Source organism: Heterodontus francisci, chromosome 4, assembly GCF_036365525.1.
Source record: "Heterodontus francisci isolate sHetFra1 chromosome 4, sHetFra1.hap1, whole genome shotgun sequence".
NCBI lineage: Eukaryota > Metazoa > Chordata > Chondrichthyes > Heterodontiformes > Heterodontidae > Heterodontus > Heterodontus francisci.
In genome coordinates, this window is record NC_090374.1 from 170,603,071 (window position 1) to 170,891,428 (window position 288,358).

General features: G+C 43.5%; 4 protein-coding genes and 2 long non-coding RNA genes across 10 annotated transcripts in view; 4 read left to right on the forward strand and 2 right to left on the reverse strand.

Annotated features, from left to right (window-relative positions):
* LOC137368846 (RNA exonuclease 1 homolog) overlaps positions 1–5,570 on the forward strand; it is a 60,650-nt gene extending 55,080 nt beyond the window's left edge. The window contains 2 exon segments of the mRNA XM_068029052.1: positions 1,767–1,887; positions 5,417–5,570. Of these exon segments, the coding sequence (XP_067885153.1) occupies positions 1,767–1,887; positions 5,417–5,508 (213 nt within the window). The 3' untranslated portion in view covers positions 5,509–5,570.
* Positions 5,571–34,390: 28,820 nt separating this feature from the next.
* tek (TEK tyrosine kinase, endothelial) lies at positions 34,391–128,373 on the reverse strand. 2 transcript variants are annotated; one of them, XM_068030522.1, is made up of 23 exons: positions 127,641–128,373; positions 100,926–101,231; positions 98,213–98,323; positions 91,662–91,814; positions 89,241–89,372; positions 87,255–87,392; positions 86,271–86,399; positions 82,068–82,222; positions 78,197–78,350; positions 76,570–76,731; positions 71,287–71,427; positions 60,184–60,471; positions 56,180–56,482; positions 54,017–54,180; positions 52,683–52,896; positions 49,016–49,126; positions 45,570–45,760; positions 44,515–44,628; positions 41,721–41,791; positions 40,184–40,224; positions 39,571–39,667; positions 37,440–37,539; positions 34,391–36,794 (listed from the first exon to the last, which is right to left on the reverse strand). In XM_068030522.1, exons 1-23 carry the CDS (start codon positions 127,690–127,692, stop codon positions 36,720–36,722), a joined length of 3,402 nt encoding a protein of 1,133 aa, XP_067886623.1. In that variant the 5' UTR covers positions 127,693–128,373; the 3' UTR covers positions 34,391–36,719. The 2 variants fall into 2 exon arrangements, with proteins under 2 accessions (XP_067886623.1, XP_067886624.1); XM_068030523.1 differs by lacking the exon at positions 100,926–101,231.
* On the forward strand, positions 103,578–104,407 carry LOC137369383 (uncharacterized). The gene is made up of 3 exons (XR_010974940.1): positions 103,578–103,703; positions 103,849–103,954; positions 104,125–104,407. It is a non-coding gene; the product is annotated as an uncharacterized lncRNA (long non-coding RNA).
* Positions 128,374–129,937: 1,564 nt separating the features above from the next.
* ift74 (intraflagellar transport 74) lies at positions 129,938–221,851 on the reverse strand. 3 transcript variants are annotated; one of them, XM_068030524.1, is made up of 20 exons: positions 221,647–221,850; positions 219,996–220,131; positions 219,180–219,228; positions 216,265–216,363; positions 216,094–216,154; positions 215,429–215,488; positions 214,518–214,579; positions 190,336–190,474; positions 186,537–186,599; positions 181,157–181,300; positions 177,984–178,024; positions 177,547–177,626; positions 167,831–167,914; positions 167,504–167,557; positions 152,245–152,342; positions 150,803–150,929; positions 147,155–147,318; positions 140,889–141,014; positions 134,761–134,821; positions 129,938–131,056 (listed from the first exon to the last, which is right to left on the reverse strand). In XM_068030524.1, exons 1-20 carry the CDS (start codon positions 221,761–221,763, stop codon positions 130,941–130,943), a joined length of 1,881 nt encoding a protein of 626 aa, XP_067886625.1. In that variant the 5' UTR covers positions 221,764–221,850; the 3' UTR covers positions 129,938–130,940. The 3 variants fall into 3 exon arrangements, 2 of the variants coding, with proteins under 2 accessions (XP_067886625.1, XP_067886626.1); XR_010974939.1 differs by lacking the exon at positions 129,938–131,056 and adding an exon at positions 135,202–140,706 and having other exon boundaries at positions 221,647–221,851; XM_068030525.1 differs by lacking the exon at positions 167,831–167,914 and having other exon boundaries at positions 221,647–221,849.
* On the forward strand, positions 147,991–177,615 carry LOC137369384 (uncharacterized). Its single transcript, XR_010974941.1, has 3 exons — positions 147,991–148,189; positions 174,652–174,862; positions 177,464–177,615. It is a non-coding gene; the product is annotated as an uncharacterized lncRNA (long non-coding RNA).
* LOC137369382 (leucine-rich repeat-containing protein 19-like) lies at positions 191,942–213,478 on the forward strand. Of its 2 annotated transcripts, XM_068030527.1 has the most exons (6): positions 191,942–192,035; positions 192,366–192,494; positions 197,214–197,319; positions 202,435–202,801; positions 203,077–203,304; positions 212,644–213,478. In XM_068030527.1, exons 2-6 carry the CDS (start codon positions 192,463–192,465, stop codon positions 212,982–212,984), a joined length of 1,074 nt encoding a protein of 357 aa, XP_067886628.1. In that variant the 5' UTR covers positions 191,942–192,035; positions 192,366–192,462; the 3' UTR covers positions 212,985–213,478. The 2 variants fall into 2 exon arrangements, with proteins under 2 accessions (XP_067886628.1, XP_067886629.1); XM_068030528.1 differs by lacking the exon at positions 191,942–192,035 and having other exon boundaries at positions 192,129–192,494.
* Positions 221,852–288,358: the final 66,507 nt, after the last annotated feature.

The following is a 288,358-nucleotide window of genomic DNA, read 5'->3' on the forward strand; positions in this document are numbered from 1 at the left end:
AGGTTGCAAGTGATCTGGTTCAGCTTCATACAGTGAGAATATTGGTGGCAAGGGAATAGAGTTTGTGGTGTGGATGAAGACAATGGGTTCGCTCCTCATTTAATTGGAGGAAATTTCTGCTGATTTCAGTACTGGATCTTGAATGAGCCTTGTGACAACTTAGACAGACGATGAAGGAGGAAAGTGGTGGTAAGGTAGAGCTGGGTGTTATCAGCATACATATAGAAACTGGTTCATAGAACAAAGCTTCCACAATGTACCTTGGGCAAAGAACACTTGCTGTATTGGTGTGACATTATCCAGCTCTTGCAGCAGCCTCTGAGTGAGGTTGACAGTTGGTGCTGAATTAGGGGTAAGCTGATGCAATGCTTGCTAGAACCAGATTGAAACTGTTCAAACAAAGCCACTGGTCGCAGTCTTGAATGAAGAGAAAATACTGAAGACTGAAAAAATGGGAAAGCCTTTTGATGAAAAGGGAAATGGAGGAGGAACTCTCAGCACAGCTGTAGTTAATGGGTTTAATATTTGTGTTTAAGACAAAAATGGGAGGTTCCTATATAAAAGATCATCAGTCAAGCAAAACAAAGAAGCATTGAAGACATTAAAGAAACACAGGAATGAGCAAAATAGTAAGATGAATAGAAGTGACCAAACAGGTTGCAGAGGAGCAATGATTCTGGAAAGTGGATATGCTTTTTGATGAAATAATGTAGGTCATGAAAGATGAATCCATATTGCCAACATTGACCTGTTGGGCCGAATAACTGACTTTTTTTAATGTTTTAAATCCTTTGTAATATTGCACAAATTGGTTGAGTGGTAGGTGAGGGAGGAGTCTCTGCATTGATGGGGGGGAAGGAGTGAAAGGAGATGTTTGGCAGGGAAAAGAATTGGGATTGCCCTATTGAAAGTGTGGAAAAGATATTTCTGAAGATCTGGTCGGGGAGGTAGAATTGTCAGAGCTTGTGTTGGTGATGGAGAACAGTTTGGAATATGAGTGGCGCAGTGGTTAGCACCGCAGCCTCACAGCTCCAGTGACCCGGGTTCAATTCTGGGTACTGCCTGTGTGGTGTTTGCAAGTTCTCCATGTCTGCGTGGGTTTCCTCTGGGTGCTCCGGTTTCCTCCCACATGCCAAAGACTTGCAGGTTGATAGGTAAATTGGCCATTAGCAATTGCCCCTAGTGTAGGTAGGTGGTAGGGAAATATAGGGACAGCTGGGGATGTGGTAGGACTATGGGATTAGTGTAGCATTAGTATAAATGGGTGGTTGATGATCGGCACAGACTCGGGCCGAAGGGCCTGTTTCAGTGCTGTATCTCTAAAACTAAAAAAACTAAAATTTACAGAATGTGAGGTGGAAAAAACCGCTCCGGTCACTTCACATTTGGTGCCTAGCATAATTGGAGACCATTTATCTTGATATATATTGGAATCCAGTTCTTTAGATTTGAAAGTCTAAATTACTGCATGCACCAGTGTCTCAGCTCATTGTATTCTCACCATTTAATATAGAGATTCATTGATTGCAATAGTAAACACTGGTCATTGGTTCCTCCAGTTTGATGGTGATTGGTGCAGATTTTCTTGCCCTGTAATGCAAGACAATGTATTATAGATGTGATATGTGCCCCCACATGATGCCCATTTTATATAGCTAAATTATGTGGTTTAATGTTGCTAATTTAAATGAAAAGCTTGCATTGAAGATTTTCTTCAACCAGAGAGAAGCTTTATCCTTTTCTCATGAAATTCTTTTTCTTCACAGCTTATACACAGCATGGTCATTGACACATCAGTCGTGTTCCCACATTGCTTAGGGTTACCCCACAAGCGAGCACTCAGGAATTTAATGGCGGATTACCTTGACCATTGCATCCCCGACAATGGTAAGTAATTTAAGAACATTCGGCCCTTCGACCCTGCTGCACCATTCTACAAGATAATGGCTGATCATCTACCTCACCTCAACTCCACCTTCCCACACTATCCCCACATCCCTTAATTCCCTTAGTACCCAAAAATCTATCGACTTGAGTCTTGAATATACCCAACGACTGAGCATCCACAGCTGTCTGAAGTAGAGAATTCCAAAGATTCACAACCCTTTGAGTGAAGACATTTCTCCTCATCGCTATCATAAATGGCCAACTTCTTTTATTCTAAAACTCTGACTCCCCAATTAAGGAAGAATGTCTCCCAGCATCTATGCTGTCAAGCCCTTAAGAATTTTATGTTTCAATGAAATTACCTCTTATCTAAATTCCAGGGAATATAGGCCTAGTCTACTCACTCTCTCCTCATAGGTCAAAACCCTCATCCCAAGAATCTGTTTCACACTAAGGCAATATGTCCTTCCTTTGGTGTGCATGCTTAATTGTTTGCTGTAACTGCATATTTTGAATCTCAATGTTTCCCAGTCTCTTTCCATTTAAAAAAAATAATAAAAATTCTATTTTTCTTACCAACATGGATAATTTCACACTTCTCCACATATTTGCCACATTCTTGCCCACTGATTTAACCTGTCTATCTCTCTGCAGCCTCTTTTCATCCTCCTCATAGCTTACTTTCCCTTTTAACTTTGTATCGTCAGCAAACTTGGATACATTACTCTCGGTCTGTTCATCTAAGTCATTGCTATTGATTGTAAATAGCTGAGGCTCGAGCACTGATCCTTGTGGCACCCCACTAGTTACAGCTGGCCATTCTGAAAATGCCTGTTTGTTCCTACACTTTTCTGTCCATTAACCAATCCTCAATCCATGCTAATGTATTACCCCCAATCCCACTAGCCCTAATTTGTGCAATAACCTCATGTGTGGCAGCTGATCGACTGCTTTTTGAAAATCCAAGAATATTACATCCACTTGTTCCTACTTATTTAGCCTGCTAGTTACAGCCTCAAAAAAAACTAAGATTTGTCGAACACTACTTCCCTTCTTTCCTTTCATAAATCTGTGACTCTGCCCAATTATGATTTTCTAAGTGCTCGGTTTAATGTCTCTGCGATTTCCTTATTTTCTATTATAATTTCACATATCTCTGACTGTAATGGACTCTCATTTACTTTTGCTAATCTTTTTCTACCTCCACACCTATAGAAGCTTTTAAAATCTTTTTATGTCTCTTGTTTTACTGTCATTCATTTAAAAAAAAAAAATCAATCAATTTCTTTGTCATCCTCTGCTGAATTCTAAAGTCCAACCAATTCTTGGGCTTACTATTCTTTTTTTGGCAACATTTATAAACTTCCTTTAATACTATAAGTTCTCTGCCACAGTTGGACCACTTTCCCATGGGATTTTTATTCCTTAAATGAATGTATATTTGCTCTGAATTAATGAATTAAAAATATTCCACAGAAATGGAGGATGAACTGTAATTAATAAAACAGGATCATAAAACTGAAACTAAACAGTAAATACCTAATTAAACATTTTATTTAAAATCTTTTGGTCAGCATTGGAAAACATCCATTGTGAAAACATCAAACTTAATTGTACTGTGTACCAATGAACATTGTACTAAACGAGTAAGAAACACTTGAAGTGCAACATCACTGCGATGCATGCATTAATAAACAATGAACAAACTCCAGTTGGTTACAAATGAGGTTCCTACACTTGAGAATTAACATCCAATTTTAAAGCTGCATTCTTTTCACCTCAGCTTATTTTTGCATTTGCAGAATAGAAACATGGCGTGCCTTAATCTTGTCTACAGTCAGTGGATCTTTCATGAGAAAGTTGAGTTTTCTGCACTGTTTGCATTATATATTTTTTATTTTATTGAGTTTTACTGAGAGTTCTATATATATTTGCAACTTCATGCCATCTCGTTGGATTCAGGTTCGCTGGCATTACTGTATCACCTGAAATCAGGACCATTCACACAGCTGCCTCTCTCATAACTCCCAACTGTTTCCCTGTATTTTGGTCCAACTTGGTGCCTATGACCACCCCCCCCCCATTCCCTAGTTTCTCCTCCCAAACCTCAAACTAAGATTGAACCCAACCCCCATGGCCACTTCTAGGCCATTCTTCTCTGGTTCCCTCCTCTGCTCTAGTCACTGACATTACCAACCTGTGTCAGTCCTCCAGTACTGTTTCCAACCTCCTTTTTGAAACCTCTATCATCACCACATGGCCTTGCTTAACAAAAAGCCCTCAAACACATCCATTCTTCCCAAGCGACTAGAACATAGTCTCACTTGGGCAGCAGAGTTTTGGATGACAAAAGTTTTAGAGAGGAGAATGTGGGAGGCTGGCCAGTAATGTGTTCAAATAGTCAAGTAACAAAGGCATGGATAAGGGATTTGGCAAGAGGTGAGCTGAGTTGGGTGTACTCTTTTTTTTTTTTTTTTTGTTCTCAGATGGTTCCACATAAATCTAGTCACTGTACCTTCACCAGGTCCTCCTCCACCCTTGGGGATGGTAGGTTCTCTTGTAGTTTGGCCAGGTAGGCTTTCAGGAATGTGAAATGAGACAAGTAAATCAATTGCATAGTCGAGTTTATAATTGAGGTGTTATTTATTGCAGGTATTAATGGTTGGCTTTCGCTGATTTAAAAAAAAATTGTGTTCAGTATTTCCCCCGAGATGCAGTTTCTATCTCTGATCCATGCAGATAAAGGCAATTCCAGATTTAATCACTTTCATGCAGGGCAGCAGTAGAGGAACAATTGGCTGCTGTGTCCTGAGTTAGACAAAGAAAAAACTGACAAGATTCTATTCCCTGATCTCTTGGCTGGGCTCAGCTCTGTCTGCCCAGTCAGTCTGCTTACACTCTCAATCAAAACTCACATGAGCAATGAGCCTTTGGGTGAAGTATGAGGGACCTCCATGTACATGGGGAGAATAAAGAAGCTGGTGCAGGAATCAGCCATTTGGCCCTTCAGGCCCACTGCACCATTGAACAAGATCATGGCTGATCATCTACCTCAACTCCACCTTTCTGCATTATTCCTATATCCCTCCATTCCCTTGGTACCCCAAAATCTTATGACCTCTCTTGAAAATACTCTGAGCATCCACAGCTCATCAGCGTAGAGAATTCCAAAAATTCACAGCCCTTTTATAAGAGCCTGTAGGAGAAATTGTTTTTACATATCAAGTTCTGATGTGGAGTAGACTGAGGCCAGTGGCAGCATCAATAGTAGCTTTCCAAAGGGGCATTGGATAAATACTTGAAAAAAACATTTGCAGGGGCATGGGACTATTTGGATAGCTCTTTCAAAGAGCCAGCGCAAGCATAGTGGGCTGAATGGCCTCCTTCTATGCTGTATCATTCGAAGTAACAGAAAATGGTTACTGCTGGTATTGCTGTAAGGAAATGAAATCCTTTCAGGAGGGGATTGGGGTGATGGTGGTGGGGATAACCGCAAATTTGATTTTGCTTTCCTCGTTCCTTGTACCAGTTGAAAGCTCTGAATCTGTTGAGAAGGGGTGTGCGTGTATGGAGCTCATGAAGTGGAAAGTGAAGGAGGACGCAAAAGGCAGGAAATGGTGAGACTTCTTGGAAAGGCCATCAGAAGGATACTTCAGAGGCTTCCAACATGCGATGTCCAAGTGAATGATGTACTGAACAGCTCATCCCTCTGTCATCGATTTGAAGAAAATATTTCAATTCTGTATGCAATGTCATGTTTGTTTGCAGTGAGATGGTTCTGATAAGGCAGTAACCTGATCAATGAGTCCAGATTACAACATAAACTGGGCAAATGAAGCTCCAGTGACTTGAAACCTTTTGAACTAAAATACTGCTAACAAGTAATGCTAGTTACATTTAGGATGCACACTGCTTTAAATTCTCAGTGAAGGGGGCCTGGTTTTTGATCTTCCTGCGTGCTGATCAGCAGTTGGTATGATATGAAGCATGCTAACTTTCATATAGCAATGAGGCTATAACTGCTGATTTATTTAAGTCTGAGTATTTAGAAATACATCATTATGTTTAAATGTATTTTCTTGAAAAAAAAAGTGGTTTTCTTGATGCGGCTGCTTTGTGATTTCCATTTCTTCATATAGGTACAGTGAGGGGCTGTGCTGGTGTATTTTGAATAACCCCTAATCCAGTCAATGAACTTCCATTGGTAGAGATCATAATAGCTATTCCAAAAAAAAAAACAGCCAACCACTGTGAACCTTCAATTACATCATACTGCCTCTGGAAAATAAATCTGCTCTGGGTGCATTCATTGTATAAAGTACAGTGAAACTGAGGAATAATTTATAAAAAATTATTTTTTTGTAGTTATGATCTTACTGAAAGGAATCCCTAGTGGATGGTCCAGACCATGCACAAATTTACCAGTCTTTATCTATCCTTCCTACTCCTAGTCTTGCACACTTTTCTTAAATAGAAACTGAGGAGTATGGCCATTAGTTATTCTACCAGATTCATCTCAAAATGTTGATTTATTTTGATTCCAAATTACTGATGTACTATTAGATATTTAGGTAGGAGCAAGAAGCCATAGCCTGGAAAGGATAGATTCTACTTGTAAAGTGAACAGTGTATCTACTATGGAATAGTTCTGTTAACAAAGATTTTGTTTTTTAAAAAAAAAATACAGATTTTTTTGTTAATTTTGAATTTGCTGTCTCGATTGCCAAAAGCTTCAGAAGTTCTACTTGGTCTTGGTGCATCCATATCTTTGTTAGCTAGGAAATGGATATTAAAATTTATTAAAGCAATTTGGGATTTGTGTTTTGTAAAATATTTGCCAGAAACATTTTACTTGGCTTTTGTGTTGCATAGCTGCTCTGTATTTTACCAAAGCTTTTCTTCCTGTCTCAGCATATAGCACAGTTTTATTAGAAGGAAATATATAGACATCTATTTCAGTGACATAACACACCTCCCATCTGTTGAAGTGCAGTAATTGCTCAAAATTATTTTAGAGGCATAGAGAGATACAGCACTGAAACAGGCCCTTCAGCCCACTGAGTCTGTGCCGACCATCAACTACCCATTTGTATTAATCCTACATTAATCCCATATTCCCTACCACATCCCCTCCTGCATTAATCCCACATTCCCTACCACCTATCTACACGAGGGACAATTTACAATGGCCAATTTACCTATCAACCTGCAAGTCTTTGGCAGTGGGAGGAAACCGGAGCACCCGGCAGAAACCCACGCGGTCACAGGGAGAACTTGCAAACTCCGCACAGGCAGTAACCCAGAACTGAACCTGGGTCGCTGGAGCTGTGATGCTGCGCTACTGTGCTGCCCCTTTTATTAGATAATATTTCTACTGTGGTTCTAATAAAATTCTCAGTTCCAAGGGGGTGAATTTTGCAGTGAGGATATCAGTGCTCATCACTATTAAGGAGCAAATGGAAAGGCCACTTCTAGTGTCAGTAGGTGTCTTATTAAATGTGGAAATTAGGAAGATTCTGTCTGAGTTACCCTGCTTTTTGTAAGCTTCACTATATCCATGCATCAGGAAGAGACTTAGAAATTAAACACATGAAGAGTGTGAAGTTGTGCTACGTATCCTTTAGTTTTCCAATAAGTGTGCCAGAAAATATTAGGACTGGTCCATTCATGTTTGTGAATTTTTTAGTAGCAGGAGAAATCTGAATTACTACCAATCTCTCTGGCCCTGAAAATTTACTATTAGGAACTTAAGAGCAGGAGTAGGCCATTCAGCCTGTTGCGTCTGCTTTGCCATTCAATTAGATCATGGCTGATTATCTACCTCAATGCCACTTTCCTGCATTATCCCCATATCCCTTGAACTCATTAGTATCTAGATATCTATCAATTTCAGTCTTGAACATGGTCCATGACTCAGCTTCCACAGCCCTCTGGGGTACAGAATTCCAAAGATTCACCACCATCGGGGAAAAACCTCTGTCTTAAATGGCCTGCCCATTATTCTAAGACTATGTCCCTTGGTTCTAGACTCACCAGTCAGGGGTAACATCCTATCCAATTCCACCCTTTTATAAATGTTGAGTCTCATTTCGTCATTTTAATTATTGTTGGAGAATAAACAAAGTTAAAAGGGACATAAAGTAAAAGTTTCTCTATATCTCAATCCCATCTTTCTTTGCCTCTCTCTATATCATTTTCTGTACATGATTTTACATTGAATTAAATATTCTACCTTGCACTTCCTGGTTTAGACACTGGTTGCCTCAGTGAGGATTCATCAATCTGATTGGTGGAAGAGCCTTGCTGTTGTTTGCCCTGTTCATACAGATCCCCAATCCTCTGTAAAGGACACAGTGCTCTTTCAGACGCCCAATGACTGTAAGTTGCCACTCAAAAGCCCATGCAAAGACTGTAGACAGCTGTAGGTTTAACAAAGGGCAACTGCCCTTCACTGCTGACTGAAAAACCTGGGTGAATATATTAATCTCCGCTGCCACAGAAGATGAGTTTTGAAACAGGATGCTATAATATGCTATAAAGGTGATTACATTGATACATTACCAGTATTATATGTAGGGTAGATGGACAAAAAATGCTGCAGTGATTCCCACACCACATGAATCAATTTTTTTTTTAAAAAAGGGGTGAAAACTCTGGCCTTGTATATTTTCGCAAAAGTTATTAGTACAATGCCCTGGACCGCCATGCCTCGTACTTGCCATCTTAGGAAGTTACACTGCACTAAAACCATGGCTCAGTGGGTAGTGCACTCACCTCTGAGTCAGAAGATTGCGGGTTCAAGTGCTTATCCAGCGACTTGAGCACAAAATCTAGGCTGACCCTCTAGTTCCGAGGGTGTGCTGCACTGTTAGAGGCATGATGTTTTGGGTAAGATGTTAAATCGAGGGCTCCATCTGCCTTCTCGGATGTGCAGCAAAGATCCCAGGGCACTATTCAAAGAAGAACTGAGGAGTTCTGCTCAGAACTGAAGTCCCTAATCCCTTTTAATACAGTGAAGGAGAATTATGATTAGCTTTGTTATTTTGTCTATTTAATCCCTTATTTTAGTTTCTTTAAAGATTTTTGTTTTGCCAGTGAGCACTGATGATGGCTTTCAGGCAGTCAATCCTACACAGATACTAAGTGGTATAGTGTGAAGGTGTTGAATTAACTAATGTGGTTTAAACTAAAGTGCTACCAGCTCAATGGTTTAATCTTCTGCATGGTAACATCTCCCTCACACCAATGTGTGCAAGAGTTCTCCAGTGCTTTGGCATTTCTTTTAATTGTTGTGAGGTGGGTATCTCTGGCAAGAACCACCTCCAGTTGCCTTGGGTAGGTAATTGTAATGTCCTCGGGACTTGAGTGAGGTTTAGCCGAGTTTAGTGTAGGATATGAGACAAAGACTGCAGCAGCTGAACATAAAGGCTTCTCCTTTATTCTTCTTAGTTTCACTTTCTCTTTGCTAGCATGTGTGTTCTACAGCAGCCTGTAGAGTCCACAATGCAATTGCAATTTCAAAACACTAACACAACAGTAAACATAGGTTTTAAAAAAAGAAAGATTTGCATTTGTTAACACTTTTCATGACCACCAGTCATCTCAAAGTGCTTTACAGCCGATGAAGTACTTTTGAAGTGTTGTCACTCTTGTAATGTAGGAAATGTGACAGTCAATTTGCACAGAGCAAGCTCTCTCAAATTGCATTATAATAATAACCAGATAATCTGTTTTTGTGATGTCGATTGAGGGATAAATATTGGCTACGCTCCAAGGGAGAACTCCTCTGCTCTTCGAAATAGTGCTGTGGGATCTTTTCTGTCGACCTGAGAGGGCACTTAGGGCCTCGGTTTAACATCTCATCCAGATGCTCGGTACTGGCCCTCCGACAGTGCAACACTCTTTCACTACTGCCCTGGAGTGTCAGCCTAGATTGTCATGCTCAAGTCTCTGGAGTGTGATTTGAACCCACAACCTTCTGACTCAGAGGTAAGAGTGCTACCAAGGCTGACGCAGCTTTTTTGAACTGAGAATTCCTTGTGTTGATGATGGTGTTAGGACAAGTCTTTGTCTTGCTCTTGTAGCCAAGATGCGGATATGGTCAGTGATAACCCCAACGATGTTGACAGGAGAAGCCTTGTTGATGGTAGTGCCATTGAAGGTAAGAGAGAGTTTTCTTGAATCTTCTTATTTGAGATGGCTCATTGTCCAGAATTTATATGGCAGAAATGTTTAAGCCCAAACCTAATTGTGTCCAGGCTCTGCTGTAGGTTATTATGGGCTGGAGGATTTATTAGAGCTAAACACCGTGGAAACATTAGTGCTTAGCTCCACTGCTGAAATTAATGAAGATGCTGAAGATAGTTGGGCCAATGTTACTGCCCTGAAACATTCCTGCAGCAATATCCAGAGGCTATGTCATTTGATCTCCAACAACCACAACTATTTTATTTTTATCAGGTACGCGTTCAGCCATTGGAAGGTTTCCTCTTGACCCTTATTGACCTTTTTACAGGGGCTTCTTGGTGCTATGTTCAACTGAATAGTGCCTTAATGTTCTTTTATTCATTTGCAGGATGCAGGTGTCGCTGGCTAGGCCAGTATTTATTGCCCATCCCTAATTGCCCTTGAGAAGGTGCTGGTGAGCTGCTGCCTTGAACCACTGCAGTCCTTGGGGTGTAGGTACACCAACAGTGCTGTTCGGAAGGGAGTTCCAGGATTTTGACCCAGTGACAGTGAAGAAATGGCGATATAGTTCCAAGTCAGGATGGTGTGTGGCTTGGAGGAGAACTTGCAAGTGGTGGTGTTCCCGTGCACCTTCTGCCCTTGCCCTTGTCCTTCTAGGTGGTAGAGGTTGTGGATTTGAGTGGTACTGTCAAAGGAGCCTTGGTGCATTGCTGCAGTGCATCTTGTATATGGTGCACACTGCTGCCATGGTGCATTGCTAGTGGAGGGAGTGAATGTTGACAGTGGTGGATGGGGTGCCAATCAAGCGGGCTGCTTTGTCCTGGATGGTGTTGAGCTCCTTGAGTGTTGTTGCAGCAGCACCTATCTTGGCAAGTGGAGAATATTCCATCACACTCCTGACTTGTGCCTTGTAGATGGTGGATGGGCATCAGGGAGACAGGAGGAGAGTTACTCACTACAGAATTTCTAGCCTCTGATCTGCTGTTGTAGCCAAAGCATTTATGTGATTGCTCCAGTTCAGTTTCTGGTCAATGGTAACCCCCAGGATGTTGATAGTGGGGGATTCAACAATCAGAAGGCCATTAAACATCAAGGGGAGATGGTTAGATTCTCTCTTGTTGGAGATGGTCATTGCCTGACACTTGTGTGGCACGAATGTTACTTGCCACTTATCAGCCCAGGCCTGGATATTGTCCAGGTTTTGTTACATTTCTACATGGACTGCTTCAGTATCTGAGGAGTCATGAATGTTGCTGAACATTGTGCAATCATTAGCAAATATCCCCACTTCTGACCTTACCATTGAAGGAAGGTCATTGATGAAGCAGCTGAAGATGGTTGGGCCTAGGACACTGCCCGAACGAACTCCTGCAGTGATGTCCTGGAGCTGAGATGATTGACCTCCAAACAACCACAACAATCTTCCTTTGTGCTAGGTATGACTCCATTCAGCGGAGAGTTTTCCCCTTGATTCCCATTGACTGCAGTTTTGCTAGGGCTCCTTGATGCCATACTCGGTCAAATGCTGCCTTGATGTCAAGGGCAGTCACTCTCACCTCACCTCTTGAGTTCAGCTCTTTTGGTCATGTTTATACCAAGACTGTGATGAGGTCAGGAGCTGAGTGACCCTGGCAGAACCCAAACTGAGCATCAGTGAGCAGGTTATTGCTAAGCATGTACCATTTGATAGCACTGTCAACGATCCCTTCCATCACTTTGCTGATGATTGAGACTGATAGGGCAGCAATTGGCTAGGTTGAATTTGTCCTTTTTGTGTACAGGACATACCTGGGCAATTTTCCACATTGCCGGGTAGATGTCAGTCTTGTAGCTGTACTGGAACAGCTTGGCTAGGGACGCAGCTAGTTCTGGAGCACATGTCTTCAGTACTATTGCCAGAATGTTGTCAGGGCCCAGAGCCTTTGCAGTATCCAGTGCCTTCAGTTGATTCTTGATATCACATGGAGTGAATCGAATTGGCAGAAGACTGGCATCTGTGATGCTGGGGACCTCAGGAGGAGGCTGAGATGGATCATCCACTCAGCACTTCTGGCTGAAGATTGTCGTTTAAAAAAAAATTTTGTTTAGAGATACAGCACTGAAACGGGCCCTTCGGCCCACCGAGTCTGTGCCAACCATCAACCACCTATTTATACTAATCCTACACTAATTCCATAGTCCTACCACATCCCCACCTGTCCCTATATTTCCCTACCACCTACCTATACTAAGGGCAATTTATAATGGCCAATTTACCTATCAACCTGCAAGTCTTTGGCATGTGGGAGGAAACCGGAGCATCTGGAGGAAACCCACGCAGACACAGGGAGAACTTACAAACTCCACACAGGCAGTACCCAGAATTGAACCCGGGTCACTGGAGCTGGAGCTGTGAGGCTGCAGTGCTAACCACTGCGCCACTGTGCCGCCCTGCAAATACTTCAGCCTTATCTTTCGCACTGATGTGCTGGGCTTCCCTATCATTGAGGATGGGGATATTTGTGGAGCCACCTCTTCCTTCCAGTTGTTTAATTGTCCACCACCATTCACAACTGGATGTGGCAGGACTGCAGGGCTTAGATCTGATCTGTTGGTTGTGGGATCGCTTAGCTCTGTCTATCACATGTTGCTTCTGCTGTTTGGCACGCAAGTAGTCATTTTGAGATGTGCCTGGTGCTGCTTCTGGCATGCCCTCCTGCACTGTTCATTCAACCTTCCTATTGTTCCTTATTACAGTTGGAGTTGGATTATGAAGAATTTTTCCCTGTAGTGAAGAGACAGTAAAGCAGAGACTTCCTGACTGAATTGATTTGACAAGTGAGTCTCTTTGTATCTGAGTCGCTCAAATTAACACATTGTGTTCAGAATATCTGAATAGTCCTTCATGGTCCATAGCTGGTCATTTTCTGCACAGTTCAGTTCCTGTACAGTGCTGACACTTTATCTGAATGGTTTGTGAGTTATTGTAAAGATTAGTGCTGACTTGTTTGGTCAGTTACTGCACAGATTGGTGTGTGCTTTTCTGACCCATCAGTCTCTCTGCTGATCAGTGTGTGTTGGTCTGGAGAGGCACTTTAGGCTCATTGTGCATTTATTCTGTCACACTGTAAGATCAGTACACCTTTATTTGACTGGTCAGTTACTGTGTGGGTTTATATGATTGATTAGTTGCAGTATAGAGTTATTGTGCAGATAAATTTGATTGGTCAGCTACTGTATTGAGTTATTGTACAAGTTTATTTGGTCAGTTACGGTATAGGGTGACGAAAGTGCTTCCATTTTTAAAAATATTTTTTTTGAGGACTTGTGTTAAAACTGAATATATTCTATGGATTTTTTTTTTACCAGGTTAATTGAAAGGACACTTGAGATGTTGTTTCAAAGCCACTTGTGCTAGAAGTCATGTACTTTGGGCTCTGTAAACAACAGAAACCTTGGTGACCTGGGGAAAAATGGTTAGAGAGAAGTCACATGTCAAGGTTTATGGAGGTCAGGAGGTCGACTCTCTGTGTGGGGTTTGGATATTGTTTTCAGTGGAGTTGGATGTGAACTGCTTGAAGACAGTTGGTGTTTTCCTGCCATGGGGTGAAAAAGAAAACACCCAGCTCACCTCTTTCTCTACCTCTTTGAAGAAATCCTGCAAAGATCCAGCGTGGGAGAACTAAAATCCCTGTTGCTGCATAGCTCCTGAGAAGTCTTAAAATATCCTGTGATTCAAGTGTGTGTTGGTGGAAAACCCTGATGCCATGGCTAGATTTTAAATGCTCACCACCGATGTCGGCGACGAGCTTCAAAGATGGCGGTCCACCCGCACAGTATTCAGCACAGCTGTTCATTTGAATGGCTGGGGCAGACCACCCCACGATGATGTGGAGGGAGCGGGTGGTCCATCCCTGGCAACAGTGTCTGGCACCCCCGCACAGGCGCCGCGCCATTTGTAAAGAGCTTCCGGCCCTTATATTTCATTTAAATATTTAAAGGAATAAGTATTTTAGATTTAATTTAAAAACCTAAAAGAAATGTTTCTATCCTCTTGTTTTCCCCCTCATCCCCCAAAATACTGACCTTGTGTAATCTCCCCCCACCCCCCCCACTCAAAGTTCATTAACTTTTAATTTCAACCCCTTCCTACCATCCCCCCCACCAATCAGAATAGTTTGACCCTGCTGCCCCCACTCCTGCACTGAAATACGTACCTGCTCCCCCCTCCCCACCAGTGTCCCGCATCAGATCACCGAACAGTGATTGGAAGGTGTGGCAGTGCCAGCCACCGCCACCAATATGGCACCAGAATGGACGGTTGGAGCGGGTAAGTATTTAATTCATTCATTTGCCTTTTTCTGACTATGTAAATGCTGCTCCTGCCGCCAAGCAGTGGGGGGGGCACCACAAGGCCTTGCCACCGCCAGCAATATTGGACCGGGCCTTCCCAGTGTCGAGGCCTGTGGCAGGCCTCTCCGGGAGACATTTTCCACCCTCCCCAACCTGATGTCAAGGGGCTGTAAAAACCAGCCCCACATTTCTCCTGGAAAGCCTTATGAATAATTCTTGCCATCTCCAGAAATGATCCCAGTGACCTGTCTCCATATACCCGGATGCCAGACCAAAATAGGGACAACTGACTTCCTTCCATGTATATCTTCTCTTTTTTATCGTCAAGAATTAGCAAGTATTTGGCCAAAGTAGGTTTTTTGTCTTTTTTTGTAACAGACCTCTGCAGAGAGAATTTCTGTATTTGTTTTCGAGTGTGTGTGAATGTTATTGGGGAATTTTAAAACAGGACGTTTCATATTTCAATCTGTGTGTTAATGGTTTGCTTCATTACTGGCTAAGTCTAGTTTTTATAATAAACTGATGATTTTGTTGCTTATTACAGAAACCTGGTTGGTTTATTTTATTCTAGGATAAAAAATAGAGTATATGATTGGCTGTATCAGTAACTGGGTAAACATTTAAATATATGTTATGACATAGAAACATAGAAAATAGGATCAAGAGTAGGCCATTCGGTCCTTCGAGCCTGCTCCACCACTCATTATGGTCATGGCTGATCATCCAACTCAGTAACCTGTTCCCGCTTTCGCCCCATACCCTTTGATCCCTTTAAACCCTTTAAACCCAAAAGCTATATCTAACTCCTTCTTGAAAACGTACAATGTTTTGGCCTCAACTGCTTTCCACAGGTTCGCCACTCTGGGTGAAGAAATGTGAAGACCTGTGGAGAAGTGTAACTAGAAAAGACAGTGCAGTCCTACTACCTTGGTCATAACATATAATTTGGGGCTCATCGTCTGGGATACCCAAAGCCGATGACATGCAATTGGAAAAGGGGTCATACTAATTGGAAAAAAAGAAAAGGTTAAAAAAAATGTTTCCTGTGCATTAGAGTAAAATACACTACCAGAATGTCTGTCAGTTGCTATGACATTTCTGGGGAAGGAGGATGTATCACTGAGTGATTTGAGAAACTTAACCAAGGTTAGACTAAAGGAATTGGCAGAAAAGTTGGTGTTAGAGTTAAAGCCAGGAGCTAAGAAAGCAGATATAATTGAGGTAATAGTACACCGTTTGAAACTGGAAGAAAAAGGCAAGCCAGATAGTAGTGCAGTTGAATTTAGCTAGTGTTACGACTAGGTGGGAAAGGTATCTAGGGGTCCCTTTTAGCCTTCACATGGCCTTACTGTAACAGGATTTAATTTTAAACACACCATGTTTTGAGCTCTCCCTCAGTGAATCCTTGTTCACCGCTTTCCAATTATAAGGCAAAGAAATGAGCACAAACAGGCTTTCTTAGGTTTAAAGAAGAAAAGTGAAATTTATTAGAACTTAAACTTAAACTCTAATTCGGTTAACTTTTATGGATACACGCTGTGCCCCACGCTAGCATGCGCACGCGATACGCACATGTAAATAGGGACAGGAAAGAGCATAAGAAAAATAATGAAAAAGTTTGAGGCAATCTCTGAAGGGGGTTTGTTACAGTGCTTCGAGCTCGCTGTAGAGTCCCTGATTGTAGGTAGTCTGGCTTTTCGTTGGGGCCCAGTATTCATCTTAAACCTTGTTCACTGTAGGAGACTTTTTGCTCTTGGGATTCATGTGTCTTCAATGGGTCTTCAGTTCCATGAGAAAGAGATGAGAGCAGGCAGGATAGCGATCTTCTCAGTCCAGGAGAAAAGAGCTTTCTGTCTTCCAAAACTCTGTGGCCAGTTCAAATTCAAAAAGCTCAGGTTGTCCAGCAGGTTAGTCATGTGACTATGGGGTGTGACCACGTCCATTCGTGCATTCGGCCATCTTAGCAGTCAACCTGGAATGTAAGCCCCTCCACCTGCAACAGCTGGTAATCAAAAGTCCATTGTGGATTGAATGTGTCAAGAAATGGTCTTTTGTCCCTTTTAAACACTATCTGTAAATATGCAAATGTCTTTCCAGTTAAGGTTCTGGTGTTGCTTTCTTTTAAAAAAGCAAGCTCTTTCTTTACCCCAGTAACAATTTTAAAATTTAATGTCCATGTGGCAAAATAAATGTGCCTCATTCTTGACACATGGGGGCCTGCATGACACTAGGATTCAGTTGCAATTGAAAAAACTTAAGCTTAAACAGGAAAGAGAATAGACAATGAAAAAACTTGAACGAGAATTTCAAAAAGAAAGTGAAAGATAAGGAAGGGAATTTGAATTAAGAAAAATGGAACGAAAACAAAGGGGTGGTCTTGACTCCAGGGAAAATATCAGTGAGGAAAGATCTGACTCCAGCCCAAGACCCAGTGGAAAGCTCTTTAACATTGTGCAAGCCTTCCCGAGGTTTGAGGAAAGGGACATAGAAATATTTTTCATTTCTTTTGAAAAGATAGCCGGACAAATGTATTGGCTGAAGGAAAGCTGGACACTGCTTATGCAAAGCAGTTTGATGGGCAGAGTTCATGAGGTTTATGCCATGCTTTCTGAGGAGGCTTCTGCACATTATGAGATGGCAAAAATGTTATTCTTGCTGTTTATGAGTTAGTTCCTGAAGTGTATAGGCAGAAAGTTCGGAACCTCTGGAAACAGCCTGGGCAGACCTATATAGAATTTGAGAGGGTAAAGCAAATTCATTTTGATCGTTGGATGTGGGCACTAAAGGTAGAGGCTACATATGAGAACCTTGGGGAAATAATTCTCGTGGAAGAATGTAAAAATTCACTGCCTCCATTAATAAGAACCCACGTAGCGAACCAGAAGGTTTTAACAGCCAGACAGGCAGCTGAGATCGCTGGCGATTATGAGCTTGTTTTGAAGCCCAGTTCCTTTGTCCGTCACCCCCCCCACAAACTCAAGAAGGATAGAAGGTGGGAGGGTGAAAGGAAGGCAGGTAGCCCGGGACAAAAAGGGACATCTGGGAACACCTCAGGATCTCCTCCAGCCTGAAAGGAAGGTGCTGAGGGTGGAAGTGAGGTCCAAAAGCTTAAGTTTTTCCATTGCCATAAGGTGGGACACCTTCGTGCAGAATGTTGGAAGTTGTGGGGTAAACCCATGGGACTTATTTGGGTGTACAAGGCCAATGCAGAGAAAGGGGATCTGACTGGAAGTATGACAGATCTGACTGTAGCTCTGACTGCAGCTGTAAGGCCAAGTACATAAACAGATGTGAGTGCGGGGGACATGAACAAGATAATTGAGAGCTACAGGGAATTCTTGTCAAAAGGAAAAGTAACTCCTTATCCCTCAACTGAGGCAGGTAAACCTATTATAGTTAGGGATACAGGAGCCACCCAAATTCTTGTGATTCAGGTGTGTGCTGGTGGAAAACCCTAAAAGCCTACTTTAATAATTCTTGACATCTCCAGAATGGACTGTTTCTGAAATGATCCCAGTGACCCGTCTCCATATACCCGGATGCCAGACCAAAAAAAAGGGACAACTGACTTCCTTCCATATATATCTTCTCTTTTTTTCATCAAGAATTAGCAAGTATTTGGCCAAAGCAGTATTTTTATTTTGTAACAGACCTCTGCAGAGAGGACTTCTGTATTTTATTTTCCAATGTGTGTGTGAGTGTAATTGGGGAATTTTAAAAAGGAACTTTCATATTTCAATCTGTGTGTTAATGCTTTGCTTCATTACTGGTTAAGTCTTGTTTTATAATCTGATAATTTTATTGCTGATTCAAGAAACATGGTTGCTGTATTTTATTCTGGGTTCAAACAAAACAGAGTATATGATTGGCTGTATTGGTAACCGGGTAAACGTTTAAATATATGTTGTGACTTGTGGAGAAGTGGAACTAGAAAAGACAATGCATTCCCCTGCCTCAGTCGTAACAACAGGTCATTGTGTAGGTTATTTTTATTGGTCAGTTGCTGTATAGGATTATAGTGATCGGCTTGTTACTGAACCAGTTGAGGTGTGCATACTGATTATTTACTGTACATAGAACCATAGAAACGATAGAACCATAGAAAAATTATAGTACAGAGGGAGGCCTTTCAGCCCATCATATCTGCGCTGGCTGAAAAAACTAGCCATTCAATCTAATCCCACCTTCCAGCACCTGGTTCATAGCCTTGAAGGTTACAGCACTTCAGGTGCATGTCCAGATACCTTTTAAATGAGTTGAGGGTTTCTGCCTCCGGGCAGTGAATTCGAAACACTATGGGTGAACAAGTTTTTCTTCATGTCTCCTCTACAAAAAAAAACCATGTAAAAGAAATGTTCTTTAAGGAAAATAAATGCCACACTTTATCCTCTAAAGATCTGGAAATAACTGAATATTAATTGAGTCATATGGGTGGCATTAAAAAGGCCTAAATATCAACAGCTATTTCTTAAATGTAATAAGGTTGGATCAATGTCCTGCACACAAGGTCCTAGCTACACAAAGCAGCTCAACTAGAATAACCATGGATAGATCAAGTCAGCTGCAATTTTTCATTTGATATGGGAAATGATAAACAGACTGTGACAGGAAGGGACTGAGCATACAAATCTAAGAGTGAATCAACAGATAAGGCTAGAGGTTACAAAAATAATAAAAGGTCACAACTAAAGGCACTGTATCTGAATGCACGTAGCATTCAAAACAAAACAGATGAATTGAGAACGCAAATAGAAATAAATAAGTACAATCTGATAGCCATTACAAAGACATGGCTGCAGGATGACATAAATTGGGACCTGAATATTGAAGGATACATGGCACTTAGGAAGGACAGGAAGCTAGGAAAAGGTGGAGGGGTAGCTCTGTTAATTAATTATGGTATTAGTGCAATAGAGATGGATGACCTAAGTTCAGGAGACCAGGATGTAGCAGCAGTTTGGGTAGAGATGAGAAATCATAAAGGCAAGAAGTCACTTGTGGGAGTGGTGTACAGGCCACCTAACATTAACCACACTGTGGGACGGGGTATAAAGGAAGAAATAATGGCAGCTTGTCAGAAAGGTACAGTGATAATTATGGGTGATTTTAACCTACATATAGACTGGAAAAATTAGATGGGCAGAGGTAGCCTAGATGAGGAGTACATAAAACATTTTCGGGATAATTTCTTGGAAGAATACATCCTGGAGCCAACCAGAGAGCAGGCTATACCAGACCTGGTAATGTGCAACGAGATAGGATTAATTAATGACCTCATAGTTAAGGTACCCCTAGGTAGCAGCGATCATGATATGATTTAATTTTACATTCAGTTTCAGGGAGAGAAGATTGAGTCCAAGGCTAATATTTTAAACGTAAGTAAGGACAATTATGAGGGCGTGAAAGCAGAGCTAGCTAAAGTGAACTGGCAAATCAGGTTAAGGGATAGGTCAATAGAGATGCAGTGGGAGACATTTAAGGGGATATTTCAGAATACACAGAATTGATACATTTCAACGAGAAAGAAAAATTCCAAGGGTGGGACCTGCCATCTGTGGTTAACTAAAACAGTTAAAGATAGTATCAAACTTAAAGAAAAAACAGCAAAGAAGGACTAAAAGATTGATAAGGAAGGTAAAATTAGAGAATGAGAGAAAGCTAGCTAGAAATATAAAGACAGATAGTAAGAGTTTCTATAGATATTTAAAAGAGAAAAGAGTTAACAAAGTGAGCATTGGTCCCATAAAAAGTGAGTCGGGGAATTAATAATGGACAATAAGGAGATGGCAGATGAATTGAACAGATATTTTGCATTGGTCTTCAATATTGAGGATACAAGTAACATCCCAGTATTAGCTGTAAGTCAGGAAATAGAAGGGAGGGAGGAACTCAAGAAAATCACAATCACCAGGGAAGTGGTACTGAACAAATTGCTGGAGCTGCGGGCTGACAGGTCCCCAGGTCCTGATGGACTTCATCCTAAGGTGTTAAAAGAAGTGGCTAGTGAGATAGTTGATGCGTTAGTTTTAATTTTCCAAAATTCCCTACATTTGGGGAAGGTTCCTTTCGATTGGAAAATAGCAAATGTAACTCCTTTATTCAAAAAGGGAGGGAGACAGAAAGCAGGAAACTACAGGCCAGTTAGCTTAGGGAAAATGTTAGAAGCTATTATTAAAGATGTTATAGCAAGGCATTTAGAAAAATTCAAGATAATCACGCAGAGTCAACATAATTTTGTGTAAGGGAAATCACGTTTAACCAATTTATTGGAGTTCTTTAAGGGAGTTACGTGTGCTGTGGATAAAGGGGAACCAGTGGATGTATTCTACTTAGATTTCCAGAAGGCATTTGATAAGGTGCCACATCAAAGGTTATTGCAGAAAATAAAAGCTCATGGTGTAGGGGGTAACATATTGGCATAGATAGAAGATTGGCTAGCTAACAGGAAACAGAGAGTAGGCATAAATGGGTCATTTTATGGTTGGCAAGATGTAATGAGTGGTGTGCCACAGGGATCAGTGCTGGGGCCTCAACTTTTTATAATTTATATAAATGACTTGCATGAAGGGACTAAAGGTAAGGTTGCTAAATTTATTGATGTGACAAAGATAGGTAGGAAAGGAGGTTGTGAAGAGGACATAAGGAATATAGATAGGTTAAGTGAGTTGGCAAAGACCTGGCAAATGGAGTATAATGTGGGAAAGTGTGAAATTGTCCACTTTGGCAGGAAGAATAAAAAAGAAGCACATTATCTAAATGGTGAGAGATTGCAGAGCTCTGAGATGCAGAGGGATCTGGATGTCCTAGTGCATGAATCGCAAAAGATTAGTATGCAGGTACAGCACATAATTAGGAAAGCTAACAGAATGTTATCGTTAATCACGAGGGGAATTGAATACAAAAGTAGGGAAGTTATGCTTCAACTATACAGGGCATTAGTGAGACCACACCTGGAGTACTGTGTACAGTACTGGTCTCCTTATTTAAGGAAGGATGTAAATGCGTTGGAGGCAGTACAGAGAAGGTTTACTAGACAAATACCTGGAATAGGTGGGCTGTCTTACGATGAAAGATTGGACAGGCTAGGCTTGTATCTTTTGGAATTTAGAAGAGTAAGAGGCGACTTGATTGAAACATATAAGATCCTGAGGGGTCTTGACAGGGTGGGTGTGGAAAGGATGTTTCCCCTTGTGGGAGAATCTTGAACTAAGAGTCACTGTTTAAAAATAAGGGGTCACCCATTTAAGACAGAAATGAGGAGAAATTTTTTCTCTCTCAGGGTCGTGAGTCTTTGAAATTCTCTTCCTCAAAAGGCAGTGGAAGCAGAGTCTTTGAATATTTTTAAGGCAGAGGTAGCTAGATTCTTGATGAGCAAGGGGGTGGAAGGTTATCGGGGGTAGGTGGAAATGTGGAGTTATCAGTTCAGCCATGAAATTATTAAGTGGCAGAGCAGGGTCGAGTGGCCTACTCCTGCTCCTAATTCGTATGTGCGTATTCGATGAGCATTTTGTTGACACTGCGGCTTTAAGACAAGACAAAGTCAACAAATACATCAATCCACTCAAAAAGAGAGAGGACTTTATACATGTACTAAAAGCAGACTGCTGCATGTCAATATCACAGCTTCATATATTCCCATTAATCTTAAAGGAATACCAAGGGTAGAGCTTGGATAGCACTAATTCAACCCTATGCTGTAAGATGCAGCAAACCTCAAAACTGCCATCACCTTGCAAATAACCTCAGTGCACCTTTAAGAAATAAACCTGGAAGCAGAATAGTCCATATCGGCTTTTATCTCTCTATTCGTAAAAATAAAAGCAACAGCATAAATTAGTGACAATGCTGACATGATTAATACCATCCACAAATATCAAGCATCAGTCTTCAGTAGTGGCAAATGCATGTGAAATGGTGAATTCACTACCATGTTAAATCTGCAGAGGTCACACTACCTATAATAAATATCTACAAGTGTTTTTTGTTTTTCATCATGGTGACACGTAACCTTTTACATGTATAGCTATGAATAAAATAAAATTTGTTATACATTCTAAAATCCAAGTAAACACTGCCCCAATAGCAGTTTTAGCCTAGAGCCTTTTTAAAAAAGAAAATCAAGTAATGCCCAATGTAAGTTTATGGTACAGTATCCAGATGGATTCACAAAAATGATTGGGGCTATTCATCAATGGTTCTACCCAAAGACAAATTAAAAACATTCATACTTTTGTCAAATTTAAACAGTTGTAATATAAATATCACCACCAAAAATTAAACATAGGTATTTAGCTGCTGTAAATAAAATGCTTTAAAATCTGTTTTTTCTTTAAAGTCTACTGAAAAGAAAAACTAACCAGACAACATTCTGAAGATTGTATTTCCTGTTCTTTTTATCTACATTAATCGTTCATAATTTTCCAAAGCATCTTTTCAAAAAAACAATCTAAAAGGCATTACGTATATCAATGTCTATGTTTACTCTTTTATCCACCAAGCCAAACAGAAGTACTTTAAATTCATGCATCTACTTTTGAAAGCAGAGTGGTTTCTACCTCATCTGAAAGAGAAACAAAAAAAAAAGTGAAACAGAAAGGGAAAAGAGACTTGAAATTTGAAGATGTTTGATGCAGACAGAAGATGTAACTTGATGCAAGATGTGACCTGTGATGTGTATTATATATCAGTATTTGACTGATCACTTACTGTACAGGTCAGTGTATGTTTGGCAGTTCTGTCACTATATGGGTTGCCATGGAATCACTAATTATTTCAATGTAGAGAATGTGAGAGCACTAACAGAATGACTGCTGAAGTATATGGAGTTAGCCATGATCTCAATGAATGGCGGAACAGGTTCGAAGGGCTGAATGGCCTCCTCATGTTCCTATAATCCTAAGTGATCATAAAATGCTGATGTCCTCTTGGTTATTTATTGATTTAAATTTGAAATTCATCCAGCTCACTAGCCCCAGATCACAAAGCATTTTTAAATTTTTCACCAATAGGCAATAATCTGTTTAATTTAAAGCCAGTTTTGGTGTGTGCTATTATCATCTTTTTCCGATGTTCTCTGATGAGACTAGTCTCACTTGGTAGGTTTGATAAATGGATTCACAGCCAAGTTACTTGTAAGTAAAAATCAAAAATAAATTTGTTTAATCAGAAAGTAGTGATTAATATATGACTGCGAATATTGTAATATTACTTGTCCCTTTGGTATGTGAACAATTGTAAGATTCACAGGACTACAAATACTATCCAAAGAAAACATGGGTTTTATTGTAACTTAACTAGAACATATATATATATATATATATTACTGCATGAGCACACCAACACACGTCTAACTGGTCATGTGTGTCATGACATCACTTTCTCTGGTGATCTTCTCTTACAGCTTCTTAAGTTGGTCTGCTCTTAAGGTCCTCCCATAACAAATATTAGAACCTCCTTCTGTACGTAAAGTCTCCTGATCCCTTTTAATTTGAAGATTATCAGCAAAACATGATATTGAATTTAGGGTATAAATGTGATTCTGAGCCTGACCATACTGGGAGCAGCAAAAAAGGCTGAGGACCTACCAGCATAAGTCACCAAGCTGTGAGATTCCCCCAGAGCTGCGAGACTGCTACTGAGCAGAGAGCACACTGAGAAAATATGGTTTACTACATAGAATTATATAGAATTTTACAGCATTGAAACAGGCCACTGGGCACAACTTGTCCTTGCTGAAGTTTATGCCCCACAGAAGCCTCCTCCCACTCTACTTCATCTCACTCTATCAGCATATCCTTTTATTCCTTTCTCCCTCATGAACTTACCTTGTTTCTCCCTAAATGGATCTATGCTATTCACCTCAACCACTCCCTATGGTGGTGAGTTCCACATTCTCACTGGTCTCTGGGTAAATATGTTTCTCCTGAGCTCCTTATTGAATTTATTGGTGACTATCTAACATTTATATATATCTTCAATTATTGCAACATTTGATCTGTAAGCATTAAGTGATTTACAAATTAATTTCCATGTAACCTCTTAATCTCTTCCATGGGCTAATTAGTGATTTAAGACACATATGCTGTAGCAACAGCTTAATATAATAGTAAGTCCTAATATGAGAAAATGAATCTCATTCTCTTCCTAAAAATGGCTTTGATGGGATTCAGAAATTCTGTTGAGATTAATTGGCAAATATATAAATTAAGATACATTTGCAATAGTGATGATATTGTAAAGAACACTATTTAAGAAAAGCCACTCCTTCAATAACTGCCTGTTCAGATTTGAAACAAAATTGTTCTCGGAATGTGGCAAACCTGTAGTTATTGCCCTGACAGCATTAAGAATCAATTACACAGTGTGGGATTGGAGTCACAGGAAGGCCCAGACCAGGCATTATAGCCAGACCTCCTCTCTAAAGAGTGTTAGTGAATTCTGGGTTCTCTGACAATCCATTATTGTCTTTTATGGTGCTTATCTGGTGTCGGTGTGACCATGTTTAATACATTTCACAACTTACCATGATGGGATTGGAGTGCACAACCTGAGTTTCTAGCCCAGCACTATAACCACAAGACAGTTGTTCTCTTTAATTATAGGTTGATAGAGACACCATTGTTACATACATATCCCTCTGACACCCTTTGCCATGTGGATTCCAGCTTTGCACTGAAAGGAAAAGGAACACTATTTGCAACAATGCTGCACCTACCTGAGACATTGGACAAATAAGCCTTGGCTTCTCGATAACTAATGTGATGCACAATAGCAATGCTGCAGTATGAGACATAATTGACTCCATTTACAGCATAGGAGTTGACAATGCGATGTACAGAGTTCTTGCATAACATGAATAGCAGATGTGAGTGAGTTTCTAAAGGAACAACTGCATTTATATATTGTCTTTCAGAACCTCAGGATGTCCCAAAGTGCTTTACGGTCAATGAAGCACTTTTGCAGTGTAGTCACTGTTGTAATGTAGGAAATGTGGCAGCAAATTTGCTCCCACCAAGCTCCCACACAGTGCAATGTGATAATGACCAGATAATCTGTTCAGTAAAATAAAAATAGAAAATGCTGGAAATATTCAGCAAGTCAGGCAGCATCAGTTTAAGTGACGTTGGTTAAGAAACAGCTATTGGTTAGGACATAGGGGAGAAATCCCCTTCTGTTACTTGTATAATACCATGGGATATTTTATGTTCATTTGAGAGGGCAGTGTATTGTTGCACCTGAAAGATGGCTTCTCCAACACTGCAGCACTCCCTCAGTGCTCTGCCCCTCCCACAGTGCGGCACTCCCTCAGTGCTCTGCCCCTCCCACAGCATGGTGCTCCCTCTGTACTGCCCCTCCAACAGCGCGCCACTCCCTCAGTCCTGACCCTCCGACAGTGCAGCGCTCCCTCAATCCTGACCCTCCGACAGTGCAGCGCTCCCTCAGTCCTGACCCTCCAACAGTGCAGCGCTTCCTAAGTCCTGACCCTCCAACAGTGCAGCGTCCTCTGTTACTGCATTCTGATACACATTATACCTGATGTTGCTTCCTAACTGATATTTTATTGATACCATTTCTACCTAGATTTCCCGGAAGAGTCCCTGAGATTGGATTGATGCTGGAAATAAACGCAATGAATAATTACGTTGTTGATACCTCTTCTCTGCATGTTGACCTCAATGTATGGCCTTCACCAGTGGGATGTGCACAGACCTATTGCACACACACTCACACTCGGAACATCTTGCAGGTATACCTGAGTCCTAAAAGCTCGAGGCAACCTCTGTTTAACAAGCAATGATGAATAAATCCATTAGCATCTGCAACTTCTTCCAGCTTCAAATCTTGTTCTGATATCGTTCCTCTTTCACTAAATAGATAGTTCTGGAAAATTTTCCTGTCTATCCACATCAAACCATTTCAGGAAGAAACTTCCTAACCATTGTGTGTAAAGTATAGACTGTGGCTCCTAATGTACTGAATGCACTTACAACTGTAAGTACTGTAGTACATGGAATCAAAGAACCTTACAGCACAGAAGGAAGCCATTCAGCCCATCGTGCCTCTTTGAAAAAGCTATCCAATTGAATCCCATGCCCCCTGCTCTTTCCCCCACAGCCCTGTATATTTTTTTCCTTCACGTATTTATCCAAAACCCTTTTGAAAACTATTATTGAATCTGCTTCTACCACCCCTTCAGGTAGCACATTCCAGATCATTATCAACTCACTGTGTAAAAATATTTCTGCTTATCTCCCATCTGTTTTTTTGCCAATCATCTTAAATCTGTGCTCTCTGGTTACCAACCCTCCTGCCAGTGGAAACTGTTTCCACATATCAAAACCCCTCATCATTTTGAACGCCTTTATTAAATCTCCCCTTAGTCCTCTCCTCTCTAAGGAGAACATTCCCAGCTTCTTCAGTATCTCCACATAATGGAACCCTCCCCCCCCCCCCCCCCATCCTTGGAACCATTCTAGTGAATCCCCTCTGCACCCTCTCCAAGGCCTTTTCATCAAGTGTGGTGCCTAGAATTGAGGCTCCAGCTGAGGCTTAACCAGCAATTTATAAAGATTTAGCTTACCTTCCTTACCTTTGTACTCTATGCCTTTACTAATAATGCCAAGGATCTTATATGATTCAGCTTTTTCTGCACATAACACATTTATGACCTTTCCAGTTGATTCTAGCTGGAAGATGACCCCAAGAGTCTGCTGCTAATGGTTCAGTAAACTAAGCCAATAAGCAGCTGATCCACACAAAGTGGAAGGATCTGAAATGACGATGACTCATAGAATGAAAGTGCAGCCTGCAAAGAGAGTTTTAATAATGCTTTTAATAAAACAGATGTTTACTTACTGATATTTACGTATGGCTGTAGCGATCTTCGTGCTGTTCTCAGCAACATTCCTTCCTACGGGCTCCCCTGCTTGGTGAGACAGCCACCTCAGTCTGTGCTGCACTCTGGCCACCCACAAGGCTGATCCTGCTCGGTTAACGCTTTCACATTATTTTGCAGACCACTTGGAAAGTCTCTACGGACCTCCCATGGGCCCATGGACCCCAGTTCGAGAACCACTGATTGAGCAAACCCTGCAGGAAGTGCGTTTCAGTGGCGATTAAAGAGTAAACTCGCAGCATCTTTGATCATAGCGAGGTAACTTGCTCAGTGTGGGGATATCCTGTAAAATTTGCAGGTCGTGTTTTGTTGTGAATTTCAGATACCTGTCCATTCAGGCTGAGATGCCTCACTACAGGTAAGGACATGGAAAATCTATCCTTGGCTGAGGACAGGATCAGGTTCTCTGTGAAACTCCTGTGGTCAAATAGCTTGCTGACAGTCACTATCAAAGGCACATGGTTCCTGGACTACAACTGTCGATCTGTACCCCAACAAGGAGTCAGTGCCTGCAGGAGAGCCGGGAAGAGAGAATATTGGCAAGGAGTCTGAGGTTCAACATAGCTTTCTGTAACACACACCTGGCACACACATGTAGTTTAATCTGCCAATGAGACTTTTTGTTAACCCTGTTACAATGTAATATACATGATTACATCTTGTGTTTGAAAATTAACAGAAAAAATTCCAAATAATTTTTTATGACCATGTGCGATCAAGGTCAGTACAAAGAAGCTTCTGGCTTGAAGATAAAACTCCTTCTGCCCCAATAATAAATCTCTTTCTTCCAAAAATACCTTTTACATGAAGATAGTACCATCGAAGAAGTAGATGTAAAATAGTTATTTCCACCTGAAGCAGAATGACAGTCGTTCCTTTTAAAGAGAATTTATATTCACAAAAATGATGCCATCTCCCTTGTTAAGTAGCATTAATATAAAGCTGTAAGGTTTATACGAGCCAGTTCCTCATCCTGTTGTTGCTGTGCAGGTAATATCCTGGAGCTGAGGGACAGGAATCATCACTGTGTGAGGCAGAGTAGGACAGTGTTCACAGTTCAGCAATTGGAAATCCTGGAAAAGGTATTCCAGAAAAAACTCTATCCCAAAGTAGTAATGAGACAGAGACTTGCGACGGTCAAAATTCAGGTATTTTATTTGCCATCCCCAATCTCTGCAAAATGTAAAAGCTTTTTTATTTCAGTAGAGAGGCAGTTATGATCAGGTAGTCTGGGAAAATGAGCAAACATTATCCTTTCAAGCTTCTCTCGAATGTTGTTCACTTTGCATTGCTCAAACAAAGAGCATCATTCGAGCATTCCTCCATTTCTGCCCATCCTTGATTTTAGTCATCCCACCGTTGGCACCCATGCCTTCAGCTGCCTGAGCCCTAAGCTCTGGAATTCCCTCCCTAAATCTCTCTGACTCTCTAACTCGCTATCCTCTTTTAACATACTCCTTAAAACCTATCTCTTTGACCAAGCATCTGTCCTGATATATCCTTGTGTGCCTCGATGTAAAATTTTGATCACTACTACTCTTGTTAAGCACTTTGGGGCATTTTGCTATGCTAAAGGTGCTATATAAATGCAAGTTGTTGTCATCATCATGATAAGTGATATTTTAACTTAGTCCTTGAGAAGCAAACATTCCCTTCGACTTCCCAAGTGTGGTTCAAGAACAGGGGAACAGGGTTTCACAAACAGCAGAGCTCCGCACAAGGAACAGGCTGTCAGGAAGAGAACGGATGGCGGGTTACAGATTCAGAACACAAACAGGAAAGAGGCTTGAAGCTGACTAACAATAGGAGGAAGAACTCAGACTGCACGGGAACCAGCAATGAGCTCACCTTATTGCAGAGGAACCAATACTTTTCTGATGACTCAGCCCCTCTCAGTTCATTGCTCATCACACCAAATCCTACTTCTACAGTAAAGAGCACGGGATATGGTGTTTCAATTCTGTGATGTGGAGATAACTATGCTTGAGATTTATAACATTAGGGGAGTTATTGTAAAGCAATTTAATACAATGAAGAGGGTGGAGGGTGGGTGGAGGAATCACATTTGTGATTTACAGCAGCCACATTAATCTAGTTTCTTGAACAGTGTAAAACTTGGGACCTTTTTCCTGTCAGGTTAAGATTTCTTTTGATTATTTTCCTCCCCAATCTTCTGATTATCTCTTAGTCATGCCCTTTGATTTGGGATTTCAGCCCTCTGAGGAAGAGAATTCAAAGATTCACAACCCTTTGTGTGAAGAAATTTCTCCTCATCGCAGTCCTAAATGATCAACCCCTTATCCTGAGACTGTGTCCCCGTGTTCTAGATTCCCCAGCCAGGGCAAACAACCTCTCAGTGTCTACCCTGTCAAGCCCCTTCAGAATTTTATATGTTTCAATGAGATCACCTCTCACTCTTCTAAACTTCAGAGAGTATAGCTCCAATTTACTCAGCCTCTGATCATAAGACAACCCTCTCAACCTAGGAACCAATCTAGTGAACCTTCACTGTACTGCCTCCAATGCAAGCATATCTTTCCTTAAATATGGAGACCAAAACTGCGCACAGTTGTGGTCTGACCAAAGCCCTGTACAGTTGTAGCAAGACTTCCTCATTCTTGTACTACATACCCCTTGCAATAAAAACCAACATGCCACTTGCATGCGAATGTTTTGCGTTCCTTGTACAAGTACATCCAAGTTTCTTTGAACATCAGGTTTCATGCCTTTTAAAAAAAAAAATCTGTTTTTCTATTACAACTACCAATGTGAATGAGCTCACGCTTCCCCATATTATACTCCATCTGTCACATTGTTGCCCACTCACTTAACCTGTCTATATCTCTTTGCAGCCTCTTTGTGTTCTCCGCACAGCTTACCTTCCCACCTAGCTCTTTGTTTCATCAGCAAACTTGGATACGTTACTCTCGGGCTCTTCATTTAAGTCATTAATATAGATTGCAAATAGCTGAGGCCCTTGCACTGATCCTTGTGGCACTCCACTAGTCACAGCCTACCAACTTGAAAATGCCCCATTTATCCCTACTCTTTGCTTCCTGTCCATTAATCAATCCTTCATCCATGCTAATATATTATACCCCACTCCATGACCCCTTATCTTGTGTATTAACATTTTGTGTGGCACTTTATCGAATGCCTTTTGGAAATTCAAGTATACTACATCTGCCAGATCCCCTTTATCTACCCTACTGGTTAAATGCTCAAAAAACTCTGATAAATTTGTCAAACGTGATTTTCCTTTTGTAAAACCATGTTGACTCTGTCTGATCATACTATGGTTTTCGAATGCATTATTAAGACTTCTTTAATGATTGTTGTCAGACTAACTGGCCTGTAGTTCCTTCCTTTCTTGAATAGCGGTTACATTTGCTAATTTCCGATCCACTGGGACTATTCTAGAATCTAGGGAATTTTGGAAAATCGTGATCAGTACATCCACTATCTCTGCCACTACCTCATTTAGAACACTAGGATGTAGGCCATCAGGTCCTGGGGATTTGTCGGCTTTTAGTCCCATAAGTTTCTCCAATACTTTTTCTCTGCTTATATTAATTACTTTAAGTTCCTCACTCTTATCAGTCTCTTTGTTACCCTTTATTTATGGTATGTAATTTGTGTCTTTTACTGTGAAGACAGACACAAAATATTTGTTCAACATCTCTGCCATTTCCTCATTCCCCATGATAATTTCTCTTGTCTTTGCCTCTTAGGTACCAATGTTTACTTTAGTCACTCTCCTTTTTTCCCTGTAAAATTCTTAAATCTATTTTTAGATTCCTGACTAGTTTGCTCTCATTCGTTCTATTTTATCCCTTTTTATCAACTTTTTGGTTGCCCTTTGCTGGTTTCTAAAACTTTCCCAATCCTTAGGCTTACTATTATTTTCTGCAACAATCTAAGCCTCTTTTAATATACTACCACCCTTAACTTTCCTAGGAAGCCATGGATGGTTCTTTCTTGCTGAGTTTTTGTTTTTTAATGAAATGTATTTTTGTTGAACATTTTGTATTGTTTCTTTAAATGTTACCCACTGTTTATTTACCACCATACCATTTAGTCTATTTATCCAATCAACCTTAGCCAACTCTCCCCTTAAACCTATGAAATTGGTTGTGTTTATGATTCTTGTTTGAGACTAGAGTATGCCACTCTCAAATGTAATTTAATTGTATTATGATCACTTTTCACCAGAGAATCTTTTCTTTAAGCTTCTGAAATGAATTATTCATTTGCCTTCCTGCAATACTGCACTTGGCTTGCAAATGTGATATTTCCTTCTCCTGCCTTAACTAACCGGTTGCCTTTGTTCTGTAACTGTTAATCAATCTGGTTTCTCTAACTTACAGCTAACTTAAGAATATGCCTTAGTCAACCAACTCCTAATATAACTAAATCCTGATCATTTTCTTAGTGAGGCAAACAATTGTTGGGGTATAAAAAGCTTGTATTCTCTGCGCTGTAACATTTTATGAGTCTATTATTTTGTAGGTGCTCCAAATCAAGGCTCATTAGAAGCCATAAGTCCAGTGATCTTGAGAGGGAAAAAGAAATAGTCCAACTCTGAACCTTTCAATTTAAAGGGAGACCCAATGGAGATACCTATGCAAATGTAAGATTCCCAATATTGTTAGATTCCAGAGATTTCCAACAATACGTTAGGAGAGTTGTCATGGATGCTGTGCTCTTGCTGACATTCCTTCTATGTAAGATTCCTTCAACCAAACAGGTTTTCACAGGTTTGATCCCTAGCCTGTGCTGAGTGTTGTGATCTTGCCCACAGCAGAGATGGACAAATGACAGTGTACCACTTAAGCAGGAAGAGGCAAATGCCATCTGAGATTCCTATTCCCGGTCTCGCTTTCATGAATCCTGCTGGAATGGTGCTCTTGTATGGATGAGGACACAGTTAGTTGCTCTGCTGACCATCACATTAACACTGGGCACTTTGCTGCTGTTGGTAACCATGGAATCATAATCCGAGTGAGGGGGTGAGGAAAGACGTTTAGGGAAAAGGAATTGCTAGAGAAAAGAAAACTGCATTGGGAGGGAAAATAGGAAGAGAACTTCAATCTAGAATGGCAAAACCTGAAGCTGGTCAGAGAGTTGTTAAGATAGGTGCCATTGTCAGGCTAATTGTGAGGAATGCTCAGGGTTTTTACAAATGATTAGAAATAATTTCATTCCAACAGAAACCTCATTTCATATGGTTCCATGGTAAATAAATAAGAATTATTTCCCATGGTATTTAAGTTCGCTGTGAGGGTCACAATATCCTTTGATCTTTAAAACATTATAATTGACAGTGAAGTGAAAACTATCACACAGAAAGAGTTTCTAAGCTGCTGGGTATGTTTTCCTTTCAGGTGCCACTCCTGATATTGGAGGTTTACATTATCTGGGCTCTCTGATCGCTGTGACCCACTCTTCAAACCTCTGATTTTCCAGGACAGCTTTTGCAGGAACTGTGCCAAGTATGTCTCCTGAGACCTTCCATTGGGATCTAGCTCTGTGGCATACATGGGCACAAATGCAGCTATCTTTGTGCTTAATATACATCATCAGCAAAGCCCACAGCAATTCTGGCCTTGTAATGTCGAAGGAAAAGAAACACAGTTAAAATCAATAACTTCAAGTGTAGAAAGTCTTTGTCTCCTTGCAAAGTAGCCTGTGACTATATTTAGTTTGTATACTTGAAGTTTTTGAGTACACCTCCTTGTTTTTGTAGTATGAGAATGCCAATGTGTAGCAAATAACACACCGAGTAAGAACCTTGGTTTGCATGAGAAAAGCTATGATTTGCCTCCCTTAAAAGGCAAGTCCTAAGTTTTCCTGGTGAGGCACATGTAAGCATATTATGTCACGGTGTCACTGGAAGGATGCAAAACCTACCGTTGCTATCTCCAACATGCGGAATTGCTGGTCTTTGGATTTCCTCAGAGGATGAGAGGAAGACAAGTCAAGTAGAACTTCTTTCATGCACCTCTTAGTGCTTATTTTAATAGTGGGATTGGTAACATGATACCTATCCACTGGGAATCTTGCATGGAGTGAAGGGAATTTTTTTGTTACTGATACCCCATTCCCAAATTTTCATCTTATTCTTCCTTTCCTAAAGACGCTGATTTATGTTGGGATTTGGCTTGATAATGTCAGAAGCCATTCTGTACCTTTTGCAAATAACCATTTTCCATGCTGGAACTTACACAGTGAATATTGGCAAAGCAATTTGAGTGTGAGGTAGGGAGTCTGAAACTGTTTTCAGTGAAACAATTGCACAGTTTTGAGTGGGAGTCACGGCATTTGATCAAAAGCATCAAGCCTGACCATTTATTTTTGCTCCTCTCCATAATCAGGATCAGAGAGGCCACTTAACAGAATTGCCATCACACCCAGCCTGAGAGCATGCAAATGTAATGGCTGTCTTGTCATAGATTTGTGGATAATTCTTGTTGAGTGTACTATACAAAGTATCACCATGCCTTGTTAATTTGTCTAGATGATTTTTTTTTGTAGTATGTTGTTAATAGTCTCCAACAGAAAGGTTTTAGGGAAAATGTTTATAGGGACTGTTTAGGGAAATGGGATTTACAGTGATTATTTTCAGCTCAAGAGCCAGCACTAGCTCAGGTACAATGCTCCAAATGGTCTCCTCCTGTGCTGTAATTTCTATCATTCAATGTAATAATAAATTTCAAGTTCGTCTATTTCACCTGTCAGTAACTGGAGAAAACTTTCATTTCAACATCTCGTAGAAAACAGATCCCGTTTTAAATTTTTTCATTGTAAATATTACTTCTAAAAAAAATCCTGTACACACTAAATTGAAACAATTCAGCCTGGATCTACGGCAGAATCTCTGCCATTGTGAGATAGACATGGGGGCATATAAAGCAATCAATAATCTCAGCAGCACTGACTCAAAACACTGAAGACTTTACTCTGCCCCTATTGCAGTGTCCAAGCTGTTTTATTATTGCCTCTGTTTAACTCAGTAAACTTGCACAATAAATCAGCTTTTTGTTCAAAAGGGATTAAATGGATGTGGAGAGATGAAATACAGCAACTTGGTAAAAACAAGCAAACATTTATTATCTTTTTATAAAGAGTTTTAAGAAATGTAACTGTTCTCACAGGGGATTGAGCAATTCTAGCATAGCTGTAAGAACTGGAGTCATGATTAAGAAGTGACACACAGGAATATATCTCACTGCCATCCTTTCAAAATTAGCGTTCAGTTAAAATATGCATGCAGCTTGTAACTTGAAGAAAATGCTTACAAATGGGTGTAATATTATGCATGCATGCAGGTAACCTGACTCAAATATTGATATAATAATCAAGAAAGCAGAATAAAAATAATACCTTTTGACTACATGTGCCTCTGCTACAATTCATAAATTGCTGTAACTGGAATCAAATAGGCCTGCTTCACTGAAAGTCAAACATTTAATACAATTTTTTCTTGCACATCGTTTGAAATTCCAAAAATATAAAAGCAGAAGGAAGTCGTTTTTCGTTTGATTTTTAAAAATGGGTTGAAATTCACTGATTCCAGAAATAGTGAAAAGCATTTAATAAACTTTAGAAACTGATAACCTCTGCTAATCATTTCTGTCACATGACAGATCCTCACTTTTAGAGTAAATGTCAACTCTGGCCCTCACAAACAAGCACTGCAGAAATGATCTTTAAGCAAAGAGAGGTTGTTACAAACTCAAAAAGAAAAGTTGTCATTGGATTGGCTACCAACAGAAATCTCAACCCATATAATTAAAACTGCTTAACAAGAGTCCATCTACCAACTACACTGTTTCTTATTCATGGTTAACATTAAGGTTCCAAGAACTATATACAAAGTGATAACTGGCAAACATGGAGACAGCTCTCTAATGACACAACATTTAAATACTATACAGTTCCTTCTTCCAGGTTTGAATCAAACCCAACAGTCTCACTAAAAAACCTACCTTACTCCATCTTAGCCACAAAAACAGAAGTTCGGTTTAATGAGTGAACAACTCCAATTAGACTCCTTTTCTAAACGGAACATGATAGAGCATCATCTTTCAGATGGGATGTTAATCTCCCCATCTTCCTGCTCAGGTGGATATAAAAGATCCCGTGACACTATTTGAAAAGGAGGGAAGATCTCCCCCGGTGACCCAATATTTATTTTTTTCTATTCTTTTATGGGATGTGGGAATCACTGGCCATCCCTAATTGCCCTTGACAACTGAGTGGTTTGCGAGGCCATTTCAGACAGCAGTTAAGAGTCAACTACATTGCTGTGGGTCTGGAATCACATGTAGGCCAGACCAGGTAAGGACAGCAGATTTCCTTCCCTAAAGGACATTAATGAACCAGATGGATTTTTATGACAATTGATGATAGTTTCATGGCACCATTACTGAGACTAGCTTGAATTTAAATTCCACCAGCTGCCTAGGGATTTGAAACCACTTTTTCCAGGGCTTTAGTTCAGTGACACTACGCCACTGCCTCCCCTTCAACCAACAACCCAAACAGAATATCTGGTCATTATTACATTGTTGTTTGTGATAACTTGCTGTGTGCAAATTGGGTGCTGCATTTCCTACATTACAACAATGACTATACTTCATAAGTACTTCCTTGGCTGTTAGGCACTTTGGGATCTCCTGAGCTCATGAAAGACACTAAATAAGTGCAAGTCTGTTTTTTCTTACAATTAATTTTAACCTTCATTTGTTTACTTCTGCCGCCTTGCTGATTCTTTCTCTCCCCGTCGCCTTGGGATTATAATGTTAGATAATAAAGTACAAACATTTAACATGTTCACTTAAATTTCCTCTCACTGCTAGCTTAAAACAAAATAAACAGGTTAACATCTTCACTAAAGTAACGGAAGGAAGAATTTCAGATGCAAATGTAGGTGTTAGTACCCATCATTCTACAACATAATTTCCAGCCAGTTTATGGATTTATCAGTAGAACAACCTTGTTTCAACAATATTCCTTCTGACTTCACACACGAGTTAAAGCTGAAACACTTTTAGATTAATGACTGCATCTCTAATAATGTGACTATTCAAAATGTCCACCTCAGCAACTCCTTCCCAAACTGTTCCCTGGTCAGCTCACTCACTTTGTACAATCCCAAAAATTCCAAAAGTACAAATACAAAATATAGAAGCAAGGATTATGATTTGTAACCGATTTTGAAAACTAGTCCTGATGGTGACACTTGCTCTTTGTTTGGTTAAGGATTACCAATAAATGCAAGTTAATAATCACTTCCATTATTTCCACATCAAAAATATACTATAGTGCATTGTATGTTTTGGCAATTCTGTATTTTTCAAAAATTTACAAAACTCAATTTAGCTCATTTTTCATGTGTTGCTGCCCCATGGAGTGTTCATCCGGCCTCTTCAGCAGAGCAGTCGATGCCTGCGTAGGTGAATTTCTCGAATAGTGTTGTGTTCACATAGGTCTAAATGAATGCACAAAAACAACAAGTGTCATGGATCCTATCTGACTAATTGCAAATCAGAAGAACACATGACATTAAAAGAGCGAATCAGTGAGCCTGGACTGTCATTGCAAAACCTGGACTCGAAGTGAAGGCAAGTCGGGATTGTTCTCCTTGGAGCAGAGAAGGTTAAGGGAAGATTAATAGAGATGTTTAAAATGATGAATAGTTTTGATATAAACAAAGAGAAACTGCTTCCATTTGCAGGAGGGTTGCTAACCAGAGGACACAAATTTAAGATAATTAGCAAAAAATCCAAAGGAGAGAGGAGGGTAATTCCTTTAACGCATCAAGTTATGATGATCTGGAATGTGCTACCTGAAAGGGTGGTGGAAGCTGATTCAATAATAACTTTTAAAAGGGAATTGGATAAATACTTGCAAAGGTCAATTTTGCAGGGCTATGCAGTGGATCTATTTTGTTAGTTCTTTCAAAGAGACAGCACAGACACAATGGACCGATTGGCCTCCTTCTGTGCTGTAAGATTCCATGATTCTATGAAGTTGGAGATAAGGGTAGAACATTGTGATCACAGTTGCCCAGCCCACACTTCTATTGAGTGCAATTCCTCTCAGGGAGTATCTCAGTCAGTCTGTTCAGACTTACCTTCCTTTCCTCGAGCATCCTATTGAGGGACACGAGTATTTGAGCGAATGTCGGTCTCTCATAAGGCTTCTCACGCCAGCACTGCTGCATTAATTCATATCTGAAAGAATTGAATGGCACTGTTTATTACAAACACATTTAGTACATTTGCTGTTTTGGTTCAATGTAAAGTTAAAGCAGCCTTAAAGCTGCATCACTTCTGTACTAACCATCAATCAACATAAGATAGTCACTAATAAATCCAATAGGGAATTCAGGAGAAAGTTCTTTACCTAGAGAGTGGTGAGAATGTGGAACTCGTTACCACAGGACGTGGTTGAGGGGAATCGCTGAGATGCATTTAAGGGGAAGCTGGATAAACACATGAGGGAGGAAGGAATAGAAGGATATGTTGAGAGGGTGGGATGAAGTGAGGTGGGAGGAGGCTCCTATGGATGAGAAACACCGACATAGCCCGTCTCTGTGCTGTACATTCTGTGTAATTCTATGTAATCAGGCCAACTCCTGATTATAGCACACATGAGACAAGACAGAAATAGGAGACTAGTAGGCAGATCAATCCAAGAGAAAAGCATATTTTTACAAAGCTCTTAAAAAGAAAAACCATGAGAGGTAACTTTGTTTTGATATTCTACATGTACAAGAAAGTTTTTAAAGAAAAGTGAAGAAATTCACACTGACCGCTTCCTACAGTTCAAAAAATATCACTGTTCATCTGCTCACTCTCACAGCCAGGATACAGGATGGTTTGAAAGAGTTTTTCTTGATTTATCTTTGGGGTTGGGGGAGCAGGGACTTGGTTGGAAAGGAGAAAAAAAAAGATTTTCCAGAATAGGGAAATCGGGAATCAGCCTTAGCATTACAGCAAGTGGTGGGGTCGTGACGTGGTTGGGGAGTGGGGTGGGGGGTGGGGGGGGGTTGGTTGGTGGTGGTGGTAGGAGGTGGGTAACACAAGAATGGCCATGTCATCTGAGTTCCGTGATAATACAGAACAATGATCACCTGGAGTCCTCTTCTGTGGAAGCTCAGTGCATTTCCCAGATAAACGGCTGCTTCTGCTGCTTCACAAGGATAACCACTGATTTTCCAGTGAAGTTGCAGCATGAGATTGGAAGGTAATCTGTCCCTTGATGCAGAGCTCGATATACACACAGGGAAAGCAGCTACCACCTTTGGACAACTTGCAAAAGGTGCATGAGACAACACCACGCTGACCCTTAGGACCAAGCTGATGGTTTATAAGGCCTGTGTTCTCAGCACCTTGCTGTATGGCTGTGAAACATGGGCGATTTACAGCTACCAGGAAAAACAGCTCAATAATTTTCATCTTTGCTGTCTGCGGCACATTATGGGTGTATCCTGGCAAGATAAAATCACAAATGTGGCAGAGCTCCCAAGTGTGTTGGCACTAATCAAACAGAGGCAACTTCGGTGGATCGGACATGTCCATAAGATGGAAGATGGTTGCATACCCAAGGACCTTCTGTATGGTGAGGTAGCCAGGGCCAGACAACCAATGGACACCCAAAGCTCCAATTCAAGGATGCTTGCAAACGTGACATGAAGGCTCTAAATGTCGACTATTACACTTGAGAGTCACTTGCTGGTGAAAGAGGGAAATGGAGACACATCCCGTGGACTGGTGTGCACAACCACAACGAACAGTGGCTATAGCAGCTTGACAACAGGCGCCAATGCTGAGAACAACAATTCACAGCATTACTTGGCAGCTTCATGAGTGGCACTTGTGGCAGAACCTGCCTGTCAAGGATTGGCCTTCACAGCCATCAGCAAAGGTGCACCAAGAGAAGACACCCCACCTAAATGGATTGTTTGTTGCGTGTCCATCATCTTTCGTAGATGGAAGGATGCCAACAGCAACAGAAATTATCCTCTCAATGGAAAACTATACAGTGCTCAAACCTAAAAAATAAGCTAAACACTAATTTACTAACAAAGAACATTATTAACTAGTCCACAGTCTGGTAGTGTTTCTGTTTCCTGTAAATATTTCCAAGTGAAGTATGGAGCTGAACAAGCTGCCTTCTATTTAAACACGGAAGATTTCACCAATAACCGAGCGCAGAGGTAGCTCGAGGTGACCCTGTCAAAAAGGATTTGAGAAACTTACACTTCATCAACACAGTTGAGTGGTTTCTCCATCCGGTATCCAAGGGGCAATTTCTCGTAGAGTTCAGCACAAGTCATTCCACAATAGGGGGTACCACCTAGTCACAGATTTAGGGCAAGAAATGGTTATCTTATCTCAACAATGCAAACTTTCCCCATGTAATGTAAAACATTATTAAATAACTTCCTTTCAGTTACTTACTGTAACATGGGCAATATTAAATTAGTCGCCTGTTATACATCAGCCCCTCACATTCTTGCCCATCACACTCTTGCCTGACACGCTCCTGCTCGACACATCCACCACCTATTAAATGCTCTGCAGAGCTTGCTAGCCAGAAAAACTGGCACTGGGGACCCAATGTTCACTTATTATTCATTTCATATGTAGTGTATTGCTTGGTTTAGCATGCAATGTGCCATTAGAGGGAGTTGATTATAAGGTTTTGGTTTACAGCAGCAGTCCAGAGGGCAAGTGCCATGTGTTTCTTCTAGAGAATTACAATAGCATATCTACAGTGTGAGATCTTACACAATGTGTCTCACGAATATTACACATTAGACGTCCTGACGATTACAGAGCTAAATGAATAGTTTTTAATGGTGTTACTTACCTAGACTAACAATCTCCCACAAGAGAACTCCATATGACCATCTACAGAAAACATTGTGAGCGAGAAATGTTTTTGTAACAGGTTCATAAAATATCTTGCAAACACATTCATAAATAAGTCATTCTTTTCTGAATTTACGTAATTACATAAACCGACGCAGCCTAATTAAGCAGTAACTTCAATTAGTTATGAACGCATAGAGCAATAACCAGCTCCTGTGGTGATTAAATGCTGTAATCCTCTTTCAAATTCAGAGAAATAAATTTAATTTTTCAACACATTGAGGTGGATTTTATGTCTTCACTTTCTGGGCAGTAATCTAGTGGAACAGATTTCCTGTCTTTTATAGATCTGATTGAATGAAAATCAGGCCCATCCTATACAGGGTGATCTGCTAGATTATTGCCCAGGCAGTGATGGAGAACATCGACTCCATTATCTGCACGATTCATATAATGAGGCAAAAAGTACCATGTTCCTTTAAAAACCAACACTAGCACTTAGCAAATGCCTTCCTGTCCACTTTGCTTATCTCGAGTCACATTTCATTCCAGCAACCAATAGGCTATTCCCAGGCCTCTATCAATGCCAGTTTTGAATTAGTTGCAAGAAGGTGAGGTCAATCATTCTTTGCAGTTAAAAGTCTGGATAATGTTCAGTTCATCCTTTCAAGCACTCCTTTTTTGTGCTAATCAGGATGAGGGACACAATGGTGGGAAATTCTTTCTTTTATCCATTTCTGTCACCCAGTATCAGCGTTAAGCACACTCCCACAGTAAGTAAACTGCAGCCAGCTGCAGAACAAAATTCCTTACAAACTCTGCCTCAACAATCTAATGAAACCCCAACCTCAGGAGAGCCCTCCTTCACTGCAATGTAGCATTTTTTTCAATTACCTCTGTATTTGTCCTTCTCAGTGCAATCACTAATTTAGTGCCATATTAGGGATCATGCTGTAAATGAAGCACATAAGAAATAGGAGCAGGATTCGGCTACACAGCCCCTTGCATTTGCTCCACCATTCAATATGATCATGGCTGATCTTTGACTATAAATTCACCCTCCCACCCTCGTCATACATCCCTTAATTCCCTTAGAGTCCAAAAGTCTATTAATTTCAGTCTTGAATATACTCATCGACTGAACATCCACAGCTCTCTGGGGTAGAGACTTCCAAAAATTCACATCTCTTTGAGTGAAGAAATTTCTCCTCATCTCAGTCCTAAATGGTCGATCCTTTATTCTGAGTCTGTGACCCTGTGTTCCAGATTCCCCAGCCAGGGGAAACATTTTCCCAGCACCTACCATGTCAAGCCCCTGAAGAATTTTATATGTTTCAATGACATCGCCTCTCATTCTTTTAAACTCCAGAGAATATAGGCCCACTCTACTCAATTGATCCTCATAGGACAATCCTCTCATTCCAGGAATCAATGTAGTCAACCTTTGTTGCATCCCCTTTGAAAAGGATGCCATAAATGAGCGCATTAATTCTTAACTGGTTCCCTGACACGTTCATCATACAAAAGGAACTTACACGTCACTGTTTGTTGTATAAACACTGTAATTTAAGGATTCAATGGCCATCCATCGGACTGGTAGCCTTCCCTAATAGGATGGAAAAACAGAAGTGGATAAAAATAAGTGGCTGCAATCTAATAGGCATTAATGTTCTCTTGTAAATAAATGAAAAGTAAAAACCATAATATTTCCCAAGATCTTGCAATCTCCCTTTATTGGAATATCACACATGTCTAGCACATGATTTTCTGTCCAACTGATTTTTAATGGTAATGCACTTGTAGTTTTCTAATAAACCTGCTACTGGCAAGACATCCTCGGTGCTCTAGGTTCCTCAGAAAATTCCGTGCATGGGTGATCTACAGGATAAGGTGTCAATTATTGAAGACTCCTCTCCTGCTGCAAGATCCTTCCCGCTGGAAGTTGCTGAATGGAGAGTCAGGCACAGTAGGCAGTGTGTGCAATTCATGGTGCTTTCGATATTCCAAAGATCAGGATCAGCTTGAAATAGCCTCAGAGCCTGATATTTTGGATTGAGCCAGAGGGAGCAGAGTTTCCAAAGGTTGGCCTCCACATGCCGATTGTCGCTGAATATGCTCGCCAAAGCTTCTTTGACAGTATCTCCCAAACCCATGACTTCTACCACCTAGAAGGACAAATGCAGCAGGTTCATGGGAACACCACCACCTGCCAGTTTCCCTCCAAGCCACACGCCATCCTGATTTGGAAATATATCGCCGTTCCTTCACTGTCGCTGGTTCAAAATCCTGGAACTCCCTCCCTAACAGCACTGTGGGTGTACCTACACCACATGGACTTTTTTTTATGCTTTCATCAAATGTGGGTGTCACTGGCAATTCCAGCATTTGTTGCCCAACCCTAATTGCCCTTGAACTGAATCGCTTACCAGGCAATTTAAGACAGTAGTTAAGATTCAACCACATTGCTGTGGTGTGGAGTAACATGTAGGCCAGACCAGGTTAAGGACAGCAGATTTCCTTCCCTAGAGGGTGTTAGTAAACCAGATGGGTTTTTTTTAAACGACAGTCGATATTTTCATGGCACCATTACTGAGACTAGCTTTCAATTCCAGACTTTTGTTAATTAATTGAATTTAAATTCCACCAGCTGCCATGGTGGGATTTGAACCCATGTTCCCAAGGAATTAGCCTGGGCCCCTGGATTACTAGCCCAGTGACATTACCACTATGCTACCCTCTCCCCAGCAATTTAAAAAAGCGGATCATCACCACCACTGACAATTGGAGATGGGCAACAAACGCTGGCCTTGCCACAGCAACACCCACATCCCGAGAGTGAATTTGTAAAAATGTTTGTCATCTTTAATTTTTCAGAGTAATCTTGAAAGTGACATTAATGATGGTTGTTAATTGGGAATGCGGCATTGGAATCTTTACCGTGCTTTTGTGACATTGAGTGCGTAACCCACTAGGAATGCTGATGTATATTTGCAATTCCCACTAGTGGGAAACAATGGATGATGAATGCCTGTAGGTCCATTATCAAAGTTATCCAAATAACCAACTAGGTGCATTCTCGGAGAAAGCTGGCTGCTCATCGTCCCATTGGAGAATGGTTCTCGGCCCAAGAAAAACTTAGATATAGTGAAAAATGAAATATAAAAATTCTAAGGTGAAGAATCCTGCAACAAATACAACAATAACTTGCACTTATATACTGCTTTTAATGCAGTAAAACATCCCAAACCATTTTAGAGGAGTGATCATCAGACAAAATTTGACACTGAGCCACATAAGGAGATATTAGGACATATACTAAATTATGAGGGGCATTGATAGGTTAGATAGGAAGAAACCTTTTCCTTTAGTGAAGGGGTCAATAACCAGCGGGCACAGATTTAAGGTAAGGGGCAGGAGGTTTATAGGGAACTTGAGGAAAAATCTTTTCACCCAGAGGGTTGTTGGAATCTGGAACACACTGCCTGAAGGGATGGTAGAGGCAGGAACCCTCACAACATTTAAGAAGTATTTAGATGAGCACTTGAAATGACATAGCATACAAGGCTATGGACCAAGTGCTGGAAAATGGGATTAGAACAGTTAGGTGCTTGATGGCCGGCACGGACACAATGGGCCGAAGGGCCTGTTTCTGTGCTGTATAACACTATGATTCTATGAAATGATCAAAAGCTTGGTCAAAGAGTACGGTACTGTAGTGGTTATCTTACTGTACTAGTAATCCAGAGACCTAGACTGATAATCTGTGAGACATGCATTCAAATCCCACTATAGCAATTTGTGAATTCTGTTAATTAAATAAATCTGGAATAAAAGCTAGTCTCAATAATGGTGACCATGAAACTACTGGGTTGTTGTGAAAACCCATCTGGTTCACTAATGTTCTTTAGGGAGGAAATCTGCTGTCCTTACTCAGTTTGGCTTACATGTGACTCCAGACCCAAAGCAATGTGGTTGACAATTAACTGCCCTCTGAAATGGCCTATCAAGCCATTCAGTTGTATCAAAACCACTAGAATGTAGTGATGTAGAGGCACTGCAACAGTTCAAGAAGGCAGCTCCTACCCAAGGGCAACTAGAGATGTGCAATAAATGTCAGCCTTGCCAGTGACGCTCGCATCCTGTGAATGAATAAATTTGAAAAAAAAAATGGTTTTGAGGAACGCCTTACAGGAGGGGAGAGAGGTGGAAAGATTTAGGAAGAGAATTCCAGAGCTCAGGGCTGAGACCACTGCAGGCATGGTGAACCTTACTGTCTTTAGAGTTCAGCAGATGTAATTTTATAGCACCCAAGTAAATGTTTACGCTCACCATTGTCTTTTTTACATAAACTTCCTTTCCCCTGGACAATCCAAAATCTGCAATCTTTGCAATGTAGTTGTCTCCGACAAGAACATTTCTAGCCGCCAAATCTCTGTGAATAAACTAACAAAAAAGGGAAAGCTCTGTCAGTAAATGGATATTATATGGGTGTATTGAACAAGCCAGCCTTGATTTTGTTACTGTTTCCTCTCCTCCATCACTCCCTCCCCCACCTTCCCCACTGTTCCTCCATGACTATCATCAATCGGAATGATTTGCTGGAGATGGATTTGTAGATCACAGTGGGATCCTCTACTGAGCTTGAATGCTCCAGTAACACAAAACTGTCCAGATGGAGACTGACTGGGAACCGTAGAAACCATCGATGGCTGAGTTTGAATAACTTTTGGAGAGAATTTAAATTTGGACCCCTAAAGTTACGAGGTTACTGCTACAATGACCTGACCCTCAGGGAGGTCGGTTTTGACTGGTATGTGTTTTCTTTTTAATTTCCTAATGGTGCAACTGTGTAACAATGTGAGCAGAGAAATTAATATTTCAAAGAATTGAATCAATCAATCAATGTGGTAATTTGGAATCGACCCTGAACCAACAGTAAGATCCAAATTTAATCCCTGGTCTATTATGTGTTAGCCAATCATGGTAGCAGAGCATTGCAATTGGCTAGAGAGAGATGTCAGATGGGCCCCAAGTAATCATCTCGTTCCCATACCAGTTGGCCTAGGAAAATGGAAATTTTGTACCTTGGACGCACAGGTAATAAGAACTGATGTACAGATTCATTTCTTGATAGGATTCTTAATCTAACGGGAAGGTGTGCTAATTCAATCAGTCTGGACTGGATTCCTTCCCGAGTCTGAAAGGGGAAGGTTGAGTGTGTTAACCCATTGCATTATCGCAGCTCCCCTTACCCTTACCCATACTGAACCACAACTGAAAATAAAATGAGCAAAATAGTGAGACAGAGCAACTCAAAAAAAACTCAAGACAGAAATCAGATAGATGATTGATGACAGGGATGAGATTGCAAAAATAAAGCAAACCTGTTTCTGGCTGAGATAATCCATGCCCTTTGTCACATCAGCTGCAAACTGCAGCAACTGCTGTGAGGAGAGGGTAGAGGCAGTGCCATGCGCAATGGCATAAGCTGGGTCAGTGTCAAGCACTCTGCTGTTGCGCAGAAAATCCAACAAATTTCCATGTGGTGCAAATTCAATTGCTACGTACAAATATCCTGCAAAAGTATAAAGATCACACTGAAGACTCAGAGCAGAGATTGTTTGCAGGGGCATGATGGGACCACTGTCTAGCACAGGGGTAAGTACACTTACAACAACAACTTACATTTATATAACATAGTGAAATGTCCCAAGGTGCTTTACACGGACATTATCAAGCAAAATTTGACCCCCAGACACAAAGGTGATATGAGGATAGGTGACCAAAAGCTTGGTCAAAGAAGAAGGTTGAAAGAAGTGTCTTAAAGGAGGAGAGAGAGTCAGAGAGATTTTCAGAAATTCCAGGGATTAAGGCTCAGGCAGCTAAAGGCATGGCTGTCAATGATGGAGCAATTAAAATCAGGGGTGTGCAAGCGGCCAGAATTGGTGGTGCAGAGATCGTGGAGGGTTGTGAGGCTGGAGGAGATTACAGAGATAAGAAGGAATGAGGCCATAATTTTAAAATCAGGGTGCTGCTTGACCAGGAACCAACGTAGGTCACAGTGGGTGAACAGGACTTGGTACAAGTTAGGATACGGGCAGCAGAGTTTTGGATGAGCTGAAGTTTACAGAGGGTGGAAGCTGGGAGGCCGGCCAGCAAAGCAGCGGAATAGTTGAGTCTGGAGGTAACAAAGGCATGGATGGGGGTTTCAGCAGCAGATGAGCTGAGGCAAGTGTGCACTCTCAGAGGTCTCCCACAGCATAATATTGATTAAATGGTGCCTAGCACTACCTACATACTGGGAATTAACACTGTTGTTATGCACTTTTATTTCAGATTATTAACGGTCACAATTCTCCTGATTAGTTTCCCAACCTCAGAAAAATTTTCAATAATCAGAGAGAACGTCAGGTCTTAACCAGAGATGGTTCTGTTTCTGTGATTGGGATTGAAGAATAAAACTGGTACTAGGAATCACTACCTTGAAATTCTGGCACAACCAGGAACTGATTGAGCAATGCCCCACAGTTTTCAACCACAGGAGAACCAAGGGAAGGTGGTGAAAGTGGAAGCAAATTCATCCAGGGAGTTGTTAGAAATAGATTCCACCATTTGAACTAGAATCTTCTCTTTAAAGATCTCAAAGTTTGAAAATGGATGTTACAGTCTGAGAGTCATGCTGCATAAATTCTTCAGATTTAGAAACAGTGACTCTTAAATCGTCCCTAATGTGGATGTTGAGAAACATGGAAAATTTTGCAGTACAGAGGAGGCCATTCGGCCCATTGTGCCTATTCTGGCCCTTTGAAAGAGCTATCGAATTAGTCCCACTCCTCCCCTGCTCTTTCCCCATAGCCCTGCAGATCTTTCCTTTCCAAGTATTTATCCAATTGTCTTTTGAAAGTTATTATTGGATCTGCTTCCACAGGCAGCATATTCCAGATCACAACAATTTGCTGCACTAAAAAAATTCTCATCTCCCCTCTGGTTCATTTGCCGATTACATTAAATCTGTGGCCTTTGGTTACTGACCCTCCTGCCAGTGGAAATAGTTTTTCTTTATTTACTCTATCAAACTCCTGCATGATTTTGAATACCTCTATTAAATCTCCCCTTAACCTTCTCTTGTGTTTTGGATCCCAGAGTTTATGCTCCCATGTAGATATCTTGAAACCGCCATTTCTTGAAAGGAGAAGCAACTCCTACAAACAGTTAACAAATGTACAAGATACTTGCCCACGCTCTCCCTTCCTGGCCTGTAGTATTTATTTTCAGTCCCTGTTTTTCAGTTATTTAAAAGGTTGCTCTGCAGAGCTCTGCAATGATACAGTTCATACTCTTTTTAAAATGGATTGCCTAATTAAAGTTGTATGAGTCAGCAGGGAAAGAACAGGAATGTCCCATTGCTGTTCTTGTTGGGACTGGTCAGGATAATTTTTTAAAGATCCTGATTCTTGACAGGCCCTTAATAAAAAACAATAAAACTCTCTAGAATCCTGCACACAAAGGTATTAATGAACACACGGAAGCAATACTTTGTGTGCATTTATGCTGAAACAAAAAATTAAAGATCTTTTGTAGTTCTCAAGGTTCACGGAAAACCATGGAAACAGGTTTTTTGTATAAATGGTTAATTCTAAACTTTTATCTGATAAGTAAGTTTCTGTGAGAATGAAACAGGTTTCTAGTCAGAGTAGCTTTAGCTGATAAGTTATAGCAGAAGCACAGAACAATCTGGGACAGTCTTTGCTTGAAAAGTCTCCTGCTTTAGATCTGGAGAGTTAGGGAGTGAGTCAAGTTATGGGGAGTTTTTCTTGTTAAAACTGTAGTGCAACTGATTGGATAAGAAAACATACGGATTCTCACTTAGCCAGCATGAAAGAAAGATATAAAAAGAGGTGTCAGATTTCGACAAGACTTGCCAACAGATCCCCTCGAACTTAAAACATGTGATGCGATTAATTCCCAGATACCTTGTACCGTTGGTGTGACCCTGAGCATAATAATTATTAATAATAGCTATCATTCTATATTTGTTATTAATAATAGTTATCACAGTATTGTTACACAGTTTGATCATTATTAATAGTTATCATTGCATGCTTAATTCCTATGAAAGCCAATCAATGCCTTTGAATCTATTATCTAGTGGAATAACTTATAAATATTTAAGTATGAATATTCATTCTATAACAATGTGGATCAAGGCTTGAGAAGAATACAAGAGATACCTGTAGTGTTGGGAGTACTGATTATGTTATGCAGTTGATTGTATTGTATGTAAGGCACTAATAGCAGACACATCCTAATCAGTATTTGTACTGTTTCTTAGCCCTACAAATCAGTTGGAACTATTTTATGATGGTGTGTTATGGCTGATTTAACAAGTCTGTGATTCAACCGAGAAGTCTCACCCACCAAAAGTGTATATTGGAATATTTGCAACTGTTCATGGTCTTCTGACCATTTTAAAAGTCAGAAATCATGTGTGCAGTGTGTGTGAGTTGCAAATAGGGCCATACTACACAGAAAGAGGCCATTTGGCCCACTGAGTCCATGCCGGTTCTCTGTAGAGCAATCCAGTTAGTCCCATTCTCTCGCTCTCTCAATACAGACAGCAGACTAACATTTGGGAGGGCTTGTAAATTTACACTAACTGTGTGAGTGACAATAAAAGTTTTGTCACACGAATATTCCTCCATAGAACTACTATAAAAACAATGGCACACAGATTGAAGTAATGCTGCCCTTCAATCTGTCTTTGGTGTATTTAGATCCCATTGGTCACCTGTATCATATAATGAGAGAGAAGAGTATGATGAACCCATACCCCTATGTTCACAGGCTCCCAGCAGGTTAATTATATTTGGGTGATGTCCAAGTCTGCACAGAACTTCCAGTTCACCAGCAAAGTCCCGGTGATCATCTTTGGAGGCATATTCTACAAGAGGAGTAAGAATCACAGTTAAAATTAGTTCCAATATACCAGTGATTTTTAACTTTCAATTGCAAATGCTAGGAATGAGCAAGTGGCTAAATTTATGGGACCATTTTCTCACTGTTTTGTGCACCAATCAACAACAACTGGCATTGATATAGCACCTTCAGTGTACCAAAACATCCCAAGGTGCTTCACAGAAGCTAATATCTAACAAAATTTGACACCGAGCCACATGAAGAGGTATTAGTGCAGGTGACCAAGAGCTTGGTAAAAGAGGCAGATTTTAAGCAGCATCTTAAAGGAGGCGAGGAAGGTAGAGAGGCAGAGCTGTTTAGGAAGGGAATTCCAAAGCTTAGGACCTAGGCAGCTGAAGGCATGGCCACCAATGGTGGAGTGAAGGAAATTGGAGATGTGCAAAAGGCCAGAATTAGAGGAATGCAGTATTCTCAGAGGGTTGCAGGGTTGGAGAAAGTTACAGAGATAGGGAGGGGCAAGGCCACAGAGGCAATGTAGGCATTTGAATGCAAGAATGCATGTAAAAATGAAAGATGCACTTTTTAAAATCCATACCCAAGGGTTTGGATAAATCGTGGACACAAAATTCACATCATTTCACTAAAGATTTAACTATACTCTACTTTGAGAAAGGAATGGTGCTTCAAGGTTAGCTAACCCACTCAGTGACACTGGGAAAGCAGGAAATGCCAGCTCAGAGGGTGGGTTGATTTGACAGAGACTGATACCTTTGAGAGAGAGATGGGTTGACAGAAGGGTTACCAACCCTCCAGGATTATCCTGCAATCTCCAGGAATAGAAGATTAATCTCTCGGACACTCCCAGGACAAAAATCACAGGGATACTAAAAGAAAATTCTTTCAACACTTTTAATGACAAAAATGTTATATTCGGGTAAGAAAAGGCTGTTTGACAGACAAGAATCATCCAATCGAATAGTAAAGAATCTGTTCTCTTTATAATTGGCTGTGGAGTGGTTGGGGTGGGGGGCGGTGTGGGGTGTGGTGGTGGTGTCCTGTGAGGTTGGAAATGTCAGGTGACCAATAGGAGGAATTCGAGGGTGTGACAGTTGGAGGGAAGAGGCCTTGTGATGAAATATCCAGGAAGTTTGCATTGAGATATAGACAAAGAATTCAGTTGGATGGTAGATTGTCGCCAAAGAATGAAATAGATTGAGTCAGAACTTGTCTTAAAATTGAGCAAGGCTGGAGAGAGAAAACTGTAAGGGTCTGGTTTATATGGACCCCCCCCCCCCCCACACCGAGGCAGGGCCAGAAGTGGGGGGACAACAGAATTGCGACGGGAGACATGGAGGTTGAAGGTCTGCTGCCTCCCCATCGCCAAACAATTTTGTCGGGGGCAGGATTGGCCGATTACAGCCTTCCCACCCAAAGGCCAATTAAGGCCCTTAGCGGCCTTTAACCAGTAGCAGGGGGTTGCCTCCACCACATGGGGAAGTCACCCAATAATATGAGGACCCTCCCTGAGGACTTGGGGAAAGGGTCTCTCCTCCATGAGCAATTTGTAGCCCATGGAGGACCTCCGCTGGGAAAAACTCCACCTTACTAGACCTTCCTCCCCCTGCACTATACATCCACCCCATCTCTTGCCAGGGACTTCAGGACTGGCCCCAGAAACCTTGCCTCACTTACCTGAGGTTCAGGTCTCCAGTGCTGAGCCTGGGTCCAAGGCCTCTGCAGTACCGGCAGTGGCCACCGTTCCCAGTGGCACTGCCGATACTACAGAGCTGCTGGCCCTTGTGAATGGCTCGCAACTCTTGGAGACTGGATCCCCATGTTTAAAGGGACAAGGATCCCGGCATGACCACTTAAGTGCTGGAACAATCAAGATCGCGCCAGGGCAGCTTGGAAAAGCCGAGGCAGGGCACGTCCCACCTTTTGACCCGACGCCGGAAGCCCCACTGGTGCCACAAAATCCAACCCAAGAAATGTGAAATTAATTACACTAACGGTTAATAAAGTGAGAGTTTGAGAAAACTGAGCCACAAAATTAGCCTAGATTTTGTATTGAGACTAACGTTGAGGCTATCAGTACTCACAGTTATTAGGAATAAATCCCAGAGTCTGCACATGTGCAGGAAAATCATAAAGTGGCTGCTTGAGTTTCCCTGCTCCTGAGAAAATGCTCTATAACAATACCTCATCAAAAGACTCTACTGAAATTCATCCAAGAGCGTGAAGTTGGTATACTTACCCACTAAAAACGCCAAGTGTAAGTGAATTTTTAACAGTGTATTAGGTTTTAATTACTGCAAGACAACCTCTCTGACCTTGAAAATGTACTTTAATAAGTACGGAGTCTCATTCCTTCAGATTTTAATTGTTGTTGGAGATTTAAATTTGTTTTTCTTTTTCTTTCAGTCTCTTTTATCAGTTTCTCTTAATCCAATCTTTCTTTCCCTCTCTTTATTTTGCTTTCTATACATTATTTTACATTAACTTAACTGACACTTTCGGATCCAGACTCTCTGTGCCTTAATGAGGATTCTTCAATCCAATTGGTTGAAGAGCCCTGCTGTTGCATGCCCTACTCACACATGACACAGATCCCCAGTAAAGGACGTTGCACTCTTTCAGACATCCGATGACCGCAAATTGCTGCTCAACAGCCCACGTAAAGTCAGGTTAATGAACGGCGAGGGCCGCTCCTTTGCTGCTGATCAGAAAACATAGGCCGATATTTTTAATGAGTTTTGTAGTGTCAGGAGAAGCATTATGCCACCTCCAGCCCCAGCAAGAAATCCAACCCCTCCCCTGACCCTTCCTTATGATGGCCTCCCACCAGCCTTTATTCCATCTGGACTGTCTTGTCTCCTTGGAGGAGGAGGAGCTGCCTATTGTTGTGGTCCCTCCACCAATGAACAAATGGCTCTAACCAGCTTGTCAATGATGCACCAAAGACCAAGGAAATGATTCTGGCCACTTCCACGAGGAGGGCAGTGGACTCATTGCTGTCACCTTTCACCCAATGGAAGAGGTCACTTCAAAATTAACTCTTGTATTTCTAAGTATCTTTTTATATAATATATATCTTTTTATACACTAATTTTAAAGATGTGGAACTCAACATGCACAGTAAAGGGAAGGGGTTGGGTGCATGGTTTAAAACTGCATTCACAACCAGTCTGGGAAGATATGATATGTGTGCTGTCTATCTTCAGCTGATATGAAATGTATAGAGTTAGAGAGAAACTACTTCCTCGAGTAGGAGAGTCCAGAACAAGGGAGCAAACCCTTAAAATTAGAGCTAGGCGGTTTTGGAGTGATGTCAAGAAGCACTTCACACAAAGGGTAGTGGAAATCTGGAACTCTCTCCCCCAAAAAGTTGTCAAGGCTGAGGGTCAATTGAAAATTTCAAAACTGAGATTGATAGTTTTTGTTGGGTCTTAAAGGTTAGGGAACTAAGGCAGATAGAAGGAGTTAAGATATAGATCAGCCATGATCCAAGTGAATGGCAGAATAGGCTCGAGGGGTTGAATGGCCTCCTGTTTCAAAGTTCCTATAAAATGAAGGAGTCTTACCTTTCATTCTTTTAATGGCAGCATTCATCTTGTGTCCATCCTTCTTAATTCGAGCCTTCAAGACCTGTCCAAAATTCCCTTCACCAATAATGTCTTCAAACTTGATGTCATCCCAATGAAGGACAGGATAGACAATTGGCATTCGCAGCTGAGGCTTTGGTTTCCTGGACAGAGTGAGGGTCCCTGAATTAAACTGAATAATAGGCTCCTCCCTCTTCAAAGGAAAGAAAAGGCAGATTGAGAGTCAATTTGCTAGAAAAAGACATAAAACCATTAAAATTATTTACTCCAGTGTAGCTACAAGAGCCACATTGGGAATTTACTCTTTGGTGCTGAGATCCAGTAGGGCAGTACTTCTAGCTGCCCCTCAAATATGGCTCAATGGTAGCCCATTTGCATAATCGGGATTCATCCCATCTGCACTGGTGGATTCCCAAAGGAATTCCCATTGCCAAGAGGGAGGACAAGAGTGCAAGGCCACACAGTGCTGCAGCACCAGAAGAGATGATGAGGAACCATCAAGTGGGTAATGATGTCCCAAATGTGGCATCAACACTCTCTCTGATCGGCTTGGCTGAGACCAAGGCATTCATCAGCTGAGTACTAGGCCTAACCTGAAGGCTACTACACGAGCCTCACCCTCAATTAGTACAAATCGGGGCCTTTACCATTGTGCCTTGGATCTACTGCCACCTTGGGCATGGTGGCCCTGAAGAGTGGCGTGGAGGGCACTGGGTTACAGGGGAAGCATTTTGGGGATGGAGAGGGGAGTGGCCAGTGGCAATCCTGGTCTGGCAGCAGGAGGGAAATCTCCATCTATCTCTGGCATCTGATGCCACCTGATGTTGTACAAAATGGTGGTCCGATGTCAGGAAGAACTTCTTCACACAAAGGGTACTGGAAATATGGAATTCTCTCTTCTAAAAATTTGTTAAGTCTGGGGGTCAATTGAAAATTTCAAAACTGAGATTGATAGATTTTTGTTAAGCAGGGGTATTAAGCGTTACAGAGCCAAGGCAGGTTAATGGAATTAAGATACGGATCAGCCATGATCTAATAAATGGCAGAACAGACTCGAGGGGCTGAATGGCCTCCTCCTGTTCCCATAGTGGATGACTATATGGCAAAAAAGATTTCACTTTAGTGGTTTGAATGGATACATCTAATCAACATTAATTAATATATTTATACTAATATTGTGTTCCTGACTCCCAGGAGTTATTATTGAGCTCTATATAAACTGGAACATTTTACTATTGGGAAAACCGTAGCCATATCTCACTGTAGGAGCAACAATGATGTCAACCTGGCAGTGTTTGATCATGTGATCCTACCGAGCTGTTTTGAAAAGCTTGCACCATTCTCCGTTGGAAGTTGTTCCTCTTGAAGTGAAGCACGATGCAAAAGGCCAATAAGATAGTCAGGCAGGTCATTCCTGCTGATCCCAGGATGGCGTAGAGCAGCAACCTCCCCTCTTGCTGGCGTCTGTAGTACTCAGCTGGAAAAAGAAGGCATCAATATATCTCAAGGACTTTACACTTTATGAAGATGATCATATAATCTTACAGCACAGAAGGAAACCATTCAGCCCATCCTGCTTGTGCTGGCTCTTTGAAAAAGCTATCCAATTAGTCCCACGCCTCTGTTCTTCCTCCCATAGCCCTGCACATTTCTCCTTTTCAAGTATTTATCCAAATTTCTGTTTGGAAGTTACTATTGAATCTGCCTCCAGCACCTTATCAGGCACAATATTCCAGATCACAACAACTCACTGCATAAAACAATCACCCCTCATCCCCACTCTGCTCCTTTTTCTCATTTATCTTAAATCTCTGTCACTCTGGTCACTGATCCTACCACTGGAAAGAGTTTCACCTTATTTACTCCATCAAAACCCTTCATCATTTTCATAATTTCTATTAGAACTTTCCTTAACCTTCTCTGCTCTCAGGAGAACAACCCCAGCTTCTCCAGTCTCCGCACTAAACAGAAGTCGCTCATCCCTGGTACCATTCCAGTAAATCTTCTCTGCACCCTCTCCAAGGCCTTAGCAGCTGGTATAATGGATAAATGGGGATGATATCCCTGTAAGCTGTTTCCAACTGCTGATAATATTTATTTTACCTTACACTATGTGTAAGTCGCAATCTAGACACTAAGTCACATTTACGAGATATTAATATTGGTTTGCAAATCCCACACTGCTTTAATTTTAATCTAATGGACTAAAGCATCAAGCTGATCAATTATTGAGGATTTAGACATATTGTGAATTCCAAAGGACAAACTCTGGAGATAAAAAAGGCACTGGGATTGAAATGGATGGAAATGGAGGAGCTACCTGCCCACATTTTCCCAGCTCCCTCCGAGCACTTGACAACCCAATCACACTGTAAATGTCAATAGTAATCATTAAACCACATCATCACACAATAAGATGTAGTTCACCGGCAAAAGCTCTCACATCCACTGGCAATCCACAGAGGGATGTAAAACAATTAAATTGTTAGTATATTTAAATGATTGTGATCAAGAGTTGCTTTGAAAACAGGAGTCACTTTGTCTTATATTGCATTGTTTCAAATAGAGCCTGCTGCTTATATTGATAATGGTAAATGCCCTTCCAATCAGTCAGTCAGCATGGCCATGGCAACTTGCAAGAGAATAATAAAAGTGCCTTTTATTTATTTTCTATAGGAGGCAGCAATTACTAGTTCAATCAATAAGCACTTAATAAAAGCTAAAAATATTCACACTAATATTTATACATATGAAGTTGGAGATATGGACACATAACATTGCTTTGTCAGCTATGTTTTTAAAAAAGACTTGCATTCTATAATGCCTTTAATGACCACCAGACATCCCAAAGTGCTTTATGGCCAATGAAGTACTTTTATGACGTGTAGTCACTGTGGCAATGTAGGAAACGCGGCAGCCAATATTGATACAGCAAGCTCCCACAAACAGCAATGTGATAATGACTAGATAATCTGTTTTTGTGATGTTGAGTGAGGGATAATTATTGGCCATTTCATCAGGGAGAACTCCGCTGCTCTTCTTTGAAATAGCACCATGAGATTGTTTACATCCACTTGAGAGGACAAATGGCGTCTCAGTTTAATGTCTCATCCAAAAATTGACACCTCCAACTGTGCAGCACTTCCTCAGTACCACAATGGACTGTCAGCCTTGATTTTTGTGCTCAAGTCCTGGAGTAGGACTTAAGCTCACAACCTTCTGACTCAAGAGTGTTAGCCACTGAGCCACAGCTGACACATAGAGAAGTATTAGCTAAGGTGTGAACCAAGTTAAGGTAAGCAGTTTAATGCCTGAGTTCAAATAACAACAACAACAAATAATAGGCAGAGGCATTTTATGTAAGTATATTAAACAGGCTTTGCAATTTCTTACAGACTTACCAGGAGTTTATCTATGACCTGTATACTCACAAGTACAAGCTCACATGTTGCACAATTATCACTAAGGGTATGTACCTGCAGATTCCGCCAGCGTATGTAGTTCCATGGTAGGGTTAGGGTGACTTTCCCCGATGTTATTCTTCGCATAAATTTCCACCAGGTATGGTGAATTTGCCTCCAGTCCTCGCAGCTGGAACTGTGAAATGACGTTCTCTCTCACGTTGATTTCCGTCTCCTGAGTGTAATCCTCTGCCCCGTAGATTTTGTAACGTATGACGATTGAAGATATCGAGTTCCCATCTTCGATTAACCAGGAGATGAAAGCCGAGGAGTCAGAGATATTAAAAATCTTGACATTGGCAGGAGCAGGAGGCCGTTCTGTCAAAATCAATTGGATTTTGGTGTTAATTGCACTGTGCTATGCTCTCAAACCAACTTATTGATGGGCCCACATTGACAACAGAATCCTGGTAAAGTCTAGGTGAATAAGCTACTATTTTAAAGGGGCTGATGGAACAGCGAGACCCCGGGGTGTGTGTACACAAGTGTTTGAAGGTGGCAGTTGAGAAGTTTGTTAAAAAAAACATACCGGGCTGGATTGAATAAGCTTGCCGCAATAGCGGTCTGCCCGTGCGGACCACACGTTGCGTAGCAGCTGTGATATTCAGCGGGACGGCTCATTTAAATGACGTGACATGGAGGGGGCGGGCGGTCCGTCCTCAGCAATGGCGTCAGCAGCCTTTCCGCAGGCACTGACACCATTTTTAAAGAGCTTCGAGCCCTATCATTACATTTAAATCATTAAAGGGAAATGGGTTTTTAAAAATTAAATTAATTGATCTAGCCCCTCCCCCACCACCCCCTTCAACAACCATAGATTTAATTCCTTGCCCTCTCCCCCACCAAAATACGTACCTGTGCATCTGACCTTCCCCTCCCCCCCAAAGTTCACCAACTTTAATCTTCACCCCTTCCCACCATCCCCTACACCAATCAAATCACTCTGATGCTGCTCCCCCCCTCCCAAACTGAAAAACTTACCTGCTTTCCCCTCCCCACCAGTGTCCCGCCTCGGATTCCTGGACGAGTATCCAAAGGCTCGGGTGTGCCAGCCACCGGCACCAATATCTGACCGGGACGGACGGCGGGAGCAGGTAAGTAATTAATTCATTTATTTCCTTTTTAAAAAAATATGCAGATTTTGCTCCTGTCGCCGAGCAGCAGGTGGGGGGGGGTGGTGGCGGGGGACGCCCCCATGAGGCCTCGCCACTGCTGGTAATATCGGGCCGGGCCTTCCTGATGTCGAGGCCAGTGGTGGACCTCTGAAGGAGGCATTTTCCAGTCACCCCCCACCACCCTGCCATGACTCCTCAAGTTTGGGCAGGGGTGGGGGGGTCTGTAAAATCCATCCCACAAATACTTGCCTTTATTAATGGAGGAATAGAGTACAAAAGCTAGGGAGTTATGCTGAACCTTTGTAAAACACTCTTTAGGTCTCAGTTGGAGTATTGTGTCCAATTCTGGGCACTACACTTTAGGAAGGATGCCGAGGCCTTGGAGAGGGTGCAGAGGAGATTTACTAGAATTATACCAGGGATGAGCAACTTCAGTTACATGGAGAGAGTGGAGAAGTTGGGGTTGTTCTCCTTAGGGCAAAGAAGGTTAAGGGGAGATTTTATAGAGGAGTTCAAAATCAGGAAGGATTTTGATAAAATAAATAAGGAGAAACTGTTTCCAGTGGCAGAAGAGTCCGTAACCAGAGTGACAGAGATTTAAGATAATTGGCAAATGAACCAGAGGGGAGATGAAGAGAATTTTTTTGTGCAGTGAGTTTTTGTGATCTGGAATGCGCTCCCTGAAAGGGTGGTGGAAGCAATTTCAATGGTGACTTTCAAAAAGGAATTGGATAAATACTTAGAAAGGAAAAGTTTGCAGGGCTATGGGGAAAGAGGAGGGGAGTGGAACTAGTTGGCTAGCTCGTTCAAAGAGCCAGTACGGTCACGAAGGGCCAAATGGTCTCCCTCTGTGCTCTATTCTTCTATGAACATACCAACTTGGTTTAAAGTAATGAGAAATATATTTTTTACATTATTTTCTTGCTCCTGGTTGGGCTGGGGAAATGCTGTGTCACTCTGCTGTGTTTATTGGAACAAATTGGTATGAGATTGCAATGTCACCACTGGCACAATCTTGTCACATTGGCTTTTGGAGCTTACGGTGCCATCCTCTGGAGGGATTTCTGTGATATATTGACGATGATTTTGTGCGTAATGGCAATGAAATGGTGCTCACCACTGACCTTGTGAAAAGCTGCTCACAAAGATCTGGTGATCTCTGTGGCGTGACTTTCCCCTTTCCTGATGTTACTTTGAATCTGGCACCAAGTCAAGGGGATCTCCAGGCATCCAACAGCAGTGATGTCATCAAACAGGTTAAGCATTCTTACAGACAGCAAACCAGGAAGTAAAATGCACTTATTATCCTTCACTTCTTATAAATTTTATTGTGAGCAAAATAAATGATTGTGGCAAATACATTTAAAGCTGAAATATCACAAACAAAATTTAGTATATATGTATCAAAAAGCTTAGAATTTTTTTTAATCATAGAATGGAAAAATTGGACATTACACAATAGTTTTCCAGGGCCAGAGAGGCTGCTCAGCATTAGTTACGACTTTAATACACCATTAAAAACGGCGGCGCAGTGGTTAGCACCGCAGCCTCACAGCTCCAGGGACCCGGGTTCAATTCTGGGTACTGCCTGTGCAGAGTTTGCAAGTTCTCCCTGTGACCGTGTGGGTTTTTGCCGGGTGCTCCGGTTTCCTCCCACCGCCAAAGACTTGCAGGTGATAGGTAAATTGGCCATTGTAAATTGCCCCTAGTGTAGGTAGGTGGTAGGGTTAGTATAAATGGGTGGTTCTTGGTCGGCACAGACTCGGTGGGCCGAAGGGCCTGTTTCAGTGCTGTATCTCTAAATATAAAAATAAAAACCTAGTTACACCTCATTAACAAGACATAACTTTTTGAGGGTTTTAACAGCAAAATTACAGTGTAGAAGGGGATGTTCTCATCAATTCAATGATTTCTAATTTATTGCAAATGGGGGGGATCTCCAACAGCACACTCTGTGGAGAGGCACAGAATCACTTATAGCAACTTCGGGATTACCACATTTAACTGCGCATGTGTAGACTTCCAAAGTTGCTGTCAGTTTCAGAGGAGTAATGACGCTAAATGCTGACAGGTTCACTGTCAGTACTACTGCAAAATCTGGGCCAAAATACAGTCTAACCACTTAAAATGTCCACAATTAAAACAAGCAGTCACTTGCTCTGCCAAAATGTATTAACCATTAGCCATTTGCACTAAGGTCAATTTCAAAGTTGCCAGTTTTAGCGTCTTAAGTATTGCATTTATTTTGCCCTAAAACAGCTTTGTTTACTCGCCTGGGATATTGCATGAATTTCTATAGAGTTCCTCGTATACAGGAAGAGGTCACAGAGAAATTATATAAAAAGTTAATGAATAAATGTAGTAATTTAATACATTTACATAAAGCCGCAAGTCAAGTCTTATTTTTGAAACAAGACAGGAGTTCACAGAATTAGGTAGGATATACAGCACAGAAACAAGCCATTCAGTCCAACTGGTCTGTGCATGTATTTATGCTCCACACGAGCCTTCTCCCATTCCTTTTCATCTCACCCATCAGCATATCCTTCTATTTCTTTCTCCCTCATGTGTTTATCTGGCTTTCCCTTAAATGTATCCCTGCTATTCACCTCAACCACTCCTTGTGGTAACAAATTCCATATTCGCACCACTCTTCGGGTGAAGAAGTTTCTCCTGAATTCCTTTTTGGATTTATTAGTGACTATCTTATATTTCTGGTCCCTAGCTTTGGACTCTGCACAAGTGGAAATATTTTTTCTAGCTCCTAATTCGTATGTTCGTACCCTATCAAACTCTTCTTTAATTTTAAGGACCTCAATCTGGTCACCCCTTGGCCTTCTCTTCTCTAGATGATATCAACGAACACAAACTCCAGAAGCAGTAAATGGGAAAAGAATAACTTACTGTTGCTGTATGTCCATGAGGTTACCATGTCACACCATTCTCCCATTGACTTGGTTTGTGCTCGCACTCGACACTGGTACTGCTGCTTAGGCTGCAGGCCCTCGATATCCAGGCTGGACTGGTTCCCGGGAACATCCAGGGTGGTAGGCTTCCCTTTAATGTCATTAACAGCATGACACTCTACGTGGTAAGTGATTTCCTCCAGGTTCCCGGGGATTGGCTGCCACATTAGCCGAAGGGCTGTTTGGCTTTTGGGCAGAATTTTAAAACCCAGTGGAGCAGGGACAGCTATAACACAGAGACAACACAGAAATATTTTAGCTATTGACTGCTTGTGTTTATTGACAATTTTACTGTTCATTAATAAAGATAAAATGCCAATGATTAAAATTGAAAATGCCGGTCCTTTTAGGGATAGGCTTCAGAACAATCATTCGCATTTTGAGGTAAACAGGAAATAAACATTACTTTAAAATCAGAATAAACACAACTTGTCTGAACAGGTTAAGTGCTTGATTAAAACTGTGGATAGATAAGAGTCGTGAACATGTTAAGCATTCATCCCTTAATATTGACAACTGTGATTTATGGAGTTATATTTTCACTGTAGATCAAAATTATTCAGGTAAACCTGCGACAAACAGCAGTTTGAATCATCGAAAACTCTGCTGCCCATCTCTCAACTCTCACCAAGTTCCATTCACCCACCACCCCTGTGTTCACAGGCCTACATTGCCTCCTGGTCTAGCAATGCATAGATTTTTAAATTCTCATCCTCATGTGCAGATCCCTCCATGGCCTCTCCCCTACCCCCCACCCCCACCCCCCCATCTCGGTCACCTCCTTCAGCCCCACAACCTCCGAGATAGCTGCACTCCTCCAATTCTGGCCTCGAGTATCCCTGATTTTAATCTCTCTACTATTGGCAGCCATGCCTTCAGCTGCCTAGACCCTAAGTTCTGGAATTCCCTTCCTAGAGTTCTCCGCCTCTCTACGTTGCTCTGTTCCTTTAATGCACTGCATAAAAGCTACCTCTTTGACCAAGCTTTTGGTCACCTGCCATAAAACCTCTTTATGTGGCTCAATGTCAAATTTTATTTGATAACACTCCTGTGAAATGCCTTGGGACTTTTTACTACATTAAAGGAGCTATATAAATGCAAGTTGTTGTTATTCTTAAATGTTCATACTTACACTCAAATTACAGAGGCCAAAAATGTGTAAACCTTTCTGTGAACACCCGGTGTAACTGTAGTATAGTTTGATGGAAGGGCTTTAATTTAGGTCGAGGTCTGTTTACGCCAACTGCAGACCTTGCCCCGCAATTTTCACAGGGCCCTGTACGGATGGAACTTCTGCCCCAGGCCCGTGACATAGGCGAAGGGGGCACAGACAAGGGGACCTGATGGAATGGCGGCAGGTATCCCAAGAAACAACAGGCGTTACCAATCTGCCAATAAGTGGGATTGGGGATCACTTGTCCCAGTCCTGGATGCTCAAATCATTTTTTTTTTTAAAGTTGCGAGTCCCTATCGGCTCTCTGACAAAGGAGCTCATTCCCATGCTGGGAACTCCATTCTAGACCAAACACCCTTCCACTAGGAATCCCAGCCTCCCCGGGGCAGCAGAGTTGCCAATTCTGGTTGGACATATTCCTGGAAGTTTCATCACATAACCTCCCATCTCCAACCACCCCACCTGGTCAAACAGCTTTTTATTCTCATATCCAATATTTATAATCAGTAATAAAGGAGTTCAAATTGTAAAAGAAAAACTTTTTTTAATGTCCCTGGATTTACTCCCGCCAGAGTACGAGCTTAATCTATAATTCCTGGAGACACCAGGGCAATCTGACGAGTTGGCAACCCTATTGGGCAGGAGGGAACCTGAGAAGGACCTCAGTGATGTGGGTACTTGACCATCATTTTTAAATGGTGTGACCTCCCCCTGACCTGAAAACTGTGGCCAAGTCAGTGTTCAAAAGGTCATGGGCAGTTACATGGAGTTTTAAACCCACTGTGCTTACAGAGCTTCAGTCTCCCCCCTCTAACTCCTTCCTTCCTTTCCTGAGAGTAATAACTCTAGCTAGGGTAACAGTTTCACAGTGCTGGTAGCCCTCTGGATCTGGAATCTATCCAAGTGCTTTTCTTTGCATGCACATCTAGACAATGGTAGGTTCTTCCACACCACAGCACATCACAGCCAAGCACATTTCTAATCTCAGTGAACATTTATGCAATTCTACTTACACCATGGCTCATCGCATAGTGATCAAGTGTAAGAACCCTGGATCATTCTTCCTCTCCCTAACCCAGGGTTATTGTAAGGCCCCTCTGCTACCTTGACTAAGATCAGTTATACGTTTCTAGCATATTAAAGTCTTTCAAACACTGCATAAATTATTCTAAAATAAAAGCAAAATACTGCGGATGCTGGAAATCTGAAATAAAAACAAGAAATGCTAATTATTCTAAATTATTCTAAATCAGGTTCACTGATGCAGCAAAGTTTTGCTGGCAATACTTAGCACAGGGCGCTGACCTGAGTTGTTAGTGCAGTAACAACACATCACTTTGGGAAATTTGTTAACATATACTGCACTCATAAGCACTCAGAAATGTTTGTTTAGTGAAGCTGGCCCTGCGAACAGTAAATTCAAAGAAAATTCACAGCGAAGCAGCTCATTATCCCAAACAACATGACACTTCACCCGGTACACAGGAGTTCAAATAAAACTCTTGTTGCAGGCACGTCTGTTGCTGACTACAGCTGAAGGTACAATAGGAAACTGCCTGAGACCAGTTTTAGAGTTAACGTAAAGTGTGAACACATCGCCAGACAAATGGTTAGTAGTATTTTGGGGGATGGTGTACAGATGTGGAGCTCTTCCTGCGGAAAGAGAGATTAAACCCACAGAGCAGTCCCTATTAAATGGCAGAGTGCCTATTTGGGAGCAACAATGATCCCTACTTCCATTTGTAGACAGGTAGGGGACACTAGCAAGCACTGCTCAGTCATTGCAGCCTCCTATAAGAGCAAAATGAAAGGTCATCAATGTCATGAGTTTCTTTGTGTTATCTTAAGCAACATTATGAGATATGTGAATTCTAGTTCCTTGAAGATCTCCAGAAGGTTTATTAACAGTAAAACTAGCATATACAATACAGAGCAAACTATATACAGAACCTTTGTCCAGGCGTTACATTGCAGAGTGACTATGGTTTCTAGTCACATGACTACATGCTGGTATTTAGTACTTTAGCATACTGAGTTCTTAAAGGGACATCACTCTTAAAGCGATCATACAACAATCAACCGGAAATGTTAACTGTTGCTCTCTCCACAGATGCTGCCAGACCCTCTGAGTGTTTACAGAACTTTCTGTCTTTATTGCAACCTCCTGTTGGCTCCCTACAGCATCATACATTCTGAAATGAACTCTGAAGAGATTATAAACTTTCTAGTTCTGTGTCCAGCATTCCACTCATTGAGCTATCTCACCTTTGATCTCATTAAAAATTCCTTAAAGAGTAAACATTTAGTGGCACAGAGCACAATGGAACGTGGGAAGGGAAGGGGGTCAAATGCCCTCAGCCATTCTGCATGGGGAGATGGAAGGAAAACCAAACTATCTCAATGCGGTTGGAAGGGAGAATAAGACAGGGACTCGCCACAGGTTCCTTCTTCCACATGTCTCCTGGAAGCCAACTAGAAGCAGTATTGGTGGTGGCCTGGGAGCTTCCTGTCCATCCCATCCACTTGGGCTCAGAGTATCTGAGTGTGTCAGAGTATCAGGGTGCAAAGGTTGTTTGCTATCACACGATGGCACATACTCCCAATTTAAATCAGAATCAACAACATTTTTTTGAGGATTTTTTTGTGTGATCCTTGTCATTCAGCATCTCTGTGAAATGGTTCCAGGTTAGAGGGAACCAAATGCAGAGTACTGCTTCAACAACAACATTGCATTTATATAGTGTTTTTAACATAGTAAAACATCCCAAGCAGCAGGTCAAGGTCACCTTGAAGGTCGACCCCAGTGGAGCCATCATCCACCCTCCCTCCAGCTTCACCATTGGGGGAAGTCGAGGCTTCTTGGTCCACGCTGGGCAGCCCAGAGTTTGCCGCACCTGTGGCAAATCTGGTCACGTGGCGGCCAACTGCAGCACGGTTGTTTGCAAGAACTGCAAGGAGGAAGGCCATCAGACCTGTAAGCAGGCTAAGTGTTGCAACTTGTGCGGTGCGGCAGGCCATCTCTACAAAACCTACCCCAAACGCTGCCTCAGTTATGCTCAGGCGGCAAGGTCCAAGGAAAGGCGGGGAGAAGGTTCGACGAAGGCGTCCGGTGTTCGAAAGAAGACAAGCAACCTTCTCCGCAGTGAGGAACTTCAACCTGAGAAGGAGAAGGAAGGGGAGGCAGCTGAAACCAGCGACCCAGCACCTACCCTGCACCCGGAAACCCTTCCTCCACAGACAGAATCAATGGAGGAGGAGGCAGCAGATGGACAAACAGGTCAGTGGCAAGTGGTCCAGAGGAAAACCACAAAGAAAAAACATCCAAAAGCAGAACCGGCCACCACCCAAACCAGTGGCAAGAGGAGGCTATCTTCTGAATCAGACTGCAACAACTCCTCTTCACTGGACGGGGGAATGCTGGAACGACAGCCCCTTCAAAAGAGGCGGCAGAGCTCCAAGGAGATGGAAGATAAAGCATCCCAGCCCCTGGGCACTGGAAGCTGTGATGGGCCCGGCGTGCCCCAAACCCTAAGCGCCACACGTAACGACGTGGCCAACGCATCTCAGCTCCTGGACACCGAGAACAAAGACACGTCTGGCGCACCTCAGCTCCAGGAGGCCGGGAGCAGTGATGTTTTCGAGGAGGAACAGATGGAAGCAGCAGAAGATAACCCAACCTTTGCTGCCTACAAGACCCCCCCGATGTCACCCCAGCGGAAAAACCCCTGCATGAAAAACCAGGAAGGGTTTCTGAGCCCAACCAACGTGAAACTGCTCGCGCACACGATGGGTATGCAGGAACATCCCGAAGGACTGGGATTAGCAAGGACAAATGATATGGGAAACAACAACTAATTTTTTTTAAATGGGTGTAAGAATTGCTTCCATTAATGTGCATAGCATTAAATCTACTACGCGATATGTTTCAACCTTGGATTAGGGCGGCACAGTGGCGCAGTGGTTAGCACCGCAGCCTCGCAGCTCCAGGGACCCGGGTTCGATTCCGGGTACTGCCTGTGTGGAGTTTGCAAGTTCTCCCTGTGTTTGCGTGGGTTTTCTCCGGGTGCTCCGGTTTCCTCCCACAAGCCAAAAGACTTGCAGGTTGATAGGTAAATTGGCCATTATAAATTGTCACTAGTATAGGTAGGTGGTAGGGAAATATAGGGACAGGTGGGGATGTTTGGTAGGAATATGGGATTAGTGTAGGATTAGTATAAATGGGTGGTTGATGTTCGGCACAGACTCGGTGGGCCGAAGGGCCTGTTTCAGTGCTGTATCTCTAATCTAATCTAATCTAATTACCTTGCCAAGGTCAAAGCTGACCTACTGTTTCTGCAGGAGCGTGGAATACCACACCTCAGCACCTACATGCAGTGGTTGCGATGGTGGTCCCACGGGCCATCGATCTGGTCGGGGGGTAATGATTGCCGTTCCTCCAGCCTGGGTATTCTGCTGCGGGGAGGTAACTTCACCATCTCCGAAGTTAAGGAGGTGGTGGGCGGTCGCCTACTCGTAGCAGACGTGATGTACAACAACACTCCGTTCCGGTTGATCAATGTGTACGCCCCGGTACAACGTAGCGAGCGGCTGACCGTCTTCCAGCAGCTCCCATTGCTGCTGGCGACGTCCAGGCCGGTCATCCTAGGCGGTGACTTCAACTGCATCATCGATGCGGCTGGACGATCCGGCAGTGACGACAGCAAACTGGACGCTACGTCCAGATTCCTAATAGAAACAGTTAAAGATGCCAAACTGCACGACGTCTTCAGCAAACCTGCAGACGGAGCGCAGCGCAGATACACATGGTCAAGATCGGACGGGTCTGCCCGTTCCAGGATTGACTTCCTGTTTGTGTCCCGTGCTGTCACGGTCGGATCCACCAACGTCAAGCCGGTGTTCTTCTCCGACCACTGCCTCTTACTGGCCGACTGTCACTTACAGGACGACCAGCGGGTTGGCAGAGGGATGTGGAAGCTCAATGCCACACTGCTGACCCCAGAGAACGTTGAGGAACTCAAAAGGGATTACAAAGGTTGGAGGACCGTGAAACCCCTCTTTGAGTCTCCAGTTCACTGGTGGGAAGCGATCGAGGAGAACATCAAGAGGTTCTTCATCCACAAAGGTGTTCAGAGGGCAAGAGAGAGACAGAGGGAAATGTCCCGACTCCAGAAAAGTATGCAAAATCTGCTCCGGTTGCAGTCAATGGGGGTCGAGGTCAAGGAGGACCTCCAAGAGGCGAAGAGTCAGCAGACCTCGCTCTTTCCCAAGGAGGCCTCCAAGATCATCTTCCGGTCCAGAGTCCGCTCCATCGAGCAGGATGAGACGTGCACGCGTTACTTCTTCCAAAAGGTACACAGAGAGAGCTCTGTTATCAGCAGCCTGAAGGAAGAAGATGGTTCGGTAACGTCTTCGCAGTCCGACATACTAAGGATCAGCAAATCCTTTTATGCTGGGCTGTATGATGCGAAGCCCACAGACAGCAGAGCCTCCCAGTCCTTCCTGTCATCTATCATAGAGGTCTTAGATGACAGCAGGAGGGAGAGACTGGACAAGCCTCTAACTCTGGACGAGCTGACAAAGGCCGTCGAGTCCTTCGAGACGAGTAAAACTCCCGGAAGCGACGGCTTACCGGTCGAGTTGTACTCGGCCCTGTGGGACTGGGTCGGCCCGGACCTGCTGGAAGTATACGAGAGTATGCTCCTGGCCGGCAGCATGTCAGAATCCATGAGGAAAGGCATCATCACCCTCATTTACAAGCGGAAGAGGGAGAGGACAGAAATCAGAAATTGGCGGCCCATCTCACTGCTTAATGTTGACTACAAGATTCTGTCCAAAGTCATAGCCAGTCGAGTCAAATCTGCTCTGGAGTTGGTGATCCACCCCGATCAGACCTGTACTGTACCCGGCAGGAAGATCTCTGATAGTCTCGCGCTACTCAGCGATACGATCGCCTACGTACGGGACAGGAGGGTGGACACATGCCTCATCAGCCTGGACCAGGAGAAGGCTTTTGACAGGATATCGCACACCTACATGATGGACGTGCTTTCCAAAATGGGGTTTGGGGAGGGAATCTGAAATTGGATCCAACTGCTCTACACAAACATCAGTAGCGCTTCTCAATCAACGGGTGGGAATCGGAAAGTTTCCCGATCAAATCTGGAGTCAGACAGGGCTGTCCTCTCTCCCCGGTCTTGTTTGTTTGCTGTATTGAACCCTTTGCTGAGTCTATTAGGAAGGATGCGAGCATAAGAGGGGTGACAAACCCAGGCAGCGGGGGCACTCAGGTTAAAACCTCCCTGTACGTGGATGACGTCGCCGTCTTCTGCTCAGATCCGCTGTCCGTGCGCAGACTGATGAGCATCTGCGACCAGTTTGAACTGGCCTCAGGAGCCAAAGTTAACCACGGCAAGAGCGAGGCCATGTTCTTTGGGAACTGGGCTGACCGATCCTTTGTCCCCTTCACCGTCAGGTCAGATTACTTGAAGGTGCTGGGGATATGGTTCGGAAGGGCCGGGGCGTGCACCAAAACCTGGGAGGAGCGAGTAACCAAGGTACGACAAAAGTTGAGCATGTGGGGGCAGCGATCTCTCTCCATTGTGGGTAAGAACCTGGTCATCAGGTCCGAGGCGCTCACGTTGTTGCTGAACGTGGCACACGTCTGGCCCATACCCCACTCCTGCGCCGTGGCAGTCACCCGAGCCATTTTCCGCTTCATCTGGGGATCTAAAATGGACCGGGTCCGGAGGGACACGATGTTCAAATCTCTGGACAAGGGCGGGAAAAATGTACCCAACGTGGCCCTCATCCTGATGACCACCTTCGTGTGCGGCTGCATCAAGCTGTGTGTAGACCTCCAGTACGCAAACTCCAAGTGTCACTACGTGCTGAGGTTCTATCTGTCCCCGGTGTTGCGTAGGATGGGCCTGGTCACATTGCCGCGGAACGCTCCATGCAGTTGGGCCGTGCCGTACCACCTATCCTTCGTGGAGCAGTTTCTGCGGGAAAACACCTTTGACCACCGGTCCATCAGGCAGTGGTCTGCACGGAATGTCCTCAAGGCCCTACGGGAAAAGGAGACGGTGGATCCTGTTGGATAGTTCCCCGAGCAGACAGTCAAAGTCATTTGGCGGAATGCCTCATCACCAGAACTTTTAAACAAGCACCAAGACGTAGCTTGGCTGGTGGTGAGAAGGGCCCTCCCCGTCAGATCCTTCATGCACACCCGAAGTCTCGCCCCCTCCGCACAATGCCCCCGCGGTGGCTGTGGTGGGGAAGAGACGGTCGCCCACCTCTTCCTGGAATGTGTCTTCGCAAAGCAGGTGTGGAAAGAGATGCAGTGGTTTTTGTCGAGGTTCATCCCAAGCAGCTCTGTAACATGTGCTCTACGGGCTGTTCCCAGGGACGCACACCGAGACAAACATCAACTGCTGCTGGAGGACTATCAATTCGGTGAAAGACGCCCTTTGGTCTGCCCGAAACTTGCTGGTCTTCCAGCGCAAAGAGTTGTCCACCACCGAATGTTGCAGACTGGCACATTCCAAGGTCCAGGACGACGTGCTGAGGGATGCACTAAAGCTTGGGGCAGCTGCAGCAAAGGCTCAATGAGGAAAGACCACAGTGTAAGGTCCCCCCACCAAGCTGAACTGAGGGGCTGGATCCATGGGAAACCCCTCGAACTGTATCGCTAATATTTTCATTTGCTGTAAATGTAAAACTGTAATTGGCATGACAATTGTGAAATGGAAGGGTTGTGAAGAAACTCATGATAGTACTGAAGGAAACTGATCTCCCTTGCAATGTTTGTATTTTTTGGTGCTGTTTGAAACTGTTTGGCAATGTAATTTTTACAGATTTTTATGAATAAAGTATATTTTGGAAAAAAAAAAGTAAAACATCCCAATGTGCTTCATTATCAGACAAAATTTGACACTGAGCCATAAAGAGGATATTGTGGCAGGTGACCAAAAACCTGGTCAAAGAACCCTCTTAAAGGAGGTGCAGAAGCTCAGGGAGGGAATTCCAGAGCTTAAGGCCCTGGCAGTTGACACATGGCCACCAATGGTGGAGTGATGAATATCGGAGGTGTGCAAGAGGGCAGAATTGTAAGAGTGCAGAGATCTTGGAGGATTGTGGGGCTGGAGGAGGTTACAGAGATCAGAAGAATTATAGGGATGGGGGCTGTTAGTGATAGGGAGGCTTAACGTCAGCCTCAACCTACTGGACCAGTGTAACATTTCCATTTTCTACACCTGTATGCTCCCCACCCCCAACCCCCTCTCGGACTGACAGCTTGCTGTCTCACTTTGTGCTGTAGGCCCACCCAGTACAAATGCATTCAAGCTGATTTTATGTAGGGGCTGCAAAGCAAGCAAATAAGGCAAGTGACTTTAATCGTCTCATCATACTAGTATCAGTTTGGGATGGATTCAAACAAACCTAGATGCAAAAGGGGCAACAATCAAGGATCTCACTCAATACACTGCAGAAATGGACCAAGGCTCCTTGGAGAGCACCTTCCAAACCCACGACCTCTACCAACTAGAAGGACAAGGGCAGCAAATACATGGGAACACCACCACCTGCAAGTTTCCCTCCAAGTCACACACCATCCTGACTTGGAACTATATCGCCGTTCCTTTACTGTCGCTGAGTCAAAATCCTGGAACTCCCTTCCTAACAGCACTGTGGATATACCTACCCCGAATGGACTGCAGCGGTTCAAGAAGGCAGCTCACCACCACCTTCTCAAGGGCAATTAGGGATGGGCAATAAATGCTGGCCTAGCCAGCGACGCCCACATCCCATGAATGAATAAAGATAAACACCATCCAATCCCCCTATTTATTTTTTAAATTACAACTAAACATTTTGTTACTTTTCCCTACTTTTTAGTGCTACTCTGCGGGAAGAATAAAAGTGACTTGTTTCAATTTCCTTTAAAAAAAATATACATTTACATGAGAAATGTGGAATATGAAATTCAATTATAGAATTGTCACATTCATACTTTACACCTACTGGGAAGTAAAATTCCCAGGAAGGTAACTAGAGCTGCCAACTCTGGTTGAATGTATTTCTGGAGGTGTCATCAAATGACCCCTCACCCCCAACTGGACATGTAGTCTTTATATTTCCCATCTCCAATATCTTTATAATTAATAAATGAAAGTGTTCTCTGTACATTTTTTAAAAGCCCACAATTTGGTCTACATCTAACTGTCTGGGAGTTTTCTTGCAGCAGTGTCTGGGAGATTGACCTTCAATTCCTGGGGACTCTGGGATAGAGTCATTCACAGAATAGAAGGAGACCATTCAGCCCATCGAGTCCATGCCGGTTCTCCATGGAGCAATCCGGTCAGTCCCACTCTCCCGCCTGATTCCCGTAGCACTGCAAGTTTATTTCCTTTGAGTGCCCATCCAACTTCCTTTTGAAATCATTAATTGTCTCCACTTCCACGACCCTCAGGGGCAGAGACTTCCAGGTCATTACCAGTCGCTGCGTAAAAAAGTTCTTCTTCACATTCCCACTGCATCTCTTGCCAAAACCTTCAATCTGTGTCCCCTAGTTTTGTACCGACTTATCTAAGCCTGTCATAATCTTGTACACCTGAATCAAATCTCCCCTCAATCTCCTTTGCTCCAGGGAGAACAACCCCAGCTTTTCCAAACTAACCTTGTAACTAAACTCAACTCTGGAGACTCCAAGGCAACCCTGGAGGGTTGACAACCCTAAGGACAGCTCGTTTTAGAGCTAGTATTATAAAGATCTTTTTTTCATTTCTGTAATTGCCCTATAATTTTGAACAGAACTTTTACAAAGTGCATATGAAAATAATCAGTAATAAAATGGGTGCGCTCCATTACTTGGGCAGTCAGTCCAGAAACTTGCTACTGGACCAGGGTGTCCTTCTCCCCCATCTCCTGGTCGGCTCAGCTGTATGCACACATTGTACTGGCACATTGGTTGTAGATTGTCCAGTTTCACCACTTCTGATGAATCTGTAACTGAAGGTAAAAAGAATATACATTATAATAATATATATTATTTTGAATTGTTTCTAGCAATTTGCTGAACCAATGAAACTGGTACATCTGAATTACTGCAGAATTCAACAGTCCCACCCCGATCTCCACCCACTCTGCATTATCAGGAACAGCAGCATCTACCTAATCCATAACCTCCACCACCTAGAAGGACAAGACAGCAGACACATGAGAACACCACAACCACCTGCAAGTTCCCCTTCAAGTTGCACATTATCCCAATAAATTGCCATTGCTTCATTGTCACTTGGTCAAAATACTTGAACCCACTCCGTAACAGCACGGGTGGGTGTACCTGCATTACACAGACTGCAGTGGTTCAAGAAAACAGCTCACCACCACCTTCTCAAGGGCAGCTAGTGATGCTCATATCCTAAAACTAATTATTTTTAAAAAGGTCTATCTTTTTAATCCCACTTCTCCAAACCATCTTTATATCAGTTACTTCACAAGTAAGGATCTATCTCCCTTTTTACCGGATGAGTTGATTTTACATCACTGGCCTTTCTGCAGTAGTGCATTCTACATTCTTCATAACAAGTCTTTGTCTCTGTACCAGTTTTTACCTGACTTAATCTGAATTTTATCTCCTTATTCTGCTAACAGCATGAGTCACTCACTATCTACCCTGTTCATTCCCTTCATTATTAGAAACAATTCAATCAGATGGTCGATTAAATCCCTCATCTCCAGGATGTATAACAAGTTTACTCAGTCCCTCATCATTGCTAAATCCGTGTGTTCTGGGAACTATTCCGACAAAACATCACTGGAAGTGCACCAAGGCCACAGTCTCCTTCCTGAGGTGCTGCCCAAAACTAAACGTTTTGGGGGACATTTTGAGTGCAACTCAGAAATGCAGCACCCAAATTAATGGCTTGCACTACTGGAAATTCTTCTCAATATTCCAGATGAGGGCTGACCAGCAATGTATAATTGCAGTAGTGTTTCCTTGTTTTAATCTGCTATGCCTCTGGTGAAAAAGTCCTGCAAATTATTATCCTTTTGACTGCTTTTAAACTTGCAAACTAGCTTTTAATGACGTATATACTTGAACCTCAGTATCCCTTTCTTTGTTTAATCTTCTGATAGGGAGACTGTCAATGTTTTACAGTGACAACCTCCAATGCTCATCAGCTGTTCACAAACACAGAACAGAATGATGTAAAATGCATCAAGATGTATTGTGGCTTTGTTAATTCTTCTAATAAAAAATGGAACATGCATTTCTTCCTTCCCCTGAAATGATTACAAACCTTACATTCTAAAATGAGTACTCCTTGTCAGTCAAATGCAGAGAAACATCTTCAACAATTGAAAAGCTTAACTCCAGCTACACTGGTGTGGGAAACTTGTCAATATATCCTGTGCACATAAACTCAAGGAAATCTCTTTGTTGAAATTCTCTCAATGAACAATAAGACCCCCAGGCACAAGTAACAAGGTTAAAAGCCTCCCAGCTCGTTGGATAATGCTCACAGAAGCTCAGCAGCTCAATATACAGCAATTTGAAATCTATCAAAATGAAAATAATTGTTCTGTTGATGTGGAGGGTGGACTGAATCCTCTTCCACATCCAACAGAATAACTGCCCGAATGACAACAGAAAGTGCCAGAAATACTCGGCAGGTCTGGCAGCATCTGTGCAGACAAAAACAGAGATAACATTTCAGGTCTGTGACCCTTCATCAACTGCCCTCTCAGGCAGGTGTAAAAGATTCCACAGCATTATTTCACACTATCATACAGGGAGCTCTACCCGGTATCCTGGTCAACATTCGTCACTCAACCAACACCTAAATATCTGGTCATTTATCTCATTGCAGTTTCTGGGAGTTTGCTGTGTTCAAATTGGCTGCCACATTTCCTACCTTACAGCAGTGACTACACTTCAAAAGTATTTCATTTTACTGTAAAATGCAATGGGGCATTCTGAGCTTATGAAAGGCACTATATAAATGCAAGTTTGTTCATTCTTTCTCTCTGTCCAACTCCATTAATTGTTTCCCAAGCTTCAGGTAAGATCCAGTGAATTAAATTTTCCTCTTCACCATATGCAGGGGTGGGGGGGTGGGGGGGGGGGAGGGGTGGTGGGGAGACCGGCAGGGTAATCTAACAGAGTGGATCACCCCCCGATACAGAACCAGCCTGACTTTTCTAACACTAATTTGCATTATATTTTGAGACATCTGGTCTAACAGGGCTTTTTTTTTAAAGAACTTATATAATCTAAGCAAAGGTCATCAGTGCCAGGAATTGTTTCTGGTTTAAAATTCTTTACAGCTTCAATAATTATTTGTGTGTTTCATTTTTGCAACTAGTTTGATCCTCCAAATTCTTCATCAACTGCATCAGTCTTGGCAGAAAACTGGAACCCAAAACCTTCATAAATCACTTGAGTTTCACACTTCTGAAGCATCCAAACTGCTAGTTGACTGGTAAAATAATAAAGATAAACATCTTTCAATCAGTTGTGGAGTCAGTGAAAGGCCCTAGGTTCAGCAAATCCATACCAGACCAAATAACCAATGCAGTGCTCCTTACCCACTGATCTCACTCCCAGTCTCATCCCCCTGACCCTATCTCATTCCCAGTGTCAGCCCCCTGACCCTATCTCATTCCCGGTGTCAGCCCCCTGAACCTATTTCACTCCTGGTGTCAGCACTCTGACCCTATCTCACTCCCAGTGTTGCCCTCTCACCTGACCTGACCAAACCCACACCCACGATCCAGATCCTGACCCTGATGCTACCTCTTACACTCAGTCAAATCACCTAGAACTGATAAGGGCATCGACTGCCCGTTTTAGAACCATTCAAATCGGATATGCTTGATATAGAAATTGCCCGATCTGGAACCAGCTTGTTAGAGAACCCACTTTTCATACAACATAGCCTATGTAGAAGTCGCTCAATATAAAGGCTGCCTGTTATGTAAACTTGCGATATTAAAATATAATTTTCATTATTTGGAGACATCTGGTCTAACAGATCTTTTCAATAAATTATATAATCCATAAGGAGATCATCAGTTCCAGGAACTGTTTCTGTTTTTAAATTCCTTACAGTTCCAATGATTATTTGTGTGGTTACTTTTGTAACTTTTTTATTTCTGCTAATTCTTGGCCAACCGCTACAGCTTTGGCAGAAAACTGCCCAACCCCAGCACATCTGAACTAACACCAGTGTTATGACCGAGGCAGGAGGAGTGCACTGTTAATTCAGTCCCACTTTTCCAAAGGTCACAACATGTTAATTAAAATATTCCCACTTACTAATACAGGCAGTCATATACACTACATTTCCCAGAATAGAACACACTAACTAGGTTTCTTTATTAAACAACAAAATTATCAGTTTATTATAAAACAAGTCTTAACCAGTAATAAAATAAAACATAAACATACAGATTAAAATCTTTAAAGTCCCAACATTAAATTTGAAAGTCCTCTTCTTTTTTAACCTTAGCATCTCACACTCACACAAACACACATTTATATATTTCCTGTTTGTGTTTCAGATTTCCAGCATCTGCAGTATTTTGCTTTTATTTATATGTATATCGGTTAATCAAACAAAAAAGGGATTTTTGGATCAGAGCTCTGTTACAGACAGAAAAACACCTGGGCAGATCACTTGCCCACCCCTAAAGAAAACAGCAGATGTGACACACTGCACCAAAACGGGCACACAGTCCAACCTCTGAGCACATGCAGACAGGTCACTGAGATCCACCTAGAGCACTTCTCTTCAGGTGGTGCTGAGAAGCAACTCTAGCAGGCCCTCCTCATAGACAGGAGCTGAAACAAATCGACACAGTGGACTTCACAGGTCTTTTATGGAACTTCTGGAAAGCGAGCTAGGTTGTAGTCTTTTCTCCTTCCTTGACACTTCAGCAGATTTGACTTTATCTCCTTCCAGAAGGCAAAACATACACACACTGACACACAACCAGAAAGCTTGTCAGTTTTCTGCCCTTCCAGGTGCTCTGCTGTACTGGGCTTGTCCAATCAAAGGACCACTTGTCACTTTTCAGCCTCTGTTACCAGGGTTTCTGTTCTATCCCAAATCTGAGCCATGTAACAACCAGCAACACTGTTGCCAATTCAGCATCCTCAGCACCCTCTTGATGTCTCTTTTTTCAACTTAACTATAAATTCCTTTAAAAAATAGTTTAAACAAATAACAGAATCACTTTCATAGCATTAGCTTCACACTCCTGAAGAACCAAGTGCCAGTTCACTGGGAAACTAATCAAAATGAATATCTTTAATCTAGTCATGGAGTGAAGAAATCGCAACCCCAAACCCTATCTCACTCCTAGTGTCAGCCCCCTAACCCTATCTCACTCCCAGTCTCAGCCACCTGATCCTATCTTACTCCCAGTGTCATTTCCTTGACCCTATCTCATTCCCAATGTCAGCCTTCTTACCTGACCTGACCAAATCTATGGTTCCCCCCCAACAACCCCCTGCACCCCCCCCCGCCCACCTCCATGATCCTGATATCACCTCTTGCACACAGTAAAATCATCGAACAGCTAACAATATTATGTAGAAATTTTATGTATATGGAGTTGAGTTATAGGTGAAGCATTTTTCGGTATGAATGAAATCAATGACAACTTTTTACTCCAGTAAAGTAATTTATGGTTGATGCACACCCAATTGTTCTTCACCTCCTGCTTAAGAATGGCTGACTTAATGTAACAAAAATCATGGGCCTTTTGGCTATCAACAGCTCTTTCCTACACCAAGACTTGCTTTTGTTTTGATGTTCTTGTTTACTCTCTTTTTGCTTTGGTCTCCCCACTTCACAGACCACCCTTGCTGAGAGATGCGGCATGCAATGTCCCCCTTGGTGTCTGCCAATGCTACCCTGTGACAGGACACCTAGAGATCCGGGACAGAAACCTGAATGACTTTCCAATTACAGATCCTCCCTTCCTTTCAGGAAGCACACGACCTCTGCTCACCAGGATTGCAACCTCAGCATGTGGTGACTGCATGTATGAGGCAATGCATTGGAGCCCCTATGCTGCTCATGCTATAAATACTGTCAATTCCTCCAAACAAGGTGAGACTATATAGGAACACATCCTTACCTTCAACTGATGACCATGACTCCAAAGCTCCAGCAGGTTTATAAAGGAGTCTTGTTAGGATGATTGGTCCATCTCCAATATGTGGCTCAACATTGGTGTTAACAACAATATATCGAGTGCCACTGTTGGCCTTAGTCGGAGGAGTCTGAGGTGAAGGAGGGACTGTTGGAAGTGCAAATTTGGCAATAAGTTAAGTTAGCCCTGATGCAAAACCATTGAAGTAGCACATTTTATGGTTCACCAAGGGGAAGCATGGCAGTATGTACTATAAACATTTTGTTATATAAAGAACACCTAACAGATTTTGATATTTCTCCTTTGTTTCTGTTGGGATAAGGCCATGTTCAGGTAACAACTGAATGTAGAACATTGTAAGATGGCAGTTAAGCTACAGAAGATGAAAATATACAGCATGTTGTTCCTGGGAACACTGTTTGCAATACATGTGCAGACTCTAGATCTGGGAATTACCAGAAGCAAACAAAAATAAACAGAAATGAAAAAAATAGACGATTAATGATTACTGTACCAATCTCTCTTAGTGTATCTCTGTTTTCTCCAGTTACTTTTCCTCTTCCTCATCTTTAAATTATATGCAGAATTATGGGGCTCACATTGTAAATGCACCGCGTGTAGTAGGTGTCTGGGTTTGTGGGATTTGTCACGTAATGCCACACTGTGACAAGCTATTTGCTTCATTTATTGCCAGTTGTGAATTTGAACATGGCTGGTGAAGAGATTGTCTGTTTTCAAGATTTTTTAAAAGATAGAGTTTATACACATTTCAGCGCAATTTTATCACTACGCACAATATTTTCTGGGGCCTAATGTTCATTTTTGTCAATTCCGTCGTGAAGTTTGAATGCAAGAGGAAGATGGCAGTAGCAGGTTACAAGATCATTCCCTGCTTCCCACTATTCTTGAAATTAACTCTTTGTGAAAGCAGTATCATGCTGTGTGAACACAGGATTTCAGCTATAACTATTGTATAAACCAAGACTAACTGACTACTGTTGGACCAGACTTGGAGTACTGTGTGTAGTTCTGGTCTCCATATTACAGAAAGGATATGGAGACACTGGAGAAGGTACACAAATGATTTACAAGGATGATACCAGAACTGAGCAGCTACACCTATCAGGAAAGACTGAACAGGATGGGTCTCTTTCTCTAGAAAAGAGCTGAGGGGTGACCCTCAAGGGCAACTCGGGATGTGCAATAAATGCTGGCAGAGCCAGCGGTTCCCACATCCCCGAACAAATAAAAAAAATTGATGTCTTTCAAACTATGAAAGGGTTTAATAGGGTAGACATGGAGAAGATGCAGGGGAGACCAAAACCAGGGGCCATAAACATAAGATAGTCACTAGTAAAGCCAATAGGGAATTCAGGAGAGTGGTGAGAATGTGGAACTTGCTACCACATGGAGTGGCTGTGGTGAAGAGTATAGATGTATTTAAGGGGAAGTTATATAAACAGATGAGGGAGAAAGGAATAGAAGGTTATGCTAATAGAGTGAGGTAAAAGGGGGTGGGAGAAGGCTCGTGTGGAGCATAAACACCAGCATGGACCATCTGGGCCAAAGGGCCTGTTTCTGTGCTGTAAAACTCTATGTAATGAAAGCCTACCTTTGACAGACATATTAAATGGCCTCACAGCAACTCCAACTGCTGTTTTGACGCGACAGACCCACTCGCCTGAATCTGACGGTGACATTTTCAATACTTCGAAGAACGTTATGGTTTGGTTGACTGGATGCGTTATTGTCTTTGTGGTTGTTGGCTGGAATGGAAAAGCAACAGACAGTGTAAGGGACGATTGCTAAGTACAACATCCTTCTCAAGTACACGTCAGAGGGGAGGATTCATATAACCAGAATTTCAGCAAAACACTTAATAGAGCTGAGCTGGTTTGCTGTAAAGTTCAACATCTGGAGTTTCATTAATAATTATTAGCATACAGGAAATGGATCAAATTGTGCAGAGCAATGTTAAATTATTTATCATGCAAAAGAACCAGGGGGGAGATGAGGGGAATTTTTTTTTTATGCAGTGAGTTGTTGTGATCTGGAATGTGCTGCCTGAAGGGATGGTAGAAACAGATTCAATAGTAACTTTCAAAAGGAAATTGGATAAATACTTGAAAAGGAAACATTTTCAGGGCTCTGGAGAAAAGCAGGCAGTGTGGGACTAATTGGATAGCTCTTTCAAAGAGTCAGCAAAGGCACAATGGGCCGAATGGCTTCCTTTTCCGCTGTATCGTTCTATAGTTATATTGAGCAGATTTCCCCTCCAACCGAGTTGAAAAAAAAATCAAATTTGTGATTATTCAGTAACACTTCAAAAACACCACAAATGCATTCTTTGCATTATTTCACAATATTTTGTGTGCTTTTACTTGTAATGATGCTCCATTGTGTCTCCAAACTTCATCTAAACAAACCAGAAGAGAATATTGCTGCACAGGATGGATAACTGTATTCTTTTTAGTTTGCAGCAAGCACAATCAGTCTTCATGAGGTGAGCCATTTGAAACAGTTGCACCAGATTTTACAATCTTTCTCAGGAAAAGAATTGGCCCCGTAATAATTTGGAAATACGGCCAAAACAAGCACTGAAAATGAGACTGGATTGTAGGAGGTGGACATAGAGTCACAAAACTGGATGATTTGAACAGTATTTGCACTCTGAACATATTTTATTTCTTCTTAGTGCAGCTGGCCTAACGCTTGCTTTTTCGATGTGTTATGCATTGCACTTGGTTTTATTTCTTAATTCTGAATTGAACTAAGACTTAAAATATTGTTTTTTGACATTGCTGCTCGTTTATAAACTTTCTTTTGGAAATCTCTAGCTGCCAGAATGCAGGCAAGAAAATTAATTGAAGCCAATCTCTCTCTCTCTCCCAGTGCTGCACTCGGGGGCTGAACACTAGGGGATGGAAATTAGTTTCGGCCCATTTTGGGGCCTGAAACAGGTGGTGTACTGGGGGCCTGCACTAGGAGCTGGAGGCCTGAGGATCATCCAGAACTGGGCCTCATTGTCTGTGGGCTGCAGAGGCCACTCTCATACTAAATGTGCGTGCATATGCTGCACGTCATATTGGATGCTTAAGTATCTGTTTTACGCCTCCAAAATGGACATGGAGCCAACAAATTCTCAGTAAATATTAAAGTATCCACACTTACCATTGTATGTACTTTACAGTCCTTCTATCAAGGGTGGCACTGTTTCACTTCTAAACCTTAACAACTGTGATAGATATGGTTGGTTCAGTGTGTAGCAGTCTTGCCTGAGTCAGACGTTTGTGGATTCATGATCCATTCCAGAGAGCTGAGAACAGAATTGAAGCAAACAATCCCAGTGGAGTACTGAGGGAGTGCTTCAGGGTTGGAAGGTCAGTAGTGAGGGAGTGCTGCACTAGCAAGAGGGTCAGTACTGAGGGAGCGCGGCACTGTCGGAGGGTCAGTACTGAGGGAGCGCGGCACTGTCGGAGGGTCAGTACTGAGGGAGCGCGGCACTGTCGGAGGGTCAGTACTGAGGGAGCGCGGCACTGTCGGAGGGTCAGTACTGAGGGAGCGCGGCACTGTCGGAGGGTCAGTACTGAGGGAGCGCGGCACTGTCGGAGGGTCAGTACTGAGGGAGCGCGGCACTGTCGAAGGGTCAGTACTGAGGGAGCGCGGCACTGTCGGAGGGTCAGTACTGAGGGAGCGCGGCACTGTCAGAGGGTCAGTACTGAGGGAGCGCTGCACTGTCATAGGGTCAGCATTGAAGGAGCGCTGCACTGTCGGAGGGTCAGTACTGAGGGAGCGCTGCATTGTTGAAGGGTCAGTACAGAGGGAGCGCTGCACTGTGAGAGGGTCAGTATTGAGGGAGCGCTGCATTGTCAGAGGGTCAGTACTGAGGGACTGCTGCACTGTCGGAGGGTCAATACTGAGGGAGCGCTGCACTGTCGGAGGGTCAGTATTGAGGGAGTGCTGCACTGTCCCAGGGTCAGTACTGAGGGAGCACTGCACTGCTGGAAGTGCCATATTTTGAGTGAGACGATAAAACATGTACATGTGTGTCCTCTCAGATGGATGTAAAAGATTCCATGGCACTATTTGGAAGAAGAGCAGGGAAGATCTGATCAATATTTATCCCTTAACCACTGTTGCTAAAACACATTATCAGGTCATTATCACATTGCTGTTTGTGGGAGTTGTTATGCACAAAATGTCTGCCACGTTTCCCCACATTACAACAGTGACTACACATCAAAAAAAAAGTTCTCAATTTTCTGTGAAGTGTGGAACGTCCTGAGGTTGTGAAAGGTTCTATAGAAATGTGGCTCTTTTCTTTCTTTACCAGCTATGTCAATGATCAGCTCTCCTACCTCCAAGAATAAGTGGTGTTTTTTAATAAGGTTCATTTCCCCTCCAGTTTATTGTTTTTATTTGCCTGAAGCTCAGTACTTAATCAGTGAACGGTTGGACTTCAATGAAGCCTGGGGGCTTCAAAAAACAAAGTTTCCCTTTTTCAAAAGTAAGGATAGCAATTTTTAAATATTAAGAATAGTAAATGCACAAGAATAATTCTAAAAGCGTAATAAGGAAGGGAACCTGTATTCACCCTGCATTATACCACGTTAACGCACTTTGCGTCCAATTCATTATTGTTTGAAGTATAATCACTGTTGTTATGTAGGTATTTTATCAGCAGCAAAGCCCTCAAAAACAGCAATGAAGGACCAGATAAAATGTTTTCTGGGGGTATTACGTCAGGGAGGAATGTTTGCCAGGACACTGCCCTGCTTGCCTGTGAAAAGTGTCTTTTAAATTGAGCAGTCAGATACAGTCTTGGTTTAACATCGCACCAGAAGGACTGTGCCATTGACAATGCAGCACCTCCTTAAAACTGCAATGATGCAACCTAAGTCATGCTCTCAATTAGTGGAGTGGACTTGATCACATGTCCTTTTGACTTTGAGATGGAAAATGCTACCAGTTGAACCAAACTGAGGGTAATCTCATTGAAGGATTCACAGATTTAGGATTCACATAACATCAGAAAATAAGACAGTAGAGATGGATACAAGGGGTAGCTTGATAAAGACATGAAGAAGAAAAGAATAGAAGGATAGGCTGATAGACTGAGATAAATAAGGTGGGAGGAAGCTCACGTGGAGCATTAACATGGGCAAAGACTAGTTTAGCTGAATGGCCTGTTCCAGTGTTGTAAATTCTATGTAAGATGACGGTTCTGACTTATAACATACCTGTGGAGTTTTTGAAAGCTATTCCATTCAGTTTGTAGCCGAAGCTCTGGGAGATAAAGAATAATCTTGTGAATTGACTGGACCTTAGGTTGCTTAGTGCCATCTTCCATACAGATATCAAAGCACAATATCTAGGGGCTTTCAGGGGGTGAACACATTTCCTGCCATCTCACAAAGCCAGAGCATCAAGGGATGCTACATTGGGAGAGCTGGAGGAACCTGCTGCTTTCCTAAAGTACCTACATTAACTTCTCTTCCATGTGGTGTTATGAGCTGAATGTTGCCATGCACTGGCAGTGGATGTCCTGTCGCAGTACAGTTGAGATGTAAGGTCACTCCAGTGTTCACCTCGATATTGCCACTGGGATCTACCAACTGAGGAGGCACTTTGCCAAAATCTGCAAGACAAAACAGAATTGACAAAAAGCCGGATCATTTTTGATGAAAAAGCTGCAATGAGTGCTGGGGTCAGGGAGCAGGGGTTGGGCTCCCCTGTGGGGGTGAACAAGCAGCCATATTCCTGTCTATAGGGAGGCAGACGCCAGAAATGTGCCTGTAATGGCCTTTGTGCCCCATGCAAATGAGGTGCCCTTCCAACCCTGCAGTGCTAGAAGCCACCATCAGGCTCAATCCCAACCCAGCAATTTCAGGGCCAACAGCGGCTTTTTAGTACAAGAGAGCTGGAAACAAGCCTTGTTTTGTTCATTCTCTTTTTATCATTTAATCTCTCCTGCCTTCCAAAGACTTTCCCTTTTATTCTTTCCTTCCCTCCTCCCTTTCCCTGCCTCTGTATATGCTTAAAACCTGTTACATCTCTAACTTTTTCCAGTTCTGAAGATCATTGACCTGAAATGTCAACTCTTTCTCTCTCCGCAAATGCTGCCAGACCTGCCGAGTATTTCCAGCATTTTCTGTTTTTATTAATTGTTTTGTTTAATCTGGGGTCAATGACTCCTTGTTGCATTACGGTTCCGCGGGTGAGATTGACCCTGTGATATCTTGCACAAGTGGTCATAATTCATGTGTGAACAGTCAACACTGGCCAATTATTCAACTACGGGGAGGAATCACAACAGAACCCATTATGTCCTTATCCAATGAAGTACACTACCATCTTTCAAAGTAGGCTGTGACTCTGTATTGAAGTCACATTTTCCAGTTCATAGTCTCCCTTTCAATATAAAACATTAACCAGTGCATACTCCACTGTCATAGCTACTCTCAGTCTGGGTTACAAAGAAACAGGAGGCAGAAAATTAACTAGTGACTCTGAAAGCCAGAAGAAGCAAAGGTTAAAAAGTGTGCAGCACAGGAATTTGGCAGTGTTAAAGGGTATTTATTTAAATGCAAGGAGTGTAGGGTGTATAGTAAATAATGCCGATGAGCTGAGGGCACAGATAGACACATGGCAACCGAGATCATTGCTATCACAGAAACTTGGCTTAAAGAGGGGCAAGAATGGCAGCTTAACATTCCTGGATATAGAGTTTTCAGGCGGGATAGAGAGGGAGATTAAAAAAAAGAGGTGTAGCATTATTAGTTAAGGAATCAATAACAGCTTTGAGGAGGGATGATATGCTAAATGAATTATCAAACGAGGTCATATGGGTGGAGCTCAGAAATAAAAAAGGGGACAGGCACATTACTGGGAGTGTACTATAGGCCCCCAAATAGTGAGAGGGAGATAGAAGAACAGATTATGTAGGCAAATTTCTGAGTGCAAAAACTATAGGGCAATAATAGTTGGGGATTTCAACTACCCCAATATCAACTGGGATACAAACAGTGTGAAGGACACAGAGGGGACAAAATTCTTGAAATGCATTCAAGAGAACTTTTTTAGCCAGCACGTAACAAGCCCTATGAGAGGGGGCACAATTCTAGATTTAGTCCTCGGTAATGAAGCTGGGCAAGTGGATGAAGTAACAGTGGGTGACTATTTTGGAGATAGTGACCATAATACAGTTATTTTCAGCATAATCAAGGAAAAGGACAAAGATAGAACAGGACTATAGGTTCTAAATTGGGGGAAGGCAAATTTTACAAATCTGAGTGGTGACCTGGCAAAAGTGGACTGGATACAGCTACTTGAAGGAAAATCAATGGCAACCAGTGGGAGGCATTCAAAAGCAAGATACTACAGGCACAGGGTAGGCATGTCCCCGCAAAGATAAAGGGTGGTACTGCCAAATCTAGAGCCTCCTGGTTATCTAGAAGATTACAGGGTAAGTTAAAGCAGAAAAAGAAAGCTTACGACGATCACAAAAATCTTAATACTTTAGAAAGCCTTGAGGAGTATAGAAAGTGCAGGGGTGAAGTAAAAAAAGAATTAGGAAAGCAAAGAGAGGACATGAAAAAATATTGGCAGGTAAAATCAAGGAAACTTCAAAGTTGTTTTTATCAGTACATTAAGAGCAAGAGGATAACTAAAGAAATGGTAGGGCCCATCAGAGATGTACAAGGGAACTTATGTGTGGATGCAGGAGATGTGGGCAGGGTTCTTAATGAGTTTTTTGCCTCTGTCTGCACAAAGAAGAGTGTTGATGCAGACATTGTAGTTAAAGAGGAAGAGCGTGAAATATTAGATAAGATATGCACAATGAGAGAGGAAGTACTAGAGGGTATGACACCCTTGAAAGTGGATAAACCACCAGGGCCAGATGGCTTGCATCCAAGGTTGTTAAAGGAAGCTAGGGAGGAAATAATCGATGCGTTGAGGATCATCTTCATATCCTCACTGGATACAGACGAGGTACCAGACGATTGGAGGTCTGCAAACGTTGTACCATTGTTTAAAAAGGGTGCAAAGGATAGGCCAAATAATTATAGGCCGGTCAGTCTGACCTCAGTGGTGGGTAAATTGTTAGAAACAATTCTGAGGTACAGGATAAACTGCCACTTAGAAAGGACAGATTAATCAGGGATATATATTAATGGTATATATTAATGATTTGGACTTAAATGTGGGAGGCATAATTGGGAAATTTGCTGATGACACAAAAATTGGTCATGTAGTTGATAGTGAAAAGGATAGCTGTAGACTCCAGAATGATAGCAATGGTTTGGTTGAGTGGGTGGAAAAGTGGCAAATGGAATTCAATCCAGAGAAGTGTGAGGTAATGCATTTGGGGAGGGAAAATAAAGCAAGGGAATACACAATAAACGGAAGGATATTGAGACGAAGAAGTGGGAGACCTTGGAGTGCATGTCCAGATGTCCCTGAAGATGGCAGTACAGGTAGATAGAGTGGTGAAGAAGGAATACATACATACATACATACAGAGATACAGCACTGAAACAGGCCCTTCGGCCCACCGAGTCTGTGCCGACCAACAACCACCCATTTATACTAATCCTACATTAATCCCATATTCTCTACCACATCCCCACCTTTCTTCAATTCTCCTACCACCTACCTACACTAGGGGCAATTTACAATGGCCAATTTACCTATCAACCTGCAAGTCTTTGGCTGTGGAAGGAAACCAGAGCACCCAGTGGAAACCCACGCGGTCACAGGGAGAACTTACAAACTCCGCACAGGCAGTACCCAGAATTGAACCCGGGTCGCTGGAGCTGTGAGCTGTGGTGCTAACCACTGCACCATCGTGCCGCCCCAAATATGGAATTTTTTCCTTTATTGGCCGAGGTATAGAATTCAAAAGCAGGGATGTAATGCTGGAACTGTATAAAATGCTGGTTAGGCCATAGCTGGAGTATTGCGTACAGTTCTGGTCACCACATGACAGAAAGGACGTAATTGCTCTGGAGAGAGTACAGAGGAGATTTACAAAAATGTTGCCAGGGCCTGAAAGTTGCAAAAGATTGAATAGGCTAGGGTTGTTTTCCTTAGAACAGAGGAGGTTGAGGGGTGACTTAATTGAGGTGCACAAAATTATGAGAGGCCTAGATAGAGTAGACAGGAAGGACCTGTTTCCTCTGATGGTGAGCTCAATTACCAGACGGCACAGACCTAAGGTGATTGGTAGAAGGATTAGAGGGGACATAAGGAAAATCGTTTACACCCAGAGGGTGGTGGGTGTTTGTAATTCACCGCCAGGAATGGTGGTGGAGGCAGAAATCCTCAATTCTTTTAAAATGTACCTGGACATGCACCTGAAGTGCTGTAACCGGCAAGGCTATGGACCAGGTGCTGGAAGATGGGATTAGATTGGGCGGCCAGTTTTTTCAGCCGGCACGGACATGAAGGGCTGAATGGCCTCCTTCTGTGCTGTCATTTTTCTATGGTTATAGGAGGAGGCCATTCAACCCCTCGAGCTGGTTCCGCCATTCAATGAGATCATGGCTGATCTGTGCTCTAACTCCATATACCTGTGTACTCAGGTTACCTTCCATTATCTAAATATACAATTTCCCCTTTGTGATGTTTCTTCCACATTAGGATGCTCTCTTTACCGTTCTTGTTATGATGTTATTGTGTTTTACCTTCTTTCTCACAGCGTAGGCCATGCCATCCCTGGTGGCACAGGCACCCTCGGAAGCGATCACACGTTCCTCCATTGGCACAGTCACACTTCAGCCGACAGTCAGCCCCATAAAACCCAGGGTCGCAGGCTGCAAGCAAAAAATCAAGTAAATAAAGAAGAAGGTTTGTAATAAATTATATTCGGTAAAGTGTGCATTTGAAGGTCTCGCTCAAAAACCTGGGGTTTGACTGAAGCCTTTTTAACTCCACAACAGTTAAGGGACACTCTTCAATCACATCAGTGCATTCTGCGTATGCACAGTTTGCAGAATATTCCAGAAAGCAATCTATATGCCAACAGGAGTCAAAGGGGTGAGGGGTGCAAAGAGTCAAGGGGTCAAAGAATTGAAGGGTGTGTCTCCTCATTCTTTGAGAATTTGAAAGTTTCTTTGCTTCCTTCAAAAGAATTTGAAAGAAATTGGAGAATGAATTGTCAAAGCATTTTTTTTAGGTAAGTGATGAATTTATATAAATATATTACAATTGTGCTTTTCTATTATGAACTGCTCACAGGGCGGAGGCAGCAAGTGTGAAGATAAACAATGGTTATAATAGAGGAGGCAGCAATTGAAATAACAACTGCTGTGATTTTTGTTGGTTAGAAAAGAAAAGACAATGAAGGTTTTTCTGTCATCAATCACTTTTACTAGTTCTTATTCAACAAAAAATCTCCTCCAAACCAATTTTGAGGTTTTGTGATTTTTCAATATATAACAACTTGAAGCAAATGGAGATGTTTCATTGTTTTCTGAAGTAAGGTTTGCTTTTATGGAAATAACTGTTTGTTCAATGCTGTACAGAACCAAAGAGCATTTTATCATTCTTGGGATTTTTGGAATAATGGCAAACGTAATTTATTTTTATTTATTTGGGATTTCGTTCTATTACTCGAGTCCTTAAAAGTTTGAATGTCCTTATTCACTGCCTGTTTTCACAAGCTGTACCTTTATCACACTGAAGTCCTTTCCATCCAGTCGCACAGGAGCAGCCATAAGGATCGGGTAAGCAGAACATAGAGAAACTACAGTTTCCTCCATTACATGTTCCCTTACAGCTTCTCCCGAACGTATTTTGTCCACATGCTGAAAGTCAAAAGGATTTTAATGAACAAAAGTCAGTATACAGTCAAAGGAAGGTGTTCAGTGAATGACAGAAGTTTACAACATAGAGGGAGGCCATTCGGGCCATCTTGTCAGTGTTAGCTCTTTGCCAGAACAATCCAAACCTATTCTCTCGGCTCTGTTCTCTTCTCGTAACCCTGTATCTTCCTCTGCTTCAATTATTTATCCAATACCTCCTTTAAACGATACAGTGGTCACCACCACAAACACACCCTGTATTAAACAATCCTTGCTACAACAAACCTCTGTTTAAATAAATTTACCTCTCACCTAATTTTCTTAGTAATACTGTTAGGGAAGGTGCAAGACAAGGGGTGAGGAGGGAGGCGGGGGCGTGTAGTGGAATGTGGAAATGAGGCAGCAAGGTGCGATGCCAGGCCCCACCATCTCATCTTCCTTTCAATGCATCCAACTGGCCTATTGGTTGGTGTGGGGAAGACCAGGCAGCACGGCAAAGCAGGACCTCCAAAAACTAGATGTGGGATAACAGGGACATCAGAGCTAGTCAATGTAATTAGGCCTTTTACATTTCTGGGGAATGAGTGGTTTCAATGATGCTACAAGTTCAGAAATTAAAATCTGTCTCAAAGAAAGCCTTAAACAACTTTGGCATTTCACCAAAATGCTAAAAGCGGTAACCAGCTATTTTCTGAATGTGCTTGGAGAGGCTGAACATAGTTTTCAGTCACAGATGGGAAGCAAGGATTCTGTACCTTTAACTCATGCACTGGTAATAGTCCCCATCACCTATAGCGGGTGCGTTGGTGTCAACGCGGTTTGTCTGCTACAAGTAGTGGGCAGTAAAACCAAAAATGTAAATACTGTGACCAAAATATTTTCTATAAACAGATGATCTCCATTTAGCAACTGCCTGTCTTGTTTGTTCAAGGTTACATCCAGAATCTCATCACCGAGTTGTGAAAAGCTGATTAAAACTGCTCGAAGCTCTGACTTTGGCTGAAATCAAAAGATAGTATTAAATAGGTAAGCACAGGATAAGCAATTACTGAACTGCAATCAATAGTTGGCATGTTTAATATAGTTTAAGCAGCGCCGTTGTAACTGACGTCTATGGTGACAGCAACCGGTGAGTGCCATAGGCTCAATATAGGCACGCTGTGTGATTAGTGGGGGGAATACTGCAATTTGAACTCATAGGTTTTGAAAGTCAGGATTACACTGACTATAGTGAGTGCTCCTATGGAATTTAGGTTGGAACAGAGGAAACAGATCTGACTTAACTCATTCAACTTCCACCAGTCAAGCATTAAAAACTGTCACTGCTGTAATGTAGGAAACACTGGACTGTATATTGATAAACTTGCAGTGATTACAGTTTGTGAGAGTCTTCTCCCAACATGGAAGCTTGCTAGGTGTGAGTGCAGGTTGTCACTAGGGCAGTAACACCGTAGGACTCAGCTTATCAACTTATGCTTCCAGCACAAAAGCTCAAAAGTCAGAAGCACATTTCAGGAATTTCAGAGGAGGAATTCTACTGGAATGGAGCCTCACGCAATTATAATCCCTCAATAATGGAGTGGGAATCCAACCTGCTAGCTGTAAAAAAGCAGCTAATCCACACTCGAATAAAACTGTTTAATAAAACTCACTGCATATGTTATAAAAGGTGGCCAATAACCCGACCAATTTCAGAAGGTAATCCAAGGCTCCAATTCATAGCTTGAAACAGTTTGTTCCTTTAGTTTCCCATTGCTGTTATAACCTGAAGCCTTTGGTTAGATCCCTGGCTTATGATCCCTGCCACGTATGCAGGAATTAGGACCTTTACCCGACCCAAGACATTTTTACCTGTTTCACATTGCTCCCCCATAAAGCCTGGTGGACAGATGCATTCTCCCAGCCGATCATGGCAAACCCCTCCGTTCATGCAGACCGGACAGTGCTTTGAGCAGTCGACACCCCACTTGTGAGCTTCACATTCTGTAACAGATATATTTTGTCATTAATATACTGAGGCTATTCTGAAATTCAGTTGATCTCCAACTAAACCCAACTGAAACTGTGATCAAAAGAACCTTTGCTCAGCAACAAAAACTTGCATTCATATAGCCCCTTTAGCATTCTGAGGTGCTGAGCAGGAGCGTTATCAAACAAAATTTGACACTGAGTCGCATAAGGAGATATTAGGACAGGTGACCAAAAGCTTGGTCAAAGAGGTACGTTTTAAGGAGCGTCTTAAAGGAGGAGAGAGAATCGGAGAGGTTTAGGGAGGGAATTCCGGAGATTAGAGCTGAGGCAACTAAAGGCATGGCCGCCAATGGTAGAGCGATGGAAATCAGGGGGAGGTGCAAGAGTCCAGAAATAGAGGAGGGCAGAGATCTCAGAACATTGTCGGGCTGGAGAAAGATACACAGATAGGGAGGGGCAAGTCCGTGCCTTCCAATCCATTTTGTAAACAGATCCCTCCACACAATCAAAAATTTTTGTCAGTTTTAAAACAAATGCAAAAGGATTGGTTATTATTAATTAATCAATGTCGGAAGTTGATTTGAATGCAGTAAGTGCTATTGCTGTTATTTGTGGAATAGTTTATGAAAACATTACTGATTATGTTAATTTCTAAATGCATCCATTATGTACCCACCCTTTATATATCCATCTATGTTACCTCTCTTGCGATAAGCTGCATGGATACATATCAAGGACTTGATCAGTGCCATATTAATCAAACTGGCAAACTATACTGTATTGCTTTTACTGAGAAACCTGAATGGCAGAGCAATGTTTGTATTGCAGAGAACAAAAGTTGAAGAAATGAATGCATAGGACTGAGAGTCACAAATGTCTTAGGGTTAAGTAATGTCTCCAATGGGATCCCACCCAAAGAGTAATACATACAAATAAAGATCAGAACAAGGAGTACACCTATCATAAATGAAGATCGCATCTGGTAATATCAAGGTGTTACACATGGCACCAAGTCATCACAAAATAGCAGGGAAAATAGCTGTTAGGTGTCAGGGTGAGATGTGAGTGTGTTACCCTGCCCTGACGTAGGTGTAATGGAATGAGATAACGCATTGGAGTAGGAATTGACATTGTGCAGTAGTCTGAAACGGGTGATAGTGACGGAGCAGCCCATTTCACACTTTTCCCTGAGAATTATTTCCATTGAAGTCACTAATGGTAACAGTGTTGTTGCTATTCAGAATCCCTGAGATCACCACCTCGATTTTCTCCCGATATCCCACCATTTCACCAAGCAGTTCTCAATCTTTTCCAGCCCAAATGCCTTTTGCCAGCTTCAAAACCAAACAGGGAGAAAAGATTGGGCAACAAACTGGGGGAAACCCTGCTTTGAGTTCTGAAGTTTGCTCTGCTGTTCAGCTGAAAACCTCTGTGACCTTAATAACAAATGCCTGCATATCATACATCTTAGAAATACATAGAAAAGAAATGTACCATTGTCTTAAAAGTCTGATTTTTGGAGTACTGAAATTTCTGGAGGAACTAATTATAAAAATCAGCTAGCGCAGTCCAAACCTCATGTGAGTAATACCAAGCTCAAAGTTAAACTTTAACTGCAAATGGGCAGGTTCAGAGTTCATGGCAAGTTCAGAAAAAATGCAAAGTAAATTCAGGATGATTAGAGTCAGGACACAGGTAAGATAATCCTTTTCAGTTTTTATTGGTCTTTACAAATGCAGGAAAAGGAATGAATCATGTACTGATACCCAGGAACATAGGAAGAAAAGGAGGCCATTCAGCCCCTCGAGCCCGTTCCGTCATTCGATTAGATGATGGCTGGTCTCTGGTCTGTATCTTAACCCCATCCACCCACCTTGGATCTGTAACCCTTAAACCCTTACCCAACAAAAATCTATTAATCTCAGTTTTGAAATTTTCAATTGACCTCCAGCTTCAACAGCTTTTTAGGGGAGAGAGTTCCAGATTTCCACTACCCTTTGTGCGAAGAAGTGCTTCCTGACATCATCCCAGAATAGCCTATCTTTAAATTTACAGTTATGCCCTCTTGTTGTTGTATCCCCACCAAGAGAATGTGTTTCTCTCTACCCTATCAACTCCATTAATCATCTTAAACACCTCGATTAGATCACCCCTTAATCTTCTATACTCAAGGAAACGCAAGCCTAGTCTGTGTAACCTGTCCTCCTAATTTAACCCTTTCAGCCGCTATTATTGTAAATCTGGACTAGTGGAAGCCTGAAAAAAGTAAAACAGTCGTTTAGAACTATCTAAAAGTCTTACTTCTTACTATCAGCTGTGTGAATGCTGCAGTCAAAACCTTGCTTCCAATCAAAAATGCAGAGTAGATGCCCGCATCGTCTACAGTGACTGAGTTGAGACAGTGTTCAATCGTATGAGAGATATCATCTCGAGGCACTGATGAAATAAATACATCTGGAACAATAAAAGGAAAAGAAATTATAAACTGCAGAATAACCTTTGTGTGAAAGCAAATATTGTGGGGGTTTTTTATATATCTGCTACAACCTTCTGGCTTTTCTGGTAAGAAAGACTTGCATTTCTATAGCGCCTTTCACAACCTCAGCACGTCCCAAAGCACTTTACAGTCAATGAAGTACTTTTGAATTGTAGCCATTGTTGTAATGTAGGGAACACGGCAGCCAATTTATGCACAGCAAGCTCCCACAAACTCAATGTGATAATGGCCAGATAACGAGTTTTTGTGATAAAAACAGGAAGTGCTGGAAATACTCGGCAAATCAGGCAGCATCTGTGGAGAGAGAAGCAGAGTTAACGTTTCAAGTCTGTGACCTTTAATCAGAACGGGCAAAGGTTAGAAAAGAATTAGCTTTTAAACGAGTGACGGGGGTGGGGGGGGTGGTGTGTGGGGGTGGTTGTTGGTGGGGAAGAGAACAAATGGGAAGGTGTGTGATAGAGTCATAGAGTTATACAGCACAGAAACAGGCCCTTTGGCCCACCGTGTCTGTGACGGCCATCAAATCTATCTATTCTAATCTTGGCAATGGTGTTTCAAGTGCTCATCTAAATACTTATTAAATGTTGTGAGGGTTCCTGCCTCTACCACCACTTCAGGCAGTGTGCTCCAGATTCCAACCACCCACTGGGTGAAAAATCTTTCCTCAAATCCCCTCTAAACATCCTGCCCCTTACCTTAAATATATGCCCCCTAGTTATTGACACCTCCGCTGAGGGAAAAAGTTTCTTCCTATCTACCCTATCTATACCCCTCATAATTTTGTATAGCTCAATCAGGTCCCCTCTCAGCCTTCTCTGCTCTAAGGAAAACAACTGTAGCCTATCCAGTCTCTCGTCATAGCTGAAAAGCTCCAGCCCAGGTAATGTCCTGGTGAATCTCCTCTCCAGTGCAATCATATCCTCCAGCTGTGGTCTAACTTGTGTTTTATACAGCTCCATCATAACCTCCCTGCTCTTATACTCTATGCCTCGGCTAATAAAGGCAAGTATCCTATATGCCTTCCTAACCACCTTATCTAACTATCCTGCTGCCTTCAGTGATCTATGGACATGTACACCAAGGCCCCTCTAGGCGAGGGCAGGAGAGATTAAATAACAAAGCTGTCATGGGACAAAGGCAAAGAGTGTGCTAATGCTTGTGGTGAAAGACAAAGCATTAGTCCAGAGAGTGTGTTAATGGCAGAATAATGAGCAGCTCGGGCCACATGAAGAACAGGCACATGGTTAAAAAAATAAAATAAAATACAAAAAATAGAAAAATATAATAAAGGCCAGTCATGCTCAGAAACTGTGGAACTCAATGTTCAGTCTGCAAGGCTGTAGAGTGCCTAATTGAAAGATCAGGTGCTGCTCCTCAAGCTTGCTCTGATGTTCAATGGAACACTGCAGCAGGCCAAGGACTGAAATGTGGGCATGAGAGCAGGAAGGTGGGTTGAAATGGCAAGCAGCCAGAAGCTCGGGGGTCATGCTTTTGGACTGAGCAGAGGTGTTCCGCAAAGCGGTCACCCAATCTGCGTTTGGTCTTCCCAGTGTAGAGGTGACCACATTGTGAGCAGCGAATACAATATACTAAATTGAAGGAAGTACAAGTACATCACTGCTTCACCTGGAAGGAGTGTTTGGGGCCTTGGATGGTGAGGAGAGAGGAGGCAAAAGGGCAGGTATTACATTTCCTGCGATTGCATGGGAAGGTGCCGTGGGAAGGGGACTAAGTGTCACGGCAATGGAGGAGTGGACCAGGGTGTCACAGATGGAACAAGTCCTTTGGAATGCTGACAGGTGAGGGAAGACGTCTTTGGTGGTGGCAACACGCTAGAAGTGGCGGAAATGGCGAAGGATGATCCTTTGGATGTGGAGGCTGGTGGGGTGGAAAGTGAGGACAAGGGGAACCCTGTCTTGGTACTGGGAGGGAGGGGAAGGGGTGAGGGCAGAAGTGCGGGAAATCGGTCAGACACAGTTGAGGGCCCTGTCACTCACAGTGGGGGGGAATCCTTGGTTGAGAGAAAAGGAAGACACATCAGAAGCACTGTCGTGGAAGGTAGCATCATCAGAGCAGATGCATTAGAGATGGAGAAACTGGGAGAACGGGATGGAGTCCTTACAGGAAACAGGGTGTGAGGAACTGTAGTCAAGGTAGTTGTGGGAGTCGGTGGGCTTATAATGAATATTAGTGGACAGCCTATCCCTAGAGATGGGGATAGAGAAGTCAAGGAAGGGAAGGGAAGTGCCGGAGATAGACCATGTAAAGGTGAGAGAAGAGTGGAAATTGGAAGCAAAGTTGATGAAGTTGTCTAGTTTGGCGTGAGAGCAGGAAGCAGCACCAATACGGTCATCAATGTACCGGAAAAAGAGGTGAGGGAGGGGCCCGAGTAGGACCGGAACAAGGAATGTCCGACATATCCCACAAAAAGACAGGCATAACTAGGACCCATGCGGGTACCCATAGCAACACCTTTTACTTGAAGGAAGTGAGTGGAGTTGAAGGAGAAGTTGTTCTATGTGAGAATAAGTTCAGCCAGGCGGAGGAGGGTGGTGGTGGATGGGGATTCGTTGGCCATCAGACCATCCTGGTTGGGGATGGAGGTGTAGAGGGATTGGACATCCATAATGAAGAGGCGTTTGGGGCCAGAAACTGGAAATTTGTAGGGTGTCTGAAGAGTTATGGATGTAGGTGAGAAGAGACTGGACCGGGGGAGAAAAGAGTGTCAAGATAGGAAGAAATAGGTTCAGAGGTGCAGGAACAGACTGAAACAATGGGTCTTCCAGGACAGTCCTGTTTCTGGATTTTGGGAAGGAAGTAGAAGCGGGCTGTCTGGAGTTGCAGCACTACGAGGTTGGAAGCTGTAAAGGGAAGATCTCCGGAGAAGGTGAGGTCAGTGACAGTCCTGGAGACAGTAGCTTGATGTTCGGTGGTGGGGTCACGGTCCAGGGGGAAGTAAGAAGAAGTGTCTGAGAGTTGGCGCTCAGCCTCTGCAAGGTGGAGGTCAGTACGCCAGACAACAACAGCACCACCCTTGTCAGCAGGTTTGAACACAATGTTGGGCAAAGACCTGAGAGAACAAAGTGCAGCAAGTTCGGAGGGAAACAGGTTAGAGTGAGTGAGGGGAGTGAAGAAATTGAGACGGCCGATATCTTGCAGATAGTTCTCAATGAAAAGATCAAGAGTGGGTAACAGGCCAATAGGAGGGGTCCTGGTGGAAGGAGAATACTAGAGGTAGGTGAAAGGGTCTGTTGGTTGGGGGAAGGATTCCTGGTCAAAGAAGTGAGCCCAGAGGTGAAGACGACAGAAGAAGAGCTCAACGTCATGTCAAATGCAAAATTCATTGAGGGGGGGGCGTAAGGGGATAAAACTGAGATCCTTGTTAAGTACAGATCATTCCGCATCAGAGACGGGAAGGTCAGAGGGTATTGTGAATATACGGCAAGGGGTCATATTAGGAGAGGGGATGGGGTCAGAGGGAAGTGAAGGGGAAGAAGGATCTGGAGGGGTGTTGGTAGTCATGAGCTACTGGAGCTTGCGTTTCTTAACAACTGGAAGGAAGAGAAAAAGTTTTTTGTTAATGCATCAGATAAGACGAAGGAGGAAATGAAACTGCGGAGCAGAACAGCTTTGAGATAAGGTGAGGTGGTGCTTCTGCAGAGAGAGGTCCAGTGTGTACATGTGGCGGCACATGGCACTGAGTGTGGATCTCATGATGTGATGAGAACAACAGTCCAAGGAACGTTGTATTTCTCAGAGATACCTATAATCCTGGGTGGATTCAAAACATGAAGGATGGAACTTCAGTTGGAATCCACGTGGTTTTTGCGATGTTGGTTAAGAGATAAATATTGGCCCAGGGCACTCGGGAGAACTACCTTGCTCCTATTGAATCTTTTACATCCAGCTGAGAGAGCAGACAGAGCCTTGGTTTCACATCTCATCCAAGAGACAGCACCTTTGACAGTGCAGCATTCCCTCAGTACTGCGTTGTGAGTGTCAGCCTTGATTGTGCACTCAAATCTCGGGAGTAGGACTTGAACCCACAAGCTTCAGGCTTAGAGGTGAGAATGCCACTGGGCCACAGCTAACAAACCATTGTAAAAAATATCATTAAGTTAACTGATGTCTCTCGCACCACAGGCAGCTCTTCTATAGCTGAAGTTCAGCCCTCTGAATGCTTTGTTTAGCATCTGTCTACACATTCATCTTGGGAGGTATATAAGAACGCAACCAAATTAGAAACCAGCAGCTCCCCCACTCTGCCTTGGCTAAACAATATATTTTTTATTCACTGCAAATTAACTTTAGTTTAAATGTGTCACCCGATTTAGCAGGGCTTTGCAAGGATTGTAAACAATAAGCTTGTCCAGATCCTGGCAAGTACTTCGACTATCACAGTCAGAAACCAGGGGTGAATTACTGGTCTCAGGAAAATGGGGCCAGTCAGTGTTAGCTGGAGTGGGGGCCAGCGTAACTGTAAGAGGAAGCAGCATAATAGAGAAAGGGAGAGAGACAGACAAAGAAAGAGACAGACACAGGCTGTGGTGGGGAAGAGACAGTTGCCCACCTCCTCCTGGAATGTGTCTTTGCAAAGCAGGTGTGGAAAGAGATGCGGTGGTTTTTGTCGAGGTTCACCCCAAGCAGCTCTGTAACACAGGAGTCTGTGCTCTATGGGCTGTTCCCAGGGACGCACACCGAGACAAACATCAACTGCTGCTGGAGGATTATCAATTCGGTGAAAGACGCCCTTTGGTCTGCCCGAAACTTGCTGGTCTTCCAGTGCAAAGAGTTGTCCACGACCGAATGTTGCAGACTGGCACATTCCAAGGTCCAGGACTACGTGCTGAAGGACGCATTAAAGCTTGGGGCAGCCGCAGCAAAGGCTCAATGGGGAAAGACAACAGTGTAAGGTCCCCCCACCAAGCTGAACTGAGGGGCCGGATCCATGGGAAACCCCTCGAACTGTATCGGGAAAATTTTGTGTGCTGTAAATGTAAAAATGTATATGGCATGACAATGAAATGGAAGGGTTGTGAGGCAACTCATGATTGTATAGAAGGAAACCGATCACCTTTGCATTGTTTGGTTTTTTTTTGACTTGATGCTGTTTTAAACTGTTTGGGAATGTAATTTTTTTACAGATTTTTATGAATAAAGTATATTTTGGAAATATAAAAAAAAAGAGATGAGAAAAAAAGATGAGACGAGAGAGAGATGAGACAAAAGAGCGAGATGAAATAGAGAGACAAAGAGATGACAGAAAGAGACAGAGAAAGAGAGAAAGATTGAGGGGAGAGAGAGACTGAGAGACAGGGGAGGGAGAGACTGAGAGACAGAGGGAGAGAGAGGAAGGGAGGGGAGAGCTTGGATGAAGTAGGAGTGTGGGAGTGGGAGGGGGACCTGTGAGGAAATAGTTGCAAACAAAGCACGTCAAAAGTTGCATTAAAATTACTTGCATGTTGTATTTGTAGTTTTAGTGAGAATATCAATGCACAACAATATATTTAAAATGCTTGGATCCAGTTTGTAATCTTGTGTCTAGTTCTTAATCTTTGAAAAGTTGTTCCCATTTATCTGTGATCAATAAACTGATGCTTGCTCAAATCACAACCCTTGTAATTTCACTTCACTGGCATCACAAGGCCAAAGTTGTGAGGCCCCTGTATATTCTATAATGTAATTTTTAGATCAGGAATCAATCTCCATGGATTTAAGCAAATATCATGTTTAAATCTGGTGAAGAAACCGGTCCAGGTGATGATTGTAACTTTAGAAAGAGCTAAACACAGAAAAGTTATATGATTACTATCCATTCAGAATTATTATATAGGATTTAATAGTGCAATGCATGGCTTTATGCACACGTAAAGCATAACAATTTGTATTTATATAGTGTCGTTAACATAACAAAACATCCCAAGGTGCTTCACTTGAGCATTATCAAACAAAATTTGATACTGAGCCACATAAGGAGATATTAAGACAGGTGACCAAAAGCTTGGTCAAAGCAGTCATCTTTAAGGAGCATCTTCAAGGAGGAGAGGTGGAGCAACAGAGAAGTTTAGGGAAGGATTTCCAGAGTTTAAGGCCCAGGCAGCTGAAGGCTTGGCTGCCAATGGAAAAGCGATTAAAACCAGGGATGCTTAAGAGGCCAGAATTGGAGGAATGCAAAATAACATTTTTATTATTGACATATAAATGCTTGAAGAAGAATTAGGAATTAATTAAGAATAATGCTTTTGATTTTATATTTCACAATAAGATGGTTAGCTGGACTCAAAAAACCTATACAGTTAATTTGGTGAGTCTATTGCCTGAAAGAGAATAGATTCTAACCACATAGTTTTATTACCATTTTTATAGATCATAACATCAGCTTCTGTCTGGAGCTGTCGCTTGAAACGAATGGTCACATTTTCGCCCTTATTTGCAGTAATTGAAATTAGCTCTGGGAAGAAATGCGCTGGAAAATAAAACAGATTGCTTTCAGCAGATTAGGTCAATGCCTTTATCCTTGAACCAGGTGATTTGCAGACAATGAATTGAGGTCTGTGACAGAGGCAGGAATCAGCCTCTCAGTACACATTCTGATGTTTTCTGTGGCTATACCTGTTTTAGGATCACTTTCAAGGTGGAGTGGCAATAGCATGATCACTGATCAATCCCCTGACTGCGCCAGCCATGAATGTTAAATGTTACTAGTAAACTAACAGCTGAGGCAAAGTGCTTCAGAAGCTTATTCAGTGTTGACGAAAGATTTCCACTGCACACATTAGGACAAAGTTGGTTCTTTATGAGCTAGTTTGTTGCAAATACTTGACTGCACAGAAAAAAATCTTCCATTGTTGCATTTACTTGGCAATGCTACACAATAATACCAGTGAGTCATAGAATGATACAGTGCATAAAGAGGCTATTTGGCCCATCGTGCATGTGCTGGCTCTTTGAAAGAGCTATTCAATTCGCCCCACTGCCTCTGCTCTTTCCTCATAGCCCTAAAAAGTGCTTCTTTTTCAAGTATTTATCCAATTCTCTTTTGAAAGACGCTAGTGAATCTGCTTCCACCTCCCTTTCAGGCAGTGTGTTCCAGATCACAACAACTCGCTGTGAAAACAAAAATTCCCCTCACATCCCCTCTGTCTCTTTTGCCAAATATCTTAAATCTGTGTCCTCCGATTACTGCCCCTCCTGCCAGTGAAAACAGTTTCTTCTCATTTACCCTATCAAAATCCCTCATAATTTTGAACACCTCTATTAAATCTTCCTTTTACCTTCTCTGCTGTAAGGAGAACAATGCCACAGAAGAGCACTGCGGAGTGCCTGAAAGGAGGTGGAGGAAGAGGGTTTGATAAGTATTCATTACTGTTACCGGCAGTGTCAGCTTTTTGGCATATATTAGCTGCAAATGTATTTGCAGCAGATGGTACAACTTTACACTTGGCTCATTGCTGACCTAGAGGCTATAAGAGTGAGTTCCACATGGTCACTGTCAGGTAGGTGTGGCTGGCAGGATACTGAGAGGGCATGTGTACTTTGCATGTATTCTGATCTGCCTGGCCAGCTTGATTGCTGCTCCTCTATTACCTCCAAAAACAAAACATCAGTCAAGAGAGATTTCCATTGGCAACCAATTGCCCCAATATTGTTCAGGTACCAAACAAAATCCGGCAGCATTAGGCATTTGGCAGAAAAAAAAGCTAGAAAGAACAGCCATCAGTCATTTCAAGATGCAGGTACCAATCCTGCCAATGGTTTTGCTCATTTCCACACTCATTCTGGTGTCTGGGGATGTGATCTTCATATATTACATAATCATAAACAGCACACCAGGCCAAAATTGATCCCAGCCACCATGATAGACCATAGAACCATAAAAAAATTACAGCACAGAAGGAAGCCATTCAGCCCATTGTGTCCATGCTGGCAAAAAAACTAGCCGCCCAATCTAATTCCACTTTCCAGCACCTGGTTCATAGCCTTGCCAGTTACAGCACTTCAGGTGCATGTCCAGGTACATTTTAAAAGAATTGAGGGTTTCTGCCTCCACTACCATTCCTGGCAGTGAATTCCAGACACCCACCACCCTCTGGGTGAAAACGATTTTCCTCATGTCCCCTCTAATCCTTCTACCAATCACCTTAAATCTGTACCCCCTGGTAATTGACCTCTCTGCTAGGGGAAATAGGTCCTTCCTGTCTACTCGATCTAGGCCCCTCATAATTTCATACACCTCAATTAAATCACACCTCTGCCTCCTCTGTTCTAAGGAAAACAACCCTAGCCTATCCAATCTTTCCTCATAGCTGCAACCTTCAAGACCTGGCAACATTCTTGTAAATCTCCTCTGTACTCTCTCCAGAGCAACTATGTCCTTGCTGTAATGTGGTGACCAGAACCGCAATACTCCAGCTGTGGCCGAACCAGAGTTTTATACAGTTCCAGCATTACATCCCTGCTTTTGTATTCTATACCTCAGCCAATAAAGGAAAGTATTCCATATGCCTTCTTCACCATTTTATCTACTTGTCCTGCTACCTTTAGGGACCTGTGGACATGCACTCCAAGGTCTCTCACTTCTTCTACCCCTCTCAATATCCTCCCGTTTATTGTGTATTCCCTCGCTTTATTTGCCCTCCTCAAATGCATTACCTCACACTTCTCTGGATTGAATTCCATTTGCTACTTTTCCGCCCATTCAAACAAACCATTGATATCTTTCTGGAGCCTACAGCCATCCTCTTCACTATCAACTACACAACCAATTTTTGTGTCATCAGCAAATTTCCCAATTATACCTCCCACATTTAAGTCCAAATCTTTAATATATACCACAAACAGCAAGGGACCCAACACTGAGCCCTGTGGAACACCACTGGAAACCGCTTTCCATTCACAAAAACATCCGTCGACTACTACTATTTGCTTCCTGTCACTGAGCCAATTTTGGATCCAACCTGCCACATTCCCCTGTATCCCATGGGCTTTCATTTTACTGACCAGTCTGCCATGAGGGACCTAGTCGAATGCCTTAGTAAAATCCACTCCAAAACTAGTTAGTGTTTTACCTTGTTGTGACATCTTAACTGTAGTTATTCTGGTGACTTCTTCTTTAAATCTCCCCTCACAAAAGAATACTCCAACACCATCTTGTTTCTTGTCGTTTCTCCACACAACTTTTGAAGAGTAGTTTTTAGTCTTGCTCTGATCGACAGGGCTCCCTGGCTTATCAATGAAGATATCAATGCCCCTTGCTATGGAAACCTGGTCTGGAACAGATTTGCCACCAGGAACACACAGCAATGAGGTTTCCAAGGTGGTGATCAGAGGGCTTGAGTTTATTAATGTCAAGTCCAGCAATGCCTCGATTATGCCTGAAGTCAAACACAAACATATCAATTAGAAGGAATTGGATCCGATAGAAAAATGAAAGAAAGACTTGCATTTGTATAGCACTTTTCAAAACCTCAGGATGTCTCAGTGTAAAATACACAAAAAGTACTTTATTGGCTCTGTCGTAATGTAGGAAATGCAGCAGCCAATTTGTTCACAGCAAGCTCCCACAAACAGCAATGGAATAATGACCTGTTAATCAGTTTTTGTGATGTTGTTTGAAGGATAAATATTGGCCAGGAAACTGTGGCTAGTTCCTCTGCTCTTCTTTATAATAATACCACAGGATGTTTGGATGGTCACAGTTTCACAGCCAACGTGACTGAGAAGGGCTTTGGTTTTACATTGCTCCCGAAAGACAGCACCTCTGGCAGCGCAGCACACCCCAGGACTACACAGGGAGCATCATTGTCAAATTATGTGCTCAAGCTTCCAGAGTGGGGCTTGAACCCACAACCTTCTGATTCAGAGTGCTACCCACTGAGCCACAGCTGACACCCAATACGATATAGAAATTTCCTGTAGCTGTTCTGATCAATGTAGCTTTTGCTGTGACACAATTTTATTCAGGATAAAGTCAGTAATGGTTTGGGTGTTCTTTTCAATGTTAGTTTTGCACATACATTAGTTAATAGATAATAACGCTTTTCATGGACTCAGGCCATTACAGCCAATTAAGTACATTTGATGTGTAGTCACTGTTGTAATGTGGGAAATAAGAGATCCTGTTCATAGCTTATTCTTTGAGTTTCTTATTACCAATTATAAGTTTCACAGCCAACATGACTGAGAATAGCTTTTGATAACAGTCTACATTCATAAAGATTGCTATAAAGACTTAACACATTTTCCCATTTTAATACAGTGTACTTGCCCTGCATACAGTCATTGTTTGACAACTTGTGAAGGTAGTATTGGTACTGATTTAGATTAAAAGTTGATATCCATGCAGTGCTAGGTAAGTGCAAACCCATATACAACATTTGTTAGGGCCAACTACAATAAGAATCTCCAATAATAAAAACAGAAAATGCTGGAAATACTCAGCAGTCAGGCATCTGTGGAGAGAGAAACTGAGGTAATGCTTCAGGTCAATGACCTTCGCCAGAATCTCCATCATTGATGCCATTAACACCAACACACATACTGGGAGTAAAATCTCCACCCAAGATGTCTGACATTTTGTGGCATTAAATCAGCAGAAACAAAAATAAAATCTTGTTGTTTGAATTTTCATAAATGCCATAGATTTACAATAGGATTCAGTCAGTTATAGTATCACAGAGTTGATTTATGACAATTATCGGAACAGAAATCATAGTGTGAGAATTATGATGGTAGGAAATCATAAGGCAAACGACTATGATTAGAATTATGAGGAGATCATAATGTAGGAAGTATTATAATGAGAATTACTTTGTCATTAACTTTTAAGCAGGCACTGAAAAGTTTTGACGTTACCACTTTATCAATATGAAATCATATATTACAAAGTATTTATAGCACAGGAACAGGTTATTCAGCCCAACTGGTCCATGCTGGTATTTATGCTCCACATGAGCTTCCTACCACCCTTCTTCATCTCATCCTATCCTTCTATTCCTTTCTCCCTCACGTACTTATCTAGTTTCCCCTTAAATGCATCTGTGATGTTCGCCTCAACCACCTCACGTGGTAGTGAGTTTCACATTCTCAACACTCTTTGGGTAAAGAAGTTTCTCTGGAATCCCTTGTTGGATTTATTAGTGACTATCTTTCTAGACTTTTGTTCTGGTTTCACCCACCAGTAGCAACATCTTCTCTACGTCTACCTATCAAACACTTACATAATTTTAAAGACCTCTATCAGGTCACCCCTCAGCTTTCTCTTTTCTAGAGAACAGAGCCACAGCCTGTTCAGTCTTTCCTGACAGGTATAATTTCTCAGTTCTAGTGTCATGCAAGTAAATATTTTTGTACGTTCTCAAGTGCCTCCATATCCTTTTTATAAAATGGAGACCAAAATTGTTCACAGTGCTCCAAGTGTGGTCGAACCAAAGTTCTATACAAGCTTAATATATATATGATGACATTGGCTTGAGGCAACCATCCAAATTGCTCCAAAATTATCATTAAACCAATTCAGTGTTAAGTTGAATGTACAAATAGCAATCGGGGAGAAAAAAAAACTTATATAATAGCCTGTTCTGTAGAAGATTTTTTCAGACATAATTGCAATTATAGTTCTACTAGATTTTATAGAGGGGTTCTGGGCCATTGGGATCCCAAGTGAATGTTTTAGTGCAAGATTTTTGAAAAGCTAACAAATCCTTCATTTTATTCACAGATCGTTAATAGCTCAGAAGAATGTTGTGTGTTACTTCACATTAAAATGTTTAACTTTATTAAGTGGCAAGTTGCAATATGCAGATGGAGCAAGCCAGCTGGAAACCATCCAGAAGACAGCCCTGAAAGTAATTTTTTTTTTAAAAAAAGAAGCTTTTTTTAAGACGTTCTAAGATGAAATGTGCATTTGTGTTCTTCATTTTGGAAATGCAGAATGCTCTTCCTAATGACAACAGTTTGAAAAAATCCAGATTTCTTCACCTTGTTACCCAGGGCAGTTCATCAGAAGTGTTGCAGAAATGGCCTCGTCTGCTTTCAATTAGTTTTAAAGACAGTATACTTCAGTCCATTCTGTAACTATTGAACGAGTTTCCTCAAGGTCAGCAACCCTTCTTATTTTTCATATAAATATTTGTGAAGTGCATATTTTATTCAGCAGGCTACTGATAAGTCATTAAGTTGAAACCTGTTAGAAGCTGTTAAGATTTATTTTAAAGAATGATATAACTAAGATCTTAGTCTCAACAGTGTACATCTTGTTTATGTCAGCTGTGCACCAGACGCTAAGAGGTTTTGATATCATCACATTAAAAATGCTTACACTTCCAAGGAGGCAGCAGTGGGAGATCTTTGAGGCACACCTGGCAAATTGATCCTGAAAGACCAATTTACGAAGGAATGAGGAATTCAAACATAGTTCAAGGTCATGGAATCCCTGCCTGTACCCAGCTTTCAGAGATATGATTACTCACTAGTTATAAATTGTCATGAGACCATTGCCCAAATTGTCCTGAGTGTGGTAATGTATAGGACTTATGCATGTATGCTTTGGCCATCTGTTAAACCTTTCAAAGCAGTGTATCCTGCTGTACATTAAATTACTCAGACAGATGTGGACCCAGAGGTGGCCTTGCTTGGTCATTTCACTGACGTGGCAACTGCAAAACATATGACTCACATAATTGGCATTTTGTCCTGAGCCTGCTAAGAAAATATTCTGACTAAATGGGAATTAGTGTTCTCTCTTTCCCTCTTTAAATGTTGTCACTTTAGGGATCATCGTTGGACAAAATTGCCTACATAAAAGAAACATCACTTCAATTATCTCAATACTTAAACATCTTGGGTTAAAAATTAGTCTTGTGAGTAGCACTAAATGGATCTGCCATCCGTTTTAAGCCCTGCACGACATTCAGTTCTACTGACGAATATTGAACTGAATATTGGTTGGGGGTTATAAAAGGCGGCTGATGATAATGCCCAATTTCTGCGACTAACCAAGGTAAATTTTTACCCTCTTGACCCATCATGAATCTATCAGACATGCAAAATGCAAATTATATTTTCCACCAACACCTGCCGGATTGGTTTCAATATCATTTTGATCAAAATGTAAGAGATCATTAAATCAGTCAATTGAAGAATGGCTCATTGCCTGGTAACCCCATTGCTCTTTGTGATGTACCAGTGACTAATCAATTATGCTGACTCAGGGGAGGTTTTACATTCGGGCTTATGCTAATGGCTTTTGGGCGGAACTTCATGTCAGATTCTGAGCACATTTCACTGATTGTGCCCCACAGTGGAAACTCCGGCCGACTGTTCTTAATCTGCATCAATGATGGCTTCAAATTTTAATTTCCATAACCTCAGTAAGATAGAGAAGGAACTTAAAGAAGGAAGATGGAGCATGTTCAGCACTTTCCCCAAGTCCCAGTTTGTTACACTGATTTCCACTTGTTTTGCATTAATTTTTACATTCTATATGCTAATGAGATTCTCAGGCAATACTGGCATGAGTTACTATTGGCAAGATTGATACAGAAACCAGTATAAATGTTGGTGTTTAGCAAAACAAGGAAATTCTGTCCCATTAGTGCAAAAATTAAATTTCTCATATAAATTCATAAAAAAATAATAATTCACATTAGAGTCACTAAACTTACCCAGAAAATCCTTTTCTATGTTTGAAATCATTGTAACCAGGTTGCAGCATTGTGTCTTTTCAATATTTAACAGGAAGAAATTTCTGCTCATCCAATGCTGTACATCTTACTATAAAGTCTTTGAATGGTCTTTTTCACTTGAAGTGCCGCTTTTAATGTCTTGTGAACCTTAATCTGAAACCCTATCAACACCCTGTTAAAGGACATTGCCTTCATGAAAAAAAGTTAAATGAACTTCTTCTTGTTAAAGTTACACATGCAACTTTAACAAATCACATGCAAATGATATGAAGATGGTTTAAAACATGATTCACATAAGCTGTGTAAGGAAAAACATGATAAATTTACAGTGATTTTATGAAGTTATGAAGCACACTGCATGGCATCCTGAACGAGTAACTAAATGATGAAGATCCAACCATTAAGTGGATTAATATTTTTACGGTTTGTGTCAGCTTTATTTGTTTGGACAGAAAGTATATTGACCTCAGAAGGTGTATAGAGAAGTAGATCCAGATGTTTTAATTTTACCTGTTTTTTTTAATTTCCAAAATATACTTTATTCATAAAATTCTGTGAAAATTACATTGCCAAACAGTTTCAAACAGCACCAAAAAATACAAACAGTGCAAAGGTGATCAGTTTCCTTCAATACTATCATGAGTTTCTTCACAACCCTTCCATTTCACAATTGTCATGCCAATTACAGTTTTACATTTACAGCAAATGAAAATATTAGCGATACAGTTCGAGGAGTTTCCCATGGATCCAGCCCCTCAGTTCAGCTTGGTGGGGGGACCTTACACTGTGGTCTTTCCCCATTGAGCCTTTGCTGCGGCTGCCCCAAGCTTTAGTGCATCCCTCAGCACGTAGTCCTGGACCTTGGAATGTGCCAGTCTGCAACATTCGGTGGTGGACAACTCTTTGCGCTGGAAGACCAGCAAGTTTCCGGCAGACCAAAGGGCGTCTTTCACCGAATTGATAGTCCTCCAGCAGCAGTTGATGTTTGTCTTGGTGTGCGTCCCTGGGAACAGCCCGTAGAGCACAGACTCCTGTGTTACAGAGCTGCTTGGGACGAACCTCAACAAAAACCACTGCATCTCTTTCCACACCTGCTTTGCAAAGACACATTCCAGGAGGAGGTGGGCGACCGTCTCTTCCCCACCACAGCCACTGCGAGGGCATTGCGCGGAGGGGGCGAGACTTCGGGTGTGCATGAAGGATCTGACGGGGAGGGCCCTTCTCACCACCAGCCAAGCTACGTCTTGGTGCTTGTTTGAAAGTTCTGGTGATGAGGCATTCCGCCAAATGACTTTTACAGTCTGCTCAGGGAATCATCCGACAGGATCCACCGTCTCCTTTTCCCGTAGGGCCTTGAGGACATTCCGTGCAGACCACTGCCTGATGGACCGGTGGTCAAAGGTGTTTTCCCGCAGAAACTGCTCCACGAAGGATAGGTGGTACGGCACGGCCCAACTGCATGGAGCGTTCCATGGCAATGTGACCAGGCCCATCCTTCGCAACACCGGGGACAGATAGAACCTCAGCACGTAGTGACACTTGGAGTTTGCGTACTGGAGGTCGACACACAGCTTGATGCAGCCGCAGACGAAGGTGGTCATCAGGATGAGGGCCACGTTGGGTACATTTTTCCTGCCCTTGTCCAGAGATTTGAACATCGTGTCCTTCCGGACCCGCTCCATTTTAGATCCCCAGATGAAGCGGAAAATGGCTCGGGTGACTGCCACAGCGCAGGAGTGGGGTATGGGCCAGACCTGCGCCACGTACAGTAACAACGTGAGCACCTCACACCTGATGACCAGGTTCTTACCCACAATGGAGAGAGATCGTTGCCCCCACATGCTCAACTTTTGTTGTACCTTGGCTACTCGCTCCTCCCAGGTTTTGGTGCACGCCCCGGCCCTTCCGAACCATATCCCCAGCACCTTCAGGTAATCTGACCTGACGGGGAAGGGGACAAAGGATCGGTCAGCCCAGTTCCCAAAGAACATGGCCTCGCTCTTGCCGTGGTTAACTTTGGCTCCCGAGGCCAGTTCGAACTGGTCGCAGATGCTCATCAGTCTGCGCACGGACAGCGGATCCGAGCAGAAGACGGCGACGTCATCCATGTACAGGGAGGTTTTAACCTGAGTGCCCCCGCTGCCTGGGATTGTCACCCTTCTTATGCTTGCATCCTTCCTAATAGACTCAGCAAAGGGTTCAATACAGCAAACAAACAAGACCGGGGAGAGAGGACAGCCCTGTCTGACTCCAGATTTGATCGGGAAACTTTCCGATTCCCACCCGTTGATTGAGAAGCGCTACTGATGTTTGTGTAGAGCAGTTGGATCCAATTGCAGATTCCCTCCCCAAACCCCATTTTGGAAAGCACGTCCATCATGTAGGTGTGCGATATCCTGTCAAAAGCCTTCTCTTGATCCAGGCTGATGAGGCAGGTGTCCACCCTCCTGTCCCGTACGTAGGCGATCGTATCCCTGAGTAGCGCGAGACTATCAGAGATCTTTCTGCCGGGTACAGTACAGGTCTGATCGGGGTGGATCACCAATTCCAGAGCAGACTTGACTCGACTGGCTATGACTTTGGACAGAAACTTGTATTTTACCTGTGACACATCAGCGTTGCTTTGAAACTATACAAGGAAACACTCAGAAAAGCTTTCTGGATGATTTTAGAAACTAGTTACACAATAAACTAAAAGTGACTTATTTCAGCACACTAGAACAATGTAAGGCAATTGATTTCCCACATGGATCTATTTCGGCAACAACAATAAGGAAGTTGCATTTGTGTGATGTCAAGTTCCATGATCAGTCTTACACAGGAGCCTTGTGGGACCCCACTGGATTGACGGAAATAGTTAATAAAGTATACAATAAGAATGTTAGTGCTTTTGAAAGTTTTAAACATAAAGGAATGGACAAAAATGTCCCTATGGAATATCAGCTGTAGGGAGAACTGGTACCTAAAACTCTAAACATTGGAATAGTAGATTTGGGAATGCACTAAAACATTACATAATAAACACACACCTTCCTGTTGACTGTAGTTGTTAGTGGTTTGTTGCTGAGGTCCATGATTGCTCAGACAGAAAATGGATGAAGGAAAAGTTTCTGAGCTTGAACTAAGCTTTGGCTGTCGTATGTTTTACCATGCGACATATCGACTCAAGATTTTCTTGACAACCCACACTAATGTCTATTTGATGCACGTTGCATTTCAGAAAACAAAATAAGATTATTTTAATCACCAAGATTACTATTACACTGAAATAAAGTTTACAAGGCAAAATCAGTTCCTCATTAAAAGTCGGCATTTTCAAGTTTACATTGGTTCCCAGATCCAGAGACAGATTTCTTTTACACCCACAGTCATTCTACTTATCTTCTGTCAGGAAACGTATACTGGTTGGGGCTTGCTCTCAATCATTAGACCTGCATTTGATTGTTCTAGTCTCTTGACCTGCCCCCACTGCATTCTTTGTTAACTTGATCAGCAATTCAACACATTGCTGCTTTCCCATTGCTGTACTGTTCTACCGGACCAAAGCATTCTTCAAATAACTTGAGTTGTGAAGAGCACAAGTGTGTGGGGGAGAACTTGGGCAGGAATGACTTGAGGTGGGGCACATGGATTGAGAGGAGTGTCTTTCGAACATCAGTAAAGGGAAAGGGCATTGGCAAGAGTCACATAGAGAAATCAGGGTTACACAAAAGATAGAAAAGGCAGAGGGGAGGTGACACTTATAGAAATAATGTCAGAAAATGCTGGAGAGAGTGATGCCCACACCACAGTGAGAAAACTTCGCATGTGATACAGTGAAACACAGAGAGATAAAAGTTGAAAAAGAAAACAAGAATAGAAACAGAGAAACAGTTACAGGAACAGCTTTAAATTTTTGACGGTGAGCAATACTTATGGTGTGTCAGGAATGGCGCAATTAATATTGCTATATCTTCTATAGAGAACACATGATCCATGAGATTTATTGGGCTCATTTCGATCACTGAGGGGCTCAGAGAGGAACTTTACAGAGTATTTTCTTCCTTATTGACTCTATTTTTTCTAATTTTTTAAAATCTCACCCAATAGATTACATGGTTGTGCAGGATGGGTTCGGAATGGGTGAGGAGAAAGGATAGCAAATTAGGAAGTGGGGGCTGGTGGTGTGTCTATTTAACATGCTCCAGCTATCAAGGTGTGGGCCAAGCTTGATGGACCAGCTTTTTCTCTCCTGCCCATTAATTTTATATGTTAGTCTGTTAGTCACTTAAGGTGTCAGCTTCAGGTCCCCATGTCACAGACATAAGCACAAAAATCGAGGCTAGCAGTTCACTGCAGTACTGAGGGAAAGCTGCACTATCAGAGGTGCCATCGTTTGGATGAACCATTAAACTAAGGCCCTGCCTGTCCTCTCAGCTAGATCTAAAAGAGTCCATAGCAATATTCTGAAGAAGAGCAGGGAAATTCTCCCCAGTGTCCTGGCCAATATTTATCCCTCAATGAACATTGGCTGCGTTTGCTAACAATGCAACCACTAGGTGGCGCTGCAGTGGCACATGTGCAAATGCAGCCTGTGCCACTAAAACGTCACAGTCTGCGACATCATGCAGTTGTCAGGACTAAAGATGGCGCTGCTCAAATAATCACATAAAGACAACCTAAACACATGGCAGCACACAACGGCCAGAGGGAGAGAGCGAGCGGGCTGGAAAGGGAGAGAATGAGCGGGCCGGGGAGGGAGAGAGCAGGCGGGCCGAGGAGGGAGAGAGCGGGGGGGGGGCCGGGCGGGAGAAAGCGGGCGGGGGAGGGAGAGAGCGGGTGGGGGAGTGGGCGAGTGGGCAGGGGGGCGAGCAGGCGGGGGGCAAGCGGGCGGGGGGGGGCGAGCGGGCGGAGGGGGGAGAGCGCACCCAACACTACCAAGCTCTCTCCCTGCTTCCCCCACCCCCGCTCTCTGCCCGCGTTATGTGATGACATCATCTGCGCATGCGCCAACCAGTCCTGGCAATGCGGAATGCAGCACATGCGCAGAGAGTAGGAGCCAATCTGCGCACATGCACAGATCGGCGCAGTCTGATGACGTCAGCTGCCGGCTGCGTAGTCAGTAATCACTTTGATTAACATTACTAAAACAGATTATCTGCTCATTATCACATTTCCGTTTGTGGGAGCTTGCTTTATGCAAATTGGCTGTTGTGTTTCCTGCATTACGACGGTGACTATACTTCAAAGTTACTTCATTGGCTGTAAAGTGCTTTGGGACATGCTGAGGTCATATAAGGAGCTATCAAAATGCAAGTATTTCTTCTTGTTAATATTCAGACTCTTCCTGTGCTATAAAGATTATTTACACTAGCTTTTAAAAAGATCAGTTTTATTGAATTGTTCTCCCCATGTCTTGACCCACAACTGAATTTTGGAATGAAGGCATTAAACAGCTAGGCTATCCCATGAAGTGTTTGCTTAATTGTACATGGCAACATTCTTTTAATTTAAAAAAATGATTTATAAAAATATTGCTGTTGGCAAATACTAGAGCAAAAGATTCTTTGATTCTTTCAGTTTAAAAGGCTTCACTTAGGTTCATCAGATAACAAACTGTACTTTTCAAAATAAAACTACTGTTAATAATTCTTTTTGTAGCTCAAGATTGTTCAATAAAGGCATGACAATCAAGTGGCTAAAATTTATCAAGGGTCCTGAATAGGCAAGTGGTCCTTCCCCACCTTCAAAAGCTTCACTAAAACCTCCTTTTTGCCTTGCTGCTGAAGGTGAATTTACAGTGTATAGCTCCTTTAAGAAGATAGGAATTGCCAGATGAAAGACCAATGTACATCTAGTTCACCTTCTTCCACTTTGGTAGTTGCACGGTACAACAATAATGAGGTTGCTGACTAATCACAGCAATCAATCTCTATCAATGAGTCTACAACAGAGCGAGACATGAGGTGAAGAAAACCCCCCAGTGGGGGAGAGCATTGGAATCCATGGGCTGATTTGAACTAGATGTACACTGGTCTTTCATCTGGCAATTCCTAGGTTCTTAAAGGAGCTATATATTGTAAATTCACCTTCAGCAGCAAGGCAAAAAGGAGGTTTTAGTGAAGCTTTTGAAGGTGGGGAAGGACCACTTGCCTATTCAGGACCCTTGATAAATTTTAGCCACAATTTTCAAATTAAAAGCATGTCCCTCCGCTGTTGGAAACGTTGGCGGGGGGCCAATGAAGATCGGTACAGTGGAGGCCGGCCACCAACCCCAACGGTGACAGGCCCAGTGCCTATCTCAGGGGTGGTGGTGAAGCCTCATGGCAGCTGCCCCGCCACTCGGCGACAAGACCCCCATTTCAATATATGAACTAATTTATATACCTGATTTAATGAGAGTCCCGTTGCCTCATTAATCGCCGCACCGATCTACATTCGGGCAGCTGACAACACCGCGCCTTTGAATTCCCGTTCGAGGAAACGTGGCACGCCACCTGTGGGGAGGGGAGAGGAGGATTTTTTCTCTGTGCGGAGGGGGGAACGAGGTGAAAACAATGTGGATTGGTCGGGGGGGGGGGGGGGGGGGTGGTGGGTGATGGGAAGGGGTTAAGGGCAAAGTTGCCGAAGTTGGGAGGGGGGAAAGGGCAAATTCTAAATATTCGCATTCTGGGGGGGAAAGGGCACGAATAGCCCGAAATGCCATTGGGGGGCAGTGGAAGAATGCATTCAGACGTCATGATATTATGTTTTGGTGCCATGTGACTTACCTGGCCCTTTAATTTTTAAATGTCCATGAGGAGCTGTAAGCCCTTTAAAAATGGCGGCAGTGCCTGCACTTTGGCGCCGGACACCGTTGCCTGCGGCAGCTCGCCCGCCCCCTCCATGTCATTGCGGGGGGTGAGTGCCACAACCATGCAAATGAGTTGCCACGTTTGAAATCGCGGCAGCTCCGTGACACGGTGCCCATGTGGGCAGGGCATTTTTTTAAATGTCCGCTGCCTACTTCAGCAGCGGTCTATCAGAATGCAGCCCCATAGGTCCAAAGTCAACTGCTCCTCCAAAGCACACTACACTTATCACATATCATGGCCGGAATTTTACGCCACCCCAATGAGCCGGATGGTGGCGTAAAATTCCGGCCATGATATGTGATAAGTGCAGTGTCTGCCTCCAAGCAGATTTTACACATTGCAAGCGGGCGTCTTGGAGCTGGGAAAAGCCACCTGAGAAAAGCAGGCAGCTTTTCAGCGTCCCTGGGGTGGCCCTGCTCATCGGGCACAGGTTGCCCGATGGAGGGCCGCCCCCACTTCCTCAACTACCCCCAAGACCCAGTACGCCCCGCTTCCCCCCCAAACGACCACCCTTGCCTCGCCGGCACCCAACCAATTACCCCCGACAAGGCAACCAAAACTTACCTTCTTTCTCGGCACCCAGGCACCTTGTCTTCATGTTCCCGGTGGCGCTTCTGGGACCAAGAGCTGCCGGCCCGCTGATTGGCCAGCAGCTCTATTAGGTAGGACTTCCTACCTCAAGCGGGTGGAAGGCCCGCCTCAGATCAATTAAAGCCTGGGGACCCACAAAATACAGGATGGATCCCCAAGCAAGGCAGAAGCAGGTGCGCCACCGACTTTTACGTCGGAGGCCAGCTCCCGTCCGCCCACCGTAAAATCCAGCCCCATGTTTCAATTTACTCATTTACTATCATAGAATTATACAGCATAGAAGGGAGGCCATTCGGTCCATTGTGCCAGTGCTGGCTCAGTGAAAGAACCATCTAATTTGTCTCATTCCTGTAACGTCCTCCATAGCCCTGCAACTTTTTTTTTCATTTTCAATTCTCTGTCCAATTCCCTTTTGAAAGTTACTACTGCATCTGCTTCCACCGCCCTTTCAGGCAGCGCATTCCAGATCATAACAACTCACTGCACAAAATGAATTCTCATCTCCTCTCTGGTGCTTTTGCCAATTATCTTAAATCTGTGCCTTTTGCTTACCTACTGTCCTGCCAGTGGAAATAGGTTCGCCCTATCAAAACCCTTTGTAATTTTGAACATATTTATTAAATCTCCCCTGAACTTTCTCTGTTCGAAGGAGAACATTCCCAGCTTCTCTAGTCTCTCCATTTTAGGATACACCATATCCCAAAATGTTATTTTCTGAAAGAAATTAATCAAATTTGAACATGAATGAATCAATACTGCTTCCATCATTCCCCTGGGGAGCCCGTTCCATAGATTGAACACTCAAATATTGTTCCCACAGATTAGTTTTGAATTTACCCCACTTCAAGCGTGACCCATGTCCTCTGGTACTACTGCTCTGGATGAGGTGAAACACCTTGTTATGGTCGATAGTATCTACTCATTTAGAATCTTAAAAACAGCAATGGTATCATCTCTCAACCTTCCCTTTTACAGTGAGAGCAACCCCAATTTACATAATCATTCCCTCATAATCCAATCCTTTAAGCACAGGTAACAATAAATAGATATCATCACCCTAATGTTTCAGGTAAGGAAGGTATCATCTGAGTAATAAAATCGTGCCCAATAAGACAAATCTTGGGCTTAGTGAGCTAGTGGAGGACTTACTTATACAAAGGAGAACGAGTGTGTTTGTGGAGTTTCAGGACAGACGCAGTTCCCACATAATTCTACATAATTTGCAGGGTAAACTATTACAATCCAGCTTTCATAGAGGTAAAGCCAATCTTTTTAACTGGACACTTAGTAAGGCGTTATTTTTGGCTCTGAGATGATCTGTTATCAATTCATTGTGCACCTTTGTTTAAAGCTGCTATAATGATACACAAGGCACCTGAATGGGTCAACAATGTTCCATCTGCTGGAATAACGGGGTCAGTGTTGCTATAGAAATCAGCTTCGTAACCCCTTGGATGTTGCTGGCACCTTCAAAACTGCTTGTTCACGACGTTACTATTTGTAAGATTTCCAATTTTAGTTTGAAACCTGACAATTGTCCCTGAAAGGTGAATTCTAAAATTAGCGTTACATCCACTAAAGCCCAGAAACATCGCTGTTGGAATACTGCAGTTCCATAGTGACACTCAGCCACTTTCCTTGTTTCTTCACTCCGCATCAATGAGCAGCATCAATATCACCGAATCATACAGCATAGGAAGAGATCAATCAGCCCAATGTAACTGCACCGGCTTTATGAAAGAATTAACCAATTAATGCCACTACCCTGCACTTCCCCCATCACCCTGCAAATATTTTCCTTTTCAAGTGTTTATCCCATTCCTTTTTGGAAGTCACTATTGAATCTGCTTCCACCACCATTTCAGACAATGCATTCCAGATCACAATAACTCGCTGCGTAAAAAAAAACTCCCCCTTCTTTTACCAATTAACTTAAATCTGTATCTTCTGGTTACTGACCAGATCTCTCCTTATTTACTCTATTGTGATCTTTCAGAAATGTGAATAGAGTCATAGAGTCATACAGCATAGAAACAGGCCCTTCGGCCCACCGCATCCATGCTGACCATAATGCCTATCTATACTAATCCCACCTGCCTATATTAATTCCATATCCCTCTATGCCTTGCTCATTCAAGTACCTGTCCAATCCTTGTAATAAATTACAGAGAGGTACAAAAATTATAGGATAGTTATAATGAGGGACTTTCATTATCCAAACATAGACTGGGAGAGTAGTAGTGTAAAGGGCAGTAAGGGGCAAGAGTTCCTAGTGTGTGTTCAGGAAAACTTTCTACAGTAGTATGTTTCTAGTCCAACGAGTAAAGAGGCACTGCTAGACCGGATTCTTGGGAATGAAGTGGGCCAAGTGGATCAAGTATCAGCAGGAGAGCATTTAGGGGACAGTGATCATTGTATCATAAGGTTTAGGTTGACTATGAAAAGGGACAAAGAACAGTCCAGAGTAAGAGTAATTAACTGGGGGAAAGCCAACGTCAATGGGGTAAGACTGGAGCTGGGGCGAATAAATTGGAGTCAAATGTTGGCAGGAAAATTGGTAGCTGAACAATGGGCTACCTTCAAAGAAAAGATAGTTCGGGCACAGTCAAGGTACGGTCACTGGAAGGGGCAAACAAATCCAGAGCACCCTGGATGACAAAAGAAGTAGAGATTAAGATAAAGAAGAAAAAGTGTGCTTTTGACAGATGCCAGGAAGAAAATACTATTGAGAACCAGGCTGAATACGGAAGGTCCAGAGGGGAAGTGAAAAAGCAAATAAGAGAAGCAAAGAGAGAGCATGAAAAGAGACTGGCAGCTAGCATAAAGGAAATACCTAAGTTTTCTATAGACATATAAACAGGAAAAGGGTAGTAAAAGGAGTGGGGTCGATTAGGGACCATAAAGGGGATTTACACATGGAGTCAGAGAGCATAGCGAAGGTATTAAATGAATACTTTGCATCTGTCTTTACCAAGGAAGAAGATGCAACCCAGGCAATGGTGAAAGAAGGGGTAATTCAGACACTAGAAGGGTTTAAAATTGATAAATTGGACATATTAGATAGGCTGTCTGTACTTAAAGTGGATAAAGCACCAGGACAGGATGAGATGCATCCATGGATACTGAGGGAAGTGAGGATGGAAATCGTAGAGGCACCGGTCATAATTTTTCAGTCTTCCTTAGATTCTGGGGTGGTGCCAGAGGACTGGAGAATTGCAAACGTCACACCCTTGTTCAAAAAAGGGTGTAAAGCTAAGCCCCACAACTGCAGGCCAGTTAGTTTAACTTCGGTGGTGGGAAAACTTCGAGAAAAAATAATTCGGGACAAAATTAATATTCACATGGACAAATGTGGGTTAGTTAAGGAAAGCCAACATGGGTTTCTTAAGAGAAAATCATATTTAACTAACTTGCTGGAGTTTTTTGAGGAGGTAACAGAGGCGGTTGTTCAGGATGTGGTGTACATGAACTTTCAAAAGGGATTTGATACAGTGCCACAAGACAGACTTGTGAGCAAACTTATAGCTCATGGAATAAAAGGGACGGTAACAACATGGATACGGAATTGGCTGAGTGACAGGAAACAAAGAGTAGTGGTAAATGGATGTTTTTCAGGCTGGAGGAAGGTTTGTAGTGGAGTTCCCCAGGGATCAGTGTTGGGACACTTGCTTTTCCTGATATATATTAATGACCTAGACCTTGGTGTACAGAGCACAATTTCAAAGTTTGCAGATGATATGAAACTTGGAAACATTGTGAACTGTGAGGAGGATAGTGTAGAACTCCAAAAGACCAAAGGCAAGTTGGTGGAATGAGCAGACAGGTGGCAGATGAAGTTCAATGCAGAGAAATGTGAAGTGATTCATTTTGGTAGGAAGAACATGGAGAGACAATATAGAATAAAGGGTACAATTCTAAAGAGGGTGCAGGAGCAGAGGGACCTGGGTGTATATATGCATAAGTCATTGAAGATGGCAGGACAGGTTGAGAGAGTGGTTAATAAAGCATACAGTATCCTGGGCTTTATTAATAGAGGCATAGAGTACAAGAGCAAGGAGGTTATGTTGAACTTGTATAAGACACTAGTTCGGCCTTAGCTAGAGTATTGCATCCAATTCTGGGCACCGCACTTTAGGGAAGACGCAAGGGCATTGGAGAGAGTACAGAAAAGACTAGCGAGAATGGTTCCAGGGATGAGAAATTTCAGTTATGAAGATAGATTGGAGAAGTTAAGACTGTTTTCCTTGAAGAGAAGGCTGAGAGATGATTTGATAGAGGTATTCAAAATCATGAGGGGTCTGGACAGAGTAGATAGAGAGAAAGTGTTTCCCCTTGTTAAAGGATTGAGAACAAGAAGTCACAGGTTTATTGTAGATGGTAAGAGAAGCGAAAGTGACATGAGGAAAACCCTTTTCACGCAGAGAGTGGTTCAGGTCTGGAAAGCACTAACTGAGAGTGTGGTGGAGGCAGGTTCAACTGAAGCATTCAGAAGGGAATTAGACTGTTATATAAAAACTAAGAATGTGCTGGGTTACGGGGAGAAGACGGGGAACAGAACTGAGTGAATTGCTCATTCAGAGCTGCTTCGGACATGATGGACCGAATGGCCTCCTTCTGCACTGTAACAATTCTGTGATTCTGTAAATCTCTTAATCTTTATCACATGAAGAAGAACACAATATCAGCCTCTCCAGTCTCTTCACCTTGGGGATATACAGTGATCAGCTCCATTAGTATTACACTCTACAAGAAAAGCTAGAAAGATTTATTATATACTTGAAAGCATTTTATTTGTCCCTTCTTTTTCCTTAGAAAATCTGTGTTCCAAGATATCAAAATGTGGTTGAATTATACCAGAAACCATAATAAACATCTTTGATGCAACACCAAGTTTACTTATCTGTTATGTCTAGACCCGATTATTCCAATGCTCCCCTGGCTGGCCTCCCTCCTTGCACCATCCATAAACTTGAGCAAATCTGAAACGCTATTGCCTGTATCCTAGCTCACACCAAGTCCCATTCACCCATCACCCCCTGTGTTCCCTGACCGAAATTGGCTCCTGGTCCACCAACACCTCAATTTTAAAATTCACATCCTTGTTTTCAAACCCCTCCATGCCCTTGCCCCTCCCAAACTCTGTAACCTCCTCCAGCCCTACAACCCTCTGGGATCTCTGAGTTCCCGATCCTCCAATTATGGCCTCTTGAGCATCCCCAACTTTAACCGCTGCACCATTGGTTGCCGTGCCTGCAGCTGCCCAGGGCCTAAGCTCTGAAATTTCCTCCCTAAACCTCTACGCTACTCTCTCCTCCTTTAGGATGCTCCTTAAAACCTGCCTCTTTGACCAAGCCTCTGGTCACCTGTCCTAATATCTCCAATGTGGCCCAGTGTCAAATTTGTTCGATAATGCTCTTGTGAAGCACCTTGGAACATTTTCCTATGTTAGAGACGCTATATGAATGCAAGTTGTTGGTGTCATTTCCAACTAAATATGTTGCCTTTCCTGATAAGGTGTTATTTCTCATCAGGCCATGAGTTTTATTTTAGGATAACAGAACGCAATGAAATTACTGTAGTAAGTGAGAACCAATATGACAATTACCAAGGCAAATCTGTGAAAAGCGTTTAGAAATAATGTTTAAATACAAAACCATTAAATTCTTTAGAGTTGTACATACCTATTTTGAATATTTATGCACTGATTTCAGTGGCATATATGACTTTTTTTTTAAAAGATGGTCTTATTCCTTTATGGAAGAACTGTAGAATAATATAATCTTGTTGGGATATAAATTATTACAATTTTGTGAATCTATAGATTTGGCAGAATTAAATTCCAAGTGAAAGCCATTAATAATAAAGCTGCAGCACCTCCAACAGTGAAAAGGTGTATTACAGCATAATAAATTTGCATAGACACATTTCTTATATAAATATGAACATAGGAATTTATTGCAGAAAAAGTTGACAGGAGATGTGCGTAGATGAAAGGTTTATAATATGATTATATTGTAACTAACTAACCTGTCGGTAAAGTTTATTGGGAATTCGACTCAATTCTCACATCATTAATGGATGATCTAGAATTAAGTATTTGAAAAAGGTGATGTTGGAAAGTTTAATGGCTCAGTTCGGCGGCACAGTGGTGCAGTGGTTAGCACTGCAGCCTCACAGCTCCAGGGACCCAGGTTCGATTCTGGGTACTGTCTGTGCGGAGTTTGCAAGTTCTCCCTGTGACCGCGTGGGTTTCCTCCGGGTGCTCCGGTTTCCTCCCACAGCCAAAAACTTGCAGGTGATAGGTAAATTGGCCATTATAAATTGCCCCTAGTGTAGGTAGGTGGTAGGCAATATGGAATTACTGTAGGGTTAGTATAAATGGGTGGTTCTTGGTCGGCACAGACTCGGTGGGCCGAAGGGCCTGTTTCAGTGCTGTATTTCTAAATAAAAAAAAAATAAATAAAATATGCAGGGAGAGCCTGAAAAACGCTTTACCATGTGCTACTGTACTGATTTAATCATCTCTCTGTATTTACAACCTTCAATTACATTTCTAACCAGATATTTCCTTGAGTTTTCAAGATAAAAAGATGATTTAATGAGGTGTTTAAGATGATTTATGGAGTTGATAGGGTAGATAGAGAGAAACTGTTTCCTCTGGTGGGGGGCAGGTTGGGGGGGGGAGGTGGAGGGGCAGGTGGGGGGGGGTGGGGGAGGGTGGTGCAGGGTGGTGCGGGTGGACAGTCCAGAACAAGAGGGCATAACCTGAAAATTATAGCTGGGCCATTCAGGGATGATGTCTGGAAGCATTTCTTCAGACAAATGCTAGTGGAAATCTGGAACTCCCATCCCCAAAATGCTGTTGAGGCTAGGAGTCAGTTGAAAAGTTCAAAACTGAGATTGATAGATTTTTGTTAGGTAAAATTATTAAGGGTTACGGAACCAAGGCAGGCAAATAGAGTTAAAATACAGATCAGCCATGATTTAATTGAATGGCTGAACAGCTCCTCCTGCTCCTATGTTCTCCTTCCACCATCAAGCTGGGAGAACAACCCTGGTTTAGTAGGGTGTGTAGAAGGGTGTCTAGTGCAACTACATTGGGCTATCTACAACAACAATAATATCTCGCAATTATATAGCACCTGTAACATAATAAATCATCCCAAGGTGTTTTACAGGAGCATTATGGCACAGACTTTGACACCTAGTCACACAAGAAGATATTAGAACAGTTGATGAAAACATTGCTTGAAGAGGTAGGATTTAAGAAGCAGAGAGATAAAAGCAGGGAATTCTAGAGCTTAGGGCTTCGGCAACTAACTGCATAACTGTCAGTGGTGGAACAAATAAAATCGGGAATGCTCAAGAGGCCAGAATTGGTGCAGTGCAGAGATCTAGGGAAGGGGACTTAGGCTGAAGCAGATTACATAGATAGGGGGAGGCAAGGCCATGGAGGATTTGAAAACAAGGATGAGGATGTCAAAACCAAGGTGTTGCTTGACCAGGAGCCAATGTAGATTAGCAAGCACAGGAGTGATAGGTGAGTGGGACTTGGTGCGAGTTAGGACACAGGCCGCAGAATTTTGAATGACCTCAAGTTTTCCAAGGGTAGGATGTGGTAGGCTGGTCAGGAGTGCATTAGAATAATTAAGTCTAAAGGTTACAAAGGCATGGACGAAGGTTCCAGCTGAAAATAAGCTGAGGCAAGGGCAGAGTTGAGCGATGTTATGGAGGTAGAAATAGGCAGTCTTAGTGATGGTGTGGATATGTGGTAGGAAGCTAATCCCTGCGTCAAATATAAAACTAAGTATGCAAACAGGTTCAGCCTCAGACATGTGCCAGGGAGAAGGAGGGAGTTGGTGGCAAGGAAATGGAGCTGTGGCGAGGCCTGAAGACAATGATAAAGACAATAGTTTCTACACAGTAAACAACAAGTGCAGTAGTTTATAGTCAGAGCCATATGTTGATGATGGACATGCAGCAAACAATCCATTTAGGTGGTGTGTCTTCTCTTAGTGCAGCTTTGCTGATGGCTGTGGAGGCCGATCCTTTGAGAGGCAGGTTCTGCCACAAGTGCAGCACATGAAGTTGCCAAGTGATGCTGTGAGTTGTTTTCGGCGTCAGCACCTGTTGCCGAGCTGCTGTACACACTGTTCGTCATGGTCGTGCACACCAGTCTACAGGATGTGTTGCCATTTCCCTCTTTGTGATAGTCGATGCTTAGGGCCTTCATGTCACATTTGCAAGGATCCTTGAAGCAGAGGTTTGGGTGCCTCACTGGTACTCTGTCCCTGGCTACCTCGCCATACAGAAGGTCCTTGGGTTTGCGACCGCCTTGCATTCTGCAGTTGTGTCCGATCCACCGAAGCTGCCTCTGTTTCATTAGTGCCAACATACTTGGGAGCTCTGCCTTTGAGAGGACTGTCGCATTTGTGATTTTGTCCTGCCAGGATATACCCGTTATGCGCAGCAGACAGTGAAGATGAAAATTATTGAGCTTCTTTTCCTGGTAGCTGTAAGTTGCCCATGTTTCACAACCATACAGCAAGGTGCTGAGAACACAGATCTTATAAACCATCAGCTTGATCCGAAGGGTCAGCTTGATGTTAAAACATGTGCGTTTCGCGAGTCAGCCAAAGGTGGTAACTGCTTTCCCTATGTGTGTATCGAGCTCTGCCTCAAGGGACAGATTGTCTGGCACCGTGGACCCAAGGTAGCAGAATTTGCTAACCACTTCCGGTGGGGTGTTATTTAATGTGATCAGGGGCGGAGATGCAATACCTTGTCCCATGACCACCGTTTTCTTGCCACTTATAGTCAAGGAGAACAAGTTACAGGCATGGGAGAGATGGTCCATGAGTCTTTGTAGCTGAGTTTCTGTGTGAATGACTAGCACAGTGTCATCAGCGGAGAGGAGTTCTCTGATCAGGATGTGATGTGTTTTTGTCTTTGCTTTCAGCCTTGATAGATTGTAGAGGTTGCCATCTGACCTAGTGTGCAAGTAGACTCCTTCCATATCTGCAGGGAAGGCAAAGGTCAGGAGCATGGAGAAGAAGATGCCAAACAGAGTGGGGGCGAGGACACAACCCTGTGTTAGGACCAGGTGAGAAAGAGGTCGAAGGGGTTCCTTTTCAGCCTTCACCTGGTCTTACTGTAACAGGGTTTAATTTTAAACACACTGTGTTTTTAGCTCCCTCTTGGTGAATCCTTGTTTACCGTTTTCCATTATAAGGCAAAGAAACCTGCACAAACAGGCTTTCTTAGGATTAAAGAAGAAAAGCTCAAATTTATTAAACTTGAACTTAAACTCTAATTTGGTTGATGCCTATGGATACATGATATGCTAGCATGCATATGTGATACACACGTGCAAATAGAGACAGAAAAGAGCAGAAGAAATAATAAAGTGGAAAAGTTTGAGGCAATATCTGAAGTTTTTGTTACGGTTCTTTGAACTCACTGTAGCATCCTTGATTGTAGGTAGATCATGTTTCTCGTTGAGGCCCAGTATTCTTCTTAAACTTATTAGCTGTAGGAGACTTTTCTTTCTTGGGGTTCATGTGTCTTCAGTGGATTTGGAGTGAGAGAGATGGGAGCAGACAGTAGAGATCTTCTCAGTGCAGGAGCAAAACAGACACTCTCAGTTCAAACTGTTTGTACAATTCAGAAAAACCCAGGTTGCCAAGCAGGTTAGTCATGTGGTTAACTGGTCTGACCACGTCTTGTATTGTATCACCTTATCAGTCCCTGGAATGCTCTTCTTACACACAATACCTGGTGATCAAGGTCCATTGTGGGTTGAATGTGTCAGGGAATGGTCCTTTGTCCTTCCAATCACCATCTGTTAATATGCAAATGTCTTTTCCAGCCATGGCTGATCTGTTTAACCAGTCCTTTCATCACTCCAGTAACAGTTTAAAATCAATATTCATGACAAAATTATTGTGCCTCACTCTTGGTAGGTGGGGGCCTAGCATGACACCTGTTTCACTCCATTCTTCACTGAAACTGTTGAAGTAGAGCCATCAAACTGTACAATGCAATGGATTTCGTCATGGAAGGAGTGAATGAGACTGAGGAGCTTCGGTGGACAGCCAATTTTTCCCAAAATCTTGTAGAGCCCTGTTCTGTGGACAATGTTGAATGCCTTAGTGTGATCTACAAAAGTAAGGTAAAGGAGTATACACTTCTCTTTCAGCTGGCATATGGAAAAGATCATTTCCACAGTAGATCTGCCGACATGGAAACTGCACTGTGCTTCCGGGTACACTCGGTCTGCGAGTAAATGGTGTCTTTTAAGCATGACCCTAGCAAAGGCCTTCTCCATGATGCTAAGAAGCAAGATGCCCCTGTAGCTGTTGCAATCTCCTCTGTTTTTGTATATTGTGATGATTTTGATGTCATGCATCGCCTGTGGAACAGAGCCTAATTTCTAGCAGAGAAGGAGTAGGTCATAAAGGTGTGGGCATAGATGGGATTTTCTGTGTTTGAGCAGTTCCATGGGATTCCATCCTTGCTGGCTGCCCTTCTCTCGCTAGGCAGTTTAGGGCCTACTTGAGCTCCAGTGATAAGGGTTCTTCATCTAACTCACTCAGGACAAGAAGTTGCGGGAGAGTGTCAAGCGCAGACTGGGAAATGTCCGACTCACAGGAGTACAGCTCACAGTGACATTCAGCCCAGTGGGACATCTGTTTCCATCTGTCGGTGAGTACTTCACCATCTGCCGACAGGGGAGCAACTTTGGTGATGGCAGGGCCAAGCTCCGAAGTCAGTTGGTCAGTTCCGAAGAAGGGTCACTGACCCGAAATGTTAACTCTGCTTCTCTTTCCACAGATTCTGCCAGACCTGCTGAGTGGTTCCAGCATTTCTTGTTTTTACTCCCTTTTGATCCCTTCGTACATAGCTCGTAGATTTCCTTTGATTTTATTTTTTTATTTATTTTTTTATTTCGAGATTCACCACTGAAACAGTCCCTTCGGCCCACTGAGTCTGTGCCGACCAAGAACCACCCATTTATACTAACCCGACAGTAATCCCATATTCCCTACCACCTACCTACACTAGGGGCAATTTACAATGGCCAATTTACCTATCACCTGCAAGTCTTTGGCAGTGGGAGGAAACCGGAGCACCTGGCGAAAACCCACGCGGTCACAGGGAGAACTTGCAAACTCCACACAGGCAGTACCCAGAATTGAACCCGGGTCGCTGGAGCTGTGAGGCTGCGGTGCTAACTACTGTGCCGCCCATGCAGTTTGTCACATGCAGTTTAGATTTCTTGACATAAGCTGATCCAGTGTTTGTTTGAGCAGTATCTCCTTGACTTTTGCACGGCTGTCTTGGCTACTTTCAGGTTTTTCAGCTTATGTTGTGCATTATGTAGGCATTGTTTATTTACATCAATGCCAGATATCATCTCAGCTGAGTAGGTCTCAAACCAGTCCTTGTTGTGGGTTCTGCCTTTACCAAATGATGTTTCTGCTGCTTCATAGATGATTAAGCTTAGTGACTTCCAAGCTTCGTCGATGCTAGCACCAGCATTTCCCAGTATACCCTTGGTGGGAACAATCATTCTAGCGATAGTGCAAAGTGCTGGTATTTGACATCATTGCTTATGCAAGGGATGCTGATATGTGACAGGTCATTGCTTTTGGAGCTGTGGAACTTTCTGGGGTGCCCCTTCATTCTGTTGCTATGGTTTGACTCGGTCTAGTTGGTGTCAATGTTCAGACCTTGAGTGATGCCAGAACACCTTGTGGTGATGCCTGCCCTGGAAGAAGGTGTTGGTGATGAATAGTTCATTCAGGGCACAAAGCCCAGGAAGGCACTGCCCATTATCAATGATCTTGCCCACCCCATGACAACCAAAGCACGTCAGCCATGAATCACTGTCTGCCTCAACACATGCGTTTAAGTCACCCAGGATGAATAGCCTCTTGCCATTTGGGATGTTCCTCAGAACATCATCTAGGGAGTCATAGAAAAGCTCTTTATCTGGAGTGCTGGAATACAGATTTGGTGCGTAGACGCATATGATGTTGACTGTGCCTCCATCAGATGATAACCGCAGGGAGATGAAGTGCTCTGAGGTTGCTACTGGTGGTCCAATTGACTGTGTCAGCTGGTTGCTCACTGCGAAGCCTACAGCATGCTCAGGGTGATTTTCAGCGCTCTTTCCATGCCAGTAGATTGTGTAATTAGCCTCTAGAATAGAGCCTGTGTCAGCTAATTTGGTTTCTCATAGAGTGGCAATGTCGACACCAAGCTTGTGTGACTCACAATCAGGGCTGTCTTGTGTATACTTGCAGCGGAGCTTGGATCGTTGTTCATTCCAGAGCACCTAGTCCTCACATTCCAGCCTCCAAGCCAAAAGGTTACCTTTCTTTGTTTACTGCATAGCCTAGGCATGGCTTTAGGAGGTGCAGACTTGCATATCATCTGCAAATCCCTCTTGACCTCATAGGCTGGTGTCTTGAGGAAAGACGGAAGCATATAGACAGAGCTATGCACTCCGGCAATCAATGGATCAGAGAAAAGCTCTGTATTCTTATCACATTCAGCTGAGAATGGTGATGGATAATCAGGCACCAAACAGGAGAAGCAGACATCATAAACATCTCCATCCTTAGTGCTCAGCCAATTCAGTTCACTCCACATGATATTAAGAAGAGGTTGGGAGCACTAGATACAGAAAAGGCTGTGGGCACTGACAGCAACCTAGCTGTAGTGAATAAGCCCTGCAATGTAGAACTAGCCACACTGTCCCACTCAAAACATTTCAGTGCAGTTCCAACACTGGCATCTACCCATTAATGTGGAAATTGCTCAGGAATGTCCTACCCACAAAAGCAGGACAAATCTAATGTGACTAATTACTGTCCTATCAATCATTTTCAAGGTGATAGAAGGAGACATCAACAGTAGCATCATGGGACACCAACCCACCAATAGCCAGCATGTCAATGCTCAGTTCATGTTCTGTCAGTCTTGTTACAGCTATGATCTAGACATAGATGTAAAAGCTCAATGTTAGAGGATAGCTGCTCTCAACATCAAGGCAACATTCAACTGAGTATGGGAAAGAACCCTTGCAAAACTGAGATCGATAGAGGTCAAGGGATAAAGCCGCCATTGGCTGACAACATATCTGGCATAAAGGCCAATGGTTATGGTTGTCAGAAACCAATCAGTGCAACAGCAGGACTTACTATCCATCCCCAGCTCAACTGGGATGCACTGTAGCTAACTTTGACAGCATCTCCCAGTCCACAACTTCTACCAACAAGAACAAGAACAGCAAATTCATAGGAACAAGTTCATCTCCAAATCTTACACCATCTTGACTTGGACATTTGATGTTCTTTAATGGTTTCTGTCGCATTATCCTGGAATTCCCTACCTAACATTATTGTGAGTGCACTTGTCAGCATAAAAACTGCAGTGCATCAAGAACACGGCTGGCCAATGCTTTTTCAGGACATTATAGATGGGCAATAAAAATGTAGCTTTGTCAGCATCATCCATATGCCGGAAACAATGTTTTTTAAACTTACCATGTTGAAAGACTAAGAAACTACCAAAGAGCGAACTGAAATGAAGGCTAACATTCAAAATATTTAAGTGGGGTGGGGGGAACTTGCATTTACCATCACCTTTCACATCCTTGGGATTTCCCAAAGCACTTCAAAACCAATGCGGTACTTTTAAAATGTAGTCACTATTGTAGACTGGATCAAAAAGTGTATACACAAAGTAGAATTGCGTTATGCTGCTAGCAGCCTCTTTGAAAAAAGATCATGTTCAAGGGCAGCGGTGCAAATGGGCACAGAAAAGTGACGTGATCATCTCTTGTAGGGAGGGTAAACCACAGCTCATAATTCACCCGCACTGGGAACTGTATGTATTATTTAAATTCTATTATGTGCCGTAAGGAAGTAACAATGTTTATGGAACAGGCATGTTATACATCATAAGTAACCCATCTCTGATATTTTGAGATATTGGCCTGGAGATATATACTACTATAATAGTTGGGCTGGTTAGTTAGTGGTCTATCTGAATGTATTTTTACAACTAAATCTAAAAGTATTACAACAACGAGAACGGGAAAATTGCCACGATTCACCTATTGCGATTTGCTGAGACAGTGAGGTTGATTACATGCCCATTAAAAATGATATAATTATTACTATAAAACACCTTAAACGCGCAATAATTTTCATCAATAAGTCTAGCTGAAAATCAGTGGAAAGTTTTGTCTTACAACGTCAAGCACCCTCTTAACTGCCGAAAAATGCATAATTTCAAGGCATTTACTCTTGTTTTGTAATTAATGCGTCTCAATTCCCAATTTATACAGAAACAAGAGATCCTGGAATTGGATTAACCTTTAAAAAACTATGCTGAGCAGGAATTCCCGTTGAACACGCACACTTTTAAACAGAATGCTGTTTTAATTAAACTGGTCCTATGCCACTCTTAAAAAGTTTTATGAAATGTTCATAAACAGTCTGTTCTTCAATAATTAAAATACACCGCTTGAGATAATGACCCAAACGCAATAAAGCTGTGGCAAATTAATCTTCGGCTAAAACAAAGTAGCACAGTGAGTGGGATCTTAAACTTGTTCTTTTGTCCAAGAACACGATTTTCAGAAGCTGTAAACCAGTCTTACCAGAACTTGACAAACAGTAAAGATGAATGATCAAGATTCCTAATAACTCCATGTCTCGATCCCTGCGGTACCCGATCACCTTCACATCGCTGGTTTTTCTCTCTGCCCGTTATCCCAAAGACTGAGCGATTTAGACCGGGTTTCCGTTCTCTCTGTGTTGCGCGACCCTGTTGCGAGCTGTAAACGAGCAACTTAAAAATTATATTAAAGGGATCAGAAAGTTAGCTGATTATTCCCAAATCCAGTTAGAATAAGGCGGATTCGGGGTTATTCAATGCCAGGGAGTCGGTGGCTGTTCCTTTTTCCTGTTTCCTGTGGGAATGGGAGAGGAATAGGCAGGAGCTGCAGCTCACAGACACACTCCGGGAATCTTGAAACTATCAGCAACACGAAAACCATCAACAGTCATCAGAAACCCTATCAATACAATTCGTAAGTGCTGCTCCACAGAACTTTACATGCAGGGGAATATTATAAAAGAAAACCAACGGATCATCCAGATTTTTATCAAGGGAGAGGTTTCTCCTCCAGAGTCAAAAAAGTAGACAAAGGAACATCATACAAACATGAAACGTGCCCACTCAATAAAAAAAATGTTTAACCTAACATGCAACATTGCCATCAGGTTTCTTTTATAAATAATATTTTCAAAGATGCTTTACTGTATCTCTCGAACAGGAAAGATCTTGCTGTCATGGGTTTAATAACAGTTCTTTAGGTCTGTCGTCAATCGCATGCTCTGTCACGACTGGCTATATCCCCACCCCTTTTTGTAACCAAGCTTGAATGGGGTGCTGGCCATACATTGATGGGGCAAGCAGAAAAGTTTATTGAACAAAGGAAAAAGAGTTTAGAGCCTAGACCATATTGTATAGTATAAGTATTGGTCAATTTGATTTTAAAAAACTGGACACCACCCCATTAAAATACCCAATTACTCTTCACTTTTCTTAAATGGTAAGAAAGGCAATTTGAATCATGCAATTGTTGGTTCATACACAGTCCATTACAAGTTGCTGATGGCATGTAGCAAGAGGGAGTGTAAATCCTGATAACTATACCAGCTGGTATCCTTACCCTCCCTTTTTTTTATGAAGACATTTTCATTGCAAATGTATTTTATAGTTGCCCCCTACAATTAGCACTATTAGAATAACTTTTTAATAATGACAAAGCCTAGTTATTGAATAAAATTGATAGTTTTCACCTTTCTCAAAACAGCATTCTTTCAAGACACAACTACACTGAAAATGCTGAGATGATTTTGAATAAGAAAAATAAAGGAGTAATCAATCATTTTTGCTTAAATAGCTTTGCCTTACACAATATGACACCAGGGTGTTTTATATCACCAGTAATGTTTATCGAATGAGGAAGCAATTTTTATCAGCAGCTTTTTTTTCTCTTCCTGCTGTTAGTTGAATGGAGCTTTCACTACATAAATAAAAACAGTTACTGATTGTTGCACTTGCTCGATAATGATGGGAAAACTCGCTGATAGAATTCAGCTAACTCTCATCAAGAAATATTGCTGCTCAAAAAGAATCTGGATGAAAGTTCTGAGAGATCCTAGGAGGACTTTGGAAATAATTCTGTAAATATTACATTGCTGATTATCAGGGTGGGGTATAGTGTCATAATTAGCCCTTCGATTTGAAGAGTCATATTCGCATGAGTGACTGATGAAGCTTTGTTCTGATTAGAGATGTGCTAATGATAACCGTTTGAGGTCAGTAGGAAAATACTGAGAATACTGGCTTCACCATCTCCCATTCCTGAAGAACCCTGGGAAGGAAGTGGGAAGGATGCACAGCCCACTTCCTTGCTCTATGATCCTGATTTCATGAGCAGCTCAGTAGTGTTTTATTAAGAGCACTGATCTATCTGTGCTTGATCACAGTGCATTATCTCTCATCTTCATTGATCCCAGTTGACCACACCATCCTCCCCACCTCTCCTGTTATCCAGCTTAGTGGGACGCCTCTTGCATTGTTCTACTCTTACCTGTATAATCATAATAAAAGAATCTCTTTTCTTCCCCTCCTGCATCGTTAACTCTTGTGTTCCCTCCCCTCCTCCCCCAAAATCCCCCATCCTGCCTTGGACCCCTCCTCTCCATGCTACCCCTTACTAATAATCTGCAGATATGTAGTCAGGTTCTGCATGCACACTGATGATACTTAGCTCTACTTCACCATCATCTCTCAAACCTTCTGGTTGATGGCTGACACCATGTTCATATGTGGGGAAAATGAATAGAGTGGTGTAATGAGATTAAAGAAAGCACTTCACAAAAATTAAACACAAATGCTCTAATTACTTTTATTGGACTTCCGAAACAGAACATTTTAATTGTCATTGTACAATAAAACTGAAATACAGAGTAGATTATCTCAGCACTAAATTGCAGTCATCAACAAATTCAGAGATGATAAATACACATATACCTCAAAATTTTGTTTCGAGATATTTTAATTGGAAATAAAGTTACCTGTTAAAGAATTAATGAGACGACATGCCATATTACATTACGTATAACAGGGTAGCTTCTGTTGCACAAGTCAGTCCCTTCTCAATATGAAGATGGTTACAGGTACATGGAAGTAGATCACTTTGCCTAACCACATCAGCATCTGTCCTCTATGAGAGCAAATAATTTTTTGTGAAATACTTATATTACTGCATGGTTCCAAATGTAACTGAGACACAGTACACAGAGTTCAGTTAATGGTTTCCACTTATTGTCCTGCTAGCTTAACCATTTTATTCCCTAGTATTTCAACAATGTGAACCTGTCCAATTTAGTTTGTACTGTATGGTCTTGTTTCTCACTCCTAACCCACAAGGCTACAGACCAAGAGCTGGAAAATGGGATTGGGCCAGATAGCTATTTATCAGCCGGCGCGGACACAATGGGCCGAATGGCCTCCATCCGTGCTGTAAATTTCTATGATTCTATCACAGATCATGCACCTTATAGTGTATGCATGCTATTTCCCCAGATTTATAAGAATGGCTGAAGGGGTTCATGGAGTTAAGATTCAGCCCTGTGTAAAACAAAATGTACAGGGCAATGTTTTTATTGTTGATGCCTAGAACTCATGTGCAATAAATACATTTGACAATAAATCAGATGCAGTGTAAACTAAAAATTGAAAATACAAAATTTGTAGTATGAAAAAAGTTTACTCAACGATAAAGTGTAAGCTTATCCTCTTGTGCAAATTTCTCAGTTTGAAAAAAAACAATCAAAAGAATTCTCTTTAATGTCCTTCCAGATTAGTCAGGAAGGAGTTTAGGTCAGTTTCTGGTGTTTTGAAGGGCCTCTTGAAGTATTTTGTTGAACTCAGCAAGTTGTTTGGTCACATTCTTCACAACTGGCTGGTAGTCACTCTCCATACCCTTTGTAGCAATGACTGTTGGAACAGAGTTAAGGAAATTGATAAGAAGAATCACAAGCAAAATCAGTTCTTTTGAGACCTGAACAGATTGAACCTAAAAGACAATAAATGAAAAGGCTCATAACCCTCAGAAACTTGGGAATAACATTAGAACTGCCAGCAATGCCACAAAACAGGTGTGTACGCATACACAGTATATAGTAATTAATAGCATAGTGTCAGGAAAATGGATTAATGTAAATAGTTTTGCTTTAAATTATAATACATTATTTCCAAGTTAATATGCTGTTGCAGCATTTCAAGTGCATATCCATTTTTTTTTAATGTGATTAAGGTTTTTGCCTCTACCACCCTTTCAGTCAGCAAGTTCCAGAGCCCCCACCACCCTCTGGATGAAAACATTTCTCAACTCCCCACTAATCCTTCTACCAATCACCTTAAAATCTATGCCCCCTGGCTATTGACCTCTTCTGCTAAGGGAAACAAGTCCTTCCTATTCACTCTATCTAGGTCCCTCAGTTTTATACACCTCAATTAGATGTCCCCTCAGACTCTTCTGTTCCAAAGTAAACAACCTTAGCCTATCCAATCTCTCCTAATAGCTACGGACCAAAAGCTGAAAAATGGGATTCGGCCGGATAGCTCTTTTACGACTGGCACAGATATGATGGGCTGAATGGCCTCCTTCGGCACTGTAAATTAATGATGCTATGATATTTGTAGACTACTTGACCAAACTCCATGAATTTTATTACTGCCTTATAATTGTAACTCCTTTCTATATATAGTAAGTTACAATTATGGCATTTCAGTAATTTTCTTGTGCATTGGTGCCAAAGTAATGTTAACAGCATATTAACTTGGAAATAATGTATGATAATAATACTCCAGTCTGAGCAACTTTCTCATAAATCTCCTCTATACCCTCTCTTGTCATAATGCAGTGACCAGAACTGTTTGTAGTACTTCAGCTATGGCCTAACTAGTGTTTTATACACTTCTCGCATAATCTACCTGCGCTTATGTTCTATGCCTCGGCTAATAAAGGAAAGTATCCTTCTTAACCACCTTATCTACGTCCTGCTATCTTCAGCGATTTGTGGACATGCACTCCAAGGTCTCTGTTCCTCTACACTTCTCAGTATCCTACCATTTATCGCGTATTCCCTTGCCTTGTTTGCCCTCCACAAATGCATTTCCACACTTCTCCAGACTGAATGCCATTTACCAATTTTCTGTCCACCTGACCAGTCCATTAATATCTTCCTGCAGTCTACAGCTTTCTTCCTCACCAACCATACGGCCAATTTTTGAATTAATAAAAATAGGTCTTCTGCTTCTATGATGCAAGATTCTTCTTTGATCCTCATTAGAAATATTTAATAAGACAGGAGCAGTTTCGGATTGGTGCTTTCAAATAAACTAAACTACAAAGATGTAAAAATATGCCCAGTAAACAGGAAAAATTAAGACTTAAGAGCATTCAACAAAAAAGCTGAAATGGTAAATCCGGAAAATTGGAGTGACTGAGGAAACATAATCACAAGATTGATAAATACAAAGACTTAACAAACACTAAAATACTGATTTGTTGATGGCAGTAAAAATAGATCATCAAGAGGAAGCCAGAGAATATTAATTAGCAAACAACAAGCTGCTATTGAGAAGATGATCCAGTAAAACTAATTGGAATGTCAAAACAACACGGACGTTACAAATCCAGCTTCTTTGGTAATATGCATGCCACGATCAAAAACACTTACTTCAGTTAGAGAAATAAGAATAGCACAAAGAGTTGTGAATTTTGGGATTTTTTTTTTAAACACAAGTTTATACAGTAAATGGAAAAGTCCTGGGGAAAATTGATGTACAGAGAGATTTGGGTGTTCAGGTCCATTGTTCCCTGAAGGTGGCAACGCAGGTCAATCGAGTGGTCAAGAAGGCATACGGCATGCTTTCCTTCATCGGACGGGGTATTGAGTACAAGAGTTGGCAGGTCATGTTACAGTTGTATAGGACTTTGGTTCGGCCACATTTGGAATACTGCGTGCAGTTCTGGTCGCCACATTACCAAAAGGATGTGGATGCTTTGGAGAGGGTGCTGAGGAGGTTCACCAGGATGTTGCCTGGTATGGAGGGCGCTAGCTACAAAGAGAGGTTGTGTAGATTAGGATTATTTTCATTAGAAAGATGGAGGTTGAGGGGAGACCTGATTGAGGTGTACAAAATCATGAGAGGTATAGACAGGGTGGATAGCAAGAAGCTTTTTCCCAGAGTGGGGGATTCAATTACAAGGGGACACGAGTTCAAAGTGAAAGGGGAAAGGGGAAAAGTTTAGGGGGGATATGCGTGGAAAGTTCTTTACGCAGAGGGTGGTGGGTGCCTGGAACGCATTGCCAGCGGAGGTGGTAGACGCGGGCACGATAGCGTCTTTTAAGATGTATCTGGACAGTTACATGAATGGGCAGGAAGTAAAGAGATACAGACCCTTAGAAAATAGGCAACAGGTTTAGATAGAGGATTTGGATTGGCGTAGACTTGGAGGGCCGAAGGGCCTGTTCCTGTGCTGTAATTTTCTTTGTTATTTTCATAAATGTGATTTTTCAGGGGTATAAGGGATCAGTGGAAAGCCAAAATAGCTACTAAAAATAGTAACATTTCTTGGAGAAATCTTGATTGTTAGTTTTGTGGTGGTTGTTGGTTTGTCAATGGCTGACGTTTTAGTGATTAAAGGTTGTTCATTGTAGCTATCTCTTAGTTGTTAGTGCGATATTAGAAACAATCAGCTTGGCTTACTTGATGGATAGTGGTTTGTAATATCTTTTGATCAAGATATGTGAGCAATTTTCCTACATCCTTTGGAGACTTTCAATGTGCAATGTTGAGCAAAGTGCAATGAATACTTTCCCATACGTATGTCATAATAGAAGAAAATTGTGTAGATTTTGACTGCTTTTTAAATCATAACTCCCTTTATTAGGGGAAATAGTTATACAAATTAAAGTGACAACTGAAATTGAACCCCAACTAATATATGCAACCACTGGGATTTAAGTGAAGAAGGATTTTTGATGATATATTTGTTTAATAAAACTTTTCTGTTGAATATGAAATACAAAACGGGACCAGATGGTTCCTGTGGGTCATCAGTCTATCCTTTCTGCTCTGGCAATCAGCTTCAAATATAGTTTGGCCTCTTTACTCAGAGTGATAAATGTTTGGAACAACTTGTCAATGTAGTAGCAACAAATATGCCGGGGACATTTGAAGTAAGACTGCATACTATAAGCAGCGAATTAGGACCAGAGAGAGATGAACTGTGCCAGAATGATGTCAGTCGTGGCTCCGCAGGTAGCACTCTCCCCTCAGAGTCAGAAGGTTTTTATTTTTTAATTCTTTTGTGGGATGTGGGCATACTGGCAAGGCCAACATTTGTTGTGGGTTACATAACCAAAACTAATGCTCCAGCCCAGCAATAATGGAGTTCTGCTCTGTCGGAGGTGCTGCCATTTGGATGAGACATTAAACCGAGTTCCTGCCAACCACATCAGGTGCATGTAAAAGATCCCATGGCATTATTCAAAGAGGAGCAGGGTAGTTTTGGATAGTTTTTAAACCAGGGTCCTGGACAATATTTATCCCTCAACATCCATATGAGAAATTATACTTTAAGTATTTTCTAAACTGAAAGTAGAACTGATGGATGTGGTCAAGGATACATTCTTTCATAACAAAGTTGTTCTGCTCATGGTGCTGCCATTTGCGTTCCAGATTCATTAGCTGAAAAGAAAAGTAAATATTAAGAGCTACAATGATAGGTTCCAATATTTATGCACTGTTTTCAGAGTTCAACTTTTAACTTATTTTAGCTGGAATCCAACAGATCTTCCCTGACACCAGCTGACGTTGCTTGGACTCCATTTTCCACATGAGGTGCAGTGAAATGGTAAACACATTCTTCATAAATTAATTTTATGATCTTGCGATGCTGCGGGCACAGTAAACTTTCCAATCTGAGCACATGACTCTGTAAAGAGATCAAGACATATTTCCTAATGCCCTATAGGTGAAGGAGAAAATCTTTCCCATTATACACATTGTAATTTCATTTTAAAAGACTTATTTCTCAACAAGAAAAATTATTTAATTAACCTTCATACCCATATCCAAATGGAATACCACTTTGTGCAAATTCATTACAGAAAGTTCCAGCTTCTGGTACACTTTTGTCTTCTTGTAAAATTCCCAATCATATTGTATCCTTCAATCAAAGAATGAAAAGGAGCCTTTCATCTTGTCAAGCAGAATTCAGAAAAACAATGGCACTTCTGTTAACTTCCTCTGACGTATGATTTTCGATACCTCATTAACCACAACACTTCTTAAATATACAGTACTGCTTAAAAGGAGAAACTGATGTCACAACTACAATGATATATCATAACTGCTACAAACGCTAAGTGTTAAAAATATAAGCCTATGCAATGAAGTAAAATATCTTTCAGATCAAAAAGGAACTAGGCCCCTAATTCAATCACTGAAATAAATCCTTTTTGATCTTTTAATTAAAAAACACAGCAAGATGTTTAAAGTAAATGTAACAAACAATTCAACCTTTATGACAAAACAAAGGACTCACCTGAAGGATATAAACACTAATAAGGGAGCAGCAATTAGAACAGACCCAGCAGGGCAGCAAAATACAGTCAAAGCCAGTGGCATTAAAGCGTAACACCAAACCGCGGGCAACACTCAGGAGTTCACAAGTGAAAAGGGCCTTTGTTAAATCAAGAGTTTTGGTACATGATGCGCTCCTTTGCAGCACCAGACAAATCGAAATTCCACCCTACCAACCAGATTATTTTGAATCCACTCCATCATTAAGACCACCTTTCACCTTTGTAACATCGTCAACTCCACCCCTGTCTTAGCTCATCTGATGAAACCCTCATCGATCCCTTTGTTACCTATAGACTTGAATGTACTCCTGACTGGCCTCCCATGTTCTGCCCTCCACACACTGGAGGCCACCCAAAACTCTGCTGCCTGTATCCTAACTCAAGTCCATTTCACCTATCACCGCCTGTGCTCGCTGACCTACATTGGCACCCAGTTAAACAACATCTTGATTTAAAATTCTTATTCTTGTTTTCAAATCCTTCAAATATCTCGTCCTTCAATATCTCTGTAACCTCCTCCAGGCCTACAATCCTCAGATCTCTGCACTCCACCAATTCTACCCTCTTCAGCATCCCCGATTTTCATCGCTCCACCATTGGTAGCCATATCTCCAGCTTCCAAGCCCAAGCTCTGGAATTCCTCTTCCTTAACCTCTCCTTTAAGATGCTTCTTAAAATCTATCTCTTTGACCAAGATTTTGGCCATATGCCTGAATATCCCCTTATGTGACTTGGTGTCAATTTATATTTAATAAAAGTTCCTGTGAAGGGGCTTGGGAAGTTTTACTCTTTGAAAGGCGTTATACAAATCCAAGTTATTGTTGAAATGGACAGGTTTTACTGTATGGAAAAATGCATAAATTTACTAAAGCACAATGCATTTCCTTGGAATGTTTAATTTTTGTGCGAATGGAGCATTGTGGCAGATTTTGTTAGGGTTTTTTTTTTAAAGACTAGCAAGAACCAATATGCAGGTTTTAGTGAAAAACTGATTTACAAGGCTTTGCAATGATTTTGTGGCTGCATGAAGTTCGGACACCATAGACTAGAACATAGATTTTCAAATTAATCTCCATAGACGCAAGTCTGTCAGCAAACCCCAGAGAGTCTGCAAGGTCATCAGATTTTTAGTCTGTTGTAATAACAGATAATAGCAATGGCATTAAAATTGACGGATGATAATGAACACTTAATCTTGGTGCAAGTAAAATTAATTTAGTTCAATCTGTATATTAAAAATCTGTAATTTACACAGGTTCTGCCCTCAAGTATAATACTAACTGGAGGGATGCTGGAAGGGTCGTTGTTTCAATAAGTGTGATGGACTGGATACAATAGTAAGCAATGATGGGAAGTGAAGTGTGGGTGAGAAAGGGGAAGCAAGGCTAATGCAAGTTCTTTAAACAAACGCTGTTTCATTTACAAGAAACTGAAAACAGTTACACAACAGTTTGTTCATTCAAGTTAATGATATAGATCTTGTCTACAGTTCAGTTTCGGCACCATGTTGCTTTTTTTAAAATCAAATATAAACTGTGAACATGAACACAATAACATACTAAAAACAACAAAAACTGATTTTATTAATGGATAAAACATCACAGTGGAATTTGGCAGCTTGTGACAAGGCGATCTGAATAAATTTGAGTCAGTCTTTTCTCTCCACAAATAGGGAAACATTTGTGCTAAGTTGGCTTACTTATTGTCATTGACGCACATATACATGTATACACACACACAAAATTTCCTTGCTTCTATAGTCTAGCTTCCTGTTAGTGCCAATTATCTATAATAACTATAAGCTGCAGTGTGAAGATTATGGGACAACCGGACTAACAATGGCTACCCTTCATAATTCAGAACACCAACAGGAAGCTCAAATGGTTATCATGTTGATGTTTATTTCCTAGAAGGTAAATCAAATGTTTTACAAATATAGTAGACTAAAAGCAGAATTTGGGCTAGCAGGGGCCAGACAAAAAAAGTTCCCAAACTCTCCAGTTCTCTGCCAGAAGTGCCCATTGTTCATTCTCACACAAAATGTTGAAGACCAGCAAGATTGTTGATAGCTGGAAGGGCCCCTTTAAAAAGCACTGTGCCATTTTTTTAAACCCTCCATTTGATTGCAAGATACAGGGTTTGTTTCAAAGTGTCCCATGACAGGATTTCAAGCAACAGGATGAAGAAATACAAAGGGAACATGCCAGGGAGATGAGCAGAAATAGAATGCCCATACCCACTGTGATGTCAAATATATTAGTAGGTCCAGCACAGCTACATGCTAACGGCTGAGGTGGGAACTGTTACAACAAGATCTAGACTTTGGTTAGAAGGTAGTTGGAGAGCTGATCCACCTGCTGCAAGGAGCCCAGCCACCAGCTTTCAGCACAAGGACAGTACTGGCACTGACAGTCAAAGTCAGCTTCACTGTTAACTATTCTGCCATCAGCTCCTTCCTGGTCTCGGCCAATGTGTTGCCTGCAGATGCGTCAAAAAGGCTACTGATGCACAGTAGATCAGAACTGCCAGCTTCATCTCCCTTTTTTTTGTTAAATAGCAACAGAAGCATCACAAAATTCTCAATTTTACAGTACAAAGCATAAGGGTCATTGATGACACTCATGCATCTTGAGATGCTGTAAGTTTAGGGAATCCGTATATTGACACATGCACGTAATCTGCAGCTCATCTTATGTGTCACTAAACAAACATGCATCTAGGGCCTGTTGGGCCGATTTGCTGTGTGAAGCCCCATTAAGGTTTTGGTGTGATAAAAACTTACGATGCAATTGGCAGCCTTTGTGTGTGTTAAGCATGTAAAAGGTTGCACAGAAGCTTTAGTGAAGTCACAGAGTAACAGTATCCAAAGGTCCACTTTAGGATCAATTTCCTGATGCGATCAGGGAGCAGCTTTGATTGACAAGGGAGTCAAGGGTTATGGGCAGTAGGCAGGAAGGTGGAGTTAAGGCCACAATCAGATCAGCCATGATCTTATTGAATGGTGGAACAAGTTCGAGGGGCCGAATGGCCTATTCTTGCTCCTATTTCTTATGTTATGTTCTTTCCATTTGTAGCATGCAAGCACTTCAGAATTGGGCAAGTAGACTTGAATACACTTGGCACTGAACTTGTAATTCCATTGGAGAGAATAAGTTGTCACTTTCAGATGTTGTACTTCAAATATCTGGGAGACTCATTACTGCCCCAAATTATTGAAATTGATCCCACAACAAATTTCCTGCAACTACTACAGTGCAACTTGTCATTCACTGAATGCCCATTTAAGCAGGGTACAGGGAGTCCTCCATTATACTGTCTGCACAGAACTGCAATACTTGAAGCTATGGTTGTGCAACTTCTGCAAATTGGATTTTGTTCTGCAGTTTGTGAGTTGTCATACAGAAATTTCTGCATTATTATGAGGGTAATAATTTTTGTGGCTGCTTGCTGGTGCTCTTCAGTAATTACAGACTTTGGCACACAACTGTAGCAACAGCAGTAAATTGTCAACCTCAGCTACAATACACCACACAGCATGACCATTCCATTGGGCTTGCCAACAACTGCTCTGGATTTGGAGGGAGGGAGAAGAGTTTCAGTGGAGGCAGCAAAGACAGGCACTTGGTGCCCATTCCAGTTAGCCTAGAGACAATGCTGTCTGACTGAGGAATGGGGAATGTCTGAGGAAACCTGCTTTCACTCCCTCCACTTCAGCAGGAATGTTGTCACTAAATTGCGCCATTTGCTGAAGGCTAACCTATAGACAAGATCCAGCAAAAAGAATGTCTGCCTGCTGTGGTAAAAGTCCCATCGCACTGAACAGCTACACCATAGCAGCAGCCTGTAGGAAACAATAAATGCCTAAAAGGTGCTCTTACAAAGCACTTTTCAATATTCCTGCTGTACTCTGGGAAAACAGAGAGTTAAGGATAAGATATATAGGTACTTCCAAGGCAACAGTGTGGGGTAAAAGTGCTTTCGTAGTTAGCATCTGGTTCCAATTACAGAGTGGAACAAAGCACACCAGGGCTGATCACTGTTGAACAGAGGATAATGTTTTGCTGATCAGGAGAAAAAGGGTGCCTAGAGTGGCTAGCCTTTATCTTGTCCTGGCCCTCTGTTGTGATCGATGGCTAAGCAAAGTGAAGGGGTTCTTCATTATAGGCATACAGACATGATTTCTTTATGGGTCGTCTTGCAAGTAATTTAAGTCAGGCAAAGTGAACAGTTTGCACCTCAGGGACAGATCTGGCTTTATTCAAGTATTGACAAATTTGCTTATTACAAGTGCTTGCTGTGTGCCTGTCTAACATACAGTTATCAAATGAGGTAATCCTTACAAGGTGCATTGCTCCAACTGGCCAAAGATATGACCAATATTCCCTCTAATTTTTCCTTGTTGCGCACAGCCCGTTTATTGCACTGCAAAATACATTCAAGATTACTATGCGGCTGTGCACATTTTAAGAGTTGGTTCTGTGTGGCCTGTTTATTGTGCTGTACGGTACATTCCAGACTCATACAGCTTAGAAGGATGCTGTCTGTAACCCCTTTAATACAATTGAAGGCAATTTAATTTGAATATAATGTTATTCCTTGAAAAGTAGCACAATGCACTCAAAGTTGTGTGTGAAATTCTTCTCCATTACAAACCCCCAGATGACAGATACTTAGATAAACTGATCAATGTAATGCAGAGGTTTTCAACCTTGGCTTCCTAACCCTAAGGAGTCTGCTCGATCATCAAATTTCTGCCTGTCAGCAAAGTTTTGCACTGTTCTGTGTTTAATTGACTTAATGGCATATTATTTCAGTTGCGGTATAACTAAATACATATTTTCTGAAATGACAAAGGTTACTTCCCTTTGGATTGCTGACACTGTCTGTTGGAAACAATATTTACAGGGAGTTCCAGGGAGTGTGTCAATATTTGCAGGGAACTCCATCACAGAAAATTTGGAAAACCACAAGTGTAGTGAAAATGATCTGTTGACCAAAAACAATGTTTTGTTGTTGTTTTATCAAAAGACATAAACTAAATTAAAATGTAAAATAATCACCATATCTGCAAGTTAAACTACAAACCTTTCTTTTCAGAACAAGTTATTTACAATCCATCTATATGTCATGGTACTAAGCAGTCCGAGACAGTTAAAAAATAATCCTACCTGTGCATGGGTCTCATTTTCCTGTAGCTGCATCTTCAGAGTATCGTACTCCTTTGAGACTTGCTGCATTACCTTCTTAAAGATGTTTCTGCGTTGCGTCAGTGTCACTTTCTCCTCCTGCAGTTTCTAGGTAACAGATGGAATGAAAATTGTCTGTGCATCATTCCTGGTAAATCAATAAAATGCTCAACAGCAGAATTGTGTAACATAAGCAAAAAGATCCCCATCAGAATGACAACATTGAAAAATAATGCTAATCATGGATTAGGCCAGAGTTTTGAACGTGATGTATCATTTGAAATCAAGACTAGAAAAGTTAGCCAGAGAACAGGTGATGTGACAGACAAGATGAGGACTAATATGATGTGGATCATAACAGAATGAGGTGATGGAACGAGACTCTTTACCAAGGTTAAGATCATATTTGATGCAGATAAGTTAGCCTAAAAAATATAGTTTCTCTTCCAGAGAGTTAGCAACTGTACATCAGGATGGGAAAGCAGAAGAAAGTTCTATAGAAATTATAAAAGATAGCCTTTCCAATAGAACAGGAGTGGCTAAAGACAAGACAGGAAAACAGCGATTGATGATTTTTTTCAATAAAAACGTGCTTACGAACTTTTAATAATGATTTGCAGAAGTTACAGATGGGATTGATCAAAGATTAGTACCAGATCAGATAAAAGGGGAAGAATAAGGCATAATATTTTATAATTGCACCTAGAATAACAAGCTGTTTTATTGGCACAGAAAGAAAGATAACAAGGGTGGAAGTAGCAGCCGGACACTCGAAAAGCAGCAAAGAATTATCAAAGATCATTTCACTTAGTTGGCATAAAAGGATAGTTTAGCAAGACTCCAGTCTCAGCATGGAACTTCATTAGATGGAAGGGTGAGTTAGAAAGATAAATAGGGTTAATTCTGCAACCCATGTTTCCACTTTGTGAGAAACAGAGTTAATGGGCTGGATTCTAAGAGTCCGCCGCCAAAGTAGGCAGGCGGACATAAAAAAATTCGGCCCGCACGCACGGGCACCACGTCACTGAGCCGTTGCGATTTCAAATGCGACGGCTCATTTGCATAGCCGTGCACCCGCCCCCGTGATGGCATGAAAGAGGCGGGCGAGCCGCCGCAGGCATCGGCATCCAGCACCAATGCACAGCGCCATTTTTAAAAAGACATACAGCCCTTAATGGAGATTTTAAAATTAAAGGGGCAGGTCAAGTTCAATGACCAAAAAAAAAAGAATTAACTTACCATTAAATTCATTTTCCCCTCCCTCCCAATAGCATTTCCGGCCATTCGTGCCCTTCTCCCCCAGAATACAAAATACTCAGAATTTGCCATCCCCCCCCCCTCCAAAGTTCGGCAACTTTGCCCTTTACCCCTTCCCATCACCCCCCTGACCAACCTGCATTGTTTTAACCTCACTCCCTCATCCCGGACAGACAGAAGATTCTCCTTCCCTCCCCACAGGTGTCATGCCACGTTTCCCCGAACGGGTATTTGAAGGCTCGGCATTGTTGGCCGCCTGAATGAAGATTGGTGTGGCGATTTAGGAGGCGACGGGACCCTCATTAAATCAGGTATGTAAATTAGTTTACATATTTAAATGGCAGTCCCGTCGCCGAGCAGCGGGGTGGCCACTACGAGGCCTCGCCGCCGCCGAGATTGGCACGGGGCCTGTCGCCGTCGGGGGCAAGCCTCCACCGCACCGATCTTCATTGCCTCCCCCCACCGCCTGCCAACATTCCCGACGGTGGAGGAGCTTTAAAATCCAGCCCAAAGTTTCAGGCAGAAAGGTCACAGACCTGAAACGTTAACTCTGTTTCTCTCTCCACAGATGTATTTCCAGCACTTCCCAATTTTATTTCAGGTTTCTAGCATCCAAAGCATTTTGCTTTTAATCCCACTTTATGAAATTCATTGAAGGAACTTTGCCTCACAGCATTTTAAAATCACACTACCCCAAAAATGTATTCTTAAAAAAGCCTAGTTTATACAACATACGAATTAGGAGTAGGAGTAGGCCACTCGGCCCTTCGAGCCTGCTCCGCCATGCAATAAGTTCATGGCTGAACTGATTACACCACATTTCTACCTACCCCTGATAACCTTCCACCCCCTTGCTTATTAAGAACCTATCTACCGCTGCCTTAAAAATATTCAAAGACTCTGCTGCCACTGCCTTTGAGGAAGAAAATTCCAAAGACTCACGACCCTCAGAGAAAAAAATTCTCTTCATCTCTGTCTTAATTGGGCGACCCCTTATTTTTAAACAGTGACACCTAATTCTAGGTTCTCCCACAAGGGGAAACATCCTTTCCACATCCACCCTGTCAAGACCCCTCAGGATCCTATATTTTTCAATCAAGTCACCTCTTACTCTTCTAAATTCCAGCGGCTACAAGTCTAGCCTGTCCAATCTTTTCTTGTAAAATAGCCTGCCTATTCCAGGTAATAATCTTGAAAACCTTCTCTGTACTGCCTCCAAAGCATTTACATCCTTCCTTACATAAGGAGACCAATACTGTACACAGTACTCCAGATGTGGTCTCACCAATGCCCTGTATAGCTGAAGCATAACCTCCCTACTTTTGTATTCAATTCTCTTCACGATAAACGATAACATTCTATTAGCTTTCCTAATTACGTGCTGTACCTGCATACTAACCTTTTGCGATTCATGCACTAGGACAAAAGAGCCCTCTGCATCTTTCACCATTTAGATGATATGCTTCTTTTTTATTCTTCCTTCCAAAGTGGACAATTTTACACTTTTGCGATTTTCCAATCTAACGGAACCTTCCCCAAATCTAGGAAATTTTGGAAAATTAAAACTAACGCAACAACTATCTCACTAGCCACTTCTTTTAAGACCCTAGGATGAAGTCCATCAGGACCCGGGGACTTGTCAGCCCGCAGCTCCAACAATTTGCTCAGTACCACTTCCCTGGTGATTGTGATTTTCTTGGGTTCCTCACTCCCTCCATTTCCTGACTTTGGCTCAGCAGCTGCTGCCTCTAATGGTTTACAAAGGGATGCTGCAGATGTGGACTGGTGCACAGAAGGTGAACGAGGGTGATGTGTAGCTGGCAGAGCTCATGTCGGTTCCTATGGTACAGAGAAACTTTGTTGATAAGCCACTTCCGTACATCCCTACCTCACTGCCAGCCCTGCGTGCAGAGCCTGGGTGCCATCTGCCCTCCCATGCGTCTTTCATGTTGGAGGTCCTCAGCATCCTCATAGTCTGAGGAGGAATCCTATTGATGTCTCTCCTCAAAATGCCAGGCCTGGCCCCTATTGGGTGCTTAGTTGTGCAGAGCAGCAATGAAAGGAGCTGGCCTTTTTGGCCCGTAGTACAGGGCATCACCCAATCTGTACTGGCATTGGAGGTGCTCTTTAAGCATGCCGATCTCCTGCTCAATGTGGCTCATGTAGCTCAGTGGCTGGCATTGTATCTCTCCTCTGCAGCAGTGGTGGGGTCTCTCACTGGCGTCGGGAGACATGTCTACAAAGGATAGCCCTCATCTCCAAGAAGCCACCTCTCCATCTGAGCCAGTTCAGTGAACAGTGGTGGCAGCGGGGACTGGCGCAAGACCCAGCTGTCATGGCAGCTGCCTGAGAAGCAGCTACACATTTGCAGCAACCATCTGCGATGATCACATACCAGCTTCATCTAGATTGAGAGGGCTCCTTTAATGTGACGTCTGCAGGTGGTAGCCTGGCAGGAGGCCTGATGTCCACGAGTGCAGTCTTTGAGCATTACAACCTATGGTTCTCCGGCAATGGTGTCAGAACCAGTGGCCCTCTGGGCCTGGCTGAGAGAGTCTGTCCTGAAGTGGACATACTCACTGGCCCTCCTGTGCAGGGCACTGGTGACCTCCCTGATGCAGCTGTGCACTGCTGACTATGTGACCTCACAAAGGTCTCTGGTGGGCCCCTAAAAAGATGCAGAGGCATCAGGCTTGAGAACCACTGCCACTATCAGGAACAAAGGCATGGGATGTCCACTGGAGCCCATGGGCTGCAGGTCATCCTTGAGCAGGGCACAAAGACGTGTTACCACCCACTCTAAATGCGCAATTGCCTCTGACACTGGTGCTCTGACATCTGGTGGCATGTTATGTGGGGCCTGTAGATAGATGCATGGCAAATGTAATGGCGAGCTCCTCTTGGGTGCTGCTGCTCATGATCAGCGGCCTCTACGTGGATCTCACCTGCCTGTTGATATTGCCTCTGGCGCATACAGATCCTCATGTGCAGAGGATCACACAATGTAGGATGCGCCATACCAATTTCCATGTGATAAATAAAGTTGAACCCTGCATGTATTCCAAGGTTCCTAACAGGGCAGGGATTGGTGTTGACGGGTACATCAGCTGCTTTCCAGGATCAGCTATGTGGCGTGCCATGGCACTGCCAACACTCAGTGGCACAGCATGACCACATCAAGATCCTACCAGATGAATCGATTGACCTCACCATCCATACAACCTTAATGCTCCTGCCCTTTCTGGCACCCTCTCCATACACAGGGTGCCTAGTGTGCCATTGCCCCCTCACAAACACAGAGAGTACACTGTTAACAGAGGGATGGTACACAGTACCTCCCTTCATGCCAGCAGAGCTTTCCCACCAGTAATCCCAGACCCCTTCCATCTAAGAATGCAGAGTGAGACCCTTGTTTATTCCCCCCTCCCTCTTCCCTTTAAGAATGCACAGTGAGACCCCTGAAAAGAAACTTACCTTCTGCCTCTGTGGACCTGCCAGCTTTTCCAATCGTGAACGGGACGGCATGTGATGGCCACCCGTTCATCGAAAAGTCCAGAAGTGTCAGTGGAGAGGCAGCGGGCAGCATAATCAGCAAAGGTAAAGTACCGTTTACCATATGCTAATTGTGGTGCCGCCGCCGTGCAGCTGGGGGAGGGGGGGGCGCCGCACTGAGGTCCCGCCACCGCCGGTAATATGCGGCAGGCCCATCTCGACATCGCGGGTCGAGGCGGACCTCTCCCCACAGCACTTTTCCGGCCCTCACGCCACGACGTCGAGGGGCTGGTAAAATTCAGCCCTCTATGTACTCCTCATCTAGGCTATCTCTGCTCATCTGATTTTTCCAGTCTATATGTAGGTTAAAATCCCCCATAATTATCACTGCACCTTTCTGACAAGCTGCCACTATTTCTTCCTTTATACCTCGTCCTGCAGTGTGGTTAATGTTAGGTGGCCTGTACACCACTCCCACAAGTGACTTCTTGCCTTTATCATTTCTCATCTCTACCCAAACTGTTTCTACATCCTGGTCTCCTGAACTTAGGTCATCCCTCTCTATTGCACTAATACCATCATTAATTAACAGTGCCACTCCTCCACCTTTTCCTAACTTCCTGTCCTTCCTCAATGTCATGTACCCTTCAATATTCAGGTCCCAATCTATGCTGTCCTGTAGCCATGTCTCTGTAATGCCTATCCGATCGTACTTCTATTTGAGCTCTCAGTTCATCTGTTTTGTTTCGAATGCTATGTGCATTCAGATACAGAGCCTTTAGTTTTGTCCTTTTATTATTTTTGTAACCTCTAGCCTCTTAGATTTGTATGCTCTGTCCCTTCCTGTCACAGTCTGTTTATCATTTTCCATATTAATACCTTTCTTTCTTGCCTTATCTCTACTCCTTGATTTACCATAATAATAATAATCCAGAGATTATTACCTTTGAAGTTCTGTTTCTTAATTTGGCGCCTAGTTCCTCATACTAACTATGCAGAACCTCTTTCCTTGTCCTGCCTAGGTCATTGGTACCTACATGGACCACGACGACTGGATCCTCCCCCTCCCACTGTAAGTTCCTCGCCAGCCATGAGCAGATGTCCCGAACCCTGGCACCGGCAGGCAACACAGTCGTCTGGACTTTCGCTCTTTGCTGCAAAGAACAGTGTCAATCCCCCTCATTATACTGTCCCCTACTACCACTACATTCCTTTTTTCTCCCTCCACTTGAATGGCTTCCTGTACCATGGTGCCATGGTCAGGTTCATCATCTACCCTGCAGCCCCCACTCTCATTCAAACAAGCTGAAAGAAACTCAAACCTGTTGAACAATCGCAAAGGCTGAGGCTCCTGCACTCCTGCTGTCTGGGTCCCCTTACCTGCCTCAGCTGCAGCCACACTCTCCTGTCCCTGACCATTGACCAAATCACACTTCATTCCCACGAAGTGTGAAAGTACATCCAGTTAACCCATTATGAATGATTTTCCCTGCCATTACCTTTTTTTTCTCTTCTCCAGCTGCCTTTAGTCCATCCAAGTCACTATAGGTTTCCAGAGCATCCGTTATTTGCTGAATCTTTTCCTTTAAAGAACTCAGTTCAGCACCAATCTTGCTTTCGAGTTGTTCGACCTTCTGAAGGTCCTGTTGGAGCCGTTGACTCTCTGTGGTTGGATGGAGTGAAGGAAAGAGTAGTCATGCTCTAGATAATTTTCCTCACATCTTCAGGCAAACCAGACAATTGCATAAAGTCACAGCAGCCAACAAAAATAGATGAGATAAAAAACAGCACAATACATTTTACTAGGTCATTGTGGAGGATAATGTACAAGGTACAGTGACATATTCCTTCATCAGGCAAGAATTTCTACAGAACATTGGCTAAGTTAAAATATCAACTACCTTGGGAAGTCACTCTATAAGTAATTACCAGTAGTTTGACCTTATGAAATATTTCGAGTTCTGTGCTGTCTAAAATGTTTGAGTAATCCATGCGAATTCTTATTTACTTGCTCAGTGTGAAAGAATTCCTTTGATCAGTGTCGAAAACCATAACATGAAGAGTTACAAATGTAGCTGTTATGCCCGTGCTGTGTAGCATTTTTGAGGGACGGCAGTTAGCAGGAATCTGAATTGCAGATTCTGTCCATGGATTGTTCAAAGACGCAGTATAATTATTCTAAAAAGGGCTCTTAGTTTTTGAAACTGTTATTTTAAAGTAATATGTAAATTGAGCACAGTGTTGCTGGTGGTCTGCTTTATTCCTTTGTTTCTGTACTATTATAAATCTTTTGTTTGCAGGATGCAGTCTGACAATGTTTTCTGCTTTCAGAAGGGACAGGAGAACATGGTGATCAGTCTATTTAACCTCTGATTCAAAATATCTTACTAAAAGTGTAATTGTTTAACCTCTGGCACACTACTCCCATTCACAAGGCGTTAGTTTCAAATCATAGGGAACTGGGTCTGCCTTTAGAAAACTGCATTTTGCTTTGAGCAAGAAAAAGGCAGAACAAAGCTCAATTTTAACATACGGTAAGTCCTTTAAAATATAATTCAAAATATTTCAATAATATTAATATCTAATGAACTAAAATCAGCTAGAATGCTACCTAGTAATAAATTAGCCTTACAGGTGGCTCCAAGGGAATTAAAGCCATTCTACAATGCAGTATCGTTTTGAAACCTCTATTAATTTTGCTCTCCCTTTTCCAAAAGCATTGCTGTACTTCAACACCCTCAAAGATGCATGAAATGATTTACTGATACTTTAAGCTAATGCTAAAGAAGGTTTCAGTATTGGACAGCCTTTACATTTACCCTTGAAAAGTCAATTATGAGAATCAAAGACTCAGCAAGTTGTCGTTTTTACCCAGTGCCATAAATGCCGAAAGATTACCACACCCCTACTGTCTAGAAAGAAACCAAGCAAAAGAAAGAAAATCTCTAGCATTCTCCTCCTTGCTCAGTAATAAATTTAATTAAAGAGTCTTTGGCCTATAAACTGTGGTAAAGCAAGAAGCAGGAAGAGGATACAGTCCAGTTCCTTCTGATAGGACTTTAGGGGTCACAACACTTCAGACTGTGCTCTTTAGAGTAATGTATTAACTTGAACAAGTTCTTGACTATCTTGTGGAAAGCTGCCTGTATAGTAAATCTGTTTATCTAATTCAGTTTCCTCCTTTTCAAAGTTAGTGCAAAAATATACCACATATTTTGTTACAGATATAAAACTTGAAATAGAGGAAAAGAACTTTTAAACCACAATTCAAGAATCTCACTAAAGTCAGATACTAAACCATATAAAACTCACATCTGAAAGCGTCTAGCAGTACCTTTTAGCTTTCCTAACAAGAATTGAGTGAAAATATTAACTTGCTAACACCCTTTTGCATTAAACAATCGTAAAATTATGATCCATGCAGTAAGGACATTATCTATTATACTAATAAAATATTCTATACACAAAAAAAACATTAACAGATTATTAAGGCTGGGCTCGAGAAGGAAATCCTGAACAACAATGCAAGTGTCAGTGGAGTCACTAAATGCTTACAAGAAACTCCACCCATCGAGAAAGAGCTGTTTAATCCAGACACTGGAACTTTCTGCGCCATTTGTTCAGTTGACAGTTTTATCAATACATAGATCTTGTCATATTTTGTACCAACAGACCAATTTATTTCTGAGTTACCGACTGCAAGCTATTTCGACAGCATTTATACAGCATCCTTAATGTCCAAGTTAGTCCCAAAGTGCTTCATGGAGAGCAGGGAAGAAAAACAACGAATGTCAGGCCAAAGGAAGAAATATTAGGAGGGCTTGAAACTTGGTCAAAAAAGTGGATTTTAATGAAAGTCTTAAAATGAGCAGAGGAAGCAATATCGGGAGAGAATGCCAGAGCGTGGAAACTTGGTTGAAGGGGGGATGCACAACAGGCCAGAGTCAGAGAAACAGAGGGTCTGGGGAGATGGTAGTGCTAGAGGAAGTTACAGAGATAGGATGGGGCAAGGCGATGGATTCAAACACTAGGATTTTTGAAAATATTCTTTCTCGGGATGCTGGCATCGCTGGCAAGGCCAGCATTTGCTGCCCAATCCTGTTGCCTTGGGTATGACACAACTGAGTGGCTTACTGGACCACTTCAGAGGGAAGTTAAGAGTCAACCACCTTGATTTGAGTTTGGAGTTACATACAGCCCAGGCCGGGTCAGGATAGCATGTTTTCTTTCCCAAAGGACATAATGAACCAGTTTGGTTTTTATAACAACCTGACAACTACATGGCAACCTTTACTGATATCAGTTTAAAAAAAAACTGAATTCAGACACTGCCATGGTGGACCTTGAACCCATGTTCTCTGAAGGTGCAGGGGTGGGAAGAAAGTCATTGGTAAAGATGCTCTGATTTTGGGCAAGAATGGAACCAAGTGAGGGAAATCAGCAAGACTGGGCAATGGAAGAATGAAAAGAAAAAAGACAAACTTGTATTTATACAAGCGTCTTTCATGACTACTGGTCATCTCAAAGCACTTTACAACCAATGAAGTACTTTTTGAAGTGTAGTCGCTGTTGTAACACAGGAAATGCAGCAGCATGCGCACAACAAGCTCCCACAAACAGCAATGTGATAATGACCAGAAAATCTGTTTTTGTGATGTTGATTGAGAGATAATTATTGGCCAGGACACCAGGGATAACTCCCCTGCTCTTCTTCAAATTAGTGCCATGGGATCTTTTACATCCACCCAGTTTAATGTCTCATCTGAAAGACAGCACCTCCGACAGTCTAGTGCTTCCTCAGTACTGCACTGGAGCGTCAGCCTAGATTTTTGTGCTCATGTTCTGGAGTGGGACTCGAATCCAGAACCTTGTGACTCAAAAGCAAGAGTGCGACCAACTGAGCTACAGCTCACATTAACATTGAAAGCTGAAGGACACTGAAGGGACATGGAGCAACTGGCCGCGTCAAAGGTGGCAGACAGGTCAAGGAAAATGAGAGTAATGCACTATGGTCGCAGACACAGAGTTTTGGTGCTAGGGGCAACAACAACATGGTTGAAATATTGCATAGTCAATGCACTTCAAGTCGAATCTTATTTCAAATGTATAAAGTCAGCGATAAGGTGACATATTTAAATATTTCTTACCATCAGTCAATCCCTTGGCAGTTGTCTGGGATTTCTGCATTTCAGTCTCCTTGAAATTCAGGTCCTCCTGCATGGACTTCAGTTCATGTGCAGTTATGGAGGAGATCTGTCTCATTCGGTTCATATTCTGTATTGCAAGACCATGTGGTGCATTAAACATTGCTAAAATATATCGACTCAATGTCCACACCACCCAAAAAACTATTGTAAAGAACAATGGGGTTCTTGATGCAAAAGACAAAAGTGGGCCAAATAAGAGCAAGAGGTTATAGGAATAACAAAAAAAAATTATACAGATATGAAAGATTAATGATATTCAGTTGGGAATTTTGAAACCAAATGTTACATAATTTGTCTGACCCACTTTGTTCTTTTTAGCTATTTTACAGTAGCACTGAAAATCGCAGATGCTGTATAATTATTTCAATTTTGTTGTTTCAGCAGGACATAAAAAAAATTTATGCTTCAGAATTAAACAGCACTCATTTTTATAACTTCCACTCTTCTTACAAAAATGCTTCCTGGTTAATGTATTAAAGGGTGGAATGCTCAACTCCCTAAAATTGGTATTCCACCCATAAAAATCTTGCATTTTCCATTAGTAATACACTGAAGTGTTCCTTTCATATGCTGCAAAGAAAACCACCAACAGAAAGGCTTGTCTAGGATCATCTCATTTGGTGTTGCAAGATGATCGGATACTCCATTAGCAAATTCAAATTCAAGATATTTTATCCAGCATTATTTACGACTTAATAATGTTTTATCATACTGAGTTACTATAAGCGTATACTGGTGATAAAAGTCCACTTTTATACAAAAACATTAGGTACCACAGTGATAGTAAAGTCCACGGCCTAGGCTTTCCATACCCTTCCTCCACTGAGATGCATTTCCAGTAGGGAAGGACTGTTAGCTCCCCTCTTGATAGGTTCCTGTTGAGGCTGACCATATTTCTGGCTCTCAGGTCTCTGCTGCTGAGCCATGCCAGCGTAGGGGCAGACACTCACTGCAGCAGGACTCTGTTTCTCCTACTGCAGTAGCCTTAACAGGTGGCCAGGAACTTTCCGCTGGAAAGACGAATTACTGGTTGAAAATTTCTAATTTCATTAATGGGCCTACGCACATCCATACTCTGTGATGGGCATCTCATCAATTATTGGAGTGATGAGAGAATGGGGGCTCTCCCTGCAGTTCTCCGAATAGGGGTCTAGTGTTCCAAGAATGCAAATGGTGGGAAACACAGTGGAGAAAAAGTGTTCCCTCATATGCTTGCCTACCTATGGTTGAATGCAGTTTACCCTGACAGACTGGCCCCTGGTAAACAGCAGGTGTACAACAGACCACATTCCAAAATTGTTACCAGGCTCTGTCTCCTGGGTTCAGCCAAAAATTGAGCAGGGAGCAAAAAGGCCAGGCCTATTTTATCTGATTGAACTTACCCTGCTTGTGTGTTCCAGAAGGGCTACAATACTAGCCTCAAGCTGAGCTTTCCGTTCCAACTCTTGTTTTTTGATTTCTTCATAGGTATCCAAGAATGCTTGAAAGATAAATTGTGTGCCCAAATGTTACTTTTTATATATTTCATTTATCATCCTCTGATGGCAACATCATTGCATTTGAAGGAGATCATAGCTCTAAATGCTCTGATATCGTGCCAATAGTAGAAGGTCCTACTAACATTGGAAAATCGAGCCTCTGGCCTTGTGCACTACATTCTTACCATGCCTGATTATCCGAAGGGTATTTCAAAGCGGGGAAGGTAGGTTTTGCTGCAGCAAGTGAAACCCAGTGAAAGGGCAAAGGACCCTCAGAATGTCCCAAAGTGCTAAACGGCAAATAACATACTTTCCTGAATTGTTGCCAAAAAGGGAAACATCCTAGCCAATTTGCATACAGCAAATGAGAGGAACATGTTTTACTGATGTTAGTTGTGGGATAAATGTTGACCACAAAACATTTCCTTTCTCTTCTGAAAAAGTTACCAAGGCATCTTTTACATCCACCTCAAAGGTGAGTTGAAGCCTCAATTTAACATCACCGCCAACAATGCAGCGGTCCCTTAGTACTGAAATGTCAGCCTAGATTGCATGCTCAAGTCTCTGAAATGGGCTTGATCTCATCACCTTCCGACTTGGAGGTGTTATCACTGAGCCATGACTGACACCCAAGGTTGCGTACAATGCCTAAAATGCTACCTCCCAGTGTTCCCAATTTAAAATTGAATGGTTGATGGGCACAACAAAAAATGTGTGCAAAATGGAAGAATGCAGTTACCTTTACCTTCACAGTTTGTTGTCATTTTCAGCTAGGAAAGAGGAAGCAGTGACTTCTTGATTATCAGCAATCTCCCTTCATGCAGTTGGCACTTACACTTTTACTGGAGGTTGATCTTTAGCTCCAAATAGGTGCAACTATTCTTTGATGAACTGCCTGCAGCAGGACCTCCAGCTCTTCAGCAAAAGGAGCAATGCTGCCTAAATGTCTCCACAATGGGAGGAATTAGACAACCTTTCTGTTAATTCCCTTTTCAAAGTAAGCTCGAGCCCTGGAAGAGCTGCTCCTTCACTGGATTTTGTGGTTCCTGGAAAAATGTGCTTAAGTCAATTGGGTAAGCTTTTCTTGTGCATCTAGTCTATTCAGAAATCAGCAGCAGGGATTATGCCACAAACTTTTAAACTTCCAGCCCCTTGTGCTATGGCTGCATTACACTCTCAATTTTTAATATTACAAAATCTGGGCTATGGTCTGATACAGTAATTACCAAGTACAAAACAACATTCTTGCAGGATACAAAATCAACATAAATAGATAAAAAAGGGAATTCAAAATTAATAAAATTCCTTCTGTGGTCACCCAACATTCCTCACGGATGCATAAATGGGCCACTTTAATAAGTCACAGCATTAGCATTTACAAAAGGAACCTATTGTCTGAAAACACTGCAACACAAATCCTATTCCTCTGGTTTCTAGCACAGCTTGGGGAATAAAATCAAAACAAATCTGACTGCTGCAGTAATTTTCTAATCTTTTGTGAGTTCATTTACTTAAAATATCTTCTAGTTTAAGAGTAGGGTGCGGTCTGTGAAAGGAAATGTTAGGCCGATTTGGTTTTACTACTGACATTACATTTTTGCACATTCAAGCATATAGATCAAAGGTGACAGTTTCCCCAAATACAACAGCCAAGAATTTGCTTAACTGATTAAATTGTTCGTACCACTGCAGTTTTTTTTGAAAAAGAGAAGTCCTGGGTTTTATTAATTAAGAAGTGCGCCAGCTGTGGCTCAGTTGGTAGCACTCTTGCCCGAGTCAGAGGTTGTGGGATCAAGTCTCACTCCAGAACTTGAACATTTCAATCTAGACTGACACTTCAGTGCAGTACCGAGGAACTGCTGCACTGTCAGAGGTGCTGTCTTTCAGACGTGACGTTGAACAGACACCCCGTCAGCTCTCTTAGGTAGACATAAAAGATCCCATGGCACCATTTTGAAGAGCAGGAAAGTTATCCTTGATGTCCTGACCAATATTTATCTCTCAATCAACATCGCTAACAGGATTATCTGGTCATTATCACATTGTTGTTAGTGGGAGTTTGCTGTGCACAAATTGGCTGCCACGTTTCCTACTTTAGAATAGTAACTACACTTTAAAAGTACTTTGGGATGTCCGGTCGTCGTGAAAAGTGCTATATAAATGCAAGCCTTTCTTAAAAAACAAAATACAGTATATGATCTGTATTTAGAGCAACCTCCCTGTCTTACATCACAGAGTTCCATCACTAAGGCTCAAGTAGAAGGCCCTCTACCACCTTCTCAGGACAACTTGGGATGGGCAACAGGTGAGGCCTTGCCAACATCACTCACATCCGGAGAACAAATGAGTCAGTGTGCGGGGGACCTCTAGCAAATACTGATACACTTCCACTTAATCCCTGTTCTGACTTCTGAAAAACAATGGCATTTGGCTACCAGTGCTATTGCTGCAGAAAATGTTTTATTTTTATTAATACAGATTCTTGGGGCATTGGGACCAGTTGTGGGGCAGAAGGCACCTATTCAAAAGGGACGGGTTACACCTCAACAGGACTCGGACCAATGTCCTTCCAGGGAGGTTTACTAGTGTGGCTGGGAACAGTTTAAACTAAATTGGCAAGGGGATGGGCACCAACATATAGAAATAGAAAAGAGGAACAAGTGCATAATTTGAGAGTATTGGACGGTACTGGAGAAGGGAGTCGTTCCGTATTAGATAAGAGCAGACTGAGAAGGAATGAAAGGAATGCAAAGACAGGATTACAATGCACGCATGCAAACGCACAAAATGGGATGAATAAGGTTGGCGAGTTACAATCACAATTAGCAATATGGGAATATGATGTAGTGGCAAGAACGGAATCGTGGCTTAAAAACTGTCATGGTCCTGCAGGTTTTTTTTCTTGGGAATCTGTGGTTTGCCTTTAAAGCTTGCAAAGGATCAGTATTGCTTTAAGAACCAGCATGCCTCAGGAGTTATAGGAAGGTGTATTTTCATTGCCTTAGAAACAGACATTTGGAGACTGCGATTCAAAGGGTGCATTCTCGATACCATGGAAACAGCCACTGGGAGTGAGTCTCATGCGATATATTTGTTACAATTCAGTTTTGAACTGGCTTTTAGTTGAAGACAGTTTGTTCTAACAGAGCACACAGACAGAGGACGCAGCTATGATGTTTAGAACACCTGAAAAAGAGCTCTCAACCATTTAAACTGAAGGAATAGGATTTTAGTCTGTTTAATTATTTTCTCTTAAAATTCTTAAAATGTCAAGCCAAAACAGAGATCTCTGGTAATTTAAACCGAAGGAAGGGAAGTTATACTGTGACAATCTATTATCCCTCAAAAACTCTAAAGTCAGACTGATTCTATTGAAAGTGTTTGCAAGTCATTAATTGTTGAAATTCGCTCGAGAAGGAAAGCATCACCTACTGCTGAAGTTAGACTGCAGACTGTTCCACTGTGAAAGGTCCTTTTTTCCCCGCATCAGACGACTGTGTGAACTTCAAGCAACACTGGACTGTAAATTTGCAAGGACTCTAATTTTTTCTATTTTAAATGTTGTTTATATCTTCATAGTGTTTAAGAATTTAGTTCTTCTAATTAAAGAGTTAATTTGTTGATTTAAAGTCACCTGATTTGGTTAGCTTCATTCGGGGGTTAATAGATGGTACAATTTGGCTGGGTCTTTCTGTACTTTGGAAAGTTCTAAATGATATGTTAGGCGATCTGTGGAGCGACGGGATTGAATTATCGGTGCGTCTCTCCCACCACAATCAGAATCGTATATTTTGATTGGGGGCTTTGACTGGAGCGGTCGTTCATAACAAAATGGTGAGGACTGGAGGCTTAATATATAAGGATATAAAGTGTTCAGAAAAGGTAGAGAAGGGTAAAAAAGGGAGTTGGTGGCAGCCCTGATTAAGGAAGTCATTGTAGTGTTGGAAAGAGGGTATGTCCTTGAGAGGGCACGGACAGAATCCATTTGGGCAGGCGAGCAAGCGAGCGAGAGGGTAGAGAGTGAGCGGCGAGAGAGGGCGCGGCGAGAGAGGGCGCGGCGAGAGAGGGCGCGGCGAGAGAGGGCGCGGCGAGAGAGGGCGCGGCGAGAGAGGGAGAGAGCGCGGTGAGAGAGGGAGAGAGCGCGCTGAGAGAGGGAGAGAGCGCGCTGAGAGAGGGAGAGAGCGCGCTGAGAGAGGGAGAGAGCGCGCTGAGAGAGGGAGAGAGCGCGCTGAGAGAGGGAGAGCGCGCGCTGAGAGAGGGAGAGCGCGCGGTGAGAGAGGGAGAGCGCGCGGTGAGAGAGGGAGAGCGCGCGGTGAGAGAGGGAGAGCGCGCGGTGAGAGAGGGAGAGCGCGCGGTGAGAGAGGGAGAGAGCGCGGTGAGAGAGGGAGAGAGCGCGGTGAGAGAGGGAGAGAGCGCGGTGAGAGAGGGAGAGAGCGCGGTGAGAGAGGGAGAGAGCGCGGTGAGAGAGGGAGAGAGCGCGGTGAGAGAGGGAGAGAGCGCGGTGAGAGAGGGAGAGAGCGCGGTGAGAGAGGGAGAGAGCGCGGTGAGAGAGGGAGAGAGCGCGGTGAGAGAGGGAGAGAGCGCGGTGAGAGAGGGAGAGAGCGCGGTGAGAGAGGGAGAGAGCGCGGTGAGAGAGGGAGAGAGCGCGGTGAGAGAGGGAGCGCGGTGAGAGAGGGAGCGCGGTGAGAGAGAGGGAGCGCGGTGAGAGAGAGGGAGCGCGGTGAGAGAGAGGGAGCGCGGTGAGAGAGAGAGAGCGCGGTGAGAGAGAGAGAGCGCGGTGAGAGAGAGAGAGCGCGGTGAGAGAGAGAGAGCGCGGTGAGAGAGAGGGAGAGCGCGGTGAGAGAGAGGGAGAGCGCGGTGAGAGAGAGGGAGAGCGCGGTGAGAGAGAGGGAGAGCGCGGTGAGAGAGAGGGAGAGCGCGGTGAGAGAGAGGGAGAGCGCGGTGAGAGAGAGGGAGAGCGCGGTGAGAGAGAGGGAGAGCGCGGTGAGAGAGAGGGAGAGCGCGGTGAGAGAGAGGGAGAGCGCGGTGAGAGAGAGGGAGAGCGCGGTGAGAGAGAGGGAGAGCGCGGTGAGAGAGAGGGAGAGCGCGGTGAGAGAGAGGGAGAGCGCGGTGAGAGAGAGGGAGAGCGCGGTGAGAGAGAGGGAGAGCGCGGTGAGAGAGAGGGAGAGCGCGGTGAGAGAGAGGGAGAGCGCGGTGAGAGAGAGGGAGAGCGCGGTGAGAGAGAGGGAGAGCGCGGTGAGAGAGAGGGAGAGCGCGGTGAGAGAGAGGGAGAGCGCGGTGAGAGAGAGGGAGAGCGCGGTGAGAGAGAGGGAGAGCGCGGTGAGAGAGAGGGAGAGCGCGGTGAGAGAGAGGGAGAGCGCGGTGAGAGAGAGGGAGAGCGCGGTGAGAGAGAGGGAGAGCGCGGTGAGAGAGAGGGAGAGCGCGGTGAGAGAGAGGGAGAGCGCGGTGAGAGAGAGGGAGAGCGCGGTGAGAGAGAGGGAGAGCGCGGTGAGAGAGAGGGAGAGCGCGGTGAGAGAGAGGGAGAGCGCGGTGAGAGAGAGGGAGAGCGCGGTGAGAGAGAGGGAGAGCGCGGTGAGAGAGAGGGAGAGCGCGGTGAGAGAGAGGGAGAGCGCGGTGAGAGAGGGAGAGCGCGGTGAGAGAGGGAGAGCGCGGTGAGAGAGAGAGAGAGCGCGGTGAGAGAGAGGGAGAGCGCGGTGAGAGAGAGGGAGAGCGCGGTGAGAGAGAGGGAGAGCGCGGTGAGAGAGAGGGAGAGCGCGGTGAGAGAGAGGGAGAGCGCGGTGAGAGAGAGGGAGAGCGCGGTGAGAGAGAGGGAGAGCGCGGTGAGAGAGAGGGAGAGCGCGGTGAGAGAGAGGGAGAGCGCGGTGAGAGAGAGGGAGAGCGCGGTGAGAGAGAGGGAGAGCGCGGTGAGAGAGAGGGAGAGCGCGGTGAGAGAGAGGGAGAGCGCGGTGAGAGAGAGGGAGAGCGCGGTGAGAGAGAGGGAGAGCGCGGTGAGAGAGAGGGAGAGCGCGGTGAGAGAGAGGGAGAGCGCGGTGAGAGAGAGGGAGAGCGCGGTGAGAGAGAGGGAGAGCGCGGTGAGAGAGAGGGAGAGCGCGGTGAGAGAGAGGGAGAGCGCGGTGAGAGAGAGGGAGAGCGCGGTGAGAGAGAGGGAGAGCGCGGTGAGAGAGAGGGAGAGCGCGGTGAGAGAGAGGGAGAGCGCGGTGAGAGAGAGGGAGAGCGCGGTGAGAGAGAGGGAGAGCGCGGTGAGAGAGAGGGAGAGCGCGGTGAGAGAGAGGGAGAGCGCGGTGAGAGAGAGGGAGAGCGCGGTGAGAGAGAGGGAGAGCGCGGTGAGAGAGAGGGAGAGCGCGGTGAGAGAGAGGGAGAGCGCGGTGAGAGAGAGGGAGAGCGCGGTGAGAGAGAGGGAGAGCGCGGTGAGAGAGAGGGAGAGCGCGGTGAGAGAGAGGGAGAGCGCGGTGAGAGAGAGGGAGAGCGCGGTGAGAGAGAGGGAGAGCGCGGTGAGAGAGAGGGAGAGCGCGGTGAGAGAGAGGGAGAGCGCGGTGAGAGAGAGGGAGAGCGCGGTGAGAGAGAGGGAGAGCGCGGTGAGAGAGAGGGAGAGCGCGGTGAGAGAGAGGGAGAGCGCGGTGAGAGAGAGGGAGAGCGCGGTGAGAGAGAGGGAGAGCGCGGTGAGAGAGAGGGAGAGCGCGGTGAGAGAGAGGGAGAGCGCGGTGAGAGAGAGGGAGAGCGCGGTGAGAGAGAGGGAGAGCGCGGAGAGAGAGAGGGAGAGCGCGGTGAGAGAGAGGGAGAGCGCGGTGAGAGAGAGGGAGAGCGCGGTGAGAGAGAGGGAGAGCGCGGTGAGAGAGAGGGAGAGCGCGGTGAGAGAGAGGGAGAGCGCGGTGAGAGAGAGGAGAGCGCGGTGAGAGAGAGGGAGAGCGCGGTGAGAGAGAGGGAGAGCGCGGTGAGAGAGAGGGAGAGCGCGGTGAGAGAGAGAGAGCGCGGTGAGAGAGAGAGAGAGAGTGCGGTGAGAGAGAGAGAGAGAGTGCGGTGAGAGAGAGAGAGTGCGGTGAGAGAGAGAGAGCGCAGTGAGAGAGAGAGAGAGAGAGCGCGGTGAGAGAGAGAGAGAGAGAGCGCGGTGAGAGAGAGAGAGCGCGGTGAGAGAGAGAGAGAGCGCGGTGAGAGAGAGAGGGAGCGCGGCGAGAGAGAGAGAGGGAGCGCGGCGAGAGAGAGAGAGAGCGCGGCGAGAGAGAGAGAGAGCGCGGCGAGAGAGAGAGAGAGCGCGGTGAGAGAGAGAGAGAGCGCGGTGAGAGAGAGAGCGCGGTGAGAGAGAGAGCGCGGTGAGAGAGAGAGCGCGGTGAGAGAGAGAGCGCGGTGAGAGAGAGAGCGCGCGCGGTAAAAGAGAGAGAGAGCGGTGAGAGAGAGAGCGGTGAGAGAGAGAGCGGTGAGAGAGAGAGCGGTGAGAGAGAGCGGTGAGAGAGAGCGGTGAGAGAGAGCGGTGAGAGAGAGCGGTGAGAGAGAGCGGTGAGAGAGAGCGGTGAGAGAGAGCGGTGAGAGAGAGCGGTGAGAGAGAGCGGTGAGAGAGAGCAGTGAGAGAGAGCGCGGCGAGAGAGAGAGAGAGCGCGGCGAGAGAGAGAGAGAGCGCGGCGAGAGAGAGAGAGCGCGGCGAGAGAGAGAGAGCGCGGCGAGAGAGAGAGAGAGCGCGGCGAGAGAGAGAGAGAGCGCGGCGAGAGAGAGAGAGAGCGCGGCGAGAGAGAGAGAGAGCGCGGCGAGAGAGAGAGAGAGCGCGGCGAGAGAGAGAGAGAGCGCGGCGAGAGAGAGAGAGAGCGCGGCGAGAGAGAGAGAGAGCGCGGCGAGAGAGAGAGAGAGCGCGGCGAGAGAGAGAGAGAGCGCGGCGAGAGAAAGAGAGAGCGCGGTGAGCGAGAGAGAGCGCGGTGAGCGAGAGAGAGAGCGCGGTGAGAGAGAGAGAGAGAGAGAGAGCGGTGAGAGAGAGAGAGCGCGGTGAGAGAGAGAGCGCGGCGAGAGAGAGAGAGCGCGGCGAGAGAGAGAGAGCGCGGCGAGAGAGAGAGAGCGCGGCGAGAGAGAGAGAGCGCGGCGAGAGAGAGAGAGCGCGGCGAGAGAGAGAGAGCGCGGCGAGAGAGAGAGAGCGCGGCGAGAGAGAGAGAGCGCGGCGAGAGAGAGAGAGCGCGGCGAGAGAGAGAGAGCGCGGCGAGAGAGAGAGAGCGCGGCGAGAGAGAGAGAGCGCGGTGAGCGAGAGAGAGAGCGCGGTGAGAGAGAGAGAGAGAGAGAGAGCGGTGAGAGAGAGAGAGAGCGCGGTGAGAGAGAGAGAGCGCGGTGAGAGAGAGAGCGCGGCGAGAGAGAGAGAGCGCGGCGAGAGAGAGAGAGCGCGGCGAGAGAGAGAGAGCGCGGCGAGAGAGAGAGAGCGCGGCGAGAGAGAGAGAGCGCGGCGAGAGAGAGAGAGCGCGGCGAGAGAGAGAGAGCGCGGCGAGAGAGAGAGAGCGCGGCGAGAGAGAGAGAGCGCGGCGAGAGAGAGAGAGCGCGGCGAGAGAGAGAGAGCGCGGCGAGAGAGAGAGAGCGCGGCGAGAGAGAGAGAGCGCGGCGAGAGAGAGAGAGCGCGGCGAGAGAGAGAGAGCGCGGCGAGAGAGAGAGAGCGCGGCGAGAGAGAGAGAGCGCGGCGAGAGAGAGAGAGCGCGGCCAGAGAGAGAGCGAGCGCGGCCAGAGAGAGAGAGCGCGGCCAGAGAGAGAGAGCGCGGCCAGAGAGAGAGAGCGCGGCCAGAGAGAGAGAGCGCGGCCAGAGAGAGAGCGCGGCGAGAGAGAGAGCGCGGCGAGAGAGAGAGCGCGGCGAGAGAGAGCGCGGCGAGAGAGAGCGCGGCGAGAGAGAGCGCGGCGAGAGAGAGAGCGGCGAGAGAGAGAGAGAGCGCGGCGAGAGAGAGAGAGAGCGCGGCGAGAGAGAGAGGGAGCGCGGCGAGAGAGAGAGGGAGCGCGGTGAGAGAGAGAGGGAGCGCGGCGAGAGAGAGAGAGAGTGCGGTGAGAGAGAGAGAGAGCGCGGTGAGAGAGAGAGCGCGGTGAGAGAGAGAGAGAGCGCGGTGAGAGAGAGAGTAACAAATCTGAAGGGAAATCACAGAAATGTGCAAGAGCTATAAAGTGTTGATATTGGGGGACATGAATTATCCAAATATCAACTGGGTTAACATTAGAGTAAAGGGAAAGGAGGGGGAGGAATTCCTGAAATGTGTTCATGTTCAGGAGAACTTCCTTGATTAGTACCTTCTTAGTTCAATTAGAAAGGAGGCATTGCTGGATCTGGTGCTGGGTAATGAGGTGGGCCAAGTGGACCAAGTGTCTGTGGGGGTACACATGGGCAAGAGTGATCATATCATAAGGTTTGGGTAATGCAGAAAAGCAAGGAATGATACGACGTAGAATGGCTACATTGGAAGAGGGCTAATTTCTATGTGATGGGAAGTGATCTAGCCAGGATGAAACGGAACCACACACTGACAGGAAAAACTATCGGAACAATGGGTCTCTTTAAGGAAGAGATGCTTCAGGTAAAGGCAAGGTACATTCCAATAAGGGAGAAAGGTAGGGGAACCAAAAACAGGGCTCCTCGGATGACAGGCAAGATAAGAGATTACGATGAAACAAAAGAAGGTGTCAGGTGAATTCTTCAAGTGAGAACCGGGCCAAATACAATAAGCTGAGAGGGGAGGTAAAGAGGAAAATAAGACTGGCAAAGAAAGAATATGAGAATAGAATGGCAGTCAACATAAAAGGGAACCCAAAAATCTGCTACCAGCATGTAAATGCTGAGCGCGTAGTAAGAAGTAGAGTGGGGCCTATTAGGGACATTCATTTTTGGCAGCCTTCCATCTACAAGAGATGATGGGCACATAGCAAACAATATATTTAGATCGGGTGCCTTCATATGGTGTACCTTTGCTGATGGCTGTGGAGGCCAATCCTTGAGAGGCAGGTTCTCCCACAAATGCTGCACATGAAGCTACCAGGTGACATTTTAGGTTGTTGCTTTCGGCATTGGTGCCTGTTGCCAAGCTGCTGTAGCCACTGGTCGTGGTGGTGCACACCAGCCCACAAGATGTCGCCATTTCCCTCTTTCGTCAACTAACGACTCCCAGGTGCGATAGTTGAGGTTTACGGCCTTCATGTCACACTTGCAGGCGTCCTTGAAGCGGAGCTTTGGGCAGCCCACTCGTCATCTGGCTCTGGCTACCTCACCACACAGAAGGCCCTTGGGAATATGACTACCTTCCATCCTGCAGACGTGCCCAATCCACTGAAACTGCCTCTGTTTGATTAGTACTAACACACTAGGGAACTCTGCCTTTGCGAGGACTGCCACATTTGTGATTTTGTCCTGCCAGGATATAATCATAATGCGCCGCAGATAGTGAAGATGGAAATTATTCAGTTGCCCATGTTTCACAACCATGCAGCAAATTGGTGAGAGCACTGGCCTTATAAACCATCAGCTTGGTCCTAAGGGTCAGCTTGGTGTGATCCCAACCAGATTTTGAGAGTCGGATAAAGGTGGCAGCCGCTTTCCGTATGAGTGTATAGGGCTCTGCATCAAGGGACATGTGAGCCGCATGGAAGATGGCAGGATCCCCAAAGACACATTGTACAGCGAGCTCGCCACTGGTATCAGACCCACCGGCCGTCCATGTCTCCGTTATAAAGACGTCTGCAAACGCGACATGAAATCGTGTGACATTGATCACAAGTCGTGGGAGTCAGTTGCCAGCATTCGCCAGAGCTGGCGGGCAGCCATAAAGACAGGGCTAAATTGTGGCGAGTCGAAGAGACTTAGTAGTTGGCAGGAAAAAAGACAGAGGCGCAAGGGGAGAGCCAACTGTGCAACAGCCCCAACAAACAAATTTCTCTGCAGCACCTGTGGAAGAGCCTGTCACTCCAGAATTGGCCTTTATAGCCACTCCAGGCGCTGCTTCACAAACCACTGACCACCTCCAGGCGCGTATCCATTGTCTCTCGAGATAAGGAGGCCCAAAAGAACACACTAGGGAACTCTGCCTTTGCGAGGACTGCCACATTTGTGATTTTGTCCTGCCAGGATATAATCATAATGCGCCGCAGATAGTGAAGATGGAAATTATTCAGTTGCCCATGTTTCACAACCATACAGCAAATTGGTGAGAGCACTGGCCTTATAAACCATCAGCTTGGTCCTAAGGGTCAGCTTGGTGTGATCCCAACCAGATTTCGAGAGTCGGATAAAGGTGGCAGCCGCTTTCCGTATGAGTGTATAGGGCTCTGCATCAAGGGACAGACTGTCACCATGGACCCAAGGTAGTAGACTTTGCTAACTACTTCCAGTGATTGCAGCGGAAATGCAACACCTTGCCCCATGATCACAGGTTTTTTGATGCTTATAGTCAGGCAGTACAAGTTACAGGCATGGGAGAGACAGACCATGAGTCTTTGTAGCTGAGTTTCTATGTGGGAGACCAGTGCAGCATCATCAGCGTAGAGGATTTCCCTGATCAGGGCGCGATGTGTTTTTGCCTTTGCTTTCAGCTTTGATAGATTGCAGATAAATAAAAGCAAAATACTGCAGATGCTGAAAATCTGAAACAAAAACAAGAAATGCTGGAAATACTCAGCAGGTCTGGCAACATCTGTGGAGAGAGAAGCAGAGTTAATCTTTCAGGTCAGTTTGAGTTCTGATTAAGGGTCACTGACCTGAAACGTCAACTCTGCTTCTCTCTCCACAGATGTTGCCGGACCTGCTGAGTATTTCCAGCATTTCTTGTTTTTGATAGATTGTAGAGCTTGCCTACTTGAACATTAGGGACAAATCAGATAATATATGCTCAGAGGCGCAGAGCAAGGCTAGAATACTTAATGAATACTTTGTGTTATGACCAGGTGAGAAAGGTGTCCAGGGTTTCCTCTCAGCCTTCACCTGGTTTTATCGTAACAGCGTTTAATTTTTAAAACACTGTGTTTTAGCTCCCCCTTGGTGAATCCTTGTTCACCACTTTCCAATTATAAGGCAAAGAAACCAGCACAAACAGGCTTTCTTAGGTTTAAAGAAGAAAGGTTGAAATTTATTAAACGTAAACTCTAATTTGGTTAACGCCTACGGATACACGACGCGCCTGCGTTAGCATGCATACGTGATACACACATGCAGATAGAGACAGAAAAGAGAAGAAAAATAAAATGGAAAAGTTTGAGGCAATCTCTGAAAAGGGTTTTTGTTACGGTTCTTCGAGCTCACTGTAGAGTCCTTGATTGTAGGTAGATCTTGCTTTTCGGTGGGGCCCAGTATTCTTCTTAAACCTTGTTTGCTGTAGGAGACTTTTCTCTCTTGGGGTTCATGTGTCTTCAGTGGATTTGGAGTTCCATGAGAAAGACCGGAGAGGCTGTGGTGAGCCAGTTATTAGAGACCTTTTCAGTCCAGGAGCAAACACTCTTGAGTTCAAACAGTTTGTACAATTCAGAAAAACCCAAGCAGGTTAGTCATGTGACTTGCTGGTCTGACCACGTCCGTTTGTAGATTCTCTGGTCTTAGCCAACCCTGGAATGTCTCTTTTTACACACAACAGCTGGTGATCAAAGTCCATTGTGGGTTAAATTGGAGAAGGGACTAGCCCCTTTGTCCTTCCAAGCACTGGCTGTTGGTATGCAAAAATATTTTTCAAGTCAAGGGCCTGGTGATTTTTTTTTTAAACAAGTCCTTTCTTCACTTCAGCAACAGCTTGAAATTTAATGTCCTCTGGCGAAATTACTATGCCTTATTCTTGGCAGGTGGGGGTCTAGCATGACATTTGTATCGGTGTCTACTAAGGAAGAGGAATCCAACAAAATATCGGCAGAAGCGGAGAGAATAGAGGCAACGGAAATGGTAAGATTTGAGAGGGAGGAGATACTGGAAAGGCTGGCTATGTTTAGGGTAGATAAGTCACCTGGTCTGGATGGCTTGCATGCCAGGTTGCTCAAAGAAGTGCGGTGTGGAGATAGCGGAAGGGCTTGCCATAATCTTCCAATTTTCCCGAGATATGGGGGAGGTGCCAGAGGATTGGAGAGTGGCAAATGTGACACCCTTATTCAAGAAAGGGTGCAAGCACAGTCCTAGCAACTACAGGCCAGTTAGTTTAACATCAGTGGTGGATAAGTTTTTAGAAGCCATAATCGGGGGCCGGGGTGGGGGGGGGGGGGGGGGGGGAAATCAGTCACTTGAAGAGATTTGAGTTAAAGATACCCAACAAGGAGTTGTAAAAAACAGATCATGCTTGACTAATCCAATTGAACTTTGATGAAGTAACAGAGAAGATTGATGAAGAGAATGCAGTGGATGTTGTTGAGATGGACTTTCAGAAAGCGTTTGATAAAGTACCACATAAAAGGCTAGTTACCAAAATTGAGGCTCATAGAATAAGGTCAACGCCCAATTGGATAAAAAATTGGCTTGAGAACAGCAAACAGCGAATCGTGGTAAATGGTTGTTTTTAGACGGAAGGATGGTAGACAGTAGTGTTCCCCAAGGGTCAGTGCTAAGACCATTGCTTTTTTGCTATATATATATATATATATTTATATATATATATATATATATATATAAATAAATGACTTGAAGTTTGGAATACAGAGCAGAATTTCAATATTTACCAATGGTACGAAACTTGGAGCAGTAGCAAACAGTGAGGATGATATGTACTGCCTGTAACAGGATATACATAGGCTGGCAGAATGGGTAGACAAGTGGCAGATGGAATTTATTACAGACAAGTGTGAGGTGATGCATTTTGGCAATGACATAAGGTGAGACTTAATGGCTAAGTTCTAAAGAGTGTGAAGGAACAGAGAGACCTGGGGGTGCATCTTTGAAGGTGACAAGACATATCAAGAAAATAATTAGCAAAGCATATGGGATCTTCGTCTCATAAATAGAGATATTTAGTATAAAAGCAGTAAAGTTATGCTGAACCTTTAGAAAGCTCTGGTTAGGCTCCAACTAGAATACTGCATTTGGTTCTGGTCACCACAATTTCAGAAGGATGTGAGGGTCCTTGAGAGGGCACAAAGGAGATTTACTGGAATGGTTCCAGGGACTTTAGTTACAAGGTTAGGTTGGAAAAGCTGGGGTTGTTCTTCCTGGAGCAAACGATATTGAGTGGAGATTTGTTAAAAGTGTATAAGGTATGACAGGCTTAGATAAGTTAGACAAGGAAAAACTGTTTACATTAACTGATGGTACAAGGACTAGGGTACACAGATTGAAGGTTTTGGGCAAGCGATACAGGGAGAATATGAAGAAAACCTTTTTTTTTTTAAATGCAGCGAATGGTAATGACCCAGAAGTCGCTGCCCATTAGGGTGGTGGAAACAGAGACAATTAATGATTTCAAAAGGAAATTGGATGGGCACCTGAAGGAAATAAACTTGCAGAGCCACGGGGATAGCGTGTCGGAATGGGACTGACAGGATTACTCTGTGGAGAGCCAGCATGGACTTGATGGGCCGAATGGCCTCCTTCAATGCCGTAAATGACTCTATGACTACGACATTAACAGAAATGATATACTGGTAAGTCAAACACACAAATCTGGAGGAATCTGATGACAGAAGGAAGTAAATGTAATGGTCTTACTGATACCTGAGGGTCTGATGAATTCCACTATGGAAGCTTATGCTCTGGAAAATATGTAGCATTGTCTCATTGCTATCATGGTTTTAGCTGGAGGGTGGAAAAAACTCAACAGCAAGAAAAAGCTTGCCCAAGTTAGCAATTATGGCTACTCGGTCCATCACCTGGATATTCAAGAATTCTCAGATGCTGGAAACAGTAATTATAAAAGTGGAAGGGTTGAAATGCAGCAGGACAGAAATCCAGACAGCCACGAAGAGACACAAAATTTGTTGAACAGTTGAGGAAACATGTTAATAGCACAACAATGGTTCCGAAATGCAGACAATAAATGATAATGAATTGATTTGAGAATGCATAAAAATACACATTTCAGATAGTCGTCCCATTCTTTGAATGCTCATTTATAACGTTGCTGTAAAATCTAATAACCACTTGCACTTTCACAGAGGCTTGATTTTGATGAGCAACTTATAACACATGATCTGAATTTTACAGTAACAATTTGCATGCAGATATAATGATACATGGCTGAGGGACAGGCCCAGATATGCATAAACTCACCATCCATTGTTTCTTCTCTTTTCTTTAGCTCTTTGTACTTCTGATTTCGTTCTCCTAAAACAAGAAGAGCACATATACAGGTCCTGTTATGGCTCAATAAATGATACAAACCAGAATCTTCAGTGTAGTTCAGACCTTTGTTGTTTTGACCTTTCATAAATAAATCTTAATTCCAGTACAACAGACGTCAGTCCTTTACTGTTATCAAAATCCCGGAACTCCCTATTTAACAACATTCAGGGAGTACTGTCACCACACTGACTGCCTTGGTTCAAGGTCAACCGCCACCTACTCAAGGGCGACTAAAGATGAGCAATAAATGCTAACCTTGAAGGCTGGGTTGCGGAAGCTGAGAGTGAATTCTGTAGTCTCTGAACATCTGGAACGGTGAGGTGAGGTGGCAGGGACCATCTGAATGGCAGAAACAAAATGAAAGTGTCCATGCTAGAAGGAGAAAAAGATGGTATCTGGCGAAAAGTGTATATGCAGTCTTAAAAGCTCAAATGTACGGAGTGGGGGCTGTTATAGAATAAAATAATGAACCACTCAGACTGGCAGTCATCTATGAGGCCATATTTGTATAGACCCAAATATGCAGAAAAGTGCATCTCAATGAAGGAAACATGTTCTGGTGGGCAAAACCTCAGCAGTGTAATTTTCAGAGTCAAGTGAATTCTATAAACAATTTTAGACTAAACAAAAGAGTTCCAATACATAACACTTTTTTAATGCTGTTAACAGAGGAACGACCTAGATGTGTAAATAACTATTCAAAGTAAACCAAAGAGAGAAAGGATTCACTTCAACACATCAGCTCAATACCATCACCCGCAAATTCCCCTCCAAGATAGCCACCTTCCTGACTTGGAACTATATTGTCGTCCTTCAGTGTCACTGGGTCAAAATCCTGGAATTTCCTCCCTAACAGCACAGTGAGTGTATCTGCACCACAGATTACAGTGGTTCAAGAAGGCGGCTCAACACCACCTTCTCAAGGGCAATTGGGGATGGGCAATAAATGCTGGACTAACCAGCGATGCTCACATCCCAAGAACGAATAAGTTGTTCTCTAGTGTCAAATAAAATGCATTACGCTTCAGTTCAGTACACTATGGGGTCCAAAATATTGCAAACTTCTGAGCCAGGGACAAAGGACTATCTGTTGAAACACTCAGTGCAATTTCCGTTTAATACCCTGTCTGAAGCCATTTGGAGCCTTTCCAATATAGTGCCACTTTGGTTAAAACAAATGCACACATGCTTGGAGAAGGTGAAGGAATGTCATCCACAGTCATTCCTGATCAGAGAAAAAGACTTGGTCAACATTATAAGGTTCAGGCTTCTCCTTCCCAACACTTGTTCGCATCTTCATAGCTGAATGGCTGTTTCATAAGACTCCCATGCTTTTAATCACTAGCTGTGTGCAATAATTTATCCAGTTTCCACAACTTATACTTCACTGTAAAAGCTAAGTATTGCAGATGCTGGAAATGTGAAATAAAAACAGAAAGTGCTGGAAATACTCAGCAGGTCTGGCAGCATCTGTGGAGACAGAAGCAGAGTTAATGTTTCAGGTTGCTCACCTTTCATCAGAACTGGCAAAGGTTAGAAATGTAATCGGTTTTAAGCAAGTAAAGCGGGGGTGGGGGGAAACTGAACAAAAGGGAAGGTGTGTGATAGGACAGAGGGCCGGAGAAATTAACTGATAAGGAGGTCATGGGGCAAAGGTAAATAGTGTGTGCTAATGGTGTGGTGAAAGACAAAACATTAGTGCAAATAGAGTGTTAATGACAGAATAATGAACATCTCTAGCCAAAAGCACAAACATGAAAAACCCAGTAGGCCGGCACGTGATAAAAAAATGATGAAACAAAATAAAATAAAAAATAAATAAAAAAGGGCCAGTAGTACTCAAACTATTGAACTCAATGTTCAGTATGGAAGGCTGATGAGTGCCTCATTGGAAAAAACCACGTCCGACCCATTTCCCGCACGTCTGCCTTCACCCCTTCCCCTCCCTCCCAGAACTGCGACAGGGTTCCCCCCTTCCTCACTTTCCACCCCACCAGCCTACACATCCAAAGGATCCTCCTCCGTCATTTCTGCCATCCCCAGTGGGACGCCACCACCAAACGCATCTTCCCCTCCCCTCCCGTTAGCATTCCGAAGGGATCGTTCTCTCTGCGACACTCTGGTCCACCCCTCCATTACCCCTAACACCTCGACCCCTTTCCCTGGCACTTCCTATGCAATCACAGGACGTCTAATAACTGCCCTTTTATCTCCTCTCTCCTGACCATCCAAGGCTGGAAACACTCCTTCCAGGTGTAGCAGCGATTTACCTGTACTTCTTTCAATTTAGTATACTGTATTCACTGCTCAAAATGCGGTCTCCTCTATGGGGAGGCCAAATGCAGATTGGGTGATCACTTTGCAGAACGCCACCACTCAGTCTGAAAACATGGCTCAGAGCTTCTGGTTGCTTGCCATTTCAACACATCCCCCCTGCTTCCATTCCCACACTTCTGTCCTGGGCCTGTTGCAGTGTTCCAGTGATCATCAACGCAAGCTTGGGGAACAGCATCGCATTTTCCAATTAGGCACGCTACAGCCTTTTAGACTGAACATTGAGTTCAATAGTTTCAGAGCATGATTGGCCCTTTTTAATTTTATTTTGTTTCATCATTTTTTTTACCATGTGCCTGCCTACCAGTTTTACATGTTTCTGCTTTTGGCGAGGGCTGTTCATTATTGCCATTAACACTCTCTCTTCACTAATGCTTTCTCTTCCACCACACCATTAGCACACTCTCTTTACCTTTGCCCCATGACTTTCTTGTCAGTTAATCTCTCCGGCCCTCTGTCCTATCACACAACTTCCCTTTTGTTCTCTTCCCCCCCCACCCCCACTTTACTTGCTTAAAACCTATTTCATTTCTAACCTTTGCCAGTTCTGATGAAAGGTCAGCAACCTGAAACATTAACTCTGCTTCTCTCTCCACAGATGCTGCCAGATCTGCTGAATATTTCCAGCACTTTCTGTTTTTATTTAACACTTCATTGTTATAAACTGCTTTCTGGAGAGTATGTGGAATGCCCACCACATTCTCCAGTAACCTTTGAAGGTGGGAAAAAATAGTTTGCCAAACCAATATATAGCAGTTAAAACGACTTGCTCAGATTTATTTATGGCAGAAATATATAGAAGCAAAAATAAACTACAAAATATTAAAAGTGCAATATCAAACTGATCTGTGCTTAACTAAACAAAAATTTGCATTTAAAAAGCACCCTTAACATAGAAAAACATCCCAAGGTGTTTGACAGAAGCATAATCAAACCTAAATGAATGTCAAACCAAAGATGATGACATTACGAAGGATGACTGAAAGCTTGAACAAATATGTGGGTTTTAAGTATGCTCTTAAAGAGCGAGAGGAAAAGGGAGGCGGAGAGGCAGAGAAGTTTATGGAGTGCAGAGCTTAAAAGGGCTGAAGGCACAGCTGCCAAAAGGTGTAATGTAGGGATGGAGATACACAAAAGCGGTTACAGAGTTAGAGAAAGAGAGAGTCTGGGGACGGGGGTTAATAGGGCGGGAGCATTACAAATAATTTTGAACTAAAGAACTATTCCTTCTACAGAACAGCAGAAGCACTGCCAACCAATGTAAGAACAAGAACTGGTGTGTGAACCCAGAAAAAATCTTCAACACAGCATGGGTTTTGAGAGCAGAGTTTAAATGGGCACACAAAGGTTAAAAAAAAATCCCTCTTCAATGCAGTGCCTCATACTAGGGTCTGGATCTACGTCAATTCTCTATTACTTCATTCAGTGGCTACTTTACACGAAAAGAGTCTCAACAATGAGTGCCAATGAGTTGTTTCACCTGGGTGGTCTCACAGCCGAGCCTGAACCTACCCCCATTTGAGATCTACACATGCACACTTTCCGGCAGAAATTACTGGATCACTATCAGATTTGAGAACTAATGCTGATTATTCACTTAGACTGGGAAAACTAGAACCAAGTGTAATATTTCTCATTTCTTCCTGTACTGAGGCCAATTAACTCAACATATGGTGAGGTTTAAATGTGGGACTGTCCTGGGTTTTTCAGAGCAAAAGCACAACAGGTGGTGCATGTTTTAAACTGAGCTAGGATAAAATGTGTTAAAAAGGCAGCATAGAATTATTTCCATATTCACTTTTATGCAGAGGATGAGTAAACAAGGAGGAATGGTGCCTTATTAATTTGTGATTATACACATACAGAAAATCTAAACAGGAACAACCACACGCTATAACAGAAATTATGGAAAACAGACACACTCAGCAAATGTGTACTTTGGTTATCATGTTAAGAATTATTCCCAAGTCCAGGGTTCGTTCAGTTTAGTGATTTGTTGCTACTCATGCATTTTAAGAAGCTACCCTGGATATGCATTCATTTGTAAAGTATTGTTTGCAAACCCAGTGAGTGGAGCATTACACTAGAGGGGAAAGTCAATTCTTACCTTCTGAGGTTTTTCCAATGAAATAAGCCAATGGACAAATAGGCAAGAGGGAAATGTAAAACAGTGAAAAGAAACAAAGCTGAGAACAGGAAATCTGAAGCATTTACATAGCTAGATCAAAGTTGATTTTCTAAAGTGAAGGGAAAAAGACTCTACATAAAACTGAATGATTTGGTAAATTTATAATGCTACACAATTAGAAAAAATAATTAACAAAGGATTCAAATTATAATGAGGCAATGGGATTATTGTTCTTCAACACAAGGTAGCACTCTCACCTCCACTTCAGGTCTTGCGATCAAGCTCTACTCTAAGACTTGAACACGCAATCATGGCTGACACTCTAGTGCAGTACTGAGGGAATGTTGCACTGTTGGAGACATCAACTTTTGGATGAGACATAAAACTGTGGTCTTGTCTACTCTCTCAAAGCAATGTAAAAGACTCTGTGACACCATCCAAAGGAGAAGGGAGTTCTCCGGGTGTCTAGGGTAACAGTTATCCTGTGACCATCATTGCTTAAAAAAAATTTACTTGGTCACTTATCACATTGCTATTTGTGGGACCTTTCTGTGCACAAATTGGTTGCCACGTTTTGCTATATTATGAAATGACTACACTCCAAAAAAGTAATTAATTGGCTGTGACTTGTTTTTGGGCATCCTGAGATTGTGAACCGTGTTATATAAATGCATTTTTCCCAAGTTGAGAACAATTTTTATTAAAAGTTTCATGCATGGTCACGCACTTCCTGGGCTTATGGGAAGCTCACATCACATCACTTAAGTCGTGCCTGGGTAACAGGTTCAAGCTGAGGTTTTAGTTTCTACACTGCCCTAGCCTGCAACCTAGGAACAAGAACAGGCCATTCAGTCCCTCAAGCCTGCTCTGCCATTTAATTATATTATGGCTGATCAGTACCTTATCTCTAGTTACTTGGTTTAGCTCTATATTCCTCAATACCATACTTAAAATTACTTTCAGTAAGTTTTTTTTGTTATGAGGGATATAAAATTGAAATAATGTGCACTTAAAATCTGCAAAAGGACAGGAATGCTGTTGCTCTGGCAATTCATTAAAAAAGTGTAAATTTTTTTTTTACATAGATAGGCAAATTATTGTTGTTGATAGAACCACCAGCTTCGTGATTTGACCAGAATGGCAAGATCAATACCTACCTTTAAACGCACAGTGAGAAATCAATCCTTGGCAATTCTCCCACATAATTCCGTAGTGGTTGCTTAGAACAATTAGCAGCAACCACATATTTAAAACATATTTTGCCACATCTCGTCTCTAAGGATTTATAACTATGCATTAATTATTTCTACCCCTCCCAGGATTTTTAAATGGTGTTGAAACTTAGTTCTATTGTGACAATGGTTCCTTACTTCAGCATAAGAGAATACCATACATCAGTCATATAAGACTGGAGAAGGGCAAATGGAACCCAAATGAACCAAATAGCCTGTTCATGTGCTGTAAACAATAGAGGTCTGCTTTAGACTTTAAGGTCTAGATTTTCCTCCAGGGGTTAGGCTGGACATCTGACTGTCAGACTATGCCCCGGCCCATTTTTCTGTGTTGGAATCAACTATATAAGCTGCACAAGCTCTCAAACAGGATCTTGTCTATGCAGAAGGAACTTGCTACCACCAAGGTGAAATATTTTGTGATGCAGCACCAAAAAGGAATGGAGGTTATGCTTAAGGGGGCTGAAGCCACTAAAATAAAGCGCAGCAAAATTTTGCAATAGCCTTGATAAAGTTCATAATCTTGAAACTTGCTGTTGGTGTCATATCAGATGGTCAGAAGTGGCTATTTCTTCCCTGTCCCCAGTCCTTCTGCATCCCACTGCCACATTCCCTGCCTACCCACCATCACTTTTCTTCAAGTCATATATGGCATTAGAGGGGCAGTAAAGGCTGGAATTCCAAGTTTGCACCCCATTATAATTAAAAATGACAATACACAAGAACACAAGAAATAGGAGCAGGAGTAGAATATATGGCCCATCGAGCCTGCTTCGCCATTCAAAATATCACGGCTGATCTTAGGATTCAACTCCCCTTTCCTGCCTGCTCACCATACCCATTGATTCCGAGACACCCAAAATCTGTCTATCCCAGCCTTCTGGGGTAGAGAATTCCAAAGATTCACAACTCTTTGAATGAAGTAATTTCTCCTCATCTCAGTCCTAAATGATCGTCCCCTTATCCTGAGACTGTGCTCCCGTGTTTTAGATTCCCCAATCAGTGGAAATAATCTCTGTGTCTACAAGAACACAAGAAATAAAATTCAATCAAAAGCTCATTCCTGCTATAAATGGTCAGTTTGCTAAGTAAGAAATCCAGGCCTAAATGTATGTTTTTATTTAGATCATGCCTTATAGCATTCTCTTTCAAAGGTAGAGCAACCTGTTCCCAGGCCTTTACCAATACTCTCTTAACAGTTAGGTGCCAGGAGATGAACAAGAGCAGCTAGAGGTTATCCCTATTCCCTTTGGGGGAAACACCCTACCTTTGTTCCTTCCTGGATGGCCCATTTGCAACAGAAAATTCATCGCCTAAGAAACTGCAAGGGAAAATTTACATCCAACTATTCAATTTTAATGCATTAATGTGCTGCACTGCAGGAAGGTCTGAAGCAGCAGTTCTCAAACTGGGGTCCATGAAATAATGTGCACCGGGCAGGGCCGGCCTAACAGGCGGACGATGTAGGTGGTCAGAGGCGAGCTTGGAGCAGAGTGCAGCAGCCACAAGTGCAACACAGTGGACTGGCTGTCTCACCTGGGTGGGGAGCGCGCACGGAGGAACACTGAGAGCAGCACGAAGATTGCTACATCTGTAAGTAATATGCAAGTAAATATCAGTAAGTAAATACCTGTTTCCTTAAAAGCATTATTAAAACTATCTTTACATGCTACAGCATTATATAGTATTATAAATTAGATGAGGGGGTCCATGATTAATAATCCATCTGAAAACGGATCCTTTAACCAAATGTTTGAGAACAACTGGTCTAGAGTACTAATTGTCAATGAAAATTTAAAATACACATTTCAGAAAACTGTGATCAAACAGGATATATCTTGGATATAGTTTTTCCTTATTTCTCAACTTAAGTTGAACCTCCACACAGTGTAGATACTATCTGGTCATTCAGCATACAAAATCACGTGATAGCTGTTAAGCAAAAAGTGCTAGAGCCCACAAGAATGCAAAGCCTCAAATGGATCTGCAAATACTTTGCTAAGGACAAAACCAAGTTGTCAGAAAGGGACAATTGTAGAAATGGACGGAACAACTTTCCAAATACTTGCATCATGAGCCGTGCCCTGCCACCATACCAATGGATCCTGAGCAAAAATGGGGAGGGCCCATATCCTAATGCCCTATGAAATGCTTTCATTTAGCACCATAAGCTGTCTAGGTAGAGGTCTTCTACATGTTAACAATATGTCTACACCTATTGGAAGCCTAACTTCTCTAAGCTGGACTTTTCAAGGGTCATGTTGTCAATTGTAGGTTCTGGGGGTTGTTGTGCCTGGTCTGACAATCACTCTGAATCAGCAAGCTCTCCTGTAAGGACTGTGCTGAGTCAGTCTGCACTGGAAGCCAGACGGTCAAGTAACAAACCTTCAATGACTGGGTACTGCATCATGAGGATGATTATTGTTACTTCCTTGTAAATGATATGAAGCATTCATGGCAACAGAAGGAGAAGGGAAATTGTACACAAGAAATCTTTTCCTTCAAGGAAAACAACCCATTCAGAGCCACTGCTATGTTCTCTGAAATCTTGGGACAAAGCTGATGCACCTCACCTAAGTAGGCTGTGCCAAGAAATAACAAAGACTTTTCAAACCAATAACACTGACAAACGGGAAAGTTTGTATTAAAACAGTATCAGCAACAGGGAAAAAAGATTGTACCAGCAAGAAGGAAAGCTTTCCCAACTTGGATCAAGTTGGATATTGTTACCAAAAAATGAAGAAATCCAACTATAAACAAGGAAGAAATTTTCAAATACAAAAAGATAACTGAAACAGTGAACAATTTAAGAACAAGTAATTGGGGTGTGGGGGGGGAAATTCTCTCAAAGAACAGTAGATACTGATGACAATGGAAGAAAAATTGCTTCAGTGTGAGCTGTATTAATATTTCAAGAGGAGAAACAATAACTGACCTCTAAAGGGAGGAAGTTCTTAAAGATAAGTATCATAAAGAGACGTATCCAAGGTGATTTTACCCTAGTGCATTGCAAGCAACATCCTAACTTATGTGGAGGGTGAACAAAATGAAATTATATATTAATGATAACTGAATTCATAGAAATTAACAAGAAAACTCTGCAAGTGGGTTGTTCTATCTTAAGATTATCTTATCTACTGCCTATTCAATTTCTCCCAACTGAAGTGTTACTTCAGTGTGAAATTGCATTTTTACTCCCAGACCAGTCTACTGTAGATATAAAGTGTAGAAATAATATAATGGGGGAAATTGTATGTAAAAACAATTCTCATATAGAAGTTCAACTTGCAAAGGCTTAGCTCCATAAGACAATCATCCTTCAACTTTTATAACCCAACTCACTGCTGCTGACAGCTGAAAATGATTTATTTACTAAAAAAAAAGTAGAAATTAATGAAATTCTGTATTAAAGCACATTACATGAATATAGGCCCAGAGAGAAGTGAGAGAAGAAACAAAATCTAAACATAATGGCCCTATGAATGTATCACCATGTAATACACTTTTACCATGATTAGGTATCCCAAACCTATTCTTGTAAATAAATTCATTACTATCATGCTTGCTGAGTGACTCTTGCCAAAAGAAATGAGCAAAAACCTACGAAACTGCAGAGAATATTCAGCCCTGAATCTCTCAGCACAATAGCACACTATGCATGTCATTTCACCACACCCTGCCCTCATACCCATTTCTTTGTCCTGGGCTTGCTGCAGTGTTTCAGTGAACATCAATGCAAGCTTGAGGAACAGCATCTCATTTACCGATTAGGCACGCTACAGCCTACTGGACTGAACATTGAATAATTTCAAAGCATGACTGGCCCCCCTTTTTTATTTTTTCTTATTATTTTTATTTTAGTTTGTTCCATCATTCTTTTTTTTAATCATATGCCTGCCCACCTTTTTTCATGTTTATGCTTTGGGCCAGGCTTGTTCATTATTCTGTCATTTAACACCCTCTCTGCACTAACACTTTGTCTTTCACCAGACCATTAACACATCCTTTGCCTTTGCTCCATGACTTTCTGGTCAGTTTTTCTCTGTGAACCTCTGTCCTATCAACACCTTCCATTTTGTTATCTTTTGCCCCACCCCTGCTTTATTTGCTTAAAACCTATGACATTTCTAACCTTTGCCACTTCTGATGAAAGGTCACTGACCTGAAACGTTAACTTTGTTTCTCTTTCCACAGATGCTGCCAGACCTGCTGAGTATTTCCAGCATTTTTTGTTTTTATAGCATACTATGACCCGAGTTGGACATAGGCAACTTTACCTTGATGTTCCTCCAGATCCATGTCAAGATGCCGAATCTCCTCAGTTACCTGGTTAATTTTCTCCCTCATCTCAGTAAGTCTATAAATTAAATATTCAGTCATCATTTGTGTTTCAGACCAAGATACTTTGCATTCCCATACATATCAATGACAACTTATTACTGGACTAAAGCTGAAATGTTGTCTGCCTGAAAACTACATAAAATGAAGTGCTACCCTAAAACATGACAATAATGGATCAACCAAAGTCGAATTTCTCTTCCTCTTTTAATTTCCCACAACACATTTTATCAATTTTTTTTAAATAAATGGAACCCTTTCAGTCAACCATCAAGAATACTATCTCTCAAAAATAAATGAACACAAATTAAATACTTAGCAAAGGACAAACTCAATCAATCTCAAATTATTTTACTGTATGGATGATTTTTCTTACTGTCTTTCCATGCTTGCTATTTCTTGGTTATCTTCTTTAACCTGTTAAAAGAAAAATTAGTTAAAATGTAGGAGCTCCCTAATTGAAACAGCTTCATTGCATGAAATTTTGATTTGATTGCCCTTGTTACACATCATTAAAAGCATATCTGCAGAGCTTTAAAAATGTAACCAATGGCACTAAAACATACAAAGGTAGTGTTGTCAGATATCTCATGAAAAATGATTGAGATGAGCATACAAAGAGTGGAACCAAGGTAATATCCAGCAAGTGAGAGTTAACTCTGCATTAAAAATGTTCACATACAAGGAATAGTTACAGGTGACAGCACTATCTGGAAGAGAGCTCCATAAGGAGAAGCAGGTGGTGAATATATGGAACACCTCCGCTTAGTCCGCAAGCATGACCTCGAGCTTCTAGTTGCTTGCCATTTTAATTCACCACCCTGCTTCCTTACCAACATTTCTGTCCTGGACCTGCTGCAGTGTTCCAGTGAAACTCAATGCAAACTCGATGAACAGCACCTCATCTTCCGACAAGGTACTCTACAGCCTTCTGGACTCACTGAGTTCAACAATTTCAGAGCATGACTGCCTTTTTTAAAAATGTTATTTTATTTTATAGCATGTTTTTCAGGTTTTTGCTTTTGGCAGAGCTTTTTATTATTCGGCCATTAACACTCTCTCTGGATTAATGCTTTGTCTTTTAACACAAGTATTAGTACTCCCTTTGCTTTTGTTCTGTGACATCTGTGTCATTTAATGTCTAGTACGCTCTGGCCTATCACACACATTCCCTTTTGCTCTTCTTTCCCCCTCCCTCCCCCTTTTCACTTGCTCAAAGCCTGTTACATTTCTAACCATTGTCAGTTCTGATGAAAGGTCACAGACCTGAAACATTAACCCTGTTTCTCAATCCACAGATGCTGCCAGACCTGCTGAGTATTTCCAGCACTTTCCATTTTTATTTCAGATTTCCAGCATCCGCAGTATTTTGCTTTATTGGTGAAAATGTGCTACTGCATCCTTCGAGAAATTTTTGGATTGATAAAGAATGTTGAAGTGCAACAGCTTGTATTCTTGAAGGATTGGTGCTTCCTTAGTCATAATCTTGCAGATTGCTCATAACTGTATAGTCTTAGTTTAGTTTAGAGATACAGCACTGAAACAGGCCCTTCGGCCCACCGAGTCTGTGCCGACCATCAACCACCCATTTATACTAATCCTACACTAATTCCATATTCCTACTACATCCCCACCTGTCCTTATAGTTCCCTACCACCTACCTATACTAGGGGCAATTTTATAATGGCCAATTAACCTATCAACCTGCAAGTCTTTGGCATGTGGGAGGAAACCGGAGCACCCGGAAGAAACCCACGCAGACACAGGGAGAACTTGCAAACTCCACACAGGCAGTACCCAGAATTGAACCTGTGTCACTGGAGCTGTGAGGCTGCGGTGCTAACCACTGCGCCGCCCCTTGATGTGGTTTATACTGTAGGAAAGAGAAAGAAACTGGTCCTCTCTGGTACAATGTTCTACTACGGGGTACATACAGATTAAAAAGTAGTACCAAGACGTTTTGAGGATTTCCTTTTGTTTTTAAATCAGCTTCTCTAGCCACCTTTGGTGCTTTTCCTAGCATAGATCAGGTGCAATTACCAAGTCGAGGAAGTAAGCAACAGCATGGGCCTTTTTTTTCCCCAAGTCGTTGATTTAGTTTTCTTAAAGCAGAAAATAACATCCCATTTGTCCAATGATTACTTAATTTATAGGTTTTCAAACTAGGCATCTTGCATCCTAGGAAATCCACAAGTTAATCTGGTAAGTCCTGTGCCCATCTGTGATCAAGTTGCAAGTTATTAATGTATAGCAACGGAAATAAGAATTTTTTTTTGAACAATGAAATAACCATTTCCATTCAGCTAACAATTTTTGCAAGTTAAAATAAGGGCTTTCCTTTAAGATTGACTCAGCAAGTTTCATGGGACTATTATTGGTCATAGCAGAGGTTGTTAAACCAAGCCAGCTAACAATGCTTGTTTTTATGAAAAAATTGCATTTCATGAGCTAAGACCAGGGATATGTGGCTAATACACAGCTACAAAGGTGAACTCTTACGTTTGCTCAATCTTCCCATCAGCTAGTATTATAGCAGAGTGGTAGCAACACAGGTGAAATTGTCCTGATAAACATACACTTAAGCTCATAAGTCTCTAAAATACAGCAGTTCTACATTCAGAATATTCAGGAATCAATCTATGCAAGCAAACGTTCTCAATAACTGGGGATCTCTGCATCTGTACACTGTCAGTCAAATGTTATATATTTGATGCACATTTTCCTATCCCATTCTCCTCCAGTTCTCCCTGGTGTTCTGGCCAATATTTATCCCTCAGTCCCCATCACTATAACAGATTATTTGGTCATCAGATTGCTGTTTGTGGGATCTTACAGTGTGTAAATTGTCACGTTTCCTACAATAGTGACTCAGTTCAAAAGATCTTCATTGGCTGTAAAGCACTTTGGACATCCTGAGGTTGTGAACGGTGCTACATAATTGCAACGCTTCTATCCATTAGATAGTTACCACTGCTACCAGTACAATGCTCCTTTGTTCAGCTTGATGTCTTGGACAGCTTGCTACTTTATGACTGGCCAACAGGAAAGGTTCTTTCGCAGGGTGTGACTGACTTGAATAATGACAGCCAAGGCTAAGACTCAAATTCAATTCCTTTAACTCCATTTTCTACAATAACCATTGCAATCAGGAACGTAATATTCTATGTGCAAAAAAAATCACGTTGGAATACAATGTATGTGTGGGTGGTAGTAAAGGAATTGATGATGGCACTTTGGAGCTAAAGGGGACAACATTCACAGCACCAGTATGAGGTGTAGCAAATCAGAAAGTATACCAAACAGGAAATAAACATATGACAATAATTGATTGTTATCCAGTTCTGTGGAAGTTGCCACTGAACACAATCAGCTTTTCTAGTTCAATATAGTGTAGATTAATTTTTTTTTAGAAAATCATTTTCAGAATGTGGGTGCCGCTGGCAAGAGTATGCCTTCTTTTCGAATCACTGCAGTTCTTTATAGCGATATGATACAACTGCGTAACTTGCTACATCACTTCAGGGGCAGTTAAGAGACAGGTTTCATCACCTGCTTTAGGAGTCGTTCCCTCTCCTCCTGTGGTGATCCCATACTTTTATCCTCTGCAATCATCTGACTGCGGTGAGATTCAAGCTCATGGAGTTTTTCATACAGCACCACAGCTTCTTGCTTCACCTGGGAGTGAGCTATCTCCTATGAAAAATATAACACAATTTGAATCTGCAATATATGATTCTTTTCCCACATTACACTTTTTCAATATTAATTTTAAGGATGACAGCAATTGTGGAATTGAATAGATACCATGCTTGTCCATGTGTGTTCACACAAACAAAAAATATTTGCAATCTGGATAGTCCCTTGATAACATACAATAATGTTAATTAGTTGAAAAGTGAGCTTACATTGTAACAAATACTGACAATATGATATCCTATACTTGAAGATCAAACACTGCAATATACCACTATCCAACAATGTCATGCTACCTTTATTGTGCCTGCTGCACAACAGAAACTTATTCTGCTATTTAAATTTTGGGAGCTGCAGTAGGTAGCCAGTGTCTCGATAATGCAATAATTCCGTGAGTCTGAGTTACAGCCTTGGTTCAAACATGGACAAAAGAGCTGAACTCAAGAGGTGAGGTGAGAGTGACTACCCTTGACATCAAGGCAGGATTTGACTGAGTATGGCATCAAAGAGCCCAAGCAAAACTGAAGTTGATGGGAATCAGGGGGAAAACTCTCCACCGGTTGGAATTATACCTAGCGCAAAGGAAGATGGTTGTGGTTGTTGGAAGTCAATCATCTCAGCTCTAGGACATCACTGCAGGAGTTCCTCAGGGTAGTGTCCTAGGCCTAACCATCTTCAGCTGCTTCATCAATGACCTTCCTTCAATCATAAGGTCAGGAATGGGGATGTTCACTGATGATTGCACAATGTTCAGCACCATTCGCAACTCCTCATATACTGAAGCAGTCCATGTAGAAAAGCAGCAAGACCTGGACGATATCCAGGCTTGGGCTGATAAGTGGCAGGTAACATTCACGCCACACAAGTGCCAGGCAATGACCATCTCCAACAAGAGAGAATCTAACCATCTCCCCTTGGCATTCAACGGCATTACGATCACTGAATCTCCCACTATCCACATCCTGGGGCGGGGTGGTTACCATTGACCAGAAACTGAACTGGAGTAACCATATGAATACCATGGCTATAAGAGCAGGTCAGAGGCTAGGAATCCTGCGGTGAGTAACTCACCTCCTGACTCCCCAAAGCCTGTCCACCATTTACAAGGCACAAGTCAGGAATGTGATGGAAAACTCTCCACTTGCCTGGATGGCTGCAGCTCCAACAACACTCAAGAAGCTCGACATCATCCGGGACAATGCAGTCCAGTTGATTGGCACCCCATTCACAAACATTTACTCCCTCCACCACCGACGCACAGTGGCAGCAGTGTGCATCATCTACAAGATGCACTGCAGCAATGCACCAAGGCTCATTAGACAGCATCTTCCAAACCCGCGATCTCTACCACCTAGAAGGACAAGGGCAGCAGATGCATGGCAACACCACCACCTGCAAGCTCCCCTCCAAGCCACTCACCATCGTGACTTGGAACTATATCATCACTCCTTCAATGTCGCTGAATCAAAATCCTGGAACTCCCTTTCTAATAGCACTGTGGGTGCACCTACACCACATGGACTACAGCAGTTCAAGAAGGCAGCTCACCACCTTCTCAAGGGCAATTAGTGATGGGCAATAAATGCTGGCCTAGCCAGCAACGCCCACACCCCAGGAACAAATATAAAGTTACAGCCTTTAGCCTGGATTCTGCTAATGTTTGTAATCTGCTCAAGCCTGACTCTTGCAATTGCCAAATTGAATTACAGTTTGGTAGTTCACTTGCAACATTTTCAGTTGATCCTTAAAACTGCATGAATACTACTGCTGTTTCATAGGGGTAGGAAATTTTTACTCTTCCACTCTGGAAAATGTGTGAATAGGCAACCAGTTTCCAAGCCAGCAGCCTTCGCTATGACAAGTGTCAGGCAAACTCCCCCCACCTGCCAAGATTGAGGCACACATGATTTCGCCGCATGAATATTAAAACTTAAAATTGCAAGCCCCTGACCGGAAAGACATTTCCATGGTAACCAACAGTGTTGGAACAAGGAACAAAGGGTCATGCCATGACTCATTCAACCAACAATGAACCAGACGTTGAAGGTGGGGTGAGCTAGCATTCCAGAGACTAAGGTACAATCCACAAACCTCGCAGCAGGAGAAACTATTCCATATAAGCAGCTAGTCACATGACTACCTGCTGGGCAGTTTGGGAGTTTTTTTGAATTTGAACTCTCAACAAAAGAATTGGAACAGAGACAAAGCCATGTGCTCATGGAGTAAAGATCTCTCTTGGAACTGAAGCAAGAAGACCTCTCTCCTGCATGCTTCCGTCTCCTTCCCACGGAACTGAATCTTGTGAAAACACGTGAAACTCAAAGAGAGAAAGGTTTCCTACCTGCACAAGGTTTTTAGAAGACTACTGGGCCCCAACGAAAAGCAAGACTACTTACAAAAGGACTACAGTGAGCTCGAAGCACCGTAACAAGATATTGCCTGAAACTGTTCCACCTTACCTTTTCTTCTCTTTTCCGTCCCTATTTACATGTGTGTATCGTGTGTGCATGCTAACGTGGGCGTATCCGTGGGTATGAACCGTATTAGAGTTTAAGTTCTAAGGTTTAATAAAATTTCATCTTTCTTCTTTAAACCTGAGAAAGCCTGTGTGAATTGGTTTCTTTGTCTCATAATTGAAAATTGTCACAAAAGGGGAGCTCAAAACACAGTGTTTAAAATTCAACCCTGTTACAATAAGACCAGGTGAAGATAGTACCAGACCCCTAGATACCTTTCGTACAAGCCACTAACAGATCTGCAAGTGCTTTGAGCTAATATTCTCTCAAAGGTAGCTCTTTCCCATGAGTAACTGCTGAGTCTCTTCCCAGTGCTCTCCCAGGACAGCACAGTTGGCATCAAGACTTGGACATGTAAGAGAAGTATAAACACAATGCTACCTCACTATAGGGACCATAAACATAAGATTGTCACTCATAAATCCAATAAGGAATTCAGGAAAAACTTTTTTACCTAGTGTGTTTTGAATGTGGAACTAGCTGCTTCAGGCAGTAGCTAGGACGAATAGCATAAATGCATTTAAGGGGAAGCTAGATGAACACATGAGGGAGAAAGGAACAGAAGGATATGCTGATGGGGATAGACAAATAGGAGTGGGAGGAGGCTCGTGTGGAACTTAAACACCAGCATAGACCTGTTGAGCCGAATATCCTGTTTCCCTACTGTAAATCTTTGTAATTTTGTAAATTATTTAGTGATTGTATTGCAGCCCAAAAGGCGCTGCACCACAGCATCATTTACAAACTTAAAATAACTTTTTTTCCATTTGGGCCCATACCACATTCTGACTTTTTTCCTGGCATTTAAACTTGAATAGTCAAGCATCACAATTGATTTCTCTATATTTGGTGATCAGACTAATGATTCATATAAACTGGAACTGAAAGAATAGTATATGATTTATAAATGAAGCGTAATAGCTTCAATATTACAACCTTTCACTCTTGTTTTTGCATTGCTATATCTGGAATCGAAATAGATAAAGGGCAGAATATCTTGCACATATAGATGTATTTTGGTAGTTTGCTAAACCATTACAATCATTTGGTATTAAATTGGACATCTGTACAGTTTCAGGAACATTAAAATAGTCACAAAATTTCAAAGTAATTCATTATGGATGAAGTTCTTTTAGATTTAATATGAGGTGCAGTATAATGGAAGTATTATACAGAAACAAATACATAAAGCTGAAAGACAACTAGTCATGCTACAGCTGATACTTGCAAACATTGATTCAGTCCCAAAATCCACCATCTATTGAGGTCACAACAGTCAGACAAGTCTGAGTATGGTCTACCAGTAAGGTACTTGCTTTACATTTATTCAATTCCTTAAGCCCGTCTCAAAAGAGATGATCAGGATGGATGTAGTACGGATGAAATGGTCAATGTTGAGTCAATGTTATGAGTTAAGTAGAAAAAAAAATCAATTGCCACAAAAGGTAACATTTGGTATTGGCAACCTTCTCACTATGAAGTCTATAACTGGAGGTAATTCAAAACTCTGACGACTGTTTCTTTACTCACATCATCACCCGTGCTTGCTGACTTACACTGGCTCTCGATTAAACAACGACTCGATTTTAAAATTCTCATCCTTGTTTTCAAATCCCTCCATGGCCTCACACCTCCCTATCTCTGTTATCTTTTCCAGCCTGACAACCCTCCGAGATATCTGCGCCCCTCTAATTCTAGCCTCTTGAGCATTCCCAATTTTAATTGCTTCACCACTGGTGGCTGTGCCTTCAGCTGCCTAGGCCCTAAGTTTTGGAATTCCCACCCTACACTTCTCTGCCTCTCTACCTTTCTTTCCTCCTTTAAGACACTCATTAAAACCTACCTCCTTGACCAACCTTTTGACCATCTGCCCTAATATCACCTTAAGTGGCTCAGTATCAAATTTAGCTTTATAACACTCCTGAGAAGTGCCCTGGGACTTTGATTATATTAAAGGTGCTATATAAATACAAGTTATTATAATTCCCAGATTCTAAGATTATTGCAACTTCATCTGAATTTTAGCAAAGAGTCAATCAGCTGCTGTTAGGGATAACTCTGAACAAATAGCCCTTGGGATTAGCAACAATTGGCATTCTTAGATGCTGGTCAGAAGGAACTGATGACTTTAAAGTCCAATGCCAGCTAGGTACTGACAAACACTTGGCTGATGTTGAATTTTCAAGTAGCTGATTGGTATCCAGGCCCAAGTTAGATGATAATCATTAACAGACCCAATGGCAATGTCGGATGATTGAATCTGAACCCAAAATGAGGATAACAATTAAAACACCATTTACATGCAGCAAAATAATAGATAATTTTGCATGAAAATTATTTTGAAAATCAAACTGACTACAGTAAAGTCCACCTATTTATATTTCTACTAGCATAAATTTAATACAGAAATTCAATTCAATAGAAAGTAGGTGAAATAAGAATGCAAGCTATTTGTTCTGCAAGACTGGTTGCTTTGTAATTAGCAAAATCTATTCATGAAACACGAGAGAAAAGTCAGAATTCAACACTTCTGCTTTTTCAAGGCTAACTCAAATGTTACACCTTGGAAAACTGCAAACTAAAATATCCCTCCATTATCAAGTTTAGAATTACAGTATTCAAAACAACATTGCAAATGCAGTCAATTTTTTTTAATGGAACTCGGTCATTGAATCGTTAAACAAATGGAAATGGAAATGTTCACAGTAGTCATAACTTACAGCCCCCAGCGTTTCCTTTTTTGTGTTCAATATATCCAGCTCTTGCTGTCGAGCATCCAACTCCTGAAAACACAAAAAGGAAAGGTTTTAAGCTAACAGCTTAAATAGTAACTTCATCAATCTAAACATTTTTGCATGACTGAGGAATATGATAACATTTGTGTCAGAATAAAATTACTCTGTAATGTGAATAAGCATATATGTTACTTTTCCAAACACAAAAAATGTAAATCTCTATTTTGAAGCCGCAGTTATACTTTAACATCTACAAAAAGACATGAAAAGGATTGTATAAATGGATTACACTACAAAGACATGAAGGTACGAAGTTACCAAAGTCAAATTTAACAAAGTACTTCAGACCCCCTTGAGCACCTTGCTGACACTACCTTGGCTGCTTCAACTTGATTGCATTACAACTGTTCATGTGCACAGCAAAGCTTAAAAATATAATTGGTAGTCTTTTGAATATTAATATAGTGTAATAGGACCCTATCATCTTACAGCCACCTTTCCTTTACAAACAATCTAAATTCCGAACATCTTATTATTTTAATTGCACACATTGCAAAGCCAGACCACAAAATACGTCGCTCAGCTCTCCAACTTCCAGCCTCTTTCAGCTCCCTACTTCTGAACCTTCCCTTTTATGCTCAACTCTTTTCCATTCACCTTTTTTGTTTCTAGGAAGGGGTGAGCAGCCTCCACATGACTCACAAGGTGCACTACCCAACTCAGATTCTCCCTGCTTGCACCCCTGGGTTTCTCTGAGGCTATATTGCATGGGTTCCTCCTGGCTTGAGCAATGTGCTGCTACATGGCCCCACTTATATCAGTAACCAGTAAATTTTACCGTTTCTCAGGATTTGTAGATACATGGGCTACACCTATAAGTTCCTTTGTGGACCTTCACCGCTCTTCAGTGTCCCCTTGCCCCAGTAGTTTCATCAACTTAGGATCCAGCTCCATTCTTTGGACTTAGGGGCAATCCAAGGTAACGTGGCCTGGAGAAGGCTAGGGATCTGATCAGCTCCTCTGCAGTGAGTTGCCCTTCCGTCAGCGCAATCAATTCTTGGGCATTGGTTGGGTCCCACTTCCTGATCTGAGATGGAAGGGCTGTAGATGGCAGTCCATTACCAGCAACTCTAGTTGCTGTCAGGTTGAAGACACGGCTTGACCATATGTATCAAGTAAAACATTTGGAGAGTGGGGTGCATTCTCTCCCTGATAAGTCCAGGCTTTAAACCTCTGAAGCCATACTGTTAAGTGACAACAGCCCTGGTGATCATCTCTGCTTTAACTGTGAGTTGTTGGCCTTCTCCAGGACAAAGTATGTCTTCTGAGCATTGTCCACTATGAAGGGTGGCACAATGCCAGCCTACAGGTCTTGTGACCAGTTCTCCTGCTCAACATATCTTACAAATATCCTTGCTGGCCTGTGGAATAATTTTCTGCAGCATCAGACTGCAGTTGGAAGTGGGATTCCTGACCCTCTATCTGGCCTTGCTGCTGTCCCAATTCAGCAATCTGCATCTGATGTTTGGTGACCTGGCTCACTAGTGGTTGGGCAATTGTGTGGTCCTGTCTTGTGTGGCCCCATGGGCCTCTTACAGACCATGTTTGTCCACATAAGTTCTCTAACCATTTTCGCCATTGGGATTGGTTTCTTTCCTTCTCTATTAGAGACTGAGATCCTACTTCAGACGCTTGTAAAAGGATCCTATTGTCTTAGAGCTCCTTGTATTCACAAACAGTCTTCCTTGAACAATCCAAGTTCCAAATGCAATTTTTAATGTGCATACCATAAAGCCAGACCACGTAGTATGTCTTTCAATTCTTCAACTCCTAGCTTCTATCAGCCCCCTATTTCTCCTGAACCCTCCCTTTTATGCTCACTTGGCTGAGGAAAGATCCCTCCTATTCCAGCTGCAATTATCTTTAAAGGGGTCATAACCATACCCGGGGATTGGAGCCCTCATCAGTCTGTGGCTAACATCCTGGCCGTCAATCATCCTACTACAGTAGTTAAATGTCCAGCCCACTCTAACAATAAAATGTAACCAACATTAAGTTGTCAGTGAGTGGAGCTCTGCAGGTACAATGAATTGGATTTTTCTCTGCCAAAGAGTGACACGGAGTAAGCAGTATAACAATTACAGGAATACATGGCTCAAAAAAGCTAACACTCTTAAAATGGTGCCTGCAATATAATTACGCCCTTTCACTTTGTCTGTGCAAAGGCCTAAGATATTATGTCCACTTCTGAGCACATCCATTAGACATCTACTCAATGCATACTGTACTCTTGAAATTTCCTTCAACTTTAGTGTATAAACTTATTGCTTATTCCAGTTGAAATTTCAATTTTCAGATGCTGGGTTCTATGTTATATGTTAAAGCACAACGTTCGAAACAGTTTCGGCACCTAGCTAAACAGGAAAGAGTTATTACAAACCAAACAGGAAAACATTATTGAAACTCCATCCTGTGCAGGCTGGCCAGACATCCCTTTGGAGTGTAGTAATCAGGGGCCAAGAAACAGTGTTGTGCTTTTCTGACCAACATAGACAATAATATTAGTAATATGTGGAGTCAAGTGAATGCAAATAACGAAGCCTTTTCAGGTACATTTGTGCATGGAATCAGGTCAGCCTTGATAATGGTCAGTTTGACATCCAAGAAAATGCCATAAGTAAAACTCTCTGTAAATTGAATGGCAACATGAATGAAGTTTGCTCCTGACTGGAGTACCTCACATGGAAAATGGTTAAAGGAATTCTTTGAGACCACAGTTTCCTTTAACAATCTTCCTCAGAATTGTATTGCACAGATTTTACAGGGTTCTACCTCAACAGAATTCTTGCGCATATTTTGTGGCTGCCACTGAAGGTGATCTAACTCCAGAAAGCTCTCTAATGTCTAAATACATAACAGTAGTCATATGAGAAAGGAATGAAAGGGACTCAAAATAAAGGGGAGTGGATTACAGTTCTGTGACACAGCAAAGGGGGTGGCTTCAGGATCCAGAACACAGAATTTTATGTTTACATCCACCAGTAAAGCAATGGAGGATGAAGGATCAGGAGATGGCAGAATCAAATTTTAAAAATTACAAAATTCAAAACGTAGACTTTCCAGGGTCCTCATGCGAGTGTGCAACTCATACATTGTCCTTTTATGCACAGTGTCAGTTGCAATCAGCTAAAGGTTTAAGGAGTGGTAAACCAGAAAGGATCTGCATTAAAAACAGAAACTGCTAGAAATACTCAGCATGTCTGGCAGCATCTGTGAAGAGAGAAACAGGTTGATGACCTTTCATCAGAACATCAGTTCAAAAACATGAATATAAGGCTTGTGCAAACCTAGCCCAAGTACAAGAGCTCTGTTAAACATATCAGAATTTATTCCCGCTGCATATTCATACTGAGGGAGCAATTATTTTTATCAGAGGTCAACATTCAAGCAGTAGAGTGTTAGGACATCCACCAAGTGTGGATTTGAGTCTGCAAAGTTAAATTCCCTCTGAGAATGCAATAAGAGGAAGTCTAAAGCATCATTTTATTATAACTATAGTCTCACACTCTTTTATTGTTGGTGCAATGTGATCCTACAACTGCAATGTGAATATGATGCCGGAGGCTATGATATTCTGCAAAGTCAGAATTGTTTAGGGGGAGTGAAGTCTCACATGAGATGGGTTCTCCATGTTGTCTTAATCTTGGCTAAAACTTTCATATTTTCTCAGGTGAATGTATTTTATACTCAAGTTCATTATTTGCTTCAAACAAGAGATACCCACCTGTAACAGACGCTCATTAATTACTTTCATTTTCATATATTTGGCTTGTTTGTCTTCTGCCATGTTTTTGATGATGGTATCTGCTGCTTGTTTTTCCCGCTCAATTTCTTCATCAATAACTCGAATGAGGTCTTCTTTTCTTTAAGCAAGAAAAGTTCACAAAAGTTTAAATTTTCAGTATATTTTAAAGCAACAATCTTAAAAGGAACTTGACTTGCAAAAAAGAAACAATTATTCAAATGGCTGTCAGTTTGGAAAAATAAAAAGTCAACAGAAATTGCACTCCTTTGTAGATCTTGTGAGCATTTAAAAAAAATTTCCATTTCCTTCATATTGTGAAAATGAGATACTCATGTTTGTGGATATCTACAAATATCCAGTCAATGCTATTTTTAGCTAATCACAAGAATATGAGCCAACATAAGATGGATCCCTTTGTAATCTATTTTCTCTCTTTCAAATGACCCACTTGAGATTGGCAAACTTCTGGCACTGATTCCCGGCAAAGGTCCCTGCTTAGGGTTATGTCTGTGGCAGGGGTTAAGACCGGAACATGTTAATGACTTCGTTCACCCACACTTTGGATGCATTGTGCTGATCCAGCACCTGCAGATAACTGGCCCAAGTTCTTTCTGCTCTGCATCAATGATACAATTTACTACGATCCACAGGAGAGGAAACTGTACTGAAATATGATTGATTTTCCAACCCACTGGTCTATCCTTAAACACTGCTAATTTAGTTACCAGTTGTGAGCAATTCTGTGCAGTGGACCAAGCCCATTAGCACTTGTGTCGAGATGTCCAACCTCAGGGCCAGGAGAAAGGAGGCTTTCATTCTGAAGAAGGGTGGTCACAGACCTGAAACGTTAACTCTGCTTCTCTCTCCATAGATGCTGCTAGACCTTCTGAGTATTTTCAGCATTTTTTGTTTTTACTTCAGATTTCCAGCATCTGCAGTATTTTGCTTTTATTCATTCCACCAAATTGGGCTTAGTTTGATCTCCCAGGTGAAACACCGTGCATTAGCTCATTTAATCATCAAGATTCTGCAATGTTGTAATGTAACTTAGACTATTCAGAAAGATGTTTTACCTGAAGTTATTCAAACATCGAGTATTATTGGTTGCAGTATGTTAAAGGAAAAAAAAAATCTACAAACTGAAAGCCACAGAAGATAAACATTTGCTGAGCGCTATTGCAACAGGTTATATTTATTAGAAGCAGTCAATGGAAAGTATTCAAGTGGCAGTTACCCATGGAAATCAGTCTGGAGTACAATTTTATTTCAAAACTTGAAAACTATTGAAACAGATATGATTCTTAAATGGCTACCATTGAATACAATTGAAACCAACAGAATTAATTATTATGTGAAGGAATAGAGCAACAATTAAGCACACTAGCATTTCAAAAAATGGAGAAGGTTATGTCAATACTTGCATTAAGTAGGACAATTTTAAAAGAACAAAATACTGGGTTGAGATACGTTCAAATGTAACACATTAACAAATGGAGTACAGCCCCGTGGCAAATAATATATTCTAGTAATGCATTTTAGTTAATGTTTAGCTAAAAGTTCAATTCACATGTACTCTTATTTTTAGGACAAAAGTCATAATGAAACAGTTTATAATGTATGAACAAGAAAACCCTGCCTGCTAATTAAGACAGAAGAGCACTGGATGATCATTTTTAGAGGTATGAAACCACATTTTCCTGCTGAGATATTAAGCTTCCCATAGCTTATTGTGAGAATTGGATCTCCTTACTTTCTATGGATTTAGTCTTGAAAATGCTGAAAAACTTCCCAAACGGTTCAACAAGTACCTGAGCTATGCAGACCAGGAAGGGGCCAGGCTCAATTCCTAATCTGTACTCAGCTGATCTCACCAGAGGGCACAGTTAAGGCAAATCAGCCCAGGTTCTCTCTCTCTATCAAGCCACACCGCCCGTAAGCAAGTATGACTGAAGGTTGGGTAAGGACTGGATCGTGCTCAGTTGCGACATTCTCACTTTCTGTTCCCACAGCTCAATAGCGTACTTGCAATCAAGGGTTACAAGTGGCGGAGATCAGAAGGCGGCCAGTGCCTGTGGAACGAAACCCCAGGAAGGAGTCAACACCTTCATGAAGAGACAGAATACTGGCAGAGAAAGTTGGTAAGAAAATAAGGAATTGCTAAAGACAAACGTCGGGCCATACCATGTGAGCTTGAAGTTACTTGTCTAATTTGTACTTTTAGATGGGAGCTTGCCATAGGCTTAGGCAGGCCTGGATTTTGGCAGCAATGCAGATGTATTCCTGGGATCAGCAGAACTGGGTCAGGTCGTATCAAACATTTGATAACCACTGGGAAGTGGGATTGCAGGATCTGGCAGCACTGGCAAAGACAGTCCTGAAGCCTTACAGAATTGGGAACTGCAGGCATAGCAAAGGAAAATCTTCCCCGACTTGTTCCTGCAAGCGCTGGGTGGGAGAGTATTAGGGGGAATTTGAAAAATATAGAAGAGAGGGGACAGTTGTTGGAAATCAAAATCCTGGTATTTGGGAGATTGCAAGTGTGATATTGAGGTGCTGGGATTTGGGGGAATGTGGGAGGTGTCAGGCTGCCATCATGTTGGAAGAGGGGTGCAGGGGTGTGGAAACATTTGAATGACAACAGTAGGGTATGGTAAAGTAGAAGGGATGAGGTTCAGAGGCCTGGGAGTAGCATGTAGGCATATTGGGATGGTGGTTTTGGTAGTTCTGGGAGAATAATGCTCAAGTGTGATGTTCAGATTTGGGGGGTACTGTGAAGGTGCTCCTGGGGTGCAGTGGTGTGGAGAGGTCAGGTTCTGAAGAATTGGGATTAGAGATTCTGAATTGTACAACCATTGGACAGGATGCAAGTGCCTGGGAGAAGTGAAGGGGAGATTTGCATTTGCATCAGCAGACAGTACTTGTGAAGGGAATTCCAGTGTATCGTCAGATTGGAAATTAAGAGGGAAATTTTAACCCCAAAAACTTATAGATTTAGGTCAGGTAGGAAGTAAAAATGTAAAAAAAAATCTCAAAGCTGAACTCAACCCACCACTTCCGGTTTAAACAAGGACAGGACTGGGAAGGAGGCGAGGACTGCTGCATGGAACAGCTCAGTGCTTTTCCAGCACTGCCTGTGGGCCAGGAGGAGCAGAAGGGCTTCCCCCATCTGATCCATCAAACAAACTAGTTAACCTCCTCCTTCAGTGTCCCATCCTCCCCTTCCCTCCGTCCTTTCTGCTCCCTGGTTGTGCCCAGGTGCCACAAGTCTACCCGCCCAACAACCAACCAGTCTTTCAATCTAGCTGGCTGCAACTGGGAAATGATTTCAAAAATGGTCATCAGGTCCTGCCATTAAATTCCCTTGCCATCTTCCCACAATAACGGAGTCTAAGTTTGGAGCATTTGGGGATTAGGAGAATGGATTTATGTTGCGGATACGTCTTTAATAGAAAGGAGCTATGGGTACTCAAAGGAACACTGGGAGAGGGATCGTGGCATATTGGAGAGGGAGATTTCAAAGTCTGGGATCCGGCAGCACTGGGAATACATTTTAGAGGTTTGTAAGCACTAAATGTAGGTCCTGGGACTTTTTTTGGGATGGAGGGACAGGCACAGCTGGTTTCAGTGTCGCAAGTCCAGCTGCAATTTTGAAGCAATGGAGAGGTCCGACTTTGGCAGTATGAGGAGAGGGATGGGGAGGGGGGTGGGAACTGTCAGTATTGGGTCAGCAGTGTCTAACATAGGAAAAGGAGCAGGCCATTTAACCCTCAAACTTGTTCTGTGATTCAATGAGATTATGGCTGATCTGTGGCCGAACTCCACATATCTGCTTTTGCCCCAATTCTCCAAACAGCTTTGATTCATAAAAATCTATCAATCTCAGATTTAAAATTTAGAATTGATCCATCAATTGACATTTGCAGAAGATAGTTCCAAACTTCTATCACCCTTTTTGCGTGTAGTTTTTCCTAATTTCATACCTGAAAGATCTGGCTTTAATTTTTAGACTATGCCTTCTGCCCTAGACTCCACAACCAGCACAAATAATTTCTCTCTATCTACTCTATCTGTTCCCACAATATCTTGAAAATTTTGATCAAATCAATTAACCTTCTAAAACCTCAGTTTGTGAAATCTCTCATAATGTAGCCCTTGAAGTTCAGGTAGCATTCTGGTAAATCTACGTTGAACTCCCTCCAAAGCCAATATATCCTTCCTAAGGTGTGGTGCCCAGAACTGCTCATAGTACTCCAAGTGTGGTCTAACCAAAGCTTTGTATAGCTGAAGCACTGCTTCTACCCCTTTTTATTCTAGTCCTCCAGATATAAAGGCCTTCTGGAAGTCCATATAAATAACATTCATAGCTATTCCCCTATCACTACTTCATTTACCTCTTCAGTTCAATCACATTCATCAGGCATGACTCACCCTTTACAAGTCATGCTGGCTCTCTCTGATCAGCTGAACGTTTTCAGTCCTTCTCTCTTTATTTATAGACTCCAGTAATTTCCCAACAAATGTTAGGCTAACTAGTTTATAACTCCCTCCTGGTTTCTGCCTCTCACCTTCCTTAAATGGCAGCAATTTTCCAATCGAAAGGAACTGTTCTCAAAATCAAAAGAACTTAGGAAGATTATAGTTAGGGCAATGTTCTCAACTACTTCCTTGTGAGAGAGAATGGGACCCAAACTGCCATTAGCCCTTTGAAAACCATCAAGTCCGAATGCCACCCCCCTACCCACCCTGTTCAAGTACTTTCACACATCAGCTGCCTCCTCCTCTGACCTGATGGCAGCCTGTTTGGCAGTCTCAAGTATCCCCTCACCCATCACTTTCCCCATTGTCAGCCAGTTCCTAGCTTTATGTTCCATACTTGGGGCATTTAAGTGTTACAACTACTTAAAATGATTTGATGAAACATGGAGTCGTGTAATTTCCAGATGTGTACTCCACGTGTGCCAGAAGTGCAGAAACAGGAAATTTAGACTTTAGTCCTCTGTTCATATTTGCTGAATTAGTCTTTAATATAGTTTTAATATAGAAACAAAGATCACTTCATAAAATGCTCAAAAGATCATTTAAGCAGCTTCGAAAGCTTTATCTCTATAACATTTTTTAAAAAACTTTTGTCTGCTGCACTTGCTGTCAACTTTTGCCATTACATATTCCTAGGTCCACAATTTATGAAGGAAACTGCCTAACTTGCCACACAAGAATTCTATCCTCCTGCCATTATAACAGACGTTGTTGCCTTTCCTCTGCATTGTTTGCCCGTGAGAAGAAAACCACAACTGTTAATTCATTGTTATAACTGTCATCATTTGGCTGATATAAAAAGTTTGAGACTTCAGTCTTTTAGTAGAAATAAAGAAATCCTCAAAGGATTCAAACCCACAACCTCTACCACCTAGAAGGACAAGGGCAGCAGATGCATGGGAACACCACCATCTGCAAGTTCCCCTCCAAGCCACTCACCATCTTGACTTGGAACTATATCTCCACTCCTTCACTGTCGTTGGGTCAAAATCCTGGAACTCCCTCCCTAACAGCACTGTGGGTGAACCTACCTCACATGGACTGCAGCAGTTCAAGAAGGCAGCTCACCACCACCTTCTCAAAGGCAATTAGGGATGGGCAATAAATGCTGGCCTAGCCAGCGACGCACACATCCCATGAATGAATAAAAAAAAATTTAACCATCAAGTCCTTTGGCACATGCTGCATGCGGTGAAATTCTGTAAACTGCACATGCTCAGAATGCAGATATCATTGAAAAATCCAGCTGTTGGGCAGTAAAATATCCAAATCAAAGCTCAAACTTTCAAGACAGTTTGGGGCCGTGAAATTTTAATTCAGGTTATTAAAAGACAAAACAAAAAAAAAATCAATGGGTAAATTCAATCATATAATTACAAAATCCTTTTAAAAAATGTTTAAAACCTAATTTGATATTTTGAATGATTTGTGAGAAAAAGATATTGCAGTGCCATCTGGTGGCATGACAATCATTACAGGAAGCTTTGTCAATTTAACAGGGGAATTCTGATTAGAACTCCACCTGGTGCCATGACAGGTTGCCATTTTAATATTGAAATTCCCACTGGAGAGGTTTATATAACAGATTACAATAGTATGCATGCCAAAACGTTTCCTTGGAGACAGAAAGGATTTTTAGTTGTTTCTTGGAAAATAGTCTTTCCTTTATATGTTAGTGTTTTTCTTTCTCGTGTTTCCTTGCCTCTTGATTTCTCCCTGAAACATTTAATCTCAGTGAAAGTCAGATTCTAGTGTAAGAAATTGTCAGGCATGTGAAATGATTATATTTGTAACTTGTCTCTTGCAAATAGTTACAAATATTCAATAACATGTATGTGTTTATTCCATAGGGAAAAGTAACGGGCTTATAAAAAAACTCAATTCAATATCGCTAGTCATGAACAGTGTAGATTTCTTTTATAAAAAATGCGCATCATGTTCTGCTACTTGCTCTGTAGAGCTCGCTCAGGCTTCTGGCATAATATACATAAATAAAATAATGAATTTAAGACAAAGTAAACCTTGGAGGTAGATTGGGATTGAAACCCTACAAGTAGCAACAGTCAGGATCCTCAAATCTCTTCCAATACCAACTGGTATTCAATTAATGGCGGAAATTTTCAACTGATGTGAGAAAAGGATAAAAAAAAGGCCACGAAAAGCATCATTCCAGCATGAAATGATGGGGCCGAATTGCCTGTCTCTGTGCTAATATATCCTATGCAAATTCTACTTTAAGTATTGCTTATTCATTATCAAAACATAATGATAAAAAAAAATCCAAACTCTCATTAACTGAAAGTAACGTATTTATGTTGCAGCACAGCAGGGATTATGACAACCAGCTGGCTTAAACTTTGGACTGGAAATGTTATTTTGACAACAGCTGCAATAGCCTTATCTCCATGCAATTTCAGGGATACAACCGTAAGTACAGTCGTAGTTTAAGGAATGATGTCAACAGATTTTAGAAAGAACCTGCGTACTTGAACTGCCATGGCATCCTAAAATGTTGGTACATTTTGTGGTATTCTGGGATGGCAGGATTATCCTATGAGAAGAGATTGAAGAAGCTGGGCCTACATTTTTTTATTTATTCTTTTATGGGATGTGGAAATTGCTGGCAAGGCCAGAATTCTCTGGAGTTTAGAAGAATGAGAGGTGATCTCATTGAAACATACAAAGTTCTTAAAGAGCTCGACAGGGTAGATACAGGAAGGATGTTTCCCTTGGCTGGGGGAGGGGGGAGGGTCTAGAACCAGGGGACACAGTCTCAGAATAAGGGGTAGGCCATTTAGGACTGAGATGAGGAAGAATCTCTTCAGAGGCTGGTGAATCTTAGGAATTCTGTACCCCAGAGGGTGGTGTAGGCTCAGTCATTGAGTATGTTCAAGACAGAGATCGATCAATTTGTAGATATTCAAGGCATCAAGGGATATGAGAATAGTGCAGGAAAATAGAGGGAGATCAGCCATGATCTAGTTGAATGGCGAAGCAGGCTCAAGGGGCCGAATGACCTACTCCTGCTCCTATTTCCTATGTTCCTATGTCTGTTATCCTTTCCGTCCCCCTACCCCATGTTTTATGCTTTCAATTTGGTGGTTAGAGGTAGTACAAGAATAGACATTTTGATCCAAAAGAGATATTTTTTAAATCTCAGTGTGGACATGAATAAGGGTAAAAACATCAATGGGGCGTTAACAGCTATAGCAGCATTGCAGCAAGCAGGACATGCAACAGGTACTGATTCCAGCTGCCACCCAAGGAATACCAAAATCAAACCATTTCTTAGAGGGGCCAAGTAATATTTATTCCTCATTTTTATACTCAGCTTCTCGATAACATCTACTTCTTTCTCATATTGGATGCCTGGCTGGGCTTCCGCCATATTCTAACTAATGACAAAAATAACTTCATACAATTTATAAATGTTTACTGCTCTAATTTATACGACTCTATTTCATAGGTATGCTGGCAGCTTGAGTTGGCACAATGCTGCTGTGGTATTTGTGCCTTGCTTTAGATGGGTAATGCTTAGTCAGCATTCCATATTATTTCCTTGCGGAAGAACTAAGTGTGTTGCAGAGCTTCATTGGAATTCTGGGTATCTTTGGGTTGTACATTTCAAAGGTCGTGCATGCGAGTCAGTCACATACAGCAGTGGCAGCTCACTCCTGCTGCCTGCTTTTCTTGCCTCCTTCCTATGCTTACTGCACCAGGTGCTTCTTGAAAAGAAGATAATGAATGAGCTTACAAGATGGACAACATTTCCATGGTCCTTTTTATTCGGCTTTGCACCTCTTGGCATTTAAAACTGATGTTCCTCGCTCTAACATTTGGCTTTGCGTTTCCGGATATATTTTAGGGGCTCAGCTACCTCCTACTGGCATTTGACAGCTCATTAAGTTAATTAAGTTGTCACTAGCTGGCTGTCCAGGGATAAATCGGCCACCGACTGAAATTTTTAAGCAAACCAGGAGTAAGTTTTTCACAAAATTTTAGTAACCTAGTTAATTCCCAAAAAGCACAAAAATAGCAATTTCTAGGCTTTAGCTTGTTAACAGTGATTAGCAATAAACCCATAAAAATATGTTTTAAAGAAAGTATTAGAACACAAATAGGAGCAGGAGTAGGCCATTCGTTCTCTCGAGTGGGCTCTGCCATTCAATAAGATCATGGCTGATCTGATTGTGGCCTTGACTCAACATTCCTTCCTGCCTCCCATAATCCTTGACTCCCTTGCCAAACAAAAATCTGTCTAACTCAGCCTTGAATATATTCAATGATTTAGTCTGCACTGCTCACTGGGAAAGAGAATTACAAATACTAATAACTCAGAAGAAATTCCTCATCATCTTAAATGGGAGATCCCTTAATTTGAAACTGTGTCCCCTCGGTCTAGATTCCCCCATGAGGGGGAACATCTCAGCATCGACCCGGTCAAGCCCCCTCAGAAACTTACACATTTCAATATCATCTCTCAATCTTCTGAACGCCAATGAGTATAGGCCCAACCTGCTCTATCTTTCCACATAAGATCCCTCATCCCAGGTATCAGCCTAGTGAACCTTTGCTCAACTGCTTCAAAGCAAGTATGTCCCTCCTTAAATAAGGTGACCAAAACAGTACAGAGTACTCTAGGTGAGGTCTCACCAATGCCCTGTACAGCTGTAGCAACACTTCCCTACCTTTATACTCCACGCCCCTTGCAATAAAGGCCAACATTCCATTTGCCTTCCTAATTACTTGCTGTACCTGCATGCTGATGGTTTGTGATTCACGTACAAGGACACCCAGATCCCTCTGTACCGCAGCATTCTGCAGTCTCTCTCCATTTAAATAATATTCCGCTTTTCTATTCTTCCTGACAAAGCCGACAACCTCACATTTTCCCACATTATATTCCATCTGCCAAATTTTTGCCCACTCACTTAACCTATCTACATCCCTTTGCAGACTTTTTGTATCCAGCTCACTATTTGCTTTCCTACCTATCTGTGTATCGTCAGCAAATTTGGCTACAATATAGTCGCCCCTTTGTCCAAGTCATTAATATAGATCGTAAATAGTTGAGGCCCCAGCACTGATCCCTGTGGCACTCCACTAGTTACAGTTTGCCATCCTGAAAATAATTCTTTTCTCCCAACTTTCTGTTTCCTGTTAGCCAGTCCTCTATCCATGCTAATATACCACCCCCAACATTATGAGCTCTTATCTTGTGTAGTAACGTTTTATGTGGCAGCTTATTGAATGCCTTTTGCAAATCCAAATACACTACATCTACTGGTTCCCCTTTATCCATCCGGCTTGATACATCCTCAAAAGTACTCTAATAAATTTGTCAAACACTTCTTCCCTTCCAAAAAACCATTTTGACTCTGCTTGATTGTACTGATATTTTCTAGATGTGCTGCTTCTTTCTTTCTTCTTTTGGGCCTCCTTATCTCGAGAGACAATGGATACGCGCCTGGAGGTGGTCAGTGGTTTGTGAAGCAGCGCCTGGAGTGGCTATAAAGGCCAATTCTGGAGTGACAGGCTCTTCCACAGGTGCTGCAGAGAAATTTGTTTGTTGGGGCTGTTGCACAGTTGGCTCTCCCCTTGCGCCTCTGTCTTTTTTCCTGCCAACTACTAAGTCTCTTCGACTCGCCACAATTTAGCCCTGTCTTTATGGCTGCCCGCCAGCTCTGGCGAATGCTGGCAACTGACTCCCACGACTGGTGATCAATGTCACACGATTTCATGTCGCGTTTGCAGACGTCTTTATAACGGAGACATGGACGGCCGGTGGGTCTGATACCAGTGGCGAGCTCGCTGTACAATGTGTCTTTGGGGATCCTGCCATCTTCCATGCGGCTCACATGGCCAAGCCATCTCAAGCGCCGCTGACTCAGTAGTGTGTATAAGCTGGGGATGTTGGCCGCTTCAAGGACTTCTGTGTTGGAGATATAGTCCTGCCACCTGATGCCAAGTATTCTCCGAAGGCAGCGAAGATGGAATGAATTGAGACGTCGCTCTTGGCTGGCATACGTTGTCCAGGCCTCTGGGGACAAGATGTGCTGCTACTACCTCTTTAATAGTGGATTCTAACATTTTCCCAATGACATATGCTAGGCTAACTGGCCTATAGTTTCCTGCTTTCTGTCTCCCACCTTTCTTGATTAGAGGTGTTACATTTGCAGTTTTCCAATCCACCGAGACCTTTCCAGAATCTAGGGAATTTTGGAAGATTGCAGCCAATCCATCCACTATCTCTGCAACCATTATTCTTTAAGACCCTTGGATAAAGGCCATCAGGTCCAGGGGACTTGTCAGCCTTTAGTCCCACTAGTATTCCCATCACTTTTTCTCTGGTGATTGCGATTGTTTTAAGTTCTTCCCTTTCGCATCCTGATTTTCTACTATCTTGGGATATTTATTGTGTCTGCTACTGTGAAGATGGGGACGTGGTGGTATAGTGGTAATGTCACTGGACTAGTAATCCAGAGGCCCAGGCTAGTGCTCTGGGGACATGGGTTCGAATCCCACCATGGCAGATGGTGGCCATGAAGCCACTGCCAATTGTAAAAACCCATCTGGTTCACTAAAATGTCCTTTAGGGAAAGAAATCTGCTGTCCTTACCTGCTCTGGCCTACATGTGACTCCAGACCCACAGCAATGTGGTTGACTCTGGAATGGCCTAGCAAGCTACTTCAAAGGCAATTAGGGATGGGCAATAAATCTCACATCCCATGAACAAATAACCACTGCGGCACAGTGGCGCAGTGGTTAACACCGCAGCCTCACAGCTCCTGCGACCCGGGTTCAATTCTGGGTACTGCCTGTGTGGAGTTTGCAAGTTCTCCGTGTGTCTGCGTGGGTTTTCTCCGGGTGCTCCGGTTTCCTCCCACAAGCCAAAAGACTTGCAGGTTGGTAGGTAAATTGGCCATTATAAATTGCCCCTAGTATAGGTAGGTGGTCGGGAAAAATAGGGACAGGTGGGGATGTGGTAGGAATATGGGATTAGTGTAGGATTAGTATAAATGGGTGGTTGATGGTCGGCACAGACTCGGTGGGCCGAAGGGCCTGTTTCAGTGCTGTATCTCTAAACTAAACTTGTTCAAAGTCTCTGCCATTTTCTTGTTTCCCAGTCTCGACCTCGAAGGGACCAATGCTCATTTTAGCTCACCTCCACATATTCTACGTCTCCCTCTAGTGCATCCCAATTTCAATCACTCCACCTTTGAGGCTGCGCCTTCAGCTGCTTGGGCCTCAAGGTCTGGAATTCCTTCCCTAAACCTCTCTGTCCTCCTTTAAAATGCTCCTTAAATCCTACCTCTTTTACCAAGCTTTTAGTCACCCATCTTAATATTTCAATATGTGGCTCGGTGTCAAATTTTGTTTCAGAATACTCCTGTGATGTGCCTTGGGATGTTTTACTACGTTAAAGGAGCTATATAAATGCAAGTTGTATTAAAAAAAATTCTCAAAGTTTGATGAACACGACAAGGTATTTGTTAACTAAATGCCAATAATCACCTGAATCATTTCTTATTTTCCTACAGTGTGACTACAGTGGAAAGAATTTGACATTAATTCCTTATGATTTACCTGCAAACACAACAAAGCTAAACCTCACGAACAACAGCATTTCTTTAATTTATCATGATGTTCAAATCCTTTCAAAATTAGCCCAACTGAAGGAATTGTACCTTGGATACAATCTCATCTGCAATTTACCTCCTGGAGCGCTCAATAATTTAAAAAAGTTGGCTGTACTTGAACTGCACAATAACTGTCTTACAAATGTTGACAGAGATGCTATGAAACCACTGAATTTATCACGTTTAACACTGTATGGAAATCAATGGAACTGTAGTTGTGGCCTTCTAGGTCTACAGATGTGGCTTAATGAGTCAAAAGTACACCTGGGTAAGTTCAACTCCCAAAGTGATGATGGGTTTGCAAAATTTCTTAGTTACTGTATTTCTGAATGATGAATCTCACCAGGGAACCGAAAGTTTCTTTGTAAAGTTAATGGTCAGTAATCTTACTGCAGTGAATTGGATTTTCTAAATTACTGAAGTTAACCTACTAAGACTTAAATACTGATGTAAATTTTTTGACAATAGGAAATAGGTATGACAAACAGGCATTCTCAAGAATTTTATATATATTTGGAAAGTTACATCTTATTTCAACTACAGGTTATCCAAACATCACAACATGTGAAACCCCTGAAGAAATGCAATTGCGTACCATCAGAACAGCTCTCATCAAGAAGAATGGATGTTTTTTAGACTCTGCATCTTCTCAGGATAGCGCTATTGCCAAAAGCACACTTGACACAAACTTATCCAAGAATATGCACAATGCAGCATTGCAATCTCCTGTGACTTCACAAAACACCACTGGGAATCAAACAGATGGTTCAGGTACTACAGCATTTATTATCAATTGTACACGTTTCTCACGAGTAACAAGAGAAATCATAGTCCAGCACTAAATTTCAGGAAATTTCTGACAGAAAGGCAGTTAATAAGAAATTGAGGTGATACGGATGCTGTACCATAGAGTGACTGGTGCAAATTGTCAATTTACAGCAACACTGGACAGGGCCTGAGTAACTTTCTCAGCTGTTCTTGCAACTGTAATTGACAAAGTGACTAAAAAAGACAAACTTCATGCTTCTCTCCAAAGGAAGCCCGCAATAACCAGGATTTTTAAAAAATTCATTCATGGGAAGTGGGCGTCTCTGGCTAGGCCAGCATTTATTGCCCATCCCTAATTGCCCTCGAGAAGGTGGTGGTGAGCTGCCTTCTTAAACCGCTGCAGTCCATTTAGGGTAGGTACACCCACAGTGCTGTTAGGCAGGGAGTTCCAGGATTTTGACCCAGCGACAGTGAAGGAACGGCGATACAGTTCCAAGTCAGGATGGTGTGTGACTTGGAGGGGAACTTGCAGGTGGTGGTGTTCCCATGTATTTGCTGCCATTGTCCTTCCAGTCGGTAGAGGTCGCGGGTTTGGAAGGTGCTGTCTAAGGAGCCTTGGTGCATTTCTGCAGTGCATCTTGTCGATGGCACACACTGCTGCCACTGTGCGTCAGTGGTGGTGGGAGTGAATGTTTGTAGATGGGGTGCCAATCAAGCGGGCTGCTTTGTCCTGGATGGTGTCGAGCTTCCTGAGTGTTGTTGGAGCTGCACCCATCCAGGCAAGTGGAGAGTATTCCATCACACTCCTGATTTGTGCCTTGTCGATGGTGGACAGGCTTTGGGGAGTCAGGAAGTGAGTTACTCGCCTCAGGATTCCTAGCCTTTGACCTGCTCTTGTAGCCACGGTATTTATGTGGCTACTCCAGTTCAGTTTCTGGTCAATGGTAGCCCCTAAGATGTTAATAGTGGGGGATTCAGTGATGGTAATGCCATTGAATGTTGAGGGGAGATGGTTAGATTCTCTCTTGTTGAAGATGGTCATTGCCTGGCACTTGTGTGGCGCGAATGTTACTTGCCACTTATCAGCCCAAGCCTGGATATTGTCCAGGTCTTGCTGCATTTCTACACGGACTGCTTCAGTATCTGGGGAGTCACGAGTGGTGCTGAACATTGTGCAATCATCAGCGAACATCCCCACTTCTGACCTTATGATTGAAGGAAGGTTATTGATGAAGTAGCTGAAGGTGGTTGGGCCTAGGACACTACCCTGAGGAACTCCTGCAGTGATGTCCTGGAGCTCAGATGATTGACCTCCAATAACCACAACCATCTTCCTTTGCGCTAGGTATGACTCCAGCCAGCAGAGGGTTTTCCCCAATTCCCATTCACCTCAGTTTTGCTCGGGCTCCTTGATGCCATACTCGGTCAAATGCTGCCTTGATGTCAAGGGCAGTCACTCTCACCTCACCTCTTGAGTTCAACTCTTTTGTCCATGTTTGAACCAAGGCTGTGATGAGGTCAGGAGCTGAGTGGCCCTGGCGGAACCCAAACTGAGCATCACTGAGCAGGTAATTGCTAAGCAAGTGCCTGGCTGATGGGGCGGTAATTGGCCGGGATGGACATGTCCTGCTTTTTGTGTACAGGACATACCTGTGCAATTTTCCACATTGCAGGGTAAATGCCAGTGTTGCAGCTGTACTGGAACAGCTTGGCTAGGGGCGCGGCAAGTTCTGGAGCACAGGTCTTCAGTACTATTGCCAGAATATTGTCAAGGCCCATAGCTTTTGCAGTATCCAGTGCCTTCAGTCGTTTCTTGATATCATGTGGAGTGAATCGAATTGGCTGATGTCTGGCATCTGTGATGCTGGGGACTTCAGGAGAAGGCCGAGATGGATCATCAACTCGGCACTTCTGGCTTAAGATTGTTGCAAATGCTTCCGCCTTATCTTTCGTACTGATGTGCTGGGCTCCCCCATCATTGAGGATGGGGATATTTGTGGAGCCACCTCCTCCAGTTAGTTGTTTAATTGTCCATCACCATTCACGGCTGGATGTGGCAGGACTACACAGCTTAGATCTGATCCGTTGGTTATGGAATCGCTTAGCTCTGTCTATCGCATGCTGCTTACGCAGTTTGGCACGCAGATAGTCCTGTGTTGTAGCTTCACCAGATTGACACCTCATTTTGAGGTATGCCTGGTGCTGCTCCTGGCATGCCCTCCTGCACTCTTCATTGAACCAGGGTTGGTCTCCTGGCTTGATGGTAATGGTAGAGTGGGGGTTATGCCGGGCCATGAGGTTACAGATTGTGGTTGAGTACAATTCTGCTGCTGCTAAAAGGCCCACAGCGCCTCATGGATGCCCAGTTTTGCATTGCTAGATCTGTTCGAAATCTATTCCATTTAGCACGGTGATAGTGCCACACAACACGATGGACGGTATCCTCAATGTTAAGGACGGGACTTCGTCTCCACAAGGACTGTGCGGTGGTCACTCCTACCAATACAGTCATGGACAGAACCATTTGCAGCAGGCAGATAGGTGACGACGAGGTCAAGTATGTTTTTCCCTTGTGTTGGTTCCCTCACCACCTGCCGCAGACCCAGTCTAGCAGCTATGTCCTTTAGGACGCGGCCAGCTCGGACTGTAGAGCTGCTACCGAGCCACTCTTGGTGATGGACATTGAAGTCCCCCACCCAGAGTACATTTTGTGCCCTTGCCACCCTCAGTGCTTTCTCCAAGTGGTGTTCAACATGGAGGAGTACTGAGTCATCAGCTGAGGGAGGGCGGTAGGTGATAATCAGCAGGAGGTTACCTTGCCCATGTGTGACCTGATGCCATGAGACTTCATGGGGTCTGGAGTTGATGTTGAGGACTCCCAGGGCAACTCCCTCCCTACTGTATACCACTGTGCCACCACCTCTGCTGGGTCTGTCCTGCCGGTGGGACAGGACATACCCAGGGTTAGTGATTGCAGTGTCTGGGATATTGTCTGTAAGGTATGATTCCGTGAGTATGACTATGTCAGGCTGTTGCTTGACTAGTCTGTGGGACAGCTCTCCCAACTTTGGCACAAGCCCCCAGATGTTAGTAAGGAGGACTTTGCAGGGTCGACAGGGCTGGGTTTGTCGTTGTCGTTTCCGGTGCCTAGGTCGATGCCGGGTGGTCCGTCAGGTTTCATTCCTTTTTATTGACTTTGTAGCGGTTAGGTACAACTGAGTGGCTTGCTCGGCCATTTCAGAGGGCATGCAAGAGTTAACCACATTGCTGTGGGTCTGGAGTCACATGTAGGCCAGATCAGGTAAGGACAGCAGATTTCCTTCCCTAAAGGACATTAGTGAACCAGGTGGGTTTTTACAACAATCAACAATGGTTTCATGGCCATCATTAGACTAGTTTTTAGTTCCAGAGTTATTAATTAAATTCAAATTCCACCTTCTGCTGTGATGGGATTCGAACCCATGTCCCCAGAGAAATACCCTGTGTCTCTGGGTTACTAGTCCAATGATAATACCACTATGCCATCGCCTACCCTTTAAAGCAGATTCCCCAATGATTTAGTGGGTTTATCCAGTGAGCTGAGCTATACACACCCAAATTTGATTCCTGGTCTATGTTGAGTTAGCTTAATGCATTTGGGGTGGAGACGGGGTTGCTATAATTGGCTTCAGAGTTCCTTACTTCAGGAGGCAAAAAACAGCCAGGGCTTTGACTTAGCCAATGATCCCTGCTTAGAAATTTCATATATACAACTTGAGTGAGCTCAAGATTGTGCTCAGTTGTTGGGGCGGCAATGGTGTAGTGGTAATGTCACTAGACTAGTAACCCAGAACCCCAGGATTATGCTCTGGGGACATGGTTCAAATCCCACCACAGCAGATGGTGAAATTTGAATTCAATTCATAAAAAAAATCTGGAATTAAAAAGCTAGTCTAATGGTGACCATGAAACCATCGTCGATGGTTGTACAGAGAACCAGCATGGACTCAATGGGCTGAATGGCCTCCTTCCTCTGTGCTGTATTGACTATTACTTCATAATTTCCCAAAGTTATTTACTTTAACAGGCAATTTTTTCTTCAATTAACTTTTGCCTGCAAAATAAATGACAGTTTTTCTGTTCCATTAGATGAGGAGTGTCAGTTGCCAATTGTAAACTCAGAACAGCAGAATGTGCCAATGCGCCCTTTGCCACTTTCAGCACCAGCCTTGCTTGTAGCTCTTCTGAGGTGGCCAGTTTTGTGCTATTACAAGGCCAAAGCCAACAATTCCTTTGGCCACCTCTTGAAGTATGTCTGTCGAAACCATTCACTATGCATCTCTACCAAAATTCAAGCATTGAGTGGTTGTCATCACCATCCTGTTGCATGGGCTCGTTACAAAAACAAATGCAACTGCTGGAGCACTTCCATCAACGCTATCTGCAATCCATCACGAACATCAGATGGCAGGACTACATCACAAACAATGAAGTCCTTAACAGAGCCAATATGCTCAGCATTGAATGCATTCCCTTATGATAATTGCACTGGGCAGGCCATGTGTCATGCACAGAGGATTCCAGAATGCCAAAAGCTGTACTTTATGGTGAACTATGCTCTGGTAAGCGAGATCGATGTGCACCTCGCAACAGTTGAAAAGACAGCTCTCACTGACCAACGGCTGTGGGAGCAGGAGGCTGCCGATAGAAACAGCTGTGTTTTTTTAAAAATTCATTCATGGGATGTAGGCATCACTGGTTAGGACAGCATTTAGTGCCCATCCCTAAATGCCCTTCAGAAGGTGGTGGCTAGCCGCCTTCTTGAACCGCTGGAGTCCACGTGGGGTAGGTACACCCACAGTGCTGTTAGGAAGGGAGTTCCAGGATTTTGACACAGCGACAGTGACGGAACGGCGATATAGTTCCAAGTCAGGATGGTGTGTAACTTGGAGGGGAACTAGCAGGTGGTAGAGTTCCCATGCAACTGCTGCCCTTGTCCTTCTAGGTGATAGAGGTCGCGGGTTTGGAAGGTGCTGTCTAAGGAGCCTTGGTGTGTTGCTGCAGTGCATATTGTAGATGGTACACACTGCTGCCACTGTGCGTCGGTGGTGGAGGGAGGGAATGTTTGTGAATGGGGTGCCAATCAAGTGGACTGCTTTGTCCTGGATGGTCATAGTCATAGAGAGATACAGCACTGAAACAGGCTCTTAGGCCCACCGAGTCTGTGCCGACCATCAACCACCCATTTATATTAATCCTACATTAATCCCATGTCCCCTACCACATCCCCACCTTCCCTCAATTCGCCTACCACCTACCTACACTCGAGGCAATTTACAATGGCCAATTTACCTATCAACCTGCAAGTCTTTGGCTGTGGGAGGAAACCGGAGCACCCGGCAGAAGCCCACGCGGTCACAAGGAGAACTTTCAAACTGAATGCAGGCAATACCCAGAACCGAACCCGGGTGGCTGGAGCTGTGAGGCTGCGGTGCTAACCACTGCGCCACTGTGCTGCCCTGGTTTCGAGCTTAAGTGTTGTTGGAGCTGCTCCCATCCAGGCAACTGGAACGTATTCCATCATACGCCTAACTTGTGCTTTGCAGATGGTGGAGAGGCTTTGGGGAGTCAGGTGGTGAGTTACTCACTGCGGGATTCCTAGCCTCTGACCTGTTCTTGTAGCCATGGTATTTATATGGCTACTCCAGTTTCTGGTCAATGGTAACCCCCAAGATGCTGATAGTGGGAGATTCAGCCATCATAATGTCATTAAATGTCAAGGGCAGATGGTTAGATTCTCTCTTGTTGGAGACAGTCATTGCCTGGCACTTGTGTGGCGTAAATGTTACTTGTCACTTATCAGCCCAAGCCTGGATATTGTTTTTATTTTTTTTTAATTTTTCATTTAGCGATACAGCACTGAAACAGGCCCTTCGGCCCACTGAGCCTGTGCCGACCAACAACCACCCATTTATACTAATCCCATATTCCCTACCACATCCCCACCATTCTCCTACCAGCTACCTACACTCGGGGCAATTTACAATGGCCAATTTACCTATCAACCTGCAAGTCTTTGGTTGTGGGAGAACCCACAGGGAGAACTTGCAAATTCCGCATAGGCAGTACCCAGAACCGAACCCGGTTGCTGCAGCTGTGAGTCTTATCCGGGTCTTGTTGCATTTCTGCACAGACTGCTTCAGTATCTGAGAAGTCACGAATGGTGCTGAACATTGTTCAATCACCAGTGAACATCCCCACTTCTGATCATATGATTGAAGGAAGGTCATTGATGGAACAGCTGAAGATGGTTAGGCCTAGGACACTACCCTGAGGAACTCCTGCAATGATATCCTGGAGCTGAGATGATTGACCTCCAACAACCACAACCATCTCCCTTTGCACTAGGTATGACTCCAACCAGCGGAGAGTTTTCCCCGATTCCCATTGACTCCAGTTTTGCTGGGGCTTCTTGATGCCACACTCGGTCAAATGCTGCCTTAATGTCATGGGCTCTCTCACCTCATCTCGAGTTCTGCTCTTTTGTCCATGTTTAAACCAAGGCTGTTAAGGGGCAGGAACTGAGTGGCCCTGGCAGAGCCCAAACTGAGTGTCACTGATCAGGTTATTGCTAAGCAAGTGCCGCTTGATAGCACTGTCAATGATACCTTCCATCACTTGACTGATTATTGAGAGTAGACTGATGGGTTGGATTTGTCCTGCTTTTTGTATACAGGCCATACCTGGGCAATTTTCTATATTGCCAGGTAGGTGCCAGTGTTGTAGCTATACTGGAAAAGCTTGGCTAGGGGCGCAGAAAGTTCTGGAGCACGGTACTATTGCCAGAATGTTGTCAGGGCCCATAGCCTTTGTAGTATCCAGTGCCTTCAGTCATTTCTTAATATCACACAGAGTGAATCGAATTGGCTGAAGACTGGCATCTGTGATGCTGGGGACTTCAGGAGGAGGCCGAGATGGATCACCCATTCCGCACTTCTGGCTGAAGATTGCTGCAAATTGTTCAGCCTCATCCTTTGTACTGATGTGCTGGGCTTCCCCCATCATTGAGGATGGGGATATTTGTGGAGTCACCTCCTCCTGTTAGTTGTTTAATTGTCCACCACTATTCACGACTGGATGTGGCAGGACTGCATAGCTTAGATCTGATCCGTTGGTTGCGGGATCACTTAGCTCTATCGCACGCTACTTACCCTGTATGGCACACAAGTAGTCCTGGGTTGTAGCTTCACCAGGTTGACACCTCATTTTGAGGTATGCCTGGTGCACTCTTCATTGAACCAGAGTTGATTCCCCAGCTTGATGGCAATGGTAGAGTGGAGGATATGCCGGGCCATGAGGTTACTGAATGTGGTTGAGTACAATTCTGCTGCTGCTGCTGATGGCCCACAGTGCCTCATGGATGCCCAGTTTTGAGTTGCTAGATCTGTTTGGTCTATCCCATCCAGCAGAGTGTTACTGCCACACAATACGATGGAGGGTATCCTCACCGTGAAGATGGGACTCCGTCTCCACAAGGACTGTGCGGTGGTCATTCCTATCAATACTGTCATGGACAGATGCATCTGTGGCAGGTAGATTGGTGAGGATAAGTTCAAGTATGTTTTTCCCTCACCACGTGTCACATACCCAGTCTATCAGCTATGTCCTTTAGGACTTGGCCAGTTCAGTCACTAATGGTACTACCGAGCCACTCTTGGTGATGGATATTGAAGTCCCCCACCCAGACAGCATTCTGCACCCATAACCCTCAGTGCTCCCTCCAAGTGGTGTTCAACATGGAGAAGCACTGATTCATCAGCTGAGGGCAGGGGTGGTAGGTAGTAATCAGCAGGAGGTTTCCTTGCCCATGTTTGACCTGATGCCATGAGACTTCATGGGGTCAGGAGTCGACGTTGAAGACTCTCAGGGCAACTCCCTCCCTATTGTATACCACTGTGCCACCACCTCTGCGGAGTTTGCCCTGCCGGTGGGACAGGACATATCCAGGGATGGTGATGGCAGTGTCTAGGACACTGTCTGTAAGGTATAGAAAATAGGAGCAGGAGTAGGCCATTTGGCCATTCGAGCCTGCTCCGCCATTCATTATGATCATGGCTGATCATCCAACTCAGTAACCTGTTCCCGCTTTCCCCCCATGTCCTTTGATCCCTTTCGCCCCAAGAGCTATATCTAACTCCTTCCGTGAGTATGACTATGTTAGGCTACAGCTTGACTAGTCTGTGGGACAGCTCTCCCAACTTTGGCACAAACCCCCAGATGTTAGTAAGGAGGACTTTGCAGGGCTGGGTTTGCCATTGTCATTTCCTGTGCCTAGGTCGATGCCAGGTGATCCGTCCGGTATCATTCCTTATTGACTTTGTAGCTGTTTGATACAATGAGTGGCTTGCCAAGCCATCTCAGAAGGCATTAAGAGTCAACCATATTGCTGTGGGTTTGGTGTCACATGTAGGCCAGACCAGTTAAGGACAGCAGATTTCCTTCCCTAAAAGACATTAGTGAACACAACAACCAGGAAAGTGGTGCACAACAACAAGGAAAGCAGTCTACAAGTTTGAAACAAACAGACGTGAGGCTGCTGAAGAAAGGTGCAGACAATGGAAGGAGTCTGCTTATGCTAGAACCCCTCCAAACTAGGGGTTCTTGTGCCCCAACTGCATAAGAACCTACAGATCAAAAATTGGCCTCTGCAGTCACCAATGATCATGCCAACTACCAGAGAGCCAAGCCTTCCCATGATCTTCACCTGTGAAAAATCTGCCATCATCATCACAGCAGTAATTCATCAAAAAAAATACTTAGACAGGTTAAAGACTTGCTGTTACATAGCGCTTTTCACAACCACTGGATGTCTCAAAGTGCTCTACAGCCAATGAAGGACTTTTGTAGTGTAGTCACTGTAATGTAGGCAACGTGGCAGCCAATCTGTGCACAGCAAGCTCCCATAAACAGCAATGTGATAATGACCAGATAATCTGTTTCGTGATGTTAATTGAGGAATAAGTATTGGTCAGGACACTGGGCATAACTCCCCTGCTCTTCTTCAAAATAGTGCCATGGGATTTTTTACATCAATCCAAGCAGGATGGGGTCTCGGGTTAATGCCTCATCTGAAAGATGGCAGCTCTGACAGTGCAGCATTCCCTCAGTACTACACTGGGGTGTCAGCCTTGAATTTTGTGTTCAAACCCTGAACCTAGAACCTTGGTGACTCAGGTGAGAGTGCTACCAACTGAGCCACAGCTCACACTGTAAAATCTAACATTTGAGTCAGTGATACCTTGCAAAAAAACAGAGTATTAGTACTTGATATTTGTCTATGCTACTAACTTTTTTAAAAATTAGATCAATCCAAATTTGGGAAATCCTGGAAATTTGTAGTCGGTGTCATGGCAACGTCAATCTGCATATCTTCAATACTTGTCCTCTTTGTAAAATGCATCAAATGGTACGACTGCCTCTTTGCCTATCACCATCACCGACTGCAGGAAGAACCAGAACTTTTCATGGAAAAGACATCTATTGAGGCTGGCATCAATAGTGACCCACAGGCATCAAGAAAAACTGAAAACAGTGACCAACAAACTGAAGTGAGGACGACCATTTACAACCTTTCTGAAGATGATGATGGCTACATTGAAGATGGGTATATAGATGCTACAGGATTCAATGATTGTGAGGAGTAGTAATCAAGGAAATGGCTTTGGATCTAGATTTATTCTAGTAATGTTACCTGATTCAGCTGACTGACTCTGGAGGACATATGATAAGTTAAAGCAGTCACACTTTTAATAATATAGCCACAAGCTACCACGACTACAGTTTGACTACTTTGAAATGTTTTGTATATCCATTTCCCACAACATACAGACTCATTGTGTACCAAGAAGAAAAATCTCCTAAAATTCACACTCAAATTATACAAAAGTATTAGAATCCAAAGTTCAGAAACGCAATGTAGAGTTTAAAAAATGTGATATAGTTGAGACTATATACCAATAATTCAAAGCACCAAGAATATCATTGTTATTTTCCCTAAAATTGTTGCCATATGTCTGTTGATCTACAATTATGGTTAATAATAAAGATAGGAGGCACAACAGAAAAGATATTGTTGAATTGTATTATGTATGGTCGATTCAATATGGAAATATTGTAATAAAAGCTATGATAATTTGGATCCCATTTCAGCCTGACAGTCTTTGCCAATGCTCCTCTTATCACTCCACATATCCTTTAATATTATCCTTTTCAAGCAATTGCTTAATTTCCTTTTAAGAGAGTCATGAGCGTGTTTCAACAACAATTTGTAGCCGAGTTCCACATTCCAACAATCTTCTGCATAAAGATTTTTTCCAATCTCCTTTAGATCTTATTATTTTTACTTTCTACCTTTTTGTTGCTGTCTTACTCACCAGTAGTAACAATCTTTTGCTCTTTACCTGACCATAACTTAGAATTTTTGAAGATCTCTATCAGCACATCCCTCAACTTTCTCAGCTTTTGTATAAAGTCCTAACTTCTCAAGTTAATCTTCACAATCATAACCCCTCTGCCCAGGAAACATTGTAGCAGCTTTTCCATTACTCTTATATCCTAACTATAATAGGCTGCCCAAAACTATACACAATATTCTAATTACAGCTTAATGCCTTGTATAAGTTCAACATTAGTTCCCTGGCCTGTATTCAAATGCCCACATACAAAACCAAGGACTCTTGTCAGCCTTTTTTATGGCCTTATCTGCTTGCACACATTAAGACCAATCAGCTACAGTATAGAGTACCGCATTCGGCTTTGGCTACTGAACCTCAGGCCTTGGAGTGGGACAAAGCACAGATTCACCAGAATGATACTGGCATTTAAATGGTTGCGTAAACATGATTTGATTTTAGATGGTTATGGAGCTATCTAAACAAAGTGTTTAAAGTGCTAAAAAAAAGATTTGAGGGTAGAGACAGAAAAATGACTTCCTCGGGTAGTGAAATCCAGAACAAACATCTTAAAATTAGAGCCAAGTCGTTTAGGAGTGAAATCAGGAAATACTTTTCACACGAGTTGTGGAAATCTGGAACTCTCCCTTCCCCAAAGTGCTGTGGATACTGATTCAACTGAAATTTTCAAGACGCACAGAAAGGCAGAACAAGTTTGAGGGGTTGAAGGCCCTACTCTGGTTCTCATTCCTGTGTACTATGAACAAAATAATAGTTACTACTTACTCTCGTCGCTCAGTAAAGATTACATCCATGCTTTGTGCTTCTCGATCATTTTGCGCCTTCAGCTAAAATACAATAAATTATACGGATTAAGAACAATGAGCTAGTCTAATATAATTTTCAGTTGTTGCAGTAGCAATTATAACGGACATGATTTTAAATGGACATTCTACACAACGCAAAGCCATAACCCTAATCATTCAGTAACAGTCTTTGCAATAATTATTCCATATCATTTGTGTGCTTGTGAAGGTTTGGCTAAAAGATGGGGTTTGAAAAGGTTTTAAAGCAGAGATAAAGATGGAACAGCAGAGAAGTTTAGGGAGGAAATTCCAGAGAGTAGCACTGAGGTGGCTGAAGGCTTGGCCACAAGATCAGGCAAAAAAAAGAGTGGGGTTGTACAAAAGGGTGTAGGGAGCTTTAGGACTGAGAAAGGTTGCAGCGATGGAGTGAGGCAAAGTCACAAATGAACTTGAAGACGAGGTGACCCACAGAGAACAGATTGCAGACCAGGTTTGGGAGAAAGCTGAGTAGCATGAAGCCCAAATTCTGGCATTGGTGGCTGGTTGCCCGAGGAGAGGTTCATCCAGGATCAGTAGATAATGGTACGGGTCAGGCAGAAAAGGAAGGTCAGCAGGCCAATGAATTAAATTCAAAGCTGAAAATTTCAGCAAAACCAGGATGCATCTTTTTAAATACAGATAGCAAAAATGCACTGAAATTGTTCTATACAACAGGAACATGAATATAAATGTTCAGTTCAAAAGGTTGGGTTTACTTTAATAACACTGTATGCAAGGTTTTATGGTGGAATAAGCAACAGGAAGACAATTGACAGGAAAAATAAATATGGAGAATTATAAATAAGCATAAAAAACATTTGATTTATTTTTGCTGGAAATTACAATACTTACCATGTTATAGTCATTCATAACGTCTTCCATATCGGTGTTGGTATTCAGCTTATCTACCAGCTAAAGACAGAGAGCATAATAAAGTCAAAAAATATTAAAGACAAAACAAACTTGTATTAAAATAGCACCTTTTGTAATCTTAGTACATCACAAGATGCTTCACAGCCAATGAAGTACTTCACAGCAATGATATTGACCCAGTCATCTGTTGTTTACTAATATTGGTTGGAGATAAATGTTGGCCAGGACACCAGCAGAATTCCCTCCTCTTCTTCAAATAGGGTCATTCCCTTCTCAGATGGATGTGAATGATCCAGACAGGACTCTCAGTTGAATGTTTCGTTTGAAAGATGGCACCTCTGACAATACAGCACTCCCTCAGTGCTGCACTGAAGAGTCAGCTGAGATTATGGGCTTAAGTCCTGCAATAGCGCTTGGCCCCAAGACCTTCTGGCTCAGAAGCGAGTGTTACCACTGAACCAAAACTGAGATTACGATACAGTGATGCAGTTACAGCTCAGGAAACATAAATCTTTGCTATTTAATGTGCTTTATTTTTGCAACACAATTAAAATGATTGCGACAGGACAGAAATAACAGACTACGCTGTTTATTTTTCAACAGTATGTAGTCACTTATGAAATCAAATAAGCAATTCCACTCACCATATTGTAGTCTGCGAGATGCCCTTGCAGATCTTTAATTTCTACTGCCAGTGCTTCAGCTCTGTTGCGAAATATGGAAGACTGTTTTAAACCAGTACCATTCAGCCGTCACAGAATGAAGTATTTAGCTTGTGTGTGGAGATTGCACATATGTAGAAATTATGTACTCACCTCTTTTCATAGGATAGATAGACAGAATTTTCTTGATTAAACATATCGATTTCCTTTTGTAGCTTGCTGACTTCAGTTGTAAGTTCATTTATTTTGGCCCTGTTCAAAAATATCACAGGCAATATTCCCACAGTAAATTCAATTAATTTTATTTCATTAGTTTGGAATTATATAAATAGAAACTCCTATTTACCTAGTTTTTAGAGTTTTTTTAATTTCTAAGCAAAACAATATCATTAGGAGAAGTGGCTCAGAGTAAGATAATATCAGACAGCATCCTTTTTTTAAAAATTCATTCATGGGATGTGGGCGTCACGGGCTATGCCAGCATTTATTGCCCATCCCTAATTGCCCTTGAGAAGGTGGTGGTGAGCTGCCTTCTTGAACCGCTGCAGTCCATGTGAGGTAGGTACACCCACAGTGCTGTTAGGAAGCGAGTTCCAGGATTTTGACCCAGCGACAGTGAAGGAACAGCGATATAGTTCCAAGTCAGGATGGTGTGTGACTTGGATGGGAACTTGTAGGTGGTGATGTTCCCATGCATCTGCTGCTCTTGTCCTTCGAGGTGGTAGAGGTTGTGGGTTTGGAAGGTGCTGTCGAAGGAGCCTTGGTGCGTTGCTGCAGTGCATCTTGTAGATGGTACACACTGCTGCCACTGTGCGTCGGTGGTGGAGGGAGTGAATGTTTGTGGATGGTGTGCCAATCAAGCGGGCTGCTTTGTTCTGGATGATGTCGAGCTACTTGACTATTGTTGGAGCTGCACCCATCCAGGCAAGTGGAGAGTATTCCATCACACTCCTGACTTGTGCCTTGTAGATGGTGGATAGGCTTTGGGGAGTCAGGAGGTGAGTTACTCACCGCAGGATTCCTCGCCTCTGACCTGCTCTTGTAGCCACGGTATTTATATGACTACTCCAGTTCAGTTTCTGGTCAATGGTAGCCCCTAGGATGTTGATAGTGGGGGATTCAGCAATGGCAATGCCATTGAATGTCAAGGGGAGATGGTTAGATTCTCTCTTGTTGGAGATGGTCATTGCCTGGCACTTGTGTGGCGCAAATGTTACTTGCTACTTATCAGCCCAAGCCTGGATATTGTCCAGGTCTTGCTGCATTTCTACACGGAGATTGCTTCAGTATTTGAGGAGTTGCGAATGGTGCGGAACATTGTGCAATCATCAGCGAACATCCCCACTTCTGACCTTATGATTGAAGGAAGGTCATTGATGAAGCAGCTGAAGATGGTTGGGCCTAGGACACTACCCTGAGGAACTCCTGCAGAGATGTCCTGGAGCTGCGATGATTGTCCTCCAACAACTACAGTCATCTTCCTTTGTGCTAGGTATGACTCCAACCAGCAGAGAGTTTTCCCCCTGATTCCTATTGACTCCAGTTTTGCTAGGGCTCCTTGATGCCATACTCGGTCAAATGCTGCCTTGATGTAAAGGGCAGTCACTCTCACCTCACCTCTTGAGTTCAGCTCTTTTGTCTATGTTTGAACCAAGGCTGTAATGAGGTCAGGGGCTGAGCGGCCCTGGCGGAACCCAAACTGAGCACTGCCCCATAACTGGAGCACAACAACTCTAAGAAACAGAATTGAAATTAAACATTTTGCAATGCAAAAAACACATCAGGCCTAAACAGCATTTTAAAAAAAACAGAATCACACAGCACAGAAGGAGTCTATTCAATCCATTACCCCTGTGCCGGCTGTTGAAAGAGCTATCCAATTAGTCCCACTCCCCTGCTCTATCCCATAGCCCTGCAATTTTTTCCTTTGAAAGTTGCTACTGAATCTGCCTCCACCACCTTTTTAGGTGGTGCATTCCACACTAAAGAATTCAAATAAGGAACATAATTTCCCAACCACAAGTGCTACACACCCTTGACAAGGCAACTCCTGCAGTCGAGGCTATCTGCCATTGCTGTGCCTGCATTATATGCGTGAGCAGCTCTATTAGGGAAAAAGTGATGAGGAAGCCACTGAATCCAAGGTGGCACAACGGATACATTTCGACGCCCGTGCTGTCACCAGAACAACCTCCAATAACCCGGCAACTTTCCTTTCTGCATGTAAAAAAATCAGGCACAATAGTCTGTACCTCTTTACATAGTAAAGCTTTGCTCTGCCAGCAGAAATCTAGTAAGTTTGGAGCTTATATCAGGGCAATTTGTCATTGATGTAACTTGTGAACAGAGCCTCCAAGGACAGAACTAGAGAAAGCAACAACAACTTGAAATTGTATAGTGCTTTTAAAGTAATCCCCCACAAGTCACTGAGAGAGTTATAAGGAAATGAATGGCAAGCCAGTGAGAGAGATTAGGAGGGGGACAGAAAGCTTGGTTGAAAATATGGGTGTGGAGAAGGATTTTAAAGGATGGAGAGGGAAATGAAAAGGTTGAGGGAGGGAACTGCAGAGAATAGATCGAAGGTGGCTGATAATCCTATCACCATTGGTTGAAGGAGGAGGGGGTGAACAGGAGTCTGAAATCAAACAAATAGAGTGTTCAAGATGGCTTGCAGGGCTGCTGGAACTCGCACAGGTAGAGGCAAGGCCTTGGAGGAACTTAAAAGACAAGGGTGAGGATTTAAGTTTAATGCACTGGAGGATAGGGAGCCAGTGAAGCTCAATAAGGATGAGGTAATAGACAAGAAGAATTGAGGGCAAGACATGACACAAGTGGCAGGGTTATGGATAAACTGGAGCTTACGGGAGAAAGATACGAGACTGGCAACAAGAGTCTGGAAGTGCAAAGACATCTACAAGAGTTTAAGCAGTAGAGCAGCTAGAGAAAGAGGTGAAAAATAAGCAGTCCCCGTGGTGAATAAAATGTGGGGTTTAAAGCTCAAAACCCAGCCACTTGTACAGAGTTAAAAATGGGATGTTTGTAATAGCCAAGAACATTTATGTACTCACCTGAGAAGTCCAAGAAAGTAGGACTTGTCCAGAATCTGACGATGCGGCCCTGTAAATTAGTTAAAAAATAGCATGCTCAGAATTATAAATTGATCATTTACTTGTCTTTGTCCTACAGCAATTAATGAAAACAAAAGTATAAGATTTTTAACTCTCTCAAATAGATATGGTAACCTAGCGGTTATGGCAGTGGTCTAGCAATCCAGAGGTAGCCAGTTAAAATCCCACCATGGCAAACGGAAAAAGAAAATTCCATAAATCTGGTCATTTGTGAGCTGGCAGCAAAAGATGGCCATGAAAGGTACCAGACTGTTGCAGAAACCCAACTGATTTACTGATATCCTTCAGAAAAAAGAATCTGCCACTCTTCCTGGCACATTACATGGTTGAATTCTTAATACCCTCAGGGTAAACTAGGCATGGATAATAAATACAACCCTGCCAACGTCACCCACGTTCCAAGAACAAACTAACAAAATATAGATAAAAACTTGGAACTCCCGAACAGCACTATGGGTGTAACTACGCCAGATGGACTGCAGCGGTTCAAGAAGGCAGATCATCACCACCTTCTCATGGGCAATTAGGGATGAACAACAAATGCTTGCCTTGCCAGCGATGTGCACATCCCATGAAAGAATAATGAAAAATCTAGCTTTACAGATAAAGACTTAAATGACTTGCATTTATACAGTGCTTTTCACGACCACCGGACATCCCAAAAGCGATTTACAGCCACAAAATATGTTTGAAGCGTAATCACTGTTATAATGTAGGAAGTTATACAAAAAGGATAGGAGACAACTTTACACATACCTTTCATTCCAGTTTTCATTCCACTTAAACCCTGCTGAGTTACAGGGCGATCTGCAACTTTAATCTGAGCAGACAGCACACCTCCAGGCATTACAGGCCCACCACGGGTTCCAGGTCTCGCTGTTCCAGGAGATATCTAGCAAGAGACAGAGCTTTACATTATCCAGTTTTGATCAGACCCAACAGTCATTCCTCTGTCACTTTCTCTCTGCTTTACATTTTCTATATTTGCAAACCATATTCTCTCTACATAGCAAAATGGTTTAGACAGCTCATACATGACTGAGTTTTTTAAAATAATAATGTTCTGGCCTCATGACTTGTACTTTCATTTAAGAAATGCCTTAGCACTAACGTAAGAAATTGGAGCTGGGTGATCTTCTGCCTCAACACCACTTTCCTGCCTGCACACCATTAACCTTGATTCCGAGAGGACATAAATCTGTCCATCTCAGTTTTGCGCATACTCAACGATGGAGCACCCCTTGGAGCAGGGAATTCCAAATATTCAGAACCCTCCGAGTGAAGAAATGTCTCCTCATCTCAGTGCTAAATGATTGACCCCTTGTCCTTATGTAATGGTTACAGTGCAGCCCCTTGTTTAGTAAAAAGGATTTTGAAAATATTTTATTTCATTTAGCAACAAAAAAATTAATTAGCGGTCCAGCAGGTGAACATTCTAAGCTTGTTGTGCGGTTGCGGGGGGAAAGGGGTGGACCGCGGGGGGGGGGGGGGGAGGAGAGGGAGAGATGTGGTCCGCAGGGGGTGGGGGGGAGGTGCAATCCGCGGGTGGGGGGCGGTCTGCTGGGGGGGGGGGGGGGGGGGGGAGTAGGGGTGGTCTGTGGGGGGGTCCATAGGGGGGGTTGGGGTGGTCCGCATTGGGGGGGGGTCCGTGGGGCGGTCCACAGTGGGAAAAGAGGGTCTGCTGGGGGTTGCAGAGGTTGATATTCGGGTGTTGGGGGGGCTGCGGGGATATTGGGAGGTTCGGGGGGCTGCGGGGATATTCGGGTGTTGAGGCGGCTGCGGGGAGGTTCGGGGGACTGCGGGGATATTTGGGTGTTTGGGGGGGGCTGCGGGGAGATTTGGGTGTTGGGGGGGCTGCGGGGATATTGGGAGGTTCGGGGGGCTGCGGGGATATTCGGGTGTTGGGGGGGGCTGCGAGGATATTGGGAGGTTCGGGGGGCTGCGGGGATATTCGGTTGTTTGTGGGGGGGGCACTGCGGGGAGATTTGGGTGTTGGGGGGGCTGCGGGGATATTCGGGTGTTGGGGGGCTGCGAGGATATTGGGAGGTTCGGGGGGCTGCGGGGATATTCGGGTGTTGGGGGGCTGCGAGGATATTGGGAGGTTCGGGGGGCTGCGGGGATATTCGGGTGTTGGGGGGGCTGCGGGGACATTCGGGTGTTGGGGGGGGGGCTGCGGGGATATTCGGGTGCTGGGGGGGGCTGCGGGGATATTCGGGTGTTGGGGGGGTGCTGCGGGGATATTCGGGTGTTGGGGGGGGCTGCGGGGATATTCGGGTGTTGGGGGGGGTGCTGCGGGGATATTCGGGTGTTGGGGGGGGGTGCTGCGGGGATATTCGGGTGTTGGGGGGGGGCTGCGGGGATATTCAGAGGTTGGGCTACAGAGGTAATGACTCAGTGACTGACGCACCCCAGTGCCGACCCGCAGCGCTGTCGGCGGAGCTCGGACCGCAGTCACAAGCGATTTCCCAGTGCCTCCTTTACTCATCGGCCGGGCCGCAGAGGGAGGCCTCGGCCCGCTCGCCATCCCAGAACCGCCTGTTAGTCCCGCAGCCTTCGTCTCTTCAACAACCGCCACCGCGCGTGCGCCCCTCCTGTCTCCCAGCAGCAGTTCCCTCGCTCCTCCCCCTCCTGTCTCCCAGCAACAGTTCCCTCGCTCCTCCCCCTCCTGTCTCCCAGCAACAGTTCCCTCGCTCCTCCCCCTCCTGTCTCCCAGCAACAGTTCCCTCGCTCCTCCCCCTCCTGTCTCCCAGCAACAGTTCCCTCGCTTCACCCCCTCCTGTCTTCCAGCAACAGTTCCCTCGCTCCGCCCCCTCCTGTCTCCCAGCAACAGTTCCCTCGCTCCGCCCCCTCCTGTCACCCAGCAACAGTTCCCTCGCTCCTCCCCCTCCTGGCTCCCAGCAACAGTTCCCTCGCTCCTCCCCCTCCTGTCACCCAGCAACAGTTCCCTCGCTCCTCCCCCTCCTGGCTCCCAGCAACAGTTCCCTCGCTCCTCCCCCTCCTGTCTCCCAGCAGCAGTTCCCTCGCTTCGCCCCCTCCTGTCTCCCAGCAGCAGTTCCCTCGCTTCGCCCCCTCCTGTCTCCCAGCAACAGTTCCCTCGCTCCTCCCCCTCCTGTCTCCCAGCAGCAGTTCCCTCGCTCCTCCCCCTCCTGTCTCCCAGCAGCAGTTCCCTCGCTTCGCCCCCTCCTGTCTCCCAGCAACAGTTCCCTCGCTCCGCCCCCTCCTGTCTCCCAGCAACAGTTCCCTCGCTCCGCCCCCTCCTGTCTCCCAGCAACAGTTCCCCCCCCCCCCCCGTCTCCCAGCAACAGCATCGCGCTTTTGGCGATTTTCCCCTCCTGCTTTCTCGTTGCTTCAGCTGAGTGTAACTGGTCTGTGAGGGAGGTACAGCCGCCCTGCCCCGCTGCCCGTTCATACCCGAACAGCAATCACATTCGGCCACATCCGCAGGGATCGATCTGTTGGAGTAAGTCAGATCAGCCCCCTGCGCCCGAAACATACCGGAGCCTCAGAGGTCAACACTGGCTGCTACAACAACAACACGAAGGACCAGTATTTGCATAGCACGTCTCACCACTTCAGGACGACCCAAAGCGGTTTACAGCCAATGAAAACAAACCCACAGCAGGTGGGAGTCAGGACAGATCAGGAGCTCTGAAAGAATGGGAGTCTGGAGAGACCAGTAGTCTGAGGAGAATGAGCATATAGAGAGGAATCCGGGAGGAGAACAGATCATGGAGAAAGCACAAGGGCGACAAAGGAAGAGCAGGCACACTGAGGAAGTACAACATAGAGAGAGCAGGATCTCAGAGTGGGAACCCAGAAGGTGCAGGAGCCCGGAGAGAACAGGAGCCTGAAGCAGCCAGGAGTCTGGAGAGAGCAGAAGCTCAGAGACTGCAGGAGCCTGGAGCGGCCCAGAGCTTGGAGAGAGCGGGTCCCCGGAGAGAGCAGGAGCCCGGAGGGAGTGGGCACCCAGTGAGAATGGGAGCTCTGAGAAAGTGGCAACCCGGGGAGCATGGAACCTGGAGCGAGCCGGAGCTAGGGGAGTGCCGGAGGCCCGAGGAGGCGGGAGCCTTGGGAGTATGGGAGCATGAAGAGAATGGAAGCCTGGAGTGAACGTCGGCCCAGATAGTGATAGCCAAATAGCTCAGGTAGAGGGGTGAGGTGGGAACCTGAGGGAGTGGGACCCTGAGGAGAATGGAAGCCTGGAGAAAGCACTTGGGGAGCAGAGGAAGAACAGAACTACTAAGGAAGCACAGCACGGAGCGAACAGTAGGGGAGCAGAGCACAGAAAGAGCTGGAGCGGGGAGAGGAGCAGGTGGGAGAATAGGATCCCAGAGAGAATCGGAGGAATGGGAGCACGGAGAGACCAGGAGCCCGAGGAGACCGAGAACCTGAGGAGAATGGGAGCCTGGAGAAAGCATTAGGGGAGTAAAGAAATAACAGGTGCACTGAGGAAGCACAATATGGAGAGAGCAGTAGGTGAGCAGAGCACAGAAAGAGCTAGAGCAGGGAGAGAACACTAGAGGAGCAACAGGGAGAGCAGGAGCCCAGAGAGAGCGGGAGCCTGAAGAGAGCAGCAGCCCAAGGAAAGCTGAGCCTAGTGGAGTGAGAACCACGAGAAGAACAGATCACGCAGTAAGTACGAGGGGAGCAAAGAAATAGGAGGTGCACTGAGGAAGCGCAGCATGGAGAAAGCAGGAGCATGGTGGGAGCAGAGCACATAAAGAGCAGAAGAAGGGAGAGAGCACTAGAGGAGCAATGGGAAAAGCGGGAGCCCAGAGAGAGCGGGAGCTCTGTGAGAACAGAAGCCAAAGAGAGCCCAGGAGCCCATAGAGAGCAGAACTTGGAGTGAGCAGGAGCCAGGAGAAAGCTGGAGAGTGGGAGCAAACAGAGTGTCTGGCGGATAGCACGGGAGCTTGGAGAAAACGGGAGCCCAGAGATAACAGATACTCGGAAGGAACAGGGGCCCGGAGAGAAAGGATCCCAGAGCAAGCCGAAGCCAGGAGAGTGAAGGAGACTGGGGAGAAGAGGAGCCCGGAGGGAGCAGGCGCCAAGAGAGCACGGGAGCCTAGAGAGTGGCAACTCAGAGAGTGCGGGTGCCCAGAAGGAGTGAGAACCTAGAGAGAGCGGGTGCCCAGAGAGAGAGCAGGACCCAAGACGTACCAGGAACCGGGAAACAGCAGGAGCCTGCAGGGAGTGGGACATGGGAGCAGGAGCCTGGAAACAACAGGAGCCTGAAGAGAGTGGGAGAATGCTGACAGTTACCCCCTTTCCCTAAAACGATACACAATTGCAGAGTTCCCCCTCCTCCCCAACGATACACAATTGCAGAGTTCCCCCTCCTCCCCAACGATACACAATTGCAGAGTTCCCCCTCCCCCCCCACAACGATACACAATTGCAGAGTTCCCCCTCCTCCCCAACGATGCACAATTGCAGAGTTCCCCCTCCTCCCCAACGATACACAATTGCAGAGTTCCCCCTCCCCCCCCACAACGATACACAATTGCAGAGATCCCCCTCCTCCCCAACGATACACAATTGCAGAGTTCCCCCTCCTCCCCAACGATACACAATTGCAGAGTTCCCCCTCCTCCCCAACGATACACAATTGCAGAGTTCCCCCTCCTCCCCAACGATACACAATTGCAGAGTTCCCCCTCGCCCCCCCCCAAAAGATACACAATTGCAGTGTTCCCCCCATCCCCCCACCCAACGATACACAATTGCAGAGTTTCAACCTCCCCTCACTTCTGAGAATTAAACTTATTGGCAGTGTCTGATGTTGCAACAAATCTGAAGGATAGCAAGGCAAAACTTACCTAACCTTTGCAGGCACCAAGGACTTTTGCCTCGGTGGTGCCAACTTTTCAAGGATGGGAGAGTGAAGGCACGTGTGCATCGCACGTCAAGCTGAAGATTGCGAACGGCTTGTAGGGTTGCGGCGAAGTGCATTCTAATCAATGCAAAAAGGTCTTTAACATATTTAAACTATGGTCCTATCGCAGAGAGGCACAGGTGCTGCCATAGAACTTCACCGCCTCTGGAAAAATCAGAACCCGGCATTACCGCTTTGTCCTATGGCAGGCAATTCTGCTCTGATTCTCCAGCCATGAAATGTGCTTTCCGGCTGAGCACAAGATCGAGCCCGGTGTGTGCTGGGAGAGACCAGGTGCCGCAGAGAACAGAGCTCGGAGACAGCAGGAGCCCGGAGAGTAGAGCATGGCTACCCGACTCGAACCCGACAGGACCCGACGATTTGTGTTGGGTTCAGGTCGGGTCGCTCTTCCGGGTCCGGCATTCGGGCTCGGGTCGGGCCGGGTCAGACACACTCTATCACCACCTCCAGTACATGGCTCCAATGTTGATGTACTTTTTGGACTTGAAAGGTTGTTTAGTTACAGTTTTTTTAAGCTTGTGCAGATAAGCAACAAAGTGAAAAATGGTCGGGTTGGGCGCGGGAAAAAAATAAAAGGACTCGGGCCGGGTTGGGCTTGGGTCGGATGTGGTTCTGTCATGCTCGGGTCGGGTTCATTTGCAGACCTGAGTGGGCCTTTACTGGAGACAACGGGAGACTGGTAAGCATGGGAGCCCAGAGAGAGCGGAAGCCTGGAGAAGAAAAGATCATGGAGAAAGCACTAGAAGAGCTGAAGCACGGACCATGCAGGGGCCCAGTGAGAGCAGCAGCTGGGAACAATCGGAAGCCAGGACTGAGTGGGAGCTCAGAGCGATCTGCAGCCTGGAGAGAACCAGAGCCAAGAAAGTGCAGGAGGATGGAGAGAACAAGGGTCACGGGAGATCGGATGCCTGGAGAGAGCAGAAGCCCAGAGGAAGCAGGAGCCCAGAGCATGCAAATGCCTGGAGATAGTGGGAGCCCAGAGAGAGTGGGAGCATGGAGGGAGTGGAAGCCAGGAGAGAGCAGGAGCCAGGAGAGAGCAGGCACTCAGAGAGAGCAGGTGCCTGGAGGGAGTGGGAGCCTGGGCAGCTCAGGAGCCCAGAAAGAGCAGGAGGCTGGAGAAAACGGGAGCTGGGAGTGAACAGCAGCCAGAAGAGTGGGGAGGCTGGTGGGAATGGCAGCCTGGGGAACCTGAGAGCCTGGAGAGAACAGGAACCCAGAGAGTGGTAGGCTGGAGGGAATGCGTGCCTGGAGGGGGCTGATCCTGAGTACCAGGTGGGTGCAAAAGGCTGGAATGAGCGGGAGCCCGGAGAGAATAGGTCCAGAGAGAGCCAGAGACCAGAGCAAATGGGAGCCAGGATAGAGTGGGAACTGGGAGTGAGAGGCAACCAGGAGCGAGCGGGAGCCAGGAGAGAACGGGAGCTCAGAGAGAGCAGGTGCCTGGAGGGAGCAGGGGTCCAGAGAGCTCAGGAGTCCAGAAAGACCTGGAGACCGGAGAGAATGAGAGACGGGAGTGACTCGGAGTTTAGGAGCTGGAGAGAGCAGCAGCCTGAGGAAACAGGAACCTGGTGGGAGCGGGGGCCCTGACAGCACAGTAGCCCAGAGTGAGAGAGAGCCTGGAGAGAGCGGAGCCCGAAGGGAAGGGTGCTCGGAGGGAATGGGTGCCTGAAGAGAGCAGATCCTGAAGTGAGCCGGAGCCTGGTGAGTACAGGAGATCGAAGAACATGGGGGTTTGGGGAGAACAGAAGCTCAGAGGGAACAGGTGCCTGGAGAGAGCAGGAGCCCTGAGAGCACAGTGGCCAAGTGTGATCAAGAGCCTAGAAAGAGCATCAGCTCAGAGAGAGCCGGGCCCTGACAGAACGGTCCCTGGAGACAATGGTTGTCCAGAGAGAGTGGAAGCCAGAGGGAGATGGAGCTCAGAGAGATCAGGCCAAAGAGCATAGGACGTTGGAGAATGCAGGAACCCGGGGAGAACACGAGCCCAGTGGGAGTTAGAACCTGGAGAGCAGGGGAGCCTATTGAGAGTGAGTCCAGAGAGAGCGGGAGCCAGGATAGAGTTGGAGCTTAGAGAGAGCAGGAGCCTAGAGATAGCAGGAGGACGGCATGTGCGGGTGCCCAGAGAGACCAGGTGTCGAGGAGAACAGAACTTGGAGACTGCAGGAGCTTGAGGATGATGGGAGCCCGGGGAGTGTGGTAATGCGGGGTGTACAGGACGCCGGATAGAGTGGGAGCCTGAGGAGCATGGGACCCCAAGAAAAGCTGATCACGGAGAAAACACTAAGGGAGTAAGTTTGCGGACGACACAAAGGTTGGTGGAGTTGTGGACAGTGATGAGGATTGTCAGAGGATACAGCAGGATATAGATCGGTTGGAGACTTGGGTGGAGAAATGGCAGATGGAGTTTAATTCGGACAAATGTGAGGTAATGCATTTTGGAAGGTCTAATACAGGTGGGAAGTATACAGTAAATGGCAGAATCCTTAGGAGTATTGACAGGCGGAGAGATCTGGGCGTACAGGTCCACAGGTCACTCAAAGTGGCAACGCAGGTGGATAAGGTAGTCAAGAAGGCATACGGCATGCTTGCCTTCATTGGTCGGGGCATAGAGTATAAAAATAGGCAAGTCATGCTGCAGCTGAACAGAACTTTAGTTAGGCCACACTTAGAATACTGCGTGCAATTCTGGTCGCCACACTACCAGAAGGACGTGGAGTCTTTGGAGAGGGTGCAGAAGAGGTTTACCAGGATGTTGCCTGGTCTGGAGGGCATTAGCTATGGGGAGAGGTTGGATAAACTCGGATTGTTTTCACTGGAACGACGGAGGTGGAGGGGCGACATGATAGAGGTTTACAAAGTTATAAGCGGCATGGACAGAGTGGATAGTCAGAAGCTTTTTCCCAGGGTGGAAGAGTCAGTTACTAGGGGACATAGGTTTAAGGTGAGAGGGGCAAAGTTTAGAGGGGATGTGCGAGGCAAGTTCTTTACACAGAGGGTGGTGAGTGCCTGGAACTTGTTGCCGGGGGAGGTGGTCGAAGCAGGTACCATAGAGACGTTTAAGAGGCATCTTGACAAATACATGAAGAGGATGGGAATAGAGGGATGCGGACCCCGGAAGTGCAGAAGGTTTTAGTTTAGGCAGGCATCAAGATCGGCGCAGCCTTGGAGGGCCGAATGGCCTGTTCCTGTGTGGTACTGTTCTTTGTTCTTTGTTTTGTTTGTTTGAGTAAATGAAGAGTAAGCACAGTGATGAAGCACAGCACGGAGAGAACAGGAGCATGATGGCAACAAAGCATAGAAAGAGCTGGAGCATGGAGAAAACCAAGAAGGAGCAGTGGGAAGAGCTAGAGCTCGGAGAGAGTTAGAGCCTGAAAAGAGAGGCAGCCTGGAGGGAGCCTGGGGAGAATGGGAGCCAGGAGAGAGCATGAGCCCAGAGAGTGTAGGAGCCAGGAGACAATAGGAGCCCAGAGTGTACTGGAGCCCAGAGAGAGTCAGAACCAGGAGAGTGCAGGAAGACGGAAAGAGCAGGAGTCTGGGGAGAGTGGGCACGTGGAGAGCAGGAGCCCAGAGAAAGCAGGAGCCCGGACAGTGCGGGAGTCCAGAGAGAGTCGGAGCCCAGAGGGTGCAGGTGGCCGGAGGGACTGGAGCTTGACGAGATTGGGAAAGCAGGGAGAGCAGGAGCCAGGAGAGAGTGGGAGCTAGGAGTGAGAGGGAGCCAGGAGAGAATGGAAGCTCAGAGAGAACAAGTCCCTGTAGGGAGCAGGAGACGAGAGCTCAGGAGTCCAGAAAGCCCAGGAGACTAGAGAAAATGGGATTTTTGGAGCCTGGAGAGAGCTGCCTGAGGAAAATGAGCCTGATGGGAGCAGGAGCCCTGAGATCATAGTAGCCGAGAGTGAGAGAGAGCCTGGAAAGAGCAGATGCCTGAAGGGAACTGGTGCTCGGAGGGAATGGGTGCCTGAAGAGAGCAGATCCCAAAGTGAGCCGGAGCCTGGTGAGTGCAGGAAATTGGAGAGAGCGGGAGTCTGGAAATAGTGGGAGCATGGATACAATGTGGGCCCAGAGAGTCCAGGTGGCACAAAGAACAGAGTTCAGTGACTGCGGGAGCCCAGAAGAGAACCGGAGACTGGCGAGCATGGGGGGCTGGAGAGAGCGGAAGCCTGGAGAATAAAAGCTCATGGAGAAAGCACTAGAAAAGCAAAGGAAGAGCAGGTGCACTAAGAAAGCACAGCATGGAGAAAGCAGGAACATGGGGGGAGCAAAGCACAGAGAGAGCAGGAATAGGGAGAGAGCACTGGAAGTCAGAGAACACTGTGCCTGCAAAGAGAGGAAGCCTGGACAGAGATAGAACCTGGGGGGAATTAGCGTCCAGAGAAAATGGGAGCCAGTAGACAGTGGATGCCCACGGATAGTGAGAGCTAGGGAGAACGGGAGTTCGGAGTGGGTGGGAACCCTGAAAGGCCCAGGAGCCCCAAGAAAGTGGGAGACCTGTGAGAGAGGGAGATTGGTCAGAGTGGAAGTCTGAAGAGAGCGGAAAATTGAACAGAGCTGGAGCCCAGAACAAGCAAGAGTCCAGAGACCGTGGGAGATCGGACAGAGTGGGAGCCCAGGACCAGGGGGAGCCCAGAAAGAACTGGAGATCGTCGAGAGTGGGAACTTAGAACAAGCAGGAGCCAGGAGCTGAGTAGAGCCCAGATCAAGCAGGAGCCTGGAGAGAGTGGAAGCCCAGAGAGCACAGGAGCACGTAGAGCAGGAGCACGCTAAAACAGGAGCCTAGAGAGAGCGAGAACCTGGAGAGAGTGGGAGCATGAGACAATGGGAGTGCACAGAGACCTGGAACTGGAGGGGAACAGAGCTCAGAGACAGGAGCTTGAGGAGAACGGGAACTCGGACAGTGCGGGAGCTCAGAGAATGCAGGAGCTTGGAGAGTGCGCAAGCAGGAAAAGAGCAGAAGTGTTCCCAGAATAAAACACTGCAAATGCCCTGTTGGATAGCTTTATATGGGAGGTAAAGATCTGCAAAGGAAGCTGACCGAGCCTGAATGCTGGACGCGGAAGTGCGACCCGACCCGACCCGAACCCAACACATGTCGTCGGGTCCCGTCGGGGTCGGGTCGGGTAGTAGGCCTGTACCCATGTACTGATGTACAGGCCTGCTTCCCGACCCGACTCCGACGGGACCCGACGATGTGTTTGGGTCGGGTCGAACTTCCGGGTCCGGCATTTGGGCTCAGTCGGGTTTCCTTTGCAGCCTTTTAGCCCAGAGTGTGCAAATGTGTGGTGAGAGCTGGAGCCCAGAGAGAATGGGAGCCAGGAGAGTGCAGGAGCTTGGAGAGAGCAGGAGCTCAGACGGAGCGGGAGCTTGGACGGAGCGGGAGCCCGGACGGAGTGGGTGGCCGGAGACAGCTGGAGCTTGGAAAGAGTGCGAACCCTGGGAGAGTGGGAGACAGGAGTGAGCAGAAGCCTGGACAAAGCGGGAACCCAGACAGAGCGGAAGCCTGGTGAGAGCGGGAGCCTGGAGAGAGCTGAACCTGGAGAGAGTGGGAGTTCAGAAAGAGCAGGTGCTCGGAGACAGCGGGAGCCCATAGAGAGCAATAGCCTATAGAGACTAGTAGCCTGAGGAGAACAGAGCTCGGAAACTGTCGGGACCTGGGGAAAATGGGAGTCCAGAATGTGGAGGAGTTTGGAGAGCAGGAGCATGTGGACAACGAGAGCATGGACACAATGGACTCCCGGAGAGAGCGGGGGCCCGGAGAGAGAGGGGGCCCTGTGGAAACTGGCAACAGAAGAGAGCGGAGCCCTAAGACGACAAGACTGAAAGTGTAGAATATGGGCAGCCAGCCAGGACTGCATTGGAATAGTCAAGCCTACAGGTAACAGAGGCTTGGATGATGGTTTCAGCAGCAAATGAGTTGAGGCAGGGCCGGAGTTGGGTGATGGTACGCAGGTGGAAATAGGCGGTCTTAGATATGGTGCAGGTATTTGGCCAGAAGCTGATCCCTGTGTCAATTATGATACCAAGGTTGTGAGCAGTCTGGTTTAGTCTCAGACAGTTGCCAAGGAACGAGGTGACGAGGGACCGGAGTTTGAGTGGAGACTGAGGATATTTGCTCAGACTTCTCAAAGTTAGTTGGAGGAAATTTATGCTCATCGATTGCTGCATATTGACCAAGAAGTCTAACAATTTGGACAATTGAATTCAAATTTCTTTGCTTGATAATGCTAAGCAACATGGAGATTAGGAATAACAAAGGTCAGAAAACGCTGGTCGGAGTCCTTCATAGATCCCCTAACAATAGTTATACCATTGGATAAAGCACTAAGCAAGAAATAATTGGAGTTGATAAAAAAAGGCAATGTAATAATCATGGGGGATTTTAATTTTCATAAAGACTGGACAAATCAAATGGGCAAAGGTAGTCTAGAAGATGAGTTTGTAGAATGCTTTTGTGACAGCATCCTAGAACAATAAATTATGAAACCAAACAGGGACAAAGCTATTTTAGATCTAATATTGTGTAATGAGACATTGTTAATTTGTAATCTCATAGTGAAAAATCCTCTGGGAAAACAAGGTATTGTTATAATTGAATTCCATAATAAAGTTTGAGAGCGACATACTTAAGTTTAAAACAAGAATCTTCAATTTAAACAAAGCAAATTGCGTAAGTATGCAGGGAGAGCTGGCTAAGGTTGATTTGGTAAATAAACTAAAAGGTATGGTGGTAAATGAACGGTGGGAGACATTTAAAGAAATTCAAAATGTTCAACTAAAATACGTTACAATAAAAAAACAAAAACTCAGCAAGAAAGATCCATCCGTGGCTTGCTCTGGAAGTTAAGAATAATATTTGATTAAAAGAGACTTTAATGTTGCGAAGAATAGTAGTAAGCCTGAGGATTGGGAAAATTTTGAAACCAGCAAAGGGTGACCAAAAGTTTATAAAAAGGGAAAAAAATAGAATGAGAGTAAACTAGCCAGGAATATAAAAACAGATTGTAATTATATTAAAAGGAGGAAAGTAGCTAAAGTAAACATTGGTTTCTTAGAGGCAGAGACAGGAAAAATTATCATGGGGAATGAGGAAATGGCAGAGACATTGAACAAATATTTTGTATCTGCCTTCACAGTAAAAGACACAAATTACATACCAGAAATAGAAGGTAGCCAAGGGGCTACTTAAAATAATTAATATCAGCAGAAAGTCTTCGAGAACCTTAAGGAACTAAAAGCCTACAAATCCCTAGTACCCGATGGCCTATATCCTAGGGTTCTAAAAGAGGTAATTGCAAAGATAGTGGATGTACTGGTTATGTTTTTCCAAAATTCCTGAGATTCTAGACTGGTCCCAGCAGATTGGAAGTTAGCAAATGTAACATTGCAATCAAGAAAAGAGGAAGAGAGAAAACAGGAAACTACAGGTCAGTTAGTCTGACATCAGTCACCGATAATCTATTATTAAGGAAGTCTCAACAATGCACTTAGAAAAGCATCGTATGATCAGACAACGTCAACATGCTTTTACAAAAGGGAAATCATGTTTGACATTTATTGGAGTTTTTTGAGTAGAGTAGATAAAGGGGAGCCTGTAGATGTAGTATGCTTGGGTTTCCAAAAGGCCTTCGATAAGGTGCCACACAAAAGGTTAATATGCAAGATAAGGGCTCACGGAGTTGGGGGTAATATATCAGCGTGGATGGAGGATAGGTTAACAAGACAGGAAGCAGAGAGTAGGGATAAACAGGGTATTTTCAAGTTGGCAGGCTGTAACTAGTGGAGTACTGCAAGGATCAATACTGGGGCCTGAAGTATTTGCAATCTATATTCATGATTTGGACGAGTGTATGTTTGCAAAGAATACAAAGCTAGGTGGGAATATAAGCCCTGAAGTGGTCGCAAAGAGGCTGCAAAGAGATATAGACAGGTTAAGTGAGTGAGCAACAAGATGGCAGATGGAGTATAATGTGGGGAAGTGTGAAGTTATTCACTTTGGTCGTAAGAATAGAAAAGCAAAATATTTTTAAAAGGTGTGAAACTTGTAAGTGTTGCTGTTCAAGAGTTGAGTGTGCACGTACAAGGATCGCAAAAATTTAGCATGCAGGTACTGCAAGAAATTAGGAAGTCAAATGGTGTGTTGGCCTTTATTGCAAGGGGATTTGAGTACAGGAATAAAGAAGTCTTGCTACAATTGTACAGGGCTTTGGTGAGACCACAATTGAAATACTGTGTGCAGTTTTGGTCTCCAGATTTAAGACAGGATATACTTGCATTGGAGGCCGTACAGCGAAGGTTCACTAAATTTATCCCTGGGATGAGGGGTTGCCCAGTGATGAAAGGCTGAGTAAATTGGGCCTATATTGTCTGGAGTTTAGAAGAATGAAAAGCGATCCCATTGGAACATACAAGATTTTGAAGGGGCTAGCTAAGGTAGATGCTGAATGATTGTTTCTGCTGGTCGGGGAATCTAAAACATGGGGGCACGGTCTCAGGATAAGGAGCCGATCGTTTAGGACTGAGATGAGAAGAAACTACTTCACTCAAAGGGTTGTGAGTCTTTGGAATTCCCTACCCCAGAAGGTTGTAGATGCTCCATTGTTGAATACATTAAGGCTGGGATAGACAGATTTTTGGTCTCTCAGGAAATCAAGGCATATAGCTTGCAGGCAGGAAAGTGGAGTTAAAGCCTAAGATGAAAGTGGAGTTGAAGCCTAAGATCAGCCATGATCGTATTGAATGGTGGAACCATTCTCGACAGGCCATATGGTCTACTCCTGCTCCTATTTCTTGTGTTCTCGTATTAGTTCCTAGGATGAGAGGCTGAGTAAATTGGGCCTATACTCTCTGGAGTTTGGAAGAATGCAAGATCTCATTGAAATTTACAAGATTCTGAAGGGACTTGACAGGGTAGACACTGAGAGGTTTCCTCTTGCTGGGGAATCTGGAACATGGGGGCACAGCCGCAGCATAAGGTTCGATCATTTAGGATTGAGATAAGAGGAAAATTCTTGACTCAGAGGGTTGTGAATCTTTTGAATTCTCTACCTCAGAGGGTTGTGAATGCTCCATCATTGAATATATTCAAGGCTGGGTTAGATGGAATTTTGATCTTTCAGGGAATCAAGGGATATGGGGAGCAGTGGCAAAGTGGAGTTGAGGCAGGAGATCAGCCATAATTGCATTGAATGGCAGTGTAGGCTCGAGGGGCCATATGGTCTATTCCTGTTCCTATTTCTTATGTTCTTTTGATAAGCCCTCAGTTTGAGATGTTAAATTTTGCGAAATGCAATATTTCCATGCAGACCTGAGGATCTTCCATGTGAGATTATCCTTGCATTGTCACTTCTCAATTATATTTTCAACTCCAGCTTTGCTTCTATTAAAATGGGTACTTGGGACAATAGTCTTAGGCTGCAAATCCAATCATTACTTTTGGAATAAATATCAGTCACCTTTTTGGCTTTTCTGTTTTTAGTTAGGAAGATTGCCTACATTCTTCATTCTTTGAATTGTGGCAATCTGTCATACTTCATCTTTTGAAAAGAGGCACCTCAAACTGGTTGATCACAATTCTGAAAGCCTACTTCACATAATGCTTCAAATGTGCAGTGAATAATATTGGTGCCACTTGGGGTCAGTGTTGGTGTATGTAACAGAAATAATGACTGAACAGATGTAATTTAGAGACTTTCAAGACAGGCAGTTGAATTTTTGTTCCTACCTTCATCTCCCGAGTAGAGAACAAAACTTAATGATTGTTGACTGCCCCCACCACACTTAAATGACAGTGGAGGAGGAGGCTCAAGAAATCGCCTGATTTCCCTACCTCTTGCTTACATACAGCTGATAACAGCTAAAGCCACAAGTGTAATGATACATGCTGGGCCATAATGGGAAACCTACTGATGGACCTGATTGAGGGAAAGGGCCTGGTGCTGTCCAGCTGTCTTTCCCTTCTGACATAACTGGAACAAAGGTGCTCACAACTCATCCAGAGCCATTATAAAAAAAAATAAAAACTTGCTTGACTTCTGCCCCCTTTATTGCCACTTCCTCATTCTGGCATTGCAACGAGTTTCCCAATGTAGCACAACTGCACTTTTCTTTATGTCACAGGTGACTTTCCTCTATGTGATGGAGAACCTGGCAGGAGTCTGTCTTTGCATCATTAGTTAGGCTGAACCCAGGAAAATGGGAGCAAAACCACTGCAGTGGGAAATCCAGGCAACGTATCAATTTCAGAACTACATCCACTGTTAACTTTTATCTGCCAACATGACTGAATTGAACTCAAGAGGTGAGGTGAGAGTGATTGCCCTTGACATCAAGGCAGCATTTGACCGGAGAATGGCATCAAGGAGCCCAAGCAAAACTGGAGTCAATGGGAATCAGGGGGAAAACCCTCTGCTGGTTGGAGTCATACCTAGCGCAAAGGAAGATGGCTATGGTTGTTGGAGGTCAATCATCTGAGCTCCAGGACATCACTGCAGGAGTTCCTCAGGGTAGTGTTCTAGGCCCAACCATCTTCAGCTACTTCATCAATGACCTTCCTTTAATCATAAGGTCAGAAGTGGGGATATTCGCTGATGATTGCACAATATTTAGCACCATTCGCAACTCCTCAAATACTGAAGCAGTCCGTGTAGAAATGCAGCAAGACCTGGACAATATCCAGACGTGGGATGATAAGTGGCAAGTAACATTTGTGCCACACAAGTGCCAGGCAATGACCATCTTCAACAAGAGAGAATCTAACCATCTCCCCTCGACATTCAATGGCATGACCATCACTGAATCCCCCACTATCAACATCTTAGGGGCTACCATTGACCAGAAACTGAACTGGAGTAGTCATATAAATACCATGGCTACAAGAACAGGTCAGAGGCTAGGAATCCTGTGGCGAGTAACTCACCTCCTGACTCCCCAAAGCCTGTCCACCATCTACAAGGCACAAGTCAGGAGTGTGATGGAATACTCTCCACTTGCCTGGATGGGTGCAGCACCAACAACACTCAAGAAGCTCGACACCATCCAGGACAAAGCAGCCCGCTTGATTGGCACCCCATCCACAAACATTCACTCCCTCCACCACCGACGCACGGTGGCAAAAGTGTGTACCATCTACAAGATGCACTGCAGCAATGCACCAAGGCTCCTTAGACAGCACCTACCAAACCCACGACCTCTACCAGCTCGAAGGACAAGAGGAGGAGATGCATGGGAAGATCTCCAGCTGCAAGTTTCGGTCCCAGTCACACACCATCCTATCTTGGAACTATATCGCTGTTCCTTCACTGTCGCTGGGTCAAAATCCTGGAACTCCATTCCTAACAGCACTGTGGGTGTACCTACCTCACATGGACTGCAGCGGTTCAAGAATGCAGCTCACCACCACCTTCTCAAGGGCAATTAGGGATGGGCAATAAATGCTGGCATAGCCAGTGACATCCACATCCCATGAATGAATTTTTTTTTAAAAATTGCCTTGGAACATTTTCTACTTTAGAGGTGGTATGTAAGTACAATTTGTTATAATATTGGCAACAAAGAAAACATAAAGCTAAAACATTTGGAAAACATTATTGAGGCCAACAGAGGAGCGTGTAGCAGGAATGATACCAAATTGCTTTGTTAGATTGGAGAAAAACAAAGTGATGGTGTCTGGATGGAACACTGTTATAAAGTGTCTTGACGTTACAGCATTTTAAAAGGCTTCATCCTTTTGCTATTTTTTGTCTGTCTAAAACAGTGCCAAAATCAAATGTGCCTTAAAGGATGCTGTGAACGGCGTCACCTGATGCAGGAACAGGTGCTGGCGTCATCTTTAAAAGGCTGCCAACCCTGCAAACAGTGTATACAAATGCAGAGTTGCCCCCTTCATCCCCTTATCCACAAAACAATGCAGAGTTGACCCCATCCCCCATTTATCCATAAAAAATGCAGAGTTGACCCCTTCCTCCCTTATCCATAAAATAAAGCAGAGTTGCCCCCTCCCCCACAACTTATCCATATACATAATGCAGAGTTGACCCCTTCCCTGCCTCGGTGGCGCCCGCTTCTCATGGACGGGAAAGTAAAGGCACGTGAGTGCCGCATGTTGAGCTCAAGATTGAAAACTGCTGGTAGGATTGTGGCGAATTACATTCAAACAGAAACAAACAGTTAGTTACCATATTTAAAGTAGGGTCCCATCGCAGAGCGCCGAAGGTGCTGTCGTGGAGCTTCGCCACCTCCGGGAGGACTGGAACTGGCAATCTCGGCATTGGGATCCGTGGCGGCTGCTGCTGCTTCGATTCTCCGCCCACCCTCCCCGCCACAAAACCTACTGTCGGGAGGAGAACAAGATCCAGCCCTAGGACTCAGAAGCCTGAAATAATAGAGGTTCTATTTCCTAGCAGTAACATCCTATTATTCGATGAACATAAAAATCTAAAAATAAATCAGATTTATTGTTGTGAGGTTAATTTGTTAGGACAAAGATCCTGCTCTGTATTCTATTTAAAATTGATATTCAGAACTTAATCAATGTTTATTGTCATAGTTACAATCTAAGTTTTCAAAATCTATTAACATGAATATTTTATGTTCTTTTGTCAGTAGGAGACATAAAATGCTGCTTTGGAGTTTACATTTTTATTTCACAATCTTCCTTTCCCTCTCCTATACCTGTGATCCTTGATACCAAAAAGGTATTTCCTCTATAGTGGATCCTCTAAATCAGTGTTAGTTTTGCGTATGGTTTATATTTCAACATTTTCACATCAGGATACAAATAATTGGGCCACTCCCAGGCCTCTGGCAATTCTGCTGCTGCTGCTTTGGTTGCTAAGAGGAGTGTCAGGGCATGCCAGTTTTCATTCCTTCCCTGCAAGGGATCACCTAGCCACCACTCTGATTATCTTTGTAAATAGTATTGTTGGAGATTGTGGATAAAAGGGAAATGATGCAGAAGCAAAGTTTGGAGAAATCTTTAAAAACAGACAGAACAGGCTTCATTTTATTGGGGAAGGGAGTTTGGTACAACCTTATTGTTTTCAGCCTTTAACTTACCATACAATTTGACAAGATGCTACCTTTACACATAACTCTCAACTACACCAGTTATGACAGTCAATTTCAGTCGGGTGGCATTTTCAAATTTTAAAACACCACTTCTTTTGCAAAATAGCAGGAAAATAATCTGTGTGGGCTTATTTTTAAATCTTTCTGAGCTGGTATAGGAGTTTTTTTATTTGAATCTTTGTCCGTATAAATGTACAGTATTTTTGTATGGTAGAGTCAACAACTTTATTTTTTTCCTTACATGTGGGGGCTGGTGGTTGGGGGTGGGATCTTTTTGTATTCTAGGTTTTGGAAATTATGGGGTAGAAATTTGTCTAGCCTGTCTTTGGCATGAACACACATGCCCGAACCAAGAGGCCTGAGAATGGCCAGGAATCAGTCCTTAGGCTTCATCTATATACTTGGGGCAAGCTGCCAACACCTGTCATGCCCCTAAAGGCAGCTTTCCCCAGGAGAAAAATCTATTTCAGGCTACTTGGCTCACTGACAGTGGCCCTCAAGTTCAGGGATTGGGGAAAAGGGGTTAGAGCAGGTGGGGGTTGTGGGGAGAGAAGTGATTGCTACATCTATGAAGTCAAGTGGTTCATTCCTATTCCTGCTGGCTCCAGAGAAAGGTTTTGTAAAAGCATAATCTGTCTTTAGTTACCTGCCATAGGGACTTTAGCATCCTGAGCAGAACAGGTTCAACAGCTTTCCTGCTCATCAATACCTAATTTTACAGGGATCCTTCAACTGGCGTTAGAGCTCCTCATTAACATAGTTTAGGCCCTATTGCCTGTTTTAGGCTGCTGCCTGGAACACCTAAAAAAATGATCTCCACAAATGTAACGGTGAGGCAAATGCCTGTGCAGATTGAGTGCAGGCTGTCTCACTGCTAAACTGGTATGCTTTACACTCTCGAAATGGGCACAACGCTTGGCAATTTCTACCCATATAACTTTAAATGCACATAAACAACGGCACAAAAAATGAAAACAATTGGATTATGTGACTGTTCATGGTGCTGAATACTGTGAAATGAACCATAGCTGATTCTGACCATTTTCCCTTGGCATTTGGGATTGTACCTCTGATTTTCAAGTTTGCAGGTTGGGACATGCAATGACACAAAACTTTGGAGGTCTTTGTTGGATTTTGCAAAGGTGACAAAAATTATTTAACAAAGAAGAGGAATACAGCGCAATTCAAAAAATAATCTATCAGGCCAAAAAAGTTTGCATCTTTGTAAAGCCAATTGAATAATATGAATAATGGATATTTCCTGCACATGCCTTGTTTCTCGTTTGTATCCAAGTGAAAACACTCCTTTTTAAACATTATCCTTTTCATCAAGAGTTGCTGATATTGTTAGCATCAAAACAAACATTCTGTTTAAAAAAGTTCCTTTTGCAAGTTGGGGAGGAGATTTATGCCTATAGTGGGGTACTAGAGACAAATGTTATGAAATATAAACATTACAAGTTCATCTTTTTACCAATTTGTTCCCCTTTTGCTCTTTTGAAGTTGGAGAATCTCTGCTGAGGTGCATTTGCAGATATACCAGTTACCATCAGGTACTTTGCCAAAGTGAGCACAATTCAGATTGCAGAATTTGCAGTGAGCAGGCTATTGGTCTGTGGGGGCATTACAGCTGAGCTGGACCGTGATCTCCCCAATATGCACACACACACACACACACACACTTCCAGCAAGATCACTGGATATCGATCAGGAGTTGGAATACAAGCTGCTTTTCCTCTCCCTAACCCAGAGGCACTTTAATCAATTGCAACATCCCTATTGCTGCTCCAGGTGAAATCAATACATGATTTAGATCAGGTCACACAAAATGGCCAGTCAGTTTAACTTCGGTGTGGGGAAATTTAGAGTCAGAGAGTTATACAGCTCAGAAACAGGCCCTTCGGCCCATTGTGTCTGTGCCGGCCATCAAGCACCTATCTATTCTAATCCCATTTTCCAGCACTTGGCCCGTAGCCTTGTATGCTATTGCATTTCAAGTGCTCATCTAAATACTTCTTAAACGTTGTGAGGGTACCTGCCTCTACCATCCCTCCAGGCAGTGTGTTCCAGATTCCAACCATCCTCTGGGTGAAAAAATCTTTCCTCAAATCACCTCTAAATCTCCTGCTCCTTACCTTAAATCCATGCCCCCTGGTTATTGAACCCTCCGCTAAGGGAAAAAGTTTCTTTCTATCTATCCTATCAATGCCCCTCATAATTTTGTATACCTCAATCAGGTTCCCCCTCAGCCTTTTCTGCTCTAAGGAAAACAACCCTAGCCTATCCAGTCTTTCGTCATAGCTGAAATGCTCCAGCCTAGGAAACATCCTGGTGAATCTGGTGAAAGAGACAGTAGTAACAGGGATACGGAATTGGCCGAGTGACAGGAAACAAAGAGTAGTAGTTAATGGATGTTTTTTCAGGCTGGAGGAAGGTTTGTAGTGGAGTTCGACAAGGGTCAGTGTTGGGACCCTTGCTCTTCCTGATATATGTTAATGACCTAGACCTTGGTGTATAGGGCACAATTTCAAAATTTGTGGATGACACAAAACATGGAAGCATCGTGACCTGTGAGGAGGATAGTATAGAACTTCAAAAGGACACAGACGTTTGTAGAATGGGTGCGCAAGTGGCAGAGGAAGTTCAATGCAGAGAAATGTGAAGTGATTCATTTTGGTAGGAAGAACATGGAGAGGCAATATAAAACAAAAGGTACAATTCTAAAGGGGATGCAGGAGCAGAGGGACCTGGGTGTATATGTGCATAAGTCATTAAAGGTGGCAGGACCGGTTTAGAGAACAGTCAATAAAGCATACAGAATCCTAGGCATAGAGTACAAAAGCAGGGAGGTTATGTTGAACTTGTATAAGACACTAGATCAGCTGGAGTATTGCATCCAATTCTGGGCACTGCATTTAAGGAAAGATGTGAAGGCATTGCAGAAAAAAATCATGAGACTGGTTCCTGGGATGAGAAACTTCATTTACAAAGATAGATTGGAGAAGTTGGGACTGTTTTCCTTGGAGAAGAGAAGGCTGAGAGGAGATTTGATAGAGGTATTCAAAATCATGAGGGGTCTGAATAGAGTAGACGGGAGAAATTGTTCCCACTTGTGAAAGGATCAAGAACGAGAGGGCACAGATTTAAGGTAATTGGCAAAAGAAGCAATGGCGACATGAGGAAAATTTTTTTCATGCAGTGAGTGGTTAGGATCTGGAATTCACTGTCAGAGGATGCGGTGGAGGCAGGTTCAATCAAAGCATTCAAAAGGGAATTAGACAGTTACCTGAAAAGGAAGAATGTACAGTGTTATGGGGAGAAGGCAAGTGAATGGCACTAAGTGACTTGTTCACTCAAAGAGCTGGTGCAGACACGATGGGCTGAATGGCATCCTTCTGTGCAGTAACAATTCTGTGATTCTATGAAAACTTTCTATCCTGAGTGACTCATTTACTCACTGGATTAGTTAGCTGAGCTTCTGGGGAGGCCCCTGTGCATCCGTGGGTCATGTTTTTACAAACATTTGGATGTAGGATATAGACTATATTCCATAAGTGCTCATTTTATAACCAATGAGTCACAGCTATTATATTTTTGTAAGTCCTTCTGAATGCTGACACCTTAAGTCAGTTATTGATCAATTCAAAATACAGTTTTCTATAGTGGGAATTAGCGAGATACTGGACTGTGCTGGATGATAAAGTTAGGCGAACGCTGTTACTAGAAAGGATTATTAGGGATGCTTCAAATGACCAGCTTCACGGAGAACAAGGACACATAGCATAGCTTCTGGAAAGACAGCCATATCTTACTAACCTAGTTGAATTGTTCAAGATAGTCACCAGTTTAGTGAATGAAGATGGATAACCAACAACTCGTTATTGATTGCTGCCACCCAATGTTCCTATTGCAACACGAGAGACCCCACATTGGTGAGATCAGCTCACTTGAGCGCAAACCCACTCGGCACATGTGCAGGCCACAGCATTTAGGCAATAACAATGTACACCCAGTAAAATAGGATTTCAGGTTTCAGGTGACCTGCTAAGTTTTTACATAAATTTGTTTTTCGTCTCAGATTTTCAAGATAAGTTGGTCTGAAGAGTTGAATCAGTCTGAACGAGGTCTGTTTAGTGTGAGACTCATTGGCTTTTCTTTCAAAAAAAAATTGGGAAGTCGAGATGGAAGACCAAGGACACCACCAAAAAGGCAAGGAAATTGTGATTTATTGATGTCTGCATATCATAGGATGAAGGAAACACTGAGGGAGGTATGGGCTTCCTCATTTTTCAGATCCTAGGGAAAATGAATTGGCATCTGTTTGGTACTTCCCTTTGGAAAACAGAAGCAAAATCAATTCCATAAAAATCCCTTCTGCTCAACTCAAGATGCTTAGTGCATAGCACTGTTCAACTCAAACCAAATTTTCACAGACTTGTATCATCACACCTTTTTATCTGTCATTATCCATAGGTTCCCTTGAAGCTCGAAAAGTAACATTCACTGAGTAAATCTTACACATGCTTGCTGTTCTTGGCTGCGATACAAATAAAATGCATAATTTTGATTTCTTCTCCAATCTTCGCTCCCTGTGAGGAAATCCAGCTGGCAGAAACCCTATCCCTCGGCTGATGATGCCTAACTTTCAGAAATAAAACTCTCACTGAGTAAGTCAGTAAAACCTTTTGGCCAAAAATCTTGTGACTCTGTTTACACAATCTTGTACATTTCACTAGAACCTTATAATTTACCCCTTGTTTGAAGACAAACATGTCACGTAAGAGGACACTTCAGTAGCTTTAATAATGCCCCAATGGCCGAGAAGCATTAGAAATAAAAAATCAACTTCCACAGCCATCATTTTGGCTGGTCAGCGTTCTAATTCCATTTCCACAGGAGATGGTCTGCCCAGTAACTGAAGGTGTGTGGGGCCACTCTTCTCCGAATTGTGATCGTTTATGGATGTCATCCTTTACTTAACAATTTCTAATATTTTCTTTCTGTAAATTGTTATTTTGGCAGAGGCATTCTGGATTTATTTTAAATGTCTCCTTTAAAATAATGAAGACAACTTCAATTGAACACACTCAGAATTTGTATCATTTCAACATGTACTGTGAATGCCAGTGAGTTTAAGAAACAAAAAGTTTTTATATTGGCTGCTTGACATCCTAGTAGCATTTGGAGGTGAGACAGCGGGTAGAATTAAATACTGGATGACGGCCATGCCATGATCTAGATCAAAAATCAGTTAAAGGGTTAAGGAAAGGGACTGTATTCTGATTAACTGCAGTGAAGTGCTGAAGCTGGAGTGTAAGTGTGAAAACTTCTCTGTATTTGAACTGTTCTCATGTCTTTGCATTGGAACTGTTCTTAAAGGGGCTTCTGTTGGATTTTTATCTTCAGGGACTATTTTCATATGTTTTATTAGTTTGAATCTGGAATAATTCATTATTTACTTTTATTATTTGGGATAGTTTGAACAGTTAGTCTGTCTGAGACTTGAAGAAAATATTGGCAAAATCCTTGTGGTAGTTTTGATGAATATTAGTTTCTGAGAAATGAGGGTTTTGTGAAAACAAATTTTGGAACCAAAGGAGCAGGATCTGTCCCTGTCATCAAAGATGGCAGGCTGGAGGGACTCCTGTTCAAGAAAGACTGGAAAAGCTAGAAAGGTACAGTAGGTCAGCCAACCATCTAAAAGAGAAAGACAAGTTAAATCTCAATGTAACTTTCAGCATGAAGGATTATAGAAGAGTAAGACTGACTGAGCTGCTGTACATTTCCAGTGTTTTGTCTTCATTTCAGATTTGCAATCTCTCTTATCTCTGTCACTCCAGTTAATGAAATAGTTACGTTACGGACATGAAAAAACATTGGCGGTCAATATAAAAGAAAATCCTAAGGCATTTTATAAGTTTATTAAGGGCAAGAGGATAACCAGGGAAAGAGTAGGGACCAAAGTGGCAATCTGTGTGTGGAGCCGGAGGACAAAGGTGAGGTTTTAAATGATTATTTTTCATCTGTTTTCACTGTGGAGAACAACGATGTAGGTGTAGAGATCAGGGAGGGGATTGCGATATACTTGAACATATTAACATGGAAAGAGAGGAAGTATTAGATGTTTTAGCGGGCTTAAAAGTGGATAAATCCCCAGGCCCAGATGAGGTGTATCCCAGGCTGTTATGTGAGGCAAGGGAGTAGATTGCAGGGGGCTCTGACACAAATTTTCAAATCGTCTCTTGCCACAGGAGAGGTACCAGAGGACTGGAGGACAGCGAATGTGGTGCCATTATTCAAGAAGGGTAGCAGGAATAAACCAGGTAATTACAGGACGGTGAATCAGTGGTTGGGAAACTATTGGAAAAAATTCTGAAGGACAGGATTAATCTCCACTTGTAGAGGCAGGGAATAATCAGGGATAGTCAGCATGGATTTGTCAGGGGGAGATCGTGTCTAACTAACTTGATTGAATTTTTCAAGGAGGTGACTAGATGTGTAGATGAGGGTAAGGCAGTTGATGTAGTCTACATGGACTTCAGTAAGGCTTTTGATAAGGTCCCGCAAGGGAAATTGGTTAAGAAGTTAAGAGCCCATGGGATCCAGGGTAATTTGGCAAATTGGATCCAAAATTGGCTTGGTGGCAGGAAACAGAGGGTAATGGTCAAGGGTTGTTTTTGCGAGTGGAAGCCTGTGACCGGTGGTGTACCTCAGGGATCAGTGATGGGACTCCTGCTGTTTGTAGTGTACATTAATGATATAGACGTGAATATAGGAGATATGATAAGTAAGTTCGCAGATGACATGAAAATTGGTGGTGTCGTAAATAGTGAGGAGGAAAGCCTTAGGTTACAGGACGATATAGATGGGCTGGTAAGATGGGCGGAGCTGTGGCAAATGGAATTTAATTCTGAGAAGTGTGAGGTGATGCATTTTGGGAGGACTAACAAGGCAAGGGAATATACAATGGATGGTAGGACTCTCGGAAGTACAGAAGGTTAGAGGGACCTTGGTGTACGTCCATAGATTACTGAAATCAGCAGCACAGGTAGATAAGGTGGTTAGGAAGACATATGGGATACTTGCCTTTATTAACTGAGGCACAGAATATAAGAGCAGGGAGGTTATGATGGAGCTGTATAAAATGCTAGTTAGGCCACATCAGGAGCACTGTGTACAGTTCTGGTCACCACACTATAGGAAGGATGTGATTGCACTGAAGAGGATACAGAGGAGATTCACCAGGATGTTGCCTGGACTGGAGCATTTCAGCTATGAAGAGAGACTGAAAAGGCTAGGATTGTTTTCCTTAGAACAGAGAAGAATGAGGGAGGACATGATTGAGGTATACAAAATTATAAGGGGCATGGATAGGTTAGTTAGGAAGAGACTTTTTCCCTTAGCGGAGGGTCAATAACCAAGGGGCATAGATTTAAGGCAAGGGGCAGGAGGTTTAGAGGGGATTTGAGGAAAAGTTTTTTCACCCAGAGGGTGGTTGGAATCTGGAATACACTGCCTGAAGTGGTGGTAGAGGCAGGAACCCTCAGGACATTTAAGAAGTATTTAGATGAGCACTTGAAACTACAAGGCTACGGGTCATGTGGTGGAAAATGAGACTAGAATAGTTCGGTGCTTGATGGCTGGCACAGACACAATGGGTCGAAGGGCCTGTTTCTGTGCTGCATAACTTTATGGCTCTAAGACTGTATTTAGTTGCATCATATTGCCTGATATTTTGATAGTATAATTAAAGTAATTGCTGTAAGGTTTATGCCTGCAGCTTGTTCCTCATCTAAATTATTCACCGCATAATCTTACTTTTTTTGAAAAAAACTTGAACTTTTTTCCTTTTTTGTCATCTATGTTTTAAGTTTCAACTGGACATGTTAGTCCTGCAGTAACTGACTGTTCCTAGGCAGGGGTCGGCAATGTGACCGTGGTTAAAAATTTTGAGGTCCGTGGTAATTTTGAATTCAGGGCTGAGACATTTTCACCAAGTGCTGAATTTCCGATGTTGGGTTTTCAGAAATTTGTCATTGGCTTTTTCCTTTACCTGCTGTGTATTTATTTCGGATTTCCAGCATTCGTAGTAGTTTGCGACACAGAGCAGTCGGGTGGGGGACGGTGCACAGAGAGGGGGGACACAGAGAGAGAAATAGAATTAGAGAGGGGAGAGAGATTTTTTTTTTAGAGATACAACACTGAAACAGGCCCTTCGGCCCACCGAGTCTGTGCCGACCATCAACCACCCATTTATACTAATCCTACACTAATCCCATATCCCTACCACATCCCCACCTGTCCCTATATTTCCCTACCACCTACCTATACTAGGGGCAACTTATAATGGCTAATTTACCTATCAACCTGCAAGTCTTTGGCATGTGGGAGGAAACTGGAGCACCCGGAGGAAACTCCACACAGGCAGTACCCAGAATTGAACCTGGGTCGCTGGAGCTGTGACGCTGCGGTGCTAACCACTGCGCCACTGTGCCGCCCCAGAGAGGACACAGAGAGGGGAGAGAGGAGAGCGAGAGATAGACACAGAGAAGAGAGAGGGGCAGACAGATGGACACAGCAAGGAGAGAGAGAGTGGAGAGGGATGGGCACAGAGAGGGGAGAGAGAGGGACACAGAGGAGGGAGTGGGAGAGGGGAGAGATATAGACAGAGAGGGGAGAGAGAGAGGAGAGGGAAAGAGATCAAGATCACTCCTGACTGAGGGGCATCTATCCGAATTCTCCACATCGCTCATCAAGTGTGCAGGCAAACATTGACTACTTGTGCAAGCAAAAACAATGCAAGGTACCTCACTAAATAGGGAGCAACGTGTTTTTAATCAGACTGTGTTTTGGTGGTTTTAGGTTGACTATATGTTTTATATACAGATTAATTGCCCCCATTTCCGTGGTTGAGTCAATAATTTTGTCAAATGTCCATAGTGCAACATGTTGGTGCCTATCCCTGCTCCTAGGACATTGTCAGTGTGGCTCTTAAATCGGCTTTTCAGAGGTGTGCAACAGCAGTCTTGTGATGACTCCTGCTTCCTTGTGGGATGTGCCTGGCCTGTATTTAATGCCTGCCTGTAACAACATAGCTGAGACTGAAAGAAAGGCTTGCATTTATATAGCATCTTTTATGACCTCAGCCTGTCCCAAATCAATGTAGTGCTTTGTGAAGTATAGTGATTGCTGTAATGCAGGAAACACAGCAGCCAATTTGCATACATCAATATTCCGCAAACAACCATGTGATAATGTTTTAGTGATATTGATTGAGCAATAGTGGCAAGGACACTGGGAATAACTACCCTGCTGATCTTCATGCCACGAGATCTTTTATGTTCACCTGAGAGGGCAAACAAAACCTCAGTTTAAAATCTCATCGGAAGGCCAACACCTCCAATAGTGCAGTGCTCCCTCTGTACTGTACTGTACTGAAGTGTCAAGTCGAACTTTTGTGCCCAAATCTCTGGGGTAGGACTTGACCCCACAACTTTCTAACTCAGACATGAGCATGCTACCCAACTGAGCCATGGCTGATATCCCTGATCAGGAATACTGTGGAGTGAGGGAATCAAAGATCTGTTCAATCAAGCAATTGATGTAACAAAACACAGTTTGGTTGTTTGTTCTGTTATATCGCCACACTTAATTTATAACTTACCCAGAAGTTTAATTCCAGTGCACTAGTTAACACTTTAACGTTTAACAGTGTAATTAGCAAAGGCAGGAAATTAAACCCTCAATTACAAGTATGAATTTTAGTACTATATTTAATTGTTGTGAGTGAAATATTCATACATGATATTACTTTTCAGTTCCCATGAAAATGGTCAGGGGAGTGGTTTTCTCTAACAGAATAACATTGTGACCAGTTCTCCTCATTAAATAGTGGTAGAACTGTGAGACTACCGACCTGCATAATTCTCTCACAAGAAAAGCAAAGTGAGCATTTTTAGAATTGTATTCTTTCCTAAGCAAGTCAGAAAATGGGCTGAATAAATCAAATTTAGATAAATGAATATTTGGCGAGCCATCATTCAAATCTCAGCTACAGTCCAACTCAGCAGTTGAGGCCAAACTTTGCACAATACACAGTCTATCACCACACAAATACAAATATTAAACGTTACTGAAGCACACGAAATAATTTTATATTTTAAATGGCAATTAATGTATTGTTTGTGCTTTCTCTTCGTTCTTTCTTGCCATGAGCTTAATATTTTTGGCCAGGTTTGCTGCAACAGCTTTCATTTGTGCTAACATTCAGAGTCCAACACAAAGACTTCTTTTGGGTATATATTTTTCAAGTAAGTGATCCAGAATTATCATTGACTACAGCTGATAGAATCCTTCCTCCCAAACTGGTATTCCTACAAGATCATGGTTGAACCACTCCAGTGACAGCGGTTGCCATGTTTCAGGCTGCCTAACTATAACCAATCATTTCGCATTGCAAAGGCACAATAGGCATTTCCATCACTTCGAGGGTCACCACCTTCACAGGAAGGGTTTCCAATGGTTTTAATCAATTAAGAATATAAGAACAGAAAAAATAGGAGCAGGAGTAGATCCAAAGGCCAACATGTCAAGCCTGCTCTGCCATTCAATTTGATCATGGCTGATCTTCTACCTCAACTCCACTTTCATGTCCATTCCCCATATCCCTTGATTGCCTAAATGATCAACAATCTCTCTCATCCCAACCTTGAACGTACTCAACAATGGAGTATACACAACCCTCTGGGGAAGAGCATTCCAAAAATTCACAACCCTCTGAGTGAAAAATTTTCTCCTCATCTCAGTTCTAAATGATCGACCCCTTATCCTGAGGCTGTGCCTCCGTGTTCCAGATTCCCCGGCCAGGGGAAACAACCTCTCAGTGTCTACCCTGTCAAGCCCCTTCAGAATCTTATATGTTTCAATGAGATCTCCTCTCATTCTTCTAAACTCCAGAGAATATAGGTCCGTTTTAATCAGCCTCTCATCATAGGACAAAGCTCCCATCCCAGGAACCAATCGAGGGAATCTTTACTGTACTGCCTTCAATGCAAGTATATGCTTCCTTAAATATGGAGACCAAAACTGCGCTCAGTACTCCAGGTGTGGTCTGACCAAAGCCCTATACAATTGTGGCAAGACTTTCTTATTCTTGTACTCCAATCCCCTTGCAATAAAGGCCAACATGTCATTTGCATGCTAGCTTTCTGTGTTCCTTGTACAAGTACACCCATGTGTCCATGAACATTTAAAAGTTTCATATCTTTTAAAAAGTATTCTGTTTTCCTATTTTTACTACCAAAGTGAATAACTTCACATTTCCCCACGTTACACTACCTCTCAAGGGCAATTAGGGATGGGCAACAAATGCTGGCCTTGTTAGCAATGCTCACATACCATGAAAAAGTAAAAAAACTGCAGCCTTGTTGCTCATTCACTTAACCTGTCTATATCTTTTTTCAGCCTCTTTGTGTCCTCCTCACAGCTTACATTCCCACCTAACTTTGTAACATCAGCAAACTTGGGTACATTACTCTTGGTCTCTTTATCTAAGTAATTAATATAGATTGTGAATAGTTGAGGCTCCAGCACTGCTCCTTGTGGCGCTCCATTGGTTACAACCTGCCGACATGAAAATGCCCCAGTTATCCCTACTCTCTGCTTCCTGTCCGTTCACCAATCCGCCATCCAAGCTAATATATTACCCCCAACTCACGAGCTCTTATCTTACGTGTGTGGCACCTTATCAAATGCCTTTTGGAAATCCAAGTATACTAATTCTAATGAATTGTTTTTGATAAAATGCCATGTGGTTCTTCTGGTTCCTTTTTGTCTTGGGTAAAGAAAAGGTTTGCCATACAGTTCTTCATGAAGACAGTGTCCTTTAAAGAATTAAGCCTTCGTGTTAAGTCCCAGTATGCCATAATAGTTTGCATTAGAAGAATGCATAAAGCAATATGAACTTTTCTTAAATCCAGGAGGTTTTCTGACCCTCTTCCCTCCTTCTTTCTCTCTAACTCTCTCTCTAGCTCTCTTTCTGTCTAACTCACTCTCTAACTCTTTCGAATTATCTTTCCCTAACTTGCTCTTGCTTTATGTGTATATATGTATATGGTGGCTGTGTTTTACTTGCAAGCAGTCAGAAGCAGCTACAAATTAAAAAATAAAGTAATCCACAATTAAATCATGCAAAATATTTTTGAAGCATCTTTTCACAAACCAACTTGGGTTCTTCACTCAATTCAGTATTTGATGTTGGAAACAAGATTTGAAATGTCACAGACATAAAATATATCAAATTTACAATAAAACAAAATTAAACTTACTTGTATAATTTTCTGTGTTAGAATGCCTCTAACAATATTTTCAATCAACTGTGTGCATCTATGGGAGAAGCCTGAGCATTGAGTTCATGCAGGCTCCCAGGTATAGTTGTCACTGCTGAGACTGGTTAGTCACAGTGAGTTCCAGGACTCAATAGGATGGATTTTCCTTTTTGCAGTAGCGAGGTGCAGTGAGAAGGAAATAGAGAAAGTCCTGTTACATTCAATCTCTGCCTCCACATACACTGCCCCAAAATCTTCTCTATTTTCTCAATACATAGGACTCAGTGGCGCAGTGGTTAGCACCGCAGCCTCATAGCTCCAGCGACCTGGGTTCGATTCTGGGTACTGCCTGTGCGGAGTTTGCAAGTTCTCCCTGTGACTGTGTGGGTTTCCGCTGGGTGCTCCGGTTTCCTCCCACAGCCAAAGACTTGCAGGTTGATAGGTAAATTGGCCATTATAAATTGCCCTGAGTGGTGGTAGGGGAATTGAGGGAAGGTGCGGATGTGGTAGAAATATGGGATTAATGTAGGATTAGTATAAATGGGTGGTTGATGGTCAGCACAGACTCAGTGGGCCGAAGGGCCTGTTTCAGTGCTGTATCTCTAAATAAATATTTAAAATCATAGAATGGTTACAGCACAGAAGGAGGTCATTTGGTCTGTTGAGCCCATGCCGGGCTCTCTGCAAGAGCAATTTAGCTAGTCCCAACCCCCTGCCCTTTCCCTTCAAGTACTTATCCAATTCCCTTTTGAAAGCCACAATTGAATCTGCCTCCACCACCCTTTCAAGCAGTGCATTCCAGATCCTAATCACTCGCTAAAAGAAAAGGTGTAATTAACACCTAGAGGAATGGAAGAAAGAGGATGCTATGTAAAGTGGCAGGAAACAGCCAAATCCAACACGTGAGATGATAGAGATAGTGAGATAAATGCACAGAATAGAGTGCAGATTGCAGAAAACACTTGGGAAAATGTTCCACATGCCAGAAACGTAACCATGTGGTTCCTGAAGACACCAATATTGGGGCTACCAGTTATGTTGCTGTTACATAGTATATCCTCATTTGAACAGCAGTGCTGAAGAGTAATAGCACAGATTTATGTTAATCATTCACAATGCAAACTTCATATTTTATGTACTCAGGATTAGCATGTTACTAATAGAACTGCACACATTTAATTTTCATTATCATGGAATGATTGAATTTGAATTTTTTCATAGAATACAGGCATTCAAATTGGGAATGTAAAAAGGATGCCTTCAACAGTGATGCATTTAAAGGTTGTGAGGTTTCAAAAGGACAGTTTCTGAACAGAGCACAGGACTTGGCTTCCAATTTTAGGTTATTTGCATACTTTGTCATTTTTGCTATTATTTATACTAAAATAATGACAAAACTACAATTATTATGAATGTATTCCTGAAGTTATAAGACATCCCAATATGAAGGCAATTATTAATTGAACATAAAAGCAAAAAAGACCGGTAGCATTCAGCAGATCCATAAGAATCTAGAACAATAGTTTACTAAGTTGGCCAAAGATCCTTCATCAGAACCAATCCAATGTTCTTTTTTTCTGATTCTGACAGACGCACTCTGTATTTCCAGAAATTTCTACTTTTATTTCACATTTCCAGTATTTCAATTGTTTTTAACTTTTAAGCACTTCATTGAATTAATGACACATCACGGGGTGAAGTTCTTCACTTTTATCGCATATTTCCCATTGTACCTAATATATGATTAAATCTCACAATTCAAAACACTTACTGTAGTTTTAGTGTTTTCTAGCTAGTGACAACTTGTATAAGGAGTAGTCCTATGAATGAGTTAGGTACATATTACTTAAACAAAATCTTGTCAAGAAAGTATGCTATGCTGAATGATGATTTTTAATTCATCAGTTGGAAAGCTACATTAAACTTTTAAAAAGGGAAGCTGGAATCCTACATTTAACTTTTAAAAAGCTGGTAGCCAAGATGGCCACCACATTTTGAAATACCTCACATTCCAGGACATCAAAGTGGAGATGCATATCTAAAACGGCTCCCATCCAGGACAATGGCTTGAACAGTTGAGTAAATTATCTGTGATCACCCTCGTTAGCAGGATATTCAAAGATATCTTGGAGCATTCACTAGTGGAGGTCTACCTCTGGGGGGTAAACATTGAAACAATACAACCTGACAGAGATCTGGGATTCTTAGACTTTGGACCGCATTAAAGAAAAAAATGTACTGAGAGAACCGTGAGACAGTCCTCCCCACCCCCCACCCCCAAGTCTGTGCAAATGTGGAGTTTTATTTTGTTAAATACAGCAGACAAGCTTTGGGGGGCTAACCCGTGCAAGACCCCGGTGGGACTGTCTCTCTCTCTCTCTCCAGGTAACATCGCAAGTTGTGGAATCTGTCTGCGACTGTGGAACATCAAATTCCACCATTGCTACAGACAGAGACCCTGGGGGAGAAAGCCACCTAAATCAGCATCTCCAAGAAAACCCTGAACCAGATGGACCAGCTGCACATGCACTTCTACCAGCCAGAGACATCGGAACCACAAATTCAGCTGGAAGACAACTGAATTACCAGACCCCACAGACTATATATTATTTTTACTTGTTTTGGATGCTAATCCAGCCCAAACTATTCTTCATCACTCTGTAACCTATTTGTGCATGTGTGATTCTTGTGGTTATATGAGTGTGAAAGTTGGAGCATAGTTTATTGTTTTACTTAGATCAGGATTTGACTTTAAGTAAAATAAACTAACCTCTTTCTTGTTTAAACTCAAGAAAACCTGTCTGATTGGTTCTTTCATAAGCACACAAAGGGTTAAACACTCACTGAATTGGTAAGCATATTCACTGTTTAACAGGAATAAATCCTGTTGCAATTGAACAAGGAGAAGGACAAGAGGGAAGCCTTTTGACCCCTCCTCACCTGATTGTAAGAATCTGATTTTAATTTTTGTAATTTTTATTTGTGAAACAAGTAACATTAAAAAATATTACAGAAACAAAATCTTATTGATTTTCTGTGGCATTGCTTAGGTGTAGTCTTGTATTGGAAAAACATTTACGGTGTAGAGTTTTCATGGGGGTTTTCCTGATCTCCCACAGTAACTTTGGTGAAAACTTGGAGGAATGGCCGAAATGCCTGATTATGATAAAATCCTGCCAAAGTTACAACAGCAGATCAAGAGAATCCCTGCGGAAATTCAAACCTGTGATGTTTAATTGCTCGGATTTTATCCTGAAATTTCTGTTTAAGGCTGGGGGCCAAGTACACTTTGTGGGGAAAATGGCTCAAATAAATATATTATGAGTTCAATCAGATGCTAATTGTTGATGGAAATATCTGAAAATTAGCAGCTGTTTGCAAATTCCTGAATCCTACCCTTGGTGAGAGTCCAGGTTATCAGAAACCAGCAGGACTGGCATTTTTAAAAATACTTTCGGCACTTTGAAGTATGCTGTCTGAAGTTTAATGAAGACACACTAGACACAAGACTTCCACACAATGTAGATAAATTAGCTTCACATGATGCTTATAAGTAAAACAGCAGTTTATTGTGTGGGAAGAAAAATCAGATAACAATCTGAATATTGATTCAAATTAATTTGGGTAACTTTTGATCTGTGTACATTATACAAGAAAGTAATATTCCATCAAGATTACATTCCTTCTGAATAAATGTTCTTTTAAAAGTAAACTTTTGCCAATTGAGCCTCATTTATAAAAGTGTCAAAATTACTGAGTATTTCCATATAAACTTTTGTTTTGAAATCTAAATTAGCAGTAATATAATATTCAGTTTCTGGTGACATAAGCTGTAAGGTGATATCTGAGCAGCAACCTGTCCAATTCTTCTGATGGTGAGTTTTTTTAATCTGAGATTTTTCTTTATTCATTTAGGGGATATGGGCATCACTGGCAAGGCCAGCATTTATTGCCCATCCTTACATTGCTGTTAAGAAGTTGGTGATGATTTGTCTTCTTGAAGGTGGCTGAGTGGTTTGCTGGCCTTTTCAGAGAGCAGTTAAGAGTTAACCACATTGCTGTGGGTCTGGAGTTAGATATAGGCCAGACCAGGTAAGGAAGACAGATTTCCTTCCCTAAAGGACATTAGTAAACCAGATGGGTTTTTTTTATGACAATCCAGTATTTTCATAGTCACCATTACTGAGACTAGCTTTTTAATTGCAGATTTTATTTGATTAATTGAATTTAAATTCCCCAGATGTCATGGTAGGATTTCAACTCATGTTTCCGGATCATTAGTTCAGGCCTCTGGATTACTAGTCCAGTAACATATCCATTATATTACCGTACCCTATGGGAAAGGTGACAAATGGAGGTGAGTCACTTCACCATTGGGTGGGAGAGAACGTCATTGGGTGAGTCACAACAGGCTATCTCTGGGCATGTTTTAGCAATGAGATGTAGAATGGCAGAAGGAAAGCTAACAAGAGGAGAAAACACAAATTTTAAAACAAAGGTAACATAAATTCCAAAGAGGGCAATCTGAGCAGATAATAAATCAATAAAACCGTCATTGTATGTTAGCTTGTAACACACTCAGGACATTTAATTTTCATACAACATTCAAAATTGAAGCAAAACACCATAGAAAATTTTTATTCTACAAGCAATCTGTAACTGAAAAACTAAGTACAGGATGTTTCTTTAAATATACAGAGGCAAGTGGCATTTTTGCAAGTCACATCATTATATGGGAAATTAGTTTGAACTTTAAGACTTATAAGTTATAGAACTTTATCTTTAACTACTGAGAAACAACAAAATAACTTTTTAACAATATATCCCAATCATGAAAAAATTGATCAGGAGTTGCTCAGACATCATAATATGTACATAGCAACAGTCAACTCACCACAGAATAGTTCACTCCGAACCACTTTGAAGCAATACGGAGTAAAGCCTGGCTACCCGACCCGAACCTGACTAGACCCGACATGTGTCGGGTTCGGGTAGGGTCAGGTTGAAATTCTGAGTCCAGCATTCGGGCTCGGGTCGGGTCGGGCTGGACACTGCTTCCGGGAAGTCACAGGATCAGGCTTACCCATGATTCCCTACAACTCCATCTGCAGGAATAGCCTGCAGTCGGAACCGATGAAGGATATTCGTGTCGGGTCGGGTAGGGTAGGGCGTGAATAAAAATTAAAGGGCTCGGGTTTGGGTCAGGTTCAGGTTGACTGTGGTCGGGTTGGGCCCGGGTCTGGTTTTAATTTTATACCCGAGCCAGGCTTTATTACTGAGCAACATGACAAGACAATGTTCTTTCTTTCTGACCAATGGTATCATGTGGTGCAGCACCAAATTATTCAGACCATACAGGATCATATATTGTTCATTTTCTGGTAGATAATCCATTTTGTGCAAAACTGTATTCTCCCAATGGGTTTCTCACTTTTGGTTCGGTTGCTCTTTGTTGTTCTGAGCTTTTTCAATAGTCGAAGAAATTTTGCTGCCCATATTAGTACCACAACAGGATGGGCAGAGTTATTGAATAGAAGCATAAAATGGTTAGAGTACAGAAGGAGGCCATTTGGCCTGTTCAAGTCCATACCAGCTCTCTGCAAGAGCAATTTAGCTCGTTTCATTAGCTCGCCCTTTCCATGCAGCCCTGCACATATTTTCCCCTTCAGGTGCTTATCCAATTCCCTTTTAAAGCCATGATTGAATCTGCCTCCACCTCATTCTCAGGCAGTGCATTCCAGACCGTAACCACTCGCTGCATAAAAAGATGTTTCCTTTGGTTCTTTTGCCAGTTACTTTGAATCTATGTCTTTTAAATCTGGTTCATTGTGGACATATGATTAGAAAAGTTCTTACTCATTTTTAAGTGACAGAGAGAGGGAAAAATTTATTTTATAGTCAGAGGTTAATCTAACCTGAGATTGAAATAATATATATCTTAAACTGTGAGAGCTGGGCCCTAGTTTTTTCATTATTATCTGGGGCATGTATTTCTGCTAGCAGTTGGCAACAGCATTGAACCACCAGTTGACGTGCTCTGTGTCCTTGGCTGATATTTATCCTAAGGGATAACTGGTCACCATGGCATCGCTTCCAGTTTATCAAGAAAATTATCTGGAGTTAATTACTGGGAAATGTTATGCCTGGTATATTATTATATAGGATTATATATGTCATTTTGTGGAGCATCCTGTGCAGATTTCTTTGAAACTTTTATCATAATGAGAATTTTCAGTTACAGCTGACAAAGGAACCTAAAGATTGTTCCCAAAATGAGCCAAAACATAACCATTTTGTGGCTTTCACTGATATATTTATTATGTTCTTAATCCTTCTGAAGTTTAGGCTTAAAGTTCTCATATCTACCCCTCTCTCATGTTTCTCTGACATATGTATTGTGTATGAAATCACTGGCATATCATGATTCAATTTGAAAAGAGGCTTGAAAGAGGTGCCGTGCCCCCCAATTTTCATAGGCAAGGTATCTAGTGCTATTTCAGATGGGTGCCCTCACCATTATGGCATGCAGGACACTTCTGGAACAGAATGAGCACACACATACAACCTGTCATATCGGCCCCTACACCGTCCATTTCTCGCCCAAGAAACAGGTTCTGCCGAATCAAATTTATAGGCCACTATGTTTTAGATACCCCAACTTCCACCAATTGTCTCAGCATAATTGCCCATGATCAGCATTTACTCCTTTTCATCTTGGTTGCACCCTGGTTCATCTATTTCCTGCACAAGGACAAAATCGAGTTCTATTGGTGTCCTTTTAGTTACCGAAAAGCTAATCTTTTCTTTAATGTCTTTACTGGTTATACAGATTTGCTCACAATTAAGCTATTCCTGAAAGGTTTTATAATGAAGGGATAATCAGGAGGCTGCGAATTGAGCACACTGACCTACCTGCCCTACTGTCCTATAGTCAAAGCAGGCTTTCTGCCAGAATTGCTTGTTTAACTATTTACGTAAGCAAGTAGTAAACTTGTTTTACTGGGCTGATGATTGCTGACTGATAAAAGTGCACTTCCATACCTACAAGCCACATCCTGCCATCTGTAGCATTAAAGCATGTAAGGTGTGTAAAAATACCTTGCAAGAATGAGAAGTTAAGAGGCTCAAGAGTTAAGAGTATGATGCTGGACTGGACCTGGAAGTAACAACTTGTTACCTGAACTGCTAGTAATAAATTTAATGATTTATCCACAGTTTTATATATTTTATATACATACAATCTTAATTGCTTTAATACATCTCATTTATTTGAGGCATGCTAGCACTCTGAAATATAATGTTTTCCATTCTGGACATAGGTTGCTCTCCCTAAGCTGCCACAATAGATTCATAAAGTAACTTCGTTTGGAGAAAATAACTGAGAGGATACAGATGTTTCAATGTTAAATAGATATCGCAGATGAATGCAAGTTATTTAACCTGTGCTGTGAGAGGACATGAGTATAAAGTTAATAAACCTCAAGCAGGATTTAAGATTAGAAAATCTTTTTTTCCTCTTCTAGTTGATAATGTGATAATTGAGGTTCGTGAATGTCATGTCGACAATGAACTACTCTATGTATTGCATAAAGGGCAGGGAGAAACGTTACATACACTTTGCTTCAAAGCAGATTGCACGTAGTCCATGGGAGCGATGGGTTTGATGGGCTGTGTTATATATTGTTATATCATTTGTAAACAGCTAGGAACAAATAAGCTAGGAACTAATTGTCATTTGTAAGTGTGTTCTGGGGGGCTAAATTCACGGCTGCACTGCTGTCATGTGATGTGCAACACTACACTGCTCTAGCACAGTCCTTACAGTTAGCATGGAAGTTGAATGAAATAAACAACAAGCTCCAGTTTTTTGAAGCTTGAAGTGTGATTACTTCGAGCTTATGGGAACCAGAAGAAGTAACAGGCTGATTGGCCTTTTCTATGCTGTAGGTTCTTATACCTAAGGTAAGTCATCTCACTTTTTGCAGCAAGAAATACTGCCACCAACTTTAGCACCTCGTAATGGTGGCTTCATTGTTGGAGGTTATAGTCCCGAAAATCTACAGGGCCATTATTCTAATAGTTATGCCAGTGAGCAGCTCTGCCCTGTCCCTACTGATAATTGTCGAATCAGGGAGGGACCCTGCAAGAGTGGATATTCGGCAGTGTGTGGGTACGTCTGTGGTGCAAATGATGCCAATGAGGCTAGATTTAGATTTTTTAGATTTAGAGATACAGCACTGAAACAGGCCCTTCGGCCCACCGTGTCTGTGCCAACCATTAACCACCCATATTATACTAATCCTACACTAATCCCATATTCCTACCACATCCCCACCTGTCCCTATATTCCCCTACCACCTACCTATACTAGGGGCAATTTATAATGGCCAATTTACCTATCAACCTGCAAGTCTTTTGGCTGTGGGAGGAAACCGGAGCACCCAGAGGAAACCCACACAGACACAGGCAGTACCCAGAATTGAACCCGGGTCGCTGCAGCTATGAGGCTGCGGTGCTAACCACTGCGCCGCCCTAGAAATGTCAGTGCAAGATGTTAGACCCAGCTGGGAGGGAGTCACACCTCCCTAGTGACACTGGAAGGCAGCAGATCATGACCACAGGAATCCACTTTCAGGGTGTAGATTTTTTTATTCGTTCATGGGACGTAAGCATCGCTGGATAGGCCAGCACTTGTTGCCCATCCCTAATTGCTCTTGAGAAGATGGTGGTGATCCACCTTCTTGAACTGCTGCAGTCCATGTGGTACAGGTACACCCACAGTGCTGTTAGAGAGGGAGTTCCAGGATCTTGACCCAGTGACAGTGAAGGAACAACAATATATTTCCAAGTCAGGATGATGTGTGGCTTGGAGGGGAACTTGCAGATGGTGGTGTTTCCATGCATCTGCTGCCCTTGTCCTTCTAGGTGCTGGAGGTCGCAGGTTTGGACGGTGCTGTCGAAGGAGGTGTGGTGAGTTGCTGCAGTGCACCTTGCAGAGGTGTTAACGATTCTCTCACTACAAGTTCTGTCCCCCACCCCTTCAAATTTGCTATTGTTACCCCATCCTCAAAAAAAAACTCTTGAACCCACTGTCCTTGCAAACTACTGTCCCATCCCCAACCTCCCTTTCTTCTTCAAAGTCCTTGAATGTTTTGTCGCCTTGCAAATCATGTTCATCTTTCCTGAAACTCCATGCTTGAATCCCTCCAATCAGGTTTTCACCCTTGCTACTGTACTGAAACTGCTTTTATCAAAGTCACCAATGATATCCTATGTGACTGTGACAAAGGTAAACTATCCCTCCTCGTCCTTCTTGAACTGTCAACAGTATTTGGCACGGTTGACCACACCATCCTCCTCTATCACCTCTCCATTGTCGTCCAGCTGGGTAGGACTTCTCTCACCTGGTTCCATTCCTATCTATTTTATCATAGCCAGAGAATCACTTGCAATGGTGTCTCTTCCAACTCCCATGCTGTTACCTCAGATGTGCTCCAAGGATTTTATCCTTGGCCCCTCCTGGGCCCCTCCTATTTCTCATCTATATACTGGCCCTTGGTGACATCATCCAAAAGCACAGCGTTAGGTTCCACATGTACACTGATGGCACCCAGGTGTAGCTCACCACCACCCCGCTTGACTCCTCCACTACCACTGATTTTTCACATTTCTTGTCCGACATCCACTACTGGATGAACAGAAATTTCCTCAGGCTAAATATTGGGAAGACCGAAGCCACTTTTGTCAGTCCCCATCACAAACTTTGTTCCCTAACCACCGACTTCATCTCTCTCCATGACAACAGTCTGAGGCTGAACCAGACTGTTTGTTGGCAACCTTGGTATCATATTTGACCCTGAGATGTGTCATGCATTCTTTGTGTTATCTTTAGCAACACAATGAATTACGTGGATTCCAATTCCTTGAAGATCTCAAACAGGTTTATTAACAGCTAACTGCTATATACAGTTCTTTAAATAAGGAGACCAATACTGTACACAGTACTCCAGATGTGGTCTCACCAATGCCCTGTGTAGCTGAAGTATAACCTCCCTACTTTTGTATTCAATTCCCCTCGCGATAAGCAATAACATTCTATTAGCTTTCCTAATTACGTGCTGTACCTGCATACTAACCTTTCGTGATTCATGCACTAGGACACCCAGATCCCCTTACATCTCAGAGCTTTGCAATCTCTCACCATTTAGATAATATGCTTCTTTTTATTTCTTCCTGCCAAAATGGACAATTTCACATTTTCACACATTATACTCCATTTGCCAGGTCTTTTCCTACTCGCTTAACCTATTTACAACCCTTTGTAGCCTCTTTGTGTTCTCTTCACAACTTATTTCCCTACCTATCAAATTTAGCAACCATACCTTCGGTCCCTTCATCCAAGTCATTTAGATAAATTGGAAAAAGTTGAGGCCCCAGCACTGATCCCTGTGGCAGACCACTCGTTACATGTTGCCAACAAGAAAATGACCCATTTATGCCTACTCTCTGTTTTCTGTTGGCTAGCCAATCTTCTATCCATGCCAATATGTTACCTCCTACAACATGAGCTTTTATTTTCCCCTTTGATGTGGCACCTTATCAAATGCCTTCTGGAAATATAAGTTCAGTACATCCATCAGTTCCCCTTTATCCACCACACATGTTACTTCTTCAAAGAACTCCAGTAAATTGGTTAAACATGATTTCCCTTTCACAAAACCATATTGACTCTGCCTGATTACCTTGAATTTTTCTAAATGTCCTGCTATAACGTCTTTAATAATAGCTTCTAACATTTTGCCTCATACAGATGTTAAGCTAACTGGCCTGTAGTTTCCTGCTTTCTGTCTCCCTCCCTTTTTGAATAAAGGATTTACATTTGCTATTTTCTCTCCATGACCTCATTCCTCCCCATCTCTGTAGCCTCAGCTCTCATCCAATTCTGGCCACTTGTGTATTCCCTATTTTAATTGCTGCAGCATTGGTTGCCATGCCTTCAGTTGTCAAGGCCCTAAGCTCTGGAATTCCCTCCCTTGACATCTCTGTCATGCTCTCTCTCTCTCCTCCTTTCGTTCACCTGTCCTAATATCACCTTGTGTGGCTTGGGGCTGAATTTTGCGACTAGGCCACAGGTCCTGATGTCGGGACTGGAAGTAAGAGATACATCCTCTTGGGTGGGAATCAACCGACTGCACAAGATCTTCTGAACGCCCAGCTAGTTAACCGTCAGGAGTCGTGGGGCTGACCTATGTGGGAGTGGAGATGGGCTGAGAGGCTGCGGAGGTGGAGTCAAGCCACGCGGGGGAAGGTGCTGTCACCATAAAGGTCTGCTAGGACTGAATGTAATAAGGACTGCCTGGAAACCTGAAGAGAGGAAGGAAAGCAGAAATGAGAATGGCAGAAGGAAGACCCCACTGGACACAAGGAGCCCCACACTAGGGGCTGGGGTTTACTGAGCTCCTGACGTCGGGCTCTGTGGCGGGAGGGGCAGAAGATCCAGCAAAGGCCTGCCACGGAGCCTGACGCCAGGAGGGTAAGGCCTGGGCCTCTGCATTTACATATGTAAATAAATAAAATGAATAAATGTAAATACTCACCTTGAATCTTCCAGGCCTGCCGCGATCCTCAGTGGGGCGGCTGGCACTCCCTCGCCTTCAATCCCCATCTGGGGAAAGCAGGCGTGAGGATGGGGGGAGTTAAGATTTTTAGTGCGGAGCGGAATGGGGTCAATTAATCATAATGAGTGTAGGGGAAGGTGGGATGGGGTAAACTTTAAACTTTGTACAGTATGGGGGGGGGGGGGAAGGTTACATTTCAAAGGTAAGTGTTTTTGGAGGCAAAGGGCATATACTTAGTGTAATTGTTATTGGGGGTGGGAAAGTGGCGTTATAATTTTATTTGGTACATTTTGGAGGGGGGGATACTTTTTTAAAAATTCAAATTGACTGACAGGGCTGGCTGCTCTTTAAAAATGATGAGACTCCTGTGATTGGGGGGGCGGGTGGGGGCGGTCAGGCCAACCCGACTATTTAAATGAGCTGCTGCATGGGGGATTGCGGCAGCTGCCATTTTTTCACCAGCCGCCAGGAGTAGCGGGCTCTTAAAACCTTAAAATCTTCCTTAGGAGTGGTTGGAAGGACACAATGGAAAGCTCATAATCCTTTAATCTATTTGGTCTCTCATTCAGGTCAGGTGAAAGAACAGAGAGCTGGGGTGATCGGCGGACAGCCGCCCACCTCTGGGGAGGAGAAGGTAGCCCCAGAGGGTGCACCATTGCATCATTCCCCTGTACCCTCCACCAGTGCAGATAATCTCATGTCGATGGGAATCTGTTCGTGCTTATATTCTGGAACACAAACTGGTGAATACAGCACACACATGTCTGAACAGCTGATGGAGGATTTGACAGCCGAAGCCACTGACAGTCGAAGGACTGTCTGGAGTTGCCTCTGGAGTTGTTGGCAACACAGCAACAGCTGCAGCTACAGTTAGAGATAAGGGAGCATCTAGCGGAACTACCAGAGGCTATGTGCACCCAAACATGAATGATGAGGGAGTCCATCCAGGCCTTGAGTAATGCCATGTCTTTGACAGGTGCACGCTTGGCTTCCTACGTCAAGAGATTGGCGGCCCTCATGGAGAGCCAGATCCAGCAGACCACTCACTGGATGCTAGAGATGCGCGCAGACCTGCATGCCATTGCTTCGTCCATGAGTTCAGTGGAGCAATGGCTGGGCGAGATGGGACGGGATGTTCGGAGTCTCTGCCAGGCCCTTGCACTTCCCAGGTCAGCTGGGAGATACAATTGTGCCTTTCAAGGCAGGAGGAGCGGCTGCCTTCTGCATCTAGGGATTCCTCTCAGCACGCTTCTGGTGTGGACAGCAGCTCCTCAGCCCCTCTGTCATGACCCCACTGATTCTAGTAGCCATGATGACAGAGGAGGGTCCTGCACCTGTGCAGCAGCCCCTCTGTGTGCCGGGGTCTTCCAGGTCATCCCAAGCCACGGAGCAGCCTGAACAGCAGCTTTCCTCCACCTTAGCTGCGAGCGCAGCCAGAGAATCACGAAGGAGCAGGTATAAGAAATTTAAGAAGAGCACCTAGATGCACTTGGGGTTCATGGGTGAACAGAGTATCAAACTGTGAAGCCTTGCATATCTTGTTGTGTTAAGTAAAGGTTTAATGTACTGGCGCTACATCTCCTTCCATTTTTGCTGCTCTTTGGGACTTGAGTTATACTCTATCTGCCTCAAGGGGCTGGTTGCAAGGCACCATGCCACATGCGGTAAATGCTTCACCCTTGCCACAGGGCGATGTGCAACTGGGTGCAGGGTGATGGAATAGTCAATGAAGGAAGCGACAGCAGCACTGCAGAAAGGTGAGGCTTTATTGAACCAACAGGTAGTAAGGGTCATATGAAACGTCTGTGAATTAGTGCATCCCGAGCCTTCCTTGCGTATATCTCATTGTGTCTTGCCTGTGGTCCCTGGAGTTCTTCATCGTGCATCGTCTGGTCAGCAGCCTCCTCCACATCCTCATTGTCAGAGAAAGCATCGCGATCCACGAGATCCTCATTGTTCAATGCCACTGCCTCTGCAGTATCAGCTTTTGCTGTACACACCTGAATCACATCTTCAGAAGCATAGAACATAGAAAAATAGGAGCAGGAGTAGGCCTTTCGGCCCTTCGAGCCTGCTCTGCCATTCAATACGATTATGGCTGATCATGCAAACTCAGTAACCTGTTCCCGCTTTTTCCCCATACCCACTGATCCCCTTAGCATTAAGAACTATATCCAACTCTTTGTTGAATATATTTAATGATATGGCCTCAATTGCTTTCCATGTTAGAGAATTCCACAGGTTCACCACTCTCTGGGTGAAGAAATCTCTCCTCATCTCAGTCCTAAATGACTTACCCCTTATCCTTAGACTGTGACCCCTGGTTCTGGACTCCCCTGCCATCGGGAACATCCTTCCTGCATCTAGTCTATCCAGTCCTTTAGAATTTTGTAGGTTTCTATGAGAACCCCTCTCATTCTTTTAAACTCTAGCGAATACAAGCCTAATCGATCTAATCTCTCTTCATGTCAGCCCTGCCATCCCAGGAATCAGTCTGGTGAACCTTCGGTGCACTCCCTCCATAGAAAGAACATCCTTCCTCAGATAAGGAGACCAAAACTGTACACAATACTCCAGATGTGGTCTCACCAAGGCCTTGTATAATTGCAGCAAGACATCCTTGTTCCTGTACTCGAATCTTGTCGCTATGAAGGCCAACATACCATTTGCCTTCTGAACTGCCTGCTGCACCTGCATGCTTACTTTCAGTGACTGGTGCACAAGGACACCCAGGTCTCGCTGCACCTCCCCCTTTTCCAATCTATTGCCGTTCAGATAATAATCTGCCTTGCTGTTTTTGCCACCAAAGTGGATAACCTCACATTTATCCACATTATACTGCATTATAAGCCCTGTGGCCTGCTCAATGGTCATTTGGTTTTCCCCGTGGCAGGTGCATGGGTTCCTCACAGGTGTAAGTGGCCATGTCCTCAGTGGGTAGCCCCAGTCTCTGAGTATCTATCCCTGAAGGTACGTGGGGAGCCTGAAAAGCTGTGGCACCTGGGACTGCCAAAGTATGTGTGCATCGTGGCTGCTTGCCAGGAACCGTGCACGCTCCTGAAGGATCTGTCTCTGATGGTTGCAGACAAGTTGGACATTGATGGAGTGTAAACCCTTCCTGTTGTTAAGGCCACTTTCTGGTCTGTGGGAGCCTTACTGGCCACTGTTGTGTTATTGGCTCTTAACACCAACATACCAAACACTATAACAGCAATTGGTTAACTACACAAAGGGTTCTTCATTGAAAAATAATAGGATTCTAGGAGAGCTCTTCAATACACAGGCTACCTGCTGACTAACCATAGAGTCATAGAGTTATACAGCACAGAAACAGGCCCATCGTGTCTGTGCCGGTCATCAAGCACCTATCCTAATCCCATTTTCCAGCACTTGGCCTGTAGCCTTGTATGCTATGGCGTTTCAAGTGCTCATCTAAATACTTATTAAATGTTGTGAGGGTTCCTGCCTCGACCACCCCTTCAGGCAGTGTGTTCCAGATTCCAACCACCCTCTGGGTGAAATTTTTTTCCCTCAAACCCCCTCTAAACCTCCTGCCCCTTACCTTAAATCTAAGCCCCCTGGCTATTGACACCTCCACTAAGGGAAAAAGTTTCTTCCTATCTATCCTATCTACGCCCCTCATAATTTTGTACAGCTCAATCAGATCCCCCCTCAGCCTTCTCTGCTCTAAGGAAAACAACCCTAACCTTTTCAGTCTCTCTTCATAGCTGAAATGCTCCAGCCCAGGCAACATCTTGGTGAATTTCCTCTGCACCCTCTCCAGTGCAATCACATCCTTCTGATAGTGTGGTGATCAGAACTGTACACAGTACTCTAGCTGTGGCCTAAATAGCGTTTTATACAGCTCCATCATAACTTCCCTGCTCTTATATTCTGTGCCTCGGCTAATAAAGGCAAGTATCCCATACGCCTTCCTAACCACCTTATCTACCTGTGCTGCTGCCTTCAGTGATCTATGGACAAGTACACCAAGGTTCCTCTGACCTTCTGTACTTCCTAGGGTCCTACCACCCATTGTATATTCCCTTGCCTTGTTAGTCCTCCCAAAATGCATCACCTCACACTTCTCAGGATTAATTTCCATTTGCCATAGCTCCGCCCATCTTACCAGCCCATCTATATCGTCCTGTAATCTAAGGCTTTCCTCCTCACTATTTACGACACCACCAATTCTTGTGCCATCTGCGAACTTACTGATTATACCTCCTGTATGCACGTCTAAATCATTAATGTATACTACAAACTAGCACCGATCCTTGCGGTACACCACTGGTCAAAGGTTTCCAATCGCAAAAACAACCCTCGACCATCGCCATCTGCCTCCTGCCATGATTCCAATTTTGGATCCAATTTGCCAAATTGCCCTGGATCCCATGGACTCTTAACTTCTTGATCACTCTCCCATGTGGGACCTTATAAAAAGCCTTACTGAAGTCCATGTCGACTACATCAACTGCTTTACCCTCATCTACACATCTAGTCACCTCCTCGAAAAATTCAATCAAGTTAGTTAGACACGATCTCCCCCTGACAAAGCCATGCTGACTATCCTTGATTAATCCCTAGCTCTCCAAGTGGAGATTAATCCTGTCCCTCAGAATTTTTTCCAATAGTTTCCCTACCACTGATGTTAGACTCACTGGCCTGTAATTACCTGGTTTATCCCTGCTACCCTTCTTGAATGATACTAATACTGCTCCAATTATTGTATCACATGTTAACTTGCATCACTTCCTGTGATGATTTATACTAAACTATTTACACATTCAGTAGTATGTTAATCAGTATTAAAGCAATATCACAACATCCCCTTTCCTTAAATAGAAAAATTACTTACTTTAGAAGCTATGTACAATAATTAAATAAGATAATTGTGAACAGTATTTACATATGTATGGACTCTTAGATTAATTATTCAAGTGTCTTTGAAATGTACAGGTGGTCTGCTGGCTCGACCTGATCTGGTAACAGTGAAACTTTGCTGAGATCCGAAATTGTCAATTCTTTTCTCTTGACTTGTAAGTTTAGACTGACAATTATCTTGTATTTGAGTGTGGTACGTGTCATCTTTCTCAACTCCACTCTCAGAGCTTGAATGTGAACGTGTTCTTGACACTACAACCGTGTTAGGTATGATGCTGTTGGATAACTCTCTCAACTGACATCTATTCCTCCTCAACGTCGCTCCATTCAGGGTGGTTACCTCGTATGACTGTGGCTCATTACAGATCTTTGACACTTCCGCAGGGAACCACTTGGATCACTCCGATCTTCTGTCCAACATGTAGAGGAGGTAACTCCATGCCTGCATGTTTGTCACATGTGCTTTTCATTTTTTCTTGTTTTACCAATAATTTATCTATTTATCTCAGACTGACGACAATCTGATCAGATAATGACTCAGAAGAGTTGTCCAGATTTGCCTTCCAAACATGATCTCTGCTGGGAATGGTAATCCTGTGTCTAGTGGTGCTGCTCGTAAGTGCAACATTGCTGTTTGAAAGTCTTGACCTGTATCCTCACATTTCAAGATTATTGACTTTACCGTCTGCACCATCCTTTCTGCTAGTCCATTTGACTTAGGATAGCGTGGAGATGACGTAACATGATTTATAGCCCACTTTGCGCACATGTCTTGAAATGGCTTACCAGTGTATTGTGGACCGTTATCCAGCACTATCTCCTCCGGGGAACCCAAAAAAACCTGAAAACTGCACTCATTGTGTTTGCAACCAATGCACTTGATGTATCCCTCAGTTGGCAAATGATAGGAAATTTGGAGAAGTAGTTGGTAATAAGTAAGAAGTTATCACCTCTAACAGTAAATAAGTCAGTAGCTATTCTTGACCATGGTTGTGGTGGAACATCATGAGGATGAAGTGGCTCTTTCTGATGCCTTGGCTGATGCTCCTGACACCTCCTCACTGCTCGCTCTGTGTCATTATTGATCCCTGGCCAATAAACTGTCTCACGTGCAAGTCGTCTTGATCTTTCAATGTCCACATGACCTTGATGTAATTGGGTAAGAATATCTTGACAAAGTGCTTTTGGTATCAATACTTGTCTGCCCTTGAAAATGACTCCACTTGATATGCCTAATTTATCATGATATGGCCAAAAGGTTCTGAGGTTTGTGAGAACCTCTTGTATCTGGCCATCCAGATCATGCCCTGAGGACAGGATCTCTAGACGTCTCTCTCTCATATTTTTCATGTTTGTTCTGTCCAAATCGTATTAGGTCAATGTTGTACACATCTTCAAGTTCCACATCTACTTCGGAAGACATATCAGAGGCACTATTCTGGAAGGTTGCATCATCAGAACAGATGCAGGGAGACGGAGAAACTGGGAGAATGGAATGGAGTTCTTACAGGGGGCAGGGCATGAGGAAATATAGTCTAGGTAGCCATGGGAGTCGGTGGGTTTATAATGACAGCATCTCTGATATATCTTCCTTTTTCCTCAACCGAGGATTCCCCCCCACTGTGGTTGAAAGGACCCTCAGCCATGTCCGACCCATTTCCCGCAGTCTGCCCTCACCTCTTCCCCTCCCTCCCCTGTCAGCATTCTGAAGGGACCGTTCCCTTCACAATACCCTGGTCCACTCTTCCATCACCCTCGACACCTCATCTCTTTCCCACAGCACCTTCCCCTGTAATCGCAGGAGGTGTAATACCTGCTGTTTTACCTCCTCTCTCCTCAACATCCAAGGCCCCAAACACTCCCTCCAGGTGAAGCAGCGATTTACTTGTACTTCTTTCAATTTCGAATACTGTATTCGCTGCTCACAATGCAGTCTCCGCTACATTGGGGAGGACAAACGCAGATTGGGTGACCACTTTGCAGAGCACCTCCGCTCGGTCCGCAAGCATGATCCCAAGCTTCTGGTTGCTTGCCATTTTAATTCACCACCGTGTTCCCATGCTCACATTTCTCTCCTTGGCCTGCTGCAGTGTTCCAGTGAACGTCAACGCAAGCTCAAGGAACAGCACCTCATCTTCTGATTAGGCGCTCTATTGCCTTGCAGACTCAATATTGACGTCAATAATTTCAGACCATGAGCTTCATTATTTTTTGTTTTTTTATTTTATTTATCTTCTAAATATATATTTTCTTTTTAAATTATTTATTTTTTAACCATGTGCTAGTCTTAAACTTATTTTTCATGTTTTTGCTTTCGTACAAGAGCTGTTCATTATTCTGCCATTAGTACTCTCTCGGGACTCATGCTTTGTCTTTTGCTACAACTATTTAGCACTCCATTTGCATTCTGTTCAATGACATCTCTGTCATTTAATCTCTTCCCCCCCTCCATCCGATCACAATCTTTCCTTTTTGTTCTTCTTTCACCTCCCCCGCTCGCCTCCCCAACCTTTCACTTGCTCAAAGATTGTTACATTTCTAACTTTTGCCAGTTCTGATGAAGGGTCACAGACCTGAAACGTTAATTCTGTTTCTCTCCACACAGATGCTGCCAGACCTGCTGAGTATTTCCAGCACTTTGTTTTCATTTCAGAGTTCCAGCATCTGCAGTATTTTGCTCTTATTTCAGCAGACAGTGACTGTTTTAACAAATTGAATTCGTGCTGATGATCTTCGTGCCACAAGAATTGCATATCTTTCTTCAGACGTTCACGCAGTGGTGATGCTTTCTCAGAGAAATTTGTGTTGGCAGTTGAGAAAGAGTATTCTCTGTTTTTTTGCTGGAAATACCGGATCAACATGCTTAGTGGAAATTCACATTTGGTTCTAATTATTTACTTAAGCTCAATAAAGGCGGAAAGTGCTGGAGGTGCTCCGTGGAGCTGGTGGTGTCTGTGGAGGGAGAGGCAGAACTGACGTTTCAGGTCTATGGTCTTTCGTCAGAGTGGTGAGGATTGGAGGTGTGGTGGGCTTTGAGCCGGTGGGGGGATGGGTGTGTGTGATGGGACGGGATAGGGCGGGGGAGATTGGTGGCACGGTGTCGTGGAGCGGGGGACTGAGGTAGTGCTAATAGTCGTAGCCAAAGGTGGGGAGAGAATGGCGTAGTGGTAATGTCACTGAACTAGCAATCCAGAGGCCCAGGCTAATACCCTGGGGAGACGGGTTCAAATCCCACTATGGCAGCTAGTGGAATTTAAATTCAATAAATCAATAAATTCATTTGATTAATATAAAAAAAATCTCGTCTCAGTAATGGTACCATGGCACTATCATCGATTGTTGTAAAGATCCATCTGGTTCACTAATGTCCTTTAGGGAAGGAAGTGGGATCTGGGGGTATATGTGCATAAGGCTAGGCCAATATTTATTGCCCATCCATAATTGCCCTTGAACTGCATGGTTTGCTCAGTTATTTCAGAGTTAACCGCATTGCTGTGGATCTGGAGTCACATGTAGGCCAGACCAGGTAAGGACAGCAGATTTTCTTCCCTAAGGGAGAGTAGTGAACAGTTGAGTTTTTGCAACAATCAATAATGGTTTCGTGGTCATTGTCAGACTCAACTTTTAACTTTGGAGGTATTAATTGAGTTCAAATTTCACTATTTGCTGTGGTGGGATTTAAACCCTTGTCCCCAGAGTACTAACCTTGGCCTATTAATCCAGTGACATTACCACTACACCACCACCTCCCCATACTTGTTTTCTCGCCAGCTTCATGTGTGATGTCCTTCCACCAGGCGGATCACTGTCAGGAATATCCAGCAGCAATGTGAAGGTGTCAGGCTTCTGCTCTGACATCTTCAGTCCCGATATACCATACCCACCCCCCCCCACCCCCCACCCCACTCTGAGCCTGTCCCCAAAGGGCCTGTAAACTTCTGGCCTTGTTGTCATATTTTGCTTGATAGCACTCCTGTGAAGTGCCTTGGGAAGTTTTATTACTTTAAAGGCCTTATGTAAATGCAAGGCATTGTTGCTCTCTGGGTGACAGTAGTGTTGTGGTAATGTCACTGGACTAGTAATCTAGAAGCTTGGCCTTTGTAGGTTCACATCCCACCATGGTAAGCTGGTAGAGTTTGCATTTAATTAGTTAATACAAATCTGGAATTGAAAGCTAGTTTTAGTGATGGTGCCGTGAAACTATCATCAATTATTATAAAATCCCATCTGTACACTAATGTCCTTTCGGGAAGGAAATCTGTCATCCTTACCTAGTCTGGTCTTCATGTGACTCCAGACTGACAGCAATGTGGTTGACTCTTAACTACCCTCTGAAATGGACTTGCAAGCTTGCCAGCAATGCTCACATTCCATGAAAGATTTGCATTCCAGAAATTCATTGCCTTTACCACTTGATCTATTCTGCTTCTACATGAAAATTAAAATCTATTGTAATATTGTTTTTGTTGTTTCCCCGATCGTCTTCATAAATCCCTGCAGTACATCACTACTATCTGAAGATTTGTAGACTACACTTACCAGAGTTTTTTATCCTTTGCTGTTCCTCATTTCTACCTATTGTGTTCCCACTGTCTGATCAGTCTTGCTGAAATCCTTACTTTCACTCCTGTAATTGGATCTCTTTAATATAACATAAATTTTATCAATATTGCTCTCTTTTCCAATTTCCAAGTCCTTTCAAAAAAGTCCTACAGGCTGGAATATTTACCTCCCAGTCATGTTCAGCTTGAAACCAGATTTCTGTAAGGGCTGCCACATCATAACCTTTAAGCTTCTAACTCACTTGTTTTATTTCGTAAGAGACATCCATCCATTTGTGTACAGATCTCTTATTTGGGTAACTCTCCCCTTTCTGCCATATGTGCAGCTGGTGTTTTTCTTGCACGCTTTGAGTTATTGTGTGGATTTTCACTGAGATGGTGCAGAATCAGGCCATGTTCCGGAGGTGGAAATAGGTGATCTTAGTGATGGCGTGGAGTTGTGGTCAGAAGCTCATCTTGTGAACAGTCTGGTTCAGCCTCAGACAGTTACCATGAAGAGGAATGGAATCAATGGCTAGGGAACAGAGTTTGTGGTGGGGACCGAAGACAATGGTTTTAGTCTTCCCAGAAAACCTAAACAGGTATTGTATAAATCCAGCTCCAGAGATGATTCCCTTTTTGCCCTCACCTGTTGCTTCCTGCCCACTGTGTTGCTCATACCAGATTCTTTACTCCTGGCAATCTGTGGTGTGATCATTCTCTGGAATAACTGCTCCAGAAAAATTTCTCCCTCTCGAATGTTGCATAGTGTGTCCTGTTGATTCTCAATCTGTGTAACCTTCTGCTCGAGGACTGCAACCCTGTACATTTTGTATGGTACTTGACTCCAGACAGGTCCATATTATGCATGCAACAACATTTTACTAGATTCTGATCTTGCCGTATCTATTTATATATTTAACCCAACAGAAATTCTTTTTAAATTATTGTGTACTGACTTATTTCTATTTACTCACTCCAATTTATTATCTTTATTTGACATGCTTTGAAAATCTCTTTCTGTCTCACTGCCTGCAGTTATGGAAGAGGTAAAGCTATAAATTAGAGTTTAGAAGAATAATTACTTCAACAAATACTTAGGTTTTACTGCTTGCTGCCACTCCTCATTGTATGTCATTATTATATTTGAGGGGGTTGACAGGAAAGAGCAATCCAACGATGAATTGTTGAGTCTTTTATGATAAAGAGCATGTCTAAGTGGTGGTGGCATTTCATGGAAGTTCCTTCATTATGATTCACCAAATCACACTGTATTGAATATAGCAATACTGAGTGTTGGGGACAAATCCCAAGCATTCATCCACATGTTTGGATTGTTATAGTATTTGCTAAACGTCATTCAAAATTAAGATTTACTAGCATCAGAAAAAGGACTGCCATGTAACTCAAAAGATTTCTATCCTGGCACGTTACTTCACCAGTAAGGTTGATGTGTAACAAGTTATAGATCTTAGAAGTTCGATAATGAGCAGAGGGAGAATGAGTGTGAAACTCCAAAAAACGAAATACTGCATGTTCCAGCCAGAGCTTCTGCTGTCAATGTGGCAAATTTATGCTTCACTGTCTTTTGAAAATCTTTTTTTTAACAGAAGAATTATTACTCATCATTTGGATAGGTACATGACTGATATTGGTCAGTGTTGTACCTGCACTGGCAAAGTCATTCACTGCTTAGGGAAGCATGGAAAGGTACTGTGCTACTCTCAGTACCTCTCCCTAGTGAGCATTCCTCATGTGGGAGCCCAGACATGAATGTTTGGAGGCTACTTATCCATGGGGATATCACTACCTTCATTTGATGTCCACATGCTCATGCATCTCAGCAGGAGCTACTGGATAGGGCTTATAGACAGCATTCTGGCTATATCAATAGTCACATGGACAAATGCGAGTTAGTTGAGGAAAGCCAGCATGGATTTCTTAAGGGAAAATTATGGTTAACTAACTTGCTGGAGTTTTTTGAGGAGGTAACAGAGAGGGTTAATGATGGCAATGCTGTTGATGTGGTATACATGGACTTTCAAAAGGCATTTGATACAGTGCCACACAACAAACTTGTGAGAAAACTTGTAGCTCATGGAATAAAAGAGACTGTAGCAACATAGATATGAAATTGGCAGAGTGGCAGGAAACAATAAGTGGTGGTTAATGGATGTTTTTCAGGCTGGAGAAAGGTTTGTAGTGGAGTTCCCCAGAGATCAGTGTTGGGACACTTGCTTTTCCTGATATATTTTAATGACCTAGACTTTGGTTTTCCTTGGAGAAGAGAAGGCTGAGAGGTGATTTGATGAGGTATTCAAAATCAGGAGGGGTCTGGACAGAGTAGAGAGAGATAAACTATTCCCACTCGTGAAAGGATCGAGAACGAGAGTGCACAGATTTAAAGTATTTGGTAAGAGAAGCAACAGTGACATGAGGAAGAACTTTTTCACGCAGCGAGTGGTTAAGGTCTGGAATGTGCTGCCTGAGCAAGTGATGGAGGCAGGTTCAATTGAAGCATTCAAAAGGGAATTAGACTGTTACATGAAAAGGAAGAATATGCAGGGTTATGGGGAGAAGGCAGGGAAATGGGACTGAGGGAATTGCTCTTTCAAAAAGCCAATGTGGACACAATGGGTCGAATTACCCCTTTCTGTACTGTAACGATTCTGTGATTCTATTCTTTCTTCTCCCCAGCCCAGGGGACATCATGATCAATTGTAGCAACACTACCAACGTCTCTCCCATATGAGCTGCAGCTGATTCAACACAAACCAGTGGTTGAAACTGGGACCTTCGTCGTCTGAATGGCTCAATGCCATACTGGGCTCTTTCTGGGGTAGGTGGGACCTCTACAAACAGGATGGTCTTCACCTGAACCAGAGGGGTACCAATATCCTGGGGGGGGAGATTTGCTAGTGCTCTTCGGGGGGGGGTTTAAACTAATTCAGCAGGGGGATGGGAACCTAAATTGTAGTTCCAGTGTACAGGATGTTGAGAGTAGTGAGGTCAGGGATAAGGTTACAAGGACGCAAGAGGGCACTGGCAAGCAAGAACTTGGTTTAAAGTGTGTCTACTTCAACGCCAGGAGCATCCGGAATAAGGTGGGTGAGCTTGCAGCATGGGTTGGTACCTGGGATCTCGATGTTGTGGCCATTTCGGAGACATGGGTAGAGCAGGGACAGGAATGGATGTTGCAGGTTCCGGGATTTAGATGTTTCAGTAAGAACAGAGAAGATGGTAAAAGAGGGGGGGTGGGTGTGGCATTGTTAATCAAGGAGAGTATTACGGCGGCAGAAAGGACGTTTGAGGACTCGTCTACTGAGGTAGTATGGGCCGAGGTTAGAAACAGGAGAGGAGAGGTCACCCTGTTGGGAGTTTTCTATAGACCTCCGAATAGTTCCAGAGATGTAGAGGAAAGGATAGCGAAGATGATTCTCGACAGGAGCGAGAGTAACAGGGTAGTTGTTATGGGGGACTTTAACTTTCCAAATATTGACTGGAAATACTATAGTTCGAGTACTTTAGATGGGTCAGTTTTTGTCCAGTGTGTGCAGGAGGGTTTTCTGACACAGTATGTAGACAGGCCAACCAGGGGCGATGCCACATTGGATTTGGTACTGGGTAATGAACCCGGCCAGGTGTTAGATTTAGATGTAGGTGAGCACTTTGGTGATAGTGATCACAATTTGGTTAGGTTTACCTGAGCGATGGGCAGGGACAGGTATATACCGCAGGGCAAGAATTATAGCTGGGGGAAAGGAAATTATGATGCGATTAGGCAAGATTTAGGATGCATAGGATGGGGAAGGAAACTGCAGGGGATGGGAGCAATCGAAATGTGGAGCTTATTCAAGGAGCAGTTACTGCGTGTCCTTGATAAGTATGTACCTGTCAGGCAGGGAGGAAGTTGTTGAGCGAGGGAGCCGTGGTTTACTAAAGAAGTTGAAGCGCTTGTCAAGAGGAAGAAGAAGGCTTATGTTAGGATGAGACGTGAAGGCTCAGTTAGGGCGCTTGAGAGTTACAAGCTAGCCAGGAAGGATCTAAAGGGAGAGCTTAGAAGAGCGAGGAGAGGACACGAGAAGTCATTGGCGGATAGGATCAGGGAAAACCCTAAGGCTTTCTATAGGTATATCAGGAATAAAAGAATGACTAGAGTTAGATTAGGGCCAATCAAGGATAGTAGTGGGAAGTTGTGTGTGGAATCAGAGGAGATAGGGAAAGCGTTAAATGAATATTTTTCGTCAGTATTTACAGTAGAGAAAGAAAATGTTGTCGAGGAGAATACTGAGATACAGACTACTAGGCTAGATGGGAGTGAGGTTCACAAGGAGGAGGTGTTAGCAATTTTGGAAAGTGTGAAAATAGATAAGTCCCCTGGGCCAGATGGGATTTATCCTAGGAGATTGCAGAGCCTTTGTCCTTGATCTTTATGTTGTCACTGTCGACAGGAATAGTGCCGTAAGACTGGAGGATAGCAAATGTTGTCCCCTTGTTCAAGAAGGGGAGTAGTGACAGCCCTGGTAATTATAGACCTGTGAGCCTTACTTCGGTTGTGGGTAAAATGTTGGAAAAGGTTATAAGAGATAGGATTTATAATCATCTTGAAAAGAATAAGTTCATTAGCGATAGTCAGCACGTTTTTGTGAAGGGTAGGTCGTGCCTCACAAACCTTATTGAGTTTTTTGAGAAGGTGACCAAACAGGTGGATGAGGGTAAAGCCGTGGATGTGGTGTATATGGATTTCAGTAAGGCGTTTGATAAGGTTCCCCACGGTAGGCTATTGCAGAAAATACGGAAGTATGGAATTGAAGGTGATTTAGTGCTTTGGATCAGAAATTGGCGAGCTGAAAGAAGACAGAGGGTGGTGGTTGATGGCAAATGTTCATCCTGGAGTTTAGTTATTAGTGGTGTACCGCAAGGATCTGTTTTGGGGCCACTGCTGTTTGTCATTTTTATAAATGACCTGGATGAGGGTGTAGAAGGGTGGGTTAGTAAATTTGCGGATGACACGAAGGTTGGTGGAGTTGTGGATAGTGCCGAAGGATGTTGTAGGTTACAGAGGGACATAGATAGGCTGCAGAGCTGGGCTGAGAGATGGCAAATGGAGTTTAATGCGGAAAAGTGTGAGCTGATTCACTTTGGAAGGAGTAACAGGAATGCAGAGTACTGGGCTAATGGGAAGATTCTTGGTAGTGTAGATGAGCAGAAAGATCTTGGTGTCCAGGTACATAAATCCCTGAAAGTTGCCACCCAGGTTAATAGGGCTGTTAAGAAGGCATATGGTGTGTTAGCTTTTATTAGTAGGGGGATCGAGTTTAGGAGCCACGAGGTCATGCTGCAGCTGTACAAAACTCTGGTGCGGCCGCACCTTGAGTATTGCGTGCAGTTCTGGTCACCGCATTATAGGAAGGATGTGGAAGCTTTGGAAAGGGTGCAGAGGAGATTTACTAGGATGTTGCCTGGTATGGAGGGAAGGTCTTACGAGGAAAGGCTGAGGGACTTGAGGTTGTTTTCGTTAGAGAGAAGGAGGAGGAGAGGTGACTTAATAGAGACATATCAGATAATCAGAGGGTTAGATAGGGTGGATAGTGAGAGTCTTTTTCCTCGGATGGTGATGGCAAACACGAGGGGACATAGCTTTAAGTTGAGGGGTGATAGATATAGGACAGATGTCAGAGGTAGTTTCTTTACTCAGAGAGTAGTAGGGGCGTGGAACGCCCTGCCTGCAACAGTAGTAGACTCGCCACCTTTAAGGGCATTTAAGTGGTCATTGGATAGACATATGGATGAAAATGGATGGTTTCACAGGTCGGCGCAACATCGAGGGCCGAAGAGCCTGTACTGCGCTGTAATGTTCTATGTTCTATGGGTAATATGCTTTCCAACTAAGATATCAAGGTGTGGTGAGCAAAGGTTGGACAGCACTCTCTCAGTGCTGGGTGGGGGAGGAGGTAGGGATTCCCCTCTTTGAGGCAGTGTCTCAGTGCGGTCCGATTTCTAACCATCCGCCATATGTGCCCCAATCCAACCCATTTTTCTCGTTTGGGTCTCATTGAATGTGTACAGTGGGCCCCTGTGAGATTCCCACCATCAAGAGGGAAACCAGAAGAGCACTCAAGACAACCCTGACAGTTCTTTAGCACAAGGAAACCTAAAGGGGTAACAGTAAGTACCCCAAAGATCAGAATCAAGGCTTCATCACAAGACCTTGGCAAAAACCAGGGCCTTTAATAGGTAAGCACTGGGCTCGACTTGAAAAGAGACAAGGCCAATAAAAGGCCCTATTTCTCCATTGGGGGAACTCAGGGGGCCTATAGCAGCACTCACACAGCCTACCACCACCAACCTTGTGTCAGCCCCAGGAAACAACGATAACTGAGGCTTACAGGAGGGAGAAACTGTCAGGGATAAATTTTGGTTGGGGTCATGGAGAAGAATAGCTCCTTTTCTAAATAGATGTTTTAATTTGTTAGTTAGTTGTGGACTATCGATTTGAGAAAAACCATGAAATGACATATAGCTTCTTTGAATCACAAATCTGACCATGGTGACAAGAAAGAGGTATTTAGAGATACAATAAACCATACACTTATTAAAAGTTTGGATTAACTGTGGCATTATGGAAATATTATAGTCTATAAATTACTCCTTTTTTATCTTTTCATTTTTTCTTCTCTATGTCCCTTCTCCAATTTCCTTTCTTCAGTTAGCAAGGCAGGGCAGGGCAGGGCAACCCAAACACATCTCCCTGAGTACAGGCAAAGGCACTCCTTTCTTAACCTGCCAGGAGGTATATTCAAGCATTGTGTGAACTTGGAATATTGGTTTCACAATGTAATATTAATTTGACTGACTTAATTGGTTTAACGCTACTAGGCAAGAAACTGGCAACCTGATGAACCAGTTACTTCGAAAATATGACAACTGGGTTTGAATTTGTTTAGGACCGAAAAGACTCCCAGACAGTTTTCTCACACAAGCTGGTAGTTTGCCAGCTGTGGCCCGATGGGTAGCACTCTTGCGTCTAAGCCAAATATTGGGAGTTCAAGTCTCATTCTAGGGGCTTAAACACAAAAATTTATGTTGATGCTCTGGTGTAGTACTGAGGGGTTGCTGCATTGTTGGAAGTGCCATATTTTGGACGAGATGTTAAAATGAAGCCCTATCTGCTCTCTCAGATTTAGGCAAAAGATCCCACAGTGCTCTTTTTAAGAAGAGCAGGGGAATTCTCCCCAGTGTCCTGGCCAATATTTATCCCTCAATCAACATCACTAAAACAGATTATCTGGTCATTTATCATATTGCTGTTTGTGGAATCTTTCTGTGTGCAAATTGCTGCTGTGTTTCCTACATTACAACAGTGACTGCACTTCAAAAAGTACTTCATTGACTGTAAAGTGTTTTGGCAGATCCTGATTCTTTTTTTTTCTTTTCAGTTTATCTGATTGGATATACAAATATAATTGTTAAATCAAATAGAAATAAGCATCCAATTGGATATTTTAGGAATGATGAAGAGTCTCCTCACTGCCAGGTTATAACATATAATATTAAGTTTGTTGTGCAGCTTGACAACATGTGGTATGAATGTTATGAGATAACCAGGCACCTTTGGGACTAAAGCAGCCTGTGAGCTCTTGCACACACATGCTGGCTCCTCAACCATATTCCCAGTCTGCAGCGAAAGTAAAAAATTGCGTGTAATATTGTAGCCAACAGACCTAGTCAATTATACTCCATGGCAACATATTGCTGTTAATCATCCACAGTAACCTGCCACAGCTGCAAAGCATTCTTAAACACACCAAATTCTATAAGTTTGAACAGAATTGAAAAGTAATGATGCCCATACATATTCATTTTATGGCAGGATCTACACTTAGATAAAATGGAAGTTCATGTTCATGCAATTAAATGGAGTTCAATTAGACGGGGGAGAACTGCGACGTGGGTACTGGGACATCCTTACAGCACCATTGGGAGTGCGACATCAGTATCGGGATATCTGTACTGCGACATCAGTGCTGGGACATCATTACGGCGATGTCGGTACTGAGACATCGTTACAGCGCCAATGGTACTGCGACATCAGTATTGGGACATCAGTACTGCCTCATTGCCACTGGGTTATCAGTACTGCACCATCGGTACTGGGACATTGGTTCTGGGATAATAGTATTGCACCATTGGTACTGGGACACTGGTACTGGGATAATAGTATTGCACCGTCGGTACTGGGAGATCAGTACTGTACCATCGGTACTGATATCAGCACTGCACAACTGTACAGGGATATCAGTACTGTACCATCGGTACTGGGATATCAATACTGCACTGTCGGTAATGGCATATCAGTATTGCACCAGCGGTACTGGGATTTCAGTATTGCAGCATCAGTATTCGAATATCAGTACTGCACCATTGGTACTGGAATATCAGAACTGCACCATCGGTATTGGGATATCGGGACTGCATCATTGGTACTGGGATATCTGTACGGGGATATCAGTACTGCACCATCGGTACTGGAATATCAGAACTGCACCATCGGTATTGGGATATCGGGACTGCATCATTGGTACTGGGATATCTGTACGGGGATATCAGTACTGCACCATCGGTACTGGAATATCAGAACTGCACCATCGGTATTGGGATATCGGGACTGCATCATTGGTACTGGGATATCTGTACGGGGATATCAGTACTGCACCATCGGTACTGGAATATCAGAACTGCACCATCGGTATTGGGATATCGGGACTGCATCATTGGTACTGGGATATCAGTACTGGGATATCAGTACTGCACCATCGGTTCTGGGACATTGGTGCTGGGATATCGGTACTGCACCCTCGGTACTGGGCTATCGGTACTGCACCATCGTTACTGAGATAGTAGTATTGCACCATCGGTACCCGGATATCGGCACTGGAATATTAGTACTGCACCCTCGGTACTGGGAAATCGGTATTGGAATATCCGTACTGCACCATCGTTAGTGGGACATCCGTACTGCACCATCCCTACTGTGATATCAGTACGGTGATATCGGTATTGCAAAGTCTGTACTGCACCATCAGGACTGGGATATTGCTACTGGGATATTAGTACTGCACCATCAGGACTGGGATATTGCTACTGGGATATCAGTACTGCACCATCGGTACTGCAACATCGGGACTGGGATATCGCTACTGCAACATCGGTACCGGGATATCAGTACTGCACCATCAGGACTGGGATGCTGGTACTGGATATCAGTACTGTAGCATCGCTACTGGGATATCAGTCCTGCACCACCTGTACTGGGATATCAGTCCTGCACCACCTGTACTGGGATATCAGTCCTGCACCACCTGTACTGGGATATCAGTACTGAACCATCATTACTGGGACATCGGTACTTCAACATTGGTGCTGGGATTTCGGTACTGCATCATCAGTACTCGAAAAACAGTACGGCATCATCGATACAGGATATCAGTACTGCACTATCAGGACTGGGATGCTGGTGCTGGATATCAGTACTGTAGCATCGCTACTGGGATATCAGTCCTGCACCACCTGTACTGGGATATCAGTACTGAACCATCATTACTGGGACATCGGTACTTCAACATTGGTGCTGGGATTTTGGTACTGCATCATCGATTCGGGGATATCGGTACTGCATTATCAGGAGTCAGATATCAGTATTGCACCATCGGTACGGGAGTATCATTACTGCAACATCGGTACTGGAATATCAGTACTGCACCATCAGTACTGCACCATGGGTACTTGGGATATCGTTACTGGAATATCAGTGCTGCATCTCGGGTACTGGCAAATCAGTATTGCACCGTCGGTACTGGGATATCAGAACTCCACCATCGGTCATGGAAAATCACATCTGCATCATCGGTATTGGGATATCGCTACTGGAATACCAGTACTGCACCATCGGTACTGGAATATCAGTACTGGGATATCAGTGCTGCACCATCGGTACTGGACTATCAGGACTGGGATATCAGTACTGCAGCATCGGTACTGGGATAACCGTAGTGCACCATCGCTACTGGGATAGTGGCACTGCACCATCGGTACTCAGATATCACGACTGGGATATCAGTACTACACCATTGGTTCTGGGATCTCAGTATTGGGATATCCGTACTGCACCATCGGTACTGGGACATCAGTACTGCACCATCGGAAATGGGACATTAGTACTGGGCCATCGGTACTGGGACATCAGTACTGCACCATTGGTAATGGGATATCAGTAGTGCACCATTAGTAATGGGATATCGGTACTGGGATATCAGTACTGCACCATCGGCAATGGGACATTAGTACTGGGCCATCGGTACTGGGACATCAGTACTGCACCATTGGTACTGGGATATCAGTAGTGCACCATTAGTAATGGGATATCGGAACTGGGATATCAGTACTGCACCATCGGCAATGGGACATTAGTACTGGGCCATCGGTACTGGGACATCAGTACTGCACCATTGGTACTGGGATATCAGTAGTGCACCATTAGTACTCTGATATCGGTACTGGGATATCAGTACTGCACCATCGGTAATGGGACATCAGTACTGGGCCATCGGTACTGCACCATCGGTACTGGGACATCAGTACTGCACCATTGGTTCTGGGATAACAGTACTGCATGATCGGTACTGGGATATCGGTACTGGGATATACTGGGATGTCAGTACTGCACCATTGGCACTGGGATATCCGTGCTGGGATATACTGGGATATCTGTACTGCAGCATCGGTACTGGGACATCAGTACTGCACCATCGGTCATGGAATATCACATCTGCATCATCGGTATTGGGATATCAGTACTGCACCATCGGTTCTGGGACATCATAATGGAATATCCGTACTGCAACCTCGGTACTGGGATAGTAGCATTGCACATTCGGTACTCAGATATCGCTACTGGAATATCAGTACTGCACGATTGGTACTGGGATATCAGTACTGCACCATCGGCACTGAGATATTGGTACTGCACCATCGGTACTGGGATATCCGTACTGGGATATACTGGGATGTCAGCACTGCACCATCGGTACTGGGATATCTGTACTGGGATATCGGTACTGGGACATGCTGGGACACCAGTACTGCACCATTGGTACTGGGACATCAGTACTGCACCATTGGTACTGGGATATCAGTACTTCCCCTTGGGAATGGGATGTCAGTACTTCCCCATCGGTACTGGGATATCAGCTCTGCACCATCGGTACTGGGACATCAGTACAGGGCCATCGGTACTGGGATATCAGTACTGCACCATCGGTACTGGGATATCCGTACTGGGATATACTGGGATATTAGTACTCACCATCGGTACTGGGATATCAGTACTGCACCATCGGTACTGGGATATCAGTACTGCACCATCGGTACTAGGATATCCGTACTGGGATATACTGGGATGTTAGTACTCACCATCGGTACTGGGGTATCGGTACTGCACCATTGGTACTGGGATATCAGTGCTGCACCATCGGCACTGAGATATCGGTACTGCACCATCGGTACTGGGATATCCGTACTGGGATATCGATACTGGGACATGCTGGGACATCAGTACTGCACCATTGGTACTGGGACATCAGTACTTCCCCATCGGTATAGGATATCAGTACTTCCCCATCGGTATAGGATATCAGTACTTCCCCATCGGTACTGGGATATCAGCATTGCACCATCGGTACTGGGATATCCGTACTGCACCCTCGGTACTGGGATATAAGCACTGCACCATCGGTACTGGGACATACTGGGACATCAGTACTGCACCATCGGTACTGGGACATCAGTACTGCACCATCGGTACTGGGATATCACTATTGCACCATTGGTTCTGGGATATTGGTACTGGGATATCAGTACTACACCATCGGTTCTGGGATATCGGTACTGGGATATCGGTACTGCACCATCTGTCCTGGGACATCAGTACTGTACCATCGGCACTGGGACATCAGTACTACAGCATTGGTACTGGATAATCAGTACTGCACCATCGGTACTGGGATATCGGTACTGCACGATCAGTACTGGGACATCGGTACTGTTCCATCGGTACTGGGATATCAGTACTGTACGATCAGTACTGGGATATCAGTACTGCACCATTGGTACTGGGATATCAGTACTGCACCATCGTTACTGGGATATCAGTCCTGCACCACCAGTACTGGGATATCAGTACTGCACCATCATTACTGGGACATCGGTACTTCAAAATTGGTGCTGGGATTTCGGTACTGCATCATCAGTACTCGAAAAACAGTACGGCATCATCGATACTGGATTTCGGTACTGCATTATCAGTAGTCGGATATCAGTTCTGCACCATCAGTACTGCACCATGGGTACTTGGGATATCGTTACTGGAATATCAGTACTGCATCTTGGGTACTGGAATATCAGTATTGCACTGCCGGTACTGGGATATCAGAACTGCACCATCGGTCATGGAAAATCACATCTGCATCATCGGTATTGGGAAATTGGTATTGCACTATCGGTATTGGGATATCGCTACTGGGATACCAGTACTGCACCATCGGTACTGGAATATCAGTACTGGGATATCAGTACTGCACCATCGCTACTGGGATATCAGTGCTGCACCATCGGTACTGGGATATCAGTGCTGGGATATCAGTACTGCACCATCGCTACTGGGATAGGCGTAGTGCACCATCGCTACTGGGATAGTGGCACTGCACCATCGGTACACAGATATCACTACTGGGATATCAGTACTACACCATTGGATCTGGGATCTCAGTACTGGGATATCCGTACTGCACCATCGGTACTGGGACATCAGTACTGAAACATTAGTACTGGGATATCGGTACTGGGATATCAGTACTGCACCATTAGTACTGGGATATCAGTACTGCACCATCGGTACTGGACATCAGCACGGCACCATCGGTACTGGGACATCAGTACTGTACCATTGGTACTGGGATATCAGTACTGCACCATTCGTACTGGGATATCAGTACTGCACCATTCGTACTGGGATATCAGTACTGCAACATTAGTACTGGGATATTGGTACTGGGACATCAGTACTGCACCATCGTTACTGGGACATCAGTACTGCACCATTGGTACTGGGATATCAGTACTGCACCATTGGTACTGAGATATTGGTACTGGGACATCAGTACTGCACCATCGTTACTGGGACATCAGTACTGCACCATTGGTACTGGGATATCAGTACTGCAACATTGGTACTGGGACATCAGTACTGCACCATTGGTACTGGGACATCAGGACTGCACCATCGGTACTGGGATATCGGTACTGGGATATCAGTACTGCACCATCGGTATAGGATATCAGTACTTCCCCATCGGTACTGGGATATCAGCACTGCACCATCGGTACTGGGATATCCGTACTGCACCATTGGTACAGGGATATCCGTACTGGGATATACTGGGATGTCAGTACTACACCATAGGTACTGGGATATCAGTACTGCACCATCGGTTCTGCGACATCATAATGGGATATCTGTACTGCGCCCTCGGTACTGGGATAGTCGCATTGCTCCATCGGTACTCAGATATCACTACTGGGATATCAGTACTACACCATTGGATCTGGGATCTCAGTACTGGGATATCCGTACTGCACCATCGGTACTGGGACATCAGTACTGCAACATTAGTACTGGGATATCGGTACTGGGATATCAGTACTGCACCATTAGTACTGGGATATCAGTACTGCACCATCGGTACTGGACATCAGCACGGCACCATCGGTACTGGGACATCAGTACTGTACCATTGGTACTGGGATATCAGTACTGCACCATTAGTACTGGGATATCAGTACTGCAACATTAGTACTGGGATATCGGTACTGGGATATCAATACTGCACTATTAGTACTGGGATATTGGTACTGGGACATCAGTACTGCACCATCGGTACTGGGACATCAGTACTGCAACATTAGTACTGGGATATCAGTACTGGGATATCAGTACTGCACCATTAGTACTGGGATATCAGTACTGCACCATCGGTACTGGACATCAGCACGGCACCATCGGTACTGGGACATCAGTACTGTACCATTGGTACTGGGATATCAGTACTGCACCATTAGTACTGGGATATCAGTACTGAAACATTAGTACTGGGATATCGGTACTGGGATATCAATACTGCACCATTAGTACTGGGATATTGGTACTGGGACATCAGTACTGCACCATCGTTACTGGGACATCAGTACTGCACCATTGGTACTGGGATATCAGTACTGCACCATTGGTACTGGGATATCAATATTGCACCATTAGTACTGGGACATCAGTACTGCACCATTGGTACTGGGACATCAGGACTGCACCATCGGTACTGGGATATCGGTACTGGGATATCAGTACTGCACCATCGGTATAGGATATCAGTACTTCCCCATCGGTACTGGGATATCAGCACTGCACCATCGGTACTGGGATATCCGTACTGCACCATCGGTACAGGGATATCCGTACTGGGATATACTGGGATGTCAGTACTACACCATAGGTACTAGGATATCAGTACTGCACCATCGGTTCTGCGACATCATAATGGGATATCTGTACTGCACCCTCGGTACTGGGATAGTCGCATTGCTCCATCGGTACTCAGATATCGCTACTGGGATATCAGTACTGCACCATCGCTACTGGGATATCAGTATTACACCATCAGTACTGCACCATCAGTATTGGGATATCAGTACTGCACCATCGGCACTGAGATATCGGAACTGCAACATCGGTACTGGGATATCCGTACTGGGATATACTGGGATGTCAGTACTGCACCATCGGTACTGGGATATCCGTACTGGGATAAACTGGGATATCCGTACTAGGATATACTGGGATGTCAGTACTGCACCATCGGTACTGGGATATTGGTACTGGGACATACTGGGACATCAGTACTGCACCATTGGTACTGGGACATTAGTACTGGGCCATCGGTACTGCAGCAACGGTACTGGGATATCAGTATTACACCATCAGTACTGGGATATCAGTATTACACCATCGGTACTGGGACATCAGTATTACACCATCAGTACTGGGACATCAGTATTACACCATCAGTACTGGGATATCAGTACTGCACCATCGGTACTGGGATATCAGTATTACACCATCAGTACTGGGATATCAGTATTACACCATCAGTACTGGGATATCAGTATTACACCATCGGTACTAGGACATCAGTATTACACCATCGGTACTGGGATATCAGTACTGCATCATCAGTCCTGGGATATGCGTAGTGCACCATCGCTACTGGGATAGTGGCACTGCACCATCGGTACTGGGATATCAACACTGCACCTTCGGTACTGGGATATCCGTACTGCACCATCGGTACTGGGACATCAGTACAGGGCTTGCACCATAGATACTGGGATATCCGTACTGGGATATACTGGGATGTCAGTCCTGCACCGTAGGTACTGGTATCTCCGTACTAGGATATACTGGGATGGCAGTACTGCACCATCGGTACTGGGATATCAGCACTGCACCATCGGTACAGGGATATCCGTACTGGGATATACTGGGATGTCAGTACTACACCATAGGTACTGGGATATCAGTACTGCACCATCGGTACTGGTATATCCGTACTGGGATATACTGGGATGTCAGTACTCACCATCGGTACTGGGATATCAGTACTGCACCATCGGTACTGGGATATCAGTACTGGGATATACTGGGATGTCAGTACTACACCATAGGTACTGGGATATCAGTACTGCACCATCGGTACTGGGATATCCGTACTGGGATATACTGGGATGTCAGTACTACACCATAGGTACTGGGATATCAGTACTGCACCATCGGTACTGGGATATCCGTACTGGGATATACTGGGATGTCAGTACTACACCATAGGTACTGGGATATCAGTACTGCACCATCGGTACTGGGATATCCGTACTGGGATATACTGGGATATAAGTACTGCACCATCGGTACTGGGATATCAATACTGCACCATCGGTACTGGGATATAAGGACTGCACCATCGGTACTGGGACATACTGGGACATTAGTAGTGCACAATCGGTACTGGGACATCAGTACTGCACAATCGGTACTGGGATATCACTATTGCACCATTGGTGCTGGGATATCGATACTGGGAATTCAGTACTACACCATCAGTTCTGGGATATCAGTTCTGCACCATCGTTACTGGGATATCAGTTCTGCACCATCGTTACTGGGATATCCGTACTGCACCAACGGTACTGGGACATCAGTACTGGGCCATCGGTACTGCACCATCGGTACTGCGATATCTTTACTGCACCATCGGTACTGGGATATCCGTACTGGGATATACTGGGATATCAGTACTGCACTATCGGTACTGGGATATACTGGGATGTCAGTACTGCACCATCGGTCATGGAATATCACATCTGCATCATCGGTATTAGGATACCAGTACTGCACCATCGGTTCAGCGACATCATAATGGGATATCTGTACTGCACCCTCGGTACTGGGATAGTCGCATTGCTCCATCGGTACTCAGATATCGCTACTGGGATATCAGTACTGCACCATCGCTACTGGGATATCAGTATTACACCATCAGTACTGCACCATCAGTATTGGGATATCAGTACTGCACCATCGGCACTGAGATATCGGAACTGCAACATCGGTACTGGGATATCCGTACTGGGATATACT

What these genes read in the sequence shown, in the direction of transcription:
- tek (XM_068030522.1), bottom strand. Translation starts at nt 127,692, where the DNA reads ATGGAGTTATTAGGAATCTTGATCATTCATCTTTACTGTTTGTCAAGT. An exon ending in TACGCTGGCGGAATCTGCAG is followed by an intron (nt 54,181 to 56,179) that starts GTACATACCCTT and finishes TTCTTTTTCCAG; the next exon opens with CTGAGTACTACAGACGCCAG. An exon ending in GGATGCTCGAGGAAAGGAAG is followed by an intron (nt 36,795 to 37,439) that starts GTAAGTCTGAAC and finishes GCATTCATTTAG; the next exon opens with ACCTATGTGAACACAACACT.
- LOC137369382 (XM_068030527.1), top strand. Translation starts at nt 192,463, where the DNA reads ATGAAGAGACAGAATACTGGCAGAGAAAGTTG. An exon ending in GCAATTTCAGGGATACAACC is followed by an intron (nt 197,320 to 202,434) that starts GTAAGTACAGTC and finishes ATTTTCCTACAG; the next exon opens with TGTGACTACAGTGGAAAGAA. An exon ending in TGAGTCAAAAGTACACCTGG is followed by an intron (nt 202,802 to 203,076) that starts GTAAGTTCAACT and finishes TTTCAACTACAG; the next exon opens with GTTATCCAAACATCACAACA.
- ift74 (XM_068030524.1), bottom strand. Translation starts at nt 221,763, where the DNA reads ATGGCGAGCGGGCCGAGGCCTCCCTCTGCGGCCCGGCCGATGAGTAAA. An exon ending in TTAATGAGCGTCTGTTACAG is followed by an intron (nt 186,600 to 190,335) that starts GTGGGTATCTCT and finishes TTGTGTTTTCAG; the next exon opens with GAGTTGGATGCTCGACAGCA. An exon ending in TCCGCAACCCAGCCTTCAAG is followed by an intron (nt 167,558 to 167,830) that starts GTTAGCATTTAT and finishes TTCTTGTTTTAG; the next exon opens with GAGAACGAAATCAGAAGTAC.